The sequence below is a fragment of the Camponotus floridanus genome, unplaced genomic scaffold (assembly GCF_003227725.1).
Source record: "Camponotus floridanus strain SB8 unplaced genomic scaffold, Cflo_v7.5 scaffold68, whole genome shotgun sequence".
In the NCBI taxonomy this organism is placed as follows: domain Eukaryota; kingdom Metazoa; phylum Arthropoda; class Insecta; order Hymenoptera; family Formicidae; genus Camponotus; species Camponotus floridanus.
Genome location: NW_020229836.1, coordinates 49,991 through 320,094, shown reverse-complemented (window position 1 = coordinate 320,094; position 270,104 = coordinate 49,991). Strand labels below are relative to the sequence as shown.

General features: G+C 34.3%; 20 protein-coding genes and 1 long non-coding RNA gene across 45 annotated transcripts; 11 read left to right on the top strand and 10 right to left on the bottom strand.

The window, feature by feature from the left end:
* Positions 1 to 12,964: 12,964 nt before the first annotated feature.
* Positions 12,965 to 31,432, bottom strand: LOC105258585 (homeobox protein abdominal-A). The gene is made up of 6 exons (XM_025413562.1): positions 29,422 to 31,432; positions 22,543 to 22,719; positions 17,876 to 18,016; positions 16,385 to 16,786; positions 14,740 to 14,924; positions 12,965 to 14,549 (listed from the first exon to the last, which is right to left on the bottom strand). The coding sequence occupies exons 1-6, from the start codon at positions 29,897 to 29,899 to the stop codon at positions 13,980 to 13,982; spliced, it is 1,953 nt and encodes a 650-aa protein (XP_025269347.1). The 5' UTR covers positions 29,900 to 31,432; the 3' UTR covers positions 12,965 to 13,979.
* Positions 31,433 to 59,252: 27,820 nt separating this feature from the next.
* Positions 59,253 to 84,679, bottom strand: LOC105258543 (proton channel OtopLc). 7 transcript variants are annotated; one of them, XM_025413534.1, is made up of 10 exons: positions 84,187 to 84,679; positions 75,447 to 75,691; positions 74,713 to 74,855; positions 63,077 to 63,416; positions 62,228 to 62,336; positions 61,970 to 62,130; positions 61,747 to 61,903; positions 61,156 to 61,667; positions 60,752 to 61,079; positions 59,253 to 60,600 (listed from the first exon to the last, which is right to left on the bottom strand). In XM_025413534.1, exons 2-10 carry the CDS (start codon positions 75,654 to 75,656, stop codon positions 59,906 to 59,908), a joined length of 2,655 nt encoding a protein of 884 aa, XP_025269319.1. In that variant the 5' UTR covers positions 75,657 to 75,691; positions 84,187 to 84,679; the 3' UTR covers positions 59,253 to 59,905. The 7 variants fall into 7 exon arrangements, with proteins under 7 accessions (XP_025269319.1, XP_011268150.1, XP_025269320.1 ...); XM_011269848.3 differs by having other exon boundaries at positions 84,191 to 84,679; XM_025413535.1 differs by lacking the exon at positions 84,187 to 84,679 and adding an exon at positions 77,874 to 77,890.
* A 2,907-nt stretch (positions 84,680 to 87,586) lies between these two features.
* LOC105258542 (proton channel OtopLc) lies at positions 87,587 to 107,594 on the bottom strand. Of its 5 annotated transcripts, XM_011269845.3 has the most exons (10): positions 106,912 to 107,594; positions 105,153 to 105,384; positions 103,163 to 103,472; positions 102,029 to 102,282; positions 96,125 to 96,352; positions 94,641 to 94,843; positions 93,964 to 94,280; positions 93,073 to 93,238; positions 92,719 to 93,004; positions 91,194 to 91,899 (listed from the first exon to the last, which is right to left on the bottom strand). In XM_011269845.3, exons 3-10 carry the CDS (start codon positions 103,247 to 103,249, stop codon positions 91,194 to 91,196), a joined length of 2,247 nt encoding a protein of 748 aa, XP_011268147.1. In that variant the 5' UTR covers positions 103,250 to 103,472; positions 105,153 to 105,384; positions 106,912 to 107,594. The 5 variants fall into 5 exon arrangements, with proteins under 5 accessions (XP_025269321.1, XP_011268147.1, XP_011268146.1 ...); XM_011269844.3 differs by lacking the exon at positions 105,153 to 105,384; XM_011269846.3 differs by lacking the exon at positions 105,153 to 105,384 and having other exon boundaries at positions 93,964 to 94,277.
* A 1,078-nt stretch (positions 107,595 to 108,672) lies between these two features.
* LOC105258541 (vesicle-associated membrane protein 7) lies at positions 108,673 to 110,825 on the bottom strand. The gene is made up of 6 exons (XM_011269842.3): positions 110,554 to 110,825; positions 109,876 to 110,087; positions 109,677 to 109,814; positions 109,430 to 109,588; positions 109,261 to 109,353; positions 108,673 to 109,187 (listed from the first exon to the last, which is right to left on the bottom strand). Exons 2-6 carry the CDS (start codon positions 110,077 to 110,079, stop codon positions 109,119 to 109,121), a joined length of 663 nt encoding a protein of 220 aa, XP_011268144.1. The 5' UTR covers positions 110,080 to 110,087; positions 110,554 to 110,825; the 3' UTR covers positions 108,673 to 109,118.
* A 765-nt stretch (positions 110,826 to 111,590) lies between these two features.
* On the top strand, positions 111,591 to 118,122 carry LOC105258536 (mitochondrial amidoxime-reducing component 1). The gene is made up of 5 exons (XM_011269837.3): positions 111,591 to 111,916; positions 115,810 to 116,108; positions 116,449 to 116,733; positions 117,337 to 117,614; positions 117,778 to 118,122. Exons 1-5 carry the CDS (start codon positions 111,913 to 111,915, stop codon positions 117,944 to 117,946), a joined length of 1,035 nt encoding a protein of 344 aa, XP_011268139.2. The 5' UTR covers positions 111,591 to 111,912; the 3' UTR covers positions 117,947 to 118,122.
* An 847-nt stretch (positions 118,123 to 118,969) lies between these two features.
* LOC105258537 (mitochondrial amidoxime reducing component 2) lies at positions 118,970 to 123,571 on the top strand. Its single transcript, XM_011269838.3, has 5 exons — positions 118,970 to 119,204; positions 120,678 to 120,976; positions 121,407 to 121,691; positions 122,368 to 122,645; positions 122,827 to 123,571. The coding sequence occupies exons 1-5, from the start codon at positions 119,201 to 119,203 to the stop codon at positions 122,990 to 122,992; spliced, it is 1,032 nt and encodes a 343-aa protein (XP_011268140.1). The 5' UTR covers positions 118,970 to 119,200; the 3' UTR covers positions 122,993 to 123,571.
* Positions 123,572 to 123,750: 179 nt separating this feature from the next.
* On the top strand, positions 123,751 to 128,205 carry LOC105258538 (mitochondrial amidoxime-reducing component 1). Its single transcript, XM_011269839.3, has 5 exons — positions 123,751 to 124,285; positions 125,501 to 125,799; positions 126,242 to 126,526; positions 127,182 to 127,459; positions 127,656 to 128,205. Exons 1-5 carry the CDS (start codon positions 124,282 to 124,284, stop codon positions 127,819 to 127,821), a joined length of 1,032 nt encoding a protein of 343 aa, XP_011268141.1. The 5' UTR covers positions 123,751 to 124,281; the 3' UTR covers positions 127,822 to 128,205.
* A 2,245-nt stretch (positions 128,206 to 130,450) lies between these two features.
* LOC109610529 lies at positions 130,451 to 138,574 on the bottom strand. The gene is made up of 3 exons (XM_020029781.2): positions 138,438 to 138,574; positions 132,247 to 132,399; positions 130,451 to 130,626 (listed from the first exon to the last, which is right to left on the bottom strand). Exons 1-3 carry the CDS (start codon positions 138,570 to 138,572, stop codon positions 130,570 to 130,572), a joined length of 345 nt encoding a protein of 114 aa, XP_019885340.1. The 5' UTR covers positions 138,573 to 138,574; the 3' UTR covers positions 130,451 to 130,569.
* Positions 138,575 to 140,813: 2,239 nt separating this feature from the next.
* Positions 140,814 to 146,340, top strand: LOC105258540 (mitochondrial amidoxime-reducing component 1). 2 transcript variants are annotated; one of them, XM_011269841.3, is made up of 5 exons: positions 140,814 to 140,956; positions 143,410 to 143,708; positions 144,172 to 144,456; positions 145,076 to 145,353; positions 145,541 to 146,340. In XM_011269841.3, exons 1-5 carry the CDS (start codon positions 140,953 to 140,955, stop codon positions 145,704 to 145,706), a joined length of 1,032 nt encoding a protein of 343 aa, XP_011268143.2. In that variant the 5' UTR covers positions 140,814 to 140,952; the 3' UTR covers positions 145,707 to 146,340. The 2 variants fall into 2 exon arrangements, with proteins under 2 accessions (XP_011268143.2, XP_011268142.2); XM_011269840.3 differs by lacking the exon at positions 140,814 to 140,956 and adding an exon at positions 143,169 to 143,190.
* A 378-nt stretch (positions 146,341 to 146,718) lies between these two features.
* On the bottom strand, positions 146,719 to 169,385 carry LOC105258535. 2 transcript variants are annotated; one of them, XM_011269835.3, is made up of 6 exons: positions 169,232 to 169,385; positions 166,930 to 167,040; positions 162,967 to 163,068; positions 159,160 to 159,369; positions 153,428 to 153,577; positions 146,719 to 148,047 (listed from the first exon to the last, which is right to left on the bottom strand). In XM_011269835.3, the coding sequence occupies exons 2-6, from the start codon at positions 167,017 to 167,019 to the stop codon at positions 147,982 to 147,984; spliced, it is 618 nt and encodes a 205-aa protein (XP_011268137.2). In that variant the 5' UTR covers positions 167,020 to 167,040; positions 169,232 to 169,385; the 3' UTR covers positions 146,719 to 147,981. The 2 variants fall into 2 exon arrangements, with proteins under 2 accessions (XP_011268137.2, XP_011268138.2); XM_011269836.3 differs by lacking the exons at positions 146,719 to 148,047; positions 153,428 to 153,577 and adding an exon at positions 160,977 to 161,387 and having other exon boundaries at positions 159,182 to 159,369.
* Positions 169,386 to 191,076: 21,691 nt separating this feature from the next.
* LOC105258583 (putative lysozyme-like protein) lies at positions 191,077 to 201,153 on the top strand. Of its 5 annotated transcripts, none has more exons than XM_020029786.2 (7): positions 191,077 to 191,259; positions 195,439 to 195,600; positions 197,298 to 197,414; positions 197,645 to 197,933; positions 198,217 to 198,440; positions 200,512 to 200,652; positions 200,964 to 201,148. In XM_020029786.2, the coding sequence occupies exons 2-7, from the start codon at positions 195,481 to 195,483 to the stop codon at positions 201,060 to 201,062; spliced, it is 990 nt and encodes a 329-aa protein (XP_019885345.1). In that variant the 5' UTR covers positions 191,077 to 191,259; positions 195,439 to 195,480; the 3' UTR covers positions 201,063 to 201,148. The 5 variants fall into 5 exon arrangements, with proteins under 5 accessions (XP_019885345.1, XP_011268230.1, XP_019885344.1 ...); XM_011269928.3 differs by lacking the exon at positions 191,077 to 191,259 and adding an exon at positions 194,478 to 194,672; XM_020029785.2 differs by lacking the exon at positions 191,077 to 191,259 and adding an exon at positions 194,591 to 194,766 and having other exon boundaries at positions 200,964 to 201,153.
* A 2,150-nt stretch (positions 201,154 to 203,303) lies between these two features.
* Positions 203,304 to 209,939, top strand: LOC105258534. Its single transcript, XM_025413566.1, has 5 exons — positions 203,304 to 203,510; positions 208,315 to 208,608; positions 208,699 to 208,926; positions 209,224 to 209,562; positions 209,688 to 209,939. The coding sequence occupies exons 2-5, from the start codon at positions 208,315 to 208,317 to the stop codon at positions 209,778 to 209,780; spliced, it is 954 nt and encodes a 317-aa protein (XP_025269351.1). The 5' UTR covers positions 203,304 to 203,510; the 3' UTR covers positions 209,781 to 209,939.
* Positions 209,940 to 210,115: 176 nt separating this feature from the next.
* LOC105258582 lies at positions 210,116 to 212,683 on the top strand. Its single transcript, XM_025413537.1, has 5 exons — positions 210,116 to 210,746; positions 211,424 to 211,498; positions 211,727 to 211,813; positions 211,887 to 212,199; positions 212,310 to 212,683. Exons 1-5 carry the CDS (start codon positions 210,687 to 210,689, stop codon positions 212,681 to 212,683), a joined length of 909 nt encoding a protein of 302 aa, XP_025269322.1. The 5' UTR covers positions 210,116 to 210,686.
* Positions 212,684 to 214,070: 1,387 nt separating this feature from the next.
* LOC105258533 lies at positions 214,071 to 219,301 on the top strand. 3 transcript variants are annotated; one of them, XM_011269829.3, is made up of 9 exons: positions 214,071 to 214,181; positions 214,845 to 214,956; positions 215,091 to 215,149; positions 216,945 to 217,128; positions 217,365 to 217,705; positions 218,025 to 218,102; positions 218,187 to 218,358; positions 218,448 to 218,683; positions 218,775 to 219,301. In XM_011269829.3, exons 2-9 carry the CDS (start codon positions 214,917 to 214,919, stop codon positions 218,829 to 218,831), a joined length of 1,167 nt encoding a protein of 388 aa, XP_011268131.1. In that variant the 5' UTR covers positions 214,071 to 214,181; positions 214,845 to 214,916; the 3' UTR covers positions 218,832 to 219,301. The 3 variants fall into 3 exon arrangements, 2 of the variants coding, with proteins under 2 accessions (XP_011268131.1, XP_011268130.1); XR_003123533.1 differs by lacking the exons at positions 214,071 to 214,181; positions 214,845 to 214,956 and having other exon boundaries at positions 214,963 to 215,149; positions 218,503 to 218,683; XM_011269828.2 differs by lacking the exons at positions 214,071 to 214,181; positions 214,845 to 214,956 and having other exon boundaries at positions 214,963 to 215,149.
* A 1,930-nt stretch (positions 219,302 to 221,231) lies between these two features.
* LOC112639484 lies at positions 221,232 to 222,938 on the top strand. 2 transcript variants are annotated; one of them, XM_025413559.1, is made up of 4 exons: positions 221,232 to 221,622; positions 221,867 to 221,965; positions 222,314 to 222,673; positions 222,800 to 222,938. In XM_025413559.1, the coding sequence occupies exons 1-4, from the start codon at positions 221,467 to 221,469 to the stop codon at positions 222,884 to 222,886; spliced, it is 702 nt and encodes a 233-aa protein (XP_025269344.1). In that variant the 5' UTR covers positions 221,232 to 221,466; the 3' UTR covers positions 222,887 to 222,938. The 2 variants fall into 2 exon arrangements, with proteins under 2 accessions (XP_025269344.1, XP_025269345.1); XM_025413560.1 differs by lacking the exon at positions 221,867 to 221,965.
* Positions 222,939 to 223,239: 301 nt separating this feature from the next.
* LOC105258530 lies at positions 223,240 to 225,302 on the top strand. 2 transcript variants are annotated; one of them, XM_025413561.1, is made up of 4 exons: positions 223,240 to 223,381; positions 223,871 to 223,946; positions 224,246 to 224,271; positions 225,174 to 225,302. In XM_025413561.1, exons 1-4 carry the CDS (start codon positions 223,295 to 223,297, stop codon positions 225,255 to 225,257), a joined length of 273 nt encoding a protein of 90 aa, XP_025269346.1. In that variant the 5' UTR covers positions 223,240 to 223,294; the 3' UTR covers positions 225,258 to 225,302. The 2 variants fall into 2 exon arrangements, with proteins under 2 accessions (XP_025269346.1, XP_011268127.2); XM_011269825.3 differs by having other exon boundaries at positions 224,159 to 224,271.
* Positions 225,303 to 228,161: 2,859 nt separating this feature from the next.
* LOC105258529 (tetraspanin-9) lies at positions 228,162 to 238,720 on the bottom strand. Of its 3 annotated transcripts, none has more exons than XM_011269824.3 (5): positions 238,572 to 238,720; positions 232,243 to 232,354; positions 229,548 to 229,739; positions 228,808 to 228,990; positions 228,316 to 228,651 (listed from the first exon to the last, which is right to left on the bottom strand). In XM_011269824.3, exons 2-5 carry the CDS (start codon positions 232,318 to 232,320, stop codon positions 228,316 to 228,318), a joined length of 789 nt encoding a protein of 262 aa, XP_011268126.1. In that variant the 5' UTR covers positions 232,321 to 232,354; positions 238,572 to 238,720. The 3 variants fall into 3 exon arrangements, with proteins under 3 accessions (XP_025269317.1, XP_011268126.1, XP_011268125.1); XM_011269823.3 differs by lacking the exon at positions 238,572 to 238,720 and adding an exon at positions 232,660 to 232,925; XM_025413532.1 differs by lacking the exon at positions 238,572 to 238,720 and having other exon boundaries at positions 228,162 to 228,651.
* LOC112639481 lies at positions 234,354 to 235,737 on the top strand. The gene is made up of 3 exons (XR_003123530.1): positions 234,354 to 234,904; positions 234,990 to 235,054; positions 235,323 to 235,737. It is a non-coding gene; the product is annotated as an uncharacterized LOC112639481 (long non-coding RNA).
* On the bottom strand, positions 238,219 to 241,284 carry LOC105258528 (protein THEM6). Its single transcript, XM_011269822.3, has 3 exons — positions 241,020 to 241,284; positions 239,883 to 240,097; positions 238,219 to 239,769 (listed from the first exon to the last, which is right to left on the bottom strand). Exons 1-3 carry the CDS (start codon positions 241,162 to 241,164, stop codon positions 239,533 to 239,535), a joined length of 597 nt encoding a protein of 198 aa, XP_011268124.1. The 5' UTR covers positions 241,165 to 241,284; the 3' UTR covers positions 238,219 to 239,532.
* Positions 241,285 to 242,643: 1,359 nt separating this feature from the next.
* LOC105258527 (protein THEM6) lies at positions 242,644 to 251,285 on the bottom strand. Of its 3 annotated transcripts, none has more exons than XM_011269818.3 (5): positions 251,207 to 251,285; positions 249,381 to 249,808; positions 245,942 to 246,156; positions 243,744 to 243,929; positions 242,644 to 243,233 (listed from the first exon to the last, which is right to left on the bottom strand). In XM_011269818.3, the coding sequence occupies exons 2-5, from the start codon at positions 249,535 to 249,537 to the stop codon at positions 243,123 to 243,125; spliced, it is 669 nt and encodes a 222-aa protein (XP_011268120.1). In that variant the 5' UTR covers positions 249,538 to 249,808; positions 251,207 to 251,285; the 3' UTR covers positions 242,644 to 243,122. The 3 variants fall into 3 exon arrangements, with proteins under 3 accessions (XP_011268120.1, XP_011268122.1, XP_011268123.1); XM_011269820.3 differs by having other exon boundaries at positions 251,125 to 251,270; XM_011269821.3 differs by lacking the exon at positions 251,207 to 251,285 and adding an exon at positions 250,944 to 251,064.
* Positions 251,286 to 252,998: 1,713 nt separating this feature from the next.
* On the bottom strand, positions 252,999 to 256,851 carry LOC105258526 (probable tyrosyl-DNA phosphodiesterase). The gene is made up of 7 exons (XM_011269817.3): positions 256,665 to 256,851; positions 256,505 to 256,582; positions 256,066 to 256,421; positions 255,292 to 255,986; positions 254,664 to 255,206; positions 254,373 to 254,574; positions 252,999 to 254,210 (listed from the first exon to the last, which is right to left on the bottom strand). Exons 1-7 carry the CDS (start codon positions 256,681 to 256,683, stop codon positions 254,064 to 254,066), a joined length of 2,040 nt encoding a protein of 679 aa, XP_011268119.1. The 5' UTR covers positions 256,684 to 256,851; the 3' UTR covers positions 252,999 to 254,063.
* Between the last annotated feature and the right edge of the window lie 13,253 nt (positions 256,852 to 270,104).

Sequence of the window (270,104 nt, the reverse complement as noted above, 5' to 3'; positions counted from 1 at the left end):
AATATTTGAAAAATAATCTATATTCACAACACGAAATAATATCGTCGCCTTGTAAACACTCGCTACCGTACGATATCCTATATCCGTATCAGAGAGATCTGGAATCAAAAGAGAGAGAGAGAGAGAGAGAGAGAGAGAGAGAGAGAGAGAGAGAAAGAGAGATAGTCCGGGAGAGAATCAAAAGGGAGTCTCATCTCGGGGAGCTCGGGAGGGGGAAGTAATTAAAGAATTAATTAAACGGAGGCTTACTCAGCTAAGTTCAGCCATCGATCAAGGCTAACCACGGCGGGCTCTTGTTTGGCGCTGACAAAAAACACCGCTACCGAAATCATAGGGAGCCCCCATTGTGGCCGCCAAGCTCTCGGAACGACGATGACGACGAGCACCGCGATCGGCATCGGGACGAGATCAGTGCCGGCGCGATGGACGCGAAGACGATAGGAATGCAGCTCGCGTGCTCCATCCCTGTCGGTACAAATTAGAGTAAAAATCATGAAGCAGGATCGTGGCAAATAACTTGCGCAGCGGGATGTCTCCCCGAGCGCGGACCAAAGGAGCGAACAATGCCTTCAACTCTCATCTTCCTTAGGACTACATCGTAGTCGTCGTTTCTCGAGGCCTGCTTTACTCTTCTTGTCTGGCTCTCTCTCTCCGTTTATCTATCTATCTGTCTCTCTTTCTCTCTGTGCTTTGCTCTTGATCCAAGTTGAAGAGCGAGCAGAAGCAGATATTCATATTAAAGAAATAAAAAAAAAGAAGTACCTGTAAGTTTTGTATCCCGAAGGATATCTCAGAGACGCGACGTTTCGTTTTCCATATTCAAACCATTTCTCATCTTCATTTTTCTTCCTTTCTTCATCGTTTTCTTGCCTCGAATCCCTCATGTCAGGAAGAATTTAATCATATTATTAAGTGGAAAATTGAATTAATCTAGAGAAAAAAATGCAAACACGTAAAAAAGCATTATTATCTTAAAGTACCGAATATTAAAAAGAGGAAAAAAAAGTTATAAAGAAAAAAATGATATTGATACATCTTGCAATGCAACGATGAATTTATTCGACGTATCTCGATCGCAACACGAAAGTTTAAAGAGATTACAGGTTACAGATGACAAAAACGACTTTATTCGCCAAATATAGGCACATAAGATTTATGTTTGTGACACGTACTAATTTATATAATTTGTAATATTGTTTTCACAGAAAAGATTGCAATTTGTGATATGATTGATAGATTTCTAAAGAAAATATATATCCATTATATAGATTATTTTATACTTATATTTATTTATAAATCTCGCTTTTATTACAATTTCGACAAATATTTTAAAATGACACTAGATGTTAATGAAACATTTTGGTTTTGCATAGATGGTTTATTTAAAAATATTTGAAGGACCCATCAATAACAGATTATATCATATTATTTCTTGCAATTTGTATTTTTAACTTTTCAAGAATATTGCATAAATTTTGACTCTAAGTTAAGTTATTAACTTTAAGTTATGTTAATATTAAATATATTCTGTTTCGTCAATAACATAAATCTGACGTGTGTTGGTGAACAAGCTTTCGAATACAAATTGGCCAGCATATCATTCGAGCCTCTGCTCACTTAAAGCTTATTTTCAGTTGACAGCCTGCTCATTTTCGCTTCGCGTTTGACAACTTTCATACTTGCAGCGAGTCGTGCGAAGCGACTTGTTATATCATATAATAATTACGTTTCATCGGCGATTTCCAGATAACAATATCGAGCGTGTGAAGCAACAAATTAGCCGAGAGAAATACATATTTTTGGTCGATCATGTTAATTTTTGACAGAAAAATCATGCGTGAAAAAAATACTGTAAATGTCACAATCAGCACACCTGCCGATATGCTTAATTTAAGCAAGAGACCCGAGCAAAATAAGACTTCTATCGACACTTGCATGCTCGTAAATAATATTATAATTCGCGTGACACGTTTTAATACGGATCAAGCTTTTCAATGATTTCCTTCGTCCCTTCATTTACTTCTACATCGCCGTAGTTTGCAACCGATAATAGAAATCGCTTATTCTCGCTTCATTCGCGCCGAGAAAATCGCTTCGTTGCGTCTCTCACACAATATGTGTATCGTGCGCGTTGCGTTCGCGTCTTGGGATAATTTCTTCCTCCATTCCAAATTATCGTGTCGATGCTCCCGAGAGCCATCACGCGCCGTCACGCAATAGCATGTAAATACGTTCATACTCGATCGAGCAGAAGAGAGGTGAGATTCACCTTCCCGCTCGCCGGGAGTACAAAAGCCGCCAGCATCTTGGAGAACAAACGGAGCTGGTGAATAAATTGGTCGAGGCGTCCGGAGCTGACCGGTAGCACCCGACAGCTTCTCACTTTGGGGTTCGTCCATTTTCGACGGTCTGACGAGCCGAAGCGAAAGCCTGTCGGCCATTAATAATTGTTCGTAATAATGGGGCGGCGGGGGAAGGAGGGTGGACGGGGGACTCTCCACCAGCAGGGGCGCGCGGGGCGGGGAAGGGTGAGCGGGGAAAAAAAACGACCGCGAGACAGGTAACGAGCCTGACCGATTCACGGTTGCGTTGTTGCTGCCGTTGGTGTCGGACGAGGGAGGCGAGCGGGAGGAAGCGAATGGTAGCGGTGTCGATCTTACGCGGAGGCCACCCCCGCTGCGTTCCTAATAAACCTACTTGCTAGCGGGATAATGGCTCCACGGTGACTCTACACTTCTGACGAGAGAGCGAGACGAGGTGAGAGATGAAGGGAGAAAGGGAGAGTGGGTGGCGGTGAAATGGAGAACATCTTCGACATCGAGACGTTGGCTACCATATCGAGCAGCAAAAAGGAAAGAATCGACGGTGAGTCGAGCATTAGCAATCAGCTCGGGATGTGCTTTGTAGCGAATCTACCGAGAGGAGCCTGCTACGTGAGATGGATCACTTGCTTACGAGGCGTTATACTTTTCACGCGCCTGTTTCGTACATTTTGCGAAGGGCTCGCGCGAAATGGGATGTCAGCCTATTTACATTTAAATCGCTATAAACGTAACGATCAATACCGTATGCGGTCGATAAATGTTAATTACAATCGTATAGCTACCGCTGTTCTACCCTTGGACATTTCGCGCCCTTATATGCGTATCTGAAGTTATCTTATCTTTACATTAAATAATATCTTAATTGCTCGTTACATGTATCGATTCGTTACGGAATCATTATTCGTTTAAATCATGATTACCTTTTTCATCGTTTGCCTTTTTCATTTCACGATATCGAATTGGTTTTACAGCAACAAATGCAAAATGTGAATTAATCGCTATGTAGCAACGGCAGGTATCGGTAAAGAATTACATCTCTCCTGCGAAGAATCATTAGATCCTATTCGGATGACTCAGCGTCCTTATAAATCGACTCACACACAGCTCGCTCCTTAATAGCCAATTACTTTGTGCCCTAGTATAATTAGGTCTTTTTCCGATCCTTGACTCTCAAAAGCTTTAATCTTCTTCCTATCTCAGGTGATCCCTCGCACCTTCACAGTCCGCCTGGTAGCGATCTTAAATCGTTAAAATGTATGCGCGCGATAGCAGCCTGTGAAAACGATCTCCGAAATCAGATCTCCAATTAACGTACGTAGTCAATGCATGTTATTTTTAAATTTAAATCTCACTATACCGTTCTAACATTCTTGTATCTAGTATTCTTATATCTTCACTATACCGTTAGGAAAATATTTTAAGTGTTACTTGGATATTTTTTTATTTAAAAATCATAAAGAATATTATTATTATTATTAATATTATTAATATATCATAGATTAAAAAATTAAGCAATTTAAAAGACCAGTATTTTCGACAAAACATTAATTTTAATTATTTTACGCGTTCACTTTTTTTTGCAAAATTTCTTAAGTAACTGATGTTACATCCAACTTTAGCACGGCAGACGCGTTAAAGCAGCGTGAAAATTCAAGTCACGAGCATGATTGCGATAATCCATGATGGCAATCAGTCAGCTTACGCGGTGTATGTGATAGATTGGATGATCGTCGTGTGTGTCGCCTCGTATGAGGGATCGTTCCGATTTGCATCCTTCGTGCGAGGAATAATGCATAAGAGAGTCGACATTTGAAGCTGCTCGAGCCGCGGATATCGGCGCATTGCGATCAATTTTATCGATCGCTTCTTATATTCTAGAGCAAATACTCGATGAAATGTAATACATAGTACAAAATTTAATTAATTCACTTTTATTGATTAATTTTTTCTTTTCAATTAAATAATTTTCCATGTGAATGGTTGTCAACTCTATAAAAAAATAAGGAAGAAAAAAATTTTCCTCACGTGCGACGAATTTTCTGTAACGTGTGATGTAATGATGCTTAATATATGTTATCGGAAAAAGAACGGTAGCGTTCAATAATTATATTTTTCAATGCTAGCAAGATATAATATTAAGTTAGATTGCGTTCGATAGTGTTTTCCGTTCGTAAACCTCGGTGTTTCACTGTATTTCACATGCAGAAAGTTTCTAATTCCCTTTAGATTGTAAATTTTTCGGCCGATTGTATTTTCCTTCAAAAATATCGAAGCACCTATAACTTTTTAGTTATAAGCAATCAAAAAGTGTTTGAGAACTAATCTCTTTAAATGAATCTATTGATAATAAAGTCACATATATTCGTTAATTTAAATAGATTTTTTATACGAAAAATTTATTTTACATGCAAATGAAGGATGCGCAGGATAAATCTCGTACCTTTTTTCGAAACACACGAACGGTTTTTATTCCAAAAACTGCCATAGTGGAAGCGCGATCACAAGGCTGCATTTACGTTTGAATTCTTGTAGGGGGTAATTCGATACGATGAGACTCGAGTGATCTTACCTGGACGATAGTAGTACGATTTGTCAATTGGTCGGCAGGTAAAAGAGCTCTCTTTCTCTCTCTCTCTCTTTCTCACACACACTTATTCACTCTCTTTCGTACCTTTTCTCCTGTTCGACACGAATCGCCTTCCAAGCTGACGATGCCTATCAGCATCATTAGGCAAGTGGGTGCTCTATCGGACTGAGAACTTATTGGGGAAATTTATAGCGGAAACTCGTGACTTCCCATTTGTGTTAGTTCTCGAGAGTCTTTTTTGTAACATCGCTATTATTACGAGCCGCCTTCCCTTAGGTAGTTATTCGTACCTTATACTTGCTTCTCGAGAGACTCCCGATTTTCTCCGCAATGATCGTTCGGTAGAGTTTTATGTTTCTTGACTTATATCGCGTAATCGCGCGCGTCATCTTATCTTTTCGTTTGCGCGTTTCCTCTGTCATTTTGTCCGTTTATTTATCGCTCATCAACGTGCCTCCGAGTCGCATCGTCGATAAAACGACAATTCGTATGCCGAACGAGAGATCGGGATGATAACGATACGCTGGACACTGTAAGAAAATTAAAGCAGAGCACTAGGTTATCTTGAGGATTTGCGTCGGTGGCAGATTTAATTGATTACAAATTGGTGTAGAATTCGCGCCCGGCCTTTATTCCCCGGGAATTTCGTATTCACGATCTTCCGTTATCTCACGGTGCGCGCCGCATTGCTTCGGCACAGCCTTGTTTTTCAGATAAATTAAATCGTCCTTTTTACTTGGGACCTTGTTACATTTTAACCGATCCGCGCGGCTTCTCCTGCTTCCCTTTTCCTTTTTTTCCCGCTCATTTTATTCGCACCGTGACACTACGGAGCCTTATATGAGTCGCGCGCATCCTATCTCTCTCTCGTTCCTTCTCCCTTTTCCCCTGGTCGTCGTCGCGGACAAATTCCCCGCAATCAATTCTCAGGGGCTTATCACTCCCAATTCGATATTTTATCGCCGCCGAGGCCGAGTGCACAGCCGAAGTCGTTCGATTCTCGTTGCATTCCAGCAAATTCAAACACCAATTCATACGTGCGACGTGATAACGCAATTCGAGCGTACCCCATGATAACGCAATCATTTGTATGCCGAGTGCCGGCACGATGGTAATCGGTTCTCTATCTCACGCGACGAGGATAAAGACGGAGAACCGATTCTAGCGCGGAACACTTTGGTTCAAATATCCTCGGGTAGATATCTAATTGATCACAAATACAAAAGAGTGAGCACTGCACGCGAGAGTCTCTTCCGATTGTTTTCGTACAAATATATTAATGGTGATTTCCGATAATATAATGATAATATACAGAGTATTTTTTAATAAGTGCGAGAAATTTTAGGAGATGATTCTTTGTCGAAAATTTTAAGGGGGGGTTTTTTCATACAAACATATACTCCTACATCCCTGCGGAGTTACATTCCTTCAAAAATGGGGGTAAAAATTAGATTCTTATTTTTTAAGTTTTCAGGTTTTTATTATAATTTTATTTTTGTTTCAATTTTTTTCCAATATTTACTCTAATTATTTTTTTATTTTAAAATTTAACTTCTTGTAATTCGAAATCTATTGCTATTTAGCATCGTGCACAATAATGTGTTTTATTTTTTTTTTGAAAATTATTGATTTTATGAAAAAAATAAAAAATAAAAAAGTTTCTAAATAAACTTTTTAATGCATATTTTTAGAGGATCATATTCCGGCCCATTAAAAAATTCTAATAAAAAATTGAATAGGGATTGCTAGTTTCATATAATAATACGGGAGGCTGAAAAAAATATTAATAAGTAATTTTTTTCTCCACAAACCCAAACTCTACAGGAAGGGATATATGTTTATATGAAAAACTTCCCTTAATTTTCGATAAAGGATCATCTCCTAAAATTTTTCGCGCTTATTAAGAAACACCCTGTATATCGTATGCAATCTCTGGGCATCTCCGTCAACAATGAACACGAACGTGTTCAACTATTGCTCAAGTGAGGAAAAGACGAGAGCAAGAATGGAAATGAAAAAGAAAACGAGAGTAAGAGAGAGCGATAGAGCCTAGAATAAGATAACAAAATAATAAAAAATAATAAAAAAAAAAGAAAAGACAGCGTATCGAGATACGACGAAGAGGGAGCAGAAAAATCGGCCGGGACCAAGAACGAGACAACGAAAGAAAACGAGAGTAAGTGTCGAGAGGAAGAGGGAGAGAGAGAGAGAGACGAAAAGGAGACTCGATCTGACCGTGCTTTATACGCCGATGCATCTTGGAGAAGCCGAGGTTGGTTGGTGGTAGTGATGATGGTGATGAAGGAGATCGGGGTGGAGAATGGGGGGGGGGGACGAGGCCGGAGTGGAGGGAGGCTCGGTAAAGAGGGAAGGGTTAGTAGCTCTTGTAACGCTATCGACCCTGTCGCTGTACATCACGTCGACACCATCCTAGTCCGCTCATTTCAGATCGCGGGAGTAGTAGGAGTCGGCTTCTGCGCCATTACTTCGGTCGCCGGCCCTACGCACGCATGCACGCACGCCACGCACGCACGCGTGCACGCATACACACACGCACACACACACACGTACGGCGTGAATGTGCGAGCCACATATATGCAGGTTGCACGCGAGCGAGGAGCGCGGCTCTAAAGGAACGTGCATTATGTATCCTGGGAGCGCGCTCCTTCGACGATGCGATGCCGATTGCGCGAAATAGGACGATACATTCTTGCCGCTAATATCGGCGAAATTTATGCGACGAATGATAGCGAAAGCTTGTGATGTTCCCGAAGCTGCCAGCGGGGATTTCAGCTTCCACGTGCGAGATCCGAATGGACTGAATAAGATCGGTAGTCTCAACCCCAGATCTCGGAATATGAGATTTTATGAGCATCATATATAGGAATGATTGGACATATCTTCAACTCGATGCGATACACTATAATGATAGCGATTAATATTCTTTGCGTAGGGAGAAATATATAGTTACGATAATAGAAAATTTAAGTTTTCGTCAAATGCGTAACATTCGCATTTAGAGTGTTCTTGTGCTTCGCAGAAATTTTCGCTCTCTAAAATTATTAGAGACAATTTCGATCTTCATTTAAAAGATACTTTGCGCATCCGCTTTGGATTTCCCATGAATTGATTTAAGCGAACGTCGTTTTGCAACGCGCGTTTGCTACAGGATATTGCTTGCATTAATTTAGATATGCAAAGTAGTTTCTCAAAGTAGACCGAGTAGTGTGTTTGGCTATTGACGCGATTATTTAACATAAACATTTATTTCGTAGACTATTGTTTTTAAAGTACATAATGAACAATTGCTATATTCGATCAATTTGCTTGCGGATTATTTAGACAATCCCTTATTAAGAAATGATCGAGGACGATTTTTCGATTTGTCGAACAATAAAAAGATTATGCGTGATCTAATGCGCGTTTAAATGGTACCTAGATAATAATGAAGCAATATATATCCATGTGATGACGTTGCGTCAAATCACTGTGTATATGTATATCTTCATTAATAGCTTCATTAATATCTATCGCTCATCCATGTGTTTCTTGCAGCTCGTGTACATCTACCTTGCGGAAGTAAAGTTGTACTAGCGTACTGTTTTATAAAAGGACTACGTGTGCTACAGCATTAATATTCCAATTTAGAACTTTGATATATATTTATGATATAAATTTACTCCATTTATTATATTTTACTTATTTTTTCACGAAAAATTATCTCCTGGTCAAGCACGATGAAAAGAATCTCTCTCCGTGTTTAATATAATATAATGATAACTCATACATATTTCTCGCGCGTCCCTCGACTTATCTCGAAGAATCATTATTAGATCTAACATCAGAAGCCGCACGTCACATCCGACATACCTCAACCGAGTGAATCCTCCTCTCCTCGGTCGAATTTAACGCTCGCAGCTCGTTGAATCGTAAACGCGATGCACGCGACCACGCGATCGCCCGATCATCCGCTCCATTTCCCTCTCCCTCGTATCGAAAATCCTCGGCAGTCGTTCGGAGTTCGGCGATGCCGCCCTGGACCCGAACACGGTCGCCCTGGGCTAACCCGGCGGAGCGTGAAACGTGCGAGAACGTCTGTTTCTGGTGGGATATCTCACGACCATTTCCATTTAATTGATCGTCCTGAAACGTTGGCGCGTATATGTGCCCCGTGGATCGAAGACGATACCGGGACGGCGATTTCAATGGGCAGTGGACGAGCCAATTAGCTCCGTCCCAATGCTCAGGTATTCTCTTTCCCCCCTCACTGCTCTTCCTTACTTCTCTCCGCTTTGCTCTCTCTCTCTCTCTCTTTCTTGTTTTCTTGCGCTCTTTACTCTTTTCTTTTTATATGTATATCTTTCTTCCCGCGTCTCCCTTATTTGTTTTCTCTCTTTATCGTTCCTCCGGGTCCTTTATCCCGTATCTCTCTCCTTCTCTCTTTCTTCTCTGTTTCTGCTGCCTCCCGATCTATATGCGACCTGGAAGGCTTCCGGACTGAAGCGGGATATTACGGGCCCCTCTTTCGCCCCGGACACGAGAACACAGAAAACCGGGATCCTATCTTATCCGCGGGGAAGTTTATAGCCCGGTCGACTCTAATTGGGCGAGAAATCATCGGGCACTCCTTTTCTCCGTCCGCACGCTCAAAAAGACTCTCACTAATTCACGATTTCTCGCGTATTATTGCCGGACCGTGCCACTGCCTCCCTCTTCTCCCCCTCCCCCCTCCTCCCCTCGCTCCTTTCTGTCGTTCTGTCAAACATCTCCTTCCTCCTCTTGATTCTCGGCAGACATCATTCTGATAGGATTCAACAGTCTCGATAAATCGCGCTTAAACTGAACAGCGTGTCTGAATGTCTTTATATAGCGTGCCTATGCGTATTCATATTTTATAAGAATTGAGATATATAGCTGAATAAAGAGTTTACGGAGAAACGAAACAACATTATACAGGTATAACGATCGGCAAAATAATCAATTGGCTGATTCAATTAAACCAGTATTATTTTCTAACATTGCTCTTGTAATTATTTTTATATGGAAGAAGAGTATTAATCAAGTGCGGATAAATGATTATTTTATATATGATTTGCGTAAGCAATTTACTTATCAACAAAGTCCTCACCATCGCGAGATAAAAATTTGCGAAATAATTTATTGCAATTCCTTCTTAAGAAATAAATGCAAAGGTAATTATCCCGAATAAAAATTTTGGGGCGATTGTTAACGGCGCTCATCAATCCCTTGGGTTCTTACGTGTCTCAAATGTGTCAACGCGTGACTTTGTCGATTAAGTGGAAGCGTCCGCATTTATTCTCTCTTTATCGCGCGGAATATTTTCTCACGAACGCGAACGCGACGGAAGTGGCTTAACGCAATTTACGGCCGTGCCTGTCGGTAGGTAAACCCCTCGTCCTAATTCTCGTTAACATCCGAATATCTCAGTTTAAGCGCCCTTTCGGGGCGAGCGCGCGATTTACGTTACTCGCAGAGAGCGCGAGGAGGTGCGCCAAGGCAATATCTCATTGAGCAAAGGAGGAGGTGACTTTAACGTCGACCACCCCTCTCCCCTCGGTAAGCAATCGCGGCCAAGACGGGGCCCGACCGTTGCTCTCGCCGAGGGAGTAAGATCGTTAATCTTGCCGCGCACCGATCGGGCGCAGATAGTAATTGTTACGTTCTGCTTTCCTGTGGCGGACCGCTCGAGCGTGTCCGACGAGAGGTTCCTCCAACACCTGAGGACTCGATCCCCCGTCTCCTTCTCCCTCGCGCGTCTTCTATTTCCCACCTCTGTCCCTCCATATTCGCTCGTTCCTCTATTGTAAGCTCTCGTCAGGAGTCGCCGACCGATCCTCACCCATTATCGGCACCACTGCCTCCGGCGAATCTGTTGGCACTACAATATCGATATCTGTTTGCCGACTGTTTGCGTTGGATCCCCGTGGCTTATATACAGCGATATTATATCTAGCGATGGCAGGTGAATGAAATCGCGCGCGCGGAAGCTAAAAAACTCCGCGATTCAGAGGAAGAGCAAAGTAACGATGATTCGCAAGCATGAGCAATGTGGGAAATTAAAAGATTTTTGTTTAATTAAGGAGGTTAAATCCGTTAGATTTTTTTTTTATTTTCAAGTCTTTACATGTACTGTTGTTTATGATCGATAGTATTATATACACAGAAAAAAAAGAAGTGTCGAATCAAAATTTATATACATAAATTAACGCGTTCATTGTTTCGTATATGCGCAACAATTTATAATCTTCTTAGAAGAATATAATAATTTTAAATTTCAACAATAGTATAGTCTTATTTTAATATTGTAATTGTCACCTTAAGAATATATAATTATTTAATTCTACTTTAAGAAAATTGTAATCTTTGATTTAAAAATTTGTTATTTTTTATCTAACATTGTTTCTTTTCCATTCAAGAAAATTAAATCTTAAATCATAAGAATATATGTTTCTTGATTGAACTGTATAAAATGGCTTCATTCAAGTAAGCAATTATTCAAGCAATTATATTTTTCTTTAATTAACTCAATATAATCTCATTTCAAGATTTCCATGTTAAAACTAAATATATTTTCAAAACAAGAAGGTTCTTTTTTTCTGTGTAATGAAAGAAATTTTTTTCTTCAATGAGGGAACCACCGCACTCTTATTCTCTATATCCAGAATTTCCGATCTCCTTATTAAGCATCCTCCACTTGTTCTACCTTCGAAAAGGCTCGAATTACTTTCTCCCGAAATCCACAAGCCCTGTGCCGACTTCGAGCCTTTGTATCCCGACGAGACTGTCGCGCAATCGTTTCACTTGCGCGCAAATAGAATCAGGATTCCCCATTCAGGATTCAAAAAAGAGGGAGATAGGCGCGTGAAAAGGTACACCGATCCGTCGTGTTAACGCCATTAACGAGTTCGTTCGTATTACATGTCTGGCGACGATCTCGCTTCTCCGTTTCTTCAGCTTCTCTCCTCTCCTCTTCTCTCCTCCAGGCCTCTTCTCGGTCTCCGCTATGTCTGCCCTTCTCGTCCTACCGTGCGCGTATTCCCGGCTCGTGGAGCCGAGAGCGTGGCCATAAATTGGCCGCTCGCGTTGACCGTTGACGCGGGCCACGATATCCGAAATGTCGCGCGGATCCAATGTTTTCGTGCTCTCGACAGCGGGCGATTCCACCCGTGCCGAGTAGATGAGAGTGTCGCTCGGAGAAACCAGTTTCGCGCGCAGATTCCTTATTTGCGAGCCCGACGAAACCGTAGATTCGAGTTAATCGTCGATGAGCCTTCTCGCGCGCTTTTTCTCCCTCCTCCCCCTTCTCGCGCTTTTCTCTTCTTTCTTTCCCACAATTCTCGTATACGTGCCCTCGAGTGGTCTAAGGAGTACCTGTATCGTCATCGACGTCTGTCGGGGAGTGAAATTATTCCGGAGAAAATAGCGAAAAATTTCATTTCTATCGACGGAGATTTTTAATGGAAAAATCTCGAGACGAGAGAATATTTCCGCGATAGTTAATTTAAATGATTGTGGAGTATAAGAGAAGTGGAAGATAAGATCATCTTTAATTTTCAGGAAGTCGTAGATATTTACCGTGTTCTATAACATTGAGCAGATGAGAAATATTAAATAAACCCTCTTTCTCCCTCTCTCTTTCTTCGGATATGTAATACGCAGTGAAATATCTGGTATACCGAAGAATAGATACGGAAATACATTCCACTAAGGATAATTGCCACAGAGTACACATCGAAAAGTATCTAGAGCTGCTTGTAATATCGATTATTTTACGTATTGATGCCCGCAATTTCAATGTAAATCGATAAAGATATGTATAGTTCGGAAAGCAAACAGAGTGATTAAATCCAAGTTATTGGAGGAAAAACAACTTGCATTTTTCTACATAGTTCTCTTATCGGTTTTTAATTTCATGCTTTATATACAATCCATTTAATATTTCAGAAAGAAATAAGTCATTAAATACAAAGAATATCGAAAATATTATACTTGATTCTATTTTTTTAATCATTATTTATAATTTAGGGCTGGAAGGAAATTGATTCGATCATCGGAGATTTATGTAAATTTATTTCAATATAATATATTATATGTTGTGCGAATATATTTCGATGGTCGAAAATTGTTTTAGGGGGAATAGTCGGGAAGGAAATTTTCAAAAGAGTTTTTGTGAAAGGAAATGAATGTGTGACGCCAGATATATATATATATGTGAATATTTACAAAAAATGGATTCATTTAAATAAACGTTATTTTAACAAACACTTCATATATGATTTGTGCTTTCGCTTACGTCTATTAATCAAGTATCTAGATAATGCACACCTCTATTTCATAATGATTCGCTAGGACTAGTTCCGAATGAGCTCGAACAATCTCACTCTTTGCTCGTAATATCATTTTATTCTCGATTCACGCGAGCGGCTCCACAGGTTTCGAGCGAATTAATAGCGCTCGCTTTTGCCATGCGATATGCATGGATTGCCTACGTAATCTACAACAATAATTACAGGGACACTGATGATGTTGCGTTTTAATATTACATAGATCGCAGCAGTTATATACTCGCAATTGTAATTGTGAGAAATCATCCGTGTTTGTAATAAGTAGTTCCATAGGTGTTAAAGATTTCAACTGATAGAAAAGAGCCGAACCCGATAATAAAGAAAGAAGAGAGAATACATTAAGTACACGCTGCTGCATCGGATGCTATGCGATAATAATCATCATGATGCAGTTCAGTTGCTGATGCAGCACGTTATCAATCTATCGCGCGTAAACTGCCGATGTTTCGGATCGACAAGCACATTTCACGGTTAGCTAATCTTACAATTAGTATAATCCGAGCACCATAGAGCAAGAGAACATTTCTTTCACTTATTGATCACTTCGAGCACCGATAGAATTTACACATTTACGCGATTTATCCGATTGAGATACATAAATAAATAGCAAATATGCGACCGTTCGATATCTCGATTTCCTTCAAAAGTCACTTGAGAGATTCGACCATCATATCCGAGACTAAGCTGATGTATCACACTTATTTAACGATCGTGCTTCGTCAACTCCAACGGTTGTTGGTCAGTCCAGTGATCCCTCCAAGCGATCGGGGGCGACGACGGCGCATCCTGATCGGAATCCTGTACATCGATCTCCTCGTCCTCGTCCTCATTCTGATCGTAGCGTATCCTGTGCGCCGATCCCGGTCTCGGGCCAAATCCGGATCCATGTTGCTCGTATACAGGACTGGCTGGTCTCGAGAGTCCGGACGAGTCGTCGCCCACCAGCTGACTGATCATACGGAAGGCGCTGGGCTTCCTCTCCGGTTGCTTGGCTGCCGATTCCAGCCTGTCGATCCTCTCGGATCTGTCGAGATTTGCGTCCCTAGCCGCGGAATTGGCGACAACCGCGCGAAAGGCGCTACTTTCGCCGCCCATGCCGGCGATGGAGCAGCCGGATGTACGCTGGCCGATTTCCATAGCGGACGTAGCGGAGTGCGGTTGCTGCTGCGGCTGCGGCTGCGGCGGTGGCGGTGGAGGCGGTGGTGGCGAGCGCTTTAAGAGGTTCATGCGCTGGTGACGACGCCACTTTGCCCGTCTGTTGGAAAACCAAACCTAAGAGTCACGAGTTAGGTCGTTAGAAGACGCTCGTGATCAGGTCGGATAATCGGTAATTCGAGAACGAAGCGACCGTTGCCCGCAGAATCCAGCTCCAACGTCAATAAACGATCGAATTAGACCCTGCGTCGTCGCGTCGCTTCTTTTTTCTCTACTTTTTTTATATCTGCGAGTAGTGGATTCTCACCTGAACGCGCGCTTCCGAAAGTGACGTTTTCGAGGCGAGACGCTCACGCGTCGACACACAAGGGTAATGCGATCTCTCGAACTCCTTTTCGAGCTCCTCGAGTTGCTCCGGACTGAAAGTCGTGCGATTGCGTCGGAACTTGGGCTGCTCCGAACCGTCTAAACTTCCGTCATCCCCGTCGCCGTCTGCACATTAATAGAAGCACGTTTTTTCTAATTCTAATCCGTTTGAAATTAAATATTCTTTATTTATTGACGAATTAGCAAAACTTTTAATATATAAAAGTATAACTTTAAAATGCATAATTAAGGAGAAATAGAAAATTTAATTTCTATAACGTTCATTTATTGTCGATGCTACGTAAAAAGAAAATGCAAAATATATAATACATTGTATAATGTGTACACAAAGTATAATATCTGGAAGATTGTACAGAAAACTTTTAATAACGCGTCAATATCGCTTTTTAAATTAATTTCTCGTTAATTATTGCGAAGATCGCAAAATGGTAAAGGACTTTTTCTACTCATTGTCAGTTTAAGCCGCTTTACCTGCATACTCAGAGTATATTAAAAATTATTAGACACCTTGTATAACAAACAACCGTTTCTCACTTTTATTGTAACGATTGTATGCAAATCCGGATTTATAATCGCATCTTATCATCGGAATCTAATCGATCATGTTTAAATTTTTGAAAATATAATACAATTATAATCCGTTTAAAATAAAACATTCTTCATTTATTGACGAATTAGCAAAACTTTTAATATATATAAAAATATAACTTTGAAATGCATAATTAAGGAGAATTAGAAAATTTAATTTCTATACACTTATTTATTGTTAATGCGAAAATAAATTGATTTAAAAAGAAAATGTATAATACATAATATATTGTAAAATATATACACAAAATTTAATTCTAGAAGATTATTGTATAGAAAACTTTTATTAACGCGCCAATATCGTTTTTCAATTAATTTCTCGTTAATTATTGCAAAGATCGCAAAATGGTAAAAAACTTTTCTACTCAGCTTAACCCGCTCTACCTGCACACTTCGGGTGTGTCAAAAATTATCGGACAATATGTATAATAAATATGTATAATAAACTCTCATTATAATGATTATATGCAAATCTGGATTTATAATTGCATCTTATCATCGGAATCTAATCGATCATATTCAAATTTTTGAAAATATAATACAATTATAATCCGTTTAAAATAAAACATTCTTCATTTATTGACGAATTAGCAAACTTTTAATATATATAAAAATATAACTTTGAAATGCATAATTAAGGAGAATTAGAAAATTTAATTTCTATAACACTTATTTATTGTTAATTATTGCAAAGATCGCAAAATGATAAAAAACTTTTCTACTCAGCTTAACCCGCTCTACCTGCACACTTCGGGTGTGTCAAAAATTATCGGATAATATGTATAATAAACTCTCATTATAATGATTATATGCAAATCCGGATTTATTACATCGGAATCTAATCGAACGTGTTCAAATTTTTGGAAACACAATAATACAAGATAAAGAATATTTTCATTCTTCTAGGAATAGGATAGATAAAGATTCCGCATAATGCATGCCCCGATCTCGAAAGAGTCTACCCTGCCTCGTCCTACCTTGCAGGTATCCTCGAGCGATGACGTCGGCGGCGTGAAGCGCGTGCTCGGAGGTGCCGGCAGCGGACGCGGACGCGGCCGCGGCCGCGGCGGCGGCCGCCCCGGGGCTCAGGGACGGCGGCAGGAGCAGCGCCGACGCGGCCGCGCCGGATATGCCGGTCGCCAGAGGCGGCAGCATCCACGGATGGCCGGCCGCGCCCGCCGGCGCCGGCCAACCCGCCGGCAGGTGGTGGCTCGTCGTCGGATGCTGGTGCGAGTTGAAGTACGGATGCGGCCCGGCGGCCGCGTACAGCCCGTAGCCGGCGGCCCGCGCGAATTCCGCGGCCGCGCGCTCCGCCGCGCGATTCCGCAGGATCCGGTTGATGCTGCTGACCGACGGGGCGGTCGCGTTGCTGCACACCCCTGGAACAGCCGGGAGTCGTGTCCGATGTAAAGGTGCCGCGAATATCAAGGTCTAATTATAAATGCATAGAGTTTTTAAAAGATACTTTTTTTTATTATTATTAATTTTGCAAACGTGACGCAAATTTTGTATCGAGTACAGAAAATAAAGGACCTTCTTGCTTTGAAAATATATTTAGTTTTAACATGGAAGTCTTGAAATGAGATTATATTGAGTTAATTAAAGACAAATATAATTGCTTGAATAATTCCTCACTTGAATGAAGCCATTTTATACAGTTCAATCGAGAAAAATATATTCTTATGATTTAAGATTTAATTTTCTTGAATGGAAAAGAAACAGTGTTGGATAAAAAGTAACATTTTTAAATCAAAGATTATAATTTTCTTAAAGTAGAATTAAATAATTATATATGCTTAAGGTGACAATTACAATATTAAAATAAGACTATAATATTGTTGAAATTGAAAATTCTTCTAAGAAGATTATAAATTGTCGCGTATGTACGAAACAATGAACGCGTTAGTTTAAGTATATAAGTTTGATTTGACACTTCCTTTTTTTCTTTTTTTTCTGTGTATGATCGAATTTTTGGAGCGAAAGTATTGTACCCAGCAAGGGCATCTATGTGTGTCTTAAGGTTTACTGGCAATTGTAATGAGATTCGTGTTAGCACGAAGAACAATATGTGTGTCAAGCAATAAGGTCGCAGAAACGCGTTTCTTAATTCTTTCTAAATTATATGTTATAGTCATACGTGTGTCTGTAATCACGAATGGTTTGCATTCGCATGGCTTACAGAGGACGAGCATAATTAAGTAAGAAACACGCTAGTTTATGCATCGCGCTGACGAAGACTTGACGTTGTGACTAAGCGCGTTCCGCGAAAAATCGCGCTCAATGTCAATGTTAGTTAATTTGTCTCTTTACACAATTATTATTTTTTTATCGCATTTTTCGCACTGATACATCCTTTCATCATTATTTATTAGCTTAGTTCGTAAATTTGCTTTGATTTATTTTAAATTTATGTTTCTTCCAACGATAAGAGGGCTGGGCTCGACCAAAAGGCGACATTGTTATCTTACCCTCCGAGATTAGCCTCTCTCGAATTTCCCAAGCAAAGATGGTCGGGTTCTCCCTTTTGTATTGCTCGATCTTGGCGACGACAGCCGGTGTCGCTACTTTTGGCTTACTGCCACCGATCAGACCCGGCGGGCGCAGTGTACCTGGAACATATGATAAAACGTGCTTCAAGGACGCGATGCATTGGCAAAAGCACTGGTCCCGCGATAAAATCGTTGGTAAATGGCGCGCCGCAGCATGGCTGCATTTATATTTTGCACCCTATTCGGTCATGCCAAAAATCACGAAGCTCGTAATTCCCGAAAATCACGCGATGCACACGCCTCGGAGTCCAAATGTATTTTTCGCAGACATGATTAATGCGAACGAAATGATAATTATAATATTATATACACCGTGTATGATTGTATTATTAGATATAATTTATCGCGTTCGTAGGCACATCGGTAAACTGTTTCATGCATGAAAGATGCATTAAAGGATTTTTAATATTTTTCAATGAATATAAGAATATTGTGACGTAATAAAATACAAAATAAAATACAAAAAAATACAAATGATAATAGATGGTATTAGAAAAGTACGGAACAATATTATGCCTAACATCGCGTGCTACCACATTCACGAACAGATATCAATCCTATCGTCGTATCTGGGCGGATTCATGATGCAGCGATTAGGGCAACACGAGGATATCTTATGTAATAAATGTCGTGATACAAGAAAATTATATGCATATGTGTAATCGTGTTGGCTTAAGATAATCCGGAATATTTTTAGTATCATTATCGCACGTCATAAATATCTGTTTAAGAGTTTTGTTACACGCTTTGATCAATGGAGTTATGTAATTTATAAAAATTATAGTTTGCCAGATTTTTTGAAAGTTTCATGAAATGTTTATTATAATATATTTAGATAGAGCGTTAACATGTAGTTATAAGCAAATATATAACATGTATATTATGTCTACTGCTGGTCATGTTTTATGGAAACTGAGCTTATAATTTATCAATCCGTGGGAAAGACAATGAATAATGCAGTGATCAATTAGTAATGCATTAATTACTACTTAATTATTACTTAAAAATGAATGCTAAGATGCATAATAATCCGATAATACATATTACAAGTATAAACAATTATACATGTAAGTGATTTTGCATTGTTAATAAAAATTGTGGATGAAAAATGAATAGAATACAATTAATGTTCTACAATTGCGTTTTAATGCATTAGATTAATAGTTCCGAAGTAGAGTACAAGTTAATATATATCGTTAAAGTAATTTTATTTCTATATATCTTGTATACTTTTAAATATTAAGTTAATTTTATATTAAAAGTTAATCTTTTATTAGTTAAGGTTTTATTGTCTTTTCTCGTGATAAAATCTGTAAGATTTAAAAAAAGGAAAAGATAAAGAATGAGTAGTTTTTATACAATATTTCATATAATAATTGTATAATAATTTTGCTTCTTTTTAATATCAATTATTATAATATCGAAATAATATAATATTAATATCAAGGCATATTAATTATTTTAATTTATATCGCGCGGTAATAATCTTAACTTGTTTCTTTTTTATATATAATCTCTCTAATTATTATTATTATATTACTTCAAGCTTATATACGATAAATATTGACCGCAATAACAATGATGCATCGCATTAGAATATTTCTATTTTTTTATCAATTTTGATAGCTACGAACTTACGTTTTAAGATTCTATATAATGTCTCCTGTTTTTTGCGAATGACACAATAGAAGCAAAGAAACGAGAGTCACGTTCGCGTGCTAACATCAACGTCAACCATCGAGCATGAAGGGTCTCATCGAGAGGCTCGCCTTCCGACCCCAATTACACGTGGATTCATCGTGGAAGGACGCGTACGTCGCCAATGTGCATGCATGATCCATGATTCGCGTTTCTGTCGTGGCCAGCGCGATCCTCGGGAAGAAACGCGGGGAGAATCGTCCGTCAATTCTGCCGAGAGAGGCCACGAGGTAATGGAAACCAGAGGCGCAGGCAGACTTGAGCAATTATCGGTCGTTAGGTACTATTATTAATAACAATAATGACGGCTAAACCCGGCAGGATATCGCGTGCGCTCCCACGGGTGAAATGCGTGCCGGGTATATAAACGATGTACCCATCTAATAGGTATCCACGCCGCGAGCAAATTCCTTGCCCCGACCTGTTATCTCGGTCTTTCGGTCTCTCCCTCGCTTCATCCTTTGGCCTCTCTCCGTCTTCCCTTCCGTATCTTTCCCTCGATACTCTCCCCCTTGATCTCTTCTCACCCTGACCTCCTCCGCCTTTATTTGCTGCTCGCTCGGTTTGCTCCTGGTTTGCTTCTGTGCACGTGTTGCACGTACGTACGTGCGTGCGTAAGACGTAAAAAATTTGAGCGCCGATCGTCGTTTTTAATAAAAGAAACTGCACGAAGCCAATTTCGTTAGCCGGTTAGATGACTCACGAGCATGTCCGCCTTGGTTACAGGCGTCGTTACCGGGGCGAGAGGAGCGCATTCAACGCGCGTCGCATGCATGCGTTCAGCGAAGAGCTACGTGATCTCTTTTATGAATTGATAATGAGGAATTAGCGTAATTACACGGTGAAGAAGAGCGATATACGATAGAAACCACGAGTAAACAGCCGGAACACCTCCGGCATTGTCCTCTCAATTGCTGTCCGGTTAGCCGGACGATTGTGATAGCGACATGTTAGGTTCGCTACAGCACGCTTGAAAAATTTTGCCCATTGAAATCGCGCATTGATCCAATTTTAAGCCGATTATTCTCCGAGATTCATATAGCAATGAACTGAAATCGTAGCTTCTGAAGACACGAAAATCAATATAATCGAGTTCCATTTTTCGCTCATATAAAGGATAAGTAAGATTAATGTAATATAATTCACACACATCTCGTGCTACTTTTTTCTCGCACAAAAAACACGAGTCCAAGTGGCTCACTTACGCCGAAAAGTCGACGCGAAATTAATTGTTTGCTGCGTTTAAGTAATTGCTTGACCACGATTACGGTACATTATATACATCTCGAAGTGCCTTGAGGAATCCGTATCCAACGGGATGAAGACATTACCGCCGCGCCGCGAGAGAACAGGCCCCGAACGGTATTTTTACGAGCGGCTCGTAAAGTTAACGAGGATCGTGCCGAGATAGCAGGCAGGTCTACGAGAAAGAGAGAAACTCTCCTCCGACATTTCACGGAGATGCTCGGTGGCTCACTTCTATTTTTTTTTTTTTTATTATTCGCTTCTTCCGGAGCGTGAATTCTCCTTCTTTCTCTCTCTTTACTGCTTTCTCCATATTTTTCTTGGCTTCTTCGTTTTTCTAGTCCTTCCTCAAACGTGGAATTCTGACGCTCGATTTCCGATCTCGTTCGAGACTTGAAATTTTCGCGAGTTTCACCATACGCTCTTTATGTGGCGGTCCAAGACACAAGATACGAAAGAACAGTGCAAGTAGCCATGAAAAGTGTGAATGCCGCAAAGTACATAGTTTGTTGAGCGAAAAAAATTAAATTGTTGTGTTGTAAATGAGATATAAATGTTTACTATGTTCCATAAAGAAAAGAATAACTTTACAAAGTCCATCACATAATATATAACACACTATATACATAATATAATACTCTAGAAAATTACAATATATTCTATAAAAAAGGTTATAAAGACGTGAGAGTTTAGAGAACGTTTATTAGATTAAGAAATTCGCTGGAATGCAGGGGAGTTAATGATTGGTGCAATCATTGACGAATTATTCGTGTTGCCGAGGTGCTAAAGACTAAAGAAGTTCGCGTGAAAGAAGCGGTTATTACGCGTTAATTTTCGCGAGCTAACGAGCTTCAAGAGGCCGATTCCGCCCTTCACGACGCTCATTACATCTGACCGTGCTCCACGAATGTATTCGGTGTTGTGTGTTCTTTGTTCTTTGCTTCGCTCGAGATATTAACGCGTTTGAAGTCGATGATTGCCGCCAAAACTGTAGCGAAAAATATTAAATAATGTATATTAGATAAATTGATGCAAAATAAAATTTAAATAAAATTATTCATTTTCTCCGGAATGTCTTCAAATGCAAATTAAAGAAAATAAAAATATTTCTTTTTAAGTAAAAAGATAATGTGTATTTGTATCTCTATGTCTGTGAAAGAATAAGATACGATCATTATTTTTACCATAAAAATGCTTAACATTTTTATTCGATAAATATGACAAACCTTTTGCATCAATTTAATAATTTTCATCTTTGAAAACTACCTTTATACATCTCCTATTTCTTTTTTCCTTCTCTAAAGGGGTCGGTGATATTTCCGAGATATAGAAATGGATTTCTACCCTGACTTTCCATCAAAATTACGTACGTACGTAATGCCTACGGCGTTCAATACTCGCGATAGGCATAGGGCTGACGACATAATGGCGATATGTCAACGGAGTAGTTCTCCTATACATAAGTTCTCGTATTCGGAATGTCACTCAATAATTTGCATATTTTTATCGTCAACGATATAAAACATACAATGCAGTGTGTAATATCGAATATGTATATTATATATACCATAAACGCAATTCTTTTGGGATAAATTCCCTTTGTAAAAAATCATAAAAATACGCTTCTCAAAATTAAGACTTACCTAAAAGTTTCGTGACGACTGCGCCCTGCTGATTTAAGGACAACACGTGATTGGCAAGATCATTGTAGTGTCTTAGTGCCCCTAATCCGTGCGATAATTCGATTAGACGTTGTCGCGATGCGCTGCCGTTATTTCCGCTCGCGAATGGACCCGCCGTGCAATTTTGCAAATTCACGCCTGTAATCAGAGAAAAGTTTTATTGTGCATAACAATAAAATTGTGCTGAATAATTAATAATGATTATTTGGAGATTAGTTGGTTTATCTTTAACGCGATCACAATTTTACCACATTTCTGTATTGTTAGCTCCGTAAACAAGTTAAGGAGATTCGAATGATGATTTTACGGTTCGAGATAATCGGAAATTTTTTCACAAAGATCCTCGCGATCTTCGAAGTCAGTTGAACGCTCTGTTAAATTAACAATCGCCTGCGTAATCGCTGTGACGAAAGTGGTCACGGTCAGATATCTCTTCAGATTCAGGCGCATTAATTTAAACTGATGCAGCGATCTCGTGATCCCGTTATTGATGCCGTCTTCCAGATTATTGAAAGCGCAGTCAGAACACCTGCCAGTCACAAAGTGTGATTAATAATTTATTTTCATACACTTTTAGTAGAAATCAAAGTTACCAAGGCACTCGATGCTTCTTGTATATCAGAATTGTTTTGCATTCTTTTTACATTTTTTATAGCAAATATTATCATATTGCAAAAGAAGTTTAGTTCTCACAATCCGCATTTATCGATTTTACTTTCAGCAATCGATAATCATCCTTAGAATGTTATTGATGTGTCAATCAATACAAGTTAATTAGTATTTAAAAGTAATTTTATCTAACAAAAAATTATTCTTTTTGTTCATTGTTTATTTTATATTAATATAGTGTACTAATATTTGACTAATGATATCAGTTAATATATAATATATAATGTATGTATTTATCATAGGTATTGTGTACTTGATATGCGTAAGATGTTCGAGTTTCGTTTATTACATACGACTGTAATTGTATAGATATGACTCCGCATTAATCAGGCCAACGAAGATTGTCGTATTGTTTCGAAAGGATACGCACGAATAAGTTTTCTTTGTGGATTTATAGAATAATATGTCTTCAAGACATTTTTCGAACAGACCCGAATCGAAATTTTTCTTTTACTTTCAATTTCAATTTTTAATTTTATATTTATTATGATTATTTATTTATTTCTTGATTATTTATTTATTACTTTTAGCAGTCACATCATTCTTTTTTGAAATTATAATTTTGTCGAAAATTGCTCTCTTAAATTTCTAAACTTTCTATTTTCATTTATCTGTCTGAAATACAAAGTAAGAATTCAATTTCAACATCTACTTCATTAAACCTCTATCAAAATCTTTTAGAATTTACATAAAAATAATATGATAAAATTTGAAAATTGTAAAAGTAAAATTTTTCGGAGAAAGATAATGATCGGATAAGGTAAAGAATTATTGATCTCAACTATAACAAACCGGAGACTTAATCGTCTATTTAATTTCGAGTAATTGAGTATTTAGTCGAGTGTTAAAACAGAGCATATAATTATGTATCTATGTTAATCAAAAGAATGACTTACAGGAAATAATTTTAAAAGAGAGAAAATTGTAATTATATAGTATCTAGTAAAATCATGGTAGTACGAAACGAACGTTTAAGTTAAATCGACGCGAGCTTAAGGATAATATGAATAATAAATGTGAGATATATACACACATATAGATGTTAATTACCGTGCCAGCAATGCGATCAAAATTATGATGTACTTATTTGCAGGCTTAGCTTTCTCATAATCGCGCTGTCGACTAATCTTAATGACGTTTAGCGCGGCTCATCGCAATTTATGATCGGTGTGATACGGCAATATTAAGAGCGTGAAGCAACTGTCATTTTGCAAACGGCGAGCGCAAATTACTTTTTAACTCACGTAAAGAGACCAACGATCAGCGAAAAGAACCATCGAGTGAAATTAAAATTCCGAGTGTCGGCAGAAAACAGGTTCGTCGTGCTCATTTGTATCGCGTTGTTTTAATTGGTTTTAACGGATGGATCGTGCGCAAAAACGTTACAATTCGTTTACATAGTAAGACTGTTTAATTAATTCCCTTATGAGTTGGCCGGATTACCAATTAATTTGGCATAAAGATATCTTATGCAGATCTTTTGTAATTTGCTATACGATCGACCGGCCATTTTTGCATAATTTAACGACGTTAATATAGATTTTCTCATCGAAATCAAAATTTGGTTAATTCGCTTAATTTGAAGGAGAATAATCAATGCACTAATTTTTGCATGTGATTGTTGTAATTTTATTAGGTAATTATATTTATCTTTTTATTAAATTTTTACTTGTACGTTAGATTTATACATTAAATTATTTCAGACAATTTTGCGCTCTTCATATTTTTGTTATATTTTTAATTTTTTAAAGATTTATTATCTTCCAAAGCAATACGATTATATTTAAGAAAAAATTATTTCAAAATTTATCAAAATAATTGAAAAATGTATAATTTTAAATACTTTTTACATTAATGATTAAATGTCTCATAATACAAATCATGATAGTTTAATTAAAAATAAAAGTGTTTTCAACACCTCAATTATGTTTTTCAAAATTTTCGGGAAATTAATTGCAAAACTGAAATGCCACTGAAGTTATTTAGTGGGGAATCTTGTTCGCGACGATTGAATAAAATTTACGCGAGTCCTGCGAGTCTCGCACCCGTTCCATCCGCCTAAATGGCACATCGGACGCGCATTCCGCGCTCGTTTCGTGTCAAAGCGATCGGAGGTGTCGTGAAAACGAAAGTAGCCGATGCACAGAAAGAAATGCGTCCCGTCGTTGCATCGACACCAAGTGGAAACCGGTTCTGAGCGAGTTCTGGCATCAGTCCTCGCGGTATAATTCGTCCGTATATTTGAAATCGCCGCCGGTAAAGCCCGATCGCTCGACACGCCGTAATAGATAATAGATAGAAAAACTGGAAGGCCGATCCTCTTTCTGCAAGCAGAAACAACTCGATCGCTCTCGATGAGTGGTTTTATCTGGGCCAAGCCCGCAGAAATGGTTTCAAGTGAAACACTTTGTCGCGAATTGTTGTTTGCTGACGACGTGCGCGAATCAAATCAAGTCAATTCTTAAGTCAACTCGTTTGTGAAATAAATAAAAATAAAATGCAACAAGAATTAAATCATTCAGAAAGAATGTTACAAAAACATGTTACAAAGTGGATGATAAACTTCGTGTGTATGGGATAAAAAGAAGAATAAATATGTAATAACTGCGAATATAAACTGAAAACATAAGATGTACGTGTATCTGTCTTTATAGGTAATTTATCGCAATTTATAATAATTCCATATCATCGTAGTAAAATCTTGCAAATAAAATCTAGGCGATTTATGGGTTATTTAGATGCAAAGTAAAATTCGTTGAAGGACGGATCAATAGTGTACATTCCAAAGTAATGGTAAAGTCTGGTAAAAAAATCTTATACCTATGCATTATCAGATTCAAATTTATAAAAATAATGTTAAGAATGAAATTGTACACGATAGTTGATAAATAACATATATATATAATAACATATATAGTTATAAGTGAGCATTTTACATAATAACTTGATGGTTAGTGGCGTTTGTGAGAGACAAGATGGTATCGAGTCGAGGAGAGGAATTCATTTACAGATGAAGATATTTATTTCTTGACACTTTCCGTAAACATAGTCTAGGATGTAATTATAAAACCTTGAAATAGGACTGCGTTATGCGTTGTGCATCATCATAATAGTGTCTAATTGTAAATTTCATATTTACAAACGTCATGCATTAGTCTGTGTATATTCGCATTTTACTTAAGTTGTTTTAGTAATATTATAGCAGGTAGAGAGATAGTTTTATATCACAATTAGCATTAAACATGCAATAAGCGAATCATTATTTTTATTTAATCGTGAAGAATCTGCAATTGTTACTACAATTAACAATGATGCGAATCATTATGATAAACTTAAAAGTGTCGAATATAAAGTTACATTTATGATAAAATTGTAATTTGATATTCAATAAAAAATTACATTTATGATGAAATTCTAATCTGATATTCAATAAAAACATTTCATTTATGATTAGTACATATCTTTTTGCCGGAATTTTTAATGATTGATCATCGAAACTATGTATTAGATAGCTATTAGAACTCAAGGTATATTTATTCTAAAATACAGTTCAACATTTAATGCATACGTATGACTTGGCGGATTCAATTTTGATGAATGTTACATGTAATCAAGAGAAGATTAATTAGTATATATCTTTTTTTATAGTTTAAACGATTAGGATAAGTGTACCAGAATATGTGGGAAATTTTTTTAATGCTCTTATCTTTTTTTTCTACTCATTCACAAACATAGACATTACTTATATGATGCTTATTTCAAAATGATCTAGGTATAATTTTAAAACCTTGTGTTTCTGAAACAAAATATTCCACGAAGCACAAACGTGAGAATCGAGTTGAGTAGACCGACGGATATTGAACGAAAGTGATACTTACGAGAGTGTTAGAGAAGATTCTAAAGAAATATATTGCAAACGAATTAAAACTGATTTCAACCAAGTGCGATTTTAAGCAACTTCCGAATTGCATCTCGGCAAATATCAACAACGAAAATAATTTCCGAAATCGTAGGCATTGCACAAAATTACTTTATATTCTATCATCAATTTCGCGAATTGACATCTTGGGAAAGAAGCGACTCTGGCAAGCATTGAAAAACTATGGAAAAATCCGGGAGAATAATTAAATATATATATTAAATACATATGTGCGATAATTAAACATGTATGTCGTAGACGCATATCTTTTATTTTTTCAATAATTATGCGAAATGATATAAACAAATATGAGAATTTGATTGTAACAAGTACATTTTCACTCTCATATCTTCCCCATTTGTTGATGATTTTATTAGTGACTGAAAAGTGACAATCAGTCGTTGATAATGAACGGTAAACAGAACGATTTTAGATTGAGAAGAATCTCAAAAAGAATTTTATGTCCCGATTCATATAAATGTAGTGTAGAGTGTGTTGACCTGGTATCGTAGATACTTGTATTTAGGAACTGGTATTGGACCGCTTGTTTAATATGCATGTTTTCGACATGATGATGGAGAAAAAGAGAAAGAGAAAGAGAAAGAGAGAGAGAGAGAGAGAGAGAGAGAGAGAGAGACAGAGAGAGAGAGAGAGAGATCAATGTCATGGCAAATCTGAATCTTGGAAACAGAAATTATATTTGTTTTTTTTATCTATTTAGTATGCTACTATAATTTTTAAATCGAATTAATTATTTTGCGTTTAATAGTTGTGATTAAAATTTCATATAGCTAATCTTCATCATAATCTTTCCGAGATTATTATGTGTTTTCAGAAGCGTGAAATGGTCCAATTATTGTTAGTTGGGAGACGAGTCCTGTACAGGTGCTCGGCTGTACAGGTGTTCGATGTTAATTGCGGTTGCCATCCTATATCGAAAGGTTCACGCAGCGAAAGATCGTGAGGCGATTCATAATTCAATTAGTTACTTGGTTATCTTTCATCAAGAAACAGATATAATCGATATACATTCATTACATTTGTCATCGCGCGTATACATATTTAACTTTCACGCTATCAGAAATGTATAATGATTAAATGTTTATTAGTTGCATAATGAAGATGACTTTTCACTCTTTTTTTTAAATGCAAATAAATTTGAGTCAATCCATATTTTTGATTTATTTTATTGATTTTATTAAATTGCCTTTAATGACTGAAGATAACATACATGTATTTAACGATACAAATAAATCATACATACATATCATATAATTATGTAATATATATTATATTATTAATTATAGATTATATAATATTGTTATAATTATAATGATATTTTATATAATCAATAATATAATATATGTAACAAAATATAATTAATAATAAGACACTGTGTTTCCGGAATTTAGTTTAGTTGTACATCATCTCTCGGTCGAGATTTACAGTAGAAGCTAATATGATAATATCATTGGAAGAAAATTTGACATGTTATCAGAAATATTATTTTCCGCTCATTAATTTCACAGAATTTTCGTCGTTTCCACGTACTCATTATTTCGACATTTCATCGATTATTGTCTTTATCTTCGATAGTCCCGAAAGTGTATTCAGGTGTTTGAATGAGGTCTGTTAAACAACGGTCTTAAATTTGAATAACGTTGTCGTGCAATTTTGTTGTAATAAAGTGCATGAAACACACGATTGTAAATAGTGATGCTATGTGTGACGTATTCCGTAATTATCGATTTATTGCGGCACAACGGAATTAATTGGCTCTTCATTGCTTACACACGCGCGTTTGTCTTATTTTAGATATCCAAAACTGAAGAATGTGTCATAATGATCAGTATGAAAACGTACGGAATATTTCTCTAACAAAAGCGATTGCGTATTTTTTTAGTAGATATTAAAATTTATTTCAACGTGCAGGGGATATATTTATCGCGACAAATTAAAATATTTGAGAAATTATGAAATATTTGCCTTATCATGATTCATTTCGAACGTTCAGCGAGAAAATTATTTTATCGAGTTCAATGCACCTGATGATCTTCTTTGTTATCAAACGGTTAAAGGAATAATATTTTCAATCATATCATATCAAACACACAATGGTTGTTTTAAACGATTATTCGATGATTAAAAATTGATTAACTGAGCTACCGTAAAAGCTCGACAAAAGAAAGAGACTCGTGAAGAATATCGGAATGAGACGACGATAATAATCAGAGCTGAATATTTCCACTTACCATCGATCAGGGAGACCGGTACGTTCATCTGCTGATGATGATGCGCCGCCGCATGCTGATGATGATGCGGCGGATGGATCTGCAGCAGATGCGATCTCGTTTGGGAGAAGGTCGGTGACGGTGGCTCCCAAGGTCGAGCGACCCCGGTGCTGACGGGAACGTCCTCGTCCTGACAGCAAAATTTGTCGCTTGCGCCCGAGGTGGTGGTGCCGGCGCAATTCGCGACCCCGTGTCCGTCATTGTTGTTGTTGTTGTTGCTAATTTCCCCGTTATTGTTGTTGCTGCTATTATTATTATTACTGTTGCTGCTGTTCGCGAGGCGCGTGGTGGTCGCGCCCGTCGCAGGGCTACCACTACCACTAGCACTGCCACTGACACTACCACTGCCAATGCCATCGACTTGCACCATTTCGCTGTCGATCGCAGCAGCCGACTTGGCAGTACCAGGAGGGGTCGCGACGCCGCCACCGATCATCATCACCAGACGATCTCACCTCCACCCCCTCCACGCTCAGCGCAACGGCTCCTCCCTCTTCCGCTCTTCCTCCACCTCTGCGTATGCACCACGTCTATCCTCGGCTCGTTCTCGTGCCTCGTTTCGCAGCCGACGAATTTTTCGCTGTCGACTCTCCTCCGCGGATTCGACAAACAATCGAAACGCCGACAAATGTCTTCGAGCGCGAGTCAATGTGTCATGTGAGTGGAGTCCTCGCGTTCGGAGCAAACGGCTAAGGATATTTATGCTTCTCATTATGCGCCGGGCAATATCGTTGCGCAGACATTTTTCGATTTTTACACGAGTAAAGTTAGCAATCTAGTTTCAGTCACCTGTCAATTGCGCGAAACCAAGCTTCTTATATTCCTTTTCTATTACAATTGTCTCATTCTTATGTACGTCAACACAATAAGAGTTTGATAGGGATTTAATATACATTCGTTGAACGACCGCAGTTCCCATTTGTCCCAATCCTCACTTGGTCCTCGTCACTTGTCACGTGCACCATCAGCCACTATCCTCCGACAGAGACGTAGACATGCCTGCGCGATTAGTCACGTGGCACACAAGTCACTGCGGATGTCCTACGGATCCGGTCAGCGGAGCGGTGTGATTTCTCGTTTACTCGTGCGATGACAATCACGACGCATCGCGACGCGAGCTTTTACGTCGTCGCGATACCCGAGCCTAGTCGGTCGACGTGCCGAGCAGCCGAAGGCGCGGAATGTTGGAGCGCAAGCGCCTTCAACGAAGCTCGTGACCACGTCCTCCTTCTCTTCGTCCACCTCCTCCCCCTTCCCGTGCTCTTTTTCGCGTGTCGATCGCCCTCTCGCCTCTTCCGCCTATGAAGGCTCCCTTCTCCAATGACGGGCAACGAGGACTACGCCACCGGGGTAACTTGCTCGCGCTCCGTCGGATTCGAGCGGATTGCCTTCCGTTCGGGGTTTCGAAGCGCACCCAGACTAGCCTTACCCCCACCGTTCCCCTCCAGCGGTCGGGAGAGACTCGCCTCTGCTCGCCGAGGTGAGATCAAGATTTAATGTGACGTGCGACTTGCCTGGTCACCTCGCACACACGACCGATTCCCTCGCGTTCCTCCTCTGTTCACCACGAGAGCTCTCTTTCTCTCTCTTTCTTTTTTCCCAATGTACCAGTTATCGAGACTTTTTTCCCCCTCATGCAGATTTTCACAGAGTATTCAAGAGATTCCTGGAATATAAGAACAAGTCTTTCAGCAGAAGATGACGAGAGCGATTACTCTTCTCTTTCTTCTCGCTTCTGTCTTTTTCCTTCTATGGTTTTTCCATCGTGCACTACTTTTCTCGTCACGCGATTAAGGTGTCGATCCTCTTCGTGTCCGGTGGAAAAAAAATGAAAAACTCGTACAACGCAGTTTCAGTTCATCTTTATGAGAACTTCCGTTATTAGAGAAGATGTAATGTATCGGTAGCGCGGCTGCTCCCTTCAAGTTTCTCTTCTCTCCGGACGAATAACGCGGGACAACCTGCTCGCACTCCGCCGTATTCGAACAGATTGCCTTCCGCGCTGCGCTCAAAGCGCGCCCAGACTAGCCTTACCCCCACCTTCTTTTCCCGCGAAAGCCTCTGCTCTCCGCTGCTTCTACCCACCTTGAAGATGAGATTAAGATTTAAGGCGCCGCGTGCTACGGTGGCGGCGAAGACGAGGGAAACGAATACGAGGAAGGCGGTCGAAGACATCAGAAGCTGCTGATTATACCAGGCCGGAATGTAAAGGGTGGACGCGGGGCGGAAAACACCGGACACTGGGGGAACCCTCGCGAGGCCTAGTCGATGCGCGCACAAGCGTGGTGGGGACCAGGCATCGTGGGGATGCATGATAAAAAAGAGAGAGAGACAGAAGCACAAAGAGAGAGAAAAGAGAGAGAGAGAGAGAGAGAGAGAGAGAGAGAGGAAAAAAGAGCTGGGTAAAGTCAGCCAAGTGCGCACAACAAGCCGCGCATCTGAGCTTACCCAACGCCCATCGACCATTACCAAGACGATCCACCAATTGGGCGATCCGGTAGCCGCCCACTGATCTGGTCGCTCTCCCACGCTTTTAAAGAGCGACCTTTCGCTCTTCTTCGCAACCGGCGGGAAGCGTCGTCGCGATCCTCGCCGGCCGTTGCCACGGTTGCCGTGTGCAATTTTGGTGTACGTTGATGTCGGACACGGACACCACGCTCGGGGATAACCGATTGGTGCGCGGTTGGTACCGGCACGTTGCACTTGCTTAGCCTGGCCTAGCCTTTCCACACGAATGAAACTGGAGTACGAGGTAATCACCGACAGTACACTGTCTAGGGAAGTTCTACCTCCCTAAGTATTCCGGAGAAAGATCTATTTATATCGCTCTCGAGATTATCTGTAAATTGTCGGTTACTAGTGGAATCTGATTCTGCCAATTTTGACTAATATAGGATATTGAACATTCGGGAGTGAACCTTCTCTTTAAAAAGCGACAATTCAGGTACAAAATGTGCTCTTCGTTGTTCTAATTGTCGTTTTAATCAAAGCATAGAAAATATATACAAGCATATATACATATATAAAATAAAATATATGTATATACATGTATCACAGAACTTTCAAGTTACCCTTTAATTCTCACAATTTGAAAACGACTTCTTAATTTTTGCTCCATTTCTATAATTAATTTTTAAATTAAATTTGTGTTAAAGCTTATTTAAAATTAAAAATTAACAATTAAAAAATGTAATTTTATTTATTTTTAAGCTCAGTTTACAAAAGTTTATTAGCTTTATATAATCACTAATTAATAATTATATGACAATTATAAATGTCTCAACATATTTCCATTGAAAAATTAATTCTGTACATATCGATTAATTATATTTACAGAGCCAAGGACCTCATTGTTTTAAAATATTTTGTATTGGATAAGAATTTCTATACAGGTTTCTATTAATTAAAATTGGGAGCAATTAGAGAATGCACTGGAGATATTGAAAAACTTAGGGTTTCCGGTTAAAAATTCCTGTTGACAATAGAGAGAAAAAATGAACACATTAAATGATAAGTAAATTCGTTAACTGACAGTATATTAATATTTCTGAAAAACAGTAAGAATTTTACAGAAATTTAATATTATAATTTCGGAAACGATTAAAATTAATTAGAATAAAAAGAAATTAAGATATAGTCGTACATATAAGATTTAATGAATGAATTCAATACTTTTTGAACAGTATTGCATATTTAAAATTGCGTTATTTATTTAATAATTTTTTAAATCAATTTGAATTAGATTATTCTGAGATTTTTACGCGCTTTGTCAAGATACAAATATAGACAAAACGAAGTGTAAAGCCGTCGCACCATCGGCGTATATATTATTTATATGTTAAAGATATATACACATATCGACACATGTATCGATTACTTAAGAAAAAATTACTCGTCTATATCAATCGACCTCATAATAGGTGCATATAAATAGTTGTGTCTTTATGATTTTAATGTTAAGAGGGAAAAAGAAAGAAAAATGAGAGAGAGAGAAAAGATTCTCAATGTGTATACTGTACATATATGAACAGTAATATTGATACTGTACATATATGAACAGTAATATTGATACTGTACATATATGAACAGTAAGTAATATTAATTATTAATTATATAAATTATTAATTATATAAGTAATTATTAATTATATTAATAATGGAAAACATAAAGTAGTTAATACAGATATAAATTAATATAAATAATAAAGCGATGCCAAATAAGTGCCACATAATAGTAATTTAAAATAGCAATTATTTCATGCACTTTGCTGCTCATTAAATATATTTTATAATATTACAGCAATATATTTTATAATTTTTTTTTTCAAGAAAACAAGGATATTTCCATAAATTTTCTTTTGATTGTAGTTCACTTATTATTTAATGAATCTTAGAGCAAGGAAGATATTTTTCTGTCCAATTTCCTTTTTAATATCTCACTTTGACATTTAATATCTTCAACGAAATAAGGAAATATTTATATGAAATAGTTGTAATTTCTTATACTCGATGAAAACGATACGAAATAAAATACGTTTATAAATTTATTTAAAGAAATTTTGATTATTATTTTACTGAAAATATAGCAGGCATACATGTCAATTCGTTTGCTAGTTTTCTTTTAAAAAATATTTTTCTAATAATATAGTCAATTATACTTACAATTAGTATGATCTTAATTCAATTAAAACAATATTTTTCGACCGATATCAAATATTTATCTTTCGAATAACTGTGTCACAAGTCAAGCGTTTGTTTGATAGGCGAATATTACGTCTTGATGATTACCGATTAATGAGATTATCTAGACAGCTGAATAAATCAATTTTCGTCTTACCAACTGTCTGATTAGGAATAATAAAGTTATCCAAACACACGGGAGACAGAGTTTTACGACAATTATGGTTTGATAGCAAACGAACGATGCATTTAAATGAACCGGTGATCCGTTAATTCGTAAAGACTGATATAAATATCTTTATTTTTCTGTTATCTTGCGTTTACGTTTCAAATTTGCAGAATCGTTTAATCGTTACGTTCGAACAAAGAACAAAAGAAGGAAAATCATCGGTGTCCCTAACAAATTACAAACCGCGCGATTACTCACCGCGAATTAACGCAACATATGCTACATTGCTACAAAGTCGCAAAACATTCGTGACTGTTGTTATTATTCGTGCGACTGAATACGCAATCGTGTGTCGCGTGAAAAAATAACGAGTCAGGCATGTGTGGTGAAAACAACTATTAATTATTTTACAGCAGCATATTAATTTCATTATTCTCAAAACATGGATAGAACGAGGGAATCAAATGAGAATTAATTTGTCCACTGAGAAACAAGGAAATTAATTTATCATCTTTTAAAATTTTATATTTTGCTATGAAAGGACGCCATTTCTCAGTTGTTATGCCTTTATAATTCTTGATGTTGGCGTCTATCTTCATAATATAACGCAGCATGAACATTTATACATAAGATTTTTTATCCAAATGGATATGCTTCTTTAATCATTTTCTATAACAATAAAATAAAATTATCGAGAAATATTTTACATGCATTTGAGATTATCTTTTATTTTAATATATACATATAATGATGGGGTGTGTAAGATATCCTCCATTTTTGATGATCTTAGCTTAATTTTGCAAGAAGGAATGATTTTGCGCAAAAGCACTTTGCATATTACTTAAGCTGAAAATCAATTTTATATCTTTGATATAATTAGATTCATGTCACTTAGATTTCTCGACTTTTACGTTAAATACTATCTCTATATAACATTTGAAATTTGTTTTCTTAATTTTGCATATGTGTGCAAAAACAATTTGTTTATTTTATTATTATTACATATTAACATTTGATATATTTCAACAATTTTTCAATTACCTTGAAAAAATTTCGCATAGGATTATAAGAAGATCGCAAACTTTCTATTATACAGATCATATATATGACACGTACAAAACTCAGTCACCCAATGAAAGCGACATACATATGGTGCACCAAGATGCGCCTCGCGTTTGGCATGAAAAAAATGAAATTATCGCGGTAACCTCGACGGATAACAACCGCGATAATCGCTCGCACATCGAATTTGGAAGATGTATATCGTGCGCTTATTCGGGTCGCGCCGGTATAAGGTATCGCCGGTACCACCATCACCATCACCACCACCACCATCACGGCCACTATCACGAGCCTACCATTATCACCGTCGCACGCTTGACGGTGATAAATCATGCGACAGGAATGATTCGGCTAAATTGCTGCTCGCACGTATCCGCGCTCGATGCCTGCCGTGCATGGGTCGTTGCATGGTCGGAAAAGCGATGCCGACCGGGGGGTTGCGGGAGGGATGCGGCGGGGGTAGCGAAGGGTACGCGACCTTTCCCCACTATGGGTCGGCGTCGGGGATCCGGGGTAACGGCGAGAGGCAATGTCCGTCACGAGCGGTAATTACGCACGCGTTCCAGTAGCCATTGGTCTATTGATTTTGCCGGGGGAAGCTCGCCGGGTGCCCTCCGTTGCTCGCGCCGCGACTCGCCCGGAACAGCTCGGCGTGGCGTTCGCGCAGCGGCTGCGGATGGGAGTAAACTTGGTAGGCAATGGTCGGAGTTGCTTGCAGTGGGGCAACACTAGGACCGATTGGTCGGCCAATCTATCGCCGTCGAACACGCTATCTCTGAACCGCGTCGGAGATTTTCTCTCTCTCTCTCTTTCTCTCTCTCTCATTCTCTTCCTGATCCTCGCTTATACGTCGGGATAGCGTGTGCGATAGCGCGATCGCCTTGATTTCACGCTACGTGCGGATAAAGGAATATCCGATGACCGACGCGACGCACTTGACGCTTCCGCGGGCTTGGGCTTTGTCGAGGGATGAAGGACGAGAAATTGGGAATTGTTATCTCGTTAAAGAAACGACATTCACGAGAGAAAATGTAAGATGGTGTGATGTAGACGAGAGATTTCTCTCTCTCTCTCTCTGATGCACAGAAGATTGATTGTCAAAAAATGAGATTAATGAGTCAACAATTTTAGTATATACTTACAATATCAAAGATTATTATGTATACATGTTGGTATAATTGAAATTTCTATTAACATTATTTATAGTAATAAGGTTCTCGATCGATTAACCGTCATAATGTTAAAACTTGAGAAAAAACTTTATATTTTTGTCGACTAAAGATTTTATAATGTCTGTACAAACAATGCAATCAGTAATCGACGAACCAAAACTTGTGAGCATGAATAATAGACGGACACTCTAAATGTATCTTGCGCAAATTTGTATAAGCATTTTTTTATTGCACGATAAATCTGTTCAAACATATTAATGTATTTATGTAGTTTCCATGCCTACAAATTACAGCTCGAAATAAGCTTTCATTAAAACACGTTACAATGACATTTTACATGGTTATAAGCAATTATCGCATAATGCAAGGTAATTCCAAGTGACTTTGTCATGCTTACATTGTCGTATATAATCCATCTTGGAATTATAATATTCAAGTCGTTAGGAAGAAGGCCTTCTCTTTTAATAACGAACTATTATTAGCCACATCCTCCCAGAAACGAACTTGCTTAATGCAAGGAAAGGATTGTTACCGCGTTAAACGGAGGCATCTGATTATCCATCCGATAGTTCTACGCGGTACCTACATTGTAAGCAATTTTGAGCGGATAAAGAGAGCGCGGCTAATTACGTGCCTCGTATAAATGGCGTCGTGGCGGTGTTCTAAGTACATCAGCGACGCGTATCAGCGACGTTGCTCCTCCTACTAGCGCGAGAATTTGCTTCATTCACATGCGACCCCTTGTGAAAGTCAGTTAATTGGTTGGCAACCAAGTCTCTCCATTCTCAACGCCGTCCTATGAAAATTGCAATTTCCAACGCTCTGGATCGCGGCATTGCTATTTTCTTATCGCGTAAACGTCAATCTCTACATTGCACTTCCGGATTCATTGTATTTCCGAGCGTGTTTGCTCTTAGATTCCTCCTAGATTGTTTCGACACGAACAATAATTAAAGAGTCATTTTATATTCATCAGGTTTATGAACAGAACTATACCCTAGATAAGTATAAAGTATTAGTTATGAATGTTTCATGGCAGGTATGTGTATTGGATCTTTTCCCTCCAGAAATACAACAATACAAAATAAATTGGAAAAGTTTTTAAAAACTACACCTTGAAAATATATATAATTATTTTGAATGAAACCTTAGTGACATAATCAATGGGATATGTAAGATGGAGGAGCAAAGGGTGAATGTTTTTATTGAAAATCAGGAGTAATATTTAATAAATGATAAAATACTATGGTATTAATATTCGATAAAATTGTGATTGATTCAATCGGAGTAATTAGCAATTTTTACTGATTTAATTTAAGAGAATATAATTTTTTCGAGAATAAAGAATTATGAAATTAAATTTTTTGGGAAAACATAGTAATAATTTTCCACTTTCAAGTATAGACTTTATTCTGATAAAATTTTTTATTAATTTACACAGCATAGTAAAAATATGGAATGAAAAAAAATAAAAAAATGATGTAAATAATAAAATGATAATATCCCGTAAATATTTTCTAAAAAGAAAAAAAAATATATATATATTTCTAAATCATCCAAAGAAAGAAGCAAAAAATGCATGCAAAAAAATAATAATTCTGAGACATTGCATAAAAATCGTTATTGTTATAAATTTTAAAGTAACTATTTTATCATATACATATATATTTCAATTATTTAGCAAGAAAGTCAATTTTCAAAAAACGCTTGAATTTGATTCGAATACTTGAGCAATATTTAAAATAATTATAAGCTTGATAAAGACATTTCTCTCGCCATGTTGAAAGACACAATTATCGGTGATGTTTGCGGATGCCTTGAACGCTCTCAAACCGCGATCGGTTTGCATTTCACGCGTGCATGCTAGTTTCTGAACGAGAATCGTCACATACAAGGCGCGCTTGACCGATGTTCCTTCGTCTGTCCGTCCGTCCGTTCATCCTCCTTCCCAGAAGCGACCCTGAAACGCACGCGAGAATTAAAGGCCGCACGGACCACCGGAACGAGAGGGACAAAGGAATGCCAACGGTGCTTTCATATTCCGACAAAAAAAATGGGAGAAGAAGTCGAGGAGCGCCTGACAAGCCGCGCTCGCGTTGCTTTCCCTCGAGATACACCCGTGAATGCATCGCGCGTGTAATGGACACGTATGCAATGGTATAAACGAGGCGGGACTCGAAACTCTCCGACCGGGAGCGTAATATCGCGTCGACGCGACCGGATGGGAAACGCAGCGGTGCCAGTCCAAGTCGATTGCTCAACCCGAGAAACGCGGGCCTGCAGGACGCAACCGCGCGTATTGATCGCACGTAATCGCACACGCTCTTCCGCTCCTTCGCCGCGGCCGTTTCTCCTTTTGTCCGCGTTGTAACGAGAGGTCCGGCGATTACCTTCACCGCGTGACATGCGTCATGACGGTTTTATGTAAAACGGCACTACGCGATCTTTTCGCGTGCACCGAAATTTACCAGCGGTAACGCTGTTTCCTCGATATCCTCGTTCGTTATACACGTCACAAGAAGTGAGAGTATTCGTTATATGGAACGAATCTAGATAAGACACCCGCTAATGTATCATTTTTATCTAAATGATATTCTATTATATATTCTCACATTTTTTTATAATCGATATTAATACAATTTTTTAATACATTTTTTAATAATATTTTTTTAAATTTAGTATTATCACGTATTTCCTTTTGATAAGTCGAAGTCATCGCAGTCAAGCATCTCATTAATTGTCTGCTCGCGCAACGAATTCAAACATGCCGTATCATCGACTTATGATAACGCACGTGACGCAGTCATCAACCGCATCAGCGGTTTCGCATACTTTAGGAACATAGTGTTATACACATTAAACGAACGGCCGTATCGTATCTAGTCGAGGCAACCACCTGTGCGCATAGCTAATACCATATAATAAGGGTTCATGCATATGAATTTAGTGGGCCAGTCCATCGGCTTATCGTGAGGAATCTATCGGGCCTCTACTCGCGGCAGAGTCTCCACCACACCCGCTTAACCCTTTTTATATAGATACATAGAGATATACACACGCATAATAATGCCTCACCGGTACCTCGTGTGTGTCACGCATGTTCCGCCACTTTCAGCCACTTAGAGTACACGCGCGTGTGGATGCGTGAAGATGCAAAGATCGCGACACGGCTCGATGTTCTCTTAATATGTATAAGTGTAGCGTGATAAGGTATATTTTTATTTTTTTTTTACCAGAAAATATTCTATATAAACTTCCCCTCTAAATGTATAAATATAAATTAATTAATATAATAATTCAATTAATCAATATAATAATTTAATTGATTATCGATATAAATCGATATAATTAATCAATTTATTTCGATTAACTTTTATTATACTAACTTTAATATAAGATATATTTTTGTATTGCTTTATTTTGGTGTTTTCATTTTACTGAAATAATGTTCTCAATTATTTATAAAAAGCTCTAGTTGATTTTTTAATATGAATACTTTACTTGGAAAGAGCGATTACAATACAAATTCATCCAATTTATGCAAAATTTCTTCGCGTTTTAGAAAGACGAGTAGTGTTTATATAGCCCTTCGATGAATATTTCGATAGAATACAAAAGGGATAGTTAGGCTTTTTCTGAAGCGAGGTCGGATCGGATCGTTATCGCTCGTCGATATATGCACCGTGAAGATCTGATATGTGGAACTAATGCGCGTGGAGAAACTTTTTGTATTCCTAACTTATAATAAAGGCTAACTAAGGAGGAGCAGATGCAGAAACACACGGTAGCTGATCAATTCCACCCGCTGTTGATTCTTTTTGTAAAGGTGGCGATCGATGTCTCGCCCATGGTTTCTTTTCTTTGCGCATCGATATGCCTAAACAAACTATTCCCATCGTTAAATGGAATAAAATTGGTTAATTGGAAGGATCAGGAGCCATAGAAGGTCACTTATTAGGTATTGATGGTGGAAAAATATAGGGAACCGATGTCAGTTCTCTGTTAAATCAGGTAGAAAATATACTTTTACTCGCCTCTATGTCTCATAAAATGGTGTGACATCGACGAAACGAAATGAAGAATTAAATGAATGAATAAATAATTTATCGTGTAATGATACGGTTTGTAACCGTGATGATATGGCTTATTGAAAGTAATGTAATATGATCGGATATAAAATGTATGTATGATTTCTATTCATGTAAAACATATTTAAAGCATATTCTAACTATATCTATAAAATAATATTATTTGGAGATTAAAAAAAAAACATATTCATATCTATATAAATAATTCGCAAAGAGAATATTAAACATATGAAATATAATACTCTCTTAAATGAAATCAGTCAGAAATCTGATATCTTAAGTTACTGTTTTAATTGATGATTTTGCATTATCAAATTTATACCGAGTATCTCATATGTATAATATGTTTGGTTAAAAATAGAACAAATCTTTATGTTTACAATACTTTTATTATACTTTTTAATTTTATCTAAATATTCGTAATGATAAAAATTTATTTAAAATTTATTTAAAATTTTAAATAAATTAAAAAATGTATATATAATTTAAATGTATATATAATTTAAAATGTATATATTTGTTACGCGCCTTCTTTCTAATTGACAATTGCGATAAATTTCTTAAGCAATCGAGTATAGAATCAACGTGGAATTACACGTGCGTTGCGCGCTCCTCGCTGATTTCGTTGAGTATCGTTCGTGACTCGATCGTGGCATACAGCGATTTCCGCGAAACGAAATAATATCCTGGAAATCGAAGGCCGCGCCGTCGCGTTTCCTGATATCGGCATCCGTCATGCGATTAGCTTGTTCAACCGCGTCGAACACCTTCAAATTACACATTAGAACGACAGATAGGTGCGTAAAAAACCGCGCAGCCATGCTGGATCAGTTCACGTCACATCCTGTCGTTGTCGTCGTCGGTCGATTGCATTTAATTATCAAACGTCTGCTACACACGCATTTATCCCCACCCCTCTATTCGTAGGGAGACATTTGTCTGGACAATATGCCGCGATATTACCTCTTACTCTCTCCATCATTCTTGGCATTCGACAGATGTACGAGCTCGCGTATTCGCATATTCGTCGCATTAGTTATATATACGTTTGTTAACTTATATCGTCGATTTTAAATAAGATATATATATATTTGTTCGTTTGCTATAGGCTGACAAATCTCTATGTGTGCATATTACGAATAGATTGGAAAAATAAAAATGATTAGTATAGTTTCTAAGTAATTGATTGATTAAACAAGGAATTTTATATGAACTGACCTTTATAATAATTATAATTGTTTACGTAATTAAAATTAATAGTATTAATATAAATTTTATTTCAAAATCAAATTTATATTAATATAAATTATATTAAAATTTTATTTTAAAATCAAATTTATATTAATATTTATATTAATATAAATTTTATTTTAACAAGATCTTAAAAAATTCAAGTCAAATTGATGAAAAAATTTTGATGAGATTGATACGATGAGATGTTTCATAACGTAAATGTATATCATACTTTTTGCGCAATATACCGAATTATTATGTCAAATAAGTCTTTCCAAAAGTAACAACTTCATTTTGTAATTATACAGAATGTCTTAAAATGCATATTTCTTTAATAATAAATTTTGTGGAAACGATTATTTTAATCAAAAGTTTTAAGACTTCAATAACTTTGAATTATAAACAATTGAAAAAAAGAACTTTTTTTTAATAATAAGACTATATTCTTTAGTGTTCTTAATTTTGGATGGATTTTAATAAAACTTTAGAAAGACTCAGTCGCAAAAATATGATGGGAAAAATTACAAGAAAATGACAATCTCCTCCGACATTTCTGATAAAGAAAAATCGAGTCCAAATCAACTAGAGGATCTACTATCGAAAGATCAGCCGCGCACGATTTATATTCGTCCGTCCACTTCATTTCTTTTTTATCCATCTATCAATTTTGCCTTCGTCCTCTCTGTCCCTCTGTTTCTTTCTCGCTCGCGCGTTCAACTCTCGGTGGCGCTTGAGCCATAATAAAGGGAGAAGAATGCAGCGACGAGAGAAAAAGAAAGAGAGAGACAAAAAGAGACGGCTGCACGCGAGAGAGAAACCGAAGAGCCCGAACATCTGTGCCAACTGGAGCGATGCCAACGCGAGGAGGACGCGGATGGACACGAAACAGGTGGGCCACACCGTCGGGATTCTCGAAGACCGCGAGTTAGCCCTCGGGGCACATGGCGCGCGAGCCTTTAATTCATGAATTCTCGTCGCGGCGCCTCCGCGTATATCCGGTGCGTGCCGCCGTATGCGAGAGAGGCTTAAGGTTCCGGTAAATTGCACGCGCGCCCAGCCGATCCGATCGATTCGCATCCTGTTTGATCTGCGAATTGGTCAAGCCCGTAATTGCCGGTGGTGGCCCGGGCACGTTGTTATTACGCAACACCATAAGTCCACGCGTGTTGTCCATAAATGCATTTTTCGGGACGGTGTATGTCTTACACATATTTGCGCCATGCGTGCGATTGTGATTTTTCGATTTGTCATACGATTATATTAGCTTCAAATAATTCTACTTGTAATTTTTGTATCTCGAGATTCTCTTCAAAAATATGTTTCTATTACTTGACATGTAAATAGGATTTTGGTCGTTTGTTGCGTTTTTTTAGATATTCTTGTTTTTATTTCTTTCTTACATAATTAATATTGTTTGATCTTTAAAATGCATCTAACATAGTAATGACCTGTTTGTCCGCACGCAAGGTTCCCATATGTCTTGTTAAAATGTTAATTCTCACCAATATCAGTTGTTGTTGACGGAGCGAAATATTTTCGTATTGGTTTTGCAAAATAACTTTTTGCCGTGCTTTAATCGATATCTCGTGCGCGCGCGCGCGCGATGCAAAAATGCAGCTTTAAATAATAGCCTTAACGACTGCAACGCACATACGTCAATCGTAGTTATTTATGCGATCGCGCAGCTTGCGTGCACTGTGATAAATAGTGCTACTGGGCAGGACGGGTTAAAAAGTCACATACGCGAGACAAACGACAATAAAAATTTAATCCAATGAATTGCAACTCGACCGTGTTTGCTGAATAATTTCAGGCACGATCCGCAGGAGAAAGAAAAAATGCAAATTGTAAGAGTGTAATTTTTGCTTCTAATTTTTAATTTACACAAACATGTACTATAAAATTTTTGTGAACTTTAGACAGTATTATTGAAGCTTACGTGACATACTTTTTTACACTTATTTTTTTCATGTTTTTGACAGTAACTACAATTATTAATACGAATATTTCGAAAATACGCCTTTATGTTTAAAGTTTTAAAAAAGCATATAATACATTATACAGCCACTAGGATGCGCTCATTATTGTTAACTTTCTCGTTAACGCTTCACGTCGATAGAACGCGCTTTATAGAAGATTCACGGAGAAAATCAATCAGATGTGCCGCGGCGTGGAGAAGTGAAACTATACCTAAGGTTTAATTGCTGGGATTCTCGTCCCCCCCCCCAACAGAGAATGAACTTGCCGCGGCATCCTTTTTTCTTTTCCTTTTAAATCTCATAGTGTAAAGAAGGTCTTCTGTTAGAAAAAAAAATGTGAATATATATATATATATATATATATATATATATATATATATTTGCGAAAATTTATTATTAAAAAATGCTTAAAAGGTATTTAAGTTTTAATTTAAATAGAGATTTGTGTGTAAAATGTCTGATATTTATAAAATTATAAATTTATAGGATACAATTTTTATCTTAAAACAAAATTATCTTTTAAAAAAATTTCTTATCTGAAAATTTTAGCATGTTATTAAGATGTTATTAAGATTTTTGCATTTAAATAGTCAGAGAGACAATCAAAAAGGCTGCGGTATAGTTAATTGCCGAGTGTTTCTCATCGCATTTCCCTTCGCAAACTACCAGTCCGGAGATAATCTTGAGGAAATAACACGATGATAATCCCGGTCAGAGGCGTTATGACTTTCGCGTTATCGAAATGAATGATGAATAGCATACGTCAAGTCGAGACTAATCCTCGAAAGTCACGGATCGTATTTGACACGTTTCAGTAATTTGTCGCGGTTAGAATTAAACAAACATTAATAAATACGAGAGTTTATTATTTCGCAAACTTGCTAGAGGTGAATCTTGTTAATCAAAGTTAAAAAAGTCCGTTCACCTCGTTCGTATCCGGTTAATTATGATTTATGACCGAAGATCGCGCACCTTTCTTATCTGCCGGTTGCTTCTATCGCACACGGCCCCGGGGAAATATCATAAAAATAATGCCGAAGGCCCGTAATTTGACTCTCGTTGAGTCCGCGATAAGGGACGACTCGTCGATGACGTACAACCCCGCGCCGAATCTCTCCACCTCCGCTTCCGGCCCGCGGGCGGACAGGTAGGTCACCACCTGCCGAATACCTGCCTACCGACGCACGCACTGCATCGGCGAAATACCTGCGGTCCTTGAGACCGCTAAGCGCCGAAACCGCGGCCAGATGTTACCGTTAAGGTGGCGGTGAGAGATCGCGATCGCGCGATTTGCGTACAACCAGCTGCGGCGTATCCTCCGCACACCGCGAATTTATCGTCGCGATCTACCCATCGTTGAGCTAATCGGACGTTGTATCGGAGGGTTCTTCTTTCCGCGCAAACTTTCTAAGCGATGGGCGGGGCTGGCTTGAGAATGCGGATCGATGTGCCGCCGATTGTTCCCCGAGAGATTTCTGGGAATATGCGAAACCCGTTTCCTCCTCACTGTCGATTAAAAGGCGGGCTGTTATGTTTTGACAATTTCGAAAAAAATTCAAAACTTCGAAGTTTGACGTGTTTTCGAATCTTCGAAGCTTTAATATTTTTGCAAATTTATATGAGAAATGTTGAAAATATTGTAAATAAAAATGTATTAATTTATATATATTCATAAAAAATTATTTAAAAATTAAATGATTAAAAAATTATTAAAAATGATAAAAATCAAAATGTTTCGAAATATTTTTAAATTTAGCAACATAATTGCAACGTTTTATTTAGATTTCGTCATATAATTTTATAAATGTATATTTATCGCGGTAATATAACCTTCGAAACTTTGAAATTTCGATTTTCCAAGATTTTAATACCGAAGTCCTTCGAAGTTCGAATATCGAAGCTTTCGAACTAAATCACTTTAAATAAGAAATGAGAATAGATACTCTTACAACGTATTGCACGTATACAAGTAAGAAGCTATTAATGGTGGAATTAAATTTCTTTGGAATATCAACTAGATCGACGATTAATATTAAATTGATATGCGCGTAAATTGATGTAATCATTGATTTGATCGTAATTAATCAATCTGGCGAGATTGTTTTTTCCTTTGCAAACTTTCTCGCGCAGCCTTGATTCTCACCTGGTTTTTACTCACTCGCGAATATGCACCTGGTTGTACCAGAAAAACCTTGGATCATTAACAACCGTACCTGCATATCTACACCTGTTGTCTTTTAACGAGTCGGACAGTCTCCAAGAAAAACTTGATAAGACATTAATTACTATGAATTTGATACTTTATGAAATACGAGCGTACGCGAGCAAAAAAGAATTGACTTTCACTTAAAAAAAAAAAGCTGCATGTGTGTGTATACGTTAATTTTTTTATAGTAGTTTCTGCACAGTAATATCTAATAAACCAAGAAATTAAACCAAGAAACTATTTGAATTTGACAGATACATATTTTGTATGGTAATAGATACATGTTATATGTATAATGATTTTAATAACTGATATTTAAATTAAAAAGTTATTAATTACTATTTAAATTAAAATTATTAATTATTATTTAAATTATTATTTAAATTAAAAAGTTATTAATTAGTATTTAAATGAAAAATAAATTAGCTTTTTGCTAAAAAATTTCACTTTAGACGTTGAAAATTTTCTACGGATTTGTGTGCGTGTATTAATTAATAAAATGACAATGTATGCATGTATTAACATGTATTAATGCTTGTATTAATTTATTAATAAAAGTTTTTGGTGTTTTCTTAACGGGACTAATGGTGTCTCCGGATGCCCATTATCAGCGTCACCTTGTAGTTGCGACGGTACCGCTAGACTACGAGAAATGATCGACAATCGTTCTCTCATGGGGAATATTTGTCGGAAGTCACGAGAGCGTGTTGGTAGAATAACGCGAAGCGACTAGAGCGGAATCGCCCGCAACCGCGTATTTCGAGCGGCCAACGCGTCGAATTTATCGACGTCGATCTCCGCATAATGAGCTAATCGGATGTTACCACTGTTACCATCGGTCCCACCTCCTTCTCCTCCTTCCCTGAATACAGCCGGGTGAATTAAGGCGAGCTGAGAAAGCGCCTCCGCGGTAACGTGAAGGAAAGGAGACGATGGAGAACAATGAGAGGAAGTGAAGGTCCAATGAGTGCGCCTTCTTTCCATTCCCGATTGCCATGGAACTCTTATGTTAGAGCGAAGATATCGTCCGTCCCTCTGCTCTCTCATCAGCGCGCCCCGTTAGATGCAACGTTCATGTAAGATATATCTCGAGAGAAAAGGGTACGATGCCCCCTCTCTCTCTCTCTCTCTTCGTCTTTTCCTCCCCCTTTCTACAATTTATCGAGAGACCGAGCTGATCTAGCTCATGCCACCTCGCGAAATTACAGCCTATTCTTTGGCGATTCGCTTCGCCTTCCTCTTCGTCGTCCACCTCCTCACGGCTGTTTACGATTTACGTAACAGCTTTGCACACGGACTCGGCGCGCTTTCCCGGATACGGAAGATTGAGTTTGCCTTGCCAAGTCTGGACGATAGACTCGACAGGTGCACGCGTTAGGTGTAAATTACGAGATTCTTTCTTAAGGCGGCTACCTGTTTTGCTATGCATGACATCTTCTAATAAGTGGACACAAAGAACACCTTTCGTAGAAGGTAAAACATTTTTATTTCAACGAGAAGTTAGACAATTGTAATGATTAAGAGAGCATAATGATTGGAGAGAGAAAAGAGTGAATTAAGATTAATTAAATTTAACAAGACATAATTTGATTATATGTATGTCGGCTAAATGGCAGCTTGTTTGTTTGTAATAATATGATTATCTTCTTTCTTTCTTCTTCATACATGTTTTTCATATTTTATTTAGATATTAATCAAGTTATGTATCGCTTCGATGAGATGAAGAAATATATAAAGCTTATGAAAAAATAAATTATACTTGTATCATGATACTTTTCACGGTGAGACGGATGACGTTAAACCTGCGTGTTCAACTGGCAATCATAGACACGCGTGTACTTCCTCACAGCAGGGCGAGAAAAAATACATGCATATACTAGTAAATTGCGCAGACTTTTAGATCAGCTCGGGACTTCTTGTTGGTAACGACTGTTCAACGTGATGCATAATGATAGTAATTATTTTAATATCTCAGAAATGGAAATCGCATATTTTCTCCTCTACCGTTACCTTCATAATTATTTTATCGGCGCTCGGAGACGTTTAGGTTCTTATTCGATTTGCAATTAAAGCATTTTAAGCGGAAAGACTTATGGTAAATTAATGTTTAAATGCTTCACATAAATCGAAGAACAGGGTCATACTTGTTCTTTTACTTCTTTCGCCTGATTTATTTAATGAATCTCTCATGTTAAGCATGATTTTCAAGTCCACCTTTGGAGAGTTTGTTACCGTTATAATTTGTACGAAATGCGAAGGATCCCTCGATCCAGATGCAATTTTGCGAAGAGAAATCTAGGGAAACTCGGGACCTTCCCATTCCTTTTTCGCGGTGGGAATTTCGCATGAAATGAATACTCCCGGCTTCAGGACAATCGATGATACGCAGATGGACATATGGGGAGGAGGTGTTGGCGAGGTCATTCTGCGGTTTCTTACGCACATTGTGCGTATCATCGAGTCGCGCGTAACAGCCGGGTAAGTGCATCCATCTCTCGCGCATTTCGCATCCGTGCGCGAAGCTGCTGGTGCGCGATCGTGACATGAACGTCGGATATGCGCTGCGCTAATACGTGTGAGAGCCTCCGGGCGGCGCGCAGCGTGCGCTCCGCGCTGCGCTGCGTTGCGCTGCGCTCGCCGGCTACAGTATATGTGCGTAAACGCGTGTAATAGGCGGGGAGGGGCACGCCAGCTGGCGTCAGAGTGACAAGATCTAAAATTAGAGCGCCTGTCTTGCGTGTCGATCGTCGCATGCGCATATCGTCCGCCCCCTTCCGGCTTCGCCTTATTTTCATAACTTCTTTCAATTCTTCTCTCTGTCCTCTCCGCGTCCTCTCTCCCCCCCCCCTCCCCGTCGCCCCCGGGAAGTCCGTTCCTCGTCGCTCTCGTTTCTCGAGCGATCGCTCTCCCTCATCTATCTTCCGGCGCGGTTTCACGAGTTCTACCTTTCTCTCTCTTTCTCTCGTGGCTACCGACGATTCTCTCGTCTTCCCTAGACCGCAAGAAGAGAAACCGTGAGAAGATCGATAGTCCGCGGAACTCGCGAGAGATCGTGAGTGCACGTTAGATACGTTCACGAATTTTTACCATTTTGATTCTACTGTCACCGTAAAAAAGTATTGAAGAATATGCATGTTTAATCATTTCACACAATACATGATTGATATATAAATAGTAGAAAATTTGACAAAATTGTGTCTTCAATAATAATTCCATGCAAGACGATATAAAATGTTTTGGAAGAAAAAAACAATTCTGAGCACTTAAAAATATTTTGCACTTGAAATAAATCTGCTCTATAAATAGATAATTATCAAAATTATCAAAAAATCAAGATAATTGAAATATATTCTCAATCATATTCTCTTTCTTCAAATAAAGATATTTAAAAAATTGCCAAAAATAAAGAAATGGATATAGGCAAATTTATTTATTTTTATACTCTAGTTATTTTTGCGGATATAAAGCTATGACATAGAGGCGATCCGTTAGCTTGGAAATTATCGTTCGTGCCGTTAACAAGCGTAATCGGACTTTTGCGTCGTATTCGCGATTTTTCGCGCTATCGCCAGCTATACTCGCAACCTCGTTGTGGCGATCTTAGAGTCGAGATATTTGCATAAACGCGTATGAAACTCCACTGCTTTGCCTAGTCATAGTGGCGTACGCACGAGAGAAAACTAATGGCACTTGCACGTGTGTCTACCCGTAATTTAACGTAAATACGCCACCATGGGGTTGCAGATAAGTGCAGTCCACCTACTTTATGTACCAACCCACCTACGTTATTTCGTGCCGCCCGTAAAAAAGTCTCGTCGGGATTTACGACGAGCCGACAAGTCGGTCTTAGAAACATTGTTCACAATGTTATTTGTTATCGCAATCTCTTGTTAGTCAACAATTTATATAAATATACATGTATTACGTATATTGTGTTAATTTAATTAAATTTTTTTTGATCCTTTGTTAGATATACGTGTGTTCGGATATTTCCGTGAATACGCATGTTTTGGATAGATTTAAAAAAATTCAGATTTATTTAGAGTCAATTTCAATTTTATTTAATCATATTAATTTAATTTTATATTAATTTAATTTAATTATATTTAATTTTTAATTCAGATTTTGTCCGCATCTAGAGAAATATCTCGTCGTGATCGCAAAAATGTTTCGACTCACAATGCAATTTCCACTCGATACGTGAACTCCTGGGGGGTCGAACGAGCGAATAAATAAGCGATCAATTCGATCGAGCGGCTTCGAAACGAACCCGAGTTTTGTTTTCCCGCGATAGAATTGCAATTCGACATATTGTTCTTATAGATAAATGCTCGTAATTACGGCGTTCGGTGTTTCCCGCGATAAGAAAGCGCGCTGTCGGAAAATAGTGATTACCGCAATCTAGCAGTTTTGCGATTCATAACTGCCGCAATCGGACTAATAATCAAATTAGCATCCTGTCTGCATTATATACCGAACGCGAAACGTTCCAGTTTGATGATCACGGATTACATCTCCGGCTCTCGTCTATGTCGAGAAAGCCCGTAATGACGACTATTAAAAAATTAGGCCCGTAGACGAGAGCGGAAATAAAGGGAAGATGCGGCTATTATCCTTTTATCGGTCCGAGCCAGAAAGTAATTAAGGATGCACTTATTCCGCCCCTAAGCGGAAGCCCTTTCCCCTTTCAAGAAAAGTGCAAACAACAATCGAGGCTATTATCGCCTTTGAGTTACTTGCGACGAGTCTGTGTCGTACATGCATGTCATGCAATGCATGTATCTATTTTAAAGTTTTAAATCAATTCGTACAACGTCTTTTGTTGCGATGTGATTCGCGACCTTAATAAATATTCAAGTACCAATGATTTAATAAATTAAATAAATTAATAATCTTTATCATTAATGTATTAATGTATTACATTAATAATCTTTATCATTAATGTATTTATATGATTTTTTAAATTATATGATATTAATATATTTATATGATAATATATTATATGATTTTTGTTTCATATTTTTATTATAAAAAAAGAATATGTTTTCCATTTTCCTTTTGCTTATTATGTAATTTTATGTTCTATCTTTACGTAAAGATGTTTTATTCCTTGTAAGAAATAATTTTGTTCTTCTAAAGGAGTCAATTGAAACACATTTTGTGCGCCAGTCGAGCCGGCTGGCCACGAAACGATTCATCGTTTCATTGTTCTTTCATCGGCGATTGTCGGTCTTAAAGACGAGCGGCCAACGTGTTCCGTTCCCGATTTCACATTATGCAAGAAAGTTAGTGCCAGCGCACACGTATGATGTCTCACTTCCTGTCTCGCGAGCAGCTGCCGTGAAATCACGAATCACGGTCGCGGTGTGAAATCGCGACTGTTCATTCCAACTTGCTCCGATTTTAGCCTCTCCAACTCATTTTGAGTATCCTTATCCGCGCACGTATCTAGATCTTTGTCGTCAAAATTACACGGTTTGTATTTATTACAAATTGTCCAAATAGTAAATAAGTTTGCTTCTTGTTTATTTTTTTGTCTCTCCTATTTTTACATAAAAATTGATGGGAGATACTTTTATTTAGAAATTTGCACTTTTATTTAAAAATATATTTTAAGATACTTTTATTTAAAAATTTACTTCGTAAAAATTTTATGATAAAAATGTAAAACAACGCGCGAGACATGTATTTGGAATTGATGGTGAGAAGCAGCAGTTTTGACAGCTTCCCCGCCGCAAACGTGCGGTAAATCTTGGCGCTCTTATCGCATCGTACACCGCGAAACGACCGGACATCAGTCAGGGGCGACGTATTATCGCTCGAGGATCGACTTGTACGCGGCGGTATGCAAGCAGTGCGCCTCGGAGCATCTGCGCCGGGCTGGGCCGGGCCCGAAAAAGGCGAGCGTGTGCACCCGAGCAGCGCAGGTTTTACAGGTAACACCGGGTTAAGAGGAGGGTGCGTATCGGGACGAGATAGCGATCGCGCGGCGGTAGCCAGGACCGACCGGCTGGCCGAGATAAGGATCGGATCAAACGAGGGCAACCCCTTTCGCTCGGCGTCCGCCTTTCCTAGCCACCTTGCACCGGATTCGTATGCGTTGCGTGTGCGTCGTGCGTGCCCCCCTCCCGCGTTGCCCCCGGTCGCACCCTGCGGTCCACCTTACGGCGCACGCACAACAATCGCCATCTGTACCTCATTAGCCTAAGCGGTACAAACAGCCTGTGGTCTCTCACCTCGCACGGCTGCGCCGAGCCGCCCGGGGCGTCCTCGAGTCGATTCGCTTCCTCGAGTCGAGTCGAGTCGAGTCGATTCGATTCGACTCGACTCGCACCCGCCGCCCGACCGCCATTATACGGACTATTACGTTGCTTGTAGAGTGGAGAGCTGCCGGGTATCCGGAAGCACGCCAGAGACTCGCGATTTTTGACGTCGCAACCGCGCGTACTGATGAGGAGAAATCTCCCGGTTGTAGAATGTTATCAGCCTTTCAAGGCACGGGACTAGTCGGGATGAATTCCCAGTAGCCTCGTTATCTCGATGATGGATCGTAGTTGAACAAGCTGAAGGCATGGCCTCTGTTCTTGCCGAGGAATGCGAGGAAATTAGAAGAGAATTTTGTAGAATGCAAATGTATTAAATTTTCAAATCACGCTTATATTTAACATAACTTGAAAAAAAAAATACTATAGCGTAAAAAATGTTATTTTTACTCAACAGAGAAAATTTGCTTGCTTATGAATATTTTTTTATATCCTTCATGCAGATGATATATTACAGACTTCTTTCTTACTAATTATAATTTCTTACAATCATTCACGCGATGTTTCTTGTCGTTGATAATTCCACGTCTCACCTAGCGACCCGTAAACACGGATTCCAGCCGATAGTCGCGGCGAACACGGGAGACGAATAATTCTTCCAGCGATTATCCTGAGAAAATGCGAGGCACGGACAGGTCACGAGTATCTGAAACATGTTTTAGGAATCGGCCTTTTAACGCGGCTGCCGTGCGCGGTCGCCACCCACGCCGACAGGAATACGGATAGGCGCAGGTAATACACGGTATACCGAGGCACGACAATGGCCGTGTTGCACAATGAGAAGAAGACGAAGGGAAGCAGCGCATTGAAAGGCAAATGAGGCCCCGGCGCGGGGCCGGTGCTCCTCTTCTTCTTCTTCTTCTTCTTCTTCTTCTTCCTCTCCTCTTCTTCTTCCTCCTCGCTTTCGGTACGTCATCTCCTTTCTATTGCGCACCCACATCCGCTGTTGCCTTTTCAAGTAGCACCCCAAAACACACCTTACGCAAATTAATGTCGCATGTTAACCAGGCCCGCCACGAATGACCGGGACGACAGAGCGCCTGAGGACAGTCGGCTCTCGTCATCGTCGTCTTTAATAATGATTCATCGCCATACGGCGCGACTAATTGTTTACCGGTCGTTCACAATGCCAGCCAGCCAGTCAGCGAATACTTGTGGCGACGTCGCGTCTATCATACATATGCATTTGTGTATGCATTGTGCCTTTTTTTTTTCGGCCGTTTTCCACCTCGTTTATAATTTCGCCCGCGCGCCTTCCGTCCTTTCGTTGCTTGCCTGCGTTACACTTGTCATTCGAGTATTTCGTTAATTACGGTTCCTGGTTCACGCGTCCGGTTCATTCGATTCCGAATATTTTACGTAAACCGATTTTTACATAATTGCATTCATTATTTCGCAAATTATTCTTTTTTTATAGTCATAAAATATTAATAGGTTTTTAGATACAATTTTAAGGAAACTAGAAATTTTATTTATATATTTTTATATATTTTTATATTTTATATATGTATTTTTATATTTTATACATTTTTATATATTTTTATATTTTATATATTTTTATTTCGATATATATATGTATAGTGAAGTGATTTTTATGTGAAAGTAATCTTTTCATATTCATAAACAAAATTATCGTATATGTATTAAAAAATTTTAATTAATGATTATACTATTGCAGATATTATAAATGTCGTACGATAAAGAAATCGTGCTAGATTTCATTTCGACGATGTCCTTAACATACTTCATAAACACGCAGGTGGCTCAGGTACGATACGATCTCCAAATTAATAATGCAATGATTAATAATTCAACCGACCTAATAATTTCAACCAAGCTAATTATTCACAAGACGTACACGAGATTTAAGCACCGGCGTCGCGACTTTTGCGTGCGAGTTTAGATAGAATCCCAGTATACAAATATTTAATGCAAAGTGTTAATAAGTTAATGATAACTCAAACAACATATGAAACTGTGGAATTGTAATGTTGTTCACTGTGTTTTCGAGACCGGGTAGAAACAACCACCATCTCGCGTGGCGAATGTGAAATTCAATTGAGTTTTACGCTCTCGTGTGTGCTTTTTATCAATAATATTCAGATTGAATTAATATGTTTTCATTATGAATATCTTTGAGTCACGTATGTTTTAAAATTGAACTTTTATATGTAAATTGTTCAATGTATGGGAAAAAATTATATGTTTATAGAAACTTGTATCTGCAGTAGATACATGAATCTCTTACGTCGTTTACTGGCTGTTGATCTGTATTTCAAGCACACCGAAATACTTTATACATATAACTTATATAATTATAACAATCATAATAATTCTGTAGCATTCGTGAATTTAAAAAATTTGCAAATTAAAAAATATTCAAAAAGTTTAGCTTTTAAGATATAAAATCTGTAATTAAATTGTATAATAGTAATATAATCTACGTACTCATGTATATCTAATAATATCTAAATTTAGACATGAGAACAAATTAAAATACATCTACGTAAAACAGATGAAAAATACGGATATCATCTATAAATAATTCTAATAAATCTTATAATATATATTTTTTATGTATTTTTCTCCTTTTTTTGTGTTTGAAACGATAATAAATTTGAAACGAGAAACGAGAAATGGAAATAAAGATTAATAATTACAAAGAGAGGCAGGAAACACACGCATTATACGTCTAGATAACTTTTATTAACCAATATAATCATATATCGTTACAAATGATGCGGCAATGACGTGCCGATGCAACTCGGGTTACAATGAAACTGGTTTTGTTAACGGTATACAATGAAAATAGGAATTGATGAATGAGCGAATTTACGAAAATTTACAGACGTATTCGTCGCTATTCGACATTCGAAGAACTGCTTACACCACAACATGTAATTTATACTTTTATTTTTTTTTTGTGTCCTGCCTGTCATTATCGCCTGCTCCGACGAAAACGTTAACTTCTTCCGTTCTATGCCTGCCATTGTCCTCGCTTCCTCCTTCGATATAGTGTATCTCTGGTAAATCCGTGAGTGATGTCATTTGTGCGCGCGCATATGTATATGTAATGTATGTATGCTGCGTATAACTGTGTGTATACGTGTACAAACTGTAATTATACTCGAAGACATCGAAAACTCACTACATTATGTTAAATAATAATGTGTCGCGGATTTGCTTCCGGCGCGCATACATTGCATATGCAAATTCCTGCTGTCTTTCTTTCCGTTTATTTCTTGCAGATTCGTGACTTACAATTAGAGCTACATGAAAAATAAAGTTACGTACTGTTATTATTATGGCAGAAAATAGCATTACTTGAACATCTGGCTCTATATTTCTATGACTAAATTATTTATTTAAATAGATCGGCCTTATTACGTATAAATTAATAACTATTTACGTCATTTACGTAAATGAAAATTTGTATAACAAAAATTTGTATAACAAATAGCTATAAAAAATGGCTTTAAATTTATAGAAATAATTCCGTCGGTCCTGAATAAAAACGAAAAAAATAAATAAAATAAATAAATAAATATCGATGCAATTATTTGCAATTGAATCTCAGATCTCGCATTCTATTCTCTGGCCTTGTCGCAAATCCGCGACTCACTAGTTAGGCTTACGGCTACTATCGAGATATTGATGTACATATACAAGAATCGTGGTTTTTCTCCTTATAACACGGGTATAGAGTATACAAAGACGTTGTTTGCCGAAGAAAAACAGCTCGCATTGTATCATTCTTTTTCCTTCTGTTTACCTCTTTTTCTCTGTCATTCGCTTTTTCTCTTTCCTCACTCTCCTATCACGCATACTTATTTTGAGGGCTACGCATTCGTTAAACGTGGAAGGGCCTCGGCTTCATATATCTTTCTTCTTTATAGCTTTTCTGTTTATGGGAAATCGATAAAGGATTATTGGTTCTCTTTCTGCATATATTATCCTTCCGCCTTCCCCGAATCTCTTCAATTATTCGTTTCGGCTTTGTTGGTCCGGTGTGGCAGTGCCTTGTTAATTAATTTAATTCTCGCAATGATCTCTTTCGCTAATGTTGTCATCTTGTGATTTTATCCCTTCTATCACATAATCGCGATCAAACTCGTAATGGCGCAGAGTGTCGGTGAAAAGATTTCTGCGAGAAAAATTCCTCTCTCTTACAGTTTCGTGATGAGATATTTTATATTTTTGCGATTAATAATTTCGATCTTTAAAATGATAATAATATCAACTCATTATTCTCACGTGTATAAGCTGATTCACCCATGCACTTTTTATTTAAAATCTTTATATTTAAAATCAATGATTGTAAAATGAATGATATTGCTGCTTTGATTTATTGAAGTTCGTAACAGTATTGTAATATCTTTGTACTGATATATATATATATATATATATATATATATATATATATGTTATATACTTTATATCATAATCATGGGAAAATCAGCTTATATATTGTAGCATAAAATAACAATTGCGCGAGAAATTGAAAATCTATCCGTACACAAATATCTGCATCACTTTCGGCAATCGTTTCACAAACACTTTGCTGGATAATTATTTACTGACGAAGAATGATTATTATTATTATTATTATTTACATATCGCACGCAACACCCCCTACACGGTTGCGCGCATTAAATTAATACAAGTTTTCATTGTATATATATATGTATATTTATATATATATATATTTATTTATTTATTTGTATTTATATCGTGTTTGTTTTTTTAATATCATCCTTGGATTATAATTATGTATAATCGATCGTTAACTACCTTTTAGTAAGCTTCCGGTGCAACAACATTCCTCTCATTTAACGCACGCGCGTTACTTATTAATTATATTATCTCTAATAATTAAAATATTTAGACTCGAAAGCTAAATACGTCGACTGATGTATAGGTATGACTTGCGTCAGGATTTCGGGTATGTCTTGTGTATTATTGTTTTCTCTTTCTGCGGAAAAAATATTATTCAATAAAATTTATGCGCTTTGATAAATTTTATTGAATAAAACTTAAGAAATGTGAGTTTTCTCTTTAGAAGGGAATATTTTCACAAGGTTCGTAGATGAATTCACAAAGTATAGTCTCTATACGACAAACGTTTTCTTCTCAACGATCTACATACGATATCAATAGCGAAGTAAATGCGAAGGATCGATACCTCTTCGAGATAGGCTTAAATACTAATCAATAATGATCATAATGATTACCTCTTATATTTCGTGAAGTAGGGTGCGAGCTTCTCTATATCGCGTATATCGAATTATTACTCCCCTTCTTTTTCTTTTCTTCACTCTCAAAAATTCTCTCCCTTAACTCTTTCAGGGGCCGAGAAAGCGTATTTTGTGCAGGACCTCCGAAAGAGAGAAACTAGTACTAGAGCGAAACTTAGGCACTGTAGTTCCCAAATTAAACCACATCGCACCAACATAGAAACGCACAAAAGAGTCGTGGCACCTAATACATAATGACACTGTGACTTATACATATTTGCGTGAAGTACATAAAGCTGCACCATCGCCCCTCAAAGAATTAAGCCATTCGCAACGGAGAGCCTTGACGTTCGTATGTGTCAGAATATGCTTGAAAGGACAAATACGTATACAAATCGCTTTCCGCTGTGAATAAGCCTTTTTGTCGCAAAGTCACATTCTTGACTCCCTTCTCGTTACCTTACACACGCCTTAGTCACACAATCTGCATCATAGCGCGTAATTTCCGCTTTCGTTTGCGGAAACTCCTCGAATATATGCCATTCGAAATACTCGGCGAGTCCGAAACGAAATATTCGCATATATACAATCGTCTTGGCTTCGAACATGCGGCCTCCTTCTTCGTTGGCTCTCCATTCATTATTATATGTTAAATGTGTGCCAACTGCTCGCGATGAAGCTACGACGAAGATACAGCGATGTCGTTGGCGCGTTCATTCGAAGAGCGCGATTGTTGAAAAAGTATGTCGATAAAAGGATTCGAAAAGTTTCAGAAACAATTTTGTACTCTGTGGCACGCAACGAGAAACAATGATAAAGATCTTTCGAATGCGTGTCCCTTTTGAAGGAACGGATCTCTCGTTAATTGCGCGCTCGCGAACGCGAGGAAGCACTCGCGTTTCGGGTGAAGTGGCTCGAGAGAACAAAGGGATCTGTCGCAAGATTAAAAACGTCGCTTCATTTCCTTCGGTTAAGCAAATAGAGTTTTGCGAAATTACCCTATTCTATGTAAAATCTCTCGAGATTTCTTCAGTTAGATCCTGATCGACGAAGGATGCAACCATCACGCGGATGGTACATTGAATAGATCAACTTCTCCGTTCGCTATTTCTATGATCGTGAAATTATCTCAATAAGTACGAAAAGGAATTTGTTCTCTCTTTGACAGTCAGCTAATCGATTTAACACGACGAATTTTATAATTCCGAGTTAATTAACATCTTGTAAGATAAATACCAGAGAAACGTTAACCAATTACTATCAACTTAAAAGCTAATTTCATCCGCTAAATATCGAGATTTATAAAAATATGAAATATTTTGTTATAAACATTGCGCGTTAACACACGAATAGAAAGAGATTCATCGCTATTGCCGACTCAAGTTTTCATAAAAGCATATATATATCACAGCAATCCGATATACTTTTATAATGAATGAAAGAAGAAAATTGCCGGGCAATTATCGGGACAATAATCTAAATTTTTGCGAGTGTGTGAACTGAATTTCTCTACAATATTGATGCGCGATGGGGCGAAGATATATATACTGGAATACATACAATACATATAATACATATAAAAGTAGAAAATTTGGTGGCAGTATAGAGATTGTGTAAGGTGAGAAAGGGAAATGCAATCGTATTTCGTGAAACGCTTAATATCCTTGTTGTTTTGTGCTTCGTTTGCGCCGAAATCGGCAAAAGCCTATCTGACCGACAAAATTATTGACACGATCGTCCAGGTCCTTTCCTCGTCATCTCTATTGATGCTAAAACAACAAAAAGAAAAAAGAAAAATACAACTTGTACACAAAACAGGAGATAAAGGAATAGTTTCGACACGATCATATCTGGCTCCACTTTACACGAAAGCTGCTCCTTGAGGATGTCAGATCGACTTTGAACATGTCACTGAAGTGTCTCTTCAGATGGCTTTCTCTTTCCTTCTATCTTTGTCGATAAAGATTTTTTTCAACGAGATAAATCTCCAACTTGAATTCACGGAATTTTCAACAATTATCAACGACTTGGATATCATCTGAAGGTCTCTTCGTGCAACGGACGTGTTAAACACGTTATATGTTTGATTATTCCGGCTGATCCGTCATCTTTCACTGTCCCCGCTGACTTCCTCAACCAATCTTCTTCTCTCCCTCTTTTCAAGCTTTTGCCTTTCTTTGAGACCCGAAATCGATGTATGTGATTGAGGTCGTCGAGCATCCCGACCAGCTTGCGCTCACTCTCTTGTTCCAACTGACGACCACTCCGGACGATTGACCATAACGAGATTTCCCGCTCGTCTACTCCAGACGTGCCTTGTAGCTCGTCTTCCAGATCTCGGCGAGCGTCACAGCGCTATGGAATCTGTGGAAGATGCACAATGGCAGAGTGACCCTTTGTACGATGGCCCAAGCCAGGAATCCGTAGAAATCGAGCTGCACCGGGTTGGCGATGACTTTCTGAGCCTCGAAGGTGTAGATCACCCACATAGTCACATTGCAGATCAACAGGAAAGTGACAACCTGTCTGCCGGGCTTGCTGCGATCGTGCTCTGGCAAGTGAACCCGCCTGCGCGACACGTCGGCAATAAACAGCATCTGGAGGACTACCTGAGCCACCGAGAGCAATCCAGTCACCATCACCAGCAAATTCGGCTCGTGCGTAAAGGCCGCCAGGGAGCCGGCGATCACGCTGAAGACAGCATAGATGAAGAGACCGAAGGCTGAGACGCGCAGGAGGATATCGTTGAGATCGCTCTGTTCCTCGGCCTTGAACTTGAGACTCTGTACGCGGATGAAGCCGATGATTATGGCGATGATGGATAACGCCATTAGTACGCAGTGAGACACGTCGGCGAGATAGATCGCGAGCAAACCCAGTTCCGGATGATGAATCAGTACGAAGAAGAGAATCAGGCATATCAGGGAACCAACCAACAGAAGCAGGCCGAAGAAGAGACCTTTGCTCGCTCCCACACAGTCGACTCTAGTGTGACCTGACAATACTTTATGTTAACATTTGGTTTTCTTAAATAAATAGAAGATAACTTCATATTTACGTCATTCGAAAATGGAAGAATTCTTTGTATATGTGATCGAGATGTTCAAAATTAATAATGAAAACATTGTTAGGAAATGCAGCACTACCTGCATGAGCAAGAGCGACGGCTCTTCGTGAGAGCATGGCCTCCAGGCGACGTTCGAGATCCGCTTCGGTTTGATGAGGCCAACGTGGATGTCGGCCGATATGCTTCCACATGACATAAATCACCGCCGCTCCGATCAAGCTATACTCGATTATGAAGGGGAACAAGTACGGCGCCGCATCCTGAACGATGCTTCCCATGATATTGACGCGGCCACACGAGTTGGATACCGTTCCATCTTCCGTCAGAGCCTCCGCGTAGATACCTAAATTCGGGTTCCAGTACTCGCTGTTGTTCGTCAAGTTGCTCACGTCGAAGATCTGCGGTACCTAAAAAAGCCGGGTCGGTTCAATCGCTGCGTCAACAGTATCTATTTTCAAAGACACACTGAAACGTAATCCCAACCTGATTATCCATATCGCCTTGCGGCGCATTCATAAACTCCATAATCTGAGACCATAATGTGGTAGTGGACGGCGTGGTGGTGCTGGTGGTGCTCGTTGTAGTTGTAGGAATAGTGGTGATTCTCTCGGTGGTCGTTGTCGTCGTGGTGGTGGTGGAAGTGCTGGTAGTTGACGGTATGAACGTGGTCAGGATGGTCGATAGGGTCGTCGCCGCGCTAGTAGTCAGATTAGGCAATATCGAGGTGGTGGTGGTCGGCGGCGTCGTCGTCGACGGAGTCGTCCAGGTGTTCGAGGACGTGCTGCTCGACATGGTGAACGCGTCCGCGATCGATCTTGCCGTTGTCGTCATCACGCGGCCTAGAGCGGCCACGGTCGTCCCGGTTGTGACGATCGGCGCGATGGTCGTTGACCTCGTGGAGGCCACGAGAGGAGCCTCTCGTAATTGCGCCATGTCACGCGGCTCGGTGCCCAGTATCGCTCCAGCGTTTCGCATCGAGTGCTGCTTAATGCTCTCTGCAAGTGTCGGCGTGTTATTGGCACGTTATCGCCGAGAAGTGCTTGAAAGCGACAAGTCTGCAAATAGATCGCTTACCGAGAATCCCCGCCTGAAACTGGCCCAGTTTTTTATGATATTGAGTGATCTCCTTGAGACTCTCCAGAACCAGCGTGCGTATCCATACGCATAGGTTCGTCGCGACCACGTGCATGAGACCGAAACGAGCGATGACTTTGAAGCGATGAATGTTCAACTGCGAAGAGAGATAGAGTTCATCTTTATTTGTCTGTCGTTTATTTCGAATGGCAAATATACGTACCCGGGAATTCATGAAGATAAAGTACATTTGCATAAAGGTGAAGATCATTTGCAACACCGGATTGACGCCTTGTAATATCTGATAGCAAGGTGACGTAGGTGGTACTTCGAAGAATGCACCGAATTCCAAACCGTTGTAAACCATAGTGCCCAGTCCGAAAGCTGACAAATTATGTAGATAGTTTAATTATTTTGTCGATACTATTCGCATCATCTTTTAAGAAGAATTTTTCTCCATCATCAAAAATTTCAAATTTACCTATCGCGCCAATTCTTAGGAAGAAACTTCCATGACTGTGATCGTTTTGAGTAGTTTTTCGTTTTCGCAAGACTCGTGTAGCTACGCCAGCTTCAACATCAGTTGCATCCTACAAAATGGATATAGATTTTTAAAAATATATGATAAGATATTTAATTGCAAAAATTTGATTTTAGTTTCGGGATTTAATTGATTTTGTGTATTTGACAAAAAGAAATATACTCACAAGATGTTTATAGCAATATATCGCGTAAAAATAATTAATCGTAATTTAAAATATCTTTTTAAAAATTGATTACTATAAAGTGATTAGATTTTTTTTCTCAAAGAAATTTATGCCTTTGCGTTTGAAATATTGGAAGTCCAAAATATCATTTGATTGATAGCTACGGTTAACCTGATTACGTCAGCGTCAAGAGTATTCGCATAACTTAAGTGCCACGTGCTAACTAAAATACATTTCATGGGTAACATGCCATTGCCATAGCCGTGAAACTCGTTCGAAACGAAATTAGTAACTTGCTATGGTGAGTCATCGCAAAATTCTGAACATCTATAATACATCTATAATATCTTGTAATATTGTTAATAAATATAAATAATTTTGCAACTTTTTTTTAGAAAATATTACATCGCGATAAACGATAAATTGTATAAAAAATTACCAAAATTTCAAGAGGCCATACAAAGATTATTAAATAATTAATAATAAATCAAATATTAAAGGATGTAGAAATATTTTGAGTAAACAAAATAATCAATGATCATTGATTGAAGTTATTAATTGTAGTTAGGTCGATCTGATTTGTCATTACTATTTTTAGAAAAGCTAAAAATTTTTAGAAAAACCTGTGTTTCCTTCTTGTTCTTCGGCTGTTTTTGATCCTTATCTTTCTTGTCTTTCTTTTTATTCTTGTCCTTGGTTTCCTTGGAGGTCCAGCCAGTTTTAGGTGGCCTTGGTGGCGGTGGCGGTGTATCACTTCCTCTTGCACAGCAGGCACTCTCTTGAAGGAGGAAGCAGAAAACGTACAACAGGAACAGGATACTCATGCCGTACAGATATGTGAAGAATCCCTCGTAATAATAGAGCGGTAGTTTGTGCGTCACCACTTCGCTTATCACATAAGTGATGCACACGACTACGAGCAGTTTCGCATAGATGAAGCTCATGATGATGAAGAGCGACGTTCTGGAATGAAAAGTTTGTCTTTTGTTGCATGTACGTTGCGAGCAAATAATAGCTGTTCTTTATAATAATACGTAATGTGACACGTGATTCAATCTGTCAGCGATACATTAAAATTCATTTGCGTTAATAGACTCTCGTTGAATAATTTTGTTTGTTATTTTGTTGTTTTAAATAATGTGAGCTCATTCTAAATAATACTCTCACCCTTTTTTTTGAATAATTTGTACTCTGCTACTCCGTCGTGGGAGTATATCCTTTCTGCTTACATTACGGTCGACGAATGGTACCACTTCAACTTCCATGATGATTGGAGAGTAAATTTGCACGCGAAAGAATAGACTTTAAATTATTTTTTTAAATGAGCGTCTTACTTTCTTTGCGCATAAATTTTTAGCTTTGTATTTTGCATAATCACTGTTTTAAAATTTATTATTATTAATATTATATACATTGAATCACTTATTAATTCATTAATATTATATTATATTTATTAATTGCTCGTTATAGCACTCTGAATGTTTTATATGTCATCTATACCATGTCCTACTTCGATTAATAACGAGCGTCGACTGTTGCGCTCGTGATTGCGCAAGTCGATTCACACAAACGTGCTATTTCTGTTTTCGCTTTTCAACTACCATGACGTCCCGACTCATCGAATTTTCATTGTTTTCACCGAATATAACTGCCCTCGATATTCTATTAAACTATTAACTTCCATAACATTTATAATAAATTTAATTTTTATATTATCAATGGGAGATTGTTTAGTTAAGAGAATTTGAAACAAAGATATAACTAAATAATCAAGCAATTAAATTACACTTTATTAGCGATTAGTATTCAGAGAAAGTTACACGTCATCAAATCATAATGTATTTTTGATGGAAACCGACACACACGTACAAATCCACTTGATAACGTTGAATTATTGATTAGCCAAAAAAAAAAATATAATACCAGAATTGAATTAATATTTAACAAATCGTAAAAAATATTTTAAATACTTTTCTCAGAAAAACATTCGATATATCACAAATTAATTAGCAGCAGTTAATTTCGATCGCGCACCGCTTGATCTTGGAACAAACAATTATTCAGAACGCAACAACGAGGTCGATCTTCGATAACAGTTGACCTGGTGCATTCGCTTTTAATCGACGAGCATGACTGCCGCTCCAGCATCTCGGACGTACTTATCCGCGCGCCTCATCCTCGTTACGCTCCTTTTCTCGCTTAAAGGTTAGGCGGCGCAATCGATGGTCTATATATAATGCCGGTCGCAAACCCGGTGCGCGATCTCACCAAGAATCAATCGCGCGGGAAATGAGGCTCTTCCACGAGAAAACGAGGCCGCGCGCAGGAGGGACGGACTCCTCTCCGCTTCGGGGGGGTGCATCGCGGGGGATGCAACGCGGGGGGGGGAGGGGACGCGTCGCGCGTTGCGCGACAACACGTATGCGTGTTACGTCTACGTCGAGAAGGGCTTAACCGCCCTTTGTCACCGTGGCATTTCAGGGGTTGGGGTGCAGACTTTATTGTGTCCCGTACCACGGAGCCTCGTACACTCGTGTCAGAGATTTTTTTTTCTCCCCGGATGTATGGGATAGCGAATGCGCGTTCGAGTAGAGGCCGTGATATTTTCCGTCTTTTCACGAGAGCGTGGATTGTCGCTTTTTTATTTAGAACTGTTGCTCCTCAAGTTTTACTCCCCTCTCTCTCTCTCTCGTGTTATAAAATTTATTTTATGATATCAAAGAGAGAGTATTCTCTTAATTCTAGCTGCTTCAGTTAATTGGCAGGCGATTTTATTTATCGAAAATATCGAGAGAGAAAGATCGTTATTTATCGTACCTCTTGAACCTTTATCAATTTTTGTAGCTACTCTCCGAATTAAAATTGTAAATTTTTATCGAAGAAACATTATATAAATACACATTTATAAAATTAATCAACGAAGTGCGAGAAAGGCAGCCGGCAATTTTGATACGCTAATGTACGTTTTCGCTTATTTTATTGACACGTCATTTTATACTAATGAACGTAATGATTACATTATGCGAATTCGTCGATATTAATTAGCTGAGAAACCGTCTAACTAACCCGTTCCTAATTGGATTGATCGGGCAGATTTCGCGGCTATTGTTCACCACAATTAGGTTGGCAGGCGGAACGTTTCAATAACAATGGATGAGTTTCTCGCTCTGGGTATTGCTCAGTATTTCAGTCTATTTGCTTCATTACGTGGATTCTTGATACAGAGAACGGCACAAATTCAAAATTATCTCCCTACAAATTCAGAAAGTTTACGTTACGATATTTGTGTCTGTTTGAAATTAGAAGCAACAGATTATTATTGTTATGTACGATTTGTGTTATCTTTACGTTTCAATTTTCGCAAAGATTGGGGACAAGTTTAGCAGATCGCTGTTGTAAAAAATGGCGGAAAAATCGAGGAAATGTGAAGCTTTGTTGCTGTAAAAGAAAGAAATGATGTTTGCAAGTCAGTCATTTTCCAATTGCGAACAAGGCTTGCGAGGAAATGGTAACAGTAGCGCGGACGTGGAACGGTCCAGACTGGTCGATATCTCGAAGTACCTACTTTCGGTGCTCCTCCCTGTTTCCTCGCCCTCTTATGGGCTTAACCTCGTCTCATCCGCTTTCAAGACTCTATCATTTCTCGAATCCTTTCAAACGGGACTTTACTCAAGGATTAAGCTGTCCGCGTATATATTCGAATCGAGCTTAAAAGTCGCGCTCGTTTAAATCGTTGTCATCAAATATCATTGTACTGTAGAATTACGGGATTAAGTGTAAGCATGGAAAAAAATTGTTCCAGGAATTTAAACGCGTAATTTATTGCAATATATAATGTGTATTTTATCTCCATATTTTACGCGTAACTTGTATACTTTTTATTTTTTATATTTTTTTAGGACCTCGATAGTTAGACCTTCAATCATTTACATTCTTTACTTTGCCTGTGACGGCAAACGAGAGAAACCGCCTGCAGTAATTTCATGATTGGCGCTAACCGGATTTGCATCGATTCTCTTTGATTGCTACAGACTACGCGATCGGTTATTTTCGCAAAAATCAATCTTAGTTGCTACGGTCATTTACAAACTTTTTTAATTCTTTCACAAAAATTAATTATTTATATTTTAAATATAATTAGACCATGTGCAAGTCGCGTTAACACTTTTGAATTGGAAATTTGGAAGCGAAACCGCTCTTATGTGACACGGCACTACCTCGCGAAACCTTTATTAATCACCGGATACCTGATATAAATTGCACGCTCACAACAACACGGTCGGAAATCTCAATCTCCGAGTTAATTAAATTTAGGCGAAATTACACCCGCGTGAGAGATTTGTGGCGGCACTGTGTTTTGTGGCGGATGCAACGCGTAGACTGCCGATGGCATTGGCTCGAGACCGTGTTAATGCAATTGCGACTGCGGCTGTGTAATCCGAGATACCTATTGCTTCGTCGCGGGATACACATATGACTACACATGTCGTCGAATCGATATTTAGTCAATTGAAAAGTAGCGCGCAAACTGTCCGATTTATCCGCGACTCCATAGTAGGTTTTCCATCACCATCTGCGAAGCCATCATCTACGTCACGTTTGACGTTTCGTAGACAGATTTAAAATAGGGATTTGCATAAAAGTGATTTCTCAAAAAAATCGAGATTGGATTCCTTCCTCTATTTTTTTGAAGCGAGATTTTCTCCAAAGAATCAATTGTCATTCCTCGCACGTATACATGTATTATGCATGTCGTTCATAGACGCGATATAAGCGTCACGTATCCAAGCTGTGCACGGGTTAACGAACTATGTCGTAAATAGAAATGCAAGTCAAACTCGACTATCTCGTTTCCATTTCGAGCCCCTGTTACTATTTTCTCGCAGGCCGGATGTTCTTTGGGAGCAGAGCGAAGGTAACGTGTGACCGACGCTTTCTAGCCTTCTGTAACTATTCAGAGACGGTCTCAAACCTTCAACGTATGTTAATTTAATATAAATTACTACGAATATTCGAAAGCTACACTATTGTAGATAACAGGATTTTTTATTATGTGTTATGAAAAATTACTTTTGCGATTTTTACTTTTTAAAATTTAAAATCTTATTGTGTATATTTTTTTTACTTGACACCATGTTATTCTAGGCAGATCGTAAATCATAGCGTTATGCAAATAATTGCCTTTGTATATTTTTACAATCGATATTTGCAGCTTTTATTTCATTATTTAATTTTATTTAGTCTTGTAGCATTATATGTTCCCGTTATGATTGTATACGATTCGCTGTCTTTCACGTTTCTCAGAAACGTGTAGGCAGATGCTCCAGATTTTTTTATTTACAGTTCCAGCATTTGCGCTGTTACACTAGTATTAATATTGGAAATGAAAATTGCGTGCCACGAAACAACACTCGTTCTCGGAAATTGTAGGTTCGTGTTAAGCATCTAATTAAAAATGACGGAAAAATAATTAATTTTTTCATAAATACTAGTAGCTTTTTAGTATATTTACATAGTGCGATGGAAGAATTAAATTTTTGTGTAATTAATATGATCAATTGATATTATATCCTACAATTTCTCTACATTTTAAAAATAACATTTCAATTTAAATTACTCTCGATTAATTGACTTTATGCTTTGACTGATTAGAATTGGCATTGTGAGTATCGCAAGTCACGCTAACCCCATGACTGTAAATTCGCAAACACGTGATTAACGTGTTGTTAAATAATTATATCCCCTTAACACGTACGCTACAATCAGCTAAATAACGTTTATACTTGACCTAGATTTCATTCTTGCATGAAAAAATATTTCATGCGTGTACTTATGTATCAGAAAAATTATTCAGAATAAAGTATAGTGAATAAAATAGTATTTGCATTTATATACGTCTTCTTGGGATAATTTTCTATAAGAAAGAAAATTGTGTGTTGCTGCAAAATATCTTATTTAATATATATAATATTTTTATATAGTATTATTTAATATAATATATAATATATTATTTAATATAATATTTAATATATAATATTTTATTTAATATATCATACAAAATGATTTTTTTCCGTTAGATGTGCTTTTTTTGGAGCAATATGTTTATTTTCTTTCTTTTATATAAAATTACCCCAAAAGATATCGAATGATGTGAATACTTGTTTTAATTCGCGTTTCGCGAGCGTGAAATTCAAACAGGCAACGATTTTAATTCGGGTCCTTTTATTCTCAACAATGTGCGCCTTACTTTTTCGCCGGTGTCGATCGCACGTTTTTCAGCTCCATCTCTTTGTTCGCGGCATTGTTCTTCTCGGCGTTGTCCTGTGCATTCGGCGGCGAGTTTTGCGGATTGAGGGGCCTGGTGACCGGAAGCGTTGCCGTGTTGTCGCCTGCGGCGGCCGCCTCTACCTCCACGGTAGCGACTTTACAGTCACCACCACCCACCATCGTGGATTTCGTTTCGTCTCACAAATTCCTGACGATTGTCAAAAAGACACTCAATGATCCCGTAACAAATTGATCTAACTCCCCCGCGTACTCAAGTGCCCCCTACGTGGTGGTCGTGTTTCGGAGTATCTGGTATCTACGTCGCCATTTTGGTGCACGCCTCGATATAAATCGGATTCGTTCAAATCACCGTATTAGGCTAAATTAATTAATTAATGCGGAAACATAATTTTTTATACAAGTGGACGATTTTCGAGTCGAGAGTAAATATCTCTCTGCCATTCTATCGCTCTTGGACTATTTGTTTTTGCCGGAAGCGCCTGCGCTTTGGTTCTATTAATTTTTGTTTGAATCGTTAAAGCCCTCTCTCTGGAACGCAGAAACGAAGCGCACTCTCTCTTGTAATTGTATTGCGCGTATTGCGTAATACGATTAGTAATGTGTTAAAATGTGATGAGAAACACGACATCTGCAACATTTCAAGACAAGAGCAAATAAATTTGCGTTTATTTATGATGTTGAATTTTTAAATATCACTTGTTTACTTTTCACAAAAGCGGGAAAGGGAGCGCTCCGTGGCGTTCCAGTCAATGGCAGAATCATCTACGTAGAATCGAGCAGCGAAAGAATAGAAAAGTCACGAAGCTACAGAAAAACTAGGAAGATGCCCGGACGGTACCAAGAGGCGATTGAACGGAAGAGAGAGTTGGACAAGGGCAGAACGAGAGAAAGAGAGAGAGAAAGAAAGAGAAGGGGAGAAAGAGAATAGAGATACGCAATATTCCTAAAGTCTCTGATCTCGCGTACTTGGTCGAACGAGCTAATGGAAAGTCCCGTGCACACACAAGCGCGCGGCTGAATCTCCCAGGATCGGACACTGTACGCTCCGCTGACCGACGACCACCACTTTGAGCATCGCGACGCACTCGCGACGACAGATGATGGAAGAGACTCACCTGCGAGAGGCGGTTGGTTGAAGGGCCTCGCGGTGACTGCGCCCCGGCTTCGGAAAAGGGTGTGAAGCGTGGATGCGGAGAGAAGAGACGCAGGGCGGATTGAGATCCCCGGAGAGAGAGAGAAGGTGCGGACAAGAGACGAAGATGGAGAGGAAGAGAGAGAAAGAAAGAGACAGAGAGAGAGAGAGAGAGAGAGAGAGGACGGATGGACGGATGCGGCGGCGCTGATGGAGGGTGGACCACGGTTCAAGGGAGACAACGAGAGCTCGGACTCCGCTACCAGCGTGCGCCAGAGCGAGCCGAGGCGAGAAGATGCGAAGCGAGAGAGAACGAAGGGTTTAATTCGAGCGGCTGCTGAGGAGTAAGCGGGACCGCGCTGCAATCAGTCGGGCCGTGTTATCGGAGCGCCACGAGAATGGGGGTAGAATCACGATCGCCGCCCCCAGCATCCCGGAGACTGAGGCTGGCCGGGAGATCTCTTCCCGGGCAGCGGCAGCTTCTCGCACAAGCGCACTGTGAACCGCGAGAGCTTTTGGTCTATATAGAGTCGCGGGGGTGTTCTTCCCTTTCTGTCTCTTTCTCTCTCTGGCTCTCCGGCTCCCTGCCTCTCTAGTTTCCCGTCTCTCTCTCTTCCTCGAGATGTTGTCCTTTATCCTCCCAGTATCAACTTACGGTACGTGACGCACCGCGTTCTCCGCCTCGGCCGATGCAACCCTGCGTCTTGGTGGATTTTTTCTTTGTGCGGTCGACCACTTCTTGAAATTCCTCTTTAAAGATACAAATGCGTCTTGGGCGTGGAAAATCGCGACAAAGAATTCGCGGGTGTTTAACGGCACCCCCGTTCTTCGCAGGGTTTTCTTAGAGGAAGAAATGGCTCTTTCGTCTTTCGTTGAAGGGAACGAAATGGTTTTGTCGAGAACACTTTTTACTTCTGTATCCTATTTCCCGTAACATCGGTAATACAAATCGCACGACAATGTTTTCGTTGTTAGTTAATCTTCTCTCATGCGTAAAAATGAGAACATTTTCATTTCTTTGATTACTCTAGTGAGCTAATTTCATCTGCATAGATTGGCGCAACGTTTTCCCCGTCGTATTAAACCTCATCTTCAATTCTCCTTTATGATTCCTTTTTTGCTTGGCTGCCTCAGAGAATATCACTTCTCTTTCAGAAAATCTCGTATGAATTTTTCCCAGGCGAAATTGTTTTTTTCATGATACTTTTCAAGAAGTAGAACTTTAGAAACTGCGTTGCTATTTTCAATCGTTGCTATTTTCAAATCATTTGCAATTTATAAATCTTTTATTGCTTTATTATTTTCTCATAGTCGTTTAAATCTGATGCATATATAATTATTTGAAATATTGTGTCGATCTTCAAAATTTTTTACTCGTTATCGATAATAATCTAGAGAGCGAATATTTTCTCGTTTTCTCATATCGAAGATTATCGAATTGGTTTATCTTTGTATCATCATTTCTGTCGATTAAAATCGTTTAGGAAGAAATTCTCTTTGTGCTAAGGAATTCCCTTCCCTCATGTTCTGAATTTTCTTATACGTTCCCCCGTCTTTTTCGCAATTTATCTTCACTGACGCGCCCGTCGCCCTAGGGATGTTCTCAATAGCATCTTATTATTCGCGTAAAGCGGATCCCAAACTTTTAACATATTTCAATTTATATGCACATTAAAAATTGTTCTCAGGAGAATTTTCTAATTTGAGTTTCGTTTCGGACAAAAACAAATATATATTTTAATATATAATAAAAAGAGAGTTTCCTCTATTTGCACTTGAAGAAATGACTAGAAATTAATTATTGAAAGATTTATAGGCAGAAGATAATCTTTTCAAATATAATGAGTTTTAATTAATAAGATTCTTCATTCAAACAATGTAAAAATATTGCGCAAGAATTTTTGGTCTTGTAATCATTCGAGAAAAACTCCTTGGCTGAACTCTGCCGAGATAAAAACGGAATTTTCACAAAGTCGAAGAGACTGGAAGCGGGTATTCGGCTCAGCTACCACTGCTATCCCACGGGAAGATGTCGGAGGGCAGGCGCGGTGGGTGGGCGGTGGGTGGCCGGTGGTGAGGTAGTTCTACGCGATGGGGGAGGTAACAGGGATAGGTGACGAGGGAGGGGGAGGCAAAATGCTCCATGGTTCTGCGACCCACTGACCCGCTCGATAACGCTGCCACCGGGGTCACTGACCTTCCTCACGCTCGAAATTCATGTCTGTATGACCTCTCTTACGTCGTTTCGTCTCTCGGCGCAAAGTCAGAAATCATCCGCGACAAGTAAGTGCTTCGATCGCGTGACTCCGAACGACCGATGAACGAAAGCGTGCGCAAATAAATGCACACTTGACAAGACGGCGATTGTCAATTCCAAGTGCCGGGATTGGTTTTCGATTGGCCGATCTGCGACGTCGCGAGGATTCGACGGAATTTATTGGCCACGTACACTACGTTGAAAAAAAGCGGTTCGAAAAACCAGATCGCCGATTCTTCGCGAATAGCCAGGAGATTGCCGCATACGTGGGTAGATGTGAGATTCCTTCTCTCCAGTGTACCTTAAGATAGCTTCTATTATGATATTTCGCGCGTGAATTCTAGCTTACATTACATTTCCAATATTGATTCGAGTATTGATCTCTATTATTGCTCCGATCCAGAGAACAGGATCCGAGATATACGTTATGAAATATTCTTAAGTTACACTTTTGACGTGTTTAGTAAGAGTTTATTTAAAACGCATATATCGCATCGGATTTCCGCAATATTTGGTACCGTAAACTAACATTATTTGACAGCTCAATGACGAGACTTGTCAATCATCCATTCTCAATATCGGGCTCCACGATGTTGCAACCTTCCTCATATAGATTCTTAGGACATATTGAAGAAATGGATATTGAAGATTGTCGAAATTTTGTGATTAATTTATATCAATTAATGGACTTAATTTGCGCAAATTAAAAAAGAATTTAATATATAAGATTAAAAATTGTTTTCTTTATCTTTAAATATTTTAAAAATTTGTAATTATATAAAATATTCCAGTTTTATATTTTTAATTATGTACCTTCAATATCTCTGTTCAACTGTATTATATAATCTATCTTCGTTTAAACCTATTATTTATGATTTTCTTGTATGCAAATTAATAAAGCTGACGAGAAGAAATAAAGGAATTGAACGGGAAGTCTTTGTAAGAATTGCGTGACATTAATTATACTAATAAAGACAGAGCGAGAAATAGCTATAAAAAAATTAAGCGAGAACTGTCGCGTGATAATCTGATTTATACAATTGAAGCTGAAGTGCAACAGCTCATTTGTAGTATTTTTCTGCGTGTTGTAATATCGCGTTTCAAGGATTGCGACAGGCGAGACAGTTACGCACAGCAGTATTGATTTCGAGACGCGCTAGCAGTGCTGCCACGATTTCGCGTCTCTAGAACTAAACTCCGAACGAGAGAGATTACAAAAAAGATAATAAACTAAAATTTATTTTAATAAAAAATGAATTTTTGCTCCAGAAAGAATAGAACCTTATATATGACGATCATTCTTCTTTTACTTGGCAAGACTTTTACCTGGTTTTTTGAATTTCTTTGTAATTGATTGCTAATGTAAAATTCAACTTATATATGCTAAAAATATTATAAAATGTGCATTGCGAAGTTTCCCTCTCTTTACATCATGATGTGTGTGCATGTATTGTGTATATATGAGTTATGTATAATTATTAATTGTATTATTTTTCATTTTTATTATTTTAGATCTATTTCATGATTTTCTATATATTTTTATGTACAGTATTAATTATATTTTTATGTACAGTATTAATTATATTTATCAAATGTAATCAAGATTATAGATATGTTATATATTTGAGTTGTAATAATTATTTTTTCCTCTTCAGATTAATTGTTAGTTGAATTTATTTATGGTTATTACATGTCGTTCAAAGATACTTTAAAAACGATTTTTCTTTTTAAAAGCGCATTAATGAATAGCTGAGCATTGGTTGGCCGTAAATTGCTGCGTCAAGTTCTTGCTGTTCATGACATGTTCGATAATCTTATTTAGGAAATTGTCTATAATGTAATATAAGGTTTACTAAAGCACGTTACGTAAAGTGATCAACAGTGAGCAACAGAGTTTCATGAATTAATTTTTAACTTATAAAATGCAAAAATCATGCATTTTTGAATATTTTTACTGGCATTTGTATTCTGTAGTCAGTATTAATTTTAGCTTATTTTATTAGAATTTTTTAAATATTTATTAAACTATTAATGATATCTTCAATTATGTAATGGATCGATACATCAGCTAAATATATAAACTTGAAACACATAAATATACGGCTCTATTATAAGTTACTTGCTTGCTAAAAGTCAGAGCCCATAGCCTCGACGTCTGCAAGGTATCTGTGTATCGTAAAACGTGTAACTTGCAATAAGTAATCTCTAAAGCTATTTTAAGTCGCTCGAAGGATTCCAGAGACTCTTTAACGATAAGCAACGTACTTGAGGTACGATATTTACGAGTTTCACGTGATATAACAATTTTCGGTTTAAATGAGTGATTCGAATATTTATGCTTAAAGTTGTTAAAATGCAGAACGAATTTTATATGCGTGAAGTATTTTTCAGAAAAAATTATTTGTTGACTATTATTACTATTATTGCTCGCGATTAAAAATATCGCCTTCTGTTGAGAGAAATATTTAAACTTTCCTGTAAAGATTGGATGAATATTTCGCAGGGTGAGACATTAATATCTTTGTATATCTTTACAGTTAAGGATCTTCATAACACACGTATTTGTCAGAATGTGTACTTACTTTGCATTCTTTGGCAGCATGCCAGTACTTGGACCGGAATACGTGGGAGTGAGGCAAAGTGGTGGGTTATTCGCATTCTGTGGAACTAAGGGCTGCCTCGCATGCGCTGGCGACGTATGCGAACCATAGCCATCGGAGTTTAGCTGAAATCATTATAACGAGAATGAATTAAGCGCTTCCAGAGAACTCCTGCTTGAATATTACAATATATACAGTATTTTCCAATTATGTCATATATACAATTGCTTCATATCTACTATTGCAATTTAATATCATCTTATGATATATATCACTTTTGTAAATGGAATCAGTGCATTATCACTGCTAAACAATGATTTATGTTATAAGTACTGTAAATAGTAAAATTTCATTGAGAAGAATAATCAGTGATGGTGGCTGATTTTTTTTTCAATGAAATTTTACTGTCATAATTAGTAAGATGAAGGAAGAAATAAAATATGAGTTTAAAAATCAATGAAATATTCACTAATCTTTGGTGAAATTTTATTTTCATTGCTTCAATAAAGCAAGTGATATTTTTACTGATTCAATTTAAGAAAGCATTCAAAAACTATTATGTTTTTTTCGATAAATCTATAGTTTTCATAAAATTAAAGCATAATAAATAATTATATATTTTTATTAGAAAAATAATTTCTTCTGAAAAAAATATTAAATAAATATCTGAATTATGAGGTATCTTCTATATTGTGGCGCTATGTTTAATTACTCACTTTGACAACAGTACCAATTAAAGAATCAGGCGGCATTTCTGGAGGTTCGGGTATCACTCCTGGATTCGTATGTGCTGGATAATCGTTGTGCAGATTAGCCTCCTTAACTGGAGTACCACCGTCGAGTCGTTCCATATCTAAGCTATCGGTTGGTGTCGGTTGCGAGAGCAAACGCTCTTTCATCTCATGGAGATAGGGACACCGTTGCATCTCTTCAGAATCTTCTTTGTTGTCTTTCTGAGGATCTGCAGAAGAATGAAAGATTAGAATCAGAAGTATGCAAAGAAATGTTGTATGTCTCATACAATTAAAATAAATCTACTTTATACATATTTTTAAATACGATATATATTAGATGATAGTAAAAGTTTCATGCAGTAAAAGTTTTTCATAATATTTAGAAATTATTTAAAATATTAGTAAGAATATAAATTTATTTCTATCAAAAATATTTGATAACTTTATCGATTTGTAGGTGACTCTATTTTCAGAAAAAATAAAATTCTATTTTCTCTTTTTATACGTTGTACGTGTAAGTTTTAATTGTAAAATACGTAGAAAATATTTCATCGATCGATAAAAAAACTGAGAAAAATGATTCAATAAAAGTATATAACTATGAAACGAAGCTATCTACAATATATTTATGGGATTGTAAATTTGTGGACGTTTATTTGATTTTATTGAAGCGCGAACAACCCTTTAGTTTACAGCTTCTCAACTATCGGAAGAAACACTTGGAGCTTTTGTAAACTGTTTTGATTTACGAATGTTAAAGTGTTCTTTGATGTTCAGGAAAGTAATAGACGAGCCTAGAATTACGATTTTAAAAAATAAATGAAAGTCTTTCAAAGAATATTCGAAATTAGACTGAATTTCCAAGATTTTACAAATAAATTTTATAAATAAATAATTATTATTTTTATATAAAAATCTTCAATCATTTCTATGCATGTATAAAAGTTCACGCGAAATGTCATCGATGTAATTGTATCTACGTGATAGAATGATATAATCGAAGGAAACATGAAACCTGTGGTGATTCGTGGATATATTGTCACATTGATTGTTGTTATTAGGTCACAAGTAAATGTCCTGAAGGCTACAAATTAAATTAATTTTTTAATTTAAAAAATTTATTCTATTAAAATTCTTATGATTATTATTTTTTCGGATTATAATATTCGTTTCTTTTTCTACAAACTTTATATTTATAGTTCTTTGAAATTATAATAACTTAATCTGTATTATTTGTAATTTTTTATTTCGCACACCACTTTTGCTGAACTTACTTAAGGCCACGGTACCCATGGCGCACTTTAAACGCGCCTTTAATATAACGCGCCTATACACGAAGAAAAGACTCACTCTCGCATAAGAATTCGAATGAAAAACAGATCGAGCTCGCAAGAGCCTGACGACGATAGTGCAAACGCGATCGGATCGAATCGGACTGTCTCAGAAGGGATCCCCATCGCCGTTAACTGGCTCTTGGCTCTCTCTCCATAGTAGAGATCGCCAAACATGGAACTACGATTGGCGCGCTCATCTGGTCACGTGCATACATCTTTCCACGTGGATGCTTTCCGAGGAACTCGACGAGCGCGACAAGAAAACGAATGAACACCTTGAAAAGATATCGCGATTCGATATCTCTGATATATAATTATAGATTGTTTTTAAAAATCAATCAAGTTAAATCTCGATTATTTATTTACGCAATTTGCTCTCATACACATTTAGTGCTATTTTATTTAAAGATTTTTTAAGTATTTATTTAATTTTAATCAAAGTAATCTTGTAAAAATAGTACTAATAATAAAAATGTCATGCAAATTATTGTCAAATTATTTTATCTTGTTATATTTGTTTTGAATTAATCTATTTTGATCATACGAATGCAGTTTCTGAAATAAAATGTGCATCACTTTACATTCGAATTGCAATATTGTACTGGAAGGGCAGTGGGAGTTTGAAGACGGTTACTGACCTATCTCCTCTCACAGTTACATGTCTATCTTTGTAAGAACAAGGCAGGCAGCACAAAATAGTCCTGTGCAGATGTGGAACAATGATTTTACGATGCGAATCATAGGAGAGAAGAAACTTAAATACATTTTTCGAATATCTACATAACAAAAAATAAATATACATCAGTCATATTTACGTATAAAAAAATTACAATACGAAACAAAGAATTTTTTTAATACTTTCTCTTTGCGATACAATTGGCATAAGTGATACTATTATATTCGTAGCGTTAACATTTTTATCTCACATCGTTTCTGAATAATTGCGTTGCTAGAAATTAATTAAAATCCATTAATTAAAAATCGAACTTTAATTATACCTTTAAATATCAGTATAGGTAAATAATAAATTATTTTATTTTAATGCGTGTAAGAGACAATTACAACGGTAACTGACCTAACCGAACGCGAACTCAGGTAACGCCACGACGTCGCGATATCCACTGCAAGCTCGCTCTCGTACAAGCTCCGTACTCCCTCTCTGCCTATTTTCATCCATCGTCGACCACATGCACACATATGTTACATATATTTAGAGATCCGCGCTACGCTTTAATTATGATTCGCTTGCGACTTGTGTCAGTGCTACCTTCATCCTTCTTTCTCACCCTTTTCCCTCTTCGGAGAACAGAAAGCGTCCTCCCTTTCTCGCTCTCTCTCCCTTTCTCTCTCTCTCTTTGTACGTACACGTGGAAAGGTGTATGCACGTGCACATCAACTAACACGAGATTATTTTTGTCTTCGTCTCCAGGCGAAATTCGAGAACGAAGTACGATTTTAAAGATTCTGTCACATTGTCAGCGACCGACACATTGTTCAGCACATGTATTGATCGCTAGAACATGAGTAATAAAACCGCGTGAAGTTAGTGCCCAATATTAAAAATAATTGATTTTTTTTTATGATTCGATTGCACATTTTTTGCACAGCAATATCCTTTTTTATTTTCGTTTGCACATCTCTAGTAAAACAATTATTTAAAAAACACTTTAACTTCACATTAGCTCCCCAATTTTTTCAAAAATGATTTTCAATCAACATAATTAATAGACATCCCCCCAAAAGTTTTTTTTGAATAACATTTTTACTAAGAGTGTGTAAACGAAAATAAAAAAGTGCATTCCTGTGCAACCAAATCATAAAAGAAACCAATTATTCCTGATATTGGGGGGTTAACTTTACACGACAGTAATAGTTTTGAAAATGTTTCGAAAGCAATTTTCGAATTGCTATTGAATTTGTGTTTCAGTGACCTGAATGTTGAGATGATTTCGAGAGTATACATTTATTAAATTGATATTCATTATAATACAATTTATTTTTTGATTAATTAATTTTAATAAATAATTTGTATATATATTTAATAATTATATATAGATAATAATTATATATAGACTTTGATGTTTTTAATAGTGCAGTGTCCTTTTTTTAGAATGTGTTTATTATTTAATTTGACGATTTTATAGCTTGTATAATTTATCGTGGATTAATAAGATTATTCTATTTGAAAACTTGACAGTTTGATCATTACGTCAAAAGTATAATTGATTGAAATAAAATTACAAATCAATAATTTTTGTGTAATGTGGCCCCAATCGATCCATCGAATAGACAGAAAAAGTTTCCAAGGATTTGTATTTTATATGCTTTTATATTGTATTTTATATGATTTGTATTAATTATTATTTTGGAATATCTTGCTCTAAAGATAGATTATAAAAATTATGTTGCGAAAATTCGATTTGAGATGAAATGCAATTGCAAATAAATTTGAAATAACAATCTTGCTTTATTTTCACATCCATGTCATGATAAGATTTACATCGCATATGAATTTTTGGAGAAAAAAAATAGAATAGCTATTTATATTTTATACAAAAAATGAATATTTTATATAAGAGAAAAATATCGAACAATATCGGAGTCTGAAAATAAAGAGAGCAAAGGAAAAAAATAACAAGAAAGAAAAGGGTTTCAAATTTAAAAGCTTCTGATATTAAAATATCGAGCGTTTAATCTGAAACGTAACGTCGAATCCGGCTTTGAGTTTTGTAACGAAATAATAAGTTCTTTCTGCTGGCTAATTACTTTATCCTTGGCACAAGAACGGCAGATTCTAATCCACTTTAAGCTTTTTTTTCACCGGAGTTAAATAAAATCGGTAGTTGTGTAACTTTTAATGATTCATCGATACATTTAGCACTTGATGAATTAAAAGTTTTATTTCCAAATATTTATTTGCAATAATATCAGCAAAGTAATATGTCTCGCGCGGCTTAATAAATGAGGCTTATAGGAAAGCTATCACTATGGAAGATTGCGAAAATAAAAAATATATAGTAAAGTTATCACAAAGCACAAAATTGATCGAACAAATATTTGGACTTGCAAGTTTTTTGATTATTTATTGGTAATAAAAATAAAATAAAAATATTACGTATTTTAGTTTTAATATTCCTTATGTAATTATTTCCAATTATTTTATAAAAATTGTAATATACGTGATGGAAGCCTATTGAATTAATAAAGCATATTGACAAGCCTAAAATATGTTTTGTATCTCGAAATAGCCGAATATTAATATTTATCGAGTTATTAATAATATACTTTGATTGAAGGAAATAGCTTTTGAAGTCACAAGGCAATTGTATACTATTATTACTTAATGTAGCAGAGAGAAAAAGTTCTAAAATTGATACGAGATGCTCGAACACTATTCAAAGGTACCATTAACGATCACGAATAAATTCGATGATTGTGATAAAAATGAAAGGTGACGACTATTATCGTCGAGCAATAATGCCCTAACGACGCATTCAATCATAATTATTCCGATTGGCTCGCTACACGAGCGAGATTCCAGCGGTGTGCGTACGTCCGGACAACGCAAAAGCGCGTGTCGGGAATCGGCGCGAGCTTACATGTGCGAGCTCACGATGATGGAACACTCGTGCACAGATAATGAAAGATAGTCGAACATGCACACGTATACACATGCACGTACCTCGCGGGGACGAGGCGAGGTTATTGCCGGGGTGCTTCCGCGCGCGCGGGCGTCACAACAAACGGAAGCCGGAAGTGGCCGCGGATCGATTCTGGCCCCGGTCGGTCGTGGACCTCGAAAAAGCGGCAGCTCGCCGAGACGCTGCCGCAGCACGGCACGGCACCCGACACGAAACACGGCCAGACTGCGTGGCGACCACCTGTGAGCTTCCTACCGACGCCGGCGTCGCGACGCCCACGTACTATCCATCGACCGATTCGCTACCGTGTCGCTCGTCCCCGCGAGGGGATGCTTTTCTGCGCCGAGTTGGTCAATGACGCTCGCTCTTTGATACCGTCGGTAATTTTCTAACTTACTGGTATATCATATTTTTACGCGAAATATTTTTTCAAATGTTTTCTTTCAAGTATCGATCTGGTTAAAGCTATTGATTTCACACAATCTTTCAATTATTTAGTTGCGTTAAAATATGAAAATTGTCGTTCTATAATTTTGTGTCGTAATTGTATTTACATCGAGGCTGATTGAAATATCGGAGCAAAGTAGAACGGGTATTGTTTTTCGAAACGTGTATGAATAGATGCAGCATTTCCGAGAGAGAATAGCACGATTTTATGAAGATCGGCATTACCTCGATTGCAACTGTGCTGCATAGTAATCGCTGTTATTACGGTAATTACAACAGTTATTGCCCTTCCGCCTCTGACTTTGCTATCTCGGAAATATTTATACCGGACTTGCTTTCAACTCGGTGTATGTCATTTCACAATAGTTTCAATTAAATGATTGTATACGAATATATTTAAACGCTTCTAATTTTTTTCCAAGGTCAACGAAACTAAAAGAAAGAAATTTATAAAATGTTTTTATTCAACGAAAAATATAAATAATAATAAATAATATAGATAATAATAAAATGCATATTTTAGATCATTATTAATAACATACATTATCATTAAATAAAATAGTAAAATTTTCAAATTAGATTACAGGGATTTTAAGAATTATTACGTAAAACATAACAGAAAAAAGATCACGGAAATTTACTTGCCATTTTTTTCCACTTCTTACCTCCATTATGGATCACGTCGAGGGGAGATTTTTAAGTTCACCGTGCTTAACGTATCGAAAAAGTTTAATTAACCGAAACACAGTTCAATCAACCGCGATCACCGGTTTGATATAATCAATATTTTGAAAAAAAAAATTAGTTTTTATCAAAGATTGTGTCTAAAATTTTTTCCCACGTCAATATTAAGCATCAAATCTATTATTATATACATTATTATTTTTTTATGTAAAAAAATATTTTTAAATCACACACATAATACATCATACACGATCTCCTCGATTGAAGATTAATTTAATATTTATATCACACGTTTATAATCAAACGAAACCACATTGAGACACTAGCGTCGTGTTTCATGTCTCGCGCGCGAATAATTCTGGCTCTATGATGGTCGTATGGTACCCTGCGGGATCCTTTCTCTTTTCGAGTCGCGGGTCGACGGTAGATATTCTTGGAGATATTCTTGGTTACTCGAGGCGAGTAACTTGATAATGTATGCGAAAGTACATCATGCGAAGCCTAACTTTGTTTTTAGTGATATTATTTATTGTTATTTTTTGAAATATTGATATGTGTGTATAAAAAAAATACGAATATAGCTTTTTGATTATTTTCTACTAATTAGCCGCTTTTAATATTTTATTTACATAATTTTATTTAATTATATATATATATATATATATATATATATATATATATATCATATAATTTTATTCTTTTCTCGACTTTTCTAAAGTATCCTTTCATATCTATTTGAGATATTCATCTGTCTCCATTGAATTCTTTTGAAGTCTAATCCCTTTCGGTCTAACATATATCAAAAGAAGAATTATCGTAGACGCCGTGAGAAGGTATATAAGAATGTTTTCTCAGATCTTACACACACTCTGTCATTCATTGTAACTTCAAAAAAATCCGATTGATGACAGACATATCCTTATTTTTTATTTACCATGACTTCTTTCGTTCTTTGATCCCTCGCTATTTTAAATTTCTACAAGGAAATATATTTTTTCAACAGAAATACTTAGTTTCGAGATTGGATAATTTTTTGATCATATATATATATATTTTACGTATTTACTCCGTTTCCAAGAAACTTTAATAATTTATATTTTAACGATTTCACCGACAGTCGCGTGTGAAAGAAAAAGGGTAAAAATTATATATTCGGCAAGATTGACCGTGTCCTTCTTTCTTCCCAGTCATGAAACTACAGTTTAATGTTATAGTCTGGCCAACGTGGCGACGTAGTACACGTACCATGTACGATGTACCACATGTACGTATATAAAATCCGAACACAGTCCTCTCATTTTTATTTTCGGTCCTTGACTTGATTTTTGGATCGTTGTAATATAAATACAGGCTGATCGATAAGTTCAAGGTTCGCGGCATGGCTGAACCGAAACCTCGCACATTTATCAGCTCGCTAAACGCTCCCCTTTCACATATAATTTAAAACGCGCCGCACGTTTTTCTCGTTTACACAAGATTAAATAGCGCAATGAAGCGCAAGGATTTTTTAAAGTGCACATTACTTGGTAAATTTTGAATTCAGATGAAAAAATCAAATAATAATATTCGACAAAAATCTTTCTATTTTGAAAAAAAAAATATATACAATTAAAATAATTTGAATTATATATTTGAATTATATACTTTTATATATTTTATATTGTATAAAATTGAATATATATGTGTGCGCGTGTTGTATATTTCGCAGCTTTAAAGTTTATTTTTGTAGTTTTTATTTTATTCTCTTCACATACGTATATCGCATGATGATTTGCATTGCGATGATGTTTGTGAATTCTCTCGACTATTGTAAATGCACCCCATTCCATAAAAATTAATTTCATGCGTTTACACGCAACTTAAAAATCGATATTACTGGCATGGAATTGTTTTGCTAGAAAGTCATTGACCGAGAAACTAGCGCAAAAATAGTAGCATTGCATTTTCAATCCAGATCAAAAGCCAAACCATAAATTCTATAATTGGCAATGATCATCTGTGAAAGCATATAAAAATTGCAAAAAAATCTCGTTAATTTAATCAATTATTATTAATTTTATATTATTTTACGTTTAAACATTAAATCATGTTGTTAATTCTTTGCAATTTAAATGAAGTTTATTATTAAATATATGAAAATTTAAAACATGATGAAAAACTAATTTCTATTAATATTAAAAAATTGAGAGTTCTTTTTTTTTATCAAGATTCAACGCGAACAAAAAAATCTATAGGATACGTTGAAACTTCCTCTCACTCCTATAATAATCTAATCAACTTTAATCAAATCAGCTTCAATTTAGCAACTTTGTGTATAATCCCTTGTTTGTTATGAAATTCCGATATCGTATTACGTACTAATATTAACATATTTCACATACTTGCGCGGGTCCGCGCGATCGATTATCACTTTAATTAAACCTCACTATTGTTCGCGCGCGATTTGCAATATCGACAAATTAGCGAATCTTCCGGAAGCGAACATGCTGAACATGCACGTGACACGAACATCCGTCGATCGTCGCGCGCGCAACACGTAAATCTCAGTACGAGAAGCTCACAACACAAAGAGACTCACTATAAGACACCCGTGAAAAGCCCACATGGCAGACATACTCACGCGCCCATTAATCGAGGAAGCAGGCTCGTGCCATGGGCAAGTCCTGTCCCTGACCTCCCGCGGTCGTCCTTAAGACGGAACGGCCACCTCGGCGAGGAAAGCTCCCTCGTAAGTGTCCCTGGACTCTTCGGTCGATTTACAGGAGGCAAATGAATCTTCACCGAACAACGTGGCGTCGAGCGCGCTACCCTCGAAGCAACATGCTGGTCGGCGCAGGGCGGATGTAAACAAGGAACCCCCGAGCTTGCGCCCTGCCCGGAAGCAGCCGGTCGCTCTTCCCGTCCTTCTTGGCGGACGACTTCTTCGTCTCTTTCCACCCTCTCTTCCTCGCTTCCTTTTCTCTCGTGCTCGCGCGTATCGCTGCGAGGTCCTGATGACGCCGACTCGCGTGTGCGTGTACGACTCGATTCGGTCTCGTGCCGGCCGGCTGGAGGATCCTGTCTCTCTCTCTTAGCACGCCTGTGACGTTGCGCGGTCGCCCATGGCGGTGTAATGGCGACGCTCAGTTGGTTATGGGGGTCGCCGCGCGCGCGAAGCCACCCCCATGCAACGTGGAAAGGCGATCAATATCCACAGCTCCCGCGATTCCCGCTTTTCCACCCCCGTGGACGGTTTCTCTGTCCCCTTCGTAGGTACTGGCCGCTGTGTCTACGTCGGCGATAACACTGACGCCTCTGACGTTGATGGTAGTGGTGATGATGGTCGTTGTTGCCTCGAAACTGCCTCGTTCCGCGTACGATGGACGGAGGTATCAGGGTTGTATACAGGTGAAATGGTAGGGTTAATTCACGCGCGGTCTTTGTCCTCTCTCGCGATCTAGAAGGCTTTAAGCGCTTTTGGAAAGTGCGAAATGATTTAGGTAAAAATAATGCGACGGAAATTTATTTTCTGATGTTCATTATTGTAACAATTATATAACAATTATATAATAATTATATAATAAATATATAACGATAAAATATGTATTCAAATATATAATACCTTACGCAAATAGCATGAAACGATAATATAGCTATCGAGTATATCATATTAATTAAATATTAATTAAATATTAATGTATATATTAATTTTTTAAATATTAACCAATTAATTGGATGACGTTTATTTGAATTGCTCGATATCTTTCTTGATTACACTAGAGAAACCTAAGCCGATTGAGAAGCCAGTCTGCCGGGTATATTGATTTTATATATTACGACTTAAACTGCTCTGTACAACGATGACTGCGGGGGTTTGGCGACTAAAATGCACCCTCTTCCGAATGCTTGGAACCTGGCAACGCCGACGAGGGGTAGATTTAGCCGGTAATTACAAATATTCTCCCCACAAGCGATTCGTCGGACTGCCTGGTCTAAACGAGAGATCACAACGCATATAATAGGGAATATTGTTATTTCTTTGTTCTTGCGGATCGATCTTTACGAAACATGAATATTCGCGCGCCCCTTATTCTCTTTTGTTTTGCGACGGAGTCCCATCGAGAGGATCGCGATAATGTTATAACGAGGTTAATTTGCAAGCGAAAGTAGGGTAAACTTTTTACACAATATCTACCTCCTGGAATCTACTGACAGGCTATTTTTATTGTTATGAGACAGTATAATCGAAGTGAGCTAAAGCGATCAGAATTTCCGTTCTATTAGTTCCGTTATTTTCTATCGATGAAGAAATGTAGATATATTAATCACTTATACTTGTGCGAAGAACACTTTAACCTACTACGTTCTCAATAATCAACGCAAAATAATAACGTCGTCAATTTAGCAGCTTTAATCGCTTATTTATATAACTGTTATTTCTCTACTTTCAAAAATTAATTATACATGCAACGAGTAAATATCAATGCTATTTTTGACCGGATGCCCTTATAAACATCGACGTATTTTTCATGTAGGAGGCGAATTGATCGCATAGTGTATCGTAGGATGCCCGCGGAAATCGAGAACGAGTAAACCAACCCACGCAACGGCAAACATGTGAGCAAACATTGAGCATTGCATCGGACGCAAAAGGGTCGTCCTGTTCGCACGCTCTCTTATGCAACGATCCTCTCACGTGGCGCGATAAAAACGGTTTCCATGCACGCATCCAGCTCTCGCAGACTCCCATTCACGCTGACTTTTTGCAGCTCTCGTGGATTCACTCGGGATCTCCATTGCCACTGGCAATTCAACACATCTTGAAGTTAAGGCAACAATCGAGAATTTAGGTACTGTCGCAAAGTGTTCTTTAATCGAGCCAATAAGGCGCCCCGTTATATTTGAAAGCAGTTTCAACAATGTCGATTTTAATTCGAAAATTAACGAGACGATAATTGACACTAGGCAATATTTATATTTTTGCGAATTAAATAGAGTAGTTTTAATCGATCGAGTTTACTCGACGATGGAATAATTAAGAGCGTGTACTCCATTTGACAATTTAATTAATTATGTCTCAAGAGCACTCAGGGGAGCAACTCCTATTACATCAGCAGCATATTCAATATGAAATACTCGCAATTATCTTCTCCACGTGTCTCTATTTTCGCAAGTGTAACAGCATTGAATTAATTTTGTTAATTTTCATTACGCTGGCAATCATTACGATAGATTATATTAACAAGCACGCAATATGCTACTCAAACTACGCTTTGTTATTAATTATGTAATTATCACTAAAATGTCCATTATTATTAATGTCGTCAAAGCGCCATTTGTCAAATGATTTTAGAAATTATTTAAAAAAAGCAAATGTATGCAAATGTTAATGTAAAGTGTTTTTAATGTATTTTTAATATTTATCATATATGATTATGGGTTGTAAAATCAAGTGTTAAATAGCAAAATTATAAAAGTAAATGCTGTGGAATTGTTTGAGAATGTAATAGAATTACTACATAATTACAATTTATTCGTCGGGCCTCCGTAAATAAATCGATAATGCTTGTTCAATTAGAGTGAAAGGGATTGATTCGACGAAGTGAAAGTCGCGATACGAATCTCGTTTTCCATTAGATTCAATTTGAGGGTCGGTCACCGGATGACCTTGGACCCGAGGAAGGCCTCGACGTCAAGAAATCACGAATATACAGTCGCGGAATCGACTTTGGAATCGCAAGTATTTAGGTCGACACGATTGCTCGGCCACGATTCGCCGTTATTTGATTTATTCGCCGTCGTTGCATCGACTGCTCATCGTAGCACGAAGCAAACTTTGCATTATGTAGAAAGTGTGACTTTAGATGTCTATGATTGATGTTTCATCTCGGCGCTACTTTCGTCCATTATTCAGCGAGCATGGCGAGAAAAAAATGCGGTTTATTAATTTGACATTGTTCGTACTTTCTAACAGCGAAGATTAATATTACGATGGCGGAAATGTGATCGTGCGCAGCAATAAAAAGGAAGCATTTCGTTTATTGCGGACGAGTGTATTGCAATTCGTAAGGTACAAATAGTACAAAGGGTATAAGAGTACAAACATTGCGTAGGAACTAGATTATGCGGACATAGAAAAAGTACAGTTTAGAAGTGTGATATAATAAAGAGAGAGAACCCATTTCCTCTACTCGTTTCCCTCTTATATCACTCGCGAGTGCGAATTGCGTTCTTTCGTAATTTCGCCCTGGTTTTCATCTTTTTACGGAAAAGACTTATGCCGAGATCCGTAAATGCGTCAACGATGTGCAGAAAAATCTATCCGGCAAGGATAGGACGAGTGTCCAGCAAGAGATTTATTCTTGCAACATTGGAAGTGAAAATGTGGATTATTTAAATAATTACAACAATTAAATTTATATCATCGTTTAATATTTTTCTTTAGAGTTTTGTCTTGTCATTGAAATATTCGTCTTGTGTTCTAATTGCTCTATTTAGGAGTAGTAGAAGTAAAAGAGAGGAGAAACATGTGAGATCTCGGCATGAGTCCTTGGGACTTTCAATAAACGTAACATGTCGCGCGTAAATTCTATATGTCAGATATTACAATAAATATTATAATAGAACAACGTAATAATAAATATATTTATATCTTGTATATATAAATATGTGTATATATATATTATATATATATATATATATGCTATAGGAAGAAACATGTCGACACAACTAGCGCTAAACACCGAGAGAATTTCGCTCTTTTATTGTATATCTCCTTCGTTTATTTACAACCGTCTTAGAGAAACTATATTTTACAAAAAAATCGACTGCGCACCGATCGGATAACTATAATTCGCAACGGCGATAATCGATATATCAAAGCTTCTAGCACGAAACACGTATTACCTATAAACGCTTATACATATTTCCGTTAGATCTCGACTTTCCCTCCTTTCTCTGTATCTTTTTTTTTTCTTTCGTTTCATGTACAAGGCCACACACACACACATACACACACACACACACATATCTTTGCATACACGCACACACGCGTACCCGTACGTGATCACGTCTCAGTTTGTTCATTCGCATCTGTGATCCTCTCACCATCACATCTGTGAGTTAAGCATTAAAAGAAATTCGAGTAGGTCGCTTCTAGTTTCGAGATCGCGCTTTTGATCGCAATCGATCTTGATCCCTCTTAATCTCTCTTATTAGAGCTCGGACAGCACTCTTCTCGACGGATTTAAGGCTTAATGATATGATCAGCCGTTGTACTGTTATTATATTTTCTACTTCGAACGCGTCTTCAGTTTTTTTCGTCTCTGTAATCTAGCTCTGAAAATCACACGAGTGTCCGACAGACGTTCGTGCATCGATTTGAATCCTGATCACCTTTCTGAGCCCGACGTAAAATTAGTTTCTCTCGATAATACAAATCCAACGCCGAGAATAAAATATCCATGTACTATATAATCGCAACAGTAGCACTAATTATTTTCGTTTCTACGAATTCATTTCTACGATAGTGATAATGTGTAAAATTATATTTGCCTTGTGCGTACATCCTTTTAGGTATAAAATGGCTAAAGCTCTCAAATTTCTGTGCGCATTATTCCTTTAGAATATTTATTATCTCTATCTTTTTGTCTCGAATTATACATGGACAGTGTGTGTGAGGCTCTAAAATATCAAGTTCACGGGGCGAGTATCAATTTCGAGTCGGGTAAATAAAAAAGCGAAAGGTAAATAGAAACGTTACATCGTTATTACTACTAATTAATTACGGTATTTGTTTATCAATTAGAAAGATAAAATTTCGTTAGTTAGGAAAATATTTGCGAATAATATCAGTGTACTACGATATCATCTCTTATACTATTGTACTCGTAATTTTTGTTTAATCTCCTATCGCCATTTTAATTCCCGAATCATCTGCATGGACGATTGTTGTTTAAACTGCAGTTTGTACTACGTGGAAGACGGATATCCGTGAGAGTATTCGAATGCCATGAATTACGTCGAACGAACGAGTTATAGCCAGACGAAGTGGATCAGGATTTATACTCGGTCCATCTCGACCGCTCCCCTAACGTTCGTTTCAGTCTTATGAGAGAGAGCGAGAGAGGAGACTCTTTGCATCCCTCTTCTCACTCGTCGCTCGGAATAGATAGAAAAATTTATCGAACGAAGATTTATTGTTCCCTTAAAGGCCGAAGAAAGGCCTACGCCAGCCGCTTCGATCAGATTGTTTCTAAGAAAAATCTAGTCCTTTCTATTTCTAACGCGTGTACACTTTGTCATCTAAAAAATGTGCGTTTTAGACATCTGAGAGAGCGCTAATTCACGTACGATTAACAAAAATCATGGTCAATTATGTTTCTTCGAACTTTCTACGTCCTATCTGTCAATCGATTGAATTGAGGAAACATATTTGATTATTATCTTTAAACGAGAAAAAAATTTAGAAAATTATTACGTGTCATTTTAACGTTTACCCATGAATTTTATTCCGGGAGATTTGTTTAAGCAGTTAGATCGATTTCAGAAGTACAATTGATTGAGATAATTTCTTATATGATATAGGTAAACGATCTTTTTCTCATCTCCTTATTCGCTCAATACCAGATCAGCGAGATCGTTCGTCTGCTATCGCGATAAAAATTGCGTTCATCGAATGATTCTTATGTACGGTGAGCTCGTGCTGTCATTTTTAGGATCATTCGCGTGGGACGAAAGCTGTGAGAAAGCGAAATATCAATGCACGCGTCATATCCTTTTATCGCAGCAAAATCTGCGATTCTGTTAAGTGCGCGTTATGTTTGTGCGGTTTCATAAATCTCCCCTACTTTGCATAGGTTTTGCTGCTTGGTAAAGAAGCTATTTACAGATATCAATGGCGAGTAAGAGGATTAATATTGAACCTCTAAAAAGTAGTTAAGGAGACCGTATATAATATTGTATCTCGATAAATCGCTTATATCGACGAAGGGATCTCAACACACGCATCTCCAGAGATAGTTCGTTTCTACAGGTTGCTAAAATTCATGTCATGATTATTCTAGCGAGAGTGAACTCGACGAACAGGTGATTCTTGTTAGAAATTGATGATGGTTTGAAACAGTGACAGTTATATCAATTTTATAGCCTCGTCCATATTTATATATACGAAATATATTTGTACAATGCTAGCTAGGGACATCGACTTTCAATAAATGAGTTTACGTGACGGTTTTTCTTTATCAATATTTTCCTGCATTCTTCTCGAAACAGTCAATTTACGCATGTAATATTCAAATGTCATCAGAAATCTCCGAATCTATCCAGTAAAAACTTTTCTGAGATATCCTGGAGTGAATACCTATCTCGCGCCTATGAATTGTGTGCGTATGTCATCGCTTTAATCGTGTTTGAACGTCCAGAAAAGTTCTGTTCATCTAAAAAAAAAAACTCGATGTTGACTACTCTTCCTCTTCGAGACGGATTTCGCGCCAGCTTCAACGGTCGCAGCGATTCGATATTTCTCTCGATCATATGAAATATGCCGGATCGTTCTCCGCGATGGCGTGAAGCCTCGACTGTTGGCTCTTGGGCCGTTGCGGCGCACCCCCGGTCTTCCATATGATCTCGCGGGATCTCTTGCGTCACATGTAGGTCGGTTTGACCTTGTAGGCCCGCTTCCATATCTCGCACAGACACACGGTGCTGTGGAATCTGTAAAAAATAGCCAGCGGCATCGAGACGTGGGTAATGATCGTCCACGCCCACAGGCCGTAGAAGTGCAACTGTACCGGATGCGATTCCGCTCGGGACTTCTCCAGAGTGTTGATCGCCCACATGGCTAGATTCGTCACCAGCAGAAACGTCACGATCTCCCTGCCCGGCTTTCGCCGTATCTGCTCGGCGGTGGCGACCGAACGTCTGGACGCGTCCAGGATGAAGATGGTTTGGCAGGTAGTCTGGACGACGCTGGCCAGAGCGGTGACCAGCACGAGGACGGTGTGCTTCTGCAGGGTGAAGTGTCCGCCGATGATGGTAAACGTGGAATAGATAAACATGCCGGTCTGCGCGGCCACCAGGAGGATGTTGTCGAGCTCGAGATTTCTGCCGCCGTCGTAGCGCAGTTTGCGCATCTGGAACATGCCGATCAGCGTCGCCAGGGTGGACATCCCGTACAGCGTCAGCTCGCAGACGTTCACCTCGGTCACGGCGAGGCTGACCAGCTCGGGTCGCGAAATGAGGACGAAGAAGAGGATCAAGGAGATTATGGTCAGCACCAGAATCAATATGCCTACGAACAGGCCCTTGTGCGCGCGGGCGCAGTCTACGCTGTAATGATGAGGCGACTTCCTGCGAACAATCGAATTATTCGTTAAATATATTTAAGGATGTTTTGTACAATCCCAGCAAAAAATAGCTGAAAATCAATATTGACGAATATCCACTTTCGGTGTATTTTGAGTATGAGAAATTGTGTCGGATATTACAATTTGATCTTAGCTACATTGCAGAGATGTATTTTTTAATATTTATTGGCTTTTTATTGAAATATTCTGAATTTTGTTAATCGAAATGATTAACTTTTGGCAGAGAATTTCGCCTTGTGACAGATACATGGCTAACTTTATTAAATTATATTTAATATCTTTTTAACCAGTTAATACTTGTATAATATTATTTGACGAAATATTTCCTCTGTATCTAAACTTTTGCAAATTTTAAATAAATTCTGAATATTATTTCCATGTGTTTTTGTCATTTGACTCGACGTGATTATATGTTTCCCATAAGAACATATATTAATTCGGTGTAAATTAAAATCCTTATAACTTGTGAACGTTTTAGTGAATCGATTTAAAAATTGTACTGAAGATTCTAAACATATGTAAGGACATTCTGTACAATTTTCATTAAATTCTTAATATTTTAAAAATAAGTACAAAAGATCCTTAATTCGTGAATTTTTCTGTAATAAAATACACAATGTATATTCTAGTGATTTTATATTACGCGTTGCTTTAAATATCATTCACATTTGACTTTCCGGTAAGCGTTAATGGAATTAGTTCGTAAACTGGGTTGTCATCTGCTCCTGTGCAGACGAGTATTGTTATTACAAATGTGTAGGCGCGTACTGTCGCTCTTTAAACGTGTCTATTGTCACTGTACCTGTAGGCATGTGCGTGATGACGCGAGCCAGGCGGTGTCGTAGGCTGCGTGAATCCGATTTTCGATATGTTTTTCCACATAACGTATAAAATGGCCGCACAAATCAAGCTATATTCTATCGTACACGGAAAGAGGAAGGGGCTGGCATCTTGCACCAACGATCCCATTATATTCGTTCTTCTGCATTCGAACATGTGATGGGGTCCTTTGAGACCGCGTGGGAGTCGCACGTGTTCTCCGTGATGAGAGTGAGTGTGACCGCCGAGATGAAGTCCACCCTTTGAGCCTAAAAGTTCGAGAGTCATATGATAGAATCGAATCGTGCAATTCTAGAAAATCCATAAATGCGTTTACCAAGTCTATGAGAGATTCTGAGAGAGTTGTTCTCCGGATTGTAAAAGGTGAGGATCTCGTGTTTCGTTTCCTGCACGAGAACGTTCAGCCAGACTGACAGATTCGTGCCAATCATGTGCATTAGTCCGAAACGTGCTACAACGCGATGGCGATGAACCTTCATTTGCTACAACACATAATTATATTATTTTATTATTAATCACATTTTATTATTAAAATCAAACATATATTGTATATATTTATTCTAACATATTTTTTTGGTGATAAATTGTACAATTTTTTTCTTTCAAATAAAAATTTGTTTATTCATAATTTGTAGATTTAATTAGATAACAATTTGATGAACATTTTATTAATAATGATAACATGTAATTTTTTACATGTTAATGAAGCACTAGAGTGTGCAGATAATCATTCCGCTATTGTTTTCAGGGTTGTTCACCCTTCTATTTCATTAACCGCGTAAGCTGACGAGCCCGTGTTAACTCGATATTTCCATCAGTGTATTTTCCATCATGTTACAACATCAAAGTTTTCCGATACATGTAGCGATTCTCAAGGAATCGATACAAAGATCTTCTATGTGAATGACATGTGTATACAGATTTTTTTTTCACTAAAAACAACAATTTTTTTTATATTAACAATCATAATTTCTATTTAATTTTAAATTTGTTTTTGTTTTTAAATTTATTTTAATATAATATTACTTTAAAATTTCAAAAATTCAATTTTCACAAAAATATATGATTAAAAATTGTACACCATAATTATTAGTCATCGGTATTTCGAGAAAAATTCAATTTTAAATTGATCGGGAAGCCCGTCATTAAAATTGAAACCGCGATTTGCGAGAGATATACGTGCCAATCACACTCGGCGTCCGCTCACCTCATTATTTAGGAATATGAAGTACATCTGAATGAAGATGAAGGCCATCCTCGTGGCCGGCGTGAGAGCCAGCATGATGTTGTGACACTTGGTGTTCTGTTCCAGCTCGAAATATTGACCGAATTCTAATCCGGAATAGATCATCGAGCCGATGCCGAATGCGACAGCGCCCATTCGCAGATAGAAGCTGCCGTAATGCTGGACCGGATATCCCGGATGCATGTGCGGATATCCGTTCTCAGGCGTGTCGCTGTCACCGCCGGCGCCACTTGACGATCTCGACGAGTCCAGATCGCACACCTCCTTCTGCTTCTCTGCTTCGCAGATTTGCAATTTATAACCGATTAATCCCGATCGATTAAGTTGCAATCGTCGCCGTTTCCTTCAAAATTGCCGCCTCCAGTGATCACTCCTTTTTTGGCGATCGCGAGAGGAATTTAGACAAGGAACGGGACGAGGTCATCGATATATTTATAATCTATCGCGTGATTGCGTGGATATAAATTGATTAAAATGTAGAATATCAAAGCGTCATCTGATCTCGAGCGGCTTTATCTACTTTTGTGCGTCTTTATTTTTCATTATTCGCTTGCAAAAGTTTTTTCATTATTTTTTCCGAAAATCTTTTTCAGAGACGGAAACGAGGATCGCAAACAAAATAAGCTTTCGGAACTTACTCGGCTTTGTCTTGTTGTCTCTGAACAACATAATGTACATGTAGACCAGGAAAATCATGCTGCCAAAGTAGAGATAAAGGTAGAAAGCCTCATAGAACGACGGCGGTATGTACGTGGATATTACTTCCGCCATGGGAAAGGCGATCCCCATCACAACCAGAAGTTTCCCGTACAATGCGCTCAAAGTGGTCGCCAGGGCGTCGCTGCAGCAGAAACGGAAATTGAAGCTGAATGAATCGCGGATTCGCGTCGCGCGCGGATTAAATCCTCGCTCGAGGAAATAGATCCATCTCCGGTCGTGCTTTGAGGAATCACATTCCTCTTCAGTTACTTAAATACTTGCCGTTAATTCAACTCCAGCTCAATTTGAAATGTGCCCGTGAGAAATTTTATTAATTCGTTCGCGGTGTGTTATAAATTTTTATAATCGTTTATAAAGCGTTGTCTTTATCGGTGAATTTGAATTCACGAATTTCGCATCTCGAATAAATCGACATAATCACATGACATTTCCTTTATAATCCAGGCAGTTTTATCACTATAATAATTAGTTGTATTAATTCTCAATTGAGAAGATTGGAAAATTTGCGGTGATTTTTTTCCGACTAGAATTCCGCGGACACAATTCTTTTTTGGCCCTGACCTAAATAAAAATATTTTATTGAAGAAATTATCGAAAATGAGAGATTGAGGACAGCCGCGCGCGCGAATGATGGATCGTTAGCTCGATGTCCATCATCGTGTAACATTACAGCGGAGGTACCATTGGCCGCAAATACAGCCACCCCCGTAAGAATTGGCTCAATTACGAGTAATCGCGTGGTCTCCTGTACGCGTGTGTGTTTGATTCATAAAGTACCGGTAATTGCAGTGCAGACATCGGTCAGAATAACCTGGAAGATCACGTGAAATTTCCGTGACGACCGCGGCATTCCCCCTTCATATATATATCTATATATATCTGTCAAAAACGAATTGAAATTGCAAGTCTTCGCGAAACGTTTGACGTAAAATAAAACCGATAATAAGATGAAAATGTTCATTTTAATTTCAGCACATTTCTTCAAAGAATCTTTTTATGCAACAATCATTGATCATAATTTTTTCGAGAAATTTAAACAATTCTATAAACAAACAACGCAATTGCAATTTAAAAATTGCCCTTGCTTCGTAAAATTATATGAATAATATTATAAATGTTATTAACTGCAAATCGCGAATGAAACCGCGTTCGAATTGAATAATTTAATTAACATTGATACCAATTAATTGCGTCATTATATATAAAGTAGTTTTTAAAGATCATAGTTCTCCTAATATAATGAAAAAAGCAATTAATAATTATACGTAATTATACGTAATATCTAATTGCTGGGGAAATTAATCGCAATCGCGAGGCAAAATGCTAGGAAAATACCCGTACCGATCGGGAGAGAGTACATCGACCTGGATGCGATGGCGAAACGCATTGATCCACTACTCACCATCCAAGGTTCTTCCACTTCCGCTCGTCGGTGACCTCGAGGAAGGTCGGCGCCGGATAGCAGACCGCCGGAATCGGTTGCGAGGAACATGGCAGGGCCAACGCAAACTGGGGTGGTCGGTGAACGCGAGAAGGTGAGCTGCTGCTGTGTCTAGACAGCGTTTCCGGCGAGACGATTACCGCGGATGGCGATGCTGGTGATGGTAGAGCGACTGGCAATCCTGGCCAGCTGTGTAAAATATATCAGTTTCACATCATCTTCTTCATCTAGCTTCCTTTAAAATTACAGTAATATATCGCGTTTTATATTCCATATATTTTTTCGTTGACATGGAAATATTTTATTTTACTATGCTTGTCTATGATTACGCGAAAAAAGTACAAGAATCTGCCTGAAAAAAAGAAGGAATCTCGCTTACTAATTAACAAACATAAGTATCAGTCCTCTCCTAAAATTATGTTGTCAGAAATAAGTTTAAGGATATTTTAAAAACAGGCATACTTTAACATTTAAATAAAGATCAATTTGAAGTGTGACATGCTATTGACATATATTCCTTTTCACCTTTAGTATTTTACATGTCGCCACGTGGGAATTGCGAGCAACTATACTCTTCTATTAACTGTCACTAACCGTTTTAATTAAGTCCGATAAGTTCTATAAATTGCTTCATTTTTTCATTATTTTTTAACAGTAATCTTTTCCATGTGGATTATCAGGACAGGTAATTCATTTATTATGAACTTCATACATTTGTTAAACCACACATACACATTTTATGCTCTTCTAATCAGTCGCGTTGGCAGCCAGTTAATTAATTTATTGCTATTAAATTATTATATCGAATTTATTAAAAATGTAGACGTATAAAAAGAGAAAATAATTTATATGATTAACCACGTACATGAATTTTGATGAACATAATTTTTATATGAACCCACACGATTGCCTGATTTAAGGTCAACGTAGTGCCATAATGTTTGACACATTACATTGACACTGGCTGCAGGAAGAGACCGACTAGTGCTGATGGCTTTGTGAGTATCATTAGATGACGTAGCGTTGACTTTCTAACACGGGTCATTTATTTAATAATAGCTATAACCGATCTATTTAACTTGACACGCGATAAAACTTCTTCGCACACACATAGGTTTTTCACTTTATAACTTCATAATTTGTCTAAATATTTAAGAATTTGTCCAAAATTCAAAGTCAATGTTAATGTATCGATCTGATGAAAGATTTATAATATTCAATAATATATATTTTATATATTTTAGAAAATTTAACTTTATAAACTTATTAAAATAGAGACATATTATCACAATTGCTGGAGTCGATAACACATTGTTAATGTAAAATCTTATTACATATTTTTACATCTTATTATATTGCATTCCTTATTTCAAGAATTCTTGACAGTGCTATTCAAACACAATCTTAAATTTAGATAAATTTTAATCAAGACATTTTTAGAAGAAGTTTGTCACAATTATCATTCTGGAAATTACACATCTCATTTGATATTAGGCGTTTGATATTAATTCAAGGTTGTTCCGCATATTTAAGGAGATAAACGATCCGGCGTACGACGACCTACCCCTACGATATTAATACTCGAAAAGGGTGAAGAAAGCGAACCCCTTTTCACGAAGCGCACGCAGGCGATGTAAAAATATTTTACAGGAACATCGGCGCGATATACGAAGACCGCGATGGAAGGGTGGAAGCTCATCTTGTGCCTTCGAGCTTTTTGAAATAATCACGTAGCGTTCTGAAGCGTTGGAGCGAGAGAGGGTGTCGTTGGCCGAGGGAAGGACGGACGGGAAGGACGAGAGAGGGTACTGAGAGGTTGATTCAGTGGTCGAGTGCCATCCCTCGTTGCGAAGGGCGATGGTATACGTGGCTTGAGGATCCGGCGCATTGCCCACCCTTTGAGATACCGTAGAGACCTTCTGCTCTTCCATCCATCGACGTCCCTCACAATCCTTAGCGCGCCTCTTCGTACCTTCTCTTTTTTTCGTAACTCTACTTTCTCGACCGGACCTTTTATATTATTAAAATTCTTCTCAGCAAACTTTGGCACGATGCTGACCTGGTTTCTTTGTTCTTTTAATTTGCTTAAAAACACCGATAAAGTTTGTAAACTGATCGACGTCTTGTTGTATCAACGTTGTCAATTATATTCTTAATTCACAATTGTAGAATCTCAAACATAACATATTCGTTATTTTCATGAAAATTTTCTTTTAAAATCCTCTCTGTTATTTGTAAATTTTCTCATCTTTATGTTTGCAGATTTACCGAATAGATGCATATTTTGTGAATATGTCAAAAGCGACTTTTCGCAATTTCTTTAATAATTTTTCGCACGTTGTCGTTCATGTAATTTGTCGCTTCTCGACGCGATTTTCCAAGAAATCTTCTCGTGCTCTGCAAAGGCGTCGGCGGCATTTCATTTGAATTCAATTGCCACGCAACCATTGTCAAAGTACATCTCTTATTCAGAAACTTGGAGATCCCAACGCGCAGTCCCTTTGAACTTTGTACTTCAGAAATTCCAGCTCGCTGGCCTTTCTCTTTTCCATCACTTTCTGCATATTATGACGCGAATTACGCTTCCGAGATGTCTGTCAGTGAAGAATATTGCATTTCCTTGTCCGTCATCTCCTATCACTTGTACATTTTTCAACACATCACTTCTCTTTCTTTATTTTGATCTATTCTACTCACACGCGCCAGTAAATTTTTGACACTCGTTCTCCGTGTCTCTTTCGACATAAAATAAACATATGATTGACAGTTGTAATCTCTACTTCGAAAGTATATCAATTGCAATTAAATCGTAGGGATGAAAGCTCGGAGAAACTCCTCGATATGTTGAAATGCAACCGAGATTAAGTGCAGCGAAAAAAAACGATACCTGAGGGACGTTTCCTTGATGAGCATACCCGTGACCTTGACTCGCGCTTTCCTTGATCGTCTTGATGGAACGTTGGCCCTCATGAACGGCCCTCACCAACGGATGACACAATCACGGCCCTCCGGCTCGTGATACGACACTCACGGACCCCGCATCACAAACTGAGGCCCTAACCGGGGCAGACCCGGCTCCCTGACATACCGTCATCTCTATATCGATCCTTCTCTTCGCGTATCGTTCTCCCTCTTTATCCCTTCCTGGATATGCGAGCGTTTGATAGCGAGGCTCGTTAGCGGTATATCAAATTTGCAGCAACGTAACACGCCTTTACATCGCCAGCGCTTCAGCTGATCGCTCGGTTACGTGCCGTGAATTCGGAAAATAATCGAAAGGGAAAGCGTTTACCATGGGAAAACAAAGATCAACAGGAGAATTCCGAGAGGAAACACGAAGGTTCGAACTATATTTACGAACCTATCAGAGACTTTATATATTTTATATTAAATGGATAAAGCATAGTGAAAGCGATAATTTTATGAAAAAAGAAACAAATAAAAATTGCTTAATTGCAATTTTATTTTGGGAACTTCATCAAGTTAAAAGTTAGACAATTTTTAAAACAATGAGCAATATCCTTCTTATATTTTAAGATGATATTTTGGGGAAAAAAGCGCATAGTTGTATCGAAGATCCAAGTACAAGTATTCCAATATTCACACGCTTCGACTCTTATTCCGTCTGCCTCCCGAGATCAGCGCGGCCCTCGTACATTTACTGGAAAATATCTGACGGCATTTCCCCGAGCCATCCCATGTCTACCACTTTTCCATCAAGACGACAAATTCGATGAGATAGAAAAGGAGAGGAAGAGAGAGAGAGACAGAGAAAAAGGTTTCTTCGCCGAAGGAGTGTAAGATATAAATTTTTCCTGACAAGCTATGTTTCTTCCGATACCGGAGATATTTACTTCCGGAATAAAACATGTTACATACGTATGAAATATTTTGCAGATGTATCTCGCCCCAAAAATGAACAATTTAACAACCTATGCAACATATCTTTGCAATTAATAGAACGAGAAAAAACTTTTTTTTAATTTATTTTGTTTTCTTGTTTTTTAATTAATTTATCTGATTAAAATATATATAAAGTATATACATAAAATATTATAGTATTATTATATCCTTGAAAAAACTTGTTTTGGATAAAACATCTTGTTATAAGTTTTCTCGTATCAAAATACGACACGTCGAGTATGTGTCTAGGTTGATCGAATCTGCATGTAAATCGACAGAGTAAGCTGCTTTCCTGATAGATTGGAGAGGAGGATTCGGAGGGTGGTGGCGCGGAGGAGACTTAGAGGGAGAGGGTTAGGAAGCTTGCGAAAGGTCGAACCGGAAGCGAGAGGGAAGACATGGACGGAGACCGAGCGTAAGCCATAACCGAGTGACAGGTCAATATTAACTCTGACGCCGATGGCCTTCGCGATGGACGTGAATTCACGTTCGATATCCGGCGGAAGTAATCGAGTTCCGCGAATGGACCGGATTCGCTCGCAAACCAGACGCACTCTGGAATTCGAGAGAGACGCGGTATTTGGCCCGGCAAATCGTTCCGTTTGAGACATTGCGATATGAATAATGACAACAGACGTGCGAACAAAGCCGCATTATTGCATGAAATATGGAGGAAACCGCGTGTTTCCTTCCATTTACAACAATAACAAGATTGCACATGTACAAGATGCGTGATACGTCATTTCAACGTCTATACGTTTTCTCTTTGTGTTTTATATGAAAAGTATGGATAAGCGTGTCGGATCTGTTGCCCAATATTTTTCCAACTCAAAATTGGATTATTTTTCAAATAAAGTTTATGATAGAGATACTTACATTACAAATAAATAAATTACTTAAATTCCATTTATGGATTAATTTTATTTATGGATATTTTAAATTCCATTTATGGATTAATTTTAATCAGTTTATGGATTAAATTATCATTTAATTTTCACTCTTATAAAAATTTTAATTTTAATTTTAATTTTTATGAAAAATATTTATTTTAGGGACCATTTTCTCTAACATGGTCCGTCTGGAAACTTGCACATTCGTAATTTACACATAAATTTTATTTTAAGTCCAAAGTAAAATCCAATCTTGAATTTTAATAAAAAATTTTGAATAACAGTTGTCCACACTTTTTTATATATATGTAGAAAAATGAATAACTGTTGCCTAAAATTTATATACATCTCGGTAATCACATTATATTATTAACAATCATTGCAAAACGGTCTTTACGTTCGTATGGAAAGTTTCCGCCGAAAACGGATGTGAAATTGATGGCGCGGAGAAATCGGCATGTCGCTGCGAAATCGCTGAGGCATTTTTCACGATCAGGTTTAATTGCTGGTGGTGTACAAAGTGCAGGGTCGTATGCTGGGAACCGAGGGAAATGCGCGTTAATCGCAGACGGTGATTAATGTCGCTCGCCGGGAGCGCTGGCGTTGGTCACTCCAATGAAGAGACGTGGAGAAACGCGAGCTCTTTAGGGGAGGCTGTAATTTATGTTGCGGTGGCGCATACAAAGCGGCGTACAATCGATACAAAACGGTCGAATCGACGACTGCTCTTTTCTTCGTAGTTTCTGTACGCGTCTCAAGAGAGGGAATATTTTAATCCCTTTTCTCTTTATCAACCATTTAAATCAAACAATTACGTGAAACATCGAGATTAAAATCGCGCTTCAAAAAATGAAACGAAATTATTCCTCCATCAAGCTTATTTTCTGTTCATTCATTTCTGCCTATTCCAGCTTTCCGGCCTCTTCTAATTCCCTCAAATGGCCCGCGAGGGTGTCGCACGCAGATCTTTAACGATCGCGAAAATTAATAACGAGGAGAACTGTACGAGATGTATCTCGAGTGGAAGGGTTGGAAATTATGGGTTTATACGAAAGGCAATTTCTGTACTCACTCCTGCGTGAGCGTCGCAGCCGACGGTTTCCTGATTTCCGTGCTAATCGCGCCGCCGTCTGGCGTTCGAAGCGCAGCCTCCAACGCGGCTGCCTCTTCCTCCTCCCTCAACTCTTCGGAGGCTTCTTCGGGGATCGTTGTGATGTCCTCAATCGGCGGCAGGTCGTTTCCGTTCTCCTCCAGATGATTTTCTAGCATGGGATCGGAATTATTGTCGCCTGGTCGCGTCACTTCCTCGATATCGGAATCGATACCCTGCGAAATGTAGTTACTAAGCTGATTCAAGTTATAATTTTAAAGCATCAGAATCTCTGCTTCAACGAGAGATAATTTTTAATATTTTTCATGTAAGAAATTTTGTGTAGTCAATATCTTTATACTATATTTATAGCAATAACATGTGGGAAAAAGAAGGAAAAGATTTAAATGCAACATTTTTATGATCGTTTTGCGTCTAAATTGAAGTTATTAAATTTGTCTTCCTTCTGACATATAATTTTATTGGCAAACCGATGGCAATAAAAATGCATTACATTGATTGACACCGCATATATGATAGGATTATACTTTAAATACTTAACAAGTTCATATCTCTGGAATTGGACAGGATAAATGATTTAATCGTTCTTACTGAACAATTAATTTTGCAGCCGTCCTACTTTCGAGGATATTAAATTTGTGATTCGGGGCATGTGACATTATTGGTGTGGTATTTCAGTTATTGACACATCGCTGCGCTTTAATCCGATTTTAGAAGGGGTCAAATGTATACTGAGAATATCCCCCGAGAGTAATTTAATAGAAATTTATCGAACTTTGACACTCGTGTCCCAGAAATTATCTCCCATCCCTTCTGTCATTGATTGTCAAAAATTTTAAAAATTTTAGTTGTAAACGGTTCTCGTGTGGTTTTAAAAAATATATTAAAACGAAACAATTCATGCAAATATATGCTCGAAATTATGCTCTTTTCATAATGATTTGTCGTAGATAGAGACGCGATTCCGAGTCACGGAATCTTTTAGGCTCTTCTAATTCTCCTCGCGTTCTCGTCCGAAATCTTTCCGAGTAATTACCTTCGGTTACTCAAGACAGATGATTTTTAATCTACAAGCGCCTCGTTTCATCCGCATACCTGAGCAAAGTCCATGTAGAAGGAGTCTCTGGAATCGGAGCTGCCTTGGCGTAGCCGGAGGCTGAGATCCGGCGAGCTCTCTCCCATCTTCCTTATCTCCTTATCTCCCTCTCGCTTTTCCACCCCCAGGCTCAACCGCACCTCCTTCCCGGAGAGTCCCCGACTCTCCCTCGCGATTCTCCTCGTCCCCTTCACTCTTCTCGTGCGCCGACCCCCTCGTCTTTGTCTTCAACGAACTCCTCGCTCCTCTACGGACGGGGAATTCTAAAGAGGGTGGGCCCTTGCGCACACAATCCACGGGGTTTGCAGCCTGAAAGAATCGGTCCTTGAAAGACAGATCGCCTCAGCGCCACCTCCTCTACCTGTCTTTCGCGCGAGAAGAAGAGAGGATTGCTCTCGACCGCGCGACGCGAAAATATTCCGCTGAAAAGAGCCGAGACGCGAGCGTGATCCTCAACGACACAACTCTCAGATCTTGAATATAAAAGGCTCTCTCTTCCTTCGCGAAAGACGATCGCGCGAGCACGCATTGCAACATTTTTTCTTTCTTTTTTATTTCGACGCTTAGCTCGGTTATTTGACGAATGTAATCTTAATAATAAGAATAATGGGGGATATAATCGCTGAGAATTGTTTCTTAAAATTACTTGCCCCAATATGTTAATATTAAAATTATTTCACATAAAGCTAACATTAAGATTGTCTGGAAGATTTTCATGTGACATGTAAAAATATAAGATATAGATTTAAGGAGATGATAAGAAACTTGCATGAGCGACTCTAAAATTAATTTAATCTAAAAAATGTAACACGAGATTATTATATATTATACATTTCACAATTTTCAACGATATTCATTACATATTCTGCGCGAGAAACTTTGTCCGGTTACTGTCGGACAAGCCCGGAAGCGGACTTCGAGGCGCTTAATTACGTAAGGTAACGAGACTGCGCGCAGGAGTATACTTTATAAGATCGAAACTAATTACGCCAAGTAGAAAATTAAATCTGGCTCTCTTCGTGTTAATTAATATCGTGTTCACAACGAGATGATAATTTCAATTGAAACTGAAGAAATATAAATTATCATTTATAATGATTGTTTGTTCATTCTAGAGTCAGCAACTCTTCTCGAAACATTCTATCTAAAATATTTTATTAATATACAAATCTATAAACAAGAGAGAAAGAGCGAAATCTTGTAGAACGATTTTATTTATTATTATCAAGTTAATCAAAATGTGCGCTGACGCGAAAGCATGTGAAACACAGTACGAAGTTACAGTTTGTCTTATGAGAAGCAGACTTATGTACCTAACCGCTTAGTCATGTTGTTTCTCTAAGATTTATAGGCAAGCTCGCTGCGCAGGGTATTGTTAGCGGAGTAACAAGATACTCTATTAAGGCGCTGTTTTATGCCCGCGGAATACATAATTATCCTCAAAAGTAACTATCAGGTCTGCATGATTGCGATGCACGAAATTTCAACAACTTTGCATAATATATATAGCATAACATCACATGCCAACTTAAATTAAATGTCACGACAGCCAGGAAATTGAAGAGGGCAACGAGTTTACACACGAGTTTATCACGTTATAAATTTATTTATAAATTTAATCATATAAATTTATTTATAAATTAAGTTATATAAATTTATTTATAAATTAAATTCTATAAATTTATTTGTAAATTAAATTGTATAAATTTATTTATAAATTTAATCATATAAATTTATTTATAAATTAAGTTATTGTATATAAATTTATTTATAAATTAAATTCCATAAATTTATTTATAAATTAAATCATATAAATTTATTTATAAATTAAATTATATAAATTATTTATAAATTAAAAATATTGACAGAGAAGCGATCGCGCGTAAAATACATAAATAAAATATATAAGAAACAAATTAATTTAAATCATTGGTCGAAACTATATTAAGCAATTCGCGAATTGCAGTGAAAAAGGGCAATGTCTCATACCTTCGGGAAGCATTCGTCGTCCTACGGGTGATCCCAGTGCGGAGCCAGTAAAACGCTTCCTTGCCAGGACCCGGGAGCTCTAACGTCAATGAACATTCTTCCCGTTCAGCCTCGTCCCTAACGCCATTCCACGAACGGACCCTCCCGTTCCCCGAACGTTTTATGGCTCGTATACGTGGCATCGAATATTTCTCTCCATCAAAATGACCCCCCCGCGCGCATTAGGGAAACACTGGGCACAGCGGAAATAACGCGGGGTCAGAGACGATACGTTCTCTGGATCGGTCGCAGTAACGCAAATAATTTTGCAACATGCAGAATATAATCGCGCGTTATCCACAGGGATTACGCAAAAGTTGAATTTTTGAGCAATACGTAAGATGAATTTTAAGTATTATAATATTTAAAAGCATAGTTACGCGAAAGATTACATACTTATCAGTTATAATTTATATGAATATTGTAACAATTATAAAATCATTGACCTCATCTTAATAAGTAAAATTTAGCTTTAATTTCACATCAATTATTACGCTTCAACATAACTCTTTATAAAATAAAAACCCTGATGTAATTCGTAAAAATGTTAATAAACATAGTTTCAGGAAACGTTACTTCAGTTTCCGGACAGGATGAATAACTGAATGAATTGAACGAGAAATTATGATAACTTTAATGCAGGATGGAATGATGTGGATGTGGACATTGTAATATATACGAGTAGAAGGCGGAAGTGAATTACATTTATGCGAATCGATACGAAGATTCTATATCCAACAGAGTGTCAATAGTACCGTTTCTCTGGTACAGTAATGCAATTGTTGTTTTCCCAGAATTCCACAGCAACGATTTTCCATCGCGTGTGGGAAAAAGGCAGAGTATTTTTACTTCAGGTTCATGCTCGAAAACAGTTCATTGCCTTTTTACGCTGACGATGTCGCGTTCCGACATTTTATCTAAACTATACGTCTCGTTGCTAGATGCACGCAATAAAGCACGCAACAGAATGAAAAATAAACATCGGCAAATGATAAGAGAGAGAGAAAGAGAGAGAGAGCGATCGAGCTATATCAAAACGTTGCGACTTGCTTGTTAAAGAACCGGGAAAATTGCATATTCTGAGACTTATATAAAGTATCTCAAATTAAAATCCTCTCAGAGAGAATAAAGTTAATTCGAGAGAATTTAATTAAACGATAAGGAATTTTTTACATCATCGACTATAATCTGACGATTAATTTAAGCGCCAAAGGCTTACCACTATCGATTATTTGAAGCGTCGAAATTATTAATATCGACAGTTTCTCTAGAAGCGACAGTTAATTTCCTAAAATACAAGATTGACCTAAAATACAAAAATACCTTTCCGCAAATTTCATCCTTCTATTTCAAAAATAAGCAAGTCCGATCGATTTTACATTGTCGTCTTACGATTTCGCGTGCAAAATGTATAATAAATAATCCCTCTCGCGATATAATTATCATAAAAATTTCTCGAGGTGCACAGCAATTGAACAACAAGCTGGCGACTTATTTAGCGGAAGTCTGCGTGCGTCGTAGAGTTTATTAGATTTTTCCCTCCAACGCAAATATCGGTCCCATACAGTACAGAATATCGCAGCAATATTGTCATTAATATTGTTGCAACATTGCAATATTGCCGCAATATTACTACAATGCTATATGGGGGTGGACTTCCGGGATTCCGGTGCGTTGAGTATAAAATTAAGGAAGAGAAAAAAGGAAGAGACGCACTTACAGGGAGAGCTTCAAGGCATTCGTCGTCGCCTTCCGGCGTTCGTCTTCCCGCACCCTTGGCCGTTCTCCCGAGGGCGACGCATCCTCCCACTCACATCGTAGTACGCACCCCGTGCAGTCTCCCCCGTTTTCACTTTCATTCGGCGCCTCCTCTCGCCGGGCTCGACCGCGGACCCGTCATCTGCCGCCTTCCGCCTCCACCCGGGTCCACTGTGAATCCATATCCCGTAATCGGTGCCTAACGCCGCCGCTGCCGCCACCACCTCCCACAGGTTGTAAACACACGCACCTCACGCACACGCGTACATCCGAGAGCGGCTCGTCGCTCGGGGTTCGAGGGTACGAGTCGCGCCAACTTTTTATTCTTTTTTCTTCATCCGAAAAAGAAACGCGCGTTTCAACTTTTCATTCTCCCCTTTTCTCCCCCTTTTTTTCTCTTTTTCTTTCTTTTACAAAAGTCCGGGAAAGAGCCTGTGAAACTTGTTGAACCGATCGAGCGGGAAGCGAGAGAGCGCCGGATGCGGTACAAGGGAGGTATCAAGGCGACAGGGAGAGGAGGATCTTGGAAAATCGAGCTCGGGGATGGAGCGCGATCAATCGTGGCGCGCGTGTACGAGGCACGGAGACACTTCGGCACCTCCCGAAGGGCGCGCCACGCGGGACATCGACATCCTGCGAGGGTCGCTGCCGGGCTGCTGCCGATGGCCCGGGCGTCGCGACGGGAGCGCCCGCGCTCCCGCTACGCGGCGCCGCGACGCCGCCACCCGTCGCGCGCCGCTGCGTCGCGCGTCGCGGCGCACGACGCCGTCCGTCCGAGGGGACGGACCCGCACTCGGGGAACGACACCACGTCGATACCTCGTCGATTCTCGTGTACGGGAAATTGAATTTTCAGGTATCAATATTAATTATTGCGCGGAAGATCTCGAGATAATCCCTGAAAATTATTAAATATTCCTACAATCATGATAAATCTTTGTTTCGTAATCTGATCCCTTCTCTTTTTTATTATAAATTCGTGACGAATAAGGGTGTTTACTTTTATAATTTAAAAATTGGAGATATTTGCATTAAGAAGGAAAATTTATTTCCAAATTCATATCTCTCAAAAATTGGCAAATTAAAAAGGCTACGGAAAGCTTGGGAAATTTCATGTAACACACTGTGAGATTTCGAGATAATCCCTGAAAATTATTAAATATTCGTACAATCATTATAAATCTTTGTTTCGTAATCTGATGCCTTCTCTTTTTTATTAAATTAAATTTGTGACGAATAAAGGTGTTTATTTTTATAATTTAAAATTTGAGATATTTGCATTAAGAAGGAAAATTTATTTCCAAATTCATATCTCTTAAAAATTGGGAAATTAAAAAAGCTACGGAAAGCTTGGGAAACTTCATATAACACACTGTCTTCTTCTTAAAAGTATATATTTAAAAAAAATATTAGAAACAAATTGTTTATCAAATTATTGAGTTTGAATTGAATCCCCGGGTATGTTTCATATATGTTACAGCCCTTGGTGAATCGAGGTTGCGCACATGCGCCTTGAAATAGCTATTAAGAATTCAAGGTGGCTCATTAGACTTCTCACATGCAAAGATACATTAATATTATTGACACTACACACATGCATATATACATTAAAATAAAATTGTATCATGAGGATCAGTAGCAAGAAAATAATCTTCGTAAAATTTCAAAATTTTCACGCTCGTTTTTTATAAAACAGAACATGTGAGAAATTATAAACGAAGATATTAACATTTGACTATACTGTTTTTATTTTTGTAGAAGATATAATGTGCATATCCTGCAGTAAAAAATCAAAATCTATTTTAGTGTATATACCTTCCCAGCAAACCAAAATATTGCAACTACATTGCCGCAACATTGCTGCAATGTTGTAATATTGCCGCAATATTCTGTGTTTGCTTATCAACAGTAATTGTGTTATATTACTTGTAAAATAACGATTATATAAGCATTATAGATATAAATATTGCGCACTTATATATATTCATACATATTGGTATATGTTCTTATCATATTATGAAAAACTTAGATATAACAATAAATTTGCTTGTTTATAAGTTATAATTTTGTGAATTAATTATCGTCGTCAGTCTCATTCTAAGTTTCCGCACATTTTCCTTTAATCCACATTTATTCATTCGGGATTGGAACACTTTACCATGAATATACATTAATTTCCCACACATTTTTGCCAAGCTAAACCTCCGCATGTTATAGACACAATCACATATATTACAACCTGCAGGAGAGAAAATGACGTTAGATTGGCAGAATTTGAAAAGAATCAAAATCGATTGCAATATTAAACTTACGATCAAAATTGAGCCAACAATAAAGTAGATCTTGACATTTTTCCAAAATAAGGAACGCGCTAAATTTCTGCTCGTCTTTCTGAATGTAACAGACTGAAATAGAAAAATTAATTTATTATAATATTCAATGACAAAATTGATTTCATTATTTAAACATAGTTTTATATACATTGGCAGATAAATTTTCCGTTTTGTTTACAAGCAGCTCTAATCGTTCACCACGCATTGCTATATTGTCAATATTTTTCACCATAATATCTTTAAGTTCATCTAGTTCACCGTGAACCTTGGATAATCTGTCAAGATCTTTGGACTCACTGTAATGTTTCTAAAAAAAAACAAAAATATGTTATGAGACAAATGTAAAAATAATTTTTTCAAAGTATAATCAGTTTTTCTTTATAATCTAGTATTACCATTTCATTGGCTAAAACATGGCCAAATTCGGTATTCATGGCATATGCTACGGCAGTTTGAGCACCTGGTGCATAAACAGCCAAGAATCTTCTCTTAATTTCGTTAAGATATAAAAATGCTCTAGATCTTTGAAAATCCTGAAATAAAATCTCATTATGCTTTATGTCAAAAATTTTGCCTCAATATTCTGATACTTACATCGTCTGTAATACACATGTAAATGATGTAATTTTCACAAATATAGTGAAAAAGATAAGGCCCTTGGGAGTATGTTAGTTTGTCATTTTCTGGCGGTATCTTAGCCAAGATTTTAGCTGTAACTTCCTCAAAATTTCCAACGCAAGCGGCATGTTTCGCCAATATGATTGTCCCACGAGCTACCACACTGTATAAAATTGGCATATTGATAGCTGCAACAAGAAAAATTGCATTTTTATATATTTTTTATTAAAACTAAAACTATTTTATATATTTATTATTAACATTAAATTTTCTTCAATCACTATAGACCAATGCAGTGAGTGATAATATTACGCTCCCAGTGGAATTCTCACTTATCATATCACAAAAACAACAGGTTACAACATACACTCTGTATGTTGACGAATGATTAATTTGCATTATGAGCATGTAAAAAACTCATTAAAAACCTCAAGAAGCATACAGAATAGTTGTGACGTTCACAAACATACAGTAAGTTCATATATATATGTCATAATACATAAATTTTCAATCTTAACCTTTTCAAAAGAGAAATTAAATTCTAAAAACTCTATTTATCATTTGAATAATGAAACATCGATAGAACAATGAAAAATATAGTTAAGATATATTTGACGAAAAGATAGATCATCGATGATCCACTGCTCCACTTACCTCGACAAAGCGAAATGTTTATAAGTAATTGAAGGAACGGTTAGATACGCTTCTTTATTTATGCGCGTCCTACGCAAGACTATGGAGGATTTACATCTATCCAATAACGATCAAACGATCGACCTGTCGCTTTTCCTGGAAAATCTTCGCAAAAACATCGAAGCACTTTCCGTGACACAGAGTTAATAGTCGCAATTTTCCGATGATCATCGATGAAAATATGCGTCAATGCGCGTGAGTTGAGTGACAGTTGGTTAGTCGGTAGCATCGAGGTGGGAAGGGGGAGGACTGGGCGTTCGTTTTATTTGATCTTGCGCACTTTGCAACGCGCGAAATCTGAAATTGCGAAGCATGGAATGATAATATTAATTTTAGCTTTAACAAATAAAATTAAAATTGTGGATTAGAAAATTTCGAATTTCTTAAGTCTTTTCAAGAATAAAGCTTGAAATCTCTTTAATCTTAATCTTATCTTCTAAAATTATAGCTCTCTCTTAAATCAATATATATTTTTTACATTTGTCAAAACGTCTTGTTCTGGAAAATTATTTTACACAGGAAAATAATTGGAGAACTGGGCGTTCGTTTTATTTGATCTTGCGCATTTTGCAACGCGCGAAATCTGAAATTTGAAGCAAGGAATGACAGTATTAATTTAAGTTTTAAAAAAGTCAAATAATAATAAAATTAAAAATTAAAATTGTGGATTAGAAAATTTTGAATTTCTTTAAGTCTTTTTAAGAATAAAGCTTGAAATCTCTTTAATCTTAATCTTATCTTCTAAAATTATAGCTCTCTCTTAAATCAATATATATTTTTTACATTTGTCAAAACGTCTTATTCTAGAAAAATATTTTACACAGGAAAATAATTGCGGGGGAATAATCTTTGTTATAATAATTTTGACAGTTTCGCAAAAATCGTACAACTACTAGCTTGACATTTAATCGTGCGATTGATTCCTGAAAAAAAAATTCGGAGAAAGACTGACCGCGTCAGATGTGACCGGCGCATGTGCCACCCACGCCCGTAGAAAGCAGCGTCCTAATTCTGAACGGACACTCTTGCACAGCACGTCGATTGCTTTCTACCTCTGCGTCGACGGCTGTGTCTCGTTACAATGTTGAAAGAAGATAGCACGGCCTATCACGAATAAATAACGGTGTCTTATCCGTCGTGAGGAAGGAGATGCTCGTAGTTTGCACGTGAAGCCCAAGCTAGTATTGTGAAAGCTGCGAGGAGAAGAGGATTGTTCGCGATCGATCGTTCTTCGAGATCTCCCGAGGAATATTTGCCGAAGGCAGGTTTCTGTGGGACTGCGATCCGCAAGGCTGCTTCGTTGCGACCTTGACATTGATCATGGGTAAATATACTCTATTAGTATTGTTCAATATGTCACGATTTATTCGACGTAAAAGAATGTTGATTTAATATCTTTAATTGTTCATCGAAAGTTTCCTTTTTCCGAGAGAGATAAGCAATGCGAATCAATATTGAGAACACGCTTATATATATGAAATTAATAAAAAGCGAAAAAGATGATAAGACTGCAAGGAATATATGATAAGACTGAGAAAGACGAGAATGAAAATTAAGCCGAATGCAAGTGGAAGTGCGATAAAAATATACATGCAAGAAAAAAATAATTATTTTACACAGAAATATTTCGATCTGTGTTGCAAATTTTTTAAAATTTGATATGCAAATACCTAATCAAATATGTGATTATTAAACATAAATATTATTGTGAAATTAAAAGTTTGAAAAATGATTAAGTAAAATCAATAATATGTATAATGCGAGAGAAAAGTGATGCAATAGAATATACAATAAGAAATTCAATGACTCGTGATATTTTGAATTGATAATAATGATGTTATATAAATTTAGGCAAAGTGAAGAATTTGTGTAATTTAAAAACGCTAATAATAATAAAGAAATAATATTCAAAAAGAGAAAAAGATAATATAATTGATAATATAATTGTTTATATAACAATTATAAATTTATGTAATTTATATAATTTAGACAAAGTGAAGAATTTGTGTAATTTAAAAATGCTAATAAAATCTTCACACATTCAGAAGAATAAAAAAACTTCTAAATTTTGGTCAATAAGAAGAAAGAATTAATATTCAAAAAGAGAAAAAGATAATGTTGATAAAGTTAATTAATTCATTAGTTAATTGATAAAGTTAATTATTTCAACTATATGCGTTTTAAATGAATGAAATATCTTTTATCTCGGTAATATATCTGTCTTTATCCTGCTATCTTTAATTAATATAATGTGTAACGTAATGTAATAAACAGATGTGTTTATTTGCGTGTTCCGACTATAAACTAAAGTAAATTAGTATGTTATTATATAAAGGTAACATTCCAGAACAGAAAGGTGTAAGAGTGAAAAACCATTGTAACTCGTAGAATAACTGCATGGAACCCATGCATTTCGCACGGCACATTTCCTACGAACAATGCGTATGTTTTCTCTCAATTTTATTCCTCTCACGAGCGGTAACTTTTTCTCGCATTAAATATTATTGAATGGAACAAATGCTTTGACAAAAATATGCAATTTTTTATTAGCACAATTATCAAAGAAAAAAAGTATAATTTATGATCTGTTAATAATCTCTGCTAATTACTTATTATTAATAAAAATAATTTTCAATTAATTATCATAATATGCTTTTAATTTACTTTTATCACTTATATAAATATTTATACTTAATCTTTTTAAATTGACAAAGTGATCTTGACAAAGTCATGCTTGAAGCATGGGAGGGCAGCTACTTTCCCATTGTATTTTATGGGAATATGCCTCTTTCTTGCAGTATTGATTTTGCGAAGGGTGCGTAGTTCCCTAGGAATTTATACGACGGGATCTCCCCTTTTAGAACATATACGTTCGAAAAATCGAATGTAATAGTTGCTGATTGTAATAGTGTGTTATCCTATTTACAGAGAGATAGCTAGAAAATAATTTATATGTAAAGATTTATCTTACGCACGATAAAGTATTTTGCGATACGAAGTCTTGAAGATATATATGTCACTTTGCAATAATGCTAATGAATAACTCGAGCAAAGCAAATCTTCTTCGTTCTTATTGGTCGGATTTTCTTTTGATCAAAACAGTCATTACATAAGAAAATCGCTATGATTGCACCTGATTAAAATCTATCTTTATGATTTATCTGTCGATTTATGATTATTTGTTCATTGCTTTTCTGTTATCCTTTTATCTTGGGGTACTTGCTTTTATTTATTAAAAGATTGATAGATAGCTCAAAATATGCGATAATTAATAAAAATAATAAAAAAATATCGTTTCTTTCTTCTATGTAACCTAATTGTCGCGCAATAATTTTCCTTATATTTTTAAAGTCGACTATCATTAATCGATGTTCCTTTATTATTAATCGCAAAACTGCAAAAATGTCATCGTGTTGTTCTTCGATCAAGTATTCTTTGCTTTAAAAAGAAATATGACTTATTAAAAATCTCTGTTATTAATGTAATGAAGGAATGATAAAATTTTAAGATGTCATACACATTTTTTGCTGTATTCGTTAAAAAATTTAATAAATTAATCTCCTTGAAGATTATATCACATGGAAATTTAACTTGTATTCCAAATTTGTAACAAATGAAATTTACATCGCAAATATTTTGCCTTGCATAAACCACATTGCATTTATAATGCTGGTGATATCATCTGAAATATGGTGCTTATCGAAGAAACAGTAGACCCATGTGATTTGCATGCAGAGTATTAATCAGCAAACTATTTAACACTTACATCAGATTAACGGGTTTTCTCGAGTAGAAGCTTATCCGTCGTTTATATCTGAAAATGCATTCCATTTCAAAACGAAAAAATCTTTATTATAAAATATGGATATTGAAAAATTCGCGGAAAGAATTCCGTACGAGTCGTGCGAGGTTCGTTGCACCTCGTTGCATTCAATTGCATCGTGTATGAGTTAACCGGTTTCGCGCGTACGCATATCATTATGCACCGACAAGGGAAAAGTACAAAAACAATGAATGCACATTACACACCTGTCTCTCCGCGGTTTAAAAAATAACAGTAAATTAAATTTCCTCAAACTCAGTGCTTGCATTAATTTTCTCTGTCGCACACGAGTGCATTTATATTGAAAGTATCTATTTGAAATATTTTGATAATTGAAATTGCTTTGTTTGCCGGCTTTTCTCTCAGTAGTACAGCTATTGTATCTGTTATATGTACATTACATTGCGGTAGATGATTAAATGGCCTCGTTTAACGACCATTTTATGAAACGTTTCCGGGACTCATAAAACCGGTTATGCATCTCGTAGACCTAATTTTTTGTACGAGAAGTGAGTTGCTGTGCGATTTAAACGCTCGATCACGTTTATCGAACATGTGACCTGAAAGATAAATTCGATAATTTTATAAACAACTCAAATTTGTCACGGTCTACTTCTCGATAAAATTAGCAAATTTCAACTCAGCAAATTTCGAATTGATAATATATATCAAAAGCAGAGAGAGAGGAGGAAATTTATTGAAATCATTAAATTTACTTTTGCAATCTCTTATAAGATTGTCTTGACATTTTCTATAAAGAAAGATTGCTCTTAAAAATTTAGAGAACCTATCAACGAATAAAATTGCAAATAATGAAAAAATTATATTAATAAATAAAATAAATTAAATAAGTAAAATTCTTATAATTAAATTAAAGAAAGGACAAATAAGAGCCGTGATAGATGGAGCGTATATTTTGCTATAATCACATATAAAAACGAACGTTTCGCTCTCTCGGATCACTTGAAGATGCCAGATGTAAATTTATTATTCTTATTGTTACATTTTTTGAATGACGTGAGAGACAATTTTACATAGTTATTGTTGATGAGATCTAATTAATTTATTTCTATGTTTGTATTCGCGTTTGACTTTTTAATTTAACTTAATTTATTTTATCCATACTCGATTTCATTTGACTTTATCATAGTTCACTCTATTTCACGAATCATTCTATTTTTTATCTTTTTTGCTCTTGATCTTTATTATATTGCACTGAAAATGATTCGAAATATACGTTTTTATATGTGTAATTTATTTTATCGAATTATACATATAATAAAATATACTTTCCACATATTGTGTTGGCTTTTATTTGCCTATTTTTTAATTTTATTTGATTACATTACTAACTTGTTAGTAATGTAATCTAATTTTTTCATTCATTTTTTCAGACAGAACACGACTTGCGTTTGTCACGGCTGCTGCCGTGGGCGCTGGCACGGCTGTTTTTGTTATATGGTGGTGGTGGATTAAAAAACAGAAGCCTCAGTTACCGTCAAAATGGCGAAAAGTCGGAGAATTGAGCGATATAATGGTATTTCCTATTAAATCACTTGGCATAATTCGCATGAAGGAAATGGAATGTACTAAATTGGGTCTGAGATCGGGTTGGTTGAAAGATCGAACGTTGATGGTCATCGATCTCGAAGGACGATTTCTCACCGCCAGACAGTTACCCAAAATGGTCAATGTAAGAAAAACTACAAGATTTAACTTATTCTTTTATATAATAAAAATGTAATAATATTTTATTAATTGTAATAATTGTAATATTAAATGTAATAATATTTTAATAATAATAATTATTCTTTGTTATGATATCGTACAATATTTTAACTTTATAAGAAACGAAAAATAGATTAATGAAAGAACAATGAACACAATAACTCAACCATTTTTTCCTGTTTATGTGTGTTTACGAATTATTATATTATATATTCTACTATTTTGATTTTCAATAACTAGTAATCCCAAGCTAGTAGTCACAAGTGTTGCTAATTATTCTATTTATAGTCTTCGTCTGTTGTCAGATAATACCTGAATATTCCGGTTCCGTATTGACGCTTCGCGCTTCAGGTATGATGTCGATATCGATAGATCTCGCTCAGCTTCGCGGCAAACCTTTCCAAGTCGCTGTTTGGGGTCAAGCGGTACCGGCGCGCGATTGCGGTGAAGAAGTTGCTCGATGGCTGTCACGCTTCCTTCTTCAAGAAGATACCGGTCTTAGGTTGGTCTACTATCCATTAGATCGACCGGCGAGAGAAATAAGAAAAAAAAATGAAAATTACTTTCCGTTACTAACAACGACCGATACCGTAAGTACTTTTTCCGCAATAATATATAAGATATATGAGATTTAATAAATATAATTTATATTTGCCGATTAATTTTTTTATTATCAGTTAATAAATACATAAGGTTTTTTTAGTAAATTATTTCTAATAATTATTTTTTCTATTTCTTATTCCTTGGAATCTGAACAATCTTGCAATCATTATAATCATTATTTATGAGTTGCTGTGCTTATCAACTGTACTGGTACTTCTTGGTTATTTCTATTTTATTTAATTTTTTACAACTGTTTCCAACGGAAGAAGCACTTTTTAACTTCCCGCTATGAATCAATTTACTTGATTTTCCTGCGTCGTGTATCTGTTATTAACGTTATTACTATACGAGGACAAAAATATTTTATTATAACAGAACTATCAATTTGATCGATAATAAAAGAATATTCTTATGTCGTCCATATCATAGAAAAAATAATTTGCTGTATAATGTAGACTAACGCATAATGTAATTATACAATTATACATATATTTTAATAATTTTACATAGAATTAAATATCGAAATTCAGTCATTTCGTTTCAAACAATGCACGACACAGGAAAACTGCAAGAGGTTATTCCGTCAATAGGGAGCCTATCCAGATGAATCAAGTTTTTCTTTGATCAACGAAGCTTCGGTAGCAGAACTTAATAGCCGACTGGATGAACCTGTCACATCGCAGCAATTCCGTATGAATTTTGTGGTTAAGGGTGCCATTGCTTATGAAGAAGATAAATGGGACTGGGTGAAAATCGGAGACGTGATTTTGAGAAATGTTAGGCCGTGCACAAGATGCATTCTCACTACAGTGAATCCAGAAACTGGAACAAAAAGTACCAAAGTCGAACCTGTGAAGACTTTAAAAAGGTATATTAAAAATATATAATATATGCAAAATTTTATTTTATACATCGAGATATAAATCTATAGCAAAACTATAGGACTTACAACAGAATTATATTTTACAAGAGACGTCGCGAGAAATTTAGATGGTACCTCGTGTCATTAACGAGAGATGTTTTTCTGACAGTTATAGACAGATAACCGATCCGCAAATTCGACCCGCAGTTGGCGACAGTCCAGTTATGGGAATTCATCTTGGTTTACGAGGATCAAATGGAATTGTTCGTATAGGCGATTCGGTTTACGTGAATATCCCGGAAGAGGAAGCAACACCATCTTTGACTTCACCATCATAGCTACACCGTTGGGACTCCTGCGAAAGTTTAGAATGCGAACAAAGCATCGACTGACCGTCGAAGGCAGGAAAGCATGAAAAGCGGAGTCCACAATCATCAATGAAATATTTAAAGAGACACTTGTGTTATGTGCACGATTATATGTATATAAAATATTTTTAATTAATAGTATATGACTGAAATCTTTTTCTCAGTAGTAACAATATAATATTAAAATATAAAATTGTAAAACTACAAATACAATAAGTGATATATAATCTTACAAAATATTATCTTACAAAATATTAAATTATTGTGAGGATCAAAAAAAAAACAACGATGCGGGATAAAATAATTCTAAATCTGTAAGCGATTTAAATCTCTTTAATTTTTATGGAATTGCGATAATAATCGATAATGGTCTAAACAATGTAGCCTAAAAATTGTGAAATATATATTTTGCTATATTGTTAGAAAATTAATAATTACTTTTTGTATTAACCTAAAATTTATCAGTTTAGAATAGAAAAACAAATTTAATTTATTATCTCATATATATATCATCTTATACATACATATATAAATCTGAAATTGCGAAGCATAGAATAGCACCATTAATTCTATTTGACGTTTTAAAAGAGTTAGAGAACAATAAAATTAAAAATTAAAATTGTGAGTTAAAAAATTTTGCTTTTTTAAAATCTTTTTAGAATGAAGCCTGAAATCTCTTACTCTTAAGATTCTAATTCTCTCTTAATTTAATGCATTTTTTTTACATTTGTCAAAACACTTTGTTCTGAAGAATTATTTTACATAGGAAAATAATCGCGGGGAAATAATCTTTCTTATTTCAATAATTTTGATAGTTTCGCGATGGACCTCTTAATTGCATAATCAAATAGATCTATCAGCCACACTCATCGAAATCGCTCAGCGACTGATTTCCAAAAAAGATTCAGATAAAAACCGGCCGTAGGACTGAAACTATGTACCACGACAGAAAGCAGTCCCAATTCTGAACAAACATTCTTGCACAGTATATTATTTGTCTTCTGCCGTGAGGCACATGTATCGACGCGATGGCAACAGCTATATCTCGCAACATTACTGAATAAAGATAGCACTGCATGATACTAGTCATGCTTAATCAGTCGCAAAAACTGCGAAAGACACTCGCACTCGATCATTCTTCGAGATCCCAAGGAATATTTGCCGAAAGCAAATTTCTGTGAGATTGTGATCTACAAGGCTACTTCGTCGATCTTGATATTGATCATGTGTAAATATATTTTATTACATTATTAGTATTAATATATCACGATTATGACAAAAAAGAATTTTGAATATCTTTATTTGTTAATTAAAAGATTTTTCTAAAAGGAATAAGCAAGGTGAATCGATAGATTGAGAACACGCTGTACATGAAATTGATAAAAAGTAGAAAAAGACGAGATAAGATAATGATAAAAAAACGGAGAATGAAAATTAAGTTGGATGCAAGTGGAAGTGCGATGAAAATATATATACAATGCCAGAAAAAATAATTATTTCATAAAGGAATATTTCGATATGTGTTTCAATTTTTTTTTAAATTCGATATGTGAATATGAATTAAGTTTGCAATTATTAAACATATAAATATTATTGTCAAAATAAAAGTTTGAAAAATGGTTAGGTAAGACCAATAATATAATGAGACAGAAAAGTGATGCAATACAGTATACGATAAGGAACTAAATGACTTGTGATATTGCTGTTTGTACTGATAATGATGATGTTATATTAAATTGAGATAAATAACAGAGAGTTAAGAATTTATATAATTGAAGAGTTAAGAATTTATATAATTGAAGAGAGCACTAATAAAATCCTCAGATTCAAAAGAATCAAAGAAAGAACTTTCTTCAATTTTGGTCAATAAAAAAAGAAAATAGTCCAAAAAAAAAAAAAAGAAAATAGTGATATAGTTAATAAAGTTAATTGACTCAACCTATACGCACTTTAAATGAAATATTTTTTGTCCCGCAATAATAATAAAAAAATATCATTTCTTTTTTCTATGTAATCTAATTATCACCCGATCATTTTCTTCGTGTTTTTAAAGTTCGCTATCACTACTTGGTGTTTTCTTATCATTAATCGCACTAAAGGAATAAAATTTTAAGGTGTCACACATATACTAAAATTTTAAAGTGTTATTTATATTATAAGTGTTAGTTATATTTATTCTATTCGTTAAAAAATTAAATAAATACATTTTTTATAACACACAAGCATTTAACTTAAATTTTTAACAAATGAAGATAATATCGTAATAATTATTGTGCCCTGCATAAACCACATTCTATTTATAATGTCATGATATCATTTAAAATATGTTGCGGTTGAAGAAATAATAGACTCATGTAATTTGCATGCAGAGTATTAATTAGCAAGCTATTTAACACTTATGTTAGATTAGCGGATCTTCTCCGGTAGAGTTTTACCTATTTTTTATTTATTTCTATTTTTGAGTCTGTCCATTTAACTTTTTAATTTAATTTAATTCCTTTTATCTATATTCTATTAACTTTTGTCATAGTTCAAATTCTTTAACTTATTATATTACATTTGATGATCCAAAATATTATGTTTTTATATGTAATTATTGAATTAACAAAATACTCTTTCCATCTATAACGCTTTTATTTGCTTTTTTAATTTAATTTGATTATATCACTAATTTTTATGCTTTTTTCGCGCATCTTTTTAGACGAAACACAACTTATATTTGCCACGGTTGTTGCTGTGGGCACTAGCACAGCTGTTTTTGTTAGCTGGTGGTGGTGGACTAAGAAACAAAAGCTTCAGTCACCGTCAAAATGGCAAAAAGTCGGAGAACTGAGTGATATAATGGTATTTCCTGTTAAATCAATCGGTATAGTTCACATGAAGGAAATAGAATGTACTAAATTAGGTCTGAGATCGGATTGGTTGAGGGATCGAACGTTGATGATCACCGATCTTAAAAGACGACATCTCATGCCCAGACAGTTTCCTAAAATGGTCAACGTAAGAGAAGCTGCAAGATTTAATTTATCCTTTTATATAATAATATTGTAATAAATTATAATAATAATTTATAATAATTTTAATTATTCTATGATGATATCAATGTATATAAAACAAATTGTCAATATAATTTATAAATACATAAATATAAAATATTTAAATATAGATATATAGATATAAAGATATATAAATTGCACGATTAGAGCTATTACTCTGCTTTACTGTATTATTACATTATCTATAATTTAACTTTATAAAAAACGGGAAATAGATTATAAAAGAGCGATGAACACAGTAGCTCAACCATTTTTTACCTTTCATATCATTTTTATTGTTATATATTCTACTATCTCGATTTTTAAGTTAATACTCCAGTTTATAGAGTTTTAAATATTGTTAATTATTCTATTGTGGTCTTCATCTATTCTAGATATCACCTGAATTTTCCGATTCTATATTGACGCTTCGCGCACCGGACATGATGTCGATATCGATAGATCTCGCTCAGCTCTGTGGCAAAAGTTTCCGAGCTACTGTTTGGGGTCAAGCGGTACCGGCGTGCGATTGCGGTGAAGAAGTTGCTCGATGGTTATCACATTTCCTACTTCAGAAAGATGCTGGTCTTAGGTTGGTCTACTACCCATTAAATCGAGCAACAAAAGAAATAAACAAAAGTTACCAAAGTGCCTTTCCGTTATTAACAATGATGCATTCCGTAAGTACTTTTTTCGCAACAATAAGATACACAAGATTTGATAATTAGAATTTATATTTGTCAATTAATTTTTTTATTATCAATTAATAGATATAATATTACCAGTTAATAGCTCCATAATTCCTTTTTTTAGTAAAATATATATTATTTCTAATATAATTATTTTTCTATATTTCTTATTTTTTGGAGAACAATCTACTGATCTCTTCAAAGAACAATATGAACAATCTTCTCTCTATTATAATAATTGTTGGTGTTTATGAATTATTTATCGACTATGCTAGTTTTTATTGTTTATTTCTATTTTCTTTAATTTTTTATAAGTATTTCTAACGGATGAAGTATTTTTTAATTTTCCGCTATGAATTAATTTACTTGATTTTCTTGCGTCGTGTATCTGTTGCTAACGTTATTATTATGCGACGATGAAAATATTTTATTGTAATAGAACTATTAATTTGATAGATAATGAAAAATATTCTTATGGCATTTATATCATAGGGAAAATATAATTTGGCGTACAATGTAGAATAACATATAATGTAGAATAATATACAATTATATATACATTGTAATATATTTATACAATGAATTAAATATAAAAATTCAGTCATTTTGTTTCAAACAAAAAACGACATAGAAAAAGGGAAATTGCAAGAGATTATTTCGTCAATAGGGAGCCTATACAAATGACACAAGTTTTTCTCTAATCAACGAAGCTTCGGTAGCAGATCTTAATAGTCGACTGGATGAACCTGTCACGCCGCTGAATTTCCGCATGAATTTCGTAGTCAAAGGCCCCTCTGCTTATGAGGAAGATAAATGGGAATGGGTAAAAATTGGAGATGTGATTTTGAAAAATCTTAAACCATGCACAAGATGCACTTTTACTACGGTGAATCCAGAAACTGGAATAAAAAGTACCAAATTTGAACCTTTAAAGACTTTAAGAAGGTATATTAAAATATATAATATGAAAGATATTTTTTGTTCATTTATATATATTGAGGTATAAATCTATAGCAAAAATGTACAACAAATTATACGATATACAATATAATTATATTTCACAAAAGACGTTAAGAAAAACTTAAATAATATCTCGTATTATTAACGAGGAATATTTTTCTGGCAGTTACAGACAGATAACCGATCCGCAAATTCGATCCGTAGTTCGCGATGGTCCAGTTATGGGAATTAATCTTGGTCTACAAGGACCAAATGGAATTATTCGTATAGGCGATCCGGTTTATGTGGGTATTTCGGAAGAGGAAGCACCGTCTTTGACTTCATCATCATAGCTACACCGTTGGGACTTCTGCGAGAGTTTAGAATGCGAACGAGGCATCGACTTGACGAATGACTTTTTGTCGAATGCAAGAAAACATGAAAAGCGAAATCCAGAAACAACATGAAATATTTGAAGAGACACTTGTGTTATGCGCATAATTCTGTGTATAAAACACCTTTAATTAATAAAAATTAAATCAAAATTGACATATAAGGATCATAGCGCGGCAATTTGGGACGCAGGGAAGAAACAACACTTCCTTCTTATTAATTGTTGGTTTTGTTCATACTAAAATCTACAAAAATAACGGGCGAATCGTCTTTTGATTCTTCCACAGCGCGATTAACAATATATTATAAACTATCACATTCTAAAAAAAAAATGTTTATCTTCTCCTCGATGTGTAGGTGACAAATTGCATCGCGCGGAGATCTAGCAAGTGCGCTGCTTCCAAAAGTCCATCTCTCTCTCTCACTCACTCTTTCTCTCTCTCTTTAAATATATTAAAATTTACTGCGTAAAATCGCAAGCAGATTAGATTCTGCACGTTACTTAAAATTTATAATTTTAGAATAAAAATAAAATTAACTCATTACCTTACACACACACACACACACACACACATATATGTATATCTAAAATTGCGAAGTATAAATAACAGCATTTTATAATTTCAAAAGAGACAGACAACAAATGAAATCAGAAATTAAAATTGTGATTTAAAAAATTGTGCCCTTTTTAATTTTTTTTTTTTTTAAATGGAGCCTGAAATTTCTTACTCTAAGATTTTAATTCTCTCTTAATACATTTTTTTTTATATTTGTTACAACATCTTGTTCTGGAGAAATATTTTACATAGGAAAATAATCGGGATGGGGGAACGCGAATAATCTTTTTTATTTCAATAATTTTCACAGTTTCGCGGGGGACCTCTTAACAGCGTAATCATGTAGATCTATCAGCCACGCTCATCACGTAACTGATTTCTACAAAATTTGGAGAGAAGTCGTATTAGAATGATCAGCATTCTGCCTCACGTGTATCTACGTGGTCGCGACGACTGTGTCTCCTTATATTGTTGGAAGAAGATAGCACAGAAGATAATGCGAATAAATAACGATGTTTTATCCATCCATAAAAAAGAGGTGATTGTGAAGCCCACATCAGTATCGCGAAAACTGTAAGAAGACGAGGTTTGTTCCCGGCCGATTGTTCTTCGAGATCGCGAGGAATATTTGTCGAAGACAAATTCTGTGAGACTGCGATCTACAAAGCTGTGTCGAGATCTTGACATTAATCATGCGTAAATATTTATCGTTTAATATATCATGATTTATTTGATACAAAAATTTTTGACATAATATTTTTATTTGTTTATTAAAAGATTTTTTTAAGAGAAATAAGCAAGGTGAATCGATAGATTGAGAACACGCTATATACGTGAAATTAATAAAAAATGGAAAGAGATGATAAGACAATGATTGAAAAAAATGAAAGTGAAAATTAAGCCGGATACAAGTGGAAGTGCGATGAAAATATACATATAATGCCAAAAAGAATAACTATTTCACACAGGAATATTTTGATATGTGTTTCAAATTTTCTAAAATTCGATATGCGAATATGAATCAAGTTTGCGATTATTAAGCATATAAATATTGTCAAAATAAAAGTTTAATAATGGTTAAGTAAGACCAATAATATAATGAAAGAGAAAAGTGATACAACGGAATATGAGATAAGGAATTCATATCATGATATCGTAATATCACTGTTTGTGTTGATAATGATGATGTTACATAAATTTAAATAAATGACAGAGAGTTAAGAATTTTTGTAATTTAAGAGCACTAATAAAATCTTCACATTCAAAAAAATCAAAGCATTTTCTTAAATTTTGATCAATATGTCCAAATAGAAAAAAATATAGTTGATAAAGTTAATTAGCTCAATCCATTTTAAATGAAATATTTTTTGTCTCGCAATAATAATAAAAAAATATTGTTTCTCTCTTCTATGTAACTTGATTGTCGCGCGATAATTTTCCTCGTGTTTTTAAAGTCGCATCTATGTACTATAATCATATATAAGAACGAATGTTCCTATCCTCTTTCTTCAGATCATTAAAAGATGCCGGATGTAAATCTATAGTTCTTATTCTTGCACTTTTGAATGACATGAGAGACAATTTTATATGGCTATTATTGATCTAATTTATTTATTTTTTTTTTTATATCCGTTCGTTTGACTTTTTAATATAGTTTAATTTAATTTATTTTATTTATACTCGATTTCGTTTAACTTTGTTGTAGTTCGAATAATATATTTCTAATCTTTTTCTGATTATTATTTTGAATTTTTTCACTTTATTATACACTGAGGATGATCCGAAATATATGTTTTTATAGATAATTATTGAACTATAAAATGTGCTTTTCACCTATTGCGTTGGTTTTTTATTTACCTTTTTTTAATTTAATTTGATTATATTAACTTGCATTTTTCATGCTTTTTTCAGATGGAATACGACTTGCGTTTGTCACGACTGCTGTCGTGAGCGCTGGTATGGCTGTTTTTGTAATCTGGGGATGGTGGACTAAAAAACAGAAGCTTCAGCCGCCGTCAAAATGGCGAAAGGTCGGAGAACTTAACGATATAATGGTATTCCCTATTAAATCGCTAGGCATAATTCGCATGAAGGAAATGGAATGTACTACATTGGGCCTGAGATTGAATTGGTTGAAGGATCGAATGTTGATGGTCATCGATCTCAAAGGACAATTTCTTAGCGCCAGACAATTGCCCAAAATGATCAATGTAAGAGAAGCTCAATGTAAAAAAAGATTTAGTTTATTCTTTTATATAATAAAAATGTAATAATATTTTATAATCATTTTAATTATTCTCTGTTAAGATGTCGTGCGTAATATATATATATATATATATATATATATATATATATATATATAAAACAAATTATCAATACAATTTATAACATAAATTGCATGATTAAAGTTATTACTTTGCTTTGCTATATTATTATATTATTATATTATTATATTATTACATTGCATTCATAATTTAACTTTAAGAAAGAAAAATAGATTAGTAAAAGAGCGATGAACACAGCTTGATCATTTTTTTCGTTTCATGTCATGAGATTACGGATTATATATCCTATTTTTCATTTTTAATAATCCAAATTAATAGTCCCAAACATTGTTATAATTATTTGAATTATAGTCTTTATTTGTTGTAGATATCACCCGAATTTTCTGATTCCATATTGACGCTTCGTGCTCCGGATATGATGTCGATATCGATAGATCTTGCTCAGCTTTGTGGCAAAAGTTTCCGAGCCACTGTTTGGGGTCAAGCGGTACCGGCGCGTGATTGTGGTGAAGAAGTTGCTCGATGGCTATCACGTTTCCTTCTTCAGGAGGATGCTGGACTTAGGTTGGTTTACTATCCATTAGATCGACCAGCGAAAGAAATGCATAAAAGAAATGTAAATTTCTTTCCATTACTAACAACAATGGATACCGTAAGTACTTTTTATCGCAACAATAAGATACACGAGATTTAATTACAATTTATATTTGATTAATTTTTTTATTATCAATTAATAGATGTTTTATTATCAATTAATAGAGTCATAATTTCATTTTTAGTCAAATGAATATTATTTCTATTAATTATTTTTTTTACATATTTTTTGGAGATTAGAATAATCTTCGTGCCATTATCGATTTTTATGACTTGCTGTGCTCATCAACTGTACTAGATTTTATATATATTATGCATTTCTATTTTATTTAATTTTTTATAAGTGATTCTAATAGACTCACTTTTTAACTTTTTGTAATGAATTTACTTGATTATCCTGTATCGTGTATCTATTAATAATATTACCACTGCGAGGATAAAAATATTTTATTATCATAGAATTATCGTGCGAGGATAAAAATATTTTATTATCATAGAATTATCAATTGGATCGACAATGAAAAAATATTTTTATGTCGTTCATATTATAAAAAAAATAGTTTGCCATATAACATAGAATAACGTATAATATAATCATGTAATTGTACATATATTATAATAATTTTCACAATAAATTAAATATCGAAATTTAGTTATTCTGTTTCAAACAATGCATGACACAGGAAAACTGCAAGAGGTTATTCCGTCAATAGGGAGCCTATGCAGATGATTCAAGTTTTTCTCTGATCAATGAAGCTTCGGTAGCAGACCTTAATAGCCGACTGGATGAACCTGTCATGCCGCAGAATTTCCGGATGAATTTTGTGGTCAAAAGTGCCACTGCTTATGAGGAAGATAAATGGGACTGGGTAAAAATCGGAGACGTGATTTTCAGAAATGTTAGACCTTGTATAAGATGCACTATTACTACGGTGAAACCAGAAACTGGCATAAAAAGTGCCAAAGTTGAACCATTGAAAACTTTAAAAAGGTATATTAAAATTAATAAAATATATACAATATATACAAGATTTTTTTTCTCATTTATATACATATATCGAGATATAAATCTATGGCAGAAACATACGATAAATTATACGACTTGCAATAGAAATATATTTTACAAGAGACGTCAAAAAAAATTTAGATTACATCTTGTGTCATTAATAAGGATTTTTTTTCGGCAGTTACAGACAAATAACCAATCCGAAAATTCGACCCACAGTTGGCGACAGTCCAGTTATGGGAATTCTCCTTGGTTTGCGAGGACCAAATGGAATTGTTCGTATAGGCGATACGGTTTATGTGGGTATCCCAGAGGAAGAAGCACCGTCTTTGACTTCATCATCATAACTACACCGGGAGGATTCCTGCGAGAGTTTCAAATATGAACAGAGCATTGACTTGATGGTCGAAGGTAAGAAAGTTTGAAAAGCGGAATCCACAATCAGTAAATATGAAATATTTAAAAAAACATTTATATTATACGATTCTGTGAATAAGATATTTTTAATTAAAAATGTATATACGATTGAGATCTTTCTCTCAACGAAACATAACATCGAAATATAAAATTGTAAACTATGAATACAATAAGTGATGTATAATCGTTATCTTATACAAAATAGTAAATTCCGTACTACTATGAGGATAAAAAATAAACAACGATGCGGAATTAAATAATCCTAATTTTGTAACCGATTTAAATCTCTTTAATTTTTGTGTCATGGTATTGCAATAGTGGTCAAACAATGTAATCTAAAGATTGTAAAATATATTTTGTTATATTGTTAAAAAAAATTAATATTTCCTTTTGTGAATATATCAATTGACCTAAAATTTTAGAATAGAAATAAATATAATTTATATAGACCATATATTTTTCTAATTTATTTTGATGTCATAGAAAAAAAATTATTAATATTTTGAGAAATGGAGATATTCGCATTTATACATCCTACTATACAGGGTGTCCGTCAATTTTCGGCCGAAATAAAGAAGTAAATTAGCTCAAATTAAGAAGGAATGATCTGTATTGTTTTGGGATTGTCGCAATAATTAACGAAATATTAAATAAAAAAGATCGGCCAATCTGCGTGAGTAGAAGCGCGCGGCGACGAGAGTCGTCGTCCCAATGTAATCCGATACTACGAGCGCGGCGAAGCAGTGGGCGGGTCGCTCTTCGATATATATATATATATATATATATATATTAACGAATTAATCGAACGAATGCATTCCGATTCATCTTTTCGTTTGGTATATATAAATATTTAATTCACTATTCGACTGATTGCGTTCCGACTCGCTTTTTTATTCGATATATATAAATATTACATTTAAGTGTGAGTCCAAGAAGCAGATTTCGGATATTCACTGTAAGTCAGCCGCTCCTCGGGCGATCGGGACGAGATTTAAACGATAATGCCGCGAAATGGTGTAGAATTTTATGCAAAAAGAACGAAATCGCTATCGCGTCCGGAAGTCGAGATATAAATTAGTCGTTTTTCGTCTGCGCGCGGACGGTCGAAATCGTGCACGACGCCGCGCATGTTGCCTGCTTCTCTCGCGCGATATTCACTGTAACGCGGCGAGCAAAATGGCAATCCGAATGTCAGCCAATCTACTTCTTTATTTCGTTAAGGTCGAAAATTGACGGACACCCTGTATAATATATTAAATATCGTATATATTAATCTATTTAAAGTCAAAAACACATAACTCTTGTTTCTTATTATAATAATATTTATTTGCGCTACAACACATCAGGGATGTTTTACACAGAAAAATAATACGCTCGGTTCAAGGACGAGAAACGCCACATTTCATGTGCTTACAACATTACACGTTTACTCAAATTACATTATTTTCGTATTGGATTTGTCCGGAGCGGAAAAATCCAAAAAGGGAAGTAATTTGTTTCAACGATTCGTTGCAGAGAGAAGGCTTTTGCAAATTACACAAAATTGAAATACACTAGAGAGATAATTCTGATTTCATTATTAACAATGCTTAGCAAACTTAATTATTTCCCAAATTTTATGTCACCGTAATTGTAGAGGAGAGAAATAGATACATAAGAGATAACAAGAAAGCTGAGTGTTAAAGATACAAATAGATAGAAACAACATTATACCTGGTACTTCCATCTCGAAGTAAGCTATGTACAAGTTTGCGATATCTTATTTATTCTTGTGCTCGATGACGATCGATCGAAATCGTATCGTTCGCGCAATAATAATTGAAGGACATATATATTGAACAATGTATTCTTCGATCTTGCAAATAGCACGCGTCTTATCCTTGTTACTATCAAAACAGATCCTAAGACTTTGTACATGGTATTTTCTACAGAAAAAAAATTTATTTGTTTTTATTTCTTACTTTATAAGCGCGAATTGCGATTTTCAAGCCGAGGGATGGCTGGTAGAGAAAGTGCGCTCGGAGAAATTCGTTATCCGTAGTCATCAGGGCATAAATCATCTCGTTCGAACTATCAACGACGAGCGTGTCGTATCACAAATTCGAAACGATTTTACAATTTCAAGTTCCAACATCTCTCTCGATGTGTTTCCATCGTAGCACGGTGGCGCGAGCCACCCCATAACGATTAAATTTCGATCGTCTTAAAACGACAACCGTCTACGGAAATTTCTCTATCGTTTTAATAATCGATTACAGAGAAAAAGTAAATAGAAAAAAGGCGACAGGAGAGATAGAGGCTTAAAAAGAAAAAAAATGGGAAGATAAAAGAGAAAGAAAAAAAGAAGGAATAGATGGAAAGAGGAAAAAGATCGCATAGAGAGCTGAGTGGACGAAGTCGGACGATGTTGAATTAACATCGCGTTTAGAGAAGAATATGTTCAGTGACGAAGTGTGTCTTTTTCGTGTTTTTATAAAGAGCTCGACGGCCATTGACGAAGGAAGTGAATTCAGGATCCCGGGAACAAGGAGGCAACACCGTGAGATCGGTCCTGTTGTCAACGTCGTACCCGTGTTCCTTTCTAGCAGAGGCGACTTGCATTTATATCCATCGGTACCAAGGCCGGCGAGGCCCCTTTCTGTGCTTCCTCATCTCGATCCTTGAATAAGTTGTTTAAATTACCAGGTGCCTTTCGCCAACAAGTTAATCCACTTTTGGCTTACAGCACACCATCTCTGCAAATTAAAATTGGAAATTGGTTTTTATTCGGGCATTTTTTAATTAATAATAATTAATGATGTTTTTAAATAAATAATAATTAAATATTGTTCAGCTTTCTCACAAAATCTGATTTCTAAAAATTATATTATTTATACGAATTATATTTTCTTTATATTATAAAAATTGCAGAAGATCAATTAAAAAATTTGAGGAAAAGACTTATTACAGACGTGTGTGCTACGCATTTCGCGCAAATAAGGCAAGATTATTTGCTATCTCTGTCTACGTTTAATTGCGTAAAATCATAAACGCGTAGAAGAGTTTAATTCGCCAAATCAAGGAATTCCACGCGTTATACGAAGCGTAAACATTTTCGAAGCGGACGTTCCGATAATAAAACTTCTCGTACATTCGCGCGAGTAATGTGTCGCGAATTGCGCATAATAATATATTACGGGCGCAACGCGTATAAGAAAAATTGCAACAGTCAACAAAAAGAAATATGTGTTCCAGGATCTCCCTCCGCGTGATCCTTTTTTTCTCCTCGCACCTTTACTGAAATAGACTTCCTGTCCGTTGTAACTGTTAATCGGTCGCCTAATTTACATTACTCTATATGATTTTTCGATTTCGATTTTATAATACAAATTGTAGTTATATACAAAGCTATGATTTCATTCCTGTAAATTAAACTTTTTTCATTAAATTCCTTATTGAATTTATAGTGCAAAAGATTTTATAAATTCCACAATCATAAATGTCCAATTAGAAAGATATCTTTCCTCGTTCTAACGATGTTGAAATAACTTCGCTCGCAGTTTCTCTTCTTTTTCTCTCAGAAAATAAAATATAAATATGGCATAATACGCACCAGATACAGAAGTGCAATTATACGCGTATTTTTGCATGATTATGCACAAACCGGAATTAAAATCTCTTTAACAATTCTCAACAGTTTTTAATTATCTTATTATGGTTCTTACAATACAATATATGTACTATTTATTTACAATTTTCTAACGCGATTACATGTCATTTCAACATCTATTAATCAATCTCCGACATAGTTATTCAATATTTTATCATAGATTATGGTTTGCTTTCGAGTGAACCTCGCGTCATTAAAATCTCGAAATCTATAATCGACGTCCAGTATAAAGAGTAAACTGTTGCTATATTGCCTACTTGTACATGAAGCGAAAAATGGCTTGGATATTTTTCAAAACTAATCATTAAATACTCATATCACAACATTGTTAACACTAGTTGTAAAGTAACAGGTACAATTATCAATCAATTATTTCTTATTATAAAAATTGATTGCGTTACATTCTTCTCAAAAAAGAGTGTGATTGTGAAATTTTTAAATAGTATTAAACTATTTATATGATTGTCGTTTAAAAATATAATTTATTTTCTTTTTAGTCGGGACATTTTATATTTATAGAAAATTTCTATAATTAAATCCTTTATAAAATATAATGTTAAGCAAAATATAATATTAAGCAAACTTCATTAATATTTTAAAGTAACAAAATTTACGAAGGGTGTCTACATCTTTTATTATAAATTGATATATTGAAAAATTAAAATAAATGGTAGATAGTGAAAGTCCAGAGATATCATTTACTCACTATTATGATATCCTCTACAACTTGCGCCAGTCCTCGATTACCGATGAGGAGCAGTCTGGTCCAAGGACCGGGTATAGCCATCGTCATACCTTTTGTCGGACCTATTATAGGCTTCTGTTCGCCCCAGGAGGGCGAATTCTCGCTGCTGGCCGTCTGGAAAGATTATAGAGATCCATAAGTATTAGTCGGCAGGCAGCGAGCAGAGAGGGATGTCGCCGTGTCTAAGATTTTCGCGTTCGGGGATATGTTACCGGACAACGAAAATGAGTACAAATATACAGGGATTAATTTACAATTACTATTGTTTTGTTTGTTTTGGGGAATATAATTGCAGTGTGTGTTGCAGCTCCGCGTCCAACTCCAGCGCTCCCGACATTACAGTGCTCTCACATCCTACTTGAGCTACGATCCATCAATCTTGCTGCTATGATCCTTACGTGCGCTTCTTCGACGCGTAATATTCGAGACTTGTCTGCAGGGTATCCATATGTGTTCTTTATTCTTGCGGATAGCGGTCAATTAATTGATTTTTCGATTAACAATTAGTTAAGGATCCTTATATGGACATCCTGTGCACTATAAAAAGGTGAAATCGCCAATATCCAATGGTGACAACAATATATAGCCATTTTTGGACTATTTAAGCACAAATTGTTCAAAAACCTGACGTACTGAAGAAATTCTGCAGCAAGATTCATTTTCAGAGTTAAAAAATCTATCAGATTCATCTATACCGCTTTTTGTAACTAATAAAATCTAAATTTCACAGGCCTGTGTTATTAAACTTCTTAATTGCTAAATCTTTGAGTGTAAGATACAATACTTTATAATGAGACGAAAGAGTGTCAAAAGATAAAAAGTATCAATTTAAGATGTTCGTTTAATCAACTAGTTGTACTATAACTCAATAGTTGCATATAAGAATTTCTAAATTAAGACATAATTATGGATTAAGGATGCGCAATTTATACAATTTATATGCCAAGTTCTCCTTGCAACGTTGGATTTATAAAAGTGCGTAAATACGAAAAAAGACATAGCGGATAAAAAAGACAGTTTTTTTCACATTGAAGAAATGGCAGATTAGAATAACTGAAAACTTTTTATACTTTGAATTATTATTCGAAGTATTATTATTTTTTATACTTTATAATACATTTTACGATTTTTATTTTAACAACTTCATGAGCTATTAAAATTATCTATTAAAATTTATAAGATAATACTTTGACATTGAAACATTAATCGTATTTCGTGACACTTATAGATACAAACTATAATAAGGAAATAATAGCTCATGATTATCAGCACATTACCGAAGGCTATATTGATAAATAAATAGATGCGATTCCATAAATTACAATGCATGATATTGCGGTAAAATTTTAATTGCGTTTAATTTCCGATATTTTGTTCGTGTTAAAATTTTATCGTAATTGCTATTAATTGAATAAAAAAATCGTCCACAATAAAACATCATTTTTAGCTATCGAAATCGATCAATTGATTCGGTAAAAACAATCAAAGATTTAATAGATCAGTACATGGTTAAACTTTCACAATTAAAAAGGAATCATCTCACATTTTACCATTCTTATTGTTTAATAATTAATAATTATTCTATTAATTTAGTTTTTTTCTAATAAAAGTTAATTTCTATGTGTTAATTATATCATCAAGAAATTCTCTACGAGGCAGAGATTTTCTAGAAATTACATTTTTTTTTCCTTAATTGATATAACGGAAAGGAATGAAGATAGCATCAGTGATGCTAAGATTAATGGAAGATTATTCGATTATTAGATCGTTATGGCTATCTAACAGTGACGTGAAAGCCATTTAATAGTCATTGCATGATTTTATGCAGGAATTTATCGAAGCATTTGTATTAATAATAGTTTTTTATTACATTTGTAATTATTAATAGTTATTCCGCAATTAAAGACGACAATTTCACGTATATTTACGTGAAATTGTCGTCTTTAATTGCGGAATAACTATTATTATACCGGTTTGAAATTCGGCCTCAAAGTTTGTTAGTCGCGTGCCACGTGTCATTCGTGCATGCGATTGAGCGATAATGCAGCTAGCGAAGCGGCAATTAATCCGGCGCATTAATCTCATGATAATCAAATGGCAATGTTAAAAGAGAAATGAGAAGCATGAAGATGCGCCTCTCACGTGCTTACCTCCGAGCGAAGTCCATTAAAGAAGACGCGAAGCGTATCTGCCACGAGGTACCAACAAACAAGGAAGTGTACCGCAGTGCATAATTCTCCCATTCAAGTTGAAAATAGACGGTAAAAACTGTAGAGTTTGGTGTCTTTGAAAATGTTAAGGTTATTGTATTGTGTAACGATCTCTATGTTAGATGGCACTATCGAAGCAAGGATCATTAATTTAGCGCTATTATTGAACGGACTTGTCGATTATTTTACGATTTACACTGTCCGGAGCCGTAACATAACTGTTTTTTTTGTAAATTCTTGGAATTGTGAGATAATTACTGAGGATTAAATTAATTGTAATTTTACGAAGATTATTAATAAAGTTTATCACTCAACATTTATTAATAAATATCTCATGCAAGAAATATATTTTATAATCATTCATTAAGCATTTTTATGTAAAAATTCGAGTGTAATATTACATAAAATTGGCAAAAAGATTACGCTAATTATGAAAGATCGACATTTTTCGACTGTATCTATTTGATTGAAGGACAATCTGTCATTATATATATGAGGTGATTTATTTTTTTTTTGGTATGCAATCTATTTTACATTAATTTTACATAAAATCTCAAACTGATAGAACCAATGGACGGCTATATAAATATTGCTCAACTCGAGTATTATAGTTCATTTTCCCTCAAGGCTTCACATTCATGTAGTCGACGTTTCACTCGCTATTCACTTCTCAACTTTAGTCGAAAAATTCCGCCCATATTTTTATTTTCGAATGTGCTTAAAAAAAAAGTATAATTTGAAGTATATAATTTGACATGTAATATTTTTCAATTTTCGTAATATTTATTAATTTTTTCTACAACATTTATGATTTTTCCATGCAATTTAAATACTATCCACACCTAGTAAATGTACATCTTGCTCTCCTCAATTAAATATATTTTATTATAAATATATTTAATATATTTTATAATATATTTTTATATATATTTTATATATTTTATACTATTTTTTATATTTTATATATTTTATATAAATCTTGACTGATTTTTTCTAAGTTTTAGATCATCTAGCTATTCCCTCTATTTGTCTGGCTGCTTATCTGTATATCTATTTAATATTCTCCATTCTCAATATTATCCACGAAATTCTTCTAAGCGCAAAATACGGATCAAGTGGAAGTTCGTACAGTGAATTTTGAATATCGCATTGTATCCTTTTACGTGCTTATACGTGTACGCACTAACTTTCCATCGAGCACCTATCGACCGAAGAAAGTCCGGTTACTTGGTCCTCCAGTGAAAGTGTCGGAGGACGAGAGCTGGACGATCCGGCTTTTTCGACAGATCGTATACTTTGACTTATATCGTTTATGACAATATGTGGCGTGCCTGTGTGATTTACGGAACCGCATACGAACGTCTGTTTACTTATCGATATGATTATATTGCTCCTTATATAATATTATAATAAAATATATTATTGTAATAATAAAATTTAATGTAAATAAATAAATATAATATGATAAATTAATTTAAATAAAAAAATTAATATAATAAACAAGTAAATTAATATAATAATAAAATATATTAATAGTCTACTATTTACTTATCGATGACATTTGGAAATATACTAGTAATCGTGAAAATTATTTTATCGTTTCACAAACGTATAAACGTTTATTCTCAAATATTATGCTCACGTAAAGCCAGTAAAATTTACATGAAGTTTATTCCGAAATTAGAACGCGTGAGTAGCGAAAACCTTCGAGATTTACGGTTATTATTTTATAGCCATATAATCGAAACATTAAATGTCTTCGACACGATGCTAATGTCCCGATATTATACGCAAAATTCATTTTTTTTATACGAATTACTTTCTTTTTTCACGTTATGTAAGTATCTCTAGCTGGTGACTATTCTTTCACCGCGCACGTGCGTTATGTTATACAGTTTCAAATGTTATGTAAAAAATTATGACAATTATAAATAAACTGCGGTGGATGCTACATAAGTTCGAGTAGCGACTGTGAAAAAATAGGCTTTCAAGCAACAACTATAATTCCTGTGATCACATAATAACGTAAAGTAATAATCAATCGTGACAATCGTAGCATCATCAATTTTCAAAGAATTAAAAATTACAGACTTTCAGTGAATTATTATGAATAATTTTTCAAAGTATAAAAACTTTTTACATTCTATTGTTGAAGCACATATTTTGTCTTATTACTTTGTCTTATACAAATTTTAATACGCAAGATAAGTGAATTATTAAACTTTGTATAATAATATTTTGGCATTAGAATAGGTGAACATTTTTTACTTTAAATTATTATTCGAAATATTATTATTTTCTATACTTTGTAATACATTTTACAATTTTTATTTTAACAACTTCATGAGCTGTTAAAATTATCTATTAAAATTTATAAGATAATACTTTGACATTAAAACATGTATTTTCGTGACATTTATATAGATACAAACTATAATAAAGAAATGATAGCTCACGATTACCAGCACATTACCGAAGGTTGTATTGATAAATAAAATGTAGATGCGGTTCCATAAATTACAATGCATGATATTGCGGTAAAATTTTAATTGTGTTTACTTTCTGTCATTTTGTTCGTGCTAAAATTTTATTGCATTTATTAAGTGCAAAAATTGTCGATAATAAAACATCATTTTTAGCTATCGAAATCGATCAATTGATTCGGTAAAAAACAATAAAAAATTTAATAGATCAGAACATGGTTAAACTTTCACGATCAAAAAGAAATCGTCTCACATTTTACCATTCTTATTGTTTGATAATTAATAATCATTCTACTAATTTAATTTTTTTAAAATAAATGTTAATTTCTATGTGTTAATTATATCATCAAGAAATTCTTAGCGAGGCAGTGATTTTCTAGAAATCACATTTTTTTCTCCTCAATTGATATAACGTAAAAAAATGAAGATATCGTTAGTGATGCTAAGATTAATGGAAGATTATTTGATCATTAGGGTTACAGAAGATCTTCTAGATCTAGGTGACATCAGGAACTGATCTAGCCCCACCCGTCTTTTTATTACTACTATTTGGTCATTAGAATGTTATTGCAATTTAATGGGGAGACGCGAAAGCTATTTAAGGATGTTTTGTACAATCCCAGCAAAAAATAGCTGAAAATCAATATTGACGAATATCCACTTTTGGTGTATTTTGAGTATGAGAAATTGTGTCGGATATTACAATTTGATCTTAGCTACAGTGCAGAGATGTATTTTTTAATATTTGTTGTGTTTTTACTGAAATATTCCCAATTTTGTTAATCAAAATGATTAACTTTTGGCAGAGAATTTTGCTTTGTGACAGATACATGGCTAACTTCATTGAATTATATTTAATATCTTTTTAACCAGTTAGTACTTGTATTATTTGATCAAATATTTCCTCTGTATCTAAACTTTTGCAAATTTTAAAATTCTGAATATTATTTCCATGTGTCTGAATATTATTTCCATGTGTTTTTGTCATTTGAATCGATGTGGTTATACGTTTTCCATAAGAACACATGTTAATTCGGTGCAAATTAAAATCCTTATAACTTGTGAACGCTTTAGTGAATCAATTTAAAAATTGTACTGAAGATTCTAAACATATGTAAGAACATTTTGTACAATTTTCATTAAATTCTCAATATTTTGAAAATAGGTACAAAACATCCCTATGAGTCATTGCATAATTTTATGCAGGAATTTATCGAAGCATTTGTAAATAATAAAAGCGTATTAATAAAAGTTATTTAGCAATTAAAGTCGACAATTTCGTGTATATTTACATTTAAAATTCAGCCTCGAATTTTGTTATTTGCACGTATCATTCGCGCATGCGATTGAGCGATAATGCATTGAGAGAAGCGGCAGTTAATCTGGCGCATTAATCTCGCGATAATCAAATGTTAAAAAAGAAATAAGAAGCATGAAGATGCGCCTTTCACGTGCTTACCTCCCAGCTAAGTCCGCTTTCCGGAATTGGATTCGAGCTCACGAATGCGAGGCAAAGCACAACCGTCAGTGCCAGAATGGTATACCTCATCTTGATCGAATAGAATAAGTTCTGCGAAAAAAATACGTTACACATTAAGCCAGCGCCAGTTAATATATGCGCGTTTTCGCGAATCGTGATGCGTGATTCGTGATTCGTATAATGTTCGCGAATAATGTGGAGATAAAATTCGTCATGCGCGATTCGTCATTTGCATTGATTCGCTAACCGAGCGGTTTTTTGACGAAACTCAAAGAAGACGAATCGTTACGAATCAATCTATTCGTGTCGCGCTATACTATGCGTAACTAGTTCGTGTTTCTCTCTCATAGGTTATTGCAGAGAGCTAGACAAATAATCGCCTGCTTGAACGTGTAGAAGACATAAGAGAACATAGATGTTGGTAATTATGCATAAAAAGAGCCCACCTTCGCATGTATTATTGACTTATGTTGAGAAGGATGTTATCCCTGATTAACATTCTGAAAGTTTTAGCTGGCGGTCATTCTTTATTCAAAAGTTATTAACAAATAAATGTGAGAAATATTTACATAAAAATTCTACTTTATTTGTTCATCGATTTGCTTTATTTTTAAATATGTATGTTATAGGGGAGATCTTCCCGAGTAATTTCGTATATATATATATATATATATATATATATATATATATATATATATATATATAAGGATCAGACTCAAATAGTTTTGGAGATATAGGCTGAAAAAGGATAAAAATAATAAATACAAAAATAAAGTAAACCTTCGGAAAACCCATCTATATGAAATAATGGGTAAGAATACCAAATTCCTACGTATTTTTATCTTCTGAACACGAATATGAAACTTAACAATGGCGATCGAACTCGCAAGTTGAAGAAAAATACAAAAAAGATAAATTAAAGGTAAATAAAAAAAAGGTAAACAATTTAAATTTATATAGAATTTAATATAATTTTTCAGCCTATATCTCCAAAGCTATTTGAGTCCGACCTTATATATATATATATGAAATTACTCGGGAAGAGCTTCCCTATAACATATTTAAAAATAAAATAAATCGGAGAGCGGGCCCCTTTTATGCATAAATACTTTAATAACTTTTGAATAAAGAACGATCGTCGGCTAAAACCTTCAGAATATTAATTAGAGATATGACTTAACAACATATGTCAATGATACATTTGTGCGAAAGTGGGCCCTTTTTATGCATAATTATCCCTGAATGTCCAACGAATCTCTATGAATCACGAATTACGAATTGTGAATTACGAATCACGCATAGGCGCTAGCTTTACACAGGTAGCACATATTTGTTTCAAAAATGTTTGACAAATATTTCTTTCTTTGAAACGTTTCATAATCGACTCTTGAAAACGTTTTTGATTAGTTAAAATGTCCTGACTTGAAAAACATTAAGAGATACGTTTTTTTTCTGATAACAAATAGTTTAAAAAATGTTTAAAATACATTTAAAATATGTTGTTTCTATTATTCGTCAAACGTTTGTTTTTTTATAGAATTAATAAAACAATGCATTCATATACACTCTCTAAAAATCAGTATATTATTACTGTAAGAGTAAACAGAGTCACTGATACAGCAGTTATAAGTTATTATAGCACTATAAATCAATAATATTTCACTGAAAAAATTAATAATATAGACTGTTTCAATGAGTAATATTAAACTATAATTTATCTTTCCATTTCATATAAAATTAAAAATTATTTTCTTTAGATCTGTTATATTGAAAATTTTAACGTGTGTGTGGTATAAAATATTTACAGAATATTTTCAAAAAATATATAATAAAAAATATTTATGAATATCTATTATAAATATCTGTGTGCTCTCTGCGCAGATAACAATAAAATTAAAATTATGGATTCAAACTTACTAAAATTTGAAATCTCTTACTCTTAAGATTCTAGTTCTCTCTTAATTCAATACATTTTTTACATTTGTCAAAATGTCTTGTTCTAGAGGATTATTTTATACAGGAAAATAATCGCGAGAGAATAATCTTTTTTATTCTAATAATTTTGACAATTTCGCAGGCACTCTGAATTGCGTAATCATGCAGATTTATTAATTATATCTAGTTGCGTAATTGATTCCTAAAAAATTCGGAAAGACCGGCTATGTCAGAGTGATCAGCGTATTTAGAAAACAGCGTCCCAATTCTGAACGGACATTTTTGCACAGCACGCCTTCTGCCTATGTGTCGACGCGTAGCGAAGATTGGGTCTCGTTATATTATTGAGCCAAGATAGCATAGCATGAATAAATAACAATGTACTATCCGTCCTGACAAAGGAGGTCGTGAAGGTGAAGCTCCAGCTCAGCCAGTGTCACGATAGCTGCGAAGAGACGAGGTTCATTTGCGACTAATCGTTCTTCCCGAGAAATATTTGCTAGGCTTTTACGTCTTGTGAAATCCGCAAGGCTACTTCGTTGTGACCTTGACATCGATCATGTGTAAATATATTGTGTATTTTATTTAGTATTTAACATATCACGAATTATTCGACACAAAAGAATTTTGATATGTCTTTATTTGTTCATTGAAAGATTTTTTTTAAGAAGAATAAGCAAGGTGAATCGATAGATTGAGAACACGCCTGTGTACGTGAAATTGATAAAAAGGAAAACATAATAAGATTGTAAGGAACATAAACAATGATCATAATAATGAAAATAAGGAGAACGGAAATTAAGCCGAAAGTGAGTGGAAGTGCGATAAAAATATACAAAGCCAAAAAAATAATTATTTCACACTGCAATATTTCGATCTGTGTTTTTTTTTAAATTCGATATGCGACTATGGGTAAAAAAATATTTCGGTTTCTAAGTATAAATATTATTATCAATATAATATTTTGAAAAATTGTTAAGTAATAATATAATAAAAGACCTATAAGAGACACATTATTCTAAGAATAATAAATCATTTGTATATTGATAATAATAAATTATTTTTCTTTTACTTCAATATTCTAAGAATATTGTGTCTCTTATAGGAAAAGAAAAATGATCCAACAAATAGTATACGATAAGAAATTCAATGACTCATGATATTGCAGTTTGTGTTGATAATAATGATGTTATATAAATTTAGATAAACGACAGAAAGTTAAAAATGTATGTAATTTAAGAGCACTGATGAAATCTTCATATTCAGAAAAATCAAAGAACTTTTTTAAATTTTAGTCAATATGTCCAAAAAAGGCGACATAATGTAATTAATAAAGTTAATTAGTTTAACCTATGTATTATATAAGAATGAAATATTTTTATCGCACGATAATAATAATGAAATATTTTTATCGCACGAAAAAAAATCCATTTCTCTCTTCTATACAATCTAATCGATAATTTTCCTGATATTTTTAAAATTCGCTATCATTAATCGCAATGCAAACATATCGTGTTATTCTTTAATTAAATATTTTTTGCTTCAAAAAGAAATATGATTGTGAGATTTGTGAGAAAATTTTGTTATTAATATAATGAAAGAATAATAAAATTTGAAGGTGTCATGCACATTTTTCATTAAAAAATTTAATAAATTAATTTCCCTGAAGATTATATCATACGAAAACTTGCCTTCCGAATTTTTAATAAATTTACATGGCGATTATTTTACCCTGCATAAATCACATTGCATTTATAATATCGCTGATATTCTATCTAAAGTATGATGTTACCGAAGAAACCATGTGATTTGCATACAGAGTATTAATTAGCAAGCTATTTAACACTCATGTTAGATTAACGGGCCTTCTCTTATCCATCATTTATATCTGAAAATACATGCTACTTCAGGACAAAGAAATCTATATTATAAAATATGGATATTGAAAAATTCGTAGGAAAAATTTTGTACGAGCTGTGCGAGATTCGTTGCGCTTTGTTGCATTCAATTGCATCGTCTATGAATTAATTATCTCGCACGTACGCATTTCATTATGAATCGACAAGGACAGAGTACAAAAACAATGATTGCACATCTATTTCAACGAGTTTTGAAGATAACAGTACATTAAATTTTCTCAAATTTAATGCTTGTATCAATTTTTCCTGTCACACATGCGTGCATTTATATTAAAAGTATTTACTTAAATATTTGTTAATTGAAATATTGTTAATTGAAATTGCTTTTATCTACCAGCTCTTCTCTAAGCAGCATTGTATCTATTATATATGTACATTACATTACAATAGATTAATAAATAACTCATTTAACAACCATTTTATGAAACATTTCCGGACTCATAAAACCGGTTATGCATTTCGTAAGCCTAATTTTTTAATGAGAAATGAGTTATTGTGTGATTTAAATGCTTGATTATGTTCATCAAATATGTGAAAGATAAATTAATTAATTTTTTAAACAACATTATGTTTGCCATGGTTTATTTCAATCAAATTATTAATTCAGTCAATTTTAAATTGAAATAGTATAACAAAGATGGAGAGAGAAAGGAAGACACTTGTTGAAATCACAAGTTTATTTCTAATTTCTTATGTAATCTCGTAAAGTATTAGTACTTTGATTTTTTATAAGGAAAGACTGCTCTTAAAAAAAAAAAGAGTTCAAGACTGCTGATAATCGTATATATAAGAACGGATTTTCCGATCCTTTCTTCACACCACTCAAAGATGCCGAATGAATTTATAGTTGTCCTTATTCTTGCACTTTCAAATGACATGTGAGATAATTTTTCATGGCTATTATTGACGAGATATAATTTATTTGTTTTTCTTTTTAAATCCATCCGTTAATTTTTTAATATATTTTATTATTTTATTTTATTGAATTATATTATTGCATTATAATAAACTATGTTTTCCATCTGTTATATTTTTATTTGTCTTTTTTAAATTTAAGTTGGTTATATTATTAATTTAATTTACGTACATTTTTTCAGATAAAACACAACTTGTGCTTGTCACGGCTGCTGCCGTGGGTGCTGGCACAGCTGTTTTTGTTACCTGGTGGTGGTGGGCTAAGGAGAAGAAACAGAAGCCGCCATCAAAATGGCAAAAGGTCGGAGAACTGAGTGATATAATGGTATTTCCGATTAAATCGCTCGGCATAGTTCGCAAGAAAGAAATGCTGTGCACTAAATTGGGTCTGAAATCGGGTTGGATGAAAGATCGAACATTGATGGTCATCGATCATGACGGACGATTTCTTACCGCCAGACAGTTACCCAAAATGGTCAATGTAAGAATAGCTATTAGATTTAATTTATTCTTTTATATAATAAAAATGTAATAAATTCTAATAATATTTTATTATAATTTTAATTATTCCGTGATGATATCATATGCAATGTATATAAAACAAATTGACAATATAATTTATAAATAAATGTAAATTGCGCGATTAGAGCTATTACTTATCACAGCATTACTACATTATGAATTATATAACGTAACTTTATAAAAAATTGATTAATAGATTAATAAAAGAATGATGAATGCGTGATAGCTCAACCATATTTTTCATTTCGTATCATTTCATATCATGTTTTTAAGAATTGTTATACCACTTATATTCTATTATCTCTATTTTTAAGCTAATAACCCAAGATAGTAATCCTAAATATTGTTAATTATTCTAAGACTATAATAATTAATTAATTATAATTAATTAAATTAATTATTATAGTCTTTGTCTCTTATAGATATCACCCGAATTTTCCGATTCTATATTGACGCTTCGCGCTCCGGACGTCATATCGATATCGATAGATCTTTCTCAACTTTGTGGCAAAAGTTTCCGAGCCATTATTTGGGGTGATGCGGTACTGGCGCGTGATTGTGGTGAAGAAATTGCTCGGTGGCTGTCACGTTTCCTTCTTCAAGAGGATACCGGTCTTAGATTGGTCTACTATCCATTAGATCGATCGGCGAGAAAAATAAGAAAACAATACTTAAATTACTTTCCGTTACTAACAGCGACGGATACCGTAAGTACTTTTTTCACAAGAATATTCGAGATTTCATAAATATAATTTATATATGTTGACTAATTTTTTTATTATCAATTAATCAGGTATTTTATTACTACTTAATACATAGCTTTTTTTTGGTAAAATCTATATTATTTCTAATAATTATTTTTTAAAGATTTAAATAATCTTCTCGTCATTATAATCATTCTTTATGATTTGTACTTATCAACTGCACTGGTTCTTATTATCTATTATTATTTTATTTAATTCTTTATAAATGTTTCTAACAGAAAAATCATTTTTTAATTTTCCGTTATGAATTTACTTGATTTTCTTGCAATGTGTATCTGTTGTTGACGTAATCATTATGTGTGTGCGAGGATAAAAATATTTTATTATCATAGAACAATTTGATCGACAATGAAAAAATATTTTTATATTATAGAAAAAATATATATTATATATTATACCATAGAAAAAATAGTTTGCCATATAATATAGAATAACGTATAATATAATTATATAATTATACATATATTGTAATAATTTTACATAGTGAATTAAATCGAAATTTAGACGTATCGTTTTAAATAATGCACGATACAGGAAAACTGCATTCTGATTACGTCAATAGGGAGTCTATCCAGATCAAACAAGTTTTACTCTGATCAACGAAGCTTCGGTAGCAGACCTTAATAATCGATTGGATGAACCTGTTACGCCGCTGAATTTCCGCATGAATTTCGTAGTCAAGGGCCCCTCTGCTTATGAGGAAGATAAATGGGACTGGGTGAAAATCGGAGATGTGATTTTGAGAAATCTTAAACCATGCACAAGATGCATTTTGACTACGGTGAATCCAGAAACTGGAGTAAAAAATACCAAACTTGAACCTTTGAAAACTTTAAAAAGGTATATCAAAATATATAATATACAAGATTTTTTTTCATTTATATATATATATATATAGAGATATAAATCTATAGTAAAATATACAACAAATTATGTGACATACAATATAATTATATTTCACAAAAGACGTCAAAAAAAACTTAAATAATATATCATATATCATTAACGAGGAATATTTTTCTGGCAGTTACAGACAGATAACCGATCCAAAAATTCGACCTGCTATTGGCGACAGTCCAGCTATGGGAATTCATCTTGGTCTGCGAGGATCAAATGGAATTGTTCGTATAGGCGACCCAGTTTATGTGGGTATCCCAGAGGAAGAAGCACCGTCTTCAACTTCATCATCATAATTACACCGTTAAGATTCCTACGACATTTAAAATACGAACAGGGCATTGACTTGATGGTCGAAGGTAAGAAAGTTTGAAAAGCGGAATCCTCAATCAGTAAATATGAAATATTAAAAAAAAAACATTTATATCATGCATACAATTTTGTGAATAAGATATTCTTAATTAAAAATGTATATATGATTGAGATCTTTCTCTCAAGTAATATAATATTGAAATATAAAATTATAAGGAATACAATAGGTGCCTACAAATGCAATAAATGATGTATAATCGTTATCTTATACAAAATAGTAAATTCCGTACTATGAGGATAAAAAATAAATAACGATGCGGAATTAAATAATCCTAATTTTGTAATCGATTTAAATCTTTTCAATTTTTGTGTCATGACTTTCTCGAAATATAATATTGAAATATAAAATTATAAGGAATACAATAAGTGCCTACAAATGCAATAAATGATGTATAATCGTTATCTTATACAAAATAGTAAATTCCGTACTATGAGGATAAAAAATAAATAACGATGCGGAATTAAATAATCCTAATTTTGTAATCGATTTAAATCTTTTCAATTTTTGTGTCATGACATTGCGATAATGGTCAAACAATGTAATTTAAAAATTGTGAAATATATTTTGCTATATTGTTAAAAAAATTAATAATTACTTTTTTTGAATATATCAATTAACCTAAAATTTATCATTTTAGAATAGAAACAAATTTAATTTATATAGATCATATATTTTTCTAATTTATTTTGATATCATAGAAAAAAAATTATTAATATTTTGTGAAATGGAAATATTCACATTTATACATCCTATTATATAATATATTAAATATCCTATATACTAATCTATTTAAAGTCAGAAACGCATAACTCTTGTTTCTTATTATAATAATATTTATTTGCACTACAACACAACAGGGACGTTTTACACAGAAAAATAATACGCTCGGTTCAAGGACGAGAAACACCGCGTTTCATGTGCTGACGACATTACACGTTTAGTTTGAGAAGAATTGTCAAATTACAATTCTTATTGAATTTGTCCGGAGCGGAAAAATCCAAAAAGAGAAGTAATTTGTTTCAACGATTTGTTGCAATGACAGGCTTTTGCAAATTACACCAAATTGAAATACTGGAGAGATAATTTTGATTTCATTATTAATACTGCTTAGCAAACTTAATTATTAACTGAATTTCACAAATTTTACGTCACAGCAATTATAGAGAAAGAGAGAAATAGATATATAAGAGATAACAAGAAAGCAGAATGTTAAAGATACAAATAGATAGAAACAACATTATGCCTGGCACTTCCATCCCGGGGTAATATACTATGTACAAGTTTGCGATATCTCGTTTATTCTTGTGCTCGATAACGATCGATCGAAAAATCGTATCGTTCGCGCAATAATAATCGAAGGGCATATATATTTAACAATGTATTCTTCGATCTTGCAAATAGCACACGTCTTATCCCTGTTACGATCAAAACAGATCGTAAGGCACTGTACATAGTATTTTCTACAGAAAAAAATTTATTTGTTTTTATTTCTTACTTTATAAGCGCGAATTGCGATTTTTAAGTCGAGGGATGGCTCGTAGAGAAAGTGCGCTCGGAGAAATTCGTTACCCGTAGTCGTCGGTGCATGAATCATCTCGTTCGAACTGTCAACGGCGAGCGTGTCGTATCACAAATTCGAAACGATTTCACAGTTTCAAGTTTCAACATCTCTCTCGATGTGTTTCCATCGTAGCACGGTAGCGCGAGGCATCCCGACTTTAATGATTAAATTTCGATCGTCTTAAAACGACGACCATCTACGGAAATTTCTCTATCGTTTTAATAATCGACTACAGAGAAGAAGTAAATAGAAAAAAAGGCAAGAGAAGAGATAGAGGCTTAAAAAGAAGAAAAGAAAAAGAAGAAAAAAGGAATAGATGAAAAGAGGAAAAAGATCGCATAGAGAGCCGAGTGAACGAAGTCGGACGATGTTGAATTAACATCGCGTTTAGAGAAGAATACGTTTAGGGACGAAGTATGTCTTCTTTGTGTTTTCACAAAGAGCTCGACGGCCATTGACGAAGGAAGTGAATTCAGGATCCCGGGAACAAGGGGGTAACACCGTGAGATCGGTCATGTTGCCAACGTCGTACCCGTGTTCCTTTCTGGCAGAGGCGGTTCGGCGTTGATATCCATCGGTACCAAGGCCGGCGAGGCCCCTTCCTGTGCTTCCTCATCTCGATCCTCGAATAAGATGCTTAAATTAACCAGGTGATGAGTTTCGCCTTGTAGTTAACAAACTTTTCGCTTAGTGCCGCCGCCCTCTGCAAATTAAAATTGGAAATTGGTTTTTATTCGGGTATTTTTGGATAAATAATAATTAATAATATTTTTAAATAAATAATAATTAAATATTGTTCAGCTTTCTCACAAAGTCTGATTTCTAACAATTATATTATTTATACAAATTATATTTTTCTTATATTATAAAAATTGCGGAAAATCAATTAAAAAACTTGAGGAAAAGGCTTATTACTGCAAATCTCAATGTGTTAATATGACTCATTTCATTTGTGTAATTTTCAGAAAACACGTTTATCCATGTTATTTAAATACTAGACAACGCAAAGCGCGCGATTCGCGCGCGCCATTTATTCCCTTTCATTATATATTTCTCACTGTCACACAAGCTGTCAAAATTTGTAATAATCGCAAATGCCAGCTGCTCATAACATGAATTGAGCACAATAAAAGAAGCAATCGGCATCGCGGAAAAGAGGCAACAATATTTCAAGACTTTCGAGAATCGATTTAACATTTTTTAGAAAGGGACATATAATTATGTAATGTATTAATTTTATACGATTCTTACGTGTTATAATGAGAATATGTATGGAAACGTATAAAAAAATAACACACTTCTTTATTCAACGTTTGGGACGTGTTATAAAGAGGTGTTTGTTCTTGATTTACACATCTCAGCAGCTTAACACATTTGCAAAATCAGTAATCGCTAGTTGTTTATTTACCGCTATGGTGCTCTATTTTTCTCTCTACTTAAGTTTTAGTTTTAAAAATTATATAAAGCTTGCAGAAGACGACAGATAAAATTAAAAATATCACTTTGATTTAATTTCTGATATAATCTCAATAGAGGAATTTCAGATATTAAATCAAACTTATAAGTCGGACATGTCCGGCGAATAAACGAAAAATAAAATAAAATGTACATTTATGTTAGTTTACATTTAAAATATACATTTTAAATATATTAAATTAATGCATTTAAATATGATTAATTAACACGTTTTAATGTATTAAATTAAAATATATCAAGTGTATATAAGTTATGCAGCAGGAAACGTATGAAAAGAGCTTCAGCTAATTTACACATTTATACGTGTAAATATAACATATTAAGATTTGCAGTATACAGACGTGTGTGCTACGCATTTCGCGCAAATAAGGCAAAATTCTTTGCTATTTCTGTTTGCATTTAATTGCGTAAAATTATAAATGCGTAGAAGAGCTTAATTCGAATCAAGGAGTTTCACACATTATACGCGTAAACACTTTCGAAGCATACGCTTCCCGATAATAAAACTCCTCGCACGTTCGCGCGAGTAATGTGTCGCGAATTGCGCATAATAATGTTATGTATTACGGGCGCAACGCGTGCACAAAAAATTGCAACAGTCAGCAAAAAAAAATGTGTGTTCCAGGATTTCTCTCCGCGAGATTCTTCCTTTTTCCTTGCACCTTTACTCAATAGCTTCCTGTTCGTTGTAACAGTTAATCGATCGCCGCAAAGTCCTAATTTACATTACTCTATATGATTTCTCGAAAGTATAATACAAATTGTAGTTATATACAAAGCTATGATTTCATTCCTGTAAATCTAACAACGCGAAACCAGTATTTGCACTATTTCAAGATTCGCAACATCATATATCTTTAAGCATTGCGCAGTTATTACTTAACAATTATATTCTTTTATCTTATTATGTTATTTTTTTATATCTTATTATCAATATTGACCAAATTTGATACAATTTTAATTTTCTTTTATTTTTATACATATTGAAATTTTTATATAATATCTTATGTAGAAACTAGTTGTTTCATTATTCAATTTTAGAGAAAGCCAAGGATAATGTAACTGCGATCTTTGTATAAGTTCGATCAGAAAATTTCATGATAAATAATTCATTCAATCCAATCTCTCGTCAAATAGATGAGCATGAAGAATAAGTGTTTGTTTTATAATAATATTAACAAGAATACCAATTCTCTCTCTTTCTCTCTCTCTCTCTCTCTGTCTTTTTCTCTTTCTCTCTTTTATTATGGTTTCTTTTTTTAGCACAGGTTATTAAAATCTTCCGTGAATTAATTGCGCACTCTTTCGTTAAGTAGTTTCACTTTCGCTAAAAACAAACAAAGAGTTTTCAAACCAAAATAGTGTATTAATTAGCATATAATTTATTATAATTTATTATAATTTATTATAATTTCTTTTTAATATTTATAATAATTGTTTTGAATAGAACATTCATGTAAATATAAAAAATAATCAGGTTGATTTTTTATATCAATAATTTTATTTTTATTAGTAAATCTGCTTGTATCATTTCTTTGCATTTTCTATTATTAATCTTTTATTAAAAATTGTGATTATTTATTATATCAAATGATTCTAAAATATTTAAATCAATTAATTTAATATTAATTTAATATTAATTTAAATAGTTAAGTATTTATATATATATATATATATATATATATATATATATATATATAAAAGTAACTTCCACTAACATCGCGATTACATCAGCTAGATTTAAAATGGATTATTTTCCATAGCAATTCCGACTGTTACGAGTATAAAAATCATTGATTTAAAAAATTATAGTTGATTACATGATAGAATAAAGAAAGAATTGTTACGCATACGATCTAAACTAGTTCAGTTCCGACTTTCATATTCTAATTATATTCAAGATTATTGCGATCTTTATTTTATCAACTATTTTATCATTATTTTATCAACTTTATTTTATCAACTATTGAATTATAGTGGATCAAGTAAGTAAATTGCGTAAGACGATTGCGCTCTAAATCCTTCGATTGCAATACGATATAGATCAAAGATTAGAAGGTCAATTATTCTATTATAGAACTACCATTTACATCGAGTAGAAGATTATTTACTGTATCCAAAGGTTGAGACTCGTTTGGACAGTGCGAAATGAATGATCTTCTATAAAATGTCCAGTCGACTGTAGTCCGCTTATTTCATGCTCTACGAGCTCAAAAATGGTTAAGTCACAAAGTGAAAGTAATCCATTTGGCAACGTATGAAAGTTACCGCGAATATAATATAAATGTCAATCTATTTTTATCTTCTTCCTCTATAATATTCGCCGTGGGAAAGATCGATTTAGTAACTTGAATAACATTCATTTGCAATTTATATTAAATCAATTAAACTATATGGAACTTTCCATATTATTAAAATCGAATAAATTTAATTTCAATACATATTAATTTATCCTTGAAATGGCAGTTTCTAACTTGATCACTCGACATAAAATATCAGAAAAAGTAAAGAAAGTCATCTGTTTTTGTAAAATTCTGTTATAAAACTAATTCAAAACAAAAAGGCTCTGATAATTAAAAATCAAACATACATAAGAGGCAATTTTATTAAAACTTATGAGATTTATTGATAAATTAAACAAGGTCATTCTGTCGCACACAAAGCGACATAATGTAACACGGACGCTATTTTCAACAAGGCAGTAGCCATAGGCCTGTTGTCGCCTTCGGGCAATCTCGCGTGCCAGAAGCGGCTTCTTGCATAAGTTGCAGCTGGTAAATGGACGCGCTATTTCATAGAGAAAGTCGCGTATATTTTTGCTTTCCATCGATTCCGGCGGCGCGTTTGCGTAATTGCCGGATTTGCATCTGAAAGAACGCGACGCGATGCGTGGCTTGCTCGAATTTTGACGAATACGTGATTCCATGAAAATATAATTTCTCGATTACCGTTCTACCAAAGAAATTTTAATCAGCAATTGCAGAATCTTAATGCGGCTTCATGCCACGCAATTTTATAATACGGTATTATGCTATATATATATAAGCACTGCGATTATTACGAAGGACTAATAAATACACAAATCTTTTTAATGCCCAAATTAATGCTAATTTTAGAAACTCTGTGAAATTCTATTATCATGCGATCTATTTGTTATCATGTGCGTAATATCGTAGAGAATGTACCATTTTTTTGTAATAATTTATAATTTTTTTATAAGAATCGATTTTTAATTCGATTAACTAGAATATTCTTATATAAGAAATATCTTGTTCTTATGTGACTATTCATGTATAAATTTAAATTTTTATATAAATCATTTCTATATTAAAATAATCACTTGTTAATAATTATGTTATTAAAAAATTATGTTATTACTTAATATAAGCTGCTTTATAAATATATATTTTCTTTTTATTGAAAGACGAATGCAATTTTATCTTTGTTGCGCGTTTTGTGTCTCTTTAATTAATTTTGTAATTTTATATAAGAAACGATCTCTTATAACACGAATTTCACTTATAAATCTGTTAAAAGAAAGAATTGCGAATAACAATTATCGCGTGTCGACAAACGCAGTCATTTGCGACGACAGATTGGATTAGCCTATTATGGAATCGCGATCACAAATGTGTGTGACATTAATTGTTTATGTTTTTGTTTAAACTTTTCCATTAAATTCCTTATTGAATTTATAGTGCAAAAGATTTCATAAATTCCACAATAAATCATAAATGTCCAATTAGAAAGATATCTTTCCTCGTTTTAACGATGTTGAAATAACTTCGCTCGTAGTTTCTCTTCTTTCTCTCTCAGATAATAAAATACAAATATGGCATAATTAATACAGACCAGATACAGAAGTGCAATTATACGCATATTTTTGCATGATTATGCGCAAATCGGAATTAAAATCTCTCTAACAGTTCTCAACAGTTTTTAATTACCTTATTAAGGTTCTTACAATACAATACATGTACTATTTATTTACAATTGTCTAACGCGATTACATGTCAGTTCGACATCTATTAATCAATCTCTGATGTAGTTGTTCAATATTCATCATAGTTATGATTTGCTTTCGAATGAACCTCGCGTCATTAAAATCTCGAAATCTAATCGACGTTTGGTATAAACAGTAAAATGCTGCTATATTGCCTTGTACTTGTACATAAAGCGAAAAATGGCTTGGATATTTTTCAAAACTAATCATTAAATACTCATATCACAACATTGTTAACACTAGATGTGAAGTAACAGGTACAATTATCAATCAATTATTTTTATAAGAATTGGTTGTGTGATACATTCTTCTCAAAAAGAGTGTGATTGTGAAATTTCTAAATAGTATTAAACTATTTATATGATTATCGTTTAAAAATATAATTTATTTTTTTTTAGTCAGGACATTTTATATTTATAGAAAATTTCTATAATTAAATCCTTTATAAAATATAATGTTAAGCAAAATATAATATTAAGCAAACTTGATTAATATTTTAAAGTAACAAAATTTACGAGTGTCTAGATCTTTTATTATAAATTAATAAATGGAAAAATTAAAGAAAATGATAGATAGTGAAAGTTCTGAGATATCGTTTACTCACTAGTACAAGATCCGCTATTATGTCCGCAATTCCTCGATTACCGATGAGAAGCAGTCTGGTGACAGGACCGGGTATAGCCGGCGTACTATCCGTTGGTCCTATTATAGGCTTCTGTTCACCCCCGAAGTTACTTCCGCTGCTGGCCACCGTCTGGAAAGATTATAGAGATCCGTATTAGTCGGCAGGTAACGAGCAGAGAAGGATCTCGCCGTGTCTGGGATTTTCCCGCGTTCGGGGATGCATTACCGGACAACGCGGCGAAAGTGAGTACAAATATACAGGGATTAATTTACAATTACTATTGTTTTGTTTGTTTTGGGGAATATAATTGCGGTGTGTTGCAGCTCCACGTCCAATTCCAGCGCTCCCGACACTACGGTGCTCTCACATCCTACTTGCGGCTACGATCCATCGATCTTGCTGCTACGATCCTTACGTGCGCTCCTTCGGCTCGTAATATTCGAGACTTGTCTGCAGGGTATCCATATGTGTTCTTTATTCTTGAACGCGGATAGCGGTCAATTAATTGATTATTCGATTAACATTTAGTTAAGGATCCTTATATGGATTTATTGATTATTCGATTAACATTTAGTTAAGGATCCTTATATGGACACCCTGCGTTGTGCACCATAAAAAGGTGAAATCGCCAATACCCAATAGTGATAACAAAATAAACCATACACCACAACGAAATCAATGATACGCTTCGTATACTAGCGATTCGCAACGCAACGTTACAGGAATAATATTTCGTGTTCACGCGAATTCTCTAGTTACAAGCGTTTTCAAAAGTTTACTCGTAAACTAATTATCAAAATTTAATTATTACGAGATACAAATTTGGCAGACAAACCGGTACCAGATTTGCCGGAGGAGATCTTATGTTTGATAAAAATTCAATCAGTCTCTTCACATACAAAATTTACGAATTATCTTATTATTATCATTTTTGTAACCGATTCGTCTGCCAGTTAATCTCTATGCATTTATAATATATGTATTTCGTGTACAAATATATGAGATGAAACAAAATACAACTATCCACTAAATATACGGTGCAATGGACGAGTACGAAGATTACAACAACGAGAGAATCGGCATCGATCAATGACTATTCGCCAGATTTCAAGTGACTCGGCCTGTCCATTAGCCGGTCAGTACGCCATATAAAAAAGTCTTTAAGTCGGTGGTTGTCAGCGTTGCGTCGGGACCGTTGGCCGGGTGGAACAAGATAGGATTTGTGGAACAAGAGATGATTGAACAAAAAAATTTGACAAATTTCCCAAAATTAAAGAAGAAAAAAATTAAGTGTATAATTAGGTGTATGTGACTAGAGATTTAAAGGAATTATTAATTATACAGGCCTGCGAGAGTCAGTTATAAAAAGCAGAGGTGAATCTGGTAGTTTTTTTTGACGCTGAAAACGAATCTGACCGCAGAATTTTCACAGCACGTCAGGTTTTCGAGTAATTTGTGATTAAATAGTTCAAAAATAGCTATTTTGGCAAATTTCATGAATTTATTATAGAAAAACTTATAATTTTTTGAAATATTTCTACCAATGGCAATATAATATTAAAGAAAATTTATGTGGCAAATTTATATGGCAGAGTCATATCAAATTCGCCATCTTAAAATTTGAAAAGGTTTATACATCTAATGTGTACATATGTCAAATTCAGTTGTCAAAAAAATCCTATAGAAATATATCTAACACATTTTGATGAATTTTTGAAAATTTTATATCTTTTTATTGTGGTTCTGTCCGCCATATTAGATGCTACTTTTAATTTAAAAAAGTGATAGGTTGCATTAAAAAATGTATGTATCCAAAGATAAAAATAAGATTAGTATTATATGATACCATTAGCAGAGATGATTCAAAAAATTAGGTTTCGTCATAATAAATTCATTAAATTGATCGAAATAGCCATTTTTGGACTATTTAAGCACATATTATTCAAAAACCTGATGTGCTGGAGAAATTCTGCCAGATTCATTTTCAGAGTCAAAAAATCTATCGGATTAATCTATCCTGCTTTTTGTAACTAATAAAACCTAAATTTCGCAGGCCTGTGTTATTAAACTTCTTAATTGCTAAATCTTTGAGTGCAAGATACTTTATAACAAGACTAAAGAGTATCAAAAAATTAAAAGTATCAATTCAACATGTTCGTTTTAATTAACTAATTGTACTATAACTCAATATTTGCATTTAAGAATTTCTAAATTAAGACATAATTATGGGTTAAGGATGCGCAATTTATACAAATTACATGCCAAGACCTCCTTGCAACGTTAGATGTATAAAAGTGCGTAAATACGAAAGAAGACATAGCGGATAAGAAAGACAGTTTTTTTCACATAGAAGAAATGGCAGATTAGATTAATTACTATCACGTATTATTTTTAGACGTATACATATATATATATATATATATATATATATATATATATATTTATTTATTTATACATACACATATACATATATATATATATATACACATATATACATATATATATATATACATATTATATATACATATATAATAAAATATTAGAGATCTTGATATGCATTTCATGCGCAGCAAGATAGGCAAGATTCAAACAGGGTAGAGTCTTTATATGAAGGAGGAAAACACGGTAAGAGGGAAAAAAAGAAAAAAGATGCTAGATAGGAAAAGATTGTCGGTATAATTTGTTCAGAATAAGTCGTCAAGAAGGATTAAGTCACCAGTGGAAAATAAGCGGAAGATATAAAAGAATGTCTCTTCTCTTTCTCTCTCTCTCTCTCAGACTGCGAGAGTCAAGGATAATCGTGATGAACATGCATGAAAAAGTGTGACATGCGTAAGTACAATATTATTCAATACTAATTATATTTTGCAATCGAAAAAAAAAATTATATGAAAAAATAGTTGAGACTGTAAATAATAGAACAATCAAGAAAGGATGTGGTTGCAGGCTACAGATGAAGAGTGCAATTGTGTGTGCTACTTTTGCATGTGGAATATTGCAGATATATCACGTAAAACATATCAATAGAAGAAAAGAAGAGAAAAATTATTGATAAAAATAACGGCTGATCTCTAGAAAAGTGCGACCATCGTAAATCGTTAAATAATCAATGGAATAATATTTCCAGTTTTTCATGCAATTGAAAAACAAACATGCTGACGACTATTACGAAAGTATTTATGAAACAAGTAGTATATATATATATATATATATATATATATATATATATATATATGAGGTGAAAGACGAAAGACGTAACAGGCATGTACAAAGTGCGTATATAGATAAAATGAGATAGAGATACACCGAAAGAAGAAAGAAAGTAAGTTACTGAGCGGACCCGATAAAATCGATTGGCGCTATACACGTGCAGTACCAACCGTCGACGCGGTTCACACTCAACAACAAACCGAAGGAGAGCCTCGAGACACAATCGAGACACTCCCCAAAAGTATGTTGTCCCACTCGTCCCTTTATCGGGCCCGGCTCGATCGGAGAGAAGCGCAGTCGCCGTGTCTCTGTTGGCGGAGACTGTTGGCTTTAGGCGGTGTGTCGGATTTGGCGTACCAGTGGTGGAATGCCGGCTCCTGGGGCGGCTGTCGAGGGTGCGCCGGACGTCGGGGTGCTGTTGGAAGCAGCGGGGGCGGCCTGCTGGGGCGCCGGGCCCACGTTACGCGAGGCGCTTAGCCCGAGCCCGAGGCTCTGTGTACCGGCGACAACACGGTACACCGTGCCCGCCGCTCTTGCCGCCCCGTCGGCCGCTTGCTAAACGAGAACAGAGACGAGAACTTTCGTTTACTTGGCTCTCTTGCCCTTGCCCGTTGCTGGAAGAATCGCGCGTTTTCTTTTCTCTCTTTCATTCCGCCCGCGATTTCGCGAAAGATCGCTATCGGCGCTCTCTTCGCGGTCTGCGTGCGTCCTGGAACTCCTGCTATGTGGCTGGAAAGTGGTTCGTTAAGAGCTCCGAAGGATTGCAACGTAACAGTGGGGATCTCGAAGAGGGAGGCTAGAAATCGCCTCGATCGTCGACGTTTTCATGTATAATTTCCTCGTGAAAAATGGAGAAGAATTATTCGCTTAGCCATTATCCTGTCAGAAAAACCTGTTTGATATCGAGCGAGTGTCGATATGTTATTGCTGCCAATAGGTTTTCTTCATGTACATACGTTGTATGGTTAAATGCTGCTCGCTATTGGCCGAAGCTATGATAAAGGCGACGTCATTGCAAATTTGACTACCAAATATATGTTTAGAAAGTCTGAATCGAAAGTGTTATTTTTCACTTGCTAATATTATTTCTGATTTTATTAATCCCATCATCCTATATCAAGTTTCTCCTATTTTGTGAACATAAATATTAATTTTATTTTATGTAATCGTGAAAACTATCTTTCGCTATATCATTAATTCCATGTGAAATTTGGCAGAGCGTCAGTTTGTGATGCAATAAAAATGTAATTTGCTTCTGGCATAATTTCGAGAGTTACTTATTAACAGCAGGTGAATACCTGTGCAGCAAAAACAAATAGAGTACCGATTACGTAGACAAGTTTCTCGTTTTCTCAATCTTGCGGACAGTGAAGGGTCGTGTCGCGATCGATCGGTCTCTGAAATCGCCTCGAGTCGTATCGCTCGTAATCGCGTCTTTTTTGCCAGGAATAACGGCAGGACAAACGGTTGTTGGAAACGGTAACTCGATTTTCGCATGATTGCTAACTGCCATGCCGGCGAAAAATCCATTCTATCGAGATAGATTTTGCAAACGAAAAATCGGTTATTAAATCGTATAACATCGTGTCACCCGTTATAGCTTCGATTTATCTTGAGAGAAATGTATGTAATGTGAATTAATAATTTCGCATATATTTATATTGCGTACACATATGGCCAAAAATTAAATCTTTTGGATTTCTGAAACATTAATAAATAATATTATTAATATAATACGAATTTTTTATACCTATATTGTATTTATTTAATTTTTTGCCAACATATATATTTATTAAAAGGCTACGCGATTATATTTTTTCAATTTTCAAGCAATAATAATTTCGTTATCGGTAAAGACACAACCGAATTCGACTAATTATTAATTAAATAATTTTAATGTTAGGGAGAGAAATACAAGGATACTGCATTAAATTCTAAGAAAATATTTAAAAATACTTCTCTCAATCTACAGGTACAACTGACATAATTGCAATAAAAAATTGATTAAACTGTTTATTTGCAATGACGATAAAACAGCTGTTACACGTTTTTGCTTCTCTTTTTGTCTCTAATTTGCAATTTATTTAGTACTTGATGATATCCCATGTGAGATCCGCGTAGACTTTAATCAAGGACGCCAGGTGGATCGGCAAGTATCTATCTATACTTCAAGATATTCTATTGCTAAGCGATCCCGTCGCTGCCTAGGTCAAGAATCTTGAAATAATAATCAATAGCGTATGACGAAGCTAAAAGGCAATTTGATTGCCCACTTTCACTGCTGTCTGCAGTTAAACGCCCTTGCAATCGCCAGTCACCGGAATATCAAGTATGTGTCGCCACGTATTATATCGACATAACTGCGCTCGAATTCCATTATTTATATATTATATATATCTAATTTTCGATCGCTGTAAGAACAAAAAAATCCGCGTTCTCCATTTTTCACGTGACATTATTAATAAACGAGACGCCTCTGTAAACTCGATAGCGCGACTTACCCTGATAATATCGAAGAGAATGTTGCCCGATCCTCCTCCAGTAGAACCTCTCTTGTCCCTATTCTCGTCTTCAACTTCCGTCTCATTTTCAGTCAATGGCGTGAGCTCTTGTTCCTTTGGCGTTTCGTCCGCGAATTGCACTCGTACTTCGTTATTCTGCGACTCCGCTTCGGCTTCGTTCACTCGATTCTCCGATTCTGGGTTCACGTCCTGTAAAAACACATTTCCTCTGGGTGGTAAGAATCAAATAATCAAGCGGGAACGATGATGCAACATCCCGTTGACTCTGTGTTTGCCCCTCTATACGTAATTTATTTATCTTTTAATTTGCATGTACATTTTAAGCAACGTTTGTGACATAAAAATATTAATATTGATTTGTTGACGGCTCGGAATATTAATCAATGAGTCATTGTTGCTCGCTTGGTCGTGTGCCAAGAAGTGCACAAAACATCGCGATAGTAGGCCAACTGTATAACTTCAAGGTCTATGAAATGTGTTTATAGATCCGTACAATGATCCACACAGCAATATTTTATTATAAATTATTCATAGTACATGTATATATGTTTTGCCTAAATTTCACATTTCTTCGAGACTTTTTTACGCACCGGTGATAAAACGAGAGCGTATATATAATTAATATCTATCCATACTTCAAAATATATTTCATATAAATAGATCATGATGTGAGAAATTATTTGATTTTATATGTAAGAATACAAGAACAAATAACATGCGGATTATGAAGTATAACGCAAATGTTATATTTATAACATGCATAAATCAAGCAATAAAAAAGTATTATTAATCACAACTTGCACAAACTTTATCAATACAAACATGTTATTCATATTAAATCATACACATCTCTTGGATAAAGTCACACAATAGTTGATTAATAAATGATTTATCGGACAAAAGGACAAAGGTGAACATCGATTATTTGATGCTTATAAATATATCTCGAATTTTATATTTACAATTATATTCTGTAGAATATATTGTATAAGAAATGTCTTTAATAAGCAACTTGTTTCCACAGATACTTTATGCGAAACTGATTCGTCCTGCGATGGATGACATAGAAATGCTTAGAATATTAAAAATATGGAGAAAGATGATACAGCTGAAAAGACCGAGGTAATTCGAGCTGTTTGGTGAAAAAATTGTGTCGAGATGAGCTTCAAAAAGCGAAACCTATTCGCAATTGAAATGATGTCGTAAGAGAAGAAAGACACATGTGTATGAAAAATAAAATCCGGTTTTAATTGATCAGAATAAAATGACGAAGAAGCAAGAATTAGATAGACAAAAGTAGACAGTTTTTGAATGATCGAATGATCTGCAAGTAGCGTGAAATTCGAATCGTAGAGACATAGATCACAAAGAGATGAATTGAAACATCGAGAAGTGAAGGATAAGCTCGGTACAATGATATTTTCCGCATAATTGGTGGAGCCAGAAGTGATCGCAATAACAGATCTGATAGCGACAATAACAACAACGACATTATTAACCGATTAATTTGGGAATACGAGAAAAAGAGTTAGCAGTGTACGAAAATGTGCGCAGCCGCGGCAGTCCTGGTTGCGCGGTGATTTAGCGACCATTTGTGGACCATTAGATTCCTACCCTTCCCGTTCGAGATCTGAATGGTCGATCGAGTGTCCGATCGATTCGATTCTCGTTTTCCTCGAGCACCCGATGAGTAATTAATACACAAAATGAGCAACGCGCCGCAGCAGTCCTGAATGCGCGGTGAAGATTTTGCAGCTTGTGAAGATTCCTCAAGGTCATGATCTCGAAAGTTTTACCGAGCTGCTGAGCAAACGACGTCACAGCGAAGCGGTGACTTCGTTGTTTAGGGATGATAACGTTGTTGTGACGATCGACGTGGTCGTCATAGGGTTAACGTCGCCTCCGCTTTCTGTTATCGTTGAAGGAGCTGGAGAGGAGCTGGACGTTTTTATCTCTTCCTCCTTCTCATCGTCCGGAAACGTTGGGAGAGAAATCGACACTCTGGAATTCGAGTCGGTTGACTTCGTCTCGCTATCGTCTTCCTCTTCGTCATCGTCTCCGAAGGGCGAGATGCCCATTACGCTTGTGCCTGTGTTGCTTCTTTGGACATCTGGACTATTACCACCGCCAAGAACATTGCGAAGGAAGACCGGACCGAGGACGCGAATCACTTCCGCGACAATTGTGTTGACCATTGCTTCGATTCTCTAGAAAACAACAGGTCTTAGCTGGAAAGTCTCTTAGCTTGGCGATATCTCGATCCTCTTTTCAGTCAAGCTTCAAAGTATTACAGTGCTTTGTGATCCCCTTATGAGTAGTGGGGATGATATCGGTCCACAGCAATAATTGTGGATAATTTGTTTTGTCTATGAATGATATGAGCTTATATCGTTTGGTCTGCGAGGATTCTTTCGAATCGTTTCTGAGCAATCGTCCGTCTAATAATGAATGTTCATGCGAGTTATCCAGTGCTTAAAAATCGATCAATGATTTATGTTACCCTTGTTTTGATTGTATTGTATTTCTTATTATTCGGCTTCCTTTCAAAGACATTATGATTTATAGAACCAGTTTAACTCCAGTTTTACGTAACGTCCGACGTTTGGTAGAACATATTCTAAAAAGATCTTTGAACGGGTTCTATTTTCGAGAATTTTAGCGATAATTTAACACGATTGATCGGAATTATTGCGGGCAAATTTGCTGTACACACATATATATATCGTTTTGTATTACAATTATCATGTGCTTGATCAATCACTCGAATCGGAAAATTTCAGCATTCCTCTCGAGGAATGATCTTCCGGTTCGTGAGAATCGCGACTTGCAGCGGGATAATCTGACGATTCGTTATCAAATCAATTGCCATTGTCGCATGACATGCAACCGCATGTAAGAGAGACCGGCCAATATGGCCAGGAAAGTTGCTTGCTAACGAGACAAAAAAATCATACAGCGCATTATTAGATAAATTAGGAAGTTATTCATGGATAATTCAATAGCTTGCGTTACCAGAAAGAAAGAAAGCGTCGGACGTAATATAAAAGAAAGAAATTTTCCCAAGAAGTTCGATTCTTTTTCTAGGATCTCTCTAACCACCTACGAGCAATTGCTTCGTGTTACGCAATTTGTTCTTCAAACTATAAAGTCTCTTCCAACAAGATCGTGAAAAGTCTCTTGACATAATTCACGAAGTCGAATAAAATCTCTGAGAAAAGAATATGGAAAAATTCGAGAAACACACCGCAGATACTTTTAACAGCAGAAATTGACGGACGCGCGATAATTTTTTTTGCAAACACTTTGCTTCCGCTTTCGTAATGCGGAATAAACACAATGAGTAATCGAAACAAATCGATTCGTCTACATGAAGCGTATAAAGGGGCAGACTGGCTAGCGTCGTCTGTGACGATTGACTTGCAAATCGAATGCGTTACTTTCTAAATAAGAATGTGGAATTAATATTAAAATGCTGGATAGAGAGAGACGCTGGATTCATGGCACACAAAGTGGCTTCTGCAAAGTTCGACAAAATTCTAGTCAGCGAGTGTTAAAAATTCTTAATGAAAATCAGAGTCCGATGCGTTCGCTCAAGGATGTCATATTGCTCCTTGATGATATTTGTCGAGCGAGATAATCTATGATGATAATTTATGTACACAACCGCGCCTTTATATAAAAAACGATGCGCAAAAACGGCAATTTAGTCCTGGCCTTCTGCAGGATTTCTTTGATTATTCTCTGATTATTGATTTCTCGGATTATTGAGTTATCACAACTGCTCACCTGGGAGATATCTGGGAAGAGTGTTCGTAGAATGCCGATCGTCCGTTTGTTCCTCAGGGCCTCTTTGTTGTCAGTTTCGGCCATCACTAGCCGATCGAGGATCTGAAAGAAAGTTTCCTATTTGCCCTACCGTACTAATTCTTTACCGAACAGCGGCGATATTTTTCAACTCCCAGTGATCGTAGAATATCAAGCATTGTCAAAATACTCAATCGGTATATTTGTGAATATATTTTAAATGATTGATTATAAAAAATATTGAAAATTGCAATTTATCAAATTTAATAAAAACTAAACTTTTACTAAATGTGAAACTACATCTCTATTGTATGCACGTCTATTTCTCTCTTGCACAATAACTTTTAAGTGTGTAAAAGGTCTTTTAATATATATAATATTGGAGTGTATATGTCGCAAAGTGTATTGGACAACATTTGATTTACGATCATAGTGCAATCTGCGAAGGAGTTTCCATCTGTTCCCTTTTTGTTAAAATTAATCATGCATTGTGTGAACGCTGTTGTCAAAGTGGCGTTAAAGAATACGCGAAACGTATCTGCCACGAGATATCAGCAAACAAGGAAGTGTACTGCAGTGCATAATTCTCCCATTCAAGTTGAAAATAGACGGTAAAGACCGTGGAGTTTGGTGCCTTTGAAAATGTTAAGGTAATTGCGTTGTGTAACGATCTCTATGTTAGATGGTACTAGCGAAGCAAGGATCATTAACTTAGCGCCATTGTTGAACGAATTTGTCGATTACTTTACGATTTACTACCCGAAGCCGTAACATAACTGTTTTTCTTGTAAATTCTTGGAATTGTGAGATAATTACTGAGGATTAAATTAATTGCAATTTTACGCAAATTATTAATAAAGTTTATGACTCAACATTTATTAATAAATATCTCATGCAAGAAATATATTTTATAATCATTCATTAAGCATTTTTATGTAAAAATTCAAGTGTAATATTACACAAAATCGGCGAAAAGATCACGCTAATTATGAAAGATTGACATTTTTCGACTGCATCTATTTGATTGAAGGACAATCTGTCATTATATATACGAGATAATTTACTTCTTTTATGCATTCTATTTTGCATTAATTTTACATAAAATCTCAAACTGATAGAACCAATGGACGGCTATGTAAATATTGCTCAACTTGAGTATTATAGTTCACTTTCCCTCAAGGCTCGTTCACATTCATGTAGTCGATGCTGTTCCACTCGCTATTCACTTCTCAACTTTAATCAAAAAATTCCGCTCGTATTTTTATTTTCGAATGTGCTTAAAAAAAGTATAATCTGAAGTATATAATTTGACATGTAATATTTTTCAATTTACGTAATATTTATTAATTTTTTCTACAACATTTATGATTTTTCCATACAATTTAAATACCATCCATACATAGTAAATATACATCTTGCTCCCCTCAATTAAATATATTTTATTTCTATAAATCTTGATTAATTTTTTCTAAGTTTTAGATCATCTACCTATTCCCTCTGTTTGTCTGACTATATCTCTATTTATCTCTATATTCATTTAATATTCTCTATTGTCAATATTATCCACGAAATTCTTCTGCGCGCAAAATACGAATCAAGTGCAAGTTCGTACAGTGAATTTTGAATATCGCATTGCGTTGTTTCACGCGCTTATACGCGTACGCACCAACTTTCCATCGAGCACCTATCGACCGAAGAAAGTCCGGTTACTTGGCCGCTAGTGAAAGTGTCGGAGGACGAGAGCTGGACGACCCAGCTTTTTCGACAGATCGTATACTTTGAGGTTTATACCGTTTACAACAATATATGGCGTGCCTGTGCGGTTTACGGAACCGCATACGAGCGTCTGTTTACTTATCGATATGATTATATTGCTCCTTATATAGTATTATAATAAAATATATTATTGTAATAATAAAATTTAATGTAAATAAATAAATATAATATGATAAATTAATATAAATAAAAAAATTAATATAATAAACAAGTAAATTAATATAATAATAAAATATATTAATAGTTTATTATTTACTTATCAATGACATTTGGATATGTACTAGTAATCGTGAAAATTATTTTATCGTTTTACAAACGTATACACGTTTATTCTCAGACAAATATTATGTTCACGTAAAACCAGTAAAATTTGCATGAAATAGTATTCTGACATTGGAATGCGCGCGTAGCGAAAACCAGATTTAAGGCCCTCACATACGAAATTGCATAGCTGCATATGCATAACATAAGACCATATGGACCAATAAGCATCGAATATTAAGTCATTATATTGACTTACATGACATAATATTCAATGGTCATTGGTCCATATGGTCTTACGTTATGCATATGCAGCTATGCAATTTCGTATGTGATCGCCCTTATGGTTATTATTTTATAACCGCATAATTGAAACATTAAATTCTTCAACACGATGCTAATGTCCCGTATTATACGCAAAATTTGTTTTTATTTTTATACAGATTATTTTCTTTTTTCACGTCATGTCAGTATCTCCAGCTGGTGACCATTCTTTCACCGCGCACGTGCATTATGTTACACAGTCTCAAATGTTATGTAAAAAATTATGACAATTACAAATAAACTGCGGTGGATGCTACATAAATTCGAGTAGCGACTGTGAAAAAATAGGTTTTCAAGCAACAACTATAATTTCTGTGATCACATAATAACGTAAAGTAATAATCAATCGTGGCAATCGTGGCATCACCAATTTTCAAAGAATTAAAAATTACAGACTTTCAGTGAACTATTACGAATAATATTTCAAAGTTTTGCATCTATTGTTGAAGCACACATTTTCTTATACAAATTTTAATGCGCAAGATAAATTAAGTTATTAAAATTTATAAAATAACGTTTCAACATTAGAATAGGTGAAAATTTTTTATACTTAGAATTCTTATTCGAAATATTATTATTTTCTACATTTTATAATACATTTTATCATTTTTATTTTAACAACTTCATGAGCTGTTAAAATTATCTATTAAAATTTATAAAATAATAATATTTTAATTAATAATACTTTGACATTAAAACATATATTAATCGTATTTTCATGACACTTATAGATACAAACAATAAAGAAATCATAGCTCGCGATTGCCAGCACATTACTAGATGTTATATTGATAAATAAATAGATGCGGTTCCATAAATTACAATGAATGATACTGCGGTAAAATTTCAATTGTGTTTAATTTCCGTCATTTTGTTCGTGCTCAAATTTTATCGTAACAATTATTAATTGAGTGAAAAAATCGTCGACAATAAAACATCATTTTTAGTTATCGAAATCCATTAATTGATTCGGTAAAAATAATCAAAGATTTAATAGATCAAACGTGATTAAACTTTCATAATCAAAAAGGAATCGTCTCACATTTTATGATTCTTATTGTTCAATAATTAATAATTATTCTATTAATTTAGTCTTTTTTAAAATAAAAGTTTATTTCTATGTGTTAATTATATCATCAAGAAATTCTCTGCGAGGCAGAGATTTTCTAGAAATCACATTTTTTTTCCTCAATTGATATAACGGAAAGGAATGAAGATATCATCAGTGATGCTAAGATTAATGGAAGATTATTCGGTCATTAGATCGTTATGGCCATCTAACAGTGACGTGAAAGCTATTTAATAGTCATTGCATAATTTTATGCAGGAATTTATCGAAGCATTTGTATTAATAAAAGTTATTCAACAATTAAAGACGACAATTTTGCGTATATTTACGTTTGAAATTCGGTCTCGAATTTTCGGTCTCGAATTTTTTAGTTGCGTGCCACGTGTCATTCACGCATGTGATTAAGCGATAATGCAGCGAGAGAAGCGGCAGTTAATCTGGCGCATTAATCTCACGATAATCAAATGGCAATGTTAAAAGAGAAAGGCATGAAGATGCGCCTCTCACGTGCTTACCTCCGAGCGAAGTCCGTTTTGCGGAAGTGGATTCGAGCTCACGAATGCGAGGCAAAGCGCAACCGTCAGTGCCAGAATGGTATACCTCATCGTGATCGAATAGAATAAGTTCTGCGAAAAGAATTCATTACACATTACACGTACGTTGCTTATGGTTGCTAATTTCAATGAAAGTAATGCACTTGCGGCATCTCACAAATCTCTCATGATCAATTTTTCGCATTTCGTGCGATGTTATTTAGCAGATGTTTCTTATTTAGTAACTTATAATTTTTTTATGGATTTGTCTTCTATTTAAAAAAACTTCCAACGGACGAAATGCGAAAATAAACATTAGTAGAACAGACAATGCGCATCTAATAAAAGAATGAATGACTTCTCGAGCCATAATCTTGGTCCTCGTGTACTTTCCTTGAATTATATTCCTCATTTAATGCATCCCTATATATCACGCGTAAACATGTAGTCCACAAACCGTGAGACGGAAATTGCAAGGATCATGAAAAGACCGAGAGAAACGGAAGGGAGAGAGGAGCAATGACTCTCCTTTCTCAGGCATGGATCTGTTCGCTATCACTTTCGACGGAATGAAAGTGGAGAATGTTGTTGGCGTCTGTCAGACACGAGAGGAAACGCACGCTTCGTAATTAAACGCGATTTTAGTAAAATTTGTTTTAATCAAAATTATCGATTCAATCAAGAATTATCGATCAATTTTTCTTTACCAAAGAGAAACTTGAAACTTTGCTCGCTTCGAAAATTAGGGTTAATCATTGCTTGTGTAACATAAACTTTAAAACATATAATAAGAATTATAATAAAAAACCTATTTATGAAATATATATATATATATATATATATTGTTAAAAAAAAGAAGACGATAAATATATTTAATTATACTTAAATGGCTTATAATCGCGTGAAAATAAAGTGTTATAGTTTTATTAGATGACTAAATATGAATAAAAATGAAAGAGATGTGTTTGTCAAATAAACTGTTTATTTTCATTAAGGAATGCTGTCATGTATTCCTGGAGTCTGCCAATATATGCCGTGTGCAAATACACACATATTTGACACACTAAAAATGAATCGTAAATGAATTGAGGATAGATATGTGGCATTGAGACGATGTAGATTTAGTACAAAACACTCTTCCTCGAGGATGATATTAAAATATTTTATTTTAAACGTGCTAATTAATTTAATTACTTTTTTCGTATTATTTTTTTTATTCCTATTGCGCAAAAAATTTGCATTTATACGATAAATAAATTAAAGAATAATTTAAAAAATTTTTTTACAAATTAACATATCTTAAAACTTTTTGAATATATATTGTTATATTTATGAAAAAATAATTACGCGTGTTGTATAATAAATATTTAAAGATGACAGCAATTAAATTGATGTTGAAGATGAAAGCAATTAAATTGATGTTGAAGAAAAAGTTGTTTTTTAATCTTTATATAAGTATATGTGATAAAAGGACAAGTAAATTTGCAATTCGAATAACGTAAAAATATTTTTTTCGAATAAATTTTTGTCTCCAAAAATAGTAATGATTTTATAAACGAATGATGTTATAGACGAATCAAAATCACATCATTGCGGTTATGCGAACTTATTGTTTTCAGAGAATAAGAATTACATTAAGCTGATTTTCACTTTGTCAACTTCCTATCATCGAAAATATTTCTCTCTCTTTCTTCATCTTATTTAACTTTTTATTTAGAGTTACAGAAAATTTTTAAGTTGAATTTTTTTGAATCGAATAAAAATAAAAATAAAAATTCTTACAAAATAATTAAAAAAATCTAAATATTGTAATATATATATATATATATATATATATATATATATATATATATAATGAATTTAAAGTTTCCATCGAATGACTGATTTTACGAAGATTTTGCGCGTCCAGATGGAAAGAGTTTTCTCCGGAAAAATTATAATTTTTAAGTAATTTCATTAAACATCAGACATACTTTATTACATCGAAATATTTTTTTATTAATTCCAGTCAATCATCAACAAGAAATCGTAGATTTTTATTTTGTTAATATATTATTTGCTTTTTTATATCTGAATGTACACTTAACGCTGCTAAAACGATAGAAATATCTCCAGAATTTTCTTCATTAACACTTAACAGGCAAAATCAAAATTTCCCACTTGTCACCATCTCGCCACGTGGTCGCCGCTTTCAGCAATTTTCCATGAGACACTAAGAGATGCATACACGGTGATCCGAAAAAAATGTTGATCGAGTTAGAAACGCGAAATGTGTTGAACTCACCGCGCACAGTACTATCCGTCACACGGTTTGTCGTCAAAATTGTGCGAATTGAAATTTTTGGGGAAAAAAAATTCTCGCAGGGGTCCTGAAGGAGCTCTCGGCGGCTCCTGCTCTCTTCGGGGTTTTCTGTTACTGTCTGTGTAGCGACGCTTAGTGAGCGGCTTTTATTAGAAGGAGGGGCCTGACACCACCTCCACGCTACACTTATGTCTGTGGCCTCTCGTCCTCTCCTTCTGTCATGTCGCACGAGAAATCCTGAAGAAGGGATCGCGATCACATCGATAAATTTCGGTCCAAAAGCCGAAACATGAACATTTCGGCGATAATTGTCGAAAGATGCCCTTCTCGTCCGACTAGCTTTCAAATCTACTGCTTTTCTTGTGCTGCATAACAAATTGTGGAAATTTTTCTTTTAAATGAAAATAATTCGTAACGTTTTATGAAGCTACTTCCTCTCACGCAATACTTATCTTAAAATAAAATCTCTATTAATAATATACAAGGTAATAATTAAACAATGGAATCTTTGTCATTGGATTTCTCATTTATATGCGAGTTTAAAACTTTTGTCTTATAGGAGTTCCTTTGTCTTATAGGAAATTCTGAAATATTAGCGATAAGAAATCGATAATTAATCATTAAATTATAATAAAGACTTATCAAAAATGTACATAGATGGTGTACCATAAGATGTGACATAAGATTGAAGCATGGATTAAATCTTGAGTAATCAACAGATAAATAATTACATAGAATTTTCTTTAATATCTAGAAATATTTATTTAAGATTTATTTTTGGATTCAGACTTCATACATTTAGTTGAAAAGTATAAGGCTGTCGCTGATAATTATAACAATGCTTATTGATTAACATTGCATGATTACTGTTTATCACACATTGTTTTAACCAGCATTTTTACTCACACCACAAAGCGGCAAAACTTCGCAATCTTATTCTTTTTCTGACGACATAAGCTATTAAATGTAAATTCCCATTAATTAGAATAAAACGGTGTCATTGCAAATAATCACACACCATAGATAATGAAAGCGTATGTATACAATACAGCCCTCGCTTAGGTCATGGATCACCTTAATAAGTTATTTTCTATGTAAAATCATTTAGCTGCGGTGACTTTGTCAGATGGTTTCTCCTGCTTTTTTCTTATTTTATAATTCAGGGTTGAACTACTAGCTAACAGTTTCTCGCATGACAAAAGAGTATGTCGCAACAAAAGGTGTATGAATAATAGGAAGTAGAAAGAACGTCAGCGAACTAGCGTTAACAAATTGATGTGCAGATATGTTATTGAAAGTTACAATAGACGGGCAACCGCACAAACCAAAACTTACACTTAGAGATTTTGCTTTTTATTACTTATTGGAATTTCTTTAGAAATATCATTATTTATATAATTATATCAAAGATTGCCTTGAGCTATTTGCGGAAATTTTGCATACACTTTAGTATTAATCGTTTCTTTTTTTGCGACTAAATTACTTATTTCCCGCTGACGTACGTGGCGCATGAATCGAACACATAGATAAATAATTATAGTTTCATACATTAAATAAAATGTGCAACTAAAAAAATATCCAATCTAATGTTATCTATTATTGTGAATCATCGTGAATTTTTTGATGGAATATTCTTGATAGTAGAAATACTCACAGACGCAGTTGCGTCTATCATTTTGCTCTTTATTTGCTAAATGTAAAATTTTCATTACAGTTTATTACTTAATTGTTTACCAACAAATGTCTGGAACACGAAACGCAGACTGAAATTACAGAACACGCATGCATTTACGATATGCTTCGTTTAACAACGAGGATATTTCTACTTTATATTGTTTCTGTTTGTTTTAGAAGGAGTTGCTAAATAAATCCATCCATTTGGATAATCCATACATTTGAATAATCTATATGCATTTGAATAATGCGCATTTCAATATATTTTAATGTCTTTATTTAAATAAATCTTCAATGAAATCGACAAGTTGTTTATTTGTCGAGTTGATTTTATTTTTTTTTTAATATTAAACAATAAAAGAAATATCTCAAATAAGGAGGATTGTAACTCTCGGAATTAATGAAGTATGAAAACAATAAAAGAAAGTCTAACATTTTGCATATATTCATCGCCATAAGCAAAATTATCATAATTTAGTAATCATAGTTAGATACATTAATTTTTTATGTTATTATAAAATATAAGAAAACAATATATAATATTTATAATGTTGTAAAATGTAATAATCAATTAATAAATCGAAATAAATTCTTGTGTGTAAGTGATACATAAGTTTTGCGCATGTTATCATAATAGAGATAAAAAATAAAAATTCAGTCTTGATTTTTGTATTTCTATGACTTGTTTTATATTTAAATCTGCACACACAATATTATAACTACTTTTTTTTTTACTTTGATGAAATATGAAAATATATATAAATAAAGAATATATATAATCAAAGATACGAAAATCGTATATTATTCGTAGAAAACCGTATTATTAAGTAAAAAAGAGAATCAATTATTCTTGTAATTACAATATATTATATGTTAATATTACTTGTCATTTCCTTTAAAATTAACGTCTAATTATCTTGATGTAATATCTATGTCCCGAGTGCTTTACTTAACTCAAGGTTACATCCTAAAGGTTCAAGTGTGCAACAATTATAATCAGATAACATATTTTGCGTAATGACGCAAATGTTACTCAAAGTTCTATTACAATTTCGTAACAAATCTCAAGATAAAAAACTTAATATTTCTGCGAAATAGAGAGAAGGCAAAATGTTTTAAAACTTTACACTTTCTATATTTTCAAGTTCTTATCATCCGAAGATTACGCAAAATCCTGCAAAATGATGTAAGATCAAAAATTTATTAGAAGTAAGATAAAAAAGTGTCAACGTAATAATGAATTAAATATAATTGCATTATTTTAGAAGGTAACATATGAAAAACTAAGAAATTTTCGAAGACATTATCCGACGATCAAAATTCAAATAATCATCCTTTAATCCATTGTTTAATGTCATTTAATTTTATTCTGTTGTTTAATTAAATCATATACGATAAAATCTTTAATTTTTTCTCAAATATACATACAATTACATGCCACCTTCACCTATTTAGCTCTTCAATGTACGCGTTAAGCCGCGCTTCACCAATTTTTTCTTGTTTTTGAAAGACTAAGGATTTATGTCGACGGAGTAATTTTCCCCCTTCTCGACAGTTTCCGCTCGTTTCGTGTCAGTATGTTGGAATGGCAGCAAAGACAAGTGAAGCAATTATCTTCCTTTTATGGTGAAAGAAAATGACGATCTGTCCTGGTCGACGAATATTTGACAGCACGATTGGTACATACATTAACAACAATGAGAGATATATCATCTAACATACATTTACTCGCTTACATAAAATTATCATTATCGAATATAATTTTATATTTTATATTTTAATTACTGTCAAATATTATATATATTATATATTTTCTGTATTGCTTTATTTACGTAATTCATGATTTACTATAAATCTCATTCATTTCATCGAACAGTATGATAAGGAGATATAATGCAAACATATTTCCAATCCGATGTAACATAACGCGGAACTTGAAGAAAAGATGCACACGCGATGCTAGTTCTGCTACCCGAATTATATTCTAAAGAACCGGATGTGTATATTGTGATTAACAGGGAAAATAAATAAAGAAAGACAGAAAGAGATCGCTTTTCTTTACGTTATTCCTGTAACGATTGACAGCTTTATGCTTTCCTACGTCAAAAGTGTTACGCGAAACAGATATCAAAAACAATAATTTATAATTAAAAAGATTTTTAAATTGTAATCGTGGTTTCACGTCATGCGGAAGAGAAATGATGCTTGGAATGATTATTGAGTCAGTTGGCATGTAACTTATATTATGTAACTAAAGAATATAAGCTTAGACATACATATCGATAGTAAAATATCAAATGTTTTAATATTAAGAAATCGTTATTAGAAGTAAAATATGTGCAGATGCTTTCATATATTATAAGTAGATATTTTTATATCCAAATTATGAGAGAGATAATTGATTAATAGATGCTGCTATCATTAAACGCACAACTTTAAATCGCATAACTCATTGCATATTATATTGTACTATGTAAAGAATTATTTGAAGAATTATAAACGTATCTATAAAAACAATTCTGGGTCAGAAAAAGCGACGCACCGATTTCTCGTTGCTATTCTAAGTGTTTTCGAAGAGACCAAGGCCCCTATTCCTTGCAAAATCGCGTTGACTCACCTTTGTTACTCTTTATTCTCTCTAATTCAATGCGCATTATCAAATTCGCAATAATTTCCAATATATATCATATTAAAATATATATTGAATAGATATTAAATATATTAAAATCAAACTTTGCTTGCCTGTGTTAAAGCTAAATGACTTTGTTGATTCTGCCAAATTACCAGTCAATTTAAACAATTTATTTGCAAATCATTTTAATTGCGAAATTTATATGGAGATAAATTTGATATTAAAAGTATAAAAAAATATTAGATATGAAATATAAGGTATCTCAAATAGTAAAAAGTGACATATGTATAAGATAATCTGAAAGTGTAATTAATGTAAACTTTAATGACTTTGTTTCAAAGAAATAATAGCTAATATTTGTGAGGAAAAAATCTACCGGCACGAAAATGTTGATTGTTCAATATGTACTATAAGCTATAAAAATATCTATAAATGTTCCATTGTAGCTTATAGAAAAGTGTTATTACATCTTCAGAAAAGAAATAAAGAAATGCGAGCAACAAAAGTGAATTGACACGATTTTGAAAGGATATTTCGTTATCGGAAAATGTTATTACTCTTCAATAAAATCTGCAATATACGGAAGATTTCTAAATATTTTTATAGCCACTATCTCGTTTTAAAATGGCTAAGACATTTAAGAAGCAAATGATGATATCAATGATTGAAAAAATTTGTTGATGGTCTCTCCTATTTGAATATGTATCTTTATAATTTTTATAAAGTGCCAATTATGGCTGGAGAGAAACTTGTTAATATTATATATTCCAATTTTATGATGTATGAATTTTTATGAACGCTTTTATATAATATATTTTTGATTATTGGACCGGAAGCAAATTTTAGTGAAAGTATTACGTGACACATTTTTGTTCGTGAAACGAAGATCGTAATAACAGCATAATTTCGAGAATGATATTTTGATTCTACAAAAGTGACACCATACATAAATATTTATAATATTTCAAACGAATTTCTTACAATAATATGATGTTGCAAAAAATATTTTCTAAATGAAATAAAATAATATAAACCTTTATATAAGCGTGTATGTCATATAGAACCTAGAATTATAAAAAAAATATTACAAATATTTACAATATTATAATATTGTAATTTAATAATATTAATATAATAATAATATAATACAATATAATAATAATATTAATATAATAATATAATATAATATAATATAATATAATATAATATAATATAATATAATATAATATAATATAATTAATATACTAATATAATTTACAAAAAAATTCCTTATATTCTTTATATGTAATATTTTACAAGCACATATCTCAATAACAAGGAATTATCTGCACTTCGATCTAAATTGGACCTAATGAATATAATTTTTTAACATCTTTTTCTCAGTCGCCTTGTGCACTTTGCACTGTATTTTTGCCTTTCACGTCGCAAATAGCACGACTATTGAATTATCCGGGGACAGTGACTACCGTCGCCCTAAGTCGAAAAGAAGTCTACAACGCGAATGTTGTTAACCTTGTTACAAGATTTACATGAAAGCGGGTCCGTTCGATCGCAAACCCGGTTGCAATCGGATGTAATCGGCCGAGCGTTACTCGATTGCATCTAAAACATAAGTTTCGCATTAGATCTGATACCTGGTGTGACGTAGGGTGCTGTTGGGTTCACCACATTTTTTCTCGCGCGGGGTAAAAGTGAAAACGGCCATTAATTGGCGTAATAGTGCAAAGGTTTACCTCTCTTTACGTTCCGACTCTTTTTACCGTTCGCTCGATTCTTTGAGTCGATTGATTATTACGTTGTATTTGCGAAAGGGCGAAAAGATCGGTCGTCGAGCTCTCTTTCGCGGTTTTCTCTCCATATTTCTACACAGGGATGGCTATTGCTGAAATAAATTGTAAATAATTTGCAATTTTATAGATGTTTACAATGATATAAGATTAATATTAATTGATTTTGTAGATATAAAAAATGATAGCTTCATGTATTGCATTGATGTTTTTAAAGTAATAGAAACTGCTCGTAAAATAGAAGGCTGTTTATTTTATTCAGAGTTGATAGAGTCAACTTTGACGTCATGGATACTTGATAGGCATATATATGTGTCATTCAAATATATAATTTCGTAATGTAATTTATATTAATTACATGCCAAACACACACGATACAAATTCGTGATATCGAAAAATTAAATTGCGGAAATAAGCAAGATATAAAATAATCCTCTACATATTACAAATTATTAAGGAAAGATTTTAGAAAGATATTAATATATTTGTTTACACACATAGATTTGTCAATTTTATTGATTTATAATATGATTAAAATCGCAAAACAAGTAGACGTTTTTGTTTTTTTATATATTATAGGACTTTTTAAAAGTACATAAATTTAGCGTTTCGACTTTATTAAACTATCTAATTTTAACATTGCATCCACAATTAATTGTATTTAATTAATTAATACAAATTTTATTTTACTGAAAGATAATTTATTCAAACAGCTAAGTGTCAAAGAGTAGCTTTTAGCACCTCTTATTTTGCATGTAATATCATTATGTCATCGTACAATCAAGCGACGCAAGTGAGGCAGTTATTTCTGGATTTCTTATGGGATAGATGAACTTGAAATGTTTTCATAATCATGGCGATTTTACCGACAGTTACTTTAATAAGACAAGACTCTGGAGGACAGAGAGACTTCGATTAGCGCTCACGCTTTCGTGAATGTTCGCCAGACGGAGACACCTTTATGTGCATTGATATTAATTTAAACTTTAATTATTACCTGACAAATTTTAATAACAGACGTTGATGCGATATTTTTGATCTTTGCCATCCAATTGATATATTTATTAAATGCTTCGCGTCAAGAGAAGAGCCGATTTATTTCGATCAGGTTTTATCCAGATGTTACAGAAACATTATTTACAATGTCAAATAAATGATTAAATTGCATCTCTATTAAACTTGTAGATGATGTTAAGAAACTTTCACTTTTTTTAAACGATCATCTGATGCATGAATGACGATGGAATTCTCTTAAGCCAATTAACTCATAAAGACTAGGAGGTAAAGACTGATCATAATCAAACGGAGTAAATTGGCTTACACAAGACAGAGCAATCGAACAAGAATGAAAGGTAGGTATTGATCGAGGTGATAAAAATTCACGTAAATTCTGAGGAAACAAGTTTTTATCTCATCGCTGACTAAACCGACTTCCTTTATAAATGGCGATTTCGTTATTTGTCTCTAAACTTTTTTTTTAACTTACTGTAATGATCGAGCATTATAATAATCGGGTTTTGAAGCAAGATATGAAACGAGTAGAATTTCCTATTTTACACACTACTAGTTTTCTTTGAAATATCAATGGTCGTATTAACTGTCTTGCAAAACTATATTCATATCTCCGTATTCATATTCATTTAATCGAATAACAATGCTTTAATGCGTTTGTGTAAATATAAATTGTGTATTTATATTTCATTTATACGCGTTTTATATTTTTAACAGGGGTCTATTTGCGTAGCAATATTCTTGAGTGCTTTTCTTTTCTCTTTCTCTACGAAAATTGCGAAAAATAATGTAGTTTTACACGGAAAGACGCGTTGCAAACACGATGTTGCGAATCGCGCAAATGGCTCGAAAACACGATGCACACTGACCGTGCATTTGTACAAAAGAAAGTCCATCAGTCTCATATGTTTCAGTCTTTTGCCCCGTCACGATTTTATCGCGCTCGATTGCACACCATCGAGTTGTCATGTTTTGCTATTTTGATGACAATTTCAGTTAAATATTAATATTAGGAAAAATATTTTGCAAATTGCTCGATGAAAAAGACAAAAATATTTTATTGCATGCAAATTATTATTGTCCTCTGTAAAAATATACGAGCGTTAATGTCTCTTTATAAAATACCATATTTTTAAATTCTGCAATTATATTTCTTCTAAAGAGTGATACTACATCTTTTCGTGAGTTCAAAGCGTCACGATTTAGTGACCGTAATATTTGTAAATTTTATGCAAACCTTTCTTTTTGGCCTTCTTCTTTCGAAGGCTGAAAAAGTGAAAGGTTACCACATGTAACCGATTATTCTGTCACTGAAGAAATACTTAGAACTAACATTTTACCGACATCCGCTTATTTTTGTGTTACGTATCATATTGTGAGAGATTTCGCAAATAATATATCCTATAATTTTTGATATTACGACATCTAATATATTAAACTTTCTCTAATTTTTATTTCTTCATCATTTGAAAAATATATAGCTCATTAAAATAATATGAATTGATTATGATACCTAAAATATTTATACACCTGCATTATTCATATACTTTTACTTTTAACATTTTTAAGACATTTTGACTTTATTATTTCAGGTTATTATGTGTTTATTTAAATTAGAAATTGATTATTTTAGATAACTTGTTTCGTGTAATCGTTCGTGAATTAAAAATTATTTATTAAAAATTCCATTTTAATAGAATTCTATTTTAATCTATTTTAATAGACTTACTAATATAATTATTAATAATTAATAATATAATTATTAATCATTAATAACATAACAAATAATAAATTATAAATATAATTAGTATAATTAATAATATAACTTAATAATATAAACTATCGTAATTAATAGTTAATAATAATTTTGAATATGATTAGTTGCGATGTAAATTATTCCAAGAAAATCACATAAAGATCTCTAATTCAGATTTTTATTTATTCTTTTTTCTACTTTGTATGCGTTTAGCTAAGTCGGCACCTTTCTATGGCTCAGTCATGGCTCAGTCATGAGAACTACTATTAGCGTGAGCGGGTGTGAAGGCGTCCTTGCTTTATGCCTTGTGAGAAACAGGATACTATCTCTCATTACCGGGACACGTTCTTTCATTGTTACCGCTTAGAATTTCAAGATCACGATCACGGTCATGATGGAAATAAATTACTCTGCCACAGTTTTACTTTTTCGATTTTGTCTTACGACGGATTATTTTTGAGATGCAAAAATATGGATTTTTGTGAAAGCAAAAATTCATAGACCTAGACACCTATTATAGATTTTAAAAAGAAGCATTAAAAAATTCGCTATTTATCAAATATCGTGTATCTTGTTTCTTGAAAACCATGTGTGCCTTTGCTCTATTACGTATAATAAAATTTCTAACAATGCAAACTAGTATCAAATAATCATTCGTACCGGAAGTAACGTTTAGTTTAACTGGCTTGATGAAGCTAAGTATTGCGAAACAACGTTTGGAATCGATGAGGTTGTTCCACCCGGAAGAGAACGCGCAAACGACGAACTCGTTTCAACGAGTTCCGGGCATCGATAATGGTTCGGGGGCACTCGTTTAATCGCCAAGTAATAAAAGTCTCGCTCGTCGTCGGCTCTAACGTAATACCCGCCTCCGGTCAAGTAATTTCGCCATTTACGATATGTTACAAAATTGGTTACTTTGGTGCCCGCCTTCACAAAAGTCGCTCTCGTCTGTCATCATATGCGTTTCATCGCATTACATATCTGTCCGCGTATGCGCGTAATTACCTAAATGCCGGAGAGAGGAAGACCTCGTCGAAGGAAACGCAACAACGGAAGTGAACGCGGCCGCCCCCGACCTAGCGCACTATGATTAGCGAAGCCGATATGTCGATGGTGCATGAAAAAAAGTGCACGCTTCCGCGATCAGGGAAAAAACAGACCTCTGATTAGACCCAGCTTATAAAGCAACCATTTTCTTATTCAACTGTCCAGTTCTTCAAGTACAATCCTCGTGTCCTTCCGAGAATAGTGAATCTAGTTGTCTCTGAGAAAAAGGAATAAACAAACTTCTTAATTAAATTATCGATTTAACGTATAAATTATTGGCTATGATCAGTGAATAAAGTGTGAGATTAAAATCATAAGTGCGTTATTATCAGAAAAATTATGACTTAATTTTACTGTATTATTTTGAGATTATTAAACACATTCAAAGGATTTTGACGAGGAAATAAGCAGAAATAAAAAAAAACAATGTAATGTTATTCTGCTCTTCTGAAAATCATGGTATTACAATCATCTGCTAATTATACCTAGAATTTAAAACTATTCGAGCAAAATAATATCGTGTGGAATAGAATACCGATTTTCAAGATGCTTCTTGTCTTGTCGAGGATCCTGTCCCGTTCAAACTGCATTCTAATTTTGATAATGTCCGATCTGGCGATTTCGGCGCCTTTCAAGTCTCGAAAGCGTTCGCCAAGCGAAGGCGAACAAGGCTTTTCGGCCTCCCCGAGGGTTCTCGAAATTCAGCTACCGCTCAAGATTACTTCGAAGCAAGATTTAGTAGCTTGGTCTAAGTATGTGATGAGTCTGGTGACATCCAAGGTAAATTTCACGTCGCCTAACTTAAAGGACGCGCAGTCAGCCGAGAAACGAGTGTCCCTTATGAACAATTTGGCCGCCAAAACGAAGGAGATGATGAAGAAGGCGCCATTTAGCGAAAAACGACAAGGATTCCACTATCCGGCGCGAAGACTGAAGGGACCTCATATGCAAAGAGGGGATGAAAAAGTGATGGCTTATCCGTTGCCTTTAGGAGGAATGAAACCTACATCCAATCCGCAGGACCCCATCAAGCTCTCTTCTTCGGATATCAATGGACCGAATAACCTCGCGAATTTTAATGCAAATTTTAACACGAACTTTGAAAATCCCTTTCAACGAAGTGAAATTGATACTTTCGCAAACTTTGACATCTTGGCGCAGCCACCAGCAGCCACGTATCTTCCGATATCCAAGGGCTTCAATAACGAGTTCGGACAGACGTTACCAATCACCGTAAACGATGAATTAATTGCCACGAATCTGTCGCGTTTAGGTGAACCTCTGTTAACCTTTCCATTTCAAGCGGTGATAACGATCACTAGTCAGAGTCCAGCAACCACGACGGTCTTGAATACGCAACCAAAGGATTATTTCGCGTTTCATACCAATCCCCTTCAGGAGTTTTCGCAGTTTGGAAAGGATTTTGAAAAAAATTACACACTTACGAACGAATCTGGACAAATCGATGTCGTTTTCAATGACTTGACGGGCACAAATACAAATACAAACAGAAAAAAAACGAATGTAATTCTGAGAAAAGAGGAAAAAGAAGAACAAGTAGAGGAACAAGATGAAGAGAAAAAGAAAAATGAGAAAAGTGAGAAAAAGACGAAAAACGCGAAGAAACAAAAGTTGACAAAACGACCGCCTATATTCGGCGATTTATTGAGAATGTTGGGTATTTTGAGAAAACTACCGAAGAATACTACCGAGATTAATGTTGCTACGCCTGTAGTTTCTATCTTGAAAGGTGCGAACGCGCAGAAGATACAGGTGACCTTTGACGAGGTGAGTAGATTGCAAGCAGTAATTCTGAACATTTGTAATTTCAAATGATTTACTTTCGAACCGATAAATGTAATATAAAAAATGTTTGCGAAATAAATATATATTATAATTGAAAAGAAAAAAACATAATATGTCGCCATATTTGAAAACTTAATTCAACGATTTGAATCGACGATTATGGAAAAATTGCAGCTAACGTAATAATATTTGCGAAACTATTATAAGAAGTCAAGTGAGATCAATAGTTACGCTCAATGACATGACAAGCGGATTTTAAACGTGAAAGTCCACTAGACTCTTGCAGTCACATCCGCATTTAGGGATTAAATTGTGTTGCATATTCTTGAATGGATCGTTCATTAGAATTATTGTATTTTACTATTTTTCGTGGCTGAGTTAGTCATTACTGGGTCATCGTACAAAAGCATTCTTTTGGTTGGTTGAGATTAAAAACAGCGATAATAAGAAAAAAGTGAAATTCGCGTAGTTTGCAATCGGTTAACCGCGATATTTGCAATCTAATGGCTATTCCAGCACATAAATATGTATGTAAATATGTATGAAGAACATCGTGTTAGTAATCTATTACGCAAGTGAGGACCAGGTGCGGCAAATTCCCCTTTCAATCGTAAAGAAATAGTGGCGAAATTTATGAACCGACCATTGACTGAGCATCAATAAAAATGCAATAATATAAATAATATAAGATGAATTAATGAGAATCTATGAAAAATTTTTTCAACTTTTTTTATTTATATTAAGAACATAACTGATTTATTTACATACTTACAAAATAAGTAATGTGACGATATTTAGTTTTTATAAGAACGTGTCATAAATCAAAATGCAATTGTGTATTTCAGGCGCTGCCTAATGCAGAAAGGAGCAATGTAACATTCAATCAAGCGCAGGAACTAAACGTATAATTTCCTTACATTTTCCTTTATTAGAAAAATTCGATGTTCTATTAATTCTATATTATATACGCAATGTATTTCCAATGCATTATTTCGCAGGACGATGACGAGGATGAAGAAGATGAAGATGAGGAAGAAGAGGGTGGTTCTATACAAGCTCTGATCGATTTATTACCGTTAGCTGCGCCGATTCTCGAAGACCTTAGTGACGTAAGATGATATATTGATAATTACACACATACACAAGCTTGTAACATTGTTGAAATATTTTTGAATATTGTATTTGTGTTTGAGAATATTGCAATTTGTATATAATGTTGCATATAATATTGCATCGCGACACAATTTCAGGGATAAATTTAATATGCGATTATATATAATAATAATCTAATAATAATAATAATAATAATAATAATAATAATAATAATAATAATTTAATAATCTAATAATAATAATAATTTAATAATAATAATTTCTATTTTAGCCGGAATCCGAGACTGACATAGTGGAAGTGCTTCAAGCCGCGATTCCTCTTCTTGCGGGTCTCTCTGATGTAAGATTAAAATGTCTTATGCATATCATTCTGAAAATTATCTGTAAATATTTAATTATATAAGATAGAATCTTTGTCGCCTTCTAGCCAGAAGAGGATGGAATTGATATTCCTGGAGTTCTTCTGCCACTTTCCCAAAGACTCAGCGAGGTAAGATTGATCAAATCAAATGATAGTTTAGAGCTGAATAAATGAAACGTTAAATATCTTTATTCCAGGGCCCGGAAGGGCAAGGTAGCGATTCTGGTGCCATTTTAGGACCTCTCATTCAACTGCTAGCACCGCTGATCGGACCTCTTCTAGGTCCTCTAATCGGTCCACTAAGCCGTACCAGTAGTGGTGTAAGAATTTTATTTCGCACAATTATAGAGCACAAAGTTGCACAATTTTTCTGCAGATACAAAGATGGATAAGGGATTAACTTTATTTTTAGCCCGGTGGTAAAGAGGGATCGGCATCTTTAATCACAGCACTGGCTGGTCCTTTAAGCCAGGTAATTAATAATAATAATAATTAATAATAAATTAAGCGAAATAATTGTGTATGCATATGCATGTGTTACATAAATCTTTATAATTTTTTATTTTTCCATAATTTATTATTTTTTACAATTGCAATTTCGCATCATAATTTATATTCATTACTTTCATTAATTTTAGCCACAAGGAGCGTATGGACAATCAGTACTATCGAACCTTATAGCTAGTATCACCGCTACACTTAGTAAAGTACGCATCATAAAATTAGTGTGCTCTGCATATGATTATTTCTAATGATACATTTCATTTTTTTACATGTATTTCAAATTTCTGTTTAAATTGTTTAGATCAATGTTTTTTGCATCTACATTTTAGGAGCTCGCCGGTTCTGCAGGTGATTCAGATGTAAAATCCTTAGTAAGTTCGCTTGTGTCAGGCGTGCTTGCTGGTACTAGCGCTGGTTCTAGCGCTGCTTCTAAAGGTCAGAAAAATTACGGGGGTAACAGGGATCCATATTACGCGCCCACAACATATGAAAATTATGGTACCTACGATTATAAACCTGTAAGTATACAATTATTTTTTGAGAATTTTAAATTTACATTAATTGATATTTATAAGGCTAGTTTTTGTGTATTTGGGCAACATAAGAAATTTAATCAAATCGACAAAAATAGGTAGATAAAAGAGAAATGAAAATAATCAGCTGCGTTACATTTGTCACAGAGATTATTTTTGCTTGAATAATTTCGTAATGAATTTGTAGGCGACTGCAAATGGAAACGGAAACGATATGATTTCCGAGATCTTTAAGGAAGTCCTCGGCGCTTTCTTGAAGTTATCGGCCACATCATCAACTTCTAGCGCAAATCTATCTGGCACATCGTCAAGCGGCAGCGCTGGTCTATCAGCCAGTTCATCGCAAAGTTCATCTAAGGAGCCGCCTAAACCTCCCGCGTACGGTCCACCGACAAATCCGACTTACGAAACACCCACGAGGCCTGCTTATACCCCTGCGAGCTCTCCTTACGAATCATATACGCGAAGACGAATCAGACAGTATATAAGGAAATTTTAAGATATAGTTTGCAATTTATATTATTTTATCTTAACATCGAGAGGAGATCGGTCTCCGCGATAAAACATATATCCATTGTATTCATTTAACATAACTCGTGAAAGTGGCTAGAATTGTTTTTTAGTCTTTCGATTATTCAAATCTCTTTGGAAAGGATTCGTTCCGCACAGATGCCAGTCGGCACGTGATTTCGCCAATAAATCTTGCCGATCATTTTGCAACAATAAATTCAACTGAAATTGGAAAAGCGTAAATAAGTAAGCTAATACACAATATATGTATATAATCACGGAATAATTGTGAACTGCACAAGGACAAAAATCACGTCAGACCTTCGCTTCACTCTCACTTAAACTATCATTTCCGGATAATTAGCGTAAAACATACTCGACCTAATTGCCAATCACGGTTTAACATTTGCATATTACGGTTTTTGTTTGATATATATCATTATTTTTTAATAATATTACACAACACATATGTAAATAATAAAATTTATTTATATATTCGTCTATCATATAGCCAGCAATCAGAATTATTTTCTATTTATTATTATTATATATTATTATTTTTATTTTTATTATTATTACTATTATATTATTATTATTATTATTATTATTATTATTATTATTATTATTATTATTATTATTGTTCTTATTATTATTATTAATGATTATTATCGAGAAGTCTGATTTTAATTAGAATATATTTTTCAATTATAGAAAGCATTGATTGTGAGATATTTATACCTCAAGCGAGAAGAAAATTCTTTTATACAGGAAGAATCTTTACATTTATTACATTCGGAGCATGTACGAGATACAGAAAGGCGCATAAAAATACACTTAAGAAACTTATTGCTTGCGTGCAGCAGTTGCTTACATTACTCGGCATCTTTTACCGTGTCCGATATGTATGCGTGAGAGTTTATACCCGGAAATGACGTACACACAGAAGGAGCTTTTATGAAGGCAGTCAATCCACTTGCGTATCTGATTCTTATAGCTTCTTGTTAGCTTAAGCTTGACAAAGTGTTGAGAGACATACATGATATAACATATAACGTAAGAAATTTTACAGACAGCATCTTTACAATACAAGCAGATAGATATTACGAACATCCCGGATATATATGTAACACATATATGTAACACATCCTGGACATGAGTTACTCATTAGTTACGTGATTTCTAAATAATGTCATTCATTGGTCTTTTCTGTTTTATTGGAAGACGATGTTCATTCGTTGTCCTTCTTCTCTATTGACGATTCGGTTGATTAATCGTAATGGGATAAAAATAATTCAACGATCTCGACTCTTGTGTATCTTTTTGAAGAAACTATCGATGTTGGAAATTTTTGCTCGTTTTGCAAAGAAGATCTGTTGAAACTGATCATTTGCATAGCTCGAAATACTTTCAAAGAGACTTTTTACAACATTAAGACATAATTTCTTCAGAATTATTTTCTCTCTTCTTCTCACTATCTTTTTTTCTGTTCTCTTAACACTCATCTCTGTCATTTTCTTACATGTAACTAACGGGTCAGACGTTTCTTGGCATCGTTACGGATTGACAGGTTTACGCAATTTCGCATAAATCGGCATCTTATGCTCCCATTTATCTCTCTGCGTTTCTCTGCCCTCCTGTTTTACATCTCTTTATTATTTAATGGGTCACATGAGGAAATACAGCTTGACATTGCGTTTATGCGTACACCTCACTTTAATGACTCGTGAAATACATTAATAGCGCAAATAACTGGGATTCAGGTCCGTTAATATTACGTAAATCGATTTAATTGCCTGCAGCAATAAATTGACATCTTGACTTTTTGGAACGGCTGGTGAAAGTCCACGTGATACTAAAATCCCGCGCGGAATTCGGCCTTTGTTCCTTAAATTAATCTCTCGAGCAGGATCCCTAAAGCCGACACGCTCGTCCCAACACGAATTTCGTAATATATTTGCGTCGATTCGCACACTTGCGTCACGCTATAATTGTAGAATCTATTAATCGATGCGTCTCCATCTGGTATGGCTAGTGATTTCACTTCGATTACATGTAAATGATAAATCGCGAAGGCTCGGAGATGTGTTATATCGACGGAAGTGAAAATCACTGATTGACCACACTTCTCATTTCCTGAATGTTACGCGTGTCGTTGACATCATTTTCGGACCGTTGACTCTTAAAGATAAAATAACTAATTAGTATCAAATATATAATGTTTCATCATTCGTATTTTTCAAATAATTTCTCAAATAATTTCTCTTCTCCCTATACGTAATTTTGTGGTGATTTTTATTTTCAACAATTATTTTTTAAATTGCATGAATTAAAATGCAAATAAAAAGAGATGCAGTGATATTAATTAGCGATCTTTTCACTTATCCTTATACGTTAATGACCTTTCGTAAGTGAATTCTCACGTTCCAAATAATGATTCGAAGTTCCCCAAGGAGGTAAAGTGTAATTAAACGATTGAGATCAATTAGTGAATGAGAAAAAGTCGCGATTCCGACAAGAAATCTCTCCATTAAATTTCTCGTTCTGTGCCAAAGGATGAGGTGTCACATTGATCCCCTCAGTCTCTGTTTCGCAAGTGAAAGCACATTTCACTGTCTGACCTATGAATCCTTCTATCATTATACGGAAGATCATTCTCTTCCGTTAATGCTTAGGCGCCACTTGCGTGCAGGTATCACTTCGCGTGTTACTTGAGCATGTGTTATGATAATACGCTTGTGGCATCGTATGATCGGTGACCGTAAAAATCATAAGATCTATTTTCGATGAAGCAACAGTTTTTGAGAGAATTATTCTAACGATTAATTTTTTTATCAAATAAATTGTAATAAGATTTAAGAAAAAAAAAGAGAACAAGCTAGAATAAAATCCATGAGAAATAATAAAATAAATACGAATAAGAATATTTTAATATTTTTTAAATTTGAAAAATATTTGTTAAACGCATAAAAAGAATACTGAAGATTGATCACAGATCATAGATCAACTGCGAAGGCCACAGTCACTTTCTATCTCTAAAGAAAGTGAAACTTTTCGTTAGACTCGAGGTCATTACTTGACCCTCATGCCAGTGCCTCACGATTGACACTCCTAGTACTAGCATACAGACACTCTCTATCATTCGTATTATCTGACCGATTTTATTTCATCGATTATTTCAATGAAATGTTATCAAACGAAACCAGATATATGATATTATACTCGTATTATAAAGATCAATGTTTATTCTTCTTTGAATATATGAATAATTATTAAATAAGTATTAAGTTTCATTTTCTGCTTATTCATATTCTTAATCGTAGAATTTTATGGAAATTATATATATCCCTTCATAGATGATTTTCTTTTGCAAATAATTTAAAATAAATGTCAATCGATTGATATTAAGCTTACATCACACGACGCAGTGGTTTTACGCGTACATAAAATTAAAACGAGAACTACTTTCTCATTGTCGTCGTCACAGGTCATTGACATAATGTGGTATTTAAGAGTCAAGCTTGATATATATATATATATATATCAAGCTTGACTCTTAAATACCACATTATATATATATATATATATATATATATATATATATATATATATACAGGGTGTCAGAGCAATCTCTTTCCAAAAAAAAGTTCTTGTACCTTGAGAGCTTTTCAAAACACTATAATAAAGTATTTTTTTCTCTTAATTTTATATAAATCATAAAATATCTAATAAAATATTCATTTTTTGATTATCTTACCTCAATACTTTTATGTGCAAAATAATGAAAGGAATGAATAGGTGTAACGAAAAGACATAATTGTTTCGAAAAAAAATATCTCATTGTTAATTGCAAATTACATATTTTTTCTAGATATTTTATGGTTTACGTAAAAATTAAGAAATTATTTCAATTTATAACTCGAAAAGTACTCTAAATGAAAAAATACTTTATTATAGTGTTTCGAAAAGTTCTCAAGGAAAGTTACAAGAACTTTTTCTTGGAAGAGATTGCCCTGACACCCTGTATATATTAACCATCTCTATATTGGCTATAAAAGTCTAGTATATTACTTTTATATTGGTAGACATTTTGTTGAATAATTAAATAATTCACAATAATTGTATCTAGAATAGACACATACATAAACATATTGATTTACGATCCTGAAGGGAAAACGATTGTATGCGCGCAAATTAAGTAGAGTGTTCATTTCCTGCGCTATATCGTAAGAAATAGGAGATATCGAACATAATATTTTAAACAATTCATTATTCTGTTTTTTACAATCGACAATCCATTAGTATCTGCGCTATCGACAATCCATTAGTATCTATGCTATCAATTTTTTCTATGCTATCAATTTTGCTTTAATCGCGCAGATAATAACACTGCGCCAATTTGCGAAATCTTTATCAATTGCGAAAATCTACATAGTATCTATAAGATGTATATAAATTTTTTTCTAGAACAAATAAACCATAGATCGCGATCTCTTTGATTCCACGTGGATTCAACGATTCATGAACTTTGCTCAAGAACTTCCCGAGTAGATCACCGTGGTCTAGAATTTACAGAATCGTGCAAAAAAAAGATGAGAAAAACTATAATACATTACTTGTTGTATATTTCATTAAGAATCCTAATCATAAAGTATACATAACATAAGAATATATAATCATGTGTGATGACAGAAATGCTTTGTATGTTAATACGTAATGACCTATAATTAATCAACATCTTTCTGTTCAAGGTAATTAATGTACTTTTCAAAATTTAATTAATTTGTTTATTTAATCTTTGACCAAAAAAATACAATTTTTTTACATCGTACTCGGTAATTAAATTTATCGCGAGAAATCTTGTCACATTGTCTGAAACGATTTATCAGATTACGAACAACCACGCTTGCGAAATGCGAATTAGAATAGACACATTTAAATATGATTGATGCATCTCATTCTATAGGACGTCGGAAATTATCTTGTGCAATTACGCACAATTTCACTACGGAATTGACTTATAGGCAGTGTCAACTGTCACTCTAGAGAACGTTGCTCGCGAATAATTATGAAAGGATATTGCAGTGCATGATTTGTTTTGCATCATCACTGTCTGTTACATAAAGACAAACGATATAATCTATATTTTTTTACAAAAGATAGAACCATAAATTACATAAAAAATTAGCCTTGACATACTCTCTTTTTGACACTTAATAAATTATCGTACAAAAAATTTTAATAAATTATCGTACACAAAATATTTTACGTTAGCAAATATAGGTCACATAATCTATAGCTTGCAACTAATATTTACGATATGGTGCGTTATTATCTGAGATTGTTTAATCTTTTAACTCATAAAATCATGTTTTTTAAATTATGATGTATATAAAGATGTATTGCGAGAAAATGTATGTAATCATTGTATTATATTTCTAAATTTATTCGCTTTTATACATGCAATTTTCCGTTTTATAACTAATAATAATAATTAATGCGACGTTAATCGCTGCAACAACATTTTAGCTCCTTGATCCTATGAAGCTATAATAATTTTACGATAATGCACAAAAGTGTATCGTGTATGTAAAAAACACATTATTAAATGATTGCCTACAGAATAGCACACATATGTTATCGATTTTGATTACGCAAATACTGTTTCTACACAACAGTATGATGATCTAAATCTGTTCCGATCCGACCTGTCATTATCTGTGCATTGCGCACTTCGCTTATTATCTCTCTTACTGATTATATAGTGTTCCTTTCTTGCGCGTTGTAGAAAATAGTCGGGAGATTGAATCTCTGTCACGTACTCTCACCTCGCTTATAATTTATATGAAATTACGAAATAAACTTCCGGAACAAAGGTTCGAAAATAATTCCTTTTTCAGCGTATTTATATATTATTTGAGGAAAATAAATTTAATATATATTATTATGTATTAATGGCCTGGAATAAGTGATCGCGATTTTATTTATGGAAGGCTGGCAGAGAAAGGAATAAAGATAAATGCGTCGCAAGATCAACGTGATCAACTTTTACTCTCGTTCTCGGAGACAGATATCGCGTGCCCATTACAATAAATTCTCTTACAGCATGTGCTCAATACAGCTGGTGATAGCAGTAAAGGAAGTTTCGTAGATAGAACTTCGGTCGGAGAAAGTAAAGAACGATATATTTATTCGGGTTACACGACTGCGATTGAACAACACATCCGATGTGTCATTATTTGCGAATAAATATGCTCGCGCGAACAATTTGAACACGTGTCATGTTACATTACGTAATACCCATCGAAGAGCAATTAATTACTCTCATAAACGTAAAAAATTGTCAGAGAATAACTCAGTATTTATCATATCGCAATGAAATAAAAAGATAAAATGTTTCGAAGATAAATGTTTAAAGACAACTTAATAAAGATAAATGCAGCAGCATTGACAGATTAAAATATTGCATATTATGGGACACAGGGTGAAGATACATAATCTTTTAAGCTAAAATTAATTTGCCACATCATATCTCATTAATATTTTATAAAGCAAACTAACGTTTTTTATAGAAACCTAAGTACATAATATTTTTTACATTCTTCTCGCACAAGCGAAATGCTCATGAAATGCTTTTATCCGATATTTCTCGAGGAAACGACGAACACACGAGTACGGTGTACTCTATCATAACGAGAAATATAGTCATCACTGTCAGATACATGCGGGATTATTTTCCGCAAATGCGGATAAAATCATATTTCGAGTTCCGGCTGATATGTCAATTAACGGATCTGTCAACACGTGTATGAAACTGTCACTCGCGCGCGTTACGCGATGCTGGAGCTGCGTAAAATTTCCTCACCCACCATCGTCATCGGTCATTCGCGCCGCCACGAATGACGTGTTCGCTTCGCGGCGGCCAATTTCCCCGACTTTCTTTCACGAACGGCAAACGCCGTGGCCGCCTCCTCGCTTCTATTCCGGCGCATTAAAGTCTCTCAATCTATCTGCCGCGCCGCGAGCAAACGCATTCCGTTTCGGAAGTTCCTCCCACGACGAGAATCGCCGTCCCTCTGCGCGATCGATGATCGAGAGAACGTTCGTGGCAAAGGTCGCGGTTGCGCGAGTGATCGCGAGTAACATGTTGGAGTGATCCGCGTCATCCGATGAACCGTTGCGATAGTTTAACGAGTGTACCTTGCGGTTTTTTTGAGGTCGAAGACCCCTGCTGCGTACAAGAGGAGACAGCAATTCTCTGCGGAACCGGGGAAAAGGTAGATGTAATAAAACGCGAAATGATTATTCGGCGAATATTGAAATAATTGGCGAAGTTATAATCACAAATTCCTCTAAATCTCCATGATAATAGTACCATTAACGTCATTTTTACGACGCTATTATTTAAATTTAATTTCGTTATATGATTACATTAAATGAACGTACTTTATATAGATTTTATGTATATTTTTTAACTTACGTTCCGACGATTTTCTTTAATCAATTTAGTAAACAAACATAAATTATCGTTGTCAGTTAAAGGCGAGTGAAAATTAGAAATCTGCGGGGCCCTCGACCATTGGCTAACTCGATTCGGCAAGAAACATTAAACCTCGCGTAAAATATGTTGCATATTTATCGTTATATATAATCGAAAGGAATATTGACATAAACGTGTCACAGAGAGCATCGAGAAAGTCAATATTCTCGTATATTTTCTCTCCCGTAGAATCATATATATACTTTGAATAATTATTTTTAAAACCTTTACGATTTTTTGCGCTCTCTTTTATAATGCAAATACAATGCAAAAAATCACAAAGTTTGAATCAATAAATGCGTGCAACACAGATAAATATAATTACCATATGACATTGCTTCTAAAATATGTACATACATATTGTTCTTGCGCTTACGCATATCGTAACTTTTCCTCTTATTTATGCGTGTCACGATTGCAATGATTATTACTCAATATATATCTAATCATTAACGTACTTCTTGGATCTCATTCCGGATTAGAAAGGTAAATATATGTACGCAAAAAAGTTACATTATCACTTCCTTTTATTTTTTTTAACGTTTTTGTAAAATGCCATTGCAGTAGAATTTGAAAATTAAATTATGAACGAAAGAACCGAATAAAATTACAATATCTTTATATTCATCGATCGTACTTGCGGAAATGCGTTAACTGCCCGATTTCGATCCACTTTTGGAGAAATGAGTCACGTTGCCACGTTACGTAAACCGTGTCCGGTTGCGCGGGATTTTGCACCTCTTTTTTTTACTTTCCTCCTGTAGGATTACCGAAAGGTGCATTACTCTCTCTTTCATTGGAAAGTCACCTGGCCGTTTCTTCGCGGTTGAGATGCCGCACGCGTCTACGCGCGTGATCGCTGCGCGGCGCCACATCACGAGCGGTCGACCAGTCTGACCAATGAATACCTTTACTACTTAGACACGTACAGAGAGAGAAAGAGCTAATATTTAAAGTACTTAATTTTCGAGCAAATATTTTTGAATGTCCTGGTGTTTAAATAAGATTTTAGTCCTTCTTCCTCAATTAACAAAAATTATTTATTTTCTCTATCCATTCTTTTCATTTATTATATTAGTTTCATGTAATATCAGAGTCCATGTCACAATGTAAGTTTATTATATATAATTTAAGCTTTTTATAAGACTTAACGATTCTCTCTTTACCCTTTGAAGCTATCATTATTTTTCAAATTTTGATTTTGAAAACGAAATCGAATTCTTTCAATCGAAGTTAAAAAAACCTCATTTCATCATCGTGTCGCGCATATAAATGGCAATCTTAAATGACGAGGAATAGATTTTGTTGAGCAACTGTCCTTAAAAAGAAGTGACGACTATCAATACAGAGCCCGTGCGTAGAATAGTTCGCAATCGTTTTAAATCATGATGCGATGAAAGTAATACAGAGTGCATTCCAAAGATATGCGCTTTTAAATTCTTCACAGTGAACGTCCTTGATGCTTCTCTTTCGACAAGCTCATGCATAGAATTTCGATATCTTGAGTTTTTAGTGTCATTCAATTATTTTGATTCTATCCAAAGAGTACCAAAAATGTCATTCTAAACAATTTTTAATTAAATTTGAAATGTCGAAATAAATGATGGCATTGTGTTAAGATATATAATAAGTTTTATTTCAAAAGTTATTTTTATCTTTCGAATAATTCTAAAAATATTCCATATATAATAAATACCAAGTAGTTAAAAAATTGTTGTTAATGATTATAATAACATATATACAAAATTATTTTCTTCTTCATATAAATTTAAGAAGAAAAGATAATTATAAAGAACACGAGGTGTTTAATGACTAACTTAAATAAATGGTTACATATGAAAGTGTTACAAAATAAAGTGCTCTAAGGTTAGAACAATATTTTCAAGATAATGATCAAAGAGTTCATTTTGATTAATTCTCAAGATAGTCTCGCGTGAGCTCCATTAATTACAAATATATTCCATATTTATGTATAATGATGATTAATAGTTGTAAAAGTTGAGAGAATATTAATATAAGAATATTAATATAAGAATATTAATATAAAAATATTAATATAAGTCAGTGCGAAAAATATAAGCTTGGTTTATTCAAGGCCTTTCTAAATTACCTTAACAGGCTATCAAATAATATAACGTGACGCATATATCGTGACACGTTATCATTCAAAGAAGATATTATTCGCAGTTCCGCCACGTACTTGATGTATTTTTGTAAAATAACGAAGATGAATGGTCCACTTTAGAGAAACTATCTATTACGTAAGTTAGTGTGACGATTTGCAATTTCGTATGAGATAATCTCAAAATGAGTCGAGAAAGCGAGAGTTTGAATACAAGTTGCTAAGCTTCAAAATCGCGCAATAATAATCCTAATATGCACGCAAACTTCTTGCGTGTATTATTATTGCGTGTATTCTACATACATGTACATACAACTGAAAAAGTATTGTAATCATCAAAGATGATTTTAATCAATTCTTTCTCAAACAATTAAACTCAGATCGTCTAATTATTTGACCGCGATTTTGTTGTTTTATAGCACTTTGCGAGATGATAATAAATGATAAATATATTGAATAATAAAAGTAGGATACATAGCTCCCACGTTTATGTTTATTTTTTCTATTACCTTGGAAAGAGATGATATCACAACCATATAAATAAATGAAGTTTTGTGATTTCTCAAATTTAATATTTGTTGCATCATGCTGGAATCGCTGGCTAAATCATACTAATATAATAATAATTAAGAAAAGTGAACGGGGTATTTTTTAAGAATTGCCTTTTTTAAATTTCATAAAACAAATATAGCAAGGATATTTTTCTTGCCAGATAAAAGAAGTAAATTTCCGAGCTTGTAACAGTGCGATAATTCGATAATTTAGCTTTGATGTGCTAATCCGAGTGGTGACAAGAGAAATAAACGAGGCAGGGGTGTCATGAAGAACGCTCTGGATAACATCGGCTAATTGAACGGGTTTCGCGAACAAGAGTGAGTTGGAGGACGCCCCACCTGGCTGCGGGAGGCGAGGCTCGCGATTCTCGATTCTTGAAGGGGCACGTATGCTCGCCTTCGTTCCCCTTCGGCTCCGTAAGACATCGGGACCTCCTTCACTGTGGTCCTCAAACGAGCCTCGCGCTCCGCCAGGTACACAACTCCTCACGCATTCGCTCGCTCGCTCGCTCGATCGCTTGCTAAGCATTTACGCACGCATGCACGCACTCATCGCATTGGCACACTCGTAAGTTCACGCAATTCATTCGCTTTGACTGCATTCTGAATTATTTTGCACGCATTAGAGAGAAAACGTTCGTTCAATTTGAAAGTTGTTAAATCGTTGAATGAATATTGATTTTATTCGTCGTCTTTCTCATATTTTGTATCTTTTTGTATCCTTGTCTATTATATTTATGCGCAACCATTTCGAACTAATCGCTTATTTGTTCTTGCAATTTGCGGTTCTTATTCGACTAACTATTTTATGCTTGTAATTTAATTTAATAATCAGCTGTTTATTACTAATATCCCTATAAGTCCTGAATTCATTCATCTCTTAATTTCTGCGGTTTCTTTGTTTGCTATTATAAAAGTTAATTGGAGATATTATTCTTTTCTACATTACGACATTACGCTACGTTAAACTTTTAGAAATGATAATCAAAACCATATGACTTGATATCACATTTATATAACAATATTTGCTGCATCTGATTTTCTCAATATTTACGGAATAAAATTTTTATTAATGTTGCTTAATTATATTTACTGTTTGCGAAATTGAATCAGCTTAATTAAAAATCAGTTTTAAACTTATATAAATGAAGCATCTCCTTTCACTCGACATTTAGAGATCAACTTTCAATTTTATTGCCAGGAATTTTAAGAATTGTGAAACATCTTTTCATTTACGCAGACTAAAAACTGAAATATAAATCAGCCAAGTGAGAAAAACATAATGAGGGTAGTCTGCACATTTTGCGGACTGTTCTTGGCCATTGCCATTGTCAATTGCAGTCCTATTGTCAAGAGAGATGCAGAAGAGCCATCCCCGGAGGATCTCAATTCAGTGAACGAAGTAAGTCTTGTATTTTATTTTTTTTTAAATGACTTATCGTCAAATATGTTATATATTTTAAACTATTGAATGTTCTTTCTAGTCGTGTGTTCTGTCTAGTCGAGAGATTTATCGGAAGATAAGACGAGTTACCTTGAATTGTCTTAGAAAGTAAATGAATGAAATTGAAAGAGAATTGCAATTATGCACATTGTTTGAATAATTTAAATGCTGAAGTACTTGTGCACAAAGAACTATTATCGATCTCTCGCGTTGAGAATTTATGATTATTATGTCGTGTCCTCAAAGGCTCTCGAGAAATTGATACATGGAATGAAAGCGCAATCAAATCTCCGACACGGAAATCACATTTCTTTGAAATATGATTGACAAGAATTTGGCAAGCGACAATATGTTGTTTTATCTTTTTCTTCCTTTTCCGTTTAAATGTAATATACCAATTGAGCGTAATACCTTCACTCGACCTAGAATGAACAGTTCCAAACATATTACTGGAAAACAAAAAGACAACTATAAAGTTTAGCGTGACCAAAGTGAAAGTAAATATCGGAAAATTTGCCAACTCAATAATTCGCGTGAACTGTTTACATAGAATGCAATAGAAGAATCAAAAGTTTCATATATGTATATATATATATATATATATATATATATATATATATATTTATATTTATGTAATACCTTTAGATTTATTCAGAGGAAAGTCTTATGCTTTTTACCTTGGTCTCTCTTTTTTTATTAAGAAAAAAAGATCGCAACTAATTTTATAAAAATTTTTGCTTAATTTATATTGATATTTTCTTAATTGTAAAAAATTGTTATGTGAAATGAAATTTACTTATCATCGTAATACGAGTTACATCGGAAAAAAAATATTTTGTGAGCGCATTAATTAATCGTGTTAATTAAACGTATTACGCGTATGTAAATGAAATAGATGAAAAACAAACAAACAATGATATATGAAAAAAAGTATAAGATAGAGAGAGACATGCTTTCAGAGAACGAGTCAAGAGTGAAAGTGGTTGGCGCTGCTTTTACGAACTTAAACGTCTGGAGACGGATGCATACGCGAATATAACGAAATTTTTGCGGCACATGATGTACATACATATACGACCATAACGAGCAACGAAGTATCACAGTTGATGACTACGCATTAATATAATCGGAATGCGATCCGCTAGAACAACAACCATAGCACGTGCCGATCTCGCTCCTCTAAAATGAAAGCAATATTGCATAATGGTTATAATTACATATGAAATTCAAGCACTAAATAATATCCTACACGTAACGTAATTGTAATATTTCTTTTTAATTTTATATTAAACAGAGTTTTAAAATCTTTGTATAAAAATCACATAATAAATCACATAAATAATAATTGTAATAATAACAATAATAATATTAATACTAATAATAATAATAATAATAATTGATATAACTAAATATAATATGAAATATATTTAATTGGTAAATAAAAGTTACAGTGCATTGACAAAAAGTTCTTGTAAGGAAATTTTGTCCTTTATAATATCTCATCTTTGATTTCTTTCTCTCTGTTATTAATTATGAATTTTATCTTCAATCTATATATATATATATATGTGTGTGTGTGTGTGTGTGTGTGTGTGTTATTCTTAGAAAATTTTTATTATTTTAAAAACTTAAAGAAATTTTATTATAACCCGTAGATCTACGTATTTGAAACCGACGATGAAGCGACCGACGGTGAAAACAAAGGTAGAGATAAAAGGAAGATTGGTCTCGTGGTTGGGATATCGAATGGCATCATGAACTTCGTATTTGGCGTAAGAATAACTTTTTGAATTAAATCTCTTTATTTTTACATGCAACAAAATTCATCAAAGTATAATTAATAATTATACAAATAATTAGAACTGTAAATTTGATATAAGATTCCGTTAAAATTAAAATCATGTAAGACATGTTTTAGATGTAATGTAAAGATATTATAGAGATATAATACATAGAGATTGCATTTTTATTCCTTTTCTTTAATAAATGCCTATTTCTTTAGAAAGCAAACTCTTTATTGGACTCGAAAATAAGAGCACTCGATGCCCTTGAAGAAGCCAACAAGGCGAAAAACGCCATTTATGGAATCGACCCTAACAAATCGGCAACGGCAGAGTTCGTCAATAAATTAGTGTCTCAGAAAATCCAAGCCGCATCAAGCAGCATAGGACCGCTTATAAACGGTGCAACGACGTTCTTCTCAGGAGCTTCATCTGGTTTGACAAACGCATTTGTCTCGAAATTCGCACCACTAAGCTCGCTTTCCGGTGGTCTTTCTGGTGGAGGTGCAGGTACGTACAAATACAAGAGAGTCTTTATTTTTTTATACCAACACTGATATAAGATATGTCTTAAAAATATGGGCAAAGTTTCCTCTAATTTTTTTTCTTCCATAAATATTTAAATAAAAATTTTTTGTAGCAGAATGAAATCACACAGATTTCTTCAGAGAAGATTATTTATAAAATATTTTATAATTATTATACGTTTTGCCATTATATATATTTTTTAAAAATTACCGTATATTTATTGTGTTTTATCAGAGTACTTAATGGTTTCACTTAAAAAATATAGGAGGTAGTGGCGGATCAGCTCCCGGATCGAATTTTATCGGCACTCTCCTGACCCAAGGGATCGGCACTTTGTCGAGTTTAAGCCAAACTAGTGGTAATTTAGGCAGTTTAAGCGGCGGTATCAGTGGAGGAGGCCAGTCCATCACTTCTGGCGCAAGCGATACGAGCTCTGGTGCGCAGGCCGGCGTTGGACTTAATATCGGAGCTTTCGGCAATTTAGCAGGGGTAGGATCGCAATGAGCTCATTTTATCCTTCTCGCTGTAAATTGTGATATTTTTTTTATTTTTATTTTCTTCAAGTCCCACACATATCGTATGTTCTGTGTTTGATATGTAATACAAGCTGTCTCTGGAGAGGGATTCTGAAATATAATATCTTCGTAAGAGAAAATATTCGCTACTTTTAATAAATTTAATATGACGATTTTTCTTTAACAAATCTCAATAAGCAGACTTGGACGATGGGCAATGTTGCTTGTACGACCATCCTTGTTTGCAAGTGATATATTAACTATAAGTGAAGATAAGTGCATGTGAAGATAAGAGCATGTATAAGTGTATGTAAATAATTTTGTATATGATTTTATATTTCTTATTAATTTTCAGTTTGTATGTGTGATTTGATTTTTAATATTTTTTTTTATTTGCCTATTTTTTTATTTTAGTTAAAATAATACGCTATGTTTAACAAAGCTGTTAATTAATGGAATTTTAATTTCCTTATAACAGTATAATTCAAATGTATTTAATGCAAATGTTCTATTTTGACGTGTTTCTCTCGTTTTATGCTTCAAGAAATACTATTGCTCCTATATCTAAACAACGTAGTTGAATAAAAATCTAATTCACGCTTTATTAAATTTCCGATTGTGCCACTAACCAACGTTGCTGATTAAGGTAACCCTCTTCTAATCTCGGAAGATATCTTTATGAGACGAGATCTTTCGACAAACCGCAAACTATGTCTGCGATTAAAATAAATCTTGTACATAAACAGTACGATTACACACCTCCGCAAACGGCTTAAAAGCGGGCGGGATAAAAGCGGGCCGATAAGGTGCGAAAATGGGATATTGGACTGCGGACTTTTTATATTGGACCGGCGAGCAACAGGGAAAGAGCTTGAAAGAAGATGATACTGATACTTTGGGAAACAGAGTGACAAACAAACATTAAACAGGACATAAAATGCATCATGGAGAAGGGACGGATAGTAATGGATTTTCGCATGGAGTATGAGCGTTCCATATAACATGGAATGTGTGGATTTTTGTTTCTAGTTGGGCCGATAATTGACAGGATCTCTCTTTCGCTCTAGAAGTCCTTCCTCCTATAGAAAGTTTATACTTAGAGCGCCTGAACAAAATATAAAAAAAGGGAAAAATCTACAAAAAAAGAAAACGTTCTCCTGACGAATCGACGCTTCCAGTTGAATCATGGGTTGCCGTAGCTAACATTACAGAAGATCTAGCATGAATCGACTTGCCATCGTGAAAGTTGTAAATAATTTAACAATAGTCTCTAAGCTCTTAGAGATAAACTAGTGGAATGTGTAAATGATGTAAATAGCGCATATAAAAATGCTCTATAACACGTAAAGCTAATAATTGATATTGATGTTGAGGATGTTGATGATGATGCTAATGTCAAAAATAAACTTTTAATTATATTTTTATCTATTACTTGTGACGAATTCATTGTAGAGCATCACAAAATCCAATATATCCTCTTTCCTTCGTTTTCTTATTATCTTTAGCTAGAATTTGTCTGTACAATAACTTTTAACTTAATAATGTTTCTCTTTTTTAACTAATTTTTTTAATATCGATAAGAAATTATGGAAATTAGAAATGTAGTATTTTTCATCTCTTGGAAACGTTGCTTATACAAGCATTTATTTTTACATAAATATCTTTTCGTAAGATCATAAATTTTTGAAATAAATATATAAAGGCTATACTAATCTTTAACCTTTAAAAATTTTCATTTTGTATGTATTTATATATTTAAATAAATATAAATAAAATATATATGTACTCGTGAAATAAAATTATAAGCACTAAATAGAATTGTAAAAGTAGTAATTCTCATAGTTCCTTTTCCTTCATATTCATCGAATCGTTACAAATCAGAAAAATTATAAGAAACGGATACACGCTCATAGATAAGGACATTCAGGTTCTATATAATTTTCCCACGTGACACTTTTTATACTGTTATTTCAAACAATGATGAAATATATACTCGAGCAATGAGAAAATTGGATAAACCTCATTTATCGTATATTTGTGTGCAGAAGGTGCCTATTACTACTACTACGGACAATACACCCATTTTTGATAGGAATAAAGTATCCTTGGATATACCATCAAGAGCATTCGGCAGTGGTTTCACCCTAGTAACTAACGTTAGCAAGGTTCTCAGCAGTATAATCTTAGTGAGTACCGCATATGTTAATTAAAAGGCAATGCATAGTAAAATATACGATGCTAATGTAATTTCCGTTGACATAAAACTCTAATCACACATTTTGTAATATTATGTTTTTTAATTCATTCAGTCGCGTACAAATGATTAATATATTCGAATTACTACATTCTTACTTACATTCACTTGGAATATGTAAATAGAGATATGAAAGAAATCTTCGATCCGCTTTAGAGATAGAAGCGGAAAATATTAACTTCTATGCATACAAACATTTATTGGTCTCTTGTCCTTAATAGTTGAATCATTCACACATTTCAGAACTCGGCACGCCGAACACAGACGTTCCTAGAGATCTTCAAGCCGTTGTTCCGCGGTTCTTTCGCTATAAAAGGTTTACCATCGGATAACTTGCATTAAGGCATCTCATTTCCATATCTGTAGAGATGATTATACTACGATTTAATTGCTCAATAACTATTGTTTCATCAAGAAACATTAAACAAGTTCCAATCACATATTTTGTCGATAAATACCGTTGATTAGAATTTGTTGAGTCTACTTCATAGTCTTTGATAATAAAAGATTTTAAATCTTATTTAGGAGTTGACAATACAATTAAAATATCGTCTACGTCAATATGATTAAAATATATTCTTGATAGAATATTTTTTCTGCTGTCATATTGCACAATTATTACTTATGACGCTATATTTTTGTCTCATTTTTTATCTACTACTCTTCTACAATCATTTATTTACTTAAATCTTTTTATATGACTCAGAAATTGGTGTCGTAAGTAATAGACAAATTTTTAATGACTAAAAATTTATTATTTTGTTGATGAAATAAATATTTATACATATATTAATTATTAATAAGTAATTAAAGTTAATTATCAATAAGCAAAGAATTATTTTTGAAACAATTTAGTTTGTAATTAATTAAGTAGCATGTAATAATAAAATTTAAAATACGATAAAATATTGAAAATATTGAAAAAAGTAAAAAAAGAGCGATAATCAAACTAGTTTACATACTATAAAATTAATCTTATGGAATTATATTTGCAGTCGTGAAGAATTTCAAAAAAATTTCTCAATATGCATAAATTTGTAACCTAATACATTTTGCCATAATTTAATAATTGCATAAATAAAAAATAGATGAGATTGTTTTATCCCATTTGACATATTGCTTAAGACACCTATTTATTTTTGTAGCAAAATAGAAATCTCATATTTATCAAAACCGGTTTATTATGTAATCAGCAAATCGTAAAGAAATTCTGTGTTAATGATAAGCATCCGATTGCCCGATAGTACTCAATGATTTATTACTCGCATATACATGCTATTATTATACAAAATCAAACGGTCAGGATGTCTCATCCAGCAATATAGAGAACTTGACCATGTAATGCTTTGCCATATGTAACGAGGACACTCCTAAAGAGCAGATGCAACATCTTGCGAAAATTTCGCTCCTCATTCCACTTTAAATTATAATTTTCTCCTAAAAATAAAATATGTATTATATTAAATATCTCCATTCGAATCCAACTTTTACATCTTGATAACATCTTATTATACGGAGAAATTAATTACTAGATGCGCACCAATAACATCAGAGAAGGAAACATGTGTTTGATGATTCGTTCCGTCCTAAAAACTTTACGCATTTCTATTGATTTTACCATTTTAAGCCTATTCCGGTGACGTTAGATCAAAAATACCAGAAAAAGCCATTATTTTGCATGACTTTTAGATCAACGACTTCTTGTATGATTTTCTTTTTGAATATGTCAATGAGTGTCATGTAACATAATGCAAGAATGAACCGCGATGTGCAAAGTTCGAGAAAGAATTGCAACAGACAATGTAACGCATGCTGAAAAGAAAATCGATGAAAAAAGTGCAAAAAAAGTCTGACAAATGAGCTATAACAGCAATGACGCATTTATATAATCCATGCGATTTGAATAAAGATCATTAATAGACGTTTGTAAAAAGCATCGATTAACATAACATAACATAATTAATTTGCGAAATGTTCTGCAAAAAAATTGTATGTGATATAGAGATTCATTTCAATTTAATTTTAGTTCTTTAAGTTTTATATCTGTGACTTTTGTTTTATACGACATTCCTGAACAAGAGAGACAGATAGAAAGAGAAAGGGAAAAATAAAAAAAATTATATAAGATAAAATTCTCTTACGCATAATGCGAATACCTGTATAATTTTTATCTATTACATGTTATATTATTTTTGTATAGACATAATTTCAAATAATAAACATAAATAGGATAAAATTAAAGAAAATAAAATAGAAGATAAATGATATTGTTTGACACAATTACCATAAACCGACTGGCATTTGCATTAAGAAAACATATCATAACATATGATAGTATCGGATATTTTTTTCGGATATTGTATATAATTTGTATATAATTTTCAAAATAATAACATTAAAAGCGCGTAGTATCAAAAAACTTCTATTTGTTCAATAACGGAACTGCATAGAATTTTCTACAATTTGTTCCGTTTATTACCGGAATATGTAAGGTATGTCGTAAAAATGTTGACGACCTTCGAGGCTAATTCTCGAGGTATCGGGCAGTGGAGGAAACTCATCTCGTTAGTTTGGGTTCTGCCGTCCAACAAGATGTACTTGTTTTCACAACTTTATCCGCCGCGCTCATCAATGTAGATTCGCGACAAGTTGTAATATATAAATTGCAAACACGGACATTTTAGAGTGAAGCATAATAGTGCACAACAGTATAAAGCTTAATAGTGGGCGAACTAACAATTTGCTGTCAGAGATTATTCTTATTTAATAGGAATAATATAAGATAAGAAGGTATGATAATCACTGTTTTAATTATATTCAATTTATCTTTTATCTGCAATAAATATCAAATTTAAATATCTAAATTGAATATACAATTCCTATATAATATTATATTAGTTGCATTGATTTAAATAATTTTCTGTGCTGTGTGTTTATTTTCATATTACAAAAAATATTGTTTTATTTTCTCGTGAAATGATAACAAGTTGGGATTGGATCAATTCAGTTTATCATTTAATATCACGCAATATATAAATATCATGTTTGCATATCTAATTGCATACCATATTATATTATATTATTTTTTATCTTCTTACAATCTGACCTCAAAATAAAATCGTTTAACTTATATTGAAAAATTTATATTTTTGAATTTACTTAAAATTATATAAATTTATATTCAAAAACATTTTAAAATTTAGTTACTTTTTAATAAAACTTTGATAAGTTCGACGAAAAAAAGTAAAATAATGAAAAAGTCTAATAATTTGCTCAAATAATAAACTCATTTGCAACAATTGTTTAGCATTATGTCATATGTCTGGAGAAAAATAATCATGGTAGTATAACAAAATAGCAATAATCTTATATAATGTTTTATTTTTTGTAGTCTTTATAATAAATTGAGATTTCTATAATAAACGTAAGAGTAAGATAAGAATTAAATATCAAAAAACTTTCCGATAAAAAAATGGACTTCTTACAGATATATATTTACAGATATATATTTAAAAATTAAAAATTAAAAAAAAAGTCAATGCTTTTTAGAAATTTAAACATTATCTATTCTGGAACTAGTTTCTTCTAGTTGTTTTAGAAAAATATGAGATGTTTTTTATAATAATGTCAGATTTAGAATAAAATTTTAATTTTAAAATCTTTTTAATCTATAAATATAATTATCATATTATATTATGTGAAAGATCTTTAATTAATGCTCCACTATCTATTATTAAGGTAAGGTGTTCTGAATTCAGCATGTTCGGTCAAGGCTTTAGAGAAGTCTTTAACACTTAGACATACTTTTGTACGAAAAAAAGTTAACCTAAATAACAGAATTTTCTATATCTTGTCTACAAATGTACAATTATTGATTATAATTGACTACGATAATTTTCGAAAATTTGCTTTCCTTTTCTAATCAGCATCTTAGCATTGTAGATAAATTTAAATTATTTTAAATTATTATTTCAAGTTTAATTAATTAAAATTAAACATTTAATAATTGATTCCCGGAGAAATCCTTCTTGCAAATAATTTTAATGCATTCAAGAAGAAGTATAAATATATTTTTAAATTCAATCTTGCTTTGTTTTACTTTACAATTATTTTACAGTTATTTTAAAATTAATGTAATGCATTAAATATAATGCTAATAGGTAAGTAATAAATGTACAGGTAATAAAACAATAAAATAGAAGATATAATGAAATAATAGAGATAATAAAATCTCGTAGACAGGTATATATGTAATAGATAAGTATTGATATAGTAGACATGTGCCATTAGGTAAGTATTGACGTGCGAGGACACGCTTATTACGTAAGGCAAGTGTATACAAAAAGATGTATGTTACATACATAATCACGTAAAGTTCCACCTATATTTTATCAAAGAAAATTTTGCAACATCGCGTAATGAAACTAATATTTAACATTCACATCAAATATTCACTAAATATTATTATTTTTGCATCAAATATTACTGTAATATATTTAATTAAATATTAAATATAACTGTTTAATATTTCTTGATTGCTATTATTGTTATTTTTTTATACCATAAATATGTCTCAGGAATCTATTATTATTATTATTATGAGTTGAAATTAAAAAAAATTTTGGTAACGGTCTTTATAATAGAGAAACTTTTCGCAGATCGATGCAAGTGGAGCATTTCAATGCAAACTAATACGTGAGTTTCTTATTTAAGCACCTTTCACAATAAGATAATTAGCACTTGGTAACCGGAGCGTGTCATGTCCAACGAAGCCGGTTCCGAAAATGATAGTGAAAATAAAATATAATAATATGACACTGAACTTTTAATTAACGTACTACTTTTAATATCATTTGATTTTTTTAAAATCTCACTTGATAACAATTTTTTTATCTTTCAATTGTTCAGTCACATAAATATTGTACTAAAAATTTAAAAAACGAACAAGGAATTAGCGGCATCGCTATTTTATTTACGGTATAATTTACGCAACTGCAGTTAGATTTATACTGATGATTATAACAGAACTGATCTCGATTACGTGTGTGATTACGAAGAGTGAAAGTGAAAGATGGAAGTTATGTACTGCAGTCCACGTGGATCTGAGCCTCGAGCAGGTTTTCGAAGACACGAGCGGTTAAGTACCGCGGCCGTCGATGTCCGTGCAAGATGAAGTCCGAATCTAATGATTACTTATGAGAATTTTTAATGGCCTACTTACTATTGTGCACCTGTGTCCGAAAGAGAATACAAATTGTGCTTCATATGTGTCAAATAAGAAATGATTGGAAATGATGATTGTGTTGACATTTAGCGTGTTCGCGACTTTAATTTTAATCTCAAATTCTTAATCAATCTAACTTACGGAAGCAATGACGAAATAAGAATAACTTTGAACGAAGAACAGTTTCTCGCGAATTAAATTTTGAAAAGATAAATAGATAACAAAATCATCAGTTAATTTTAAGTAAATTTATTTCAATATCAATTTTCATTTTTAATTTTAAGTATGTTAATCATTCAGTTAATTTTATGTAAATTTATTCAATATCAATTTTTATTTTTCGGATATTTCATATTGAGTTTTATTATACATAATATATAATCCTAAAAATAAGAAAGTTAATGGCATTTCTTAACATTTTTGTTGAAGGCCATAAATTTATCAGAAAAAATCAACAAAATTAAGTTTGCAAATTGTGTATAAAACTCTGCATATTTTTAATTATTCTTAGAATTTTAATATTACTTTTAAATAGCATAAAAGGAATCTCCTTCCTAAACAAGAAAATTGTATGCAAAAGGAGAGTGAAACTCATTGTATTAGAAAAGAGTTCGCTACACCTTGATTCTGTGATAAATAAGGCCCACGTGCTCCGTTTAAATCACACCACGTACGCGTGTATTTTCGCAATCAGTGGAGATCTTTGTGTTTGTTGATTTATTTCGCAGAAGGAGAAAGTTTCATTTGCCATATTATAGATTTAGAAGCTTGTGACGTCTGCGATTTAAAATACTGCAGCTCGGTATCACTTCAAATTGTGCCTTGTGACACAATCAGCCAACATTTAAAATAATCATACTGTCAGCGGTCGACATTAAATGTCATGTAGTTGCAAGACTCAAAACAATTTTGTGCCGGTATTTCTTAACGAGTGGATTGCAATATTTAAATATTCAAATACATATGCAGCTATAATGCTCGAATACCTTATATGTTTAGCAACTCTCAGTTATTGAAATATCTATTTGCAAAACGACGAGCACTACAGGAGGCTTAAATTTTGGATGGTGTTGCGACACGCCGGACATTCACCAGACTCCGTTATTTCGCAAGATGTTCAATAAGGTCGGCCGTTAATTCGGTGCACGTATTGTACGTTCGCGTCATGTACAGCAAGGTGGTCGAAATGGCTCGTCGAAATTCCCGAACGATCCTTGGGAAGGTAAATCGCCGACGTCGCCATAATCGATTGCGGTAGTTATGCTTGGCCGGCAGAGGAAGTCATCGACCAGTCGCATAATGCGACTGTATTAGGTCGAAAGGAGGCAATTTTCCGAACGATTGTGCGTGAACGAGTCATAGGAACGTTTTATCGTCAGTGAGTGACGCATATATCTGTCAGTGGAAAAGGCTTCTCGAGTTGAGACAACTTGTGTAAAAATTTAATATAAAGTTTGTGAAAGAATTTGATTGTGTGTTCGAGAAAGTTTGAGGATGTCGAATAATTTTTGAAGCAATGTGCACGCGCTTGAAGAAAAGGAACTTAGTATGTGTCTTTGGATTTAAAAGCCTTTAAAGTAAGTCTATCTAAATATCTATACAAACCAGGAACAGAATATAATTGAATAAATTATAAAAAAAAAGAACTCGGATATATACTCGTATAATTCCTTTATTTATATAAATTAGAAATTGTTATAAATGCTGATTAAATTATAACTACTGACTATGCTATGAAAGTATTATTGGAAAATATTGTGAAAATTATATAATTGATTTATAAATAATAGATTGTAACAAAATTATAAGAATCTATCAAATCACGATTGTTGATTTTCTTATCGTGCTTCGTAAACTTTCCTTATTTTATTAAATGAATATCGACTTATATAATAACCGCTGATTCTTTTCCGTGCATCCCAGTCATCGTCCGACTCTCACTGCGCGATGTTTCTTCGGTCTCGTGAGTTGCAGTTTTATAACAACGCAATTTTTACTTCTGTTATGACATTGTTTACATAGTATATGTAACACATTATTTTGTATTATGTTAAATTAGAGTGTGTGAGTTAGAGTGAAGATGATTTTTTATACTATTATTTCTTCTCTTTCCTTCTCTCTCCCTCCCTCTCTCTCTCTCTCTCTCTCTCTCTCTATATATATATATATATATATATATATATATATATATATATATATACATATATATACATAACTATTTAAAATATTTTGATATTTTTATTCCGAATTTTCTTGATTATAAATTCATAGATCTTGATTTCTATTTTAATGATTAATAAATCCGTTAATTTCTTTTGCAACATACAATTAATCTGACGTGTCCTTAATCTTATGAATATTTTCTTTCAGATGTACATATCATCAATCAATACTTTTACAGCCTGTTGGTTGCTTCTTTACTCGATTAAACCACTTTACAGCGAAGCTAAGAAGTCTCACATCGGATCTTATGAAATCAATACAATATATCAGTCCGAGCCGGTTCTTCTTGAAAAACAAGTTCAGTCTAATGTCTCAAAACTTCCACAGTACATTTATCGTAATTATCAATCTAATTCAATGCAATCTGAGTTATCTTCGAAAGACATACATCATGAAACCTACGTAAAAGAAAATGTGGCAAAATCTATGTCGGAATATCAGGTAAGAAAAAAATACAAACTACATATAATTATTTAGGAACTCAATATTGCAAACCGAGAAACTTTTTTAAAAGAAAGTGCTTTTTTGTAGTTGGGTTATGAGGAGACCGGAAAAAAGAACGAGGAGATAATGCTGAAGATGGAAGCATTGGAGAAACTGTTGTCCGAAGATACTGACAGACATGATGTCGAGTCAAAGAACACTGTCGAAGATAGCATCATCGCGGAAAGCATTCCTGAAGAAACCAAAAGGGTCGTTAGACAAGTTCGTAGACATCGGCCAGGATTCTTCTATACCTTAGCGAGACTTGCTTTCGAAGTACGAACAACACAACAAGTATCAAAATCGAAGCTTGTCACAAATATATAATATAATATAATATAATATATTAAATAATTTCAAAATCAAAGAATCAAAGAAAATATAAAGATCCAATATAGTATAGAAAATGTTAAATATAGAGAATAATCATTTTTCTGTACAAACTTCGGGTCATTTCTGGATATAATTCTTTCTACAAAGAACGAAAACAATTTTTACCTCTATTACGTTATTTAAGTCGAACGGAAAAATGGAAATTTCGAAACATTTGATTAATGTTCTACTTTATTTCAGACATTCAACGACACGCGATCGGCGATTCAACAAATTAGCAACATTATCGGCGAAAATCTCGAACCGGATACAACCGCGCAACCGCCAATAGTCAGGAGTAATCCATTGCAAGTACATAATGCGACGACAGTTGCTACTACTTCACTATCGAATGATCAAAATAATTTGTCCAGCAACGAGGCAAATGTTAATGTAACGACAGTTAATGTGACGACGACAACCACGATGACAACTGAAGCACCTTTCAGATTCACGCGAACTGGACTGCAAGATCTAATAAGCAGAAATTTGCGTGGATTAGTGAGACTCTTCAATATCGAGTGGCAGGACGCTCTGAATGTGAGTTTTTATCACATTTATTTTTTTATTAATTCTGGATATATTTATCAAATTATTGTTTAATTATTCTATTATAAACGTATAAATTTTCTTATTTTTCAGTAATAAATTTTCTTATTTTTCAGCAATCAGATGTATCTGTCAGAGAGTTTCAAAGAAATCTCGGAAATCAAATAGGCACTTTTCTGCAAGATAATCCAAACGCTTTTTCAAACTAACGAAGACTATAAAAAGAAGAACAAAATAAATGATGGCGATAAAAATATTATAAACAAGAAGTTGTATATATATCTTGTACATAATATAGTGACAGATTTATGACAAACAATTCCATAATTTAGCCAAAGATTACAGTGTTATCTATAAATTATAAATAATATTTAAATTTGTGATGTTGAATGCATTGTTGAATATTTATGCAATAATCCAATTTTTTTATTAAAAAAAAAACAGATATATATAGGCGGAAAAATGACTATTTCTTTGTTCAATTTGATTACACATTTTATTAAATTTATCAATTAGATATATATAGTATAATTACAATCTTTTATTTTATCACTCAAATAAATCGTGCATATTCCGGCTGTTAAGCGTGCCAAAGTAGCCACTGCCTGTTACTTTCGATTCTGTTTTGCCATCTCTCAAAGTATTCGAAATGAATAACACGTCAAATTACAACTGATATCAAATGACGTCGAAATTCAGGCTGAAAGGACCCGATTTTGCGGTTGCATCACGAGTGAACCATCATCGTCTTATATATGTCTGCGGTATATCAACTTACGTAATTATTGCGACTGCTAACCCACGCCAAAGTTTTACGAGCGTAAGATAAAGAAAGGAAAAAGCGAATAGTTTATTCGAATAATCGGCCGGCGCAAAAAGAGGACGAAAAGATCCGGGGGACACATATGGCACATGCAATAAGTAGAAAGCAGCTTCTTTTTCGTCAGAGGAAATCATGAAATCCTTAAGCCCGATTGGTCGACACCTTGTGTGGGATCTTGTGGCAGCCCTTATAGATCGGCAAAACGGATCCACGATTCAATCGTCGACTTGTGTTGAAACTAGCTGGAGCCAGTCATAAACACGTAATTTGCTGTGAGAGCAACATCGAAAGGATGTTTTGGCGCTGCGGGTTTTTCAACTTTCTTCTTCTATTTGGCAATGTTGCGTACGGCGTAAGTTACTTATTAATGGATAAATTAAAAATCTAAATGCTAAAAATTTGAGTTATTTGTTTAAAAGATTAAAAATAAGCGTAAAACATTTTATACTATTTAAATTTCACAAATAGCATTTAATTTTTCGTATAATGAAGTTTCAATAACCATGAAAATATTTATATTATTTTTCTTATAATAAGATATTATTGTTTCAAATATTATTATTTTAACTTATATTTATTTTCTGGTATGACAGATTCGAAATTGAAATTTTATTTATTTAAAATTGTTCAAAGAAGCTTTCTACTTGTGATAATTTTAATTTTATTCTGCTCTTGAGGGCGGAAATAAAAATTGCAGTAATGCGAATTCATCTTTCTAATAATTGACTATAATTATTCGACACTTTTAATTCGCAAAAAGTGAAAGCTGCGATAAAGACTAGCTATCAGATCCGCATTTACGCGTGCAACGACCTATGTAAACCTACATACACTCGGATGCAATGTCTGATGATAGATTAAAGTGCGCGTAGGTCGTATTTACCATATTTATCTCGAAAAAGAAATTTCCATGCAAATTTCCAAGCGTAATTTCCTCTTTTTAAACGCGAGAGAAAAATGATATGTCGGAAGTATTTTTACGCTATCGCACAAGAAAATGAAATTTATTTCCTTCTTTATGTGCCTCAGGAAGTCTCGAAAAGCAGAGTACGACGCCAAAATCCACCCGCACAAAATGGTGAACTGATAGATAACATCTTTAATGTAAGCATATCGCGATATAAAATTTATCCGCTAAATATTAATCGATTAAAATCAATTATTGAATATAAAAAATGTTAAACAGGGAAAAGAATTGTAAGAACTTTTTTTACGGAAAATGCTTTGATAATTTATATTTTTTATAAAAAAAAAAGAAAAAAAATTTGCAATTATCGAATCTCAATGCATATATATAAATCGTCACAATTAAAAGAAAATTGTGCTTTGCAGATACCTATCACAGCGATCAGACAAACCGCCGCCGCCGCTCAAGTCTTTTCGCCGGAGAATACACAGACAATCGACAACATTGTTAAAGTCATCCAGAATTATTCACATTTATAACCAAGTGTATTTAATTATCTTTTATAATTAATAAAATTATTTACAGATTCCCATTTCGACTCTAGAAGCTGTCGGCACGCTCGTAAAAACTTCAACGGAGCAAAGACAAAACCAGGAAAGAATTCGAAATCGTCAAGAGAAGAGAGAACGATTGATGGCCATAAAGGAGCAGAAGAGGAAGCGAAAGCAGGAAATTCAGGACCAGCAATTGCAACAGACGAGAATTGTTAGACATTACCAGAAGGATCCACTTGGATTAAACGCGTGGAGCGATCTTCTGTTTGGGCATCACTCTAGATTAGGTGGCATTCGCAGGCTTCATGGGGGCTTACATGGCCACGGAATTCTCGGCAGTCACGGTGACTATTCTTACTGATTTTTTTTTGACAATAAAAAAATGGGAAGCACATTATTATTGCAATGTATTTAATCAAGTGAGATGTAAAATATATTGTTTTACTGTTTGAAGGTGGACTTTTGGGAAACCGTCCACAACATACCTACGAGGTCCATGAGGATGTTAATGAAGATACTTCTTTTTCCTGGCACGGGCTGACCGCTGGATTCGGTAGTTTCCATGGAACTAGACCTTCCAGTACTGCTATCAAAATCGAGAATAAAATTGCTCCTCAAGAAAAGAGGCAAAACTCTCCCAAATATCCGAGCTTTGACATAAATTCCCAGAATAAAATCACGAAGATTAGAAATAAGCTGATACATGAATATGACGATGACTCGTCAAAAATAGAAAATAAAATTGCACCGAAAATAGAAAATAAAATTGCACCGAATATAGAAAATAAAATTGCACCAAGAAACGGAAAAATAACATTTGTGCGATAATAATGTAAATATAGAATAATATTAGATATATATTCTTAAATTTTGATAATCATTTTTGTTATTTTTATGTCACTTGCAAATTTTATATCTTGCGTTTATCGTACGTATTATTCTAAAAGTATACAATTTCATTAAGTTTATTAAATTAATATAAAATATTTATAATAATATAATAATATAATAATAATAATTGTAACATTTTGCACAAATAAATATTTTTTACATTAATTAATATATGAAACTTGCACATGTATATTATATTTATAAATATTTCTTCTTTGCTTTTGACTTTATATTTTGTTTAAATTGATGAAAATGTAAAGTTTGCTATAATTTCTTGTAAAAAATGTATTTTATTGATGATTCTTGAATTTCCAAGATTTATTTAATTTTATTTCTATTGATAAAAACAGTATAAAGAAATAGTTATAGGAAATAACAATTGATTCATCATAATTAAAATGAATTGTACACCGCATGACTTAATAATTCAAAGATTCATATATGACATCACACACAGAAACATAAACTCATTTTACTTACAATCGGACGACACTTAAAGTGAATATGATGAATATAAAGGAGATATGCATTATAATTTCCGGTAATCAAACAATCGTGAGTATTTCTCTTTGAAATTTTGAGATAAAAATAAATATACTTTAGATAGTATAATGTAATATGCTTTTAGCGTATATACACTAATGCAATTTTCATTTTAATTCTAGTTATTTGTTGCGAAGAAATAATGATTAAAGACCTTAATTAATGTAAGCACGAAATTTTACGAGGAAATAGTCAGTAAAAGATCATATCTTGACCTTCGCGAAACATGCTTTATTTTGTTTTTATATTATAATGTAAAACTCAGGCGTCATATGTATTTATGTTTATTGAACATCGCAGTTTCTTTTAAATTTAACTTTTAGATTTATCTATTTTTTAAAATATATATATATATATATATATATATATATATATATATCATTATAAATCATATATTATATAAATTTTATTTTTTATCGTATAAATTTTAAATTTATAAAAGTACAGCAAATTCTATTATATATTTATTATCACAAGAAATGTAAAAGACAAGTATATAAAATTAAATGTAACGCACACTAAAAAGGCGCGTAATAAAATTAAATATAATTTATTTTATTGCCTTATCTTTTAAAGAATTGTAATACAAAAGAATCGTATTAAAATAATAATATAATCAAAATTATAAATAAAAATAAAAATGTTTAAATATACCGCCATGTTAATAACGGAAATTCAAACAAATAATCAAATGAGATAGCAATAAATTGACCTTTCGCATGACGTTGTAACTTTATATAATCCTACTTGATAGTCTCGTCAGTCTTTTACAAATCATGGAACTGTCACGTTCGCAGTTTATTTAACAGATATTATTATAGTATAATTTTCCGTAATTTTAAAATCGACATATATTTTTATCAAAAATACAGTGAAGAATAAAAATTTTAAGGTAATATACCTTATCAGTAGACATGAATTATATATGGTCTGAATATTGTGATTTTAAACCAAATTTTAAATAACGTTAATCACAATATACAAATAATTTTTCCAATTAAACTTTCCATTAAAAGGTACCATTGATTATATTAAATTATTGTAAATATTCATTTTTGCTATCGATATTCTATTAATATTCATATTATCATCTTATCGATTGCATTTATATTTTATTATGTTAAGGCTATTGAACATAGTTTACAGCTTACATTTTAGCTTGATTGAATGAATTAGAATATTCTCTTCAATTCTGCATTATAATAGCGGTTCTCTTTCTGGTATTATGCATGGCCGATCAAAGTGCAATCAAATTTTTTAAAATACAAAAACAATAAAAGAAAAATAATAAAAGAGAGAACGTATATAAAGTTTATTAAATTATCTTTCTAAATTATTCTAAATTAATTTTTGCTAATAATAGTGAACAGAATTTCTTTTTTTATCCCAACATAAAAATTATTAGAAAACGAAATTTTTCCAGCATAAAATTATTTTTCGTTTTAAAGAGTATATTCTGAACATACGATGATTTTTCTTCGAACTACACGATTAATCATATCAACTTGCACAACAAAGTCACTAATAATTTTCTCTAAATCGTTTTTATTAATAGTTCAAGGAATAAATCCGTTGGACTCTGTACCATAAAGCCTAGTTGAGCGAACAGAGCGAATTTACCATACGAATGATACGGATCTCGTTGAGCTTTCCCCTTCCAGCAGCAGGTGAGTAAGAGATGCCCTCCGGTCAGGCCGAGAAATGACTACTACCTACCTGCCTACTAGCCTCGATCCTTCGTCAGTGAACGCTAAGATGTCGTTCGGCAAGGTAGCTAACTGCTTGCTTATCGCTTTCGTAGCTCTAGCTAATGGAATGCCGCAGAACCAGATTACGGCAACTACAGAATCACCTGAATCAGTGAGTAGAGAAGATGTTTTAATTTAATCGTTTATCAGCATCAATTATAAAAAGCTTATTTATAGATTTTTCTATTTAATGAAAGAAACATGAGTGCATATATTTAGAATGTAGAATGAAAAATAGAAAACAACATTTATATATCAGTTATGTAAAGATCTACAATTTTATATAACCAAATGTAATTTGGTTTTGATTAATTAGTTACGAGATTATATAAAAAATAGAAATTTTTGATACTGAGATATAGGATAGTACAATAATGTGTATGACGAGACAAGAAAGATATCATTATATCATGCGCATTGATAGTTGTACATGATGAAATGAGATGTTGCTTTTCACGGAATCTGTTACTTATTGCATCCAAATCGAACAATTACATGAAATATGCATACATTACTAGATGGCAAAATCAAATACATCGAACATTACAAAAAAAAAAACAACGCAACGCTTAAATTAACTCTCGATTAACATTTTTATATGTCTCTAGTATATAATATAAATAAAAACGATAATAATTTTTGCGCTATTATTTATGTTAAATATTTAATGAACAGCGCGTGGATGTGATATGATTCATTATAATTCAGCTTTTTTATTCCCAATAATTGCGAAAATGATTGTATTCTGCGTATCGAATGTAGCTTTAACGTCATCATAAATTATTACGATTATAAAGAAATGAAACAAAAATTATGATGAAAAAAGACGAAATTGATCAATTACTCTTTGATTGTGAGAGAAAAAATATCTTAGAAAAAGTTACATTTAATCTGGTTAGATAATCAGGTAGTCGTGTAGTCAGAGAAAGGATCATGGAAATGTCAGAAGGTTTGCATAAAGCTGAATCATCATTCATCGATATCGTTTAATTGTCTCAATTATAAAAAATAAAGATACACATATTATTTCGAATTTATAACAATCTGACAATTAATTGTCAGAGCAGAAATACGCGATATGAAGGTTTATTAAAACGGCTGCTAAGAAACATCTGCTATAAACAAGAGAATTATGTTCTTTATTTATAGCTCTGAAGACACAAAGTGAGATAACTTAAAGATCATGAGGAAGCTCAACAGTTCAGAATTATGCAGTAATAAAAATAATGAAAAAAATACGAAGTTTAAGTTTATATAATAATAGCACTTATCGCAAATTTTCTGTTTAATGGCGATATCGCATATGTTATTAAAAATGTTTGAATATTTTTCTTAAAAAATAGCTAAAATAATTGTCGTATTTTTTATCTAATTATATTTTTAATCTTGTTATTTTTTATCTTTCTATTTGTTATTTTTTATTTTTCTCATTTTGAAATAGTTTTTATGTCATTAAAAGGAAGTATAATATATTTATTTTTTTTAAGTTAATATTGTTATATATTTTAACGCGTAGATAATTCGTAAGCAGTATTAATATTTTTGCGTATCGTTTTTTTAAATCTATTTACGCAATATCTAGCGTGAAAATATTTGATGAAAATTAGTGCAACGTCACGGTAGGTAGAACTTAGCCGGAAAGTCAATAATGAATAAAACACTTACGTGCACATTTCTGCAAAGAATTAGCCTTTTTATGCCTTGTGGTAGAGAAGAGACAGGAAACGTAATTATAATGTGTCATCTGCAATCTAAATATGGAATATCAGATAACATTGTGAGGCAAACTTGTACAAATTGTGCAAGAGAGAGAAAGAGAAATATTTCTATTTAAGATTACATAAAATAATCCATCTTGCTCTAATATATTCTCAGTTCTGAAAAGAGATTCAATTGTCACTGCATAGCTCCCGTTTCTCCAATTTACTAACGGAGGAATCCGGGTGAACTTTGGAGGCTATCATGCTCAAGCTGGACTCGGCGGGGTTCTCGGAGAAGGGACAGGGGGTGGACTTCACGCGAGCGCGGGAACTCCGTGGGGTGCGTTCGCGGGTGCGGGATTAGGTGGCCAATTAGGCAGAGAAAATCTCGGTTAGTATTCTTAAAAATAAAAAAAAATATATTACATTAATATTAAAGAAAGAGAGAGAGAGATGCATTCTTATGTTTGTTTATTACAAATAAAATTAAAGACAAGATATCTAATACATATTTGAAAAGATATTACACAAGACAGCTTTTGTCTTCCGATATAAACTCAATCAAGTCTTCATCGAAGGCATAAATATCAAAGAAACGAGTAAAAGCGAGATGTATAATATTTTCAGGCGGCGGTTTGTACGCTCGTGCTGGACTCGGTCGTGGAAGACCGGAAGCTGCGGCCGGTCTCGGTGGAAGATTGGATGGACGATCGTTGAACCCGATCTCCGGTGGTCTTTACGCAGGCGCGACACCGGGTGGTCCAGGAGTCGGTGTGCAACTTGGCGGAGGAATCGACGGAGCTGCAGCCGGTAGCACGGTCGACGAAGCTAAGGCGGGTGCATCCGGTGCGGGAGAGGCTAATGCAACAGCGGATGCAGCTACAAGCGTAACGAAGCCGAGCAAAGGCCACACGAACATACAGATCATACGTTCGAGAGCTCAGAAGGAGAGAGACGAACAGAAAGAGGTTTCGATCGATATGTTTTCTCTTGCGTTGGTCTTTTATTTATAAGCGAAAGATAAACAACACATATTATAATTTTCTAGGTTTCGAATACGATATCGAAACGAGATATCGAGAAACGCGAGGATGTTCATTGATATTCTCTAACACGCCTTCTTAAAATAATAATCGTAGTTTCGTAATTAGTATCTTAATAACTGCATAACCGTATTTAAATCCGGTAGTATGATTTATGGGATAACTCTTTTTTAACAATTATTTTTGTATAAATACATTCGTATTGTGGGATATATCATCTTTAAAATAAATCTATCGAATGCAGAAGGTGGTGGCGCTTGCAGCTGCCGCGTTGCCAACTAACGTGTCTGCAGATGGAAAGGTCGAGTCGCCAAACAAAGAGGTAATAAAAGCAGAAAAATTATCGAGCAATTACGAAATGATTGACAAATTATTATAAACGTCTTTCTCTTCTTATGCGCAACAGATACGTGCAGTCAAAGTCGTTGCTGTGCAACCTCCTGCAGCGGAAGTTGGTGTAGTCGGATCGATTAGTCTGTTTGGAGCGGCGCCAGTCGTGAAATCCGTCGAAAAAGACATTGTGGTCTCTGCACCTGTTGCACCTGTACAAGACACAATTAAGACGGTTACAACAGGAGGTGAGCAATCATTGTATAATTTATGAATGTTACTTATTAATGTTACATACTTGAGCGTTATTTTATGAAACATTTCTTTCCTTGACTAGACGTGAGCCCAACCGTAGTTGTTTCAAAGCCTGTATATCCGCGCTGGCATTTCAGAAAGAGGTTCTGGACCGTTCCTAGGAAAGTAGTCTACGTCGCTCCACCGGCGACAGCTGATTCTCAAGGCTCACCTTCGGATATGGTCGGTGAACTCTTCGCCAATTCGGTGGGAGATAGTGGCGGTACAGTTGCTGTGAGCAAAGTTTATAGCGGATCCTTATTCGATGACATCTTCAACGTAAGTTAATGCCCCGTATAATCATCTCGTAAGCGTTGCATCATGCACAAGAATTTACGGAGTTTCTAATGAGCTACTACTTTCTCTTCAGATTCCAATTTCTACGCTGTCCGCTGTGAATCAATTACTGAGAAACAACGTCGGCTGAGATTTCGCATTCTTATATAAGTTTATATTTGAAAATAGTCGTGCAATATATGAAATTCACGAGCGAGGATCGTGAGCCACGTTTTTTTCGCAAGGTCCTCCGAATATATTTAGCGTTCTCGTATATTCAGCCACTTTCGTGTTTATTCCAGCCTATTTACGAATGACAGGCACATACGTGATATCCATCCTGCGATTTCCTGCACGTGATCAGATTGTAATTCCGTCTAGTAATTTAACATACGATAGTATTTCTTTGTTTCAAGCTGCGAGTCATTTTAATAAGACACATTAATAAATTTTTATACGAGAAAAGGAATTTGCCTGACACGAATTATTTATGTTCTCCTGAATTTAATTTTATCATTTTACGACTTATATTACTCATGCGTATATATGATATGTGTAAACATCGTACGATACAAAATTCAAGGATATTTCATCAAGAATGAATATTTACTTTGCTTCTTACTTTGCCTTATTGTTAGTATGGATCTCATAAAACCACAAATGATCGTTATAAAACGTATTAACTACAATCGCATTATTATATTTAAGCAATTAAAAGATATATAATGCGATTATTAAAAAAATAATAAGGAACGATAATAATATAAAACTGGCAGAGATGTAAAGAGAGATAGAGATAGTAAAACAATGGACAAAGAATAAAATATTGTAAATTATAAGCACGCTAACATTAATGAAAAATTTAAGAGCAAAAGAGAAGCAAATGACAAGGAAAATGAAGACATATGATGAAGAATATAAAATATTAAAATCGAAAGATGATTCTATGATTACACATATATAATGTAAATATATAGCGAGCCAAAATTTTCATTCGAGAAAATTTATGCGTAATAATTAAAAAACATACGTATAATTTAAAAAATACAATAAGTCTCAGTTAAAACAAATTAGTTGAAACAAACCTATTTAAAACAAAATTCGCTCGTTATAAGACAAATTCTACTATACAATATATTATCTTATGCAGTACATATACGTATAAAATGAACCTTGAAATAATTTCTGAGAATATGAAGAAGTGCATTTTTCTGTCACAAGAACTCCATTCTACGTCATTATACTTGTCAATAGCCATTAACATAATCATGTTTAAATGGAAAGCGTTATCGCATTTGAGACATTGCTTCATCAGAATGGTTACGGTATGAAAATAGTGGAAATATCTCACAGATATTAATAGGAATTAGTTAAATAAGATGCGATCTTAGCAACGTTATCTCAAAACGCAATTGCGCTACTATTTATTACTATTACTAGAATATTACAAAGTGTCCATTACGCAATTTTCTTATCCTACGTATTATTTAATAAATTTTAAAATAAATAAAAGGGAATATCTTTGCCAATATATAAAAATTAATGCATGTAAATATAATAAATATTAATGCATAAATATATATATATATATATATATATATATATATATATATAATGTAAATATAAATATAAAATGTAAAGATGTCATTTAATCTACAGAATTGCATAATTTAATCAAATGCAATTCTTTAAAAAATTTAAATTTGAATAATGAATAGTATAGTAGCAATGTTAATAAAATATTGGAACTCAAACATTTACTCACAGCTATGACGCCACGTCTTTTATTTTTTATCAGAATAATAATTTTTTATCATTCATTGTCTGCGTTCGTAAACCAGTCACGTAATATAATAATAAAAACTACGTGCTCGCTTGTATAAATAATATCAGGCGCTCTGTAACGCATAGAAGTTTATAACTTAGAAGCATATTCAATTTTATAATAAATTTAAATTTCTTTTATTTTTGCAGCTAAACAAGAATAATCTTTATAAAATAATATGTTATATTTTGTAACAGAAAACTTTCTTGCCAATCAGATTGCAATATCTCTCATATCAAGTTATGTTTTAAATTTTGAAGTAATATTGCTGGTCGCTTCTATTATTTTAATATAGTTTAACTATATAATTGCTATAACTATGTACACTATTTTTGCAATAATAAGCTGTATATTATTGTCAAAATATATTTTACATTTATTCTCTCAATAATCTTATAATTTATACTGATTAATCTTAATAAACGCATATTGTGAAATAAATTATTTATTATTTTATACCTAAATTATTTTATTCTTTTATATCTAAGAATATATTATTATTATTTTTTTATTATTATTTATTATTATTATTATTTTATTATTATTTTTTCAATACTAATAGTCTGAAAGATTTTTATAATAATTTTATATTAATTTATACAAATTACTACATGTGTATGTGTGCGCACATCGCGATTTCCAATATGGACAAACATACCGAAAGAGAAAGTAATACAATGTCGTAAACTGGTAAGTAAGATCGTCATCGTGAGCGAAATCTGTTAGTCGGTTGTTCGCTCTTCAATAACGAACTTCGACGAGATACGTGCCATATTTTTAAAATTTTGTACCTAACGATTATTTAAGTGTCAAAGTAAATTAGTAAAAAAGTTACTTTATATTAATCATTCGCTCAACATCTCTATAAGTGCAAATATTCTTTGAAGCGCGTATGTGTTTAAAACTCTTCTCCGTTGTAAAATTAATTTTATAGAAATTTTTTATACACTATTAAAAAATAATGTTGCGAATTATAATAATTATATCGTTTATATTGTTTATCTGCTGGTTTGACTCACTGAGTGCTCATCCTGCGGATGAACCGACAAAGTTTATCCTCAACAACATACAAAATAATACAGAAAACATCTCGCCTTCAAAATTGGAGGAAGCAAAGGTAAATTTGCATTTGTACTATTCGTGCGAAAATATATGAAAATGCAATCTTTAGAAAATATAAACGTTATAAAAGGACGATACGCGTTATCTTTTTTTTTGTTTAAAACGATAAAACAAGCAAATCTAAATTAATCGAAAATTTTATATAAAAAATTCCTCAACTACTCTGTACAAAATTCTAATTGGATCTTCGAGATTCGCCAGCATGACCGGTAGGCGAAGTCAAAATTACTGTTTTGTAGGAATCATTAGGACGTGTTTTTGATGCGATTAGAATCGGCACAGGAAGATTTATCAATTCGATAATATTGGCCAGAAACATCATTATCAATCGAGCGGAGGTAATTATTATATCTATCGAATTTTTCTACTGACTATATGCGACAGTTATTATGAAAATATACAAACAATTGACATATTATTGCAATTAATATTAATCAAATATATTCTTTTATCAGTAACGATTTATAAAATGGACAAAAAGAAATCATAGTTGAAATTCTATCATAAATAGGGTGATATGTGGAAACGTTATTCTCGTTTGTTAACCAACTATAGCAAATATTTAACTTATTATTGTTGTTTTGCATTTTCTTTTCATTTTCGCTACTTATTCTTACTACTGTTAAATAACAATTTATTTAATTTATAATCGAAAAATTATAATATTGTATCTTTTTCTTTTATAGCAATTAAATTCTAAAACTAATGAAGCTCAAAATAATCTTGATCCAGTAGTAGTTATTAAGTTCGACAAGTCTAATCAAAGCCGCAGATCAGTGCAAAGTACAACACCGATAGTCTTGTTCCATCAATCACCACGAGAATCAGTTCGTTTAGAAAATGAGACTGAGCAAGCAATTTTAGAAAGACGAAAGCCTGACAACATCAGACAAATATTGAATAATATTGTGACGCCTACGCCAATCGTTGATGGAATTAAGGAGGAAGAAAAATACGGTAATACAGGAGATAAATTTATTGGATTGGGGAACATGATCGTTAAGGGCTTCGTAAATCTCACTAATTCTTTGAGCACCATAGTAAACGTAAGTATCTTGCAAAGCAACTGATATATTATCGACGCAGCGAATACTTGCAAAAATTTTAAAAATTAAATTTCCCTTCGATTATTTCAAGAGCATGTAGAACAATTAAATTGTGCGTATTTTCAGATCCCTTATAATGCTGCCAAACAAACTTCTCGAGCAGTATCTCAAATATTAGACCAATTAGGTAAACGGCTTATTGGACTCGAATAATAAATATAAATGTAAATACAAATATGTAATTAATTACGAAACATGTACATAGATCAAATAAAATATAAATAAATTGTCTTTTAACTATGAAAATTTTTTGCTTTTTGAGAATATATAAAAAAAAATAAGAAATACCACGCAAAATACCACGATATGTATATGCGTATGGAAGTACTGATATCAAAAGTGGCTACAATTAATAATAGCACTTAACAATAATGATTTATACCTTTTAGAATAATTTTCGAACGAATGATAAGATATCATTTTCTGTTATAAGGAAGTTGCGGATAAGTCAAACGAATGTCAGTTTGCTAAAATATTTTTTCTACTTTTATTCGCGAAATAAAGATACTATTTCTAAAAAACTTAGTATTTTTAAATTGTGTTATATTTTCTCTTGAAGATATGATGATGCAGTTACGTATATTTTTATATATATTTTTATTAATGTTCTTCGTCGGAATCGTCTTGGGAAAGGGGGAATACGGAAAAGTAAGTAAATATATATCGAGTATATGCTATACATTTTGCATTATGTATAATAATTTAAATATTTTTTTTCTATTATAAGTAATTCTCGTTATATTGCCAAAACTATGCTATTATGTCATAATCTCTAAAAAAATTAATAATATTCTCTAAATAATTTTTAAGTAAGCAAAAAACTGAACAAAAATTACGAAGAAAGAATTGTCTGATAATTCAGCATTGAAAATATATTTCTTCTAAATAATATTTACAATAAAATTTATTGAAAGAATTTCATAAATTCTAACTGCAAAATTAAAGAAAATATACTAAATTATTACAAAATCCTGGACATTTTAATTTATAAGTATGTTTGTGATAAAGATGAAACCTACTTATTACAGTATTTTTATTTAATATCTATTTTATCTTAATTTATAATCATTTTACATAGAAAATAGCTAATTTGTATTAATACACTTAAAGCAATTAATAAATTATCTTTTTCTTTAGTATGCATTTGAAGAAATATTGAAAAGAGAATCGAGAGATATAAGTGAGAAAAATTCGAATTATGTAGCTTTTCCTGGTAAGTAGTTCTCGTTTATCAAAGTTCATCTTGTTAATAGAAAATTTATTAGCTTTTGTATCCTATTTACAAAGTTTTTTCTTCACTTTGTTTCGGACCGTTTAGTTTCTGCTATTTTAAACTTAATATTTTACTTATAATATTATCTAAATTTGCATAAAAGAAGAGGAGGATTAAATTAAAATACTCAATCGTCTATTATACTTATTTAGGGTTTTATTTATATCAATTTTTATATCAATTTTTATATCAATTTTTATACATCCTAAAAATTGGAACTGCATTATGCAACAATGAAGAATTGGCTCCTTTTGTAAAGGACTGGGTAAGTAATTAATATATCTAAATTAACTATATAATACTTTTACTAAAATACAAAAAATATTCTTAAAAAAGCAGTTTCGCACATTGCAGAAGCACTTTGTTTCATGATTAATCTATTATTAGCTTCCATGTAGGATCTACTTTAATTCAATAATTTTTTGTTGTCTGAGAAATATGAAATTAATTTCTTCTAAGCTGATTGAACTTATAAAATAATTTCTTATGTTATAAGTTCTTGATTATTATATTATTTGTAATTGATATTTTAATTACTAAATAAATTACTAAATGGAAATTAAGATTTTATAAAAATAAGATATCTAATTAAAAAATTAAATTAAATAAAAAATAATATATTTTAACTATTCATTTCTTGAAGTTTAATTAGCAAGACCTGATATATTTTTTTAAATTGTTTATATATAAAAAAGATTATATATTTATACATATATTTTAATATATATTTTTGTTAAAAGAAAAATTGTTACTAAATTATATAAACAAAAATGTAAATAATATTTTCAAAATAAGTCGTGAAATATATTTTGTTAAAGTTGTCACACAATTCAATTTCTGAGCTGTTTAAGTAACACAACTATTGATATCATTTTTATACTTATACACACACATACTATATATATATATATATATATATATATATATATATATATATATAAATTTAGCTTAATATATAATATTGTACAAGCATAATTATTCTTATTCTAATATTGATAATATCAAACTAAGGTATTAATAAGATTAGTAAAATAATTTATTTAATATCGTTATATATTATATGCATATACAGTACAATATGTATATGTAGTACAATAAGTAGTATTACATACAAATTATTTAATATTAATATTATCTTTTTATAAAAACACTTTTTTTAATTTGTAGGAAATATGTAAGGTGGCTAATTATCTCAATGATACATTCTGTCAACACTTTCAAGTCAAAGAATATTTGGATTCAAAAAATTAATTTGGAGTAAAAAGCAGCTATGAAAGTTATAATCATAAGTTTTAGAATAATTATAAAATATTTGTTTATAACTATTTTCAAATATTTGTTTATAATTATTTTGATTAGAATTATAAATTAGAATTAGAATTAGAATTAGAATTAGAATTATAAATTAAATTCTGCGACAAAATAATGTTATAATTCGTAAAATTTTGCTTTATTTCCCAATAAAGTAATTATCTTGTAAGATAAATCTTTATCTTTGTCGATATAATATGTTACAATTAAATGTTTATTTGTAAAAAAATATATTACTGTAATCTCTTTAAGGATTTAATGTAAGGATGTATCTCTTTTCAATCATGCTAAGTAATTTATATAAAAATGCTTATGCATGCTAACAAAATGATTTTATAATTAAAGTAAATGAATTATATATGTTAAACAATTATTAATTTTATTGCAAAATTGTTTTGTATTCGCATAAATTGCTCATAAATGATTAAATTGCAACTTGTAACATAAAACTAATAACTAAAATATCAATTAAAATCGCCTAATCGTTTAATAAATGTTATTATACAAAGTGCAGATATCGTTTGATTTTTATTATATATCTATAGATTTTATTTATTAATTAGCTATGTATAATAGAAAGTTATATCATAGCTTAATATATGCATAAATATTAATAATCGTGATAACTACCGATATTATTTGACTCATCGTCGATACGATAAGTTCTATTAAGGTTCGGTATCAGTATGTCAAGGCGGTACGAAATTGCGTCTTTTTTCACATTAATTATGTGAAGACACGCGATATACAAGCGAGGTTATCGCAAGAAATAATTAGTCGTCCGCTATTAGATAAGCAAGAAATGACATTCGACTACATAAAAGAAATACAATACGATCTACGTCTTTTTAAATATTTTATTGTCCTTTACAGCTAAATACTTTCATCGTATAAATATATGTAAATAAAAGTCTTTTCTACAATAAAACAAAATCATGCATCATTTAATATGTATTCTAAATGCAAACTATTTGTAAAATTCTATTTTATCTTAGCATTCAAAATAGAAAAATGAGCGCTTTCGATATTGTATTTAATGGTTTGGAAAAATAAATACAATTATCCTGACTAGATCAAATAAGTAACAAAATAAAGTGAATGATCCTTCAAACTAATATTTCTATTTTATTAGAAACATTTTGAGTTTTTGTATTATTTATTATATTTCTCTTATTTTTTATATTTCTATATTTTTGTCGCATTTTTTTATAAACCTTTTTCCAATTCCATAACTAAAGGTATTGAAGAAAATGCAAAAACGAATATTAGTTCTAGATATAATGAACAAAATAATTTTAATAGTCCATCAAGTATAATCTCTTTAATGCTTATATCATTTATATTGCTAGCTACGATATTTTATCGACAATTTCGTGCCATAAATGTATTATGCGTTTTACATTACGCACTCTCTACCTGATAAGTAGTTATTATTTATTTATGGATACCTGTATATTTGACTTGCTTCTTTTTATGAATTTTGATGCATCGATATTTAATCGTATGCAACGTAACTAAAGTGAAAATCTTGGGTTTATTTGTACAACTTATACAAATGTTTTGAATTATAATTCGAATAATTAAACAGATGTTTTGGCTTATCTAATTTAATATTCTCTGAAAAGTATCTTCCAAATATCGATAAATAAAATGTAAAACTTCGAAATTTTTGTTATTATACAATAAAAAAAATAACTACAACAATAGTTAATTACTTTCTTCAATGCGAATGGAGAAGGCAAGAATAATGAAGTGAAATATACATATAATGATCAGTGTTAACATATAAATATATTATTTATTAATAATAATAATTTATATTTAATACATTCGTAAAATACATTACTGTCATCTTGTCATTTCGATTCTTCATCATATAATTGTCAACATCACTTTATATAAATTATTATTAAATTTTAAATTATGAATATATTCATATTTAACTGTTTCTTTCAGCGATATCAAGTATAACATATATAAGAGAAATTTCATTTTAATTTATACATTTATATATGTGTATATATATATTTAGATATAAAATCTTAACATAAGTTTATACTTATGACATTGAAGATATTTTGATAATCTATAATCTCAATTAAATACCCGAGAGACTAAATCACATAATCATGCACTATCTATCTATTATCTATCTAACTGTTCCCAAATATTAACATCGAGAATCGATGCACCGTACAATTAATTATCGCAAGTGATTATTTCTCAAGAATGAATACTGAGTATATATCGATTAGAGTCGTCTCGAATACTATTAAAGCAGGATAAACTTGTTATATAGGAAAATTGTGATTTAATACTCAATTATAATCTCGAGTCACTCTCTTTCTTTCTCTCTCTCCCATTCTCTCACTCTCATTCTCTCTTTCTCTTTCCCTCTCTCACGACATTATATAAATTATTCTTACATACAAATTAATTTCTCTGCTGTCAGATATAACTTACATCATTATCTATAAATATTGGAAATATTAAAAAGGATCCACAAATGATACTATTGCTTACGCTTAAGAATATAAATAATTATCAATCGATATAAAATCTGACAGCGAGAAGTCGCGATAATCACCGGAGATTGCAAGAAACATTACCAGCATTCAAACTAAAAAAAAAAAGGAAAACCGTCGATTAAATACTTATCATATTTTTTGGTGCACAGCGGAAACTTTTTGGTCAGTTAAAACCTCAACGTGTCTTCATCTACTTAAAATGCCTCATGTATAAAATATAGAATAATATTCAATAATCATCAATATAATATAATTTCGTTTTATATCTCTCTTCTGAGTTTTTTAAACAAACCTTCGCTTAGTTCGTTGCCTCTTATTTTTACAAATATTTGCAAAATCGTCGAACGAGGACCAATACCGACGATTCTGAAAAGCTTCGTTCCCGCTGCGTAGAACGGGAATCAGACACTCGCGAGGAAGGTTTTACATCGATCTCAGACGGTGGTCTCGTCCAAGATCGATTGGAAATTCTAGGTATTGGTAGTGTCGTAACTCTTGTACGTGTGAGAGGACCTCTTGTTCCTGACTGTGCAGAACAGGATCATGCTGGCTACCTGGCCGAACAGCTGGAGGAAAGCGACGACGAGACCAACCGTACCCACCACGTGGAGTCTGATGATCAGCCACATTTGTATAGCAGACGCGCATCCCTCCTTGTACCACAGTTCCTTATTGCGACCCTCCGGATCTAGACGACCGCAATATCGTTCCCGTTGCATGCAGCAGGAATCCGGCACTCGGTCCTCCTCGGGCCATGCCTCGATTTGGAACCAATCCGTGTAGTCGCGTACGCCGCAGCAGTGAAACTAAAAGCATTTACATTTATTTCTCGCACCTGTAATTAACCTTTCAACCGCGCGACACGTGCAAAAAGCTTATGCGATTAAATTGAGAAATTTGCGACATAAAATATTATTACTGCTACTGGTCTGATGAATAATAGTTTAATCGAGCACGCCAACCTCCGTATGTATGTGGTCCCACATGGCAGAGAGAGTTCCTGGCTCCCTGGTGACATTGTAATGCTTCTCAATACCGTACAGTAATTCTTCCTTCAGGCTTCTCGCAAGATGTTCCCTGAACACGAATGCTAAAGTGCCCAGCATGAACTCAGCGAGAAACATGAGTATCACCAAACTGAAATACTGAAAATTACGAAATGTGTGTAAACGTTCACGTTTTAAGTAGAGATTTCCAAAAAATTATTTTTTTACAGGATTTTTGCTCTATGGACTACTAACTTCGATCCTATCTACAGCCAAAATACTTCATATACACATCACGCGCTCATGTTCTATGGAAGCAGGTTGCTACATTATACATGCACGGTCTCGTACACAAGCAGATTTATCGATCCGTCATACATTACACGACACGAGTTTAACAAGCATGACTTGTAGCGAAAAAAAATATTGCATCTGTTGAATTTGTTTCAAGTCTGAAAATACAAAGGGCCTAATAACGTGTCATTTAAGTAAAAAAAGGAAAGTAATTTAGAAAAAAAGAAAAGTGTAGTTCAGGAGATATGGATCGTTCTCTATAAAATTATCCAAGGCAGCAAAAATTTGCTGACTACTAACAAAAGAGGTACTCAAGACAGCCAAGTTATACGAGTCTCGTGTGCTGTACGTGTACCTAGTATACTATAGTACGTACTTTTTGCTAGACGCAAGCGTTTTACAATGGATCACGTTGTACTAACCGTGATCAGCATACATCTAGACTGAAACCACGCGCCGCAGCATCCGAAGAAGGCGATGACGAATGTGACGCATCCCGCGGCAAGCAGTAACGAGTCCGCCGATGCGAAGCTGTACTGCGGCACCAAGGTCGCGTATCCGGAATAAGCCAACCGCAGCCAAAGGCCCGCACCCAAAATTCCGCAAGCGCATAACTGTAAAAAGAATTACGCATGTCAGAGTCGCGTCAAGCGTCATGAATGCCTGACATTCGACGAGCATATTTATTAAACCCGTTGGAATCGCGAATACGCGCCAAATAAATAGTTACACCAGGGATTCCAGAACTACCAGATGTTTCTTGTTTCAATTGCTTCTATATATCTGATTTTTATTGAGAGGAAATCGACTCAAAATTTGTAGTAAAAGTGATTACATCATCACATAATAATTTCAAGATATCTCGTAAAAAATATATAAATGTTGTAGATGATAAAAAAATATTCTTAATAATTAAAAAAAAAATACGTTGACACTTTATTATCGCATGTAGCAGAAAACTTAAGAAAGAATAATAATTCTGCACAGTGGTGCTATTGAGTTAAGTTAGTTGCTGATGCTAATTCGTGGTGTGTACAAAGATCCAGGAGATTATAATTAAAAGTATCAAGGGAGAGAGATTCTTATCACACGTATACCCACAACACGCGAGTTTACTGGGTCAATGTCGCGTTATTTTCATTCAGCTGCGCTTTTGATACAAAGTCGGCATTATAAATTGACTTTTGAACAACGTTATTTCAATCAAATTCGGAAAAAAGCAAGTTGTAAGCTAAAAGATAATCTTTTTTGAACCTTTGAAAGAAAAATTGATATCATTGATTATTTCATTTCGATAATTAAAGATCGTTTTAAAAAATATTTCGCTGATATAGATAGATTGCTAGATGCCATAACAAAAATTTATCGCTAATTTTTATATCTGAGTATTGTTTATAACATGTGAAATTTATAGCAAATTCTAATAATATCTTCTGACAAATTTAAGTCTCAAGTATTAATCACTGCATTTGATAAATGAATTTCTATAGTCAAACTTTACAACAAATATGTTTGGCCTTAATATAAATAAGAGCCATAGAAAAACTTTCTTTCTAAATTTCCCTAAGTAAACTCTATCTATCATTAAAATTGATTAAGTGCAAAACATGTGTGATATCACAATATTTGCTAATCATTCGTCTATCTTATAGTCAGTTGATTTTTCGCTTCGAAAATTGATGCAAGATCATTCTTTTTAATGATCTAGTCTAGGTCCATGCGCCAAGGTATGCTTGGAAACAATTGAGAACAATTGTGATACAAATTAACTATAAAGAGTATCGATATCGGTAATTCAACTGTGTACGCATAACGGTACATCGTTCACCTGCTAAATCATTCGCAAATAGAGAGACCGCGAGTCCATGTCCGAGAGAGAGTACAGAATTTCTAGGTAAGCCAGTGGGTAACCCACTGCGCCGTCAGTGACGGGAAGTCGACCAAGCGGCCAGGTGAATATTGACCTTACAACTTCGCGCGAGTTCCGTAAATTACGATACATCCGACATCGCGCGACGTACCTTGCGTCATCGAACGCGGCCGCGAAGGGACATGTTTACGTTTATGATGGCGTAACATGTTGGCGGAAATTCGCGTAATGCATTTATGCGCGATGAAGATCGCAGTGGGGATAATTTATAAATTGCAACTCGCCCAGCATGAATTAAGAAATTAATGCACTGTTACGCGACCTCAATAGCTAATTGTCAAAAGCGCGTTCGTACTTTCTAATTATCGTCAATGATGCATACGCGGTACGGTACTTTTGCAGAGAGAGAGAACGTTATATAATATATGTATCTCATTGATATCGAATATTCCATTTAAATCGTCATAGAAGCCTCGCTCTTATTGCAATTTTGCATATTTATCTAACGCAGCATCTCGAATAACTGCACTTGAGTAATGTATACGCACATCTTTCGTCGTGTCTGCCGTGAAGCAATTAATACGCAAGTATAATCAAATACGCGCGACAACAGGTGGCACGCGTTTAACAGTCTATTAAAGTCTAGTAAAGTCTAATGAGAGAGAGACGTGTACCAGTTTCAGTACCGTGTTTTATCACCGACTTAGGTACCGTAAGTTCATAGCTCATAGAGCACGGTTCAACGCCCTATTTAAGGCTTTCATCGCGATACAGACGTCGCCGACGACGGATGATTTCAAGTGGAATGACAAAGTGGGAAGGGAACAGAGAGAATGGGAAGGAATGCGAATTACAAAAGCGACGATTTAATAACCGAGTTGCGTAGGCCGTCATTAGTCGTGTTGCTTGCGTTGTTTCACTTGTCGTTCCTGATCAATCGAAATTATACCTGCACTGCACGTGTTTATGAATTGTGTGCTAACGAAACGTTTCATTCAACTTCATCGAGATGTTCGCACACGTATCTTTTCAACACGAACGAGACGTTCAAATATAACTCAAGTGTCGCTCTAGAATAGTTCGCAAATATAAAGTAATCGATTTTAAAATTGAATGAGATATTTTCTTAATCGTATAAATCCGAAAAAATCATAATCTCACTGTTTTTTTTATAATTATGGTGCAATTTATAATCAAAAGTAGATACACTTTTTTATGAAAATAAAAATAATGCGAAAGAAGCTTACCCAGATCAAAACGTTGAGGGAGCAGAAGACGTGCCTGATGCACGTGTATCCTGTGCGGCTCATGGCTCGATCCTTCATCAACTCTTCACTCTGAAGGGGCTGGCAATGTTTCCTGCAAAAACGTAGAGTGCGATCCATTTAAACAGGAAGCGAGTAATATAATCGTTCGGCAATAAGGAAACTCGTGAAAGCAATACCACTTCGCGAATTAACATTATACAGTAACATGCCATCAAGCTTCGGAGCTATACCAACGACCACAGAGAGAATCCACTAGAGTATTAATTACATCGACACAATCAGCAACTTTCGCCTTCTATCGCGCAGACACATAGAAAAGACTCTGACTTCTTTATCTCCTCCATGAATATTATTATAATTATTACACAATAATTACTATTGTGATGAGTAACCCACCGTGCGCATCAGCGCCAGAGTCTCGTGGTACGCATCACGGATCACCAGGAAATACTACGTTCGAGAGGCAAGCTGAGGAGGATAGATCGTGCGAGGAAAAGAGGAAGGGGAAAACCGCGACGAGAAAGACAGAACGAAAGAGAGAGAGGGAGAGGAGCAAAGTGAAGAAACGGGTGGCTGATGGTGAAGGAGGAGGAAGAGAAGACGGAGAAGGAGAATGAAAAGAGATCGACGAGCAAAGAGGATCCCGAGGAAGATCCAGAGGATCGTCTCAGCTGACTGATTGTCGATCGATCTGACAACAATTCTCGTCGGATGAGGATCCGCTCCGATATGTCTGAGCATGAACCGATATGCGATTGGTTCTCGTCCGGTCTTTCACGGGCCTTCTAGGTCTGCTAACGGGACAATCGCTCCGGTCGAAGCCGCTCACCTACACGCGATCACGATTGCGATCACGTAAATCGCGACAGGAGATCGGAGGCGATACCTGTGGAGAGACGAGGTGCGTTGAGCTCGTCAGACGTCACTTTTCCCGTAGATGACCTATCGAGCCGCGAGAGAGAAAAAAAAACATCCTCAAGGTCACTCGCGTGATACCCCGAGGGATGTCTGGTCGTTCTCTTCCGTCTTTGTCTCTTTCTCACCTCACGCTATTGCGTCGTGTCACTATTCTTTGTTAGCCTTTTACATCCCAGCTGAGACCTCTCATGGAACGCTAGACTACAAAGGTGAAGGTAACGTTCGCCGAAAGGTCTCGTATATAAAAATCTTCATTTTTGCGGATTGTGCCTTCCTAGAAATTCTTATTCACGCATATAAAGTTACATATATTATCTCAGACTACTTCCCACAGTAAATTTATGAGCGCTTTCTTTTGAATAGAAAAATGAAACTCTTGTGCTATTATTGTACATAATTAACCTAATTTAATTTTACCCACAAATTATTTTAAAATTGTGTCAAATATATTTTTCTACATTAATTTACGTCATTCCATACTTTCTAATTATTCTACATGTAATAATAGTTTTGCAATGCACTGTTAGAACAAATTTAATCTACTGCATGTTGCTACCCACAGAAAATTAAATGATTCTTTTCTGACTGATAAAAATGTTAAAATAAAATAAAAATAAAATAAAAATATTAAAATAAAATAAAAATGTTAAAATAAAATATTATCATATTTGAAATTTAAATTCGACAAAGGCGATAATTTTTCTGCTTTAAGTCTAGACGCTATGCAAATAATATTGATCGAATATATACAAGATAAAGAGAAAAAGAAGAAATATCGAATAAAAAAATTATCTGTAATTATCACAATATATATATATTCACATCAGCTACAGCGAATATTGTCTATTACAATCTCACATTATTATGATGCTTTCATTCCACGATTGTTATCGTCGAGTCGCTTGCATACATTGTAATAGCATAATTAATGGGTCGAGTAATTTCACTGAATTGTTAATTTCTCATTCATATCTTTACAAACAAAGCAAGGCAAAGGAATAAAATTAACTGGAAAACTATGGTTACTAAAAGAAGGAGTGATTTTCTGTTTAATCAAGATCTCTGATATACTTCGCATCTCTCATTAAGGCGGGATTTTATGTATGAAAACTCCATATCTATCCATAAATAAACATTTAGATGAATTTTTACCTGACAGAACGCATAATTAATGATAATTTAAAAATGTATCATCAATATCGTTCTTATTAATAGTAGTGTAAATAAAATTATCATCGCACACACTCGCGCACCATCTCGCAATTTACGAGCAGTCGTTCAGTGTCCTTGCAAATACCGTACATATTTGGCACAAAAAGATTTATCAGAATCACGGTACTTTTCAGCAAGAAACGAGACATCGGGTTCGACCGAGCATTCGCGAGTTAATGGAAAATCTGTTATCAGTTCATTGCGCGATTAATGTATTCTCTCCCTACTTGACGCAATGAGGGCCGTTATCAGAATTGAATAATATTGATTCGCCTTATCAAGAGCGACGGCCAGGCAAGGCTCTCACGCAAAACTCCACCCACCGTCGTCGTAATATTCGTGCCACTTGTCGCCCGTTAAATAAGAACATCATATCAACATCATTCGCGAGGATTAAACCGTTCGGGCAAAAAGAAGAGGATGCGAGCAGATGAAAGAAGCGACGAATAACGGAATGGAACGGATCTGATGAAAACAATGTCCATATTCATTATCATCGAGTTCGTAAAAGGTTTTCGTAGAATTTACCTTGCTGCACATATCTTTTTTATTTCAGTCGCTTCATGCGTCAGGGATAATCTCTGTGACATTTACAGCGTACATCGTAGTCAGAAGGTGTGCGGAAGGAAGAAAGCTACCCTATTCTCTGTGGCGGTTCAAAGTAAGATATATTTATAGACCTTGAGATATGCTCTTATTTTTATCCCATATAGCTGTTATAGAAATTCCAATATCTGTAAGACACACATCACAAGCTTTCCCTCGTATTATAATATTTTATTAAAGATTGCTCGCGAGAGTAAAGAGTTGGAGAATATTTCTTTCCTACTTTTTAGATAAAAAAATATTCGTATGAAGAAAAATTTAAAGAAAATAGATTGAAAAATTGCATTCCAAAGATTAATTATCTCATTTAAATATGATTAAAGAATATTTGCGAATATTGGACACATGCCGTGTGAAGAGATTAATATCGGCAACGGAGAGATCAATTTCTGACGGACGAAATGGAAGGCTGCGTGAAAATAAAGTACATTGAGGAGAGTGCGAAGGGGCGCACAAACGGTCCCCCTGCCTCGACTTCCTGCCAATTGCGGACAATTTGTGGTCATCTATGATCTCCCCGCTCGTCGTCGCGCGTCGTCGTCGTGTAAAATGCATGTGGACGATGCCTAAATGTAAAAGTTAACACGGCCCGGTTCTCCGTCCGTCTCTTTCTCCTTTTTTTATGTGCTATCGCGTTAATGCGTCCTACACATTCAACTTCCCACGTGATGTAATCGAGGAAAGGAGCACGCGCGTCTCATTATCAATTTTTCGGCAATGGCATATATGTGTAAGAGCGCAAAAGTATTATTTTCATATTATAATGATATTATAATGATTTCTCTTAAATGACATTCTTAATGACAGTTTTATGTCTTAATTTTTCTCCACAAAAAGAAGAAACAAAATTCACCTGCCAGCCATGGAACACTTTGGTTATTTATATTTTACTAACTAAAACAAATTGGTGCGTTGTTAGAATTAACAGTATTAGAAATTTACAGTACTCATTAGTTACTTTATGCGAAATGGTTGCATAAATCACGGCACTTACAGGATCGAGAACGTGATCTAGAAAAGCTATAATTATGTTGCATTAGAAGAATATACGTAACGAGCTTGTATGCCTAGGAGAACTCTCATACTTCGTAATAGAGGCATCCTATTATACTTATTATGACGATCCATAATTTCCTGACGCGGTCAGGTATCGATGAATATAAAAATTGATCATGATTATATAAGAATCACTGCAAAATATTGCGTACGATAAATTAATCGCTAATCGTAAGACGATGTGTCGAGGCATGCGTATCTTTCATCGTAAAGAAAGCCACACGCAAACACGAATCCAGCCCGTTTAATCCCTCCCGATTCTTCTCACGTGTACGTGATCGGTTTCTTAAACACCGCATTAAGAATTTTTTTTTTTCGATAAATCCATCATTTAAATTCTTGCCTCGTTCTTAAAGCATTTGTGTTTGTCAACTCTTCCTTAAAAATAACATTCTTCTAAATAAATTTCTGTTGTACCAGATAGAAATTAGATACAAAAAGTTACAGGAAAATATATGAGCTTATTTTTATTTTATAAAATATACTAAATCATATTCTTTAAATAATATTTATTTAATTCATCAAATTTTTTTTAAAAAAGATAAAATATATATTTACGTTTAAATATTTGTCAGGAATTTAATTAAAAAATTTAATATTTAAATTATTTCAAAAATTTCGACCATGTATGTTTAAAAGCAAATAGATCGAATTACAATGCAATGAAAGCAATTTCTGTTCATCGGTATTTGAGTTTGGAATGTATGCAATTTCTCACGAATTTATCGGGGAAAGTAATACATTAAGAAAGTTGATATATTCACCGAGGAAAGTACGGATTCATTGTTCTATTAAATGTTGGTGCATGGGAAGAGAAATCGACGAGCGACCTGTTCGCACGATCGATTTCCTGGCATTTGGGATAATGGTGTGCGTTATCACAACACACTTTCGGATTTCGACACGAAATGTGCGTGCAATTTTATTTAAAAAATTTACAACACTCTGATTTTTTAGACGCGTGAGAAAATCATTAGATAATAAAACTTTCTCTTTATTGTTTCGTAAGAGTGAGACAGATCTCATTGTCGGATGCTCTCTAGCACAAGTAGTATCGTGCTCGATTAGATAAATTGTCTAATTTGTAATTACGTACATGAAACGTTACAAAGGAGCGCATACATCAGTAAATTCGCGTAATGATCGCAATCGCTAGGTTGCGACAATTCGTTGAAAACGTATTAATCCTTTCCGTCGAGGTCTAAATCATCTCGTCGAGGCTTATGAGACCATGAAATACACGCGACAGTATTAATCTGTGCGATATGATGTGATGATTCTGACGCTATGAAGCGATATGAAGAAGATATTTCAAATTCGAGTTTTAAAATTAATATTTTTAAAAATTTCTAATTTGGAAATGTTATTTTTTTGAAGAAATAGAATGTTATATATTAAATTAATAATTATCTTTGGCTTATTCAAATAAAATTTCTTAAAATCTTAAAGTCATTTTTCGTTTTTTTTTACATATTTTTCTTTAATTTTTAATAATTTACAATATATTTTTGTATTGATAAAAATGAAAATTATTAAAAGCAAAATCTTTTTTGAGTTAATTAAATAAGATTTTGTGATTTATTTTCTTTCTAGAAGCTAGTTTATCAAATGCTCTTTGTTTTCAGTTATTAATTAATTGGAAACAATAAATATTGAGAAGAAATTGATTCAAGATTGATCAAAATTATCGGTGTAAAAAAATCCAACTTTAGCATATTGTATATAGATGTCTACTATTATAAAAAATAAGAAATTTATCTCTCTCTCTCTCTCTCATTAAAAGAAGACAAAGTCACTCTGTTTCTCATTAATATTTATCTACAAAAAATCGCGCCGATATAATCAGCAATAATGATGTTCGATCTATTATACATTTTTTGTGATGTAATCTTTTAATTTTATCCGTACGTATGCAGATATTATTAACTGTGTTGACGAATGCAACTATATTCCAGTATTGTATTTGTAAGCAGAAATATGTGAGTTTCACGTGCTGAATTCGCGAAACGTTTAATAAATCCGTTTTACCGGACGAAACACACAAGTGAATCGCATTCGCACTTTATTAAGTGAGTTTTACGTTTCACAGACTTGCTTTGCTCACGCAACTGTATATATGTCATGTGATATAAACTTTGTGAAAAATAATAATTATTTCAATAATAAAAGTTTCTTAATCGTTTATTATCGCACATGTATTATTTTAAAATATCTTCCCTCTTTGTATCATAATGCAAATTATTGGCAAATTTTAATGACAATTACATATCTTCATTACATATCTTAACATCATTATAAATTCATTTTCGTAAAACCAATCGTTCATATTTAAATGACTCTCTCTAAATGTCTCTAAAATAAGACATGAGATAAACTCTCGTGTACATGACTTAGAACAAATTTAAATAAATCTACATAAAATTTGCAAAAATTGCGCGCTTAATGACGAGCGAAATGATTAAATATGAAATAGAAACTTTTCGCAAAAACAAGCAAATAGCTCACTGATCACTCACAGGCAGGACGAGGAGGCTCATTCGTATTATTCTTTGCAGAACTATCGCGAGCGCTTCGTCATCGAATGGTTCACAAAAGTTTATGGAAAGCGCAATCAAAGGTCGGATCGCGGCAGCTTTCGAGTTCACGGATCGACTGCGCGCGCGATACCAGCTCGCAGAAACATCCGTTTTTCGCTCTTCAAAGCCAGTACCAGGATCGCCATCTGACGGTTGCTCAAACGTTTTGTGAGATGACAAGAGTGACGTAAGGAATTAATATTCACAATGTGTTAATTACAAAAAATCGATCAAAGCAATACACAAGTTTATTACTTTGAACGAGTATCAGCAAAATATTATTTCGAAAAAATGAAGTGTTACGTGTGATGAATTCTATTTTAAATATTGCATTCTAAACTGTGCGAAATATTAAAATCTTACGTCACGAAAAATGCTAACAAACTTTTTAGTTTAAATGCGTATAAATTGTTTATATTCGTTACAAACACTTCGTAGTGGTGTAAATTAATTACATATGTATAATTGTACAATGTAAATCTTTTGCAAAAATTACACACACGCAAGAAATATTTTTAGCAATATTTAATAAAATCTTCATTATTGTCCTCATCAATTGCATAGATCAATGAAACGCACGCGTATAAATCTAATATTTTAATTTAAAAATTTTACATTTGTAGTCAACATTATATGTCAATAACAAGAAAATCTGCACTACACATTTAATTTACACATTCCTGATACTTAGATGTAAAAACGAGTTTTAGAAATTAGCTATACACATTATGAAAAAGAGAGACTCTATTTATAATTATAAAATACCACACACGCCTTGAGAGTGTCTATACATTAACAACGTAACGAGAAATAAATCAAAATGCAAACCGTTCTAAGAGAAAAATAAATAACATATTTTAAAAATATTAAGAAACGGTAAATGTTATATCTATTTGTTTTATCATTTTTGTTTTCTAAGATTTTTAGACGACTCTTCCATAGATTCCAGCCATAGCTGAAGTTCTTTGGTGGGCTCTGGCTTACGTGTTTCCGGTTCTATTTCAGCGATTAAATCGTCTATTGGTACTTTCAATCCAGTTACAGTTTGTCTACTTAATACAACGGCATGAATAAAATTATTCGTGAGGTTGATGAATTGCTGCTCCACATAAAAGTGTTTATCTTCCCAGTAGATAAGCTGTAAGAATACAAACGAAAATTAAAATAGATTTAATTATTGTGAGAGATTTTCAATTATGAATAGAAAAACTAATACTAATACACAATACAGTGCAAAATATCGATCGTAACCTTTGTTGTAATCTTGTACAGCGTAAATATAGGAATTGCACGGCGATATCGTATAGTGCATGCACCTTGAACAGCACCGCCTTTTCTTTTTTGGATCGCTGCATAAATTCCTGATCTATCATAAAAATGGAAACGTGCAAAATCTAACTCGCGCAGGTACCTCGCATTATTCATGTGTTTGAGAACCAGATCGACATCCTGAGTACTGCAGATACCTGAAGCAAGAGAAATTTCTGTGTCAGATATATTACTGCTTAAATATCTAAATTTTGTAAATAATTCAAACGGTTGGAAAATTTTTTGCTCGAATCTTGAAATTTTTCAAAAATTTAGGTTATTGAATTGATTGGAAATTTATTTGCTTCTAATTCTATTCTAATTTATTTAAATAAATTATATCAAATGTTTGAAAATTATATATTAAAAAATAAATTTTTGGAATTTGTTGTAGTAATTTTACAAGATACACTTTATATATTTAATTATATAAATCTTTATACGAACGAATATGAACGATGTTCTATGATTCGAGAAACATGTCGACATATATATATAGCAACGCTGTATAGTTATTTGCTGACCTATTCCATATTATGAAACGTCATGGTTAAAAAAACATTCTATGTATAAATACATAATAAGTGTGCATCCATTTAAATAATTATAAATTATGAATATATTGACACACGATTGCAAACAAAAATTATTATATATAATTTTTTTTGCAAAATATTATTATTTATATTAACATATTTTTATTGTGACTTGCCTTTTTTAACGTAACATTAATATTTATGAATTTTGATTTTGATATAAAAAATATATAATAACAACATAATACAATTATGTGTGAAATTTACACCTTTATGTATTGAATAAATTATTATCTTATTTTCTACAATTATGAAGTATTTGAACAAATTTATTAATTTTTTTCGTACATTTCATTTTGATTCAATATATGTAATAACCGATCCTATTAATTCGCCTTTTATCCCAATTTTATGCTTTTGAAATATCTCTCGAAATAATCAAGCGCAGATAAATTTATTAACAAAATTAATAAAGCAATCTATTAATTGATATATTTTAATGCAATCATAGTGAGAACATTATAGTGAGAATACGATAATTTACCATAAATTGTTGTCGTGTCAAAGAGCTTCTTTTTTTTCTGGAAGAGTCTGCCCCACAAGACGGTGCCGATAATTCTCACAAAGTAGTTCACATCAAATAGGATGTAGATAATGGCGATTATTGCCACGCCACAAGAACACAACATTTTTAGCTGTTTACTAGCGTTTTTCTTGATATCTGAACAGAGCGATAATATTGAATAACAGTAGACGCGATGTATGCCTTCTCACGGTCAGCAGATAACTAACCGTGAATATTACTCCAACATGTCTGCAGTCTACAATATGCGAAAGAACCGGTTCAGGCAACTATAGAAAGAGATGCTTCAATATATTGTCACAGTTCAAAGCATATAAGCATTGTAATCGAAATCGGAAATTTACAAACAAAGTATCTTTTACAAAATTATATCAAGATTTATGTTTATATAATGCACTTATATGATGAATTTATTGATATATAAAAAAAATATTGATCATTGTAGATAATTATTCTCTCTTTTTTTATAAATTAAATCACTGACATTTTTATTCAGACAAACTTACATACACACACATACAGATAGATATATATATACATATATAATATACATATAATATGTGTGTATGGTTTTATATAAACATAGGAGTTCGGAAACATAACATACATTGTTCCTTAGACTTTCGAACAAATCAATTTTAACAAATGTAAATTGATTAAAAACATTTCTTACAACTATTCAAATTTTAGTAATCACTATCCGATTACCAGATTGCAAATAAATTAAAGTCGAATCAATTGTAATATTAAGAACGAGATCTTCCAGTTCTTTTACTAAATTTTATAAATTTCTATTGAACGTTTGATATAAGACACTTTGATTGAAGAAGTATAGAAATACGTAAGACGTATTATCGGCTTTACTAAATCGATGACCCTATCACAGACCTTAATTAATTATGCTCACACATATCTTATATCCATCATGTTGCATATCCGATTAGACGAAATGTATAATCATTATGCGTAAAAAGAAAAATAAATTAAAATATTATGAGAAGGTCGAAGTTATGACGAAACAATGCGTTTAATCTCATAGATTTATATATATTTTTTTTCTTTCAATGTGAAGGCACCTAATATGCTATATAAATACGCATCCATTGTTACATGGTAAATAATTTAATATTTGTTATTTTCCTAGCATATATATATATATATATATATATATATATATATATACGCATTTCCCATTGAGGCGACTACATAAAAAAATTTCAGAGCCATAACATATAACATATATATACATATATACGTATATATAATACATATTTCACATTACATACATATACATATGTATACATATCTATACATATGTATGCATTTCTTATCACTAGAAGCGCATTAAATGTTCTATGCATTTTTTTATATATCATGTATATTTTATAATACATTTACAATGCTCGATGATAAATTAATATAAATAATGGCACAAAAAAATGCACTTCGCTTTTAATTTGGAGATATTTCATCTTGATGCAAAAATATTATACATACAATTTAATTTTCATAATCTACAGTACTTCAGATTTTAATATTAATATTTTACATCATCTTTTTTATATTCATGTGTGTAAATCAAATATTATATAATTATAATATATAAAGATGACAAAAGCAATTTTGAGCGTGAGAAATTTTTGTTTCAAAAATTTCTAAATTTTGCTAATTTTAAGATATTTTTTTCATCTCATTCATATTTTAGTAGATTATCAGTAAGAGGAAAAAATCGCTCTCTGCGATTATATTAACGATTTTATTCCGTGTTAATGAGAGGTTTAAAACTTTAGGTCTCATAAATGGGTCTTATCATAGATTATTTTTATCATTTACTTTACCAGGAAAATTTTACGCGCCAAGTTTTCTGTCGTGTCGTAAATAATTAAACATTCGAGTCACTAGAATCGCTAAATTAATATCATTCCGGAATCCCGCCAAGATGTCATCCGATGATTGAAAATTGGAGATCAAGAATATATATCGCATTCCGATTTATTACACAGTCGTAGTTGTGTATATCGGCGCTGCAACGACGCCACTGTTGGACGTCGTGGCGTCCTTTTGTCAGCAATGTGTCGTAATAATTGGCTCTTGTCTTAACATTGCTGAGGATATCTCGTTACTCTCTATCCATCTGCTCACTTCGGGTGGCATTTCTGGTCGCACAGGAGGTACCTAGAATATGAGACGTATGTATATATCTTACTTTTAAAATATATTTAATTAAAAATTAAATAATTATCACTAAGGCTGCACAAGACAATATTCGTGAAAATATTGCATTGATATTGAAAATTTTCTAAAACTTAAATCTTGTCTTAATCTTGAGTTTTTGATTCTTTGTGGCAAAAATCTCGTATTGTTTGTTATCTCGTTTTTTTAACAATTTTTCTGATACTGAATAATTCAGCATTAATTTTATTTAATAAATATTCTGATTTATTAAATAAAATTTTTAAAATTTTTATAATATTTGGTGTGATTTTTTTCATCTAATTTATAATATCATACATTTTAGGTTTTTTAAAAATCAGTAATTTTGACAGTTAATTAAAAATCTCATCTTAATTTTGCTCTGAATTTCGAAACAAGATAACATCAAGACTAAATGTCAAGTCTTGATGTTTCGTGCAATCCTAATTATCATATTTAAACTAAAGCATTTTTAAAGACATTCATTCCTACCTGTGTAACACCTGCTTCAACATTTCCTTTCTGCTTCACTCTGCGATTCAATAAAGCGCCGATAACAGTATCCGCACTACAATCAAGAAGTCTCTGCCTGCAAATCGCGATAGCTCTTATGAAACCATCGCTCGGTGTAATAAATCGATGCTCCATGAAGAAACTTTTTTCATCCCAATAAATAATCTGAAAAATAATATTTTCAATTTAATTATTTTACTATGTAAAATTTTAAATATTACTTGTTCAGGCAAGATACCAATATTATTTCAAAGAACCGGATATCTATGAAAAATGGACCATGAGCGAACAGATATGACTTATATACCTATGTGTTAGGGATAGTCCGAGCAACAATAATATCGAGATCCTGAGTACAGAATTATAAGAGAGGTCAAAGTATACGTACTGACCCAAGCTATTGTGTGTAAACACAAGGAAGGAAAGATAAAATACGGTTCAGAAGAAGATAGAATACAATCCAGACGTACTAATAGAGTAAAGTATTATATCTACAGGTGTCCAATTTTAATCTATCACTCTTAGTAACTTTGCAGGGAGCGGTCGTAGAGAAAAATATTTCGGACAAAAATTGTTCGAAGGAGGACATAAGATGATGTCATTGGTTTGACTTTGGATAATCATTTGAAGGCTAATGTTACTCATAATGTACTTATATAATTGTTGCACAGCAAATACAATTAAGTTAATGCGTTTATTATTTTTTATTGCGCTACTTTTCCTAACTTTTTTTAACCGATTTTTTTTTTATATTTTGCCATAGACATATCCATTGTTTGATTTTTTTATTTTCAAAATACTATTATCATATATAAAAAAATATATACTATTTTCACACATATTATTATCTCGAATATTTGTTTTTATTGTTATTACTACAAATTGATAGGAAAAAATTAAAACAGTATAAACAGAAGGAAAGACAAAGCGCTTATAAAAAAAAATTTATTTCCTAAAAGTATGTGTAAGATAATATTGTTATTTTTATGGAACATTTTAAAGCTATTTTAAAACAATGCGTCATATAATTGTTCAATGCAATACAATTATAAGACCATGTAAACATTTAAGCATAGTATTTACCTTCAAATTATATGATAAAATAAGATATTACGATAAAAGTGCTGTGGAAAAAACCTTATTTTTCTCTTTTAAATAAACATATATTAATGTTAAATAACTATTTCTTTTTAAATTATACAGCACATGCCACGCATATATTATTCATGTGTTGCAGTTGCTTTATTATTAATTATTATCATTATATTTTTTATATATAAACGTTAGCAGATTTATTACAATTTTTTTAAATTTAATTACATTTAATTAAATGAAAGATTTTTAGGATATTATTTCAATGCAACATTTCTCAAATATCTTGAAATTTGTGTTGTCTCCAATAGGTTTCAATTTATTTTTGGCTGCTTGTTTTATTAATCAGAATATCGGTTTTATTCAAATGGCACTTTAATTTCTTAAAAAATACTTTATATATATACTCTCTCTTTAGTTTAAGTCATCTTTAAATTTAATATTCCATTAACAATAAAAGCAATGAAAACATATGCGATGAATGGACTTTGCCGCTCTATAATATACTTGACATTAAAAAAGCTGTCAAGATGCATAATTTTGGTGATGATAGATCAATATATTATTATAAATCCGAAAAAAATGTATTTACAATCTTTTTGTTCTTTGACATCAAATTTGAAATTCACATTAAATGTAAATTTGAGTAAATGTGAATTTGAGTAAATTTGAGTAAATGTAAATTTGAAATTCACATTAATGGTAAATTTACATCAACTAATAAAATCACTCACACATTTCATTCTCTTTCATTTTTTCGAGCTGTCAAATTATAATTTTCACTCATTGTCAGTGGCAGATTATATAAAATAATATATTTTATATATTGAGATAATTAATCAGCATCATAGAAAAAAGACATCAACAAATTTTGTTACTTTTAAATAATAATTGATTGTATACGATTTTTTTAAGAGCGAACAATTATATTAACTGCACAGAATAATTTAATTCATTTTTTTCATGCTTTTCTTTTCACAGATGCATTACAATAATATCGATATTATATAATCTTCTGATTATAGATATACACAAAGCATTTATTTGTGTATGTGTATGTGTTAACTTTTCTATATATAAATTACCTTAGACGTTATTTTAAATATCATTAACGGCTTAATAAAGCGTCTGTAGCGTATAGTTGTAGCTCCTTGCACGACGCCCGATCCTTGGGAACAAACCTCTCGATATAAATCTGTTCTCTCATAGAAATCGACTCTCGCAAAATCAAGCTCGCGAAGATATCTTGCGTTGTTCATATGATATAAGAGAGCGTCCACGTCGGTGGTGGTGCAAATTCCTGTGAAAATTATTACATTATAAATAATTTACATCGCAAAGCAAAATACGCAATGTTTATTCTTTGATTGCGTAATTTGATTACGTGATTGCAAATCAACGTGCAAAAATGCATATTGATTAAGTTTAAGTGATTAGATTTTATATTGCATAAGTAAAAAAGATAGATAAATGCGCAAAAAAGTTATTAACATATACATTAGAAGTATTTTTCTTAAAAAATTTGGAAATATATTGGAAAAAATTATTAATATATACATATATTTCCAATGCAATGTGAAAACTAATCACTTGAACTTAATCAACATGCATTTTTGCACGTTCCATAATAATAACCAAGGGCGTCTATAGGATTTTTTTCAGTGGGGGGATGATATAAAATGTTGTTGTTAAATGAGGAATGTAGGCATTGAAAATATGAAATGAATATGGTTATAAATTTTTTTTTCATTTTCCAGGGGGGTGCATGCGCACCGCTTGTCCCTCCCCCTCCTGCAGACGCCCATGCCAGCGTTTATTCAAAGAAAGAGTATGTAAATTTTTTGCTGATTCCAAATTTCAGGGAGGGGCAAATGCCCCATCTTGCCCCCCTCTCCGGATGATAATAACATAAAATATATAATATAAATGTGCTTTTCACACAGACATAATTATTAAAAATTTAAACTTTTCATTCTCTATATATTAAGATTATGTAATGTGTAATATTCAAGTTTTTTTTTTATGACTAATCGAAACCAGAAATTGTTACATGACATCACGTACATTGCAAAATAATTACTCAAGATATGTTGATTTTAACTTTGAACAAAGTTAAAAGAATTAAAGATGCGGAACTAGTTAATCATCTATATAATCACAAATGGCTAATAGATGTGTCCGCGATATTCACTAGACCAGACTTGTCTAACCTTTTTACTAAAGTAATCGATTTTCATGATTGATAGACGATCGATCAACATCGCATTTAATTATCTAGAGAGCAATATACGCAATGCGTTGTCATTATTATACGTATTTTCCTTTAAACGTCATATATAAATATTTTAATATATTTTGTATATTTTTCAAAGAGAGAAAATAAAAATATATTTAAATACATCTTTTTGTGTAATATTTTGTGCATTCGTAATATTCTTCTGTTGATAATTAAATGTCATATATAAAATAATATTTTCTCGCGATTTTATAAAACTTCTTTTACATGATTTTATATAATATATTTGCGACAAAATACAAAATAGAATTCTATTTATTATATATGTAACATATACAATATGTAATAGATAAATGATAAATATATAAATTAAAATATAAATATATATATATATATATATATATATATTTTTTATATAATTATGCTTTAAGTATTTTATATTTAGTGAAACTAGTAGAATTCTATCTTTAATTTTGTCGTGAACTATAAACAAGATCATGTAAACTGACTTTTAATTTAAAAAGAAAAAGGATAATTAATTAGTATGCGTATAATTAATTAATTGGTTGATTCAAAGGTAAAATTATGTCAAAATGATAATTGAAGATTCATCAACTATTTGTACCATTTCGAAGTTGATTCAATTAGAATTTCAATTTTACTATAACACATTTAGTTTTCAACTTTAGTCAGATATTATATAAATTATATTTTTTGGATAAAAATTATGCTGCAATTCGATTATAAATCACGATAGACGAATTAAATAGCCCTAAGCTAAGCTATTATTACACACAAGATTTTTCTATAAATAGTATCATAAATACGTAAGCAGAATCAAAGGTTGTTAGTCATTTACATGAAAGGTAAAATTTGCAAAAAAAGACATATATTAATTGTAAAATTGCAAAGATTGTTATTTTTTGACATAAAAAGACAGGAAAAATGTTGATAAATCGATCGCGATGGGTTGAACACGTTTGCGACATTATTATACAAATTTTTCTATGAAAAGCAATGTAAATACGGACGCAGAATCAAAGATTGTTAGTTATTTGCATAAAAAGGACATAAATTAATCATAAAATTGCAAAAGTTGCTATTATTTACATGAAAAAATATAAAAAAATATAAAAAATATAATTGATTATGACGCAGACAAACTTATTATGCACAATTTTTAAGTTATATGTTTTTAAATTATATTAACTGTTATTTGCTGGGTTATTATGCACATTTTTTATAAAAACTGCAAGAAATAACTAAATAAATAAGGAAAGGAATCACAGATAATTTATTTGCATATAAAAACATGTATTAATCATAAAATTGTAATGAATTGTTGTTTATTGCTATGAAAATGCGGAAAATGTTCTGCTTGCCGTAAAATGAATCAATATTACTTCTGATTTGCAGCTGATTATTTCCACCGATTAACTGATTCCCCACATGGTAAGTCAAGGTTCATGCGTAAATATCTAGACAAGTCGTATGGATTCTAGGATTATATCGTAACGATAAACTTTATGTAACACATATATAATGCTCATGCACATATGTAATGCTCCCATTATATTATAATCATTTTCTTAATTGAAATAATATTAATATTAAATGTTAAATTTTTTGTAATATTATTATATAGTATGTAATATATAATATAATAAATATTATACTATATATTATTATTATATTATTATTACTATATAATTATTATATAATTTATTATATTTATTATATTTATTATATATATTATATTATTATTATATTATTACTATATCATTATTATATAATTATTTATTATACTACATATTATGTTATTATTATATTATTACTATATAATTATATAATTACATTATATAATATATATAATATATAATATATATAGCATATTACGTCAAAAATTGTTGAATCGAACTGAAAGATTCTCCACATAATTCACTTTTGTTTTCTTTGTTAATTAAACCATTCTGTTGGAATAATTATTAAAAGATAAAAAAAGCAATCTTGAATACCATTGAAAAATATAATATAAAAATATTTTCTCATACCCCCATGACATTAATTAAATGTTACGGCCTTTTATTTATTTTTCCAATTTTTACAATAAAAGCATCTCATATAACGATATCCGTTTTATATTGTTTTCGAACATAAATTAAAGCCAAAAAAGTATAATAACTGAAATTAAATTACTTTTCATGACATTTATTATAAATACGTTTGCGCTTGTAATTAAATAAATAAAAAAAGTCTGTAGCATATGTATTTCTAAAAGATTTACATACCGTAAACTACTGTTTCGTCGAGAATGTGTACTCTTTTCTTGCAATAGCGTGCAAGGAAAACGGTGAAGAAGATACGCAGGAAATAATGTAGCTCAATGAGGCCGTAAATGAGTACTATGGCCGCAAAGACTCCGACAAGGACCCAACAAGTCATCATCCTGACCGCCGGTTGTCCGCTTCAAGGAAAGTCGATGTTCTCCCTATCGAGGGTTAGACTTTGGAAATTCTCGACACTGCCGCAATAGCTCGCGCCGGTTTATCGATTTGTCTGAGCGGTTGATGGCGTTCGCTGGCGGTTTGCTTTGGCGTTTCTCGTCTAGTCAATAAAAACGCAGACTGCGCTCGCACCATATCGAAAGACTCTGGACGAGTTGTAGTGACATCGGCGGATTCATCTTAAGACGTTCGCTAATGTCATTCTGGTGGATCTGTTAATAGAAATTAAAATTAGAGACTTAGACTCTTTGGATTGCCTGAAAGAGAGAGTCAGGAAATGTGTCTAAAAGAGAGAGTCAAAACTTGAAACTGAAATTTAACGATACGGATAATTTGCATGTCTCATCTGTAAAGGATAACTTATTGTGGTTAGCACGGTTAATGACTGTTATAAAAAATATCATTTCTAAATTTATACGGAATGTATATATATGGAAAAGAAAGAAATATTCGTGGAAATTTTCTGAAGGTAAAAAGACTTGAAAATTGTTTATTTCGAAATACTCATGTTAATATTAAGAATAGTGTGTATGACTTCCCGTTGAATATATTTAAATATACTATCGATTCTCTCATAGAAAAAAAAAGTTTTGTCAATGACGAATATTTGCACGCTATTGCTTGTCTTTTTAAATCATCATTACTTTGCACAGGACGCGTTTCTATACATATTCATTATCCAAGAGTAGTGATCCAAACCTTGAATGTCCAGTAAATATAAATGTATTAATAATCGAAATCATGATCTCTTCCTCGAGGATTAACTGAATCTTTTTAAAGACAATAATCACGATAGCATTAATAATTGAATAAAATCTCCCGTACGATCAATGTAAAAATAGATGTACGTACAGCACGCACTCTTAGAAATATTGAACTTACAGGTTGATACACCGATGTTAATCAATTCTGCTAACTTGACAGCCGATTGTCAGCGATCTTCTATACGATTTATATTAAAAAACGTAGACAAATTGCTCGAATTAATCGAACTTTTAATATATTTTAACTATGTTGATGAAATGATGAAAATTATAGTATAATTGAGATACACAATTTTGCTTTAATAGTTTTAATTATCCATTACTTTTTTATAAATTATGTCATAATAGAAAATTTTGAAAATTTTTTATTAATTTTATATGTGTCAAGAAATTGGCTTCAAATTTATCAAAAGATATTACATAGAATACCACGGAATGCAAAGTTCACCCTGTCCAAATAAGGGAAGAAAATTGAATCGAACACGATTAGCGTCGATGTACGACTATCCTCTAGCAAATTTAAACAAAAATTAATGAAAATCAGATAAGATAAAAAATTTTATGTTATACCTGCGAAACCTACTTTCAATAATTTCGTATTTACCAGGCCCGACACGTTCTGGGCCTGTTGTGTTATTCTTTCCGAAAATTTAGCGTCTACGCACGAAGTTCATCTTTTATGTAATACACACACGCACGCACATACATGCACATGTATATATGTAGAATGTATCACTTTCGATTTTTTTTCGGTCAATACTTACAATTTTTCTAACAGTCTTATAAATTTAACAGGAAGTGTTTAATAATCTTTTAGCAAGATCTTCTGAAAACGATCACCCATACCGATGTTCCGATAACTATGTGGAGTGAAATCCATCAGGATGCATCCGATGGCGATCCTATTCTATCGATGACATCTCGCATACTGGTGATCGACGTCCCCGGCTAACGCAGTGATGCCCCTACTCGAAAACCGCATCTGCGCCGAGGACATCCAACTAGGAAGTCAGGCTCTCGGACTCTGGTGGGAGGTTTAGAGCTCATAGAACTTTGACGTCATTTGCTCTGAGTTTCAAGATTGATCCGGTAAAACCGTGAAAAGATTGATCTAGTAAAGACGTGAGAAGATTGATCCGGTAACGAAGGCGAGTAGACAGAAAACGGAAATCCAATTAAAGGATGTCTAAAAGTCGATATATATAAAATAAGTTGATATATATAAAATAACAGCTAATATATCTTGATATCAATAATTAATAAATTATTTATTTAAATAACAAAAATGATTAGTAAAATATTAATTATTAAAAACATTATTTAATTAACGAGAATTATTAACAATTAAAAGAGGTATTTTTTCTTTGTAATTTTAATAAGTCTAAATTTAAATTTCTTTAATAATATTAAATTTAAAAAATATAATTTTTTAAAATTAAAATCATTCAGACAGGCATAGAGAGCTGGAGATCATTATTAGTCGCGAATTATACAGATTAAATAATAGTAAACATTAATAGGTTGAAAATTCAGTTTTAATAATACATAGATGTTTAGACAATTTAAGAGCGAACGTTTCGACTTATATTTAAGTCATCTTCAGCGCATATTAATTCTCGGAAAGTAAGCAGATGCTGTACGCAGTAAACATATTTGAATTAATGAATTTCATTAATGAATTTCAATTCGCAGTAAAACGGTAGGGAGATCATCTTACGGTTATATCCATGAATGAAATGGATCTTACAAGTTTAGATTAATAGTTTGTGTGGTTCTAATGGACGTTTGTCAAACCGCAGACCAATAGTCAGACTATAAAAATAAGTAAAGTAATTGTCAACCATGGATTCGCAATATTTACATTTGAAATGAGACTTTAAACTATGAACAGAATAGAGATTATTAAAATTAAAATAATTAAATCAAATTAAGAAGTTATTAAGCCCAGTGAGATAAAAATAACTTACAATATCATGATGAGTCCGAATTATATTAATTTATCTGTCACTGGAAAAAACTTTATAAAACTGTATATTACTTCCTTCTTCGAAGGTATGAATATAAATGACAGAATAACGTTCATTATACTAGTATTAAATCCATTAGAATCACACAAAATTTAGGCCTATTAACCTAAACTTGTAAGGTCCGTTTCATTCATGGAACCGTAAGATGATCTCCCTACCGTTTTACTGCGAATTGAAATTCATTAAATGTTTACTACGTACAGCATCTGCTTACTTTCCGAGAATTAACATGCGTTGAAGATGACTTAAATATAAGTCGAAACGTCCGCTCTTAAATTGTCTAAACATCTATGTATTATTAAAACTGAATTTTCAACCTATTAATGTTTACTATTATTTAATCTGTATAATTCGCGACTAATAATGATCTCCAGCTCTCTATGCCTGTCTGAATGATTTTAATTTATTAATTAAGAGAGCTTTACTACTATTTAATTATAATTTTTTTATATAATTTTTTATAAATGTCTAGATTTATAAAAAACCACATTAATTTGATAATTGATTGAATTTTCTAACTAAAGACTAAATTAATTAACTAAATTAGTTTTACGCATAATAAATTATCGAATTTTATTTTGTCAATCTAACATCACTTTAATCGATAATTTTGACAAGTTTGGTATAATGAGATTTTTACCAGGCAAAATCGATAAAAATGCGAAACATTGCGGAATCGCTTAGTATGTATTTACTGAAGGAAGTGATGTTGACATTCCTTTATAGTTCTAAATGCAATATAATGTATTAACAAAAGATAAGAACGTGTGTATCGAGATAAGATGTAAAGATGAACAAAGATACCTACATCGAAGTATGTATAATAAAAAAGATCAAATATCTGTTTCCTTTATCTCGTTTGTAAACAATGAACGTAAATGTATTAATGAAAATGATTAATAAAAGAAACAGTAGCTATTTGCATTACTAATGCATTATGTTACAAGCCACGTTTTTCGATCGCAAAACCTGACCTTTTTAATAAATATTTTATTTCTATGAATCGTATTTATTTCTCGCGATGAGATGCGTTGCTCAACGTGCGTGCGGAACACACATAATTGCCGCGTACTTATGCGACATATATTGCGGTATGATTAACAGCCGTTTGAAGGCTGAGCATGTACAGACAGTACTAATACTACGAGAGAAGATATTTTGGCCCTCGCATCGAGGAAGCACTTTCATGCTGATGTTTTATGGAAAACGTGTCCCGAAGAGACGCTGGTATGAATTCGTCGTGAAATCAAAATAGAAAAAAAGTTACGCATCATGTGCGAATTCTCACTAACATTTCAGCCTTCGCCTTCGTTTCTTTACTTTTTCTCCTTTATGCATAGTTATCCCTCTTGCGATTGACTCATGATTCATAAAAATAGTGATACGGACAGTGAATATATATTAAGTGACTATGATCGGAACTGTTAAGTTGAGAAAATACAATCAAGGTGTGAAAATTTCTGTGACACAAAAGTCATAAAAAAGCTACAAGTTTCAAAAGAAACGTGCTTTTGCTCTGGAAAAGAATAAAGATTTTTATTATTTTATAATGTTGTAAAAATATATATGAACAAATATAAATATGTATGCAATTATCAACGAGTGAATTCTTTCTTTTTTTACAAATATTCTATTATTTAAAAAGAGATTTAAAAAACTGAATATCATTCGAAAAATCACATTCTACCCGGAGTATTGAGAAATTCGCAGACAAAAGGACTGTCGCTGGAATCGTATCGACGTAACGGAAGATCGTACGGAATCGGAAATATTGGAACAGCTGGGTCTTCTTCATCTTCAATGGGAAACGTTGTTGTTTGAGTCTAAATATAATTATAAATAAGTGAATTAATAACAGTAATATTAATATTAACCAATTAATCAGCTTTTTCTTTTGATAACATACTTTGATAATATAATTAATATATTAATTAAAATATGTTAGACGTAATATAAAGAATAATATCGGCGACAATGGTACTTACGATAAACTTTGGTATGAATATAACACCGGCCTCATAACTCATTATATAATGATTACTTCGTTGGACTCCCCACGCGGCTTTGCTCAGATTCGCACTGGTGAGCACAAACCATGGAATCCTTTTCAAATCGGGCGAAATTCTCGTATAAGATTTAATGTGAGGCATCGCGCGGTCTCGTCTTGTTCGTTTAGCTCTCCACTGGCTAGATAATTATAAAATTCTGTAGAAATACATAACACGGATTGTTTCTAGAGCATAAAATTGAACAGAATATAAACATTTGAGACTTACTATAAATATGATTCTATCCATTGTTGTTTAGAGTGCACTTGCGCGCTATAGGGTAAACAGCAAGACAAATTCCGACAATCGAAGCTGTGCTTGTAATTCTCTATCGATGGATAAATGAATTGAAAGTTTGGATGGCTCTTTAAGCCCTTAGTAGTCTCCCTTGACATACACGGAATGATATCTTTCGACAACCAGCTTTCAAAATTTGGTCCAAGACTACCTATGCTAGAACTTTGCGCAACTATAGGCCACTGAGGAGCATCCGGTGGTAACGTGGCGTGACGCGATAAGACGTATGCCAATTTTCTATGTCCCCAAGAATCGACCTCGGCGTCTTTGTGAGTTCCAGGAACAGATGCCACAAGAAACACATTCACAGCAGAAAAATTTGCCCTCCGTACGGCCCATATCCACTGTGTTAAAGCCGGATGTCTATATTTACTCAGATAACGTTCGAGATCTTTTTTAAAACCCGTTGGAGATTCTCCGTCACTGGGATTTGCGGATTCCGGAAGCAAAGGTAAGTGAGGCGAGATCCACAGCCTAATAAGAAAACAATGAAACTTAATATTCATCTATAAATATTATATTATCAACAAGAAATATAAGATAATAATATTTAACAGACCCTTGTGTCCGATTATCCCAATCATCAGAGTACAAATTAGCAGTGGAAACTACCACTCTGATTCCGTCATCTTTGTATTGAAAAATCATGATTTTAGAATGATGGCAACCAAATCGAACTGGCATATCTACATGTATCATGGTAATGTTGGAGCCTAATTTCTCACGGTCTACTCTCTCACCATATAAAATCATCATGTCAGTACGTTGGCCAGCTAACAGATATTGCAAACACAACCATCCAACATCTACCATAAAATTCATATGAAGACTATTAACAATCTCTCCAAGACTTCTGTCGAGAATCTCAGGAAAAGTAATAGAGAATTGTTGATTATAAGTCTCCTTAGATTTTTCAATCCTTGTATAAAATAAGTGATAAGGTGCTGAAAAGGCATATTTTAATGCAAACTCTCCTGGCTCCACAACAGATACTTCATATCCAGAACGTCTCATCATCTGGATGGCTTTCTTTCTAACTTCCTTTCTGGCGTTTTCAGAATCACAAGCTCGATACATATCCATAATGGACGTTCCAGAATTTGCACTTTGTTCATTACTTGTAGAACTGCTTTGAGAATCACTGATATTCTGTTGACTATCTTTAGCATGATTGCTGCTCTCTATACTCATTCGTTTCATCTTCTTTGTTACGGAAGGACCAGCTGTAGATGATTCCTGATTTCTTTTTTTTGCCTATTAAAAAGTTTTATATTTATTACACATTTATTTTTCAGAATTTAAAACTCAAAGATTCTTTTTCCATTTCACTAACCTTGGTGCTATTTGAATTCTCACATTCTTTAATTAAAGCTTTAGAGAGTGCCTGTGCTTCTGCATCCATCTGTTTGAGTTTATCTTGCCTCTTCTGTATCACTGCTTTCTTATGTCTCTCTGCTTTTTCTTTCAAATCTTCTTTAATATCTGATGTTGCAGTAGACGAAGATTGTACTTCAGAAGATAGACTACTTATAGGTAACAAATTATCCCCATTCTTGTTTCTCTCTTTTCTGAGTACCATTTGCAATACTTTTAATTGATCCAGTAATTGTGAACGATCATTACATGCAAAATGAAGGACCTCTGGTATTTCTATTGTACCATCGAGCTGATTTACTAGTAATTTCTCCACTGAAATTTAAATAACAATTATTAGATTTTGTTGTGAGCATTGTAATTAAAAAATATAAATAGTATAACAATAATATAGTTACAATGAGGATGTGACATTTCGCTAAAATGAATAGGATTTTTCCGATAGCATTTCTCCATAAAGGGGCAAGACTTTTTCACTGCAATATTAAATATCCATTAAATTATTTTGTTATCTCAAAATTCAAGAATTTGACATATAACATTCATAACCATTGTTACCTATAGAACTCATTGCCATAAATAAAATATTAAATAGTCTGAGAAAAAGAATAATTATTTGTAAAGGAAGATATCCCGCTATCTCCTTTGATAATAATTATAATGTGACGTATAACACACACTATCAATTTTTCTTTAAATAATAATTATCTCATATAGGCGAATCATATGGATGTTACTCCATTCTAAACTCGGTTATTGATGCATGAATGAGAGAATTGTTTGTACTTTTGTACTGCTATCTACAGTCATTCTATAAAACTACGTAGCCATATTTTTCGACACAGCTGGTAAAATCATCGTTTGATTGCGTTGTACACATTTTCATAAAATATAAATTAAAAACACGTATATTCTGTGTATAGATTTAATTATCTATTAAATTGCGAATAATTCTTTTCTAGTCTTTAATATTATGAACATCATTACATATTATTTTGAAAATATTTTTATGTATGTATGAAAATGTGGATATAGATGCATTTTAATATAAAAAAAAAACAGAAAAAATATTAAAAGAATATTCTTCAATAAACTTAATATTTTTACTTCCACCTGTTTCTCTTTCATATTGTAAATAAAAGAAAAATCATTATTACAGAATTTATAAATAATATAATTAAAGTTAAAACAAACTTCCACTTTCACTTATTGTTTTCATGCAATTATGATAAAAAAATTCAATCAATGTATATATCAATTATTAAAAAAAATATCTTCAGGTTTTGTTAGAATCATCGATATCTCGAATCGCTTAAGTCATTTGATTTTTCATCTCTCGGTGTTATAAGCAAAGTTGAAAAATGTCAAAATCAAAATCACGTAAAGTATTGAAAAATTAAAGCAACTTAACAAAGAAATATAAATCACAGAACGTTCATGATGATACGAAAATAATGTCAAACGAGAGATGTACGATTGTCGCCGCGAGGCATGATATATTTATCATTTCGTCCTTTAAATCTTACGAGAAATAGGTGAATTAAAAATGAAGAATTTTTTCAATCTAAAGAATTATCCAAAAAAAATTCCAAGATCGGAGATCATCGTTTTACAAATTAAGATTATTTTATAGGAATCAATTTTTTACGATTCACGTTTTACAGACCGATCATCTTGTAAATGAGTGCGTGATTACACGAAACATATGGGTGCATTTCTCGAGAATTCCTTGTTCTTTTTTATGGACGACGCGGAGTCGATTCTGCCGATCTTCCGATCCCCCGAATACGGCGACCCGGGTAGAATCGTGGAGGTGACGGATGTCGGCTGCGACACGGAAACCACGTATCCCATACATCTCCCACGCAATGGGTGCTATCGACGTCGTGGAGGAGCCGAGAGCTACGAATCGACTCGTAGAGCCGCCGAATGGGATAACGAAAGGCCGAACAAATTTTTTCGTACAGTAACTACGATCCTAAACAATAATAAAGTAAGCGAATTTTGTGATCGAGAAAAAGGGGATCATTGTTTCAAGTATCTTCCGATCGATCTAGGACAGAAACGGAAATTATATGGGAGGTAAAGCGCGACGATTCGATCGCGATATGTACATCGGTGACCTGGGTTACGATCCGCAAGAGAATTCCTTCGACGAGCTGCCCTTTGAACTACCAAGAGATGCTGTTAATTATAAAGACGATTACTATACCCAATTCGTCGATCCCCGAATCGGACATTTTAATCGAGCGAAACTTCCGCGAGATTCACGATATAATTATACAAAAGGTCCGGAATCTCTTTTCGCGCAAAATAGTTGTGCTCATCGGAGGGAAAATATTTTTCCACAAAGATGGTTTATTGAAAGTGATGAGAGGAACTTCCACGAAGATGCTGATATTCGATCGAGAGGGTTGCCGTCGAGCGAACGAAAGAAACGCGCGCGAACCAAGATTCTTTCGAGACTGAAAGAAAATTTTCATTGTGAGACGGGTACGTTTCTTGAAAGCAGATGGAATTAATAATTCTGAAGTTTAAAAATTCGGAGAAGTTTAATAATTTCTCTTATAATACTTAATCAATTTTAATTTGGTCAATTTTGTGCAGAATTCGGAGAGGCCCCAAACACGGCAAAGCATCAGGAACAAGATAATTTTCCTCGCGAGATTGACTCGAAGGATAATATCTGGGATTCCGTTTCACTGGAAAACGACGCAAGTTGCGAAGAATTGACTTTTGCGGATTCAAGAAAGTTGAAGAATCGTAATTTACAGGCGAAAACATATGATTTTATCGATTCGGAAAAGGAAGAGGAGTCCGAGGAAACGCGGCGGAAAAGCAATCGAGAAAATTTATCGCCGAAAATTTCCGCTAAAAACGCGAAATATCAAACTTCGAAGAGCAACATGATGAAAGAGAAGCCCAAGATTTTGCAATCGAGCACGTTAAACGCGAATTCTCCGCGCGTTAAATCTCCGAGGACGCCAATCGAGCAAACGTCAAACGTCAATTCCGCGGGAAAAAGTAAGCAAGACAGATTCTTTTGTACCAACTGTGCAGCCTTAGCGAGTAAATTTAATGTAGCATCAGCAGATGTCCCTGCAGTGGCAATATTCGAATTTGTGCGTTAATGACGTCACAGTTTCTTGCAGTTTTGCTGGATTTATAGATGTGTAACTAGGTTAATTTTTATAATGGAGATTGAAATATAATAGAGAAATGTATTTATTTTTTTATGTTATCTATAAAAAATGTATAATGTACATACATGAGCACATCTTCGTGATAATATTTTTCAATGCGTACGTATGTATGTATATATCCTTTAATTATATTTCTTATCACCCAACACTAATAAATGTTTTAGCCATCTTATCTTATTGCATTCATTTTCACATGAGTTACATATGAGTTCTTTTGCAGATTCAATAAACGTGAAATCGCGTTCGGCGGTCGAATCGAAAAAAACCATCAATTCTCCATCTGAGAGAAGGACAGAAATTATGAACGCGGCATTCGCTTCAACGAATGTCGACGATCATCGATATCGCACCAGTAAATTTTCTAACAAAACGAATCAATCGGCGAAAATGTTTAAACGCATCACAGATTCAAATAGCAACGAAGGAATGAACGCAACGAACGAAGAAGATAATACAAATTCTCTTAAAAATCCTAGAAGTAAAATTAATCGAACCAACATGGCTGCTTCGCGATCGGCAGCCGAAGAGAAGAACGAGAGGACATTTATTTTGAGGATGACAGGCGCCTCGCCTATTCGCACAGGAGTAGAAAAGAAGAAGAGGAAGTTCTTCTCCAGGTTACCCATAAGAACGTGGAAACGTCTGAGGACGAAAGAACCTGCCACGTTGCAACAGAATGACGTTACAAACGGAAATGATAACCGAAAGCTTGAGAATATCGCGAAATCGAACGATCATCTGGAGGAAATAAAAGACGATAAAGTTCGCGAGGAAATTCGGACGGTTCATACAACCGCAAATCATATCGATATAAAACGGAGCAATCGTTTTAAAATAGGATCGCTCAGTGCGGATAAACCGAAAATAACTTCTTCCAATGTTAAGAATATTAAAAGGCTCAAGGACTTAAGGACGAAAGGAACGACAAACGAACAACGAAAGAAGAGAATGAATACCGAGTAAAGCTACGAGGTATGAGATATTTTAAAATATCCCATACAGCACAGAACATTGTTGTAACATTACAGCAATATTGCAGCAACAATGTAATATTGTCACAATATTGATTGAATGTTACAACAATGTTCTGTGCTGTATGGGATATAACATATATTATCAATAGTGTAAAATACTCCAGCAAACACCAAGTAACATTTATATAATTGTTAATTGTAATTTCCCACACAACAATATAACTGTTACATAACAGTTTTATTGTTGAGTGGAAAAATATAACTAACAGTTATATAATTGTTGCTTGCTGGGATATATGCATATTTTCAAGTAATGAGCTTGTACTCAATTTTTAATCGATTTTATCGACTTTCATGGATAAGTGGGATCACGTGCGGTAAAATTGAAAGAGGACACGGAGCAAAACGATTTTAATCACATCGCGACTCCTTTTTCGATCAGTATCGTTTCGTGTTTTTGAACTTTGCTCGAGTAAAAAAGAGAAAGCAGCCGCTCGAAAATATGTAACCGCATTGAACGAGACGCGCATAATTGCGAGGCGTGTAATGGGGCTGCACGCGCGGTGGGTCAAAAGAAGACCCCCGAATGATACCAATTATGCCATCAACGCACCGCGCGTCCCCCTGTCGACGATTCTGTCACAGCACAGTCACTTCGCCCGCATGTCAACCCCCGCTTGCGTAACCACCCCATAGAAGAGAGCGTATAATGCTGCGTCGCGATTCTCGCTGGGGTCCGCGCGATCTCAGGATCACACAGAAGGGAAAATATGTAATTGTCCGTATTTACCCTTGCACCCGGCGCGTACTCAAACAACAACACAGACGTGATTTAATCTGGCCGCGATGGCTCGAACATTTTGTCGCCGTTCGTTCCCTCTATTTGTAACATCCACGATTAAACATTTTACAAAGTCTGTTCGCGCCAAGAAAAACACGAGACGATATTATCAGGAAAAAGCGCAAGCCTCATTTCGATATTTACAATATTAGACGTAAAGCTAGTCGAAACTATGTCGGTTTCAATCTTACTTTGTCTCATCTCGATCTTTAATCATCAGGACAAGAATGCGAGGACACTAGAAAGCTGGAGAGAAACCGCGACGCCGAAAAGTGGAGAAGCAAAAAGGAGGCGGGTGAGCCCAGCTGAAGGCTGGATAATCAAATAACCTGCACGCACCGTATAAATTATCAATCAGGGCGCGATTGTGCAACCCCAACAGAGGGAGCCATCCGTGTCGGTAAGGGTTGTTACACATTGACGTCGGCGGCGGGGAGGGTTGGCGGTGGACAGAGGCGGCGGATTGTGTCCTCGTCCTCGTCGTCGTCTCGTCTTGTCGAGTGACCCCGCAACAGTTATCTTCCCTCCGTGTGTGGGCGTGCGTGAACGTGAGTTCACGCCCTACGGTTCCGATCGACGCGTGCGAGGGAGAATCACCCATGTAAGGTGCGGTTCGTCGCACGTGTTCGCGAGATCCCGCAGATACCAGGATCGCCAAACCGACGGCATCGAGAACATTTGACGCGAGGGAGAGGGTTTCGAATTCTGCATCGATTTTTTCTTCAGCCCACAAAGATAGGAATGATAGCTATATATCACACATCTCCCACGGACGCGATTTTATCTTCTCGAGCGTGATCTTACGAGTTCCAGGGTATCCTGCTCGTGTAGGGGATGTTTGTTATGTTGATGAGGTGCCTCGATCACGCGCGACAGCAGCGAGAAACAAGCGTAGCCGAGCCAATTAAAGCGTCCAAGGGAGAGAATAGTGCCCAAGGGATCGAAATTAATCGACGCGATGGATAATCCTCGATAATCATATACACTTGCGGCTGTTTCGGATCATGATTACTTTCATCCCCTCACGATCTCCTTGGAAATCAATTTGTTTAACCATTCTGAAGTCTATTTTTTTTTTATTTTCAGTGAGTATTTTTTTATCATCGCGGTGATTTCGCTCGGTGCGGAAATATCTTGTCCGCGAAGCGGGGAGCGGCGCCGAGGAATAAATCCCGGGTCGCACGTTCCGCAATGTGCCGTGAAGCGGAATGCACCTATTAAACAACGCAGCCACGCGCCCCGAATAGGAGAGAATCCCGGAGGGGGAGACTAAATAGTTTTCTATAGCCGCAGGCAGTGCGCAATTGTGCACCGAGTCGTCGCCGATAACGAGATACCGTACGTTCTCACGTTTAGACGTCAATGCGCCCGTCCAAGAAAGAGAGAGAGAGCATCGCTACATCGAAGATTATACCGTACGTTCGACGAGATCGAAAGGTCAACTCTACGACGACGAGGATGAGACGCTGGTAGCAGCGAGTCGTATCGATAAATGACTCGGTAAACGAGAAAGTTAGAGAGATTCAGGTCCAGCCTTGTTTATTTATCGCGAGCGATCGAGCTTCCACGATCGCGCGTAAATGGCCGCGGGCCTTTATTTAATAAGTTGTTATAAATTAAAGGGCTACCGCATATTAAACCACCCTCGGCATATTTATAGTGAGTCTTAAGAGAGTATATATACCGGGCGTACGGTTATGTAAATCATCGCTCGCGGTGCGCACGCCACGAACACCGATACCGCGACTCGGTTTCACACACACACACGCACACACACATACATACACATACATATAAGAGAGTCCACAGGATATGTATATGTGTACACATATATATATATCCTGTGGACTCTCTTATGAATTTATCTTCGGCGATGAAACGACAAACGGTTTTAATTGCCGCTTCGGGCATCGCGCGCCGATGCGATCCCCCTCGTTGGATACCGCAAATACCGGCGGGATCCTTCGATCCTGCCATCGGTGCCTTGTTATCTTCGCCTCGGTTCTGGTCCGACGACGAGAGATAAGCGCGACTTCTCTTACTTTCATTATTAGCAATTTATACACGCACAAATATGTATCATCTTTTCGCACTCGCGCATCGAGGTGCTTGAACTCGAGATGTTAATGCTTCGGGAGATACTTTTTATAACTTAAGGAAATTGAGTTATAGCTACAACGCTAAAGCCGGCTTTAGATAGATACATCGTTCGCGACAAATTTTCAGATAAAATTTTATTTATATAATCGCCATATCCTGATATGTATTTTATTTCCTGGAATGCATTTCGTTTTTAATTACACGGCACGTGAAATTATAATTAGAAATATAATACAATAAATAATAATTTTTTTATAATAATTTTTTTCATAAATATTTTTTTATAAATTTATTACATTATTTAAAATAATATATTTATCATTCCCGAACTTGATCACGAATTATAAATTGATTAAAGACAGAATGGATTTATAATAGATATATAAAATACAAAAAATAAAATAAATAAATTACAAATAAATAAAATATATAAATAAATTACAAATAAATAACGAAATAGAGAAAAAAATTTTTTTCCGTAGAGCGAAGGAACGTTGAATCTGGAATCGATTGTATCACGTATTCGCGGCAATAATGATCGGTCGGAATCCAGATAGGGTAACGTAATGCGCTTAACTGACGCAGAAGACGGTATCGAGGTAGTTCGATAGTTCGCGCTAACAGCATTTGACCCCGGTCTGAGAGCGTTCCCGGTTTGTCGGAGACGCTAACAATGCCTTATGTCGGCGTTTCGCTACTCGTGTCACGCGCGTACGCGAGAGTTCGACGGTGGAACGTGTTCCCGAAGTTTCCGCAATAATCCGATTCATCTCCCAGGAACCCCGGCCGAGGGCCCTCTCTCGCGCTGCGAGATTCACGAGACCTCATTGTCGTCCTTATAGAAATGGCACGCGGCGGGGTTTAGCCGCGTTACCATTGCAAACGATACAAACGATCTAATTTCGCCGACGTAATAAGGGGAAGTCCCGGGGGAAACGCACGACGGGAGAGCTTCTAATCTATAAACATTTCTCGCGTTCGACTCTAAACGTGGCGATGCATCCCGAGGCTGTACGTTTCCTTCCACGAGACGCCGAGAGAGAGAGAAAATCCTCCCTCCTCTCGCCTCTCGACGTCCTTACAATCCCGCCGAAAAACTGGACGGGGAGCGGTGCGACTTAAAGCACGCCGCTCGCCGTAAGTCATCCCGAAGCGAGGAAGCGGGAAAGACAACGCGGACGGGGAGAGGGAAGTGTCCCCGAAAATCGTGAAACCCACGCGGCCAACGCACAAGGAGTCGCGCGGAGAGTCTCTCGAGTCGGGTTAATATATTTTACCTACTGACCGTGGCGGCGAGGGGTGAGCGGGGGGGAAGAGGAGGAGGAGGAGGGGGTGGAGGCGCGGGGATATATCCTGCCGAGGTGCGGGCTTTTATATACCGCGTACCGGTATTTATGTGTCGCCGCCTTGCCTAAGCGTTTGATATATGAACTATGAAGGGGGGAAAGAATGATATAGGGGAGGGAGAAGTAGATGGAGGACCTCTCTCGTCTGCCTCGCCCGCGATATATGTTCTTTTGACAATGAGAGAAGGAAGCCCGGAATAGAAGGGAGAAATATGTTTACCTAATACTTTCGCGCGACGAATGCGCAATCGCGAGCGTACCGAGATACATATTTGCGAAGATAAAAAATCGCAGGTTTGTTGCACAACTACTCTGCTCTCTCTCTCTCTCGTCTGTAAAATTGTATTTCTCGTTATTATCGATGAATGCTTCGGGAAAGTATCCCAAAGTCGCGCCTTTCAACGATGAGTGCCAACACGGAGAAGCATAATTTAAGGGATGTAAGAGAGGAATGGAGGCTCCTTGTGAAGTAAGCATCGCGAAAACTCGGGGCAGGAGAAGCTGAAGAAAGAGAGAGAGAGGGTGGTTGCTTGATTGGGTTAGCACTTAGCGCAGTGATTGCCGTTTGTGACTCCTTTGCCATTTCGCTCCCAAGTACCCTCCGAGATTGCGAACCGGAGAGCCACCCCCGCGATTATTCCCGCGTTTTTTTTCCCTCTTTATCGCTCGCGTTCGAACTTTGCAAAGTTTTCTGTCGACTAGGCGGATCCGTCTATGCCCTGGGACGCGAACTTCTCGTGGATCCCCCTCGGAAAACATCTCGCGACTTTCTTCTGGAATTATGCGAAAAAAAAGGAGAGAAAAACAGACGAGTAGCTTTTCAACCGGCCAGCCGATTACGCGCTGGCTCGCACGCTTTCGTAATCAACTATGCAAACGATCTTTAAGCGCTATAAAAATGCAAGTATCTATAATGGCGCCCGTGGGTTTTTGCTCGTAAAAACGTTTCCCGTGAAATACGCACTTAATAACGGCTCGTATGGCATCTGTGTCCCTTGCGTCGAGCAAAAATGAGCGGCTCGTATAAGCACGTTGTTACTTGTCATTACAGAATGGTGAGGCACGTTGATTGTCTTATGACCATTAATGATAATTATACATATATCGCGTAGTCGATTCACCGCTCGCGCTATTAAAACGGAGAATTTCGATGGACTTTATAGCGATACACAGCATCAGTAATGATGAGATAGTAAAAGATTAAAAAGCGGAGACCAATGTTGTTTAGACACTTATAATTAGTGAATTTCAATCTGCGGATTTCTTTTTTACGCCAGAGCTTATTTCAATCGAACGTATACGTGTGTACGAAATATTTATGATTTATCCTCTTTTTCACGGAGATGAATCCTTTCCGGATCTATTTCCATTATCTGCGTCATCGAAATTATGGACTGATCTACACACACGCGTAATATACACAGTCTACTCGCACATGTGCGTTCGAATAAGCGCGGCGACTACGAGAGCCGCTATAAATTACCTATAAATCAAAAAGGGAGAAAAAGGATAAGAGCGGAGAGCGAGATGCGGCAGCCGCGGCGAGTTACGGTTTCGCGTTAAATATGAAATACTGCGAGCCCGGCCCTATATTATATGCATATACGCATACGATATTAAGTAGCTGCTTAACATATTTTAATTGCCAGATTAAAATTTGAAACGTCGATGTCTGCACCCGATTAATAGCTAATATAAAGCTGCCTTTCCTGCTCATCTAGAATCTGGAATCTTTAAAATTTACGATAAAAGAATAGTTGAATTTATAGCGTATATAAAAGAGACACTCGCTTCTATTTCATATTTTTTTTATGCGGAAAAATCTTAAAATATTATAAATTCAAATTTTCGAAAGCACACTTCACGATTTTCAGAAGGAGAAATAGTATAAAGATTACTCGATACTGATGAAAAAGCGAAAGAAAAAAAATAATATCGAAATGATTTTCCCAAGTGAGGACACGAGCGGGATGATATATCGTCGGCGAGATAATAATGCGTGTGAATAACAATAAACGATATTTCCGTCGATATTTACGGCTGTCTCGTTCCCGGTCGGCCCCGAAAATCGTAACGAGTTTCAAAGGAAGGATCTCTCTAGCCGAAGGCGGACGTTTCTTCTACATGAAGGCCGCTGGCCCATTAAAAAGGCCTTATTAATATTGTAATTCCCTTTTAATACGCGTAAATCTAAGATCAAGACAAGGCCACCTCGGAGACTGTTTTATGTGGCTGCTTTAAACTTTATAGATCCGTCCGAATGCACCGAGATAAGATGCTCTTGCATGCTAATATTAATTGAGACGATATATATAATACGTGGTTGTCTGAAAAATAAATCAAACCGACGATCGAATCGAGCGAGATCGGTCTACGATTGCCATCTTTGCGGGTCGCGTTGACAAATTCGCGACGAGCTTAAATAAAAATCCAAGTATGACGCGCGAAAAAACTAATCGAAAAACGTATATACTCTATTCGACGCGTAATTTTGAGAACGATGCATCTCGTGGACGGAGCCGGTCGTTAAGTAGGCACTAATTATCGTCGTCGGAAATAATAATGTATCGGGTCCCAAAGTGAATCGAAACTACCGATCATGCTCCCAAATAGTGACCACCGCGGTCAGCCTTCGTTCGTAGGCGCGTATAAGCAAACGACGCATTCACACTCGTGTACATGTGTACATATACATGTATACTTGTATGAACGTACACGCTTATACGGGGCCTTTCCGATTGCGTTGATGGTCCGGTCTCGCGTAAAGGAGATAAATCGACCGTGCCATTCAAAGTCGCGGCAAAGCCCGGGGCCCTCGACACACATCGAGCCGTCGAACGTCGAGAGAAAGAGAGAGAGAGGGGGGGCAGGGGGGGACAGAAGGAGATGGATAGACTTCTCGCTCGCGTCTCTAACGCGCGGCGTATCGTTTTCGATGATGTATCCAAGAAGAGGCCGAATCGGCGCGCATACCTTTATTATTATCGATAACACAAAGGATCGGGGAAAGGGCCGTCGCCGGGCTGCGAAGTCGGATATTCTGATGGCGCTGGTATGACGAGGTAAATTATTTATTCACCGGCGACTGCACGGGTGAATAATGATTCCCCGCCTTCGGCGCGAATGGCACCGGGAGAGGCGCGTTATTGATCACCGAAATATCAAGAGTAGGCGTATCCATCATCCGTTGGTCCATCGATGGACCGCGCTCGCGTCGAAACGTTACGTACTCGCGGTTAACTCGCGCGCGAGAGAAAATATGCCCGCGAGAATGCACGCATGTATGTAGGTATGTATGTGCGTGTGCGCGCGTACCCCGACAATAAAATCGATTTTTCACACGGGGCATATTTATCACGCGGTGGCGATAATGGGCGCGCACGCGGTGAGATACGGGATAAATATTTCGAAGTAAATAATCGTTAGCTCTATGGTATCGGAGTGTCGAGGAGGCATTAATAACGCCTGTCTTATACACGTGTATGCGGTTCGTCCGGACCGAGGCCCCCGCGAGCCTCGTGCGAGCCGCGTTTCGCGCGCGGTTCCGCTCCTCTAGTATCGCTTGACAGCGCGAGTTCTCGATCATACGAGAGTTCTCGTCGCTCGTCGATGGCGCGATTACTCTCGAGGCTCGTCGTTTGCAAAATTGCCGCGTCGATTCGGCGGACAATGGACGAAGAGCGCGCACTTGAGGATCCCCTCGCGAGAGGACCTACTTCTCGAGAATCAGCGGGATACTAATTGCGGCTCGATCGCGAGTGTAAATGAAGACTTAACGCGTGAAAAAAGATCGCAATTGCCGCGTCTTCGCTCAAAAAAAAGAAAGAAACCGTATTTAGGAAATAAATTTTGACGCCGAAATCGACGCGGATGTCGAGTCGGAAATATCTCTCGTGTACGATTTAAAAGACACTTGCCAAGGTAACTGTCCAAATACACGAGCTCGTTAAACTGCCGTGATCCGTGACGGGATCAATGGACGAGATTGCAATGGAGTAAGATTAATTATCGCTGAAAATTGTCTTCTCTCGACCCGATCGGCTGTCGACGCCGATCACTCGAGACGCCGTCTCGCGCTCGAGCGAGAGAGAGAAGAGAGAAAAAAATGAGAGAGAAAAGAAGGAGATAAGCGGCCGTTCCCGCAACGATGTCCGTGACAAATCTGCGGCGATTAATCTCGGTTGAATAGCTTTCCGTGTATACGTTCCAGCCAGCACGAGTCGGCTCCGGCCGCGTTTATTGCCCGGATCGCGGTAGACAGTGACCGTTTACAAGGTGTAACTATGTACGGCCAGGTGGTCGATCGTCGACGGAGCCCCGAGACGAAAATCTTCCGTCAGGAATGACCCCCAGCTGAGAATTCCCCGGGCTTCTTATTTTTATTTCTCGCCTCCTACGGCGTTACCTCTTCATCCTCGCTCTCGCCTCTCGCGCGCGAGTTTACCGGCCCGAAATGAGCTTCGTGCCTCCGGTCTATGGGCCTCGCCCCGATAATTACGTGATCGATACGTTAAATGCCCCGTGGGCCGATTATGTAAATAAACAGACGCGCGTAGCTAATTGGGTTACACGGGCGCGAAAGGCAAGCAAACATGTAGAGAGCCAACAGGCGAAAATAATGCGAATTTCTTACAAATAGCAACCGGGAGATAGCTGTGAGATTATCAATGATAACAGTGGCAACATAGAGATGATGCTAAAATAAGCGCTACGTTTTACGCCGCCATTTTTGCAGACTTTTTTCCGAGCTTACGTGCATCTAGTAAAAAATTAAATAATATTGCGTATTAGTATTAAATATAAATTAATCACTTATCCAAATAATGATACAAAAAGGGCGTTCAATCTATCACGCGGCTGCGGTTGCAGCCTAAAAGAGGGAACGAGAACGAAAACAGCCGAGTTTAATCTACTAATCTACCTACAACACCGGGACTACTACAGACGTTAGCCGACATTAAAGAGGATCGGGGGATAAGCGCGCGCCTTCGTAAGAGCACGAGAGGGGTACATCAGCGCGAACCTCGGGGGCCCCCGCTTCGGATTCTTATTTCCTCATAAATAATTTTAATGACGCGCCGCGGCAGTTCAGGTATAAGGCCAGGACCTATATGCAGATCCCCGTATCCGTAGGCAGACTCGTATTGTTATTTATTATGTTCGTCGCGGGAGTGCCCGCCGACCATTTTTCATATCAACGTTCCTCTCGGAGACGCTGCCTGCACCGTGTCCGCTGTAATTTGCGCCCGCGGTTTGTGGATTTTACACATATGCCCCGTTCAGAATCAGTTTAAAGATCCAGAAAGTACCTTAATAATTCGTTACAAACCTTAGCTCATCCTCAGTTCTACAAGACTCTACATCGAGAAGGCGAGAAAATATTTTACGCTCGCGGATGAACAACCTATTTGCGCGCGCGCGCAAATCAGCTGATGCAATACGTAATATATCTTTTTTTTTTTTTGAAAACTAACGTGTGCATCGGTATGTGATAAAACTACCCCAACCCCCAACTCCTCCTTCCGACGTCGTCT

Coding starts and splice junctions, on each gene's coding strand:
- LOC105258529 (XM_011269824.3), bottom strand. CDS start 232,320: ATGAAGGATCGAGCCATGAGCCGCACAGGATACACGTGCATCAGGCAC. Junction 229,740..232,242: donor CCCTCAACGTTTTGATCTGG/GTAAGCTTCTTT, acceptor TTCTTTTTACAG/TTATGCGCTTGCGGAATTTT. Junction 228,991..229,547: donor CTAGATGTATGCTGATCACG/GTTAGTACAACG, acceptor CGTAATTTTCAG/TATTTCAGTTTGGTGATACT.
- LOC105258543 (XM_025413533.1), bottom strand. Junction 61,904..61,969: donor TTATCTTCATGAATTCCCGG/GTACGTATATTT, acceptor CTCTCTTCGCAG/TTGAACATTCATCGCTTCAA. Junction 60,601..60,751: donor CGTCGCTCTTGCTCATGCAG/GTAGTGCTGCAT, acceptor AAGTATTGTCAG/GTCACACTAGAGTCGACTGT.
- LOC105258538 (XM_011269839.3), top strand. Junction 125,800..126,241: donor AATTGCCCAAAATGATCAAT/GTAAGAGAAGCT, acceptor TATTTGTTGTAG/ATATCACCCGAATTTTCTGA. Junction 126,527..127,181: donor TACTAACAACAATGGATACC/GTAAGTACTTTT, acceptor TTCCGTCAATAG/GGAGCCTATGCAGATGATTC.
- LOC105258537 (XM_011269838.3), top strand. Junction 120,977..121,406: donor AGTTTCCTAAAATGGTCAAC/GTAAGAGAAGCT, acceptor CATCTATTCTAG/ATATCACCTGAATTTTCCGA. Junction 121,692..122,367: donor TATTAACAATGATGCATTCC/GTAAGTACTTTT, acceptor TTTCGTCAATAG/GGAGCCTATACAAATGACAC.
- LOC105258582 (XM_025413537.1), top strand. CDS start 210,687: ATGTTTTGGCGCTGCGGGTTTTTCAACTTTCTTCTTCTATTTGGCAAT. Junction 211,499..211,726: donor TGATAGATAACATCTTTAAT/GTAAGCATATCG, acceptor TGTGCTTTGCAG/ATACCTATCACAGCGATCAG. Junction 211,814..211,886: donor CAATCGACAACATTGTTAAA/GTCATCCAGAAT, acceptor AATTATTTACAG/ATTCCCATTTCGACTCTAGA.
- LOC105258530 (XM_011269825.3), top strand. CDS start 223,295: ATGATGATGCAGTTACGTATATTTTTATATATATTTTTATTAATGTTC. Junction 223,947..224,158: donor GAATTATGTAGCTTTTCCTG/GTAAGTAGTTCT, acceptor ATACTTATTTAG/GGTTTTATTTATATCAATTT. Junction 224,272..225,173: donor CTCCTTTTGTAAAGGACTGG/GTAAGTAATTAA, acceptor TTTAATTTGTAG/GAAATATGTAAGGTGGCTAA.
- LOC109610529 (XM_020029781.2), bottom strand. CDS start 138,572: ATGTGTAACGTATTTTTTTCGCAGAACTTATTCTATTCGATCAAGATG. Junction 132,400..138,437: donor AAAGCGGACTTAGCTGGGAG/GTAAGCACGTGA, acceptor TAATCTTTCCAG/ACGGCCAGCAGCGAGAATTC. Junction 130,627..132,246: donor TTGTAGAGGATATCATAATA/GTGAGTAAATGA, acceptor TTTAATTTGCAG/AGATGGTGTGCTGTAAGCCA.
- LOC105258526 (XM_011269817.3), bottom strand. Junction 256,422..256,504: donor CGAAATGTCACATCCTCATT/GTAACTATATTA, acceptor TTTAAATTTCAG/TGGAGAAATTACTAGTAAAT. Junction 254,575..254,663: donor TGGATAGAATCATATTTATA/GTAAGTCTCAAA, acceptor ATAATTATCTAG/CCAGTGGAGAGCTAAACGAA.
- LOC105258536 (XM_011269837.3), top strand. Junction 116,109..116,448: donor AGTTACCCAAAATGGTCAAT/GTAAGAAAAACT, acceptor GTCTGTTGTCAG/ATAATACCTGAATATTCCGG. Junction 116,734..117,336: donor TACTAACAACGACCGATACC/GTAAGTACTTTT, acceptor TTCCGTCAATAG/GGAGCCTATCCAGATGAATC.
- LOC105258542 (XM_011269845.3), bottom strand. CDS start 103,249: ATGGGAGAGAGCTCGCCGGATCTCAGCCTCCGGCTACGCCAAGGCAGC. Junction 93,005..93,072: donor CAGAATCTCTCATAGACTTG/GTAAACGCATTT, acceptor TCGAACTTTTAG/GCTCAAAGGGTGGACTTCAT. Junction 91,900..92,718: donor CATCACGCACATGCCTACAG/GTACAGTGACAA, acceptor GATTGTTCGCAG/GAAGTCGCCTCATCATTACA.
- LOC105258533 (XM_011269828.2), top strand. CDS start 214,991: ATGACTACTACCTACCTGCCTACTAGCCTCGATCCTTCGTCAGTGAAC. Junction 215,150..216,944: donor CTACAGAATCACCTGAATCA/GTGAGTAGAGAA, acceptor GTCACTGCATAG/CTCCCGTTTCTCCAATTTAC. Junction 217,129..217,364: donor ATTAGGCAGAGAAAATCTCG/GTTAGTATTCTT, acceptor TAATATTTTCAG/GCGGCGGTTTGTACGCTCGT.
- LOC105258534 (XM_025413566.1), top strand. CDS start 208,315: ATGTACATATCATCAATCAATACTTTTACAGCCTGTTGGTTGCTTCTT. Junction 208,609..208,698: donor AATCTATGTCGGAATATCAG/GTAAGAAAAAAA, acceptor GCTTTTTTGTAG/TTGGGTTATGAGGAGACCGG. Junction 209,563..209,687: donor AGTGGCAGGACGCTCTGAAT/GTGAGTTTTTAT, acceptor CTTATTTTTCAG/CAATCAGATGTATCTGTCAG.
- LOC105258528 (XM_011269822.3), bottom strand. CDS start 241,164: ATGTTGTGTTCTTGTGGCGTGGCAATAATCGCCATTATCTACATCCTA. Junction 240,098..241,019: donor TGACACGACAACAATTTATG/GTAAATTATCGT, acceptor CTCTTGCTTCAG/GTATCTGCAGTACTCAGGAT. Junction 239,770..239,882: donor TGTACAAGATTACAACAAAG/GTTACGATCGAT, acceptor GTATTCTTACAG/CTTATCTACTGGGAAGATAA.
- LOC105258535 (XM_011269835.3), bottom strand. CDS start 167,019: ATGAGGTATACCATTCTGGCACTGACGGTTGCGCTTTGCCTCGCATTC. Junction 163,069..166,929: donor AAAACGGACTTCGCTCGGAG/GTAAGCACGTGA, acceptor ACTTTCTTTCAG/ATCCTCGATCGGCTAGTGAT. Junction 148,048..153,427: donor TAATAGCGGATCTTGTACTA/GTGAGTAAACGA, acceptor TTTAATTTGCAG/AGGGCGGCGGCACTAAGCGA.
- LOC105258527 (XM_011269818.3), bottom strand. CDS start 249,537: ATGATGACTTGTTGGGTCCTTGTCGGAGTCTTTGCGGCCATAGTACTC. Junction 243,930..245,941: donor TATTTAAAATAACGTCTAAG/GTAATTTATATA, acceptor ATTATTTTTCAG/ATTATTTATTGGGATGAAAA. Junction 243,234..243,743: donor TTGAAGCAGGTGTTACACAG/GTAGGAATGAAT, acceptor CTCATATTCTAG/GTACCTCCTGTGCGACCAGA.
- LOC105258583 (XM_020029785.2), top strand. CDS start 195,481: ATGAGGGTAGTCTGCACATTTTGCGGACTGTTCTTGGCCATTGCCATT. Junction 195,601..197,297: donor ATCTCAATTCAGTGAACGAA/GTAAGTCTTGTA, acceptor TATAACCCGTAG/ATCTACGTATTTGAAACCGA. Junction 198,441..200,511: donor CTTTCGGCAATTTAGCAGGG/GTAGGATCGCAA, acceptor ATTTGTGTGCAG/AAGGTGCCTATTACTACTAC.
- LOC105258540 (XM_011269840.3), top strand. Junction 143,709..144,171: donor AGTTACCCAAAATGGTCAAT/GTAAGAATAGCT, acceptor TGTCTCTTATAG/ATATCACCCGAATTTTCCGA. Junction 144,457..145,075: donor TACTAACAGCGACGGATACC/GTAAGTACTTTT, acceptor TTACGTCAATAG/GGAGTCTATCCAGATCAAAC.
- LOC105258585 (XM_025413562.1), bottom strand. CDS start 29,899: ATGATGATCGGTGGCGGCGTCGCGACCCCTCCTGGTACTGCCAAGTCG. Junction 22,720..29,421: donor ACCGGTCTCCCTGATCGATG/GTAAGTGGAAAT, acceptor CTCTGATTACAG/GCGTGAATTTGCAAAATTGC. Junction 18,017..22,542: donor AGTCGTCACGAAACTTTTAG/GTAAGTCTTAAT, acceptor CATATGTTCCAG/GTACACTGCGCCCGCCGGGT.
- LOC112639484 (XM_025413559.1), top strand. CDS start 221,467: ATGTTGCGAATTATAATAATTATATCGTTTATATTGTTTATCTGCTGG. Junction 221,966..222,313: donor TCATTATCAATCGAGCGGAG/GTAATTATTATA, acceptor TTTCTTTTATAG/CAATTAAATTCTAAAACTAA. Junction 222,674..222,799: donor CTTTGAGCACCATAGTAAAC/GTAAGTATCTTG, acceptor GCGTATTTTCAG/ATCCCTTATAATGCTGCCAA.
- LOC105258541 (XM_011269842.3), bottom strand. CDS start 110,079: ATGCCAATTTTATACAGTGTGGTAGCTCGTGGGACAATCATATTGGCG. Junction 109,815..109,875: donor ACATGTGTATTACAGACGAT/GTAAGTATCAGA, acceptor ATTTTATTTCAG/GATTTTCAAAGATCTAGAGC. Junction 109,589..109,676: donor ATGTTTTAGCCAATGAAATG/GTAATACTAGAT, acceptor GTTTTTTTTTAG/AAACATTACAGTGAGTCCAA.